Source organism: Kogia breviceps, chromosome 5 (genome assembly GCF_026419965.1).
Source record: "Kogia breviceps isolate mKogBre1 chromosome 5, mKogBre1 haplotype 1, whole genome shotgun sequence".
In the NCBI taxonomy this organism is placed as follows: domain Eukaryota; kingdom Metazoa; phylum Chordata; class Mammalia; order Artiodactyla; family Physeteridae; genus Kogia; species Kogia breviceps.
The window spans coordinates 145,802,515-146,084,444 of record NC_081314.1 but is presented as its reverse complement, the minus strand read 5'-3'; the positions used below and the strand labels follow the sequence as shown (position 1 = coordinate 146,084,444).

The window sequence follows — 281,930 nt, the reverse complement described above, 5'->3', positions numbered from 1 at the left end:
CCAGTTACTCTGCGCGAAACCATTTGGGTCATTACTGTAGTGCAGAACCCCCAAACTTAATTTAGAATTTCCTGGTTATCCATCAATGTCTATTTCCCCTGTCACTACAACTCCGTGGTCAAGCTTATAATTACTATAATTCAGTAACGAATTTCACTACCAAAAATAATTTTGAGCTGGCTCGGTGAGCGTGCATCAGGGTTACCTTGGTAACGCCTCACAGGAGCGAAGCATCCCAGTGCCACGGATCAGACCCGCCCCACCTGCCATGGGTCGCTTCACACCCCAAGCTGTACCGCAGGAGCCAGGCACCGCCGCGGTGGTGACCTCCTCTTCAGATCCTGCACCCGGCATCCCTAACAGGGCTTCGCTCAGAGCACATCAGGGAACCTCCCACCTCGCCCAAACTTAATACTTCTTTACTTAGCAACACCTCCTAAGGTCCTACTTTTAAAATATTATAGATTTGTATGGAATTTCCTCGCATTTTTCTGTACGTACCAATTTACAGTTTTCCCTGGCTTTTGTATTGCCATTATTATTTTCAAATGGGAATACGTGCGATTTTGAGCACATTACTTCTATCAGTTTATTTTTTATTTTTATTTTTTTGGTGTTGCGGTACGCGGGCCTCCCGCCGCTGTGGCCTCTCCCTTTGCGGAGCACAGGCTCCGGACGCGCAGGCTCAGCGGCCATGGCTCACGGGCCCAGCCGCTCCGCAGCACGTGGGATCTTCCCGGACCGGGGCACGAACCCGCGTCCCCTGCATCGGCAGGCGGACCCTCAACCACTGCGCCACCAGGGAAGCCCTATCAATTTATTATGACATCGGTCGTATCACATGAGGGATTCCGTCTTTATTTCGTGACCTTTTTTGTTAACCTGCATCATTGTTTTCTTGTTTTAATTTACTTTTTATGGAAGTATAGTTGATTTATCATGTTTTGTTAGTTTCTGGTGTACAGCAAAGTGATTCAGTTATACATACATATATATATTCTTTTTCATATTCTTTTCCATTATGGTTTGTCACAGGATATTGACTATAGTTCCCTGTGCTCTCCAGTAGGACCTGTTGTTTATCCATTCTGTGTATAACAGTTTGCATCTGCGAATCCCAAACTCCCAATCCACCCCTCCCCCACCCAACCTCCTCCTTGTCTGTTCTCTATGTCTGTGAGTCTGTTTCTGTTTCGTAGATAAGTTCATTTGTGTCGTATTTTAGATGCCACATACAAGTGATATCATTGCTTTTTAAAAAATGAATTTATTTATTTTCGGCTGCATTGGATCTCCGTTGCCGCGTGCGGGCTTGCTCTAGTTGCGGCGAGCGGGGGCTACTCTGTTGCGGTGCGCGGGCTTCTCATTGCGGTGGCTTCTCTTGTTGTGGCTCACGGGCTCTAGGTGCGCGGGCTTCAGTAGCTGCGGCGCACAGGCTTAGTTGCTCTGGGACACGTGGGATCTTCCCGGACCAGGGATCGAACCCATGTCCCCTGCATTGGCAGGAGGATTCTTAACCACCGCGCCGCCAGGGAAGTCCCTGTGCATCATTATTTTTCAACCTCATATTCAGAATCATCCCAGGCTGACTCCGTCTCACCCTATGTATCTTGCTTGTCATTCTCACTATCTCCTCCGGGAACACTTTTATCTGCACTCATTCTAGATCTAGTTATTTTTCCCTGGAATAGCTTTAAGTAGTTCTTTAAGCAAGGAGTAGAAATAACAACAATAATACCTAATTCTTGTTGAATGCTTACTATATGCTAGGCAGTGCTAAGGAGGACCTTTATTATCTCATTTAATCCTCATACATGACCTGTGGAGGTGTCGATTATCAACGCTCCCGTTTGAAGGGTGAGGAGACTGCAGGTTGCGGAGGTTACGTATTAATAACTTGCCCAGGGCCACCCAGTTATCCAGTTGAAGAGCTGGCACTTGAACCCAGGACTGATCAATCCCACCACCACACTCTCAGCACCGCCTATTCTGCCTCTTGGTGCCCTCCTTAATAAAAAGAAAAACAATCAACACCCTGCATTTCTTGTGGGTGCGTCTGAGCCAGACCAGCCGTGCCTATTAAAATCACTGCAGCTCAGGTTTTCTTTCACTGTGATCAGTGACACTAGGTTCATCATTCCTAGCTGCAGAATTAAACCGTAGTTTCTCAGCTGAGGGAAGCTTCTTCATTTATTGTGCAATTGATACCAAGTTGCAGACTTGCAGGCCTGTCAGTTTCAGTAACATCTCCACAACAGCTCAGCCATGCTTGGTGACATTTTGCTTTTATAATATGTCTGGTGAGGCATCACTGGTATAGTTTTTGCTTATTATCTCTTTACCTTTTTATACAGATTTGACCCCGCTAAAAACATTATCTGAGCAATGCTCTCCTGAAAGTTAGCTTAGACCTGCTAAAACAACTGATGGCTTATAGTATACTGTAGTATAATTATCTTGGTGGCCACTTAGAGTTTTTGGTACCTGAGCCTAAGATAGGCCACTGACTCTAGCAGACACTAAAAGACAATGAAAACAGTGAGGTCCCCTTTCTTGCAGCACTGGGAGGGGATTTTAGTTTTAATTCAGAATTCTGATGAGCTAACTTCAAGCCCAGGAGGAAGATCACAGCACTTAATTTTAGAATAATTATTACACTGCTGATGATACAGGTGGTGAGAGTATCACGATAAGCATGCCATCATGACGAAATCAATCACTCCGGTCCACTGAGTGCAAGGGGAGCACTAAATCTGAAACGGAAATCAGATTTCAGACGGGTGCCCAAACGTTTTTTCACGCTTACCTCCCTACCACATACTCTGAATACTTTATTTTTATTTCTTTCTTTCTTTCAGTACGCGGGCGTCTCACTGTTGTGGCCTCTCCGGTTGCGGAGCACAGGCTCCGGACGCGCAGGCGCAGCAGCCACGGCTCACGGGCCCAGCCGCTCCGCGGCACGTGGGATCCTCCCGGACCGGGACACGAACCCGCGTCCCCTGCATCGGCAGGCGGACTCCCAACCACTGCGCCACCAGGGAAGCCCTATTTTTTAAATTTAGTCGCTTTTTATAAGTCAAAACTTCTTGGGAATGTTTCCAAGCATGCTTTGAGAATCCTGGACTTATCATAGCCAGTGACACATCAAGGGAATTAAATACGCAGGCTCGGTAAAACCTCAGATGACATCACTGTGGTTCTGGGTCATGGGTCAGGCTCACCTATCAACTTTCAAAGTGTTAAAACATTGGCAATGATTTGCCTACCTTATTCAGAAAGCAAGCAAGCATAAAAGGGACAGGGCATCTATTTTCAGGAGTAGTCATTTCACAGATATCAGAGAACCAGACCGGGTACCAAATCAACAGAGTCACATACTGAGCGGGGGGATTCTCTCTAACGGAGAAAGCAGATCAAATCATTTGACCCAGTTTTTACGAGTGCTTTGTAAGCAAACTCCAAGTTCTATAATGTTTTTTTTTTTTTTTTTTTTTTTTTTTGTGGTACGCGGGCCTCTCACTGTTGTGGCCTCTCCCATTGCGGAGCACAGGCTCCGGACGCACAGGCTCAGCGGCCACGGCTCACGGGCCCAGCCGCTCCGCGGCACGTGGGATCTTCCCAGACCGGGGCACGAACCCGCGTCCCCTGCATCGGCAGGCGGATTCTCAACTACTGCGCCACCAGGGAAGCCCTCTATAATGTTTTATCAAGTCTAGTTCTAGAGTTGCTATTTTAATATTAATTGGGGGGGAACTACTAAAGACGCTTAAATGTGTCAAATATACAGCATAAAACATGACAAATATCAAAAGGCATCTTGGAGGTGATTAGGTACAGTAAGTACTTTAAAAATCAAATTTAAATGCACGTGTTTCTTTTTTCAATAGGGTGACTCATGTTCTGGACCAGGGGCGACGACGCTGACTCTTACTAAAAGGAAAGGGGCAAAGCTTTAAAGTCTCCAAGATTTTTTTTAAAAAGGAATAAAGAAAGAAACAAACAACAGTGGCATCTCTGATCTTTTACAAATGGCTTCAGGCTCAGATCCATTTAGTCAGCGTTTTCAGCCCTCCGTTCACTCTGTGCACAGAAACACACAAAGCTTGAGGTCCAAATGGGACGAAGTCAGCCATTTGGAATGTCCTGGTGAGAGACACCCCCATTCCGCTGGTAGATACCCAGAACAAACTGCTGTTTGGGAAGGCCTGCCCCACCAACACCCTTTGCTGAGTTCGTTCCTCTCCCACAATCTGGCGTCTTGGTCTAGCGATCCAGAACGCCTGTCAGCTCCCTCGCGCCTGCCCTGGACCCAGCGCAGCCTGTGTCAGGGATGAAGCTGGAACGCCTTGTTTCGTGGCCATTTACGGGAAGCGGGTGGCTGATTGATTCCAGAGCTCTCATTGTGGCACAGAGAGGACAGGGGCTGGCGGGGCCACCTCCTGCCTCAGGCCGCCCTGCGTCTGGGTCCCCAGGAGAGGCGGAACCGCCTGCCTCGGGCTCCACAGCCCTGAGCACACGCGAGTCTCACGGCGTGTACCACCTGGACTGACAGTTCACACCTATTTCCCCAGAGAGGATATGCCAGCTCCTTGAGGGCAGGGACCACCTGTTTTTCATCTTTGCAGTCCAAGAGCCTGGGGCACGGCAGGCACGGAAATCGTAATGCAGAAGGCAGGGAGGGTGAAAAGGAGAGATGGCCGAGGGGTGGACCCGATCTGCATCCGCACACGCCTCACCCTTCACAGAAAAAGTAGCTCCTCAAGCACAGGCCGTGGGCTGCAGGTCCCTCAGCTTCCTGCTTCCTTTCTAGGTCTCCCGACTGCACACACCTTTCTCCCTGCCCTGACCATCTAACCTCAGCTCTGCGCCCTGGGTCACCCCTCCCCATCAGAAGAGAAAGAAGATAAGGGCTGACCAGTTAACAATGTCTCCACAGATCTGCAATATTTTCAGAGCAGCTTATCTGCAGGTCTTAGCGTTTGCTGTCTGCCCCGGTTCTGACCCCTGTTGCTCCGCGGCCTGGCCTTTACGAGCCTCAGTTTCCTGGGGTGTAGACGGCAATGGTCATATTCTAAAGGGCAGGGGAGTCGTGTGGGTCTGATCACGATTGAGGGAAGGCACTTGTTCAGCAGCGGCTGCCATTTTTCACCCCGCTCCACGGCCTGGGGACGTGGGTCCATCTTCCTTTACCAAAGGAATCCCACCGTGCAGCTCTTAAAAGAATGGCATTCCACCCCACCTTTCATGAGAGCAGCTTATGGCAGGGCACACAAGAAATCCCATCTAAATCCATGTTCTTACTGCATGGTTCATAATCAAATACCCAGAATGACAACTGCTATTAAACACACACACACACACACACACACACACACACACACACACACACACACACACAGAGTCCTCTTCCAATCTTGCTGAAGGCAAAAGGGCTGCTAGGAACTGGCGTTGAGGTGCTGATGTGATTCAGTTACTATCAGTGGCAACTGTCAGCCGAATTGGAGGACCTGGAGGTGTCTAGGTCTTTAAGGACCAGGGTGGTGGGAAGAGAGAGGAGGGGTGATCAGGTCCCGCCTCGAAAGAAAACAGCACGGCGGGCTGAAGCTTCTACTCGGGGGGTTCTTCAGTCTGGTACCCTCCCTTTTCCTACCATGATGTGCGAGGACCAGGCTTCTCAACAGTGAGGACACAGTGGAATTGACACTCAGCCCAGCCCAGTTTCAATCATTGCTCAGGACGGAGCTGGGGCCCACCCAGCTCTGAGGCTCACTGGGCATCTCATATGACACACACCATACGGGTGGCTGTCATAATCCATTCACACAGAATCTAACATTTCACCACTTCTCAGTTCCTCTTTTTTTCTACATCATCTTGTGCTTTTCAAAGACCTTCCCCCACGGCTGACACGGAAACAGGAACACTGTCTTCACGTGTAGTAGGTTAAATAGTAGCCTCCGAAAACATCAGGTCTTAATCTCTGGAACCTGTGATGCGACCTTATGATGGAAAAGGGGTCTCTGCAGATGTGATTAAGTTAAAGGTCTTGAGATTGGAAGATGATCCCTGATTACCTGGGTGGGTGAGTCCTAAATGCCATCCCAAGTGTCCTTATGAGAGAAAGGCCACAAGCCAAGGAATGCCAGCAGCCACCAAAAGCTCAGAGGCCACCAAGAGGTTCTCCCCTGTATCCTCCAGAGGGAGCACGGTCCTGCTGGCACCTTGATTTCAGCCCAGTGATACCGATTTCGGATTTCTGACCTCCAGAACCACGAAAGAGTAAATTTCTGCTGTTTTAAGTCACCAAGATCGGGGTAATTTGTTAAAGAAACCACAGAAAATGAATCCACCTCTCTCTACCTTAACCTGATTGTTTCAAGGGACGACCCCTCCACTGACAGGTTGGGCAAACTTGGACGTCTAGACACAAAAGCCCGAAATGAAACAGAGAATCACACAGTTAAAACTTCCCACTTCCAGGGAATTCCCTGGCGGTCCAGTGGTTCGGACTCTGCGTTTCTACTGCCGAGGGTGCAGGTTCAATCCCTGGTCACGGGTCCAGATCCCGTAAGCCGCATGGCCCAAAGTAATAATAATAATAAAGAAAAACTTCCCACTTCCAGATATGTAGAGGCTTGTGTTTTTAAACCCCGATTTACAAAAGGGCTGTTTGGTACAAGAAATACAAACAGGTCGAGTTATGGTATTACTGACACAGACTCAGACATCACTGTGACACAGTCTCTGAGGGAAAACTGGCCATCGAGGGCAGATGGCCCAGGACACAGTGCCGGCGACAGGCCCAGAGCTCTGGGACACACAGGTTCACAGGTTCAGTCCCTGCACCAGGAGCCCACAGGTGAAGCACTGACCTGCCAGCAGCCAGTAAGCGATGAAGAGATGTCACAGCGAAGCAACCGCAGCACAGGGGCAGGAGGCCTGGGGCTGAAGCTTAGAGGAGAAATGGGATCTGCCAGCAGGCTGAATAGGAAGAGGGCATCTGGGCAGCGCCGGTCCCCACCGTGCGTGGCCGGAGCGGTTGGTGCAGCGGGGACGCCCAGGGCCGTCTCCACTCCACTTTGCAGGCCGTGCCAGCACTGAGGGAGGCTGCAGACAACATCCAGTTTGCACTTAGAGGGATAAATGGGACTAAAAACGTTCTGGGTTGGGACGGGAAGGCGCAAACCCGAAGCAGGAACTTGGATGGGTGGCTACAATGTCTGGCCAGAGGCCCTGGAGCCAGGGAGTAGCCGTGGGAGGGCAGGTGAGGACAGATCAGGGGTGTTTAGAGGTAGATTGATAAGACTGAGTGACGGCTGAATGCAGACACTGAGAGGGAACAGTCTAAAATTACCATCCGGCTTCTGGCTGGGGAGACAGGGCAGCCCCACTAAGTAGGACAGGGACAGGGGAGGAAGAACAGGTTCAAGGGACGACAGAAAGGACATAGGAAGTTGAGCTATGTGAGCGCACAGCTGTAGGTCATCCAAACGGTGATCTCTAACAAGAAGCTGGCCAGATAAATGACGTGAACTGTGTCTAAATAAATACACATGTATGTGGAGCTAGAAATCCTGCCGGGATATGCATCCGTATATGCATGACACACAGTAAAAATATGAGCTCAAGGTCAGGCACCGTGCTGGGTACCGGGCAGGCAGAGGGGAACAGGAAGCCCACTGAGGGGGAGAGGTTGCCGGCAGGCAAATCCAATAGCAAGCGCACACGTGTATAACACGCTACACAGGCTGCTATGGGAGCGCAGGCGGCGGGGGGCCCAAACGCATAATGAGGCTGAGTGATAACAGGGGAGGGGGCTGGGGGAGTCCCGGAGGAAGGAACGTGAACCAGCAAGATAGAATTATCAAGGGGAGGCTGAGTGTGCACAGGGCAGGCGGAGGAACAGCTCAGGGGAGAGGACAACGCATAAGGACACTCAGGGGCGAGAGGCACAGTGTGACTGGTTCAGAGAGGACGTGTGTCCATGTGGGTGCCGGGGGACACGGAATTAGAGGCAGGCTGCCACCAGTCTGGTCAGTCACATTAGGAAATTTGAAAGTCATCCTTAAACCAGTGGAGAGCCATCAGCAACTTAAGCAACGGAGTGGCATGACACCTTTGGCTTTTTAAGAGGATCCCTTGAACTGCAGCACAGGAACATCTTGGAGGGTGGGGAGCAGGTGGGAAGTAGGCACTGGCCTGTGGTTACATTATCAGAGGTACAGCCAGGAGGCGGATGGCCCCGACGTGGTGACGAGCTGAATACTGGTGATGAGGGAGGGGCTCGGGCTCAGGCAGCTGGGCTCACGTCCCAGGGATGGACGGGACTGCATGGGGGTGAGTGAGACAAGAGGGCCACGGTCAGAACGTCAGGAGACCCAAAGCGTGAGGACGGTCTGGGCAGAGGCGCTGACACAGGAGGCTGAGAACCAGAGGTCGGATAACGGGTAGACAATCCAGGGGAGGGAATGCCCTGGAAGTCCCGTGGTTAGGACTCTGCGCTCTCACTGCCAAGGGTGCAGGTTCAATCCCTGGTCGGGGAACTAAGGTCCCGCAAGCCGTGTGCTGCGAGGCCAAAATCGAAAAAAGAAAAAGAGAAGAAAATCCAGGGGAATGAAGCATCACTGAAACAAGTAGGTTTGAAGGAGGAATTGGTAGGGTCACAAACCAAAGAGCCAACTGAACAAACTGCTGGATTTCGCAGTCAGGTCTCTTTCAGTGAAATGGCCTCATCACATGCCTTAAAGAGGAGACACCGACGTGTATCTTCCTGAGGCAGCAGGAAGGGATGCAGGCAGAAGGCGACTGCTTTTGGCCTATGGTACAGTACACTGAAAACTGGAAAACCCAGCTTCCAGCTCTGGCTACACAGCTGGTACACATTTTCTCACCCATAACGTGGGGACAACTATGTGTGCTCGCCCAGCCTAACCACAGGGGCCCCTAAAACTCAAGTCCCTTTGAAAGACTTATAATCACATTCTTTTAGTTCAAAGCCACTTTTTGCTCCACCACCATTCAGTTCAAAACACAAAGACAATTTTTCAAGTTTTTAAAGAGTTGCAGAAGAAAACTTTTAGGTGCAAGATTCTTCCTTTGAGACTGAGTCCTCTTCAAATTAGTGGAACGAAAACAATTGACACTAGAGCTATTCATTTTGCAACACGTTTTTAATTTTAATCAACCTAATGCAAATTCTTTCTTGCACATGTTCCTCAGACGTTTCATAAATTTTTTTCCCTAGGGTCATATGTATAAACTCAACTTTAAAAAATTAAATTTATCTGAAAACTGACATTTGGAAAATATTAAACAACATGGATTTAAAAGCCAGGAATTTAAGCATTGGTCCTAAAAATTATCGCTTTAAAAGGCAGTCTCAGGAATTCCCTGGCGGTCCAGTGGTTAAGACTCAGCGCTTCCGATGCAGGGGGCACCGGTTCCATCCCTCGTCGGGGGACTAAGATCCTGCATGCACCCCGGCCAAAAAAACCAAAAAACAAAAAAACACCCAGTCTCCTCTCCATTCCAATCTGATCTGTTTTGTTTACCTTGCCTAACAGAACCTTTCTATAGAGTTAGTGTTTAGTTTGGCATTTCCGTTACACTAATTTTCTGGTTTTGAATGAGAGGGAAGTGAGTTTTCTAAATAATGGGCTTTTAATACTCATGCAAGAAAACGACAGTCTAGGAAACAGCAATTGAGAATTGATATCAGAGAAAATAAGTTGCCCAGCGATCGCTTAAGCCAATGCCTATTAAAAGTGAAGGTTTTTGTCTGTGAACACGCAGCTGACAAGTAGATGCCATGCGAGGCTGAAGAGCAGAGCTGCCACCCCCATCTGCTCAGGCGGGGTGAACCTGGAGGCCCGTCCACCCCAAGTCAGCACCGAGCGGTCCCCAGAGATCGGACCGCCCAGCTGGGAGGAAACGTTAGCGCCCAGGTCGGTTCTCGGCAGGTCGCGCGCCGCACGCCGCGCGCCTCCACGCCCGCCGAGAGGCGTCCGCGCCGCCGAGATGCACCTGGACCCGGGCACCAAGGGGCTGCCGTCGGAGAACAGTCCTCCGAGGGCCGAGCGGAGGCGCCGTCGCAGCGCGCCGGGCCGGGAAGGGGCACCACCCAGCGAGCCCACCGGCGCGTGTCCCCGCGGCGCCAAGCCCACCGGGACCGCCGGGCAGAGCGCGGTCCGTGCCTCCGCGATACGGTCCCCTCTGGCCGCCGCCGCCTCCCCCCCTCAGGGCGGCCCACGGGGGACGCGCACCCCGCCTCGGGCGGGGGGAGGAAGCGGGCGAGTGCGGCTCGGGAGGAGGAACACCGGGCGGAAGGCGCGCGCGGGAGGACGCGGCGACGGTGGCGGCGAGCCGGCTGCCATCGGGCCCGCCCTCGCCCGGCCCCCCGCGCCGCGCACCTCCCTCGCCCCGCCCCCCGGCGCCTGGCGGCCAATCACAGAGCCGCGCACGTGACGAGCGCTGCCTGCGATGACCTCATCCCTGGTGTGGGATGACGTCAAATTCAAGATGGATGGAATCACAGCGGCAGCGGCGGCTGCAGCGCGCGCGAGCCGAGTGTGAGCGGGAAGGGGCCTGGCGTCTGCCTCGGGGCTGAAGACCGGTGAGTAACTGTCAGGCCCCTGGTCCTAGGAGAACTGCGGGGCCCGTGGGAGGCCACAGCCTCCCCGCAAAACGGGGCCTTTCCTGACGTAACTCTGAGGTGATTTCTCTCCTCCTTTTTCTCTCCGCCGGCGGGTTGCGGGCTCGGAGCGCTTCTGCGCGTGCGCCGGGCCCGGCTCTCACCGAGCATGCTCTGGGCTCCCACGTAGCCCGTTGTGCCTTTACACTGCGCATGCTCCTTGCCCGCACTTGGCCTCGCCCTCGCCACTGCGCACGCTCCGTCCCTCACTGGGCTTCCCTCGCCGGGCCCGGCGCCCCTGCGCCGGGCGGTTGGGGCGCCTTCCGGCCGCGGGCGCGTGCTCCATCCCCGACAGGCGTGGAGGCCGGCCGGTGTCGGCCGGGGCGCGCGGGCGTCCGCGGAAGCTGCGGGGCGGGGGATCCGCGCACCTGCCGCGGCCCGCGCCCCCGCCCCCGCCCCACCGGCCCTCGAGCCCCGCCTGGTGGCCGCCGGCACATCTAACCGATGACCCGAGTGGACTGCTTGCCCCGCCCCGCCTCGCCTCCTGACCGGCCCCCCGCAGACCCCCGGGAGGACCCGTCTCCCCGACTCTCCAGCGCTGGCCCCGAGCGTCTCTGCTGGAATGCGGAGGGACTCCCCCGGGAAAGCCCCCGTCCGAAACCCCTGGCCGGAGGCGTAGGTTGCCGACCGGCCGCTCTGGAGACCCCCGCCCAGAGACCTCTGCTGGCCGGACTCCCCAAGATCTTTTCTCGCCCAGATCGCTTACCTGGCGCGCGTTCATTGGCCCCCGTACGGGAGAGCATGGCTGTGACCGCGGGAGTGCCCCTCGGTCCTGGCCCTCCACCCCGGTTGCTGCGCGCTCCAACCGCAGCGCCGCGCGGCTCTGGAGGACGCCACTTGGGCAGCACGGTTTAGCGGGGTGACCATAGAGACGGGTTCTCCAGCGGGGCGGCCTGGCAGTGGGAGGTGGGGGAAGCAGTGCACAGCGCCCTGGGGGTCTTAGGGCGGGAGTCACCAGCCCCGCTCACGCCCGGCATCTGAGGGCGCCAGGTATTCCGCAGCGTCCAGGACGGTTGACCGCGGTGACCCTGCGTCATCCGTGGGGAGCCTGCGTTGTGGTCTGATTCCTTGTTCGGAAGAAAGTGGGTTAATCCGTGTCAGAAAGGCTTCTCGTTGACAGTTACTTTGGAAAACTTTTACCCGCTGGTGCTTGGAGTAAATCCTTCATCCACCTTAATGATTCACAGTCATGACGTTTAAATATGAGTACCAGTAAATATCGATGGTAAAAAGAAAGTAGACATGGGGGGCATTGGTTCACTTAAAAATAACGTTGCATCTAATTTATTCTTCCTTTTTACACTGTTCGGTGTAGAGTGTGCTTCATTCTCTGGAAATAAAAGTTGGAAAGGATATGACCCCCCGCCCTTGAGGAACTTGACCGTGTTCATGGCAGGGCGTGTTAGGTGTGTAACAGAAGAGGAGCCCAGGGTATCGAGAGGGTCTCTGGGTGAGGGGAGGTGACCGGAGGGGCCAAAGCCAGCGCGGGTGAGGAGAGCAGACGCCAGGGCTGATGACGAGCAAGGCTTGATGGGGTGGTCCCTGGCTACAGAGGAAAGAGAGGAGGTTTCCAGTTTGGGAGACCCGCTGGCTGGCAGCACACCGAACTAAACAGGAAATATGTGGGGACCGGCAGGTGTGGGAGGGTAGGGTCCTAGGTACCATTCTGGACAAGAGGGCTGTCCTGTGATGGACGAGTCCCGAGAAGCCTCAGCAGGGATACAGAGTCGGGAGTCATCGGCCGGTCGGAATTAAGGCCACAGGCGCTCACACACAAAGCGAAGACCGCTGCCACGCGCTGCTCTCTGTGCCGGATGCTGGAGTAGCAGAGATGAGCCAGCCCAGGCCTCGAGCCTTAGTGATGGTTTCTCCCTTTGGCCAGTAGGCAGCTGCTGGGCCTGTGCTAAGCATTAGGAGTACACAGCTGACAACAAGCGTTCTTCCTTTTAAGGACTCTCACGAGAGGGTAGATATAAAGGCAGATCATTCAAAATAGTTGTGTTATTGCAGAGGAGACGAAGTATTGCGGTAGCTTAGCTGGGTGAGCTGCTGGCCAGGAGCACATCTCTAGAGCTTTGTCAAGATGGTGACGTTTGAGCTGGATCTTTCTGTAGAGGTTAGCCAAGTACAGGAAAGGTAAGAAAGATAGTCGGTGGAAATTGGGTGTGCAAGTTGGTAGGGTAGATGCTCACCCTCATGCTGTCCAGTGAGGGTGGAGAGATGAATTGTGATCAGAATATGAAGACTCTTGCATGCCAGTCTGTAGAGTTTGCGTTTGATCTAGGGAGGAATAGAAAAATCCATGTAGTATCTATCCTAAAGGGCACTGGTGGGACCAGCTCTGCTTCAGGAAAACAAATAAAAGGCACAGTTTCCACTCCTGCATCTACTTAAAGTGTCAGAGTACAGAAAAATCAACCGATATTTATTGTCGTGTGAGATACCACGTTGGCATTGTGAAGAGTGTCAAAAGACATCAAATAGATTCCTAGTCCAGAAATAGCTTACATTTCTGCTGGGGAGACAGACAACTTACAGTATATGGCACTGAATCAACACTGCGTAAATGGTGTCCCTCTGTAATACTGCAGTTGAAAGGCGTGTGCTCGTTAGAAACTGCTGTGGTCAAGGAAGGTGTGTATGTTAGTTAGCTAGGGCCGCCGTAACAGAGCACCACAGGCTGGGGGCCCTGAGCACCAGAAATGTATTTCCCACAATTCTGGATCCTAGAAGTCCAAGATGAAGGCTCTGGCAGGCTTGATTTCTCCAGAGCCCTCAGCTTGTGGACAGTCGTCTTCTCTGTCTTCACATGGTTTCTCTCTGTGTCTGTGTCCTTATCTCCACCTCTTACAGGAACACCAGTCACATTGGATTAGGGCCCACTCTTAAGGCCTCATTACAACCTACGGTCTCTTAGAAGACCCGGTCTCCACATACGCTTACATTCTGAGGTGCTGGGGGTTAGGACTTCGACCTAGGAATCGCAGGGGACAGTCCAGCCCATGACCGAAGGCTTAATGGAGGAAATGGCCTTGAGCTGAGCTTTGAAGGGTGAGTAACGTTCAGCTGAGTGGTGTCGGGGGCGGGGTTGGGGGCGTCTGGGACATTGCAGATTGGGTGACAGAAGAAGCAAGACCTGCGGGTGGTGTCTCAGAGACAAAGTATCTGAAGCAGGAAGTTATCACGAGGCGATAACTAAAGAAAAGAAAATTTAAAAAGTAGTTTGAAACCAGATTTACAGAGACTTGAAGTCCATGTTTTCAAAGTTTTGTATTTTAACCTAATGGAGAACCATCGTTTTTATCATTTTATTTCTGTTTACTCAGGTCTTAGGTCTCAGCTAAACTGTCACATCGAGGCATTTCCCGATCATCCCCTCCAAACCCTGGTTACCTCCCCCCAGTCAGCTCCCTATTTATTTCCATTGTAGCTCTTAGCACAGTCAAAAGTTATCTTTTTTTTTTACTTGTCTCCCTGTTCATCGTCTGATTTACCCCACTGGAAAGTGGGGGCCTTGTCTGTTCTTTGCGACCCTGTATTTCACGTGTGTCTAATTGTGCCTTGCCCGTAATAGGAGCTCAGTAAAGAAGTAGAATTCATAATAGTAATCCTTAATGTGTGCGTCCAGTGAACGATGAAAGTTTTGTTTTCGGAAGCTCCGTCACGATGGATTTGGAGGGCGTGAGAGGAAGGACGAGTACCACTTGGAAATCTGTTAGTCGGGGTCCTTTAATGACAAGAGCAGACACGGCCAGGCCAGCGTGAATGTAAAAAGAAATTTAAAGGTAGAGAGAGGGCTGCTCTTGACATTGAAGGAAAGACAAAGAATTGGGCCGGGGAGGACAAAACCCAAGGTGACTGCAGGAGCCTGTGGAGCGGGCACTGCAGGCTGCACTTTCAGGCCAGGGCTGAGATAAATCAGCTCCGCCAGTTGCTGCCTTTGTGATTCTCAGCCCGTGTTCCAAAGGAGAAAGTTTGTAATGGGCTGGGCATTGGTTGTGCGCCCAGTCCTGAGCGAGGGGAGTGCAGCGCCTCGGACTCGTCAGGACGGGGGTGCTCCAGCGGGGGAAGCACAGCAGGAGGCTCTGCGCTGTTACCCGAGGTGCGCTCTGCTGGAGGAGGCGGCGCGCACACCCTGAGACCAAATCAGACCTGCCCGGGGGGCACGAGACCTGTGGTGAGGTGGGGTCCGGGGGGCTGACATCGCTGCTCCTGAAGGGTCAGATCAGCGAGGCTGGCTTTGAAATCCCAGGCGCTTTCGAGGATGTCTGGACATCTGCATTGTCTCCAAGTGAGCCACGCTGAGATGTCAACTCAGAGCCGACTGCCTGCCACCATCTCATAGTAAAGTCAAACGGAGAGAGTCAGGCTAGACCCAGAGGTGAGGGTTTGGGGGTGAGCGGGGTGTGTGTTTATATTCCGAAGCCAAATGTAGATGCTTTGTTTTTCCGACTACATGTTTGCTTTGTGTTATATGCATTCCTTCTTTCTCCCAGTGTCATGGTTAGGGCTATATAAGCAATCTCCAGCATTCTAAAGGATTGTGTGCCCAGATTTCAGTTTCACATTAATGTTTTGGATTAAAGAGAGAGTTTCCTATGGAACTGGAGGTAAGGGTTTTGTGGGCTGGTCTTGGAGCAAGTTTGATTTACAGTGTACCTTAGCTCTGATACCAGCCTGAGTGTTCGTCTCCAAAACTCGAAAGCTGCTGTGAGGTTATTTTGGTCCCTCTCATCTCCCCTTCTGGGCCCATTTGTTCACCTCCTGATGTCCTTTTATCCGAGTGTCTAGCTCTGCTTTGCTTCTGTTTATATCCCCCGAATGTTCTATAGTCCAGGATTGCCTGCGTTTCCTCCATCTCCTTAAAAATCTTAACTTCCTGCAGTTGGTATAAAGAGGGAATTATTTGCATTGAATTACATTATATTAAGATATGAATTCCCTGCCCCTCTTAGCACTCGGTACCTGAGGACTTTGAGGTGGCGTATGAAATAGTTTTCTGGAATCCAGTTGTGAAGTGCTCCGTAGCCATTCTGGGGAATTGGAACTTCACTCAGGCCAGGGGCTTCTGGAGTTTTTAAGCCCTGGCACTATTAGATGCATGTTTCTGGAAAGTATCTACAGTAGAATGGTGAAGAGTGGAACCTGCAGTATTGATATCATTATAATTGTCCGGTGAGCAGTGAGTCCCCCGTCTTCCCTCAGGTCCCCACTGTTCACTCATCGACCCTCCCATCCCGCGGCCAGATTAACTGTTTCCTGTAAACAGTATTCGCAGCACTTTTTGTATGCTTTGTTATATTTAGCCTTACATGTCTGTCCTACCATGGAAACGTTCAGGAAAGGAAGAAGAGGAAGTAAAGTGCCTGCACACCGACGGGAAACACTGTATGTGCCAGGAGCTTGCACACATACGGCGTCTTGTTCTTTGTGAGAATCCCATGTGGTGGGCAGCGTTAGCCCCACTGAACGGGTTGAGGAAACGTGTACTCAGCTTGAGTGAGATCTTTACACGGTTACATACCTAATAAGTGGCAAAGCCAGGATTTGAGACAAGTAGACTAATTTGAAAGTCTTTCCTGTGGAGCTATAGTGGCGGCCATGAATTGTTAACTGTAAAGATTCTCTCATTTTGAAATATCAGGAAACAGCATGAAATAGAAACAGTTTAGGCAGAGTTTGGGGACGTATCTGTGTGCAGGGGTCCGAGTGGTAAGCAAGCCCGCCCCGCTTCAGGAGCGGGTTTTCCTGGGGGATCTCCTCCCCGCCTTTTCTATGCCAGAGGGGCCTTTTCTCCCGCGCTTCACCCACTTCTCTCGTAAGAGCACCAAGGTTCCCACCGAGACCGAAGTGGCGGCGGGAGCTCGGGCACTGGAGACGCCTGGGGGCGAGCAGCGGGCAGCGGGGGCCGGGGACGCGGCCCCAGCGCGCTCGCCCACGTCAGAGCCCGCAGACTGGGCTGCGCTGGCCTCCGTGAGTCAGAGGTCCTGAGGGTCCATGGGAGATTGGAGTCTGACGACCCAGCAGATTTATGTTGGAGAAGGTGCCTCCAGCACCAACGCTGGCCTCACCTGAGGCTGAAGAGCAGAAAAGCGCGCGCCTTTGAGCACTCGGTCTGCACACCCACCAGCTACAAAGGGTTTTCGGGATTTTATCTCATGACACGCAGCAGTCATGATTCTCACCCCCGTTTTTGCCTGCGTTCTTAGTGTAGCGTTTTTTATATGTATATATATATACGTGTATATATATATACACGTATATATATATACATATATATATATATATATATTTTTTTTTTTTTTTTTTTGCGGTCCGCGGGCCTCTCACTGTTGTGGCCCCTCCCGTTGCGGAGCACAGGCTCCGGACGCGCAGGCTCAGCGGCCACGGCTCACAGGCCCAGCCGCTCCGCGGCACGTGGGATCTTCCCGGACCGGGGCACGAACCCGCGTCCCCTGCATCGGCAGGCGGACTCTCAACCACTGCGCCACCAGGGAAGCCCTGCATTTTATATTTTTAATGAAGTTGTGAAACTCAATAAATATACCTACTGTGTCATTAAAACACAAAAGTCCAAAATGTTAATTGTTTGCAGCTAGACCAGGAAAGGGCCCGTTGTTAAGCTTTGATGATTGAATTAAAAGGTAAAAGCAAGGGCCTCTGCGTGAAGGTGAGGAGTCTGCACTGTGTGCTCCTGTCACCCCAGACACCTAGAGCCCTTGTCCTGGGCTCCTGAAGAGGATGGGAGAGGTCACTGTCCTCCGATGACCCTTGGGGGGGGACCTTAATTTTTCTCCCAGGGCCTCATGCCTCCACCCCCTCCCCAGCCTCATGACCCACCCTCCCCTACATGTGTCTTTTGCTCCAGCCAAGCACTTGGTCTTGGCTCTGCATACTGGACACACTGCTCCCCTACATGTGTCTTTTGCTCCAGCCAGGCACTTGGTCTTGTCTCTATATACTGGACACACTGCTCCTGTCCTTGAAATGTCCTTCACCCTTCCTTCCTGACTCCCATATTTTCTGACTCCTGCCTGTTCAGGAAACTTCTTTTGTAGACTCCCTTCCCTGACCTTCCTCTCACCTGGATCCAGTGCCATCACCTGTACTCCATCTGTACCTTTGCACCCTGCTGCCTGGTGCTTAGCACACCGGAGTGTGTGGTGGATTGACTTGTCCTGTTCCCACGCAAGAGTAAGAGCTGCAAGGCAGGACCATGCTTGTCAGACTGCCACGCTCCCTGTCTGGCCAGTTCTAGCACATACTAGACCGGTGCCCAACCGTGAGAAGTGTGTAACGTGATGACCAAGAATCCAGGCTCTGGGGCCCGACTCCCAGCCCTACAGTTAACTGGCCGGGTGACCTTAGGCGCACTCCCTGACCTCTCGATGCCTCGGTTTCCTAATTTGTAAAACAGGGATGATGGCAGTGCCTCGCTCAGATGTTTATGTGGGAATTAAAAGAGGAAACTAGAGGTTCGTATGGTGTGCAGGTGAAGAGCGTGGCCTCCAGAGCCAAGTCACCTGGTGTGAGTTCTGCTCTGCTCCTTACTATCTGTGCAAACTTGAGCCTCAGGCACATAGCCTTAACCCTGTGTGCCTCAGTTTTCTCAACTGTAAAATGGGGACAATGATGGTACTACCTCCTAGGGTTGGTGTAAATATTGAGTTAAAGCCTGCAAACTTCACAGTGCTACGTGGCAGCGCAAGGGCTCCGATGTTAGCTGCTGTTCATGCCCGATCAGTGTCTAGGGAATGGTATGGAAAAATCAATACCTGGAGCTGTTCTGCACTGGTTATCAGGAGTCTGGACATGCTTAGCCACTCTTCAAGCAGGCACTCTCATTGATGACTATAAATTAAGCCTAGAGTCAAATGAATAGTTTTAAATTCCAAATACTTTTCAAGGACAGTGACTATTCCTCTTACAACTCAACTCTCAGGGACTTATTTTTTCCTAATTTCCTGTTTCGTTCAAAAAGTACGGAAGCCTGTGGTTTAGGGATTAGAAGCAGTTACTTAGAACAAAAATAGAGGTCACGATAATTTGAAGCAAGAAAAAGGAGGAAACTTTGCCGCACAACGAGCAGTGAGAAAATGCGGGGTTTGGGCCTGTAGGGACGGGGAGCGGATGGTGCGTGCACTAGCGTTGCTCGTGTCCGGGGGTGTGGAGAGTCTCCCTTGGTCTAGTCCTCACGCCGTCCCTTGGTCTCTTAGTTGGGGTTCCCCCAAAAGCAGACCCTGAGACAAGGATTCAAGTGTAGATGTTTATTTGGGAAGTCATCCCGGGAAGCATAAGAAAGGTTGCAGGGGAAGTGAAGCAGGAAAGGATGGATGCCCGTGAAGGGTACATTAATGACCAGGTTCCTGCTCACGTTTAGAATATCTAAACAAAATTCCCGAAAAAATGCTGAGCCAGGTTTTCAAGCTTCATCTCAAGTAACGACACCCTTCCAGTTCTGGCAGAAACCGTGGAGACACCCTTAACTCCTCACCTTCCTACCCTCTGCAGTCAGTCCATTAGACATCTGAATGACTGCTTTACCTCCAGCGCTGCCCCGCTGCTCCGGGCACTGTCCTGTCTCGCCTGCATCCGTGCGGTGGCCTCCTAGCTGACTTCCCAGCTTGCACCCTCTCCCACGGCCTATTCTTTGCAACATAGCCAGAGGGACCTGCTAAACAAAATGCACGTCGTTGTCATTCGTCTTCTCAGAATCTCCCAACAGCGGCGCTGGTAAAAAGTGCAGGCCTTCCAGGGGTCCCCCAGCCCTGCAGTGTCTCCTCAGCCTCCTTCAGTGTCATCACCCACAGCTTCTTCAGCTGTGCTCCAGCCCTGCCGTTACCTCGTCTCTTTCTGTGCCTATACGCTCTTCCCTCGGTGATCCTCACGGCTCATCCTGGCGTCCTGCAAGCCTTCTGAAACGTCACTTTGTTGAGTGAGTGCATTGGTGGATGACGTGAGGTTCTGGTAAAGTTTGTAGTGCGTTACGGGTGCCGAATAAATGGTAGCGATTTATGGTTTTCTTTTCTGATTCTCACAGTAACGTTATCATCCCTACTGTACAGTGGGGAAAGCTGAGGTTCAGAGAGGTTGATTAGCTTAGAGCACTGACCTTCAAACTGTCTTAACTCTGACCCACAGGTAATCTGGAGATGATTTAAAGTATATGGGAGGATGTGCATAGGTTATATGCAGATACTACACCATTTTATATAAGGGACTTGAGCATCTGTGGATTTTGGTATCTGCAGGCTTCCTGGAACCAATCGCCTGCAGATGCTGAGGGACCACTGTACATCTCACCCCAGTGCCCGCTTACATGTGTGGAAATGTATGCGTATAACTTGTGAAAGTTTCACAAGATTGTAGTCAGCCTTACTACATTTGAGACATTCGGACTGGTCTACTCTGCCCTAGTCACGGTCTTCAGTTGTTCACTTCCGACCACTAAACTGATTTTAAGAAGCCCTTTGGAAAAGTTCTCGTCCAAGCTTTTGATTCTGCATCTGCTGCTTTGCCCTGTGGCAACATCTGAACTAGCTGTCGCAAAAATTAATTGCACTAAAAATCGTGTTCAGAACACGGCTGAGTTTTGAGTGTGGCATTATAAGCTTATTTTTTCCTCTGCTGACCTCTGTAACTGAAGACAGGGTTTCTTTGCACATAAATAGATGTGTGATTACAAAGAAAGTATAGTAGGATTAAGGGAGAAATTTAAATGGTTAATCAAAAAAAAGGAAGGGAAAATCTCCTTCTCAAGCACTCACCGTCGAGGTGAAACGATGCCAGGCAAGAAGGAACTGCAGCTCGGTGCAAGCTGACCAACGCAGTTGTCTGTGGACGGGCTCCAGGCGTCGTCTCTGGAAGCAAAGTCACATCTCGCGGTCAGTCAGGTGGAGTCCGTACCTCAACAGGAGCCAGATCAGTGGTGAAGAAGACCGGGGATCACTCTTGGTCACTCCAGGCGGAGGCCTGAGAATCTCTTCCCTGCAGATTCTCCTGAAGAGCGCCGAGGCTGGTTGACCAGCAAAGCCTGGTCCTTTGAAGCCCGAGGAGAGCCTGCAAACGTGCGGGTGCCGTGCTTGGTGTGTATCTAGCTCACCCTCTAGGGAATGATAAAACTGTCCAAATAGTCGTAGTTACTCTGAATCCATTTTATATTAAAAAATAAATGTTATAACTGTTTTAAAGAACAAGATGCCATTATAAAACCAACCCAGAGAGACGAGACATTACCGTAGCAGCAGCCTGAGGGAAGTGTCAGATTTGGAGAGTCAGGCGTCCTCTGTGTGAAATGGCTTCGTCGTCATCAGGGGTTAATCTGGACCCTTTTATGCTGAATGAAATATCTATTAACCCTGCAGTTTCTGAAAATTAATTGTACATTTGTCAAGTCCTTACTAGGTATGAGATACAGGCTCATGTAATTTTCGCAGCAGCCCTAAAGGAGGGCACGGCTGTTACCCGTCTCACGTGAAGGACCTACTAATCTGAGATGCTAGTGGACCACAAGGGAGGATCTCAACCCCAGCCCCTCGGCAGACACCCACCCCTGCCACCAGCCCCCCACTAGGCCTTTAGATCTCACCTTTAGATTTGAAGAGAGTTTCAGTGAAATCTCAAGTCAAACCCCTTAGTTTAGAATTAGTATAATTAAGTTTAGATCCAGGCTAAAGCTTCTACTGTGCTATTGTTGAAAGTGTAATTTGGTAAGAAAATAGTGTTCGGATTGCAAGGTGTTTAGCATGAGAAAGAAAATAAACTTTTTTATTCTTTACTATTTCTGACCTTCGCTAAACACTGTGATGCAATCGTTAATTAGCAAACGATTTCCCTCTTTCCAAATTCTTACCTATTTTTGAGACCTCTACTTTACAGCCTATTGTTAATTCACATTGTGTTTAATCATACCCAGTAATAAAACTGCTTTCCTTTCAGAATTACGGACTTTATGGGGTTTGGTACTTCATACTTACTCTCTGAGCCAATAAGGAATAGAATTAAGCCTCAAACGGATATGGGCCCTAAATATGGATAATAAACCTTGTTTTCAAATATTGCTTCTCTACATACCTGCCAAGTTCTAGCTGCCTTTTTGCTGGTATGGAAATGCCTGTTACAGACCTTAGTGCTTAACCATGAGACTTGTTTCTGTATATTTTCCTTATTATTTTAAGTAAGGTTGTTCATCTAGAAACCTCTTGTCGGGCCACAGTCTGCTAAGCATTGGCACCTGTGAGAAGACAACTGACGTTCCCGGCCCTTGAGGAGCCCTCATCTGGGGGAGCTTCTCACCACCCTGTTCACGGCGATTGCACGTTTGTCTTTCAGGTAAGCCCGAGCATGGAGGGGCTGCTGCATTACATCAACCCAGCCCACGCCATCTCGCTCCTGAGCGCCCTCAACGAGGAGCGCCTCAAAGGGCAGCTGTGCGACGTGCTCCTGATCGTGGGGGACCAGAAGTTCCGCGCGCATAAGAATGTCCTGGCTGCCAGCAGTGAGTACTTCCAGAGCTTATTCACAAATCAGGAGAACGAGTCACAAACTGTGTTCCAGCTGGACTTTTGTGAGCCAGATGCTTTTGACAATGTGCTGAACTACATCTATTCTTCGTCTTTATTTGTGGAGAAAGGCAGCCTTGCTGCTGTGCAGGAACTAGGCTACAGCCTGGGCATCTCCTTTCTGACCAACATCGCTTCTAAGACGCCCCAGGCCCCCTTTCCAACGTGTCCCAACAGAAAGAAGCCCTTCGCAGAAGACGATGAGAACAGTTCTCAGAAGAGAAGCGTCATCGTTTGTCAAAGTAGAAACGAGGCCCCGGGGAAAACCGTGAGTCAGAATCCAGCCGACCTCAGCCACCCTCCCCGGCCCTCGCCCGGCCTCGCCGTCCAGGCCAACGCCAGTAAGGTCCCCGGTCCCAAGCCCACGGAGCCAGCGCACCACGTGGCGGCAGCTGAGAAGAGTCGGCCGAAAGATGGCCCCGCGGGCCTCACGAGGCCCCCCGAGCTCGCCGGGCCGTCGGAGGAGCCGAGCCGAGGCGGCCTGGCCAAGCGGGGCGCGGCGCCGCCTTCAAAGCCCCCGCAGGACCGGGCAGCCGTGGACGAGAGGCCGGGCGCCAGCGCTGCGCTGGCCAGAGGCGCGGCCGTGGAGCTGGCGCTGCGGAGCCCGCGGCCGCCCGTGCTGTCTCTGCGCGGCGCCCCGGAGACGCCCTTCCTGCTGAAGGAGGCGGGCCGGGGCGGCGGGCCGGGCGAGGACAGGAACCTGCTCTACTACTCCAGGCTGGGGCTGGTGATCCCGGCCGGGGGGCCGGCGCCCGGGGGCCAGGGCGTGGACCGGAGCGGCCCGCTCGTCAAGAGCCTCCTCCGCCGCTCCCTGTCCATGGACAGCCAGGTCCCCGCCTTCGCGCCCGCCGCCGACCTGCAGCCCCCGCAGGGCCCGGGCTCGGGCGACGCGGCGGGGAGCGCGCTCGGCGCCTTCTCTCAGGGGCCGTCCTCCAGGGACGCAAGCGAGGCGGCCGCCCCCGACGCCCGGGCCCCGGCCCCGCAGCCGCACCGCCTCAGGTCCTTCAGCGCCTCTCAGCCGGCGGAGCGGCCGGGGGCGGCCCCCGGGCCTGAGGTGCGGGTCAAGGCCGAGCCGCGCAGCCCCCCAGAGCCCGGCGACATCATCCGCGTCACCGTGGGGGACGCCGCGGCCGCCACGAGGGACCCGGCCCCGCAGGCGGACGACGACCGGCAAGACGCGAGCCGACTCCCGGCCAAGAGGCGGTTCCAGGCGGACAGGAGGCTGCCGGCCAAGCAGCCGAAGGCCGAGGGCCGGGGCTCGCCGGGCGCGGGAGACCCCCGTGCGGAGCGCTCGAGCCCGCCTCTCCTCGAGGCCGCCTTCCCGGCTTCTGACTTGAGCAAGGACGAATTCGGCGAGCTGGAGGGAGCGAGACCAAACAAAAAATTTAAATGCAAACACTGCCTTAAGATCTTTAGGTCCACGGCCGGCCTCCACCGGCACGTGAACATGTACCACAACCCCGAGAAGCCCTATGCCTGCGACATCTGTCACAAGCGCTTTCACACCAACTTCAAAGTGTGGACGCACTGCCAGACGCAGCACGGCATCGTGAAGAACCCGTCCCCGGCCGCCAGCTCGCACGCCGTTTTGGACGAGAAATTCCAGAGGAAGCTGATCGACATCGTGAGGGAGCGGGAGATTAAGAAGGCCCTGATCCTGAAGCTGCGGCGCGGCCGGCCCGGCTTCCAGGGCCCCGGCGGCTCCCCCGCGCAAGCCATCAAGAGGAGCCTGAGGTCGCGGGCCAAAGGCGCGTACGTGTGCACGGCCTGCGGGAAGGCCTACCGCTTCCTCTCCCAGCTCAAGCAGCACGTGAAGATGCACCCGGGGGAGAAGGCCCTCGGGGCCGGCAGGGCCACCAGGCCCAGGGAGCGCGCGGCGCCCGGGGGCCCGGCGGGCGGCGGCTCGGAGCTCTACCTGTGCCGCCTCTGTAATGCCAGGCTCTCTTCTCTCCTAGAGCAGGGGAGCCACGAGCGCCTGTGCCGCACAGCCACCGTGTGTCCCTATTGCAGCCTCAGGTTCTTCTCGCCCGAGCTCAAGCGCGAGCACGAGGGCAAGTGCGAGCACCGCAAGCTGACCTGCCTGGAGTGCATGCGCACCTTCAAGTCGGCCTTCAGCATCTGGCGGCACCAGGTGGAGGTGCACAACCAGAACAGCATGGCCCCGGCCGCGGGCGCCTCCCCGCCCCGGCCCGACCTCAACGGCGAGGCCAGCGGCCCGGCCCGGCCGCAGGCCCTGCCCGAACCCGGCCGGGCCGACCCCGCCGCCGCCACCGCCGCCGCCGCCGAAGACGACCCCGCGGGCGGCCACGGCCCCGAGCCCGTGAACTTCGACCCGGAAGACTCGCCCTGCCTCCCCGAAGACCTCAGCCTCTCCAGGCCGCTGAAGGTGCAGGTCAAAGAGGAGCCGGCGGAGGGGGCCGAGGAGGAGGCGCCCGAGCCCGGCGCGGCCCCCAAGGACCTGTGGCCGTGCGAGAAGTGCGGCAAGACCTTCCCGGCGCCCAAGCAGCTGGAGCGGCACCAAGAGCTGCTGTGCTCCGTGAAGCCCTTCATCTGCCACGTCTGCAACAAGGCTTTCCGCACCAACTTCCGGCTCTGGAGTCACTTCCAGTCCCACATGGCTCAGGCCGCCGAGGACCCGGCGCACAGGGAGCCTGAGGTGGGCCCGGGCCCCGCCGGCTCCCCGTCGCCGCCCCCTCTGCCCCCGCCGCTGCCCAAGATCCAGCCCCTGGAGCCCGACAGCCCCACGGGCTTGCCCGAGAGCCCGGCTCCCAGCGCCGACAAGCTCTTCGCGGCCCGGGAGTCAGACACGCTGTTCTACCACGCGCCACCCCTCTCCGCGATCACGTTTAAAAGACAGTTTATGTGCAAGCTCTGCCATAGGACATTCAAGACGGCGTTCAGTCTCTGGAGCCACGAGCAAACCCACAGCTAAAAGGCCACCCGCCTCGCTCCTAGGAGACCGGAGCCCCTCGCTGGATTTCAGCCTGTGTCGTGAGCTGTGTCATAAGGAACAAAATAGCTTTCCGAAAGGAGTGATAAAGGTTGCAAACTGTCGTGCTTGAATATAAGTTTGAGGTGAACTGATGTTAATCAGCAATGTCCTTACTCAACCTAGAAAAACTCCCAAAACCCTTGTGCTTCTGGACCTTACAGTCACAGGGTGACTTGACTTCATTACTGTTGCAATTTGTTCTAGGTCGTTTGCATGGTTCCTCCTTCCACGGTATCACTATAATCTTTCACTTGAGGTGGTTTGGGTTGTTTTGTTTTTACTGATTTGCAATTAGTGAGACACTGTTCAAGTATTTCTTCTTTTGATCCTCTTAAGACGCCTAAGTTCTGGTTAAATCTCAGCCGTGTTTGTAAGTCCAAAACGTATCAGAACGAAGTGGAGTAGTTTGCAGTATTAAGATCTTAGAATACTTCAGCAATAAAAAAATGATAAACCTCAACTTTAATAAGTTATCCTGACACTTGATAAAAATAAATATTTGGTATTTTGTGGTCATTGAGAACTTTTTTTTGTATGAAAATTGTGAGAAGTATAAATCAGCAATAGTAATACTTAGATTTTTATAAAATAACAAAAACTTGCTCTTGGGTCATTGCATATAATTAGTGATGGACAACTCGGGAAATGAAAACATAAGATTTCTGGAAGCCCTCCATGTCGGTTTCCAAAGCTTCGGTAGTGGCGGGCGTGGTAATCGAAAGTGTTCTGGCACGGCTCTGAATTCTGACCAGCGTCGAGGGGCTGTGCGTGTTTGCTTTCCTCTGGTTTGTGCTGTCACACAGTGAAGCTCTCAGTGTATTGGGGACGGAAAACAAAGATAGCGTGTGGCACAGATTTCGAACTGAACAACGTTAGTATAACAAGTAAGGTCAGGACATATATTTACATAGATCCCAAGCCCCCGGAGTGAGCACAGCTGCTCGAAGTCCCAAGTTACCGTTGCCTTTCAGAGCCTTGAGGCCGTTGGAGAAGCCACACTGCAGTCTCCACATGCTTTTCAAGAACAACACATACAATAATCAGTTTTCCTGCCTCTCTGGCTTGTGATTTCTGTTGGAAGTTTTTGGACTTTATGGTGGTAAAATGTCCACAGCGAAACCCTTCTGCTTTAAGTCCCTGCTTAATATTCCATAAATACGTATTAAAGTACTATCAAGGGTCCAAAATTAGTGTTTGCTACTTATTTTGGCCCATAGGGCTTGGGCTTCTTTTGTGTGTGTGTGTGTGTGTGTGTGTGTGTGTGTGTGTGTGTGTGTAAATTGTAATTCAAAGCCTTTCGGTAGGTGTAATCCAAAGTTCAGTGGGGTGTTTCAAAAGGGAAAGAAGCTTATTTCATTGGCAGGGGTGGGGAAGTGAGATATATAAAAGTAGAAATATTGTTGAAACCCCTAAATTCTTTCAAGGTAATGATGGATTAAGCCTCCGAGTTTATTCATTTTTTTGCAAGCTCTTCTTTCAAATAAGAAAGTCAACTACTGTGACTAAGAAGTAATCTGCTGAGTGCGTAAATTGGCGCTCTAGCAGAAGAGAAGTCTACTTACCAGTCTCATAACCCGCATTCCATGCCAACAGTAGGAAGGGGATTCTTACTTTTTTATTGAAACACAAGCATTTTTATAAAATTCTGACTTTGTACATTGTAGAAATTACATATGAAATTTTGCCTTTTATTCTTTCATTTGGAAACTATCAAAAGTCCCCAAGTACGGTTACTTCTTATTTTTGTTCTTAAATTTGATGGAGAAAGTAAAATAAAAGCAAGTTGTAGTTATTGATTATTGCCATCTTTATGTTTTCTTGAAGAAATCTATGCATTTTAAAGAAAAAACGAAAGCATGTGATTTTATGTGATGGATTACTGTTCTTTGAATTCACTGCCTGTATAATGGGGTATTTCTTACTCTGAACGTCCTGGTAGCTATCACTTCAAAAAAAGCCAGTTTCCTTCAGAGTAATTATTACTTATGGCTGTGGAAGGATGGGTTAGTAATTCCATGATACATGGGATCTTGGCATCGTAAATTCAGGATCCCAGGACTTGAACCTTTACGCTACATTTCTGAAGATTTTTTAATAACGTTAATTAATAAAAAATATTTTTGATCTAAATATAGGCTCTGCATATCTGTTAGATTTTTAAAATTGCCAGTGTTTGGTCTTGTTCACATTTTTGTCTAGGCAAGGAACATAAGATTTCAAAGAAAACTTTGAACCAAAAACATTTGTAATGCAGTTCTGGTTTTTCTATTACTTTTTATACTGTACCTTAAAAGCATCAGGCTGAAAGAGTTTATTTTGGTGGTCAAAACATAGGCTTCCACTCATTTAACTATTTTAAATGTTAAGATGTAAAATAATGAAAGACACAGAAATTGCTTTATTCAGTAAAGTTTTGTTTAAGAATGTTTATCTCAGCCAGTAGGCAAATGCTTACAAGTTGGCCTTTTCTTGCTTCTGAAACACGTTAGCTAGTAAAGATATTCTTGAAAATGTTTTTTTTTTCTGATTGTAATTAATTTTTGAAAATGTAGAAAGCTCATTATTCCTTGTAAGTATTCAGGATGCCTGCTTTTTTATGCAATTGTGGAAAGAATGTCAGATGTTTTAATATATTCTTTGTTAATCTGAAAACTTGTTATTGAATCGTTTTCTTCATTTGCGGGAGGGATGAACACCACAGAAAGTGTGTTTTTATCCAAGGAAGCAATGGAGGTAACAAATCACGTGCATTTGTTACAGTAAAACTATCTAGAGAGTAATAGAATATTCACCTTTAAAACTAGTCGTGGTTAGTATGCGTTTATAATTTTGTCAGAATATACAGCTAACAGTTCGACAGTGATGTCATCCGCACTTGTAGGGAGATGGATGTGGTTCCTGGTTTTCTGTTTGGGAGCAGATCAGCATGGCCTTCTCTTTAAAAATATGCGCCAGCACTTAATCGGTGATAGTCTGATCCACACACAGCACCCATTGGTGCTAAGAGTAGAAACTGAGACAAGAATAAAATGTGCCCTTTGGTGGAGAAAAAAGGTGTAATAAGGCCAGCCGGACGGTCAGATGAGGGACGGACAGGAATGGACTGATCCAAGTCGGCCTTTGTTCCCTCAAACCGTGTGTGTGTGTGTGTGTGTGTGTGTGTGTGTGTGTGTGTGTGTAGGGATCTGTGTGTGTACAGTCAAAATCTGGAACTTTAGGAAGTAAAGTTATTTTCATTTTCTTACTGCAAAAATAATGTCATTCATAACAGGTTTCTTTATAAATTGCACTAATTAATATTGGAATGTTACGAGTCAGTTTATGAATTTCTGATGTGTCTGATGTTTCTTGCAATAATTGTGAAAAGCATTATTGATTTAAATAATGCTAGCACATGTTCTTTAATAAGTTCTTTAACACTGGCTTCTTTTTTTTAAGTTTTACGAATAGGTTTTTCTCTTGTGGCTTTAGCACTTGAAGGAGCTTGACGTTTGCATGGTTTTGGGTGTACCCCACTCAGTGCCTCCCGGCCTGTGTGCTAGGGCGCACCGTTGCCACGTGACTGGGGAGGAAACTCACTGTCCGCGTTTAGATTCTGGAAGAGAAAAAATGAGTCAATGTCAGGTTTTTAAAAAATTCCATTTAGAGACAGTCGTTTGGGAACCAAAGTATTTTACTGTTAATCTTTAAAACAATTGAATTCAGTGCTCTTTAGTCATTTATTAGTGCTGTCCAGATTTTCCACAAAGTTATACTTGGTTAATACTAATTCTCAAAAGGTGATAATTTCTTATCGACATTAATCCAAGACAGTTTCCAAATTTTCATTGAATGAATGCTTATTGCTAAAAGAAAAACAGATGTGGCCGCTTTATAACTGTGTATTTTGTTGTCATACGCCTCAGCAGAGAAATCATTGTTCAATTTTATTTAGGAATAAGCTTTTTTGGACTGAAAACTCGTAGTAAAATAGGACTTCTACCTAATGTTAAGCCATTGCTTATTTGTATCCAATTATCTGTTTACTTTGCTTAAATCTTGACTAAGGTTGATTGGAGTCAATAAATTTGTACTGTATTTTGTTTTGAATCATGGTCTCATTGGGATGTTTTGGACTTTAATTATGTAATTAATAGAGTTTAAATTTATGAAAATTTAATTTATGAGCTAAAGCCCTCCTCTTTGGGTAGTATGAATAGCCACTTGAGTCCTGAGAGAGATTTAATTCCCTTACCGCCCCAGGTGGCTTGTAGAATGAAATTTGCACCGAAGCTTAAGTTACCTGGGCACCACAAATACATGATCATTAAAACCCCATGGGGGACTTCCCTGGTGGTCCAGTGGTTAAGACTCTGCACTTCCCCTGCAGGGGGTGTGGCATGGGTTGGATCCCTGGTGGGGAAACTTAAGATCCCACATGCCATGTGGCGAGTCCAAAAAGAAAAAAAAAAAAAACAAGCGGCAATCTTTATCCACCTTTTTTTTTTTCTTTTTTAATGTTCAGATGAGTAGTTTTTAAGCTGATTGTGGGGTAAATGCATGAAAGGAATGTGTTTAGCACCCTGCGTTGACATTTCAGCATAGCAATCGATAAACTAGTTTTGTCTCATATTTTAAGGGTTTCCAGGAAGCAACATCTTTTATCATTCTCATCTACCTCTTCCAAAACACCAAGATGTGTTCACTCCTTTGCTGTTAGCTTTCGCTGTAAGTGAAGAGCTGGGGTGACCAACGCCGAGTCTGTCCATCTGGGCTTGCCCTCGCCTCTTCCGGTGGTTTTGTTTTCCCCGCCTGATATCCCAAACCAGCCTCTCCTGGGAGCCTCTGGTTACGTTTCTTGAACACTCTGCACCAGGAATAAGTGGTTTAATCTTTATTTTAATCTGCTTTAGCCGTGCTCTTCAATTTGCCACCAAATTTTGTTTTGTTTAAAAACTTAGGTTTGCCTTTTGTTCTTAGTAATCACGGCGTTTTGAGGTTGCGATTGCGGCTCCCCTGTTGCATCCTCGGTTTTAGGCACACACCCAGGACGGCAAACGCTTGTGGTGACAAAGCCATGTCTCCAACATGGAATACTTCCCCAGCCGGAGGCCGGATCTTGGCCCTGTAAACGGTGCAAGTTGAGTGGCAGGCATTCCTCCCGCACGGCATTTGCCTGGGGAAGGTGTTGCCCATGTTGTCACAGAAGCACTTTAAAAATAAAGCCTGGTGTAGCCCTGCTGTAGCGTGAACTTGGCTATCGTGATCGGCCATCAGCCCCTACCCTCTGCGTTAGGGTCCCTGGGTCCGTTTGTTGACCTCACAGTAATGCAAACCTGCTTTTCAGCCCGCTGGATGTCTTAGATCCACTTACTGTGGCTGGCAGCATTTCTTCCAGAAAATACTTCCTTTCCCCCTCTCCACCCACTCCTCACGCCAGGCCAAAGTAGTCGGCCTCCCAAGTGTTCCCGTAAGACCCTGACACGGTCCTGCCATTCCCCTCGCCACCTCCGTCTAACCACGTACGGTTTATGCCACGAGGCTGGGAGGGGCCCGAGGGCAGGGGCTGTTATTATCCATCCTCATCTCCAGGGCCCGGCAAGGGAAGGGGTCTATGAAGTATTTGATAAATAAATGCAGCAAAAAAATCTTGTCTGAGATGAAAGACCACCAGCCAGATGATTTTCAGCTGATATGAGAAGGAGGCTCTTCCTGAGCACCTCTGCGCATATGCGTCCCCCAGAATATTTTGATTCAGCTGCCCACTAAGAGACCCAGAGTGTATTTTAATTTTTACATGGTTCTCAGTAAGCCCAAGGAGGAATGGAAATGTTCAAGTCGCACGTGTTAGGTTGGCGAGCCCCTTGAACTGTGCACACGCATCACCCTCGTGCTGGCTCTCGCGGCCGTGCGTGTGTGGCCCAGCACGGCTAAAGTGCCCGTTAGGTCACGCCCGTGTGGCCACGTGCCTGGGAAGCTCACCAGTAAGCCTAGGAGGAGCAGTCGACAGCTCTCCCTAGTATTGTAGGAATAGCGGACGCTGGCGCTCACTGCATGTGAAGCACGGTGCACGTGTGTCTGAGAGCTTGTAAAACAGCAACAGGCTCGTTTTCCTCCCATATTATTATTGTTATTATTATTATTTTTGCGGTACGCGGGCCTCTCACTGCTGTGGCCTCTCCCGTTGCGGAGCGCAGGCTCGGCACGCGCAGGCTCAGCGGCCCAGCCGCTCCGCGGCACGTGGGATCCTCCCGGACCGGGGCACGAACCCGCGTCCCCTGCATCGGCAGGCGGACTCTCAACCGCTGCGCCACCAGGGAAGCCCCTGATTCTGTGTTACTTTTTTTTTTTTTTTTTGCGGCTCGCGGGCCTCTCACTGCTGTGGCCTCTCTCGTTGCGGAGCACAGGCTCCAGACGCGCAGGCTCAGCGGCCACGGCTCACGGGCCCAGCCGCTCCGCGGCACGTGGGATCCTCCCGGACCGGGGCACGAACCCGCGTCCCCTGCATCGGCAGGCGGACTCTCAACCGCTGCGCCACCGGGGAAGCCCATCCTCCCATATTATTTTTGACTTTCCCTTCCTGCCCCCTGCTCCCCCGCCCCCTTCTCAGATACCCCAGTAATCTCTTGTTTCCCTCACTCTGGAATATTCCTCAGTCTGTCTTTGACTTTTATGGCCTTGATCATTTTGAAGATTGTGGACCAGTCATCCTGTAGATTCCCCTCAACTGGAGTTTGTCCGGTGTTTTCTCATGATGAGACCATGTCTTGCAGTTTTGTACCGGAATGTCACAGAGGCCGTGTTCTTTCCATGTCAGCCTATGGGTGGCAGGCGATGCCTGTTTGTCCTGTTACTGGTGGTATTAATTTTAATCATTCGACTGAGATCTTTTCTACCAGGTTTCTTCATTATGTTTTTCCCCTTTGTTGTTAATATTTTGCAGGGAGATGTTCTGAAACTATGTAAAATCTCATTATTCATCTCAGTTTTACCCACTAACTTTAGCATCTGTTGATGTTTGTGTGTCTTGCCTGAATTATTTTTATAATTGTTTCCAAAGGGAGATTTTCTCAAACCTTCATTCTTTCTTCATTTATCTGTGGGCTTTCTACTGCAAGAAATTAATTTGTTCATTTACTTGTTTATGTGTTGTGGATTCATGGATTCTTGTTCTATTCAATGGGCTATAATCAGTTGCCACCTTTCTTTTTTTTTTTTTCATTTTCATGCTCAGATTATCCTAGATTTAGCCGGTGGGAGCATTACACTGGCTTCTCTGACCTTTGGCATGTCCCCTTCATTCCTTGAGTATCTTCTCACTTTCTGACACATCAAGATGTTCCAGACCCATCTCATTCCTTCTCTGCTGGAGCCTGAAGAGTCTGATTCCTTTTAGCGGAGAATGGTGTTTGAAGACCAGGATCTGGGCGTTAAGCATGCTGATTCTAACTAACGTGTGGACGCCCCCAGGCCCTTCTGTGGACAGGCTTAAAGGGGAAACACACACACACACACACACACACACATCTGAATTTATCTGTGAATCCTGTAGGCCTGTTGACATATTCAGAAATCTATGAATTCACATCCATAGCTTCAGTTCCAATCCTGTACCACACGATGTATTCTTTGGCTGCCTCTCTCCAGGTTTGTATCTCTCCTCTGTGATGGTGAGAAACTCAGCTCCCGTTACCTCAGTTTCCCTGCCATGTATCCAATCTCCAGCCCCCTTGGGCCTGCTTTCCACGCTCAGGCTGACTGCCGTCCACGTGGGAATCTACGTTATGGCTTTTAACAGAGGAGAGGGGGATGGAAAGAAGGAAGGAGGGAAGGAAAGGAGGAAGGAAGGTAGGAGGGAGGGGGGACTATAATTGTTTCTTTTTCCTTTCAGTTCTATCAATTTTTATATCATGTAGTTTAACACTATGCTATTAGGTGCATAAATGTACAGGGTTGATTACTTGACCCCTGTAACATTTTTTAAATGACCTTCCGTATCTACTGTGAAACCTACTTCGTTTGTATTAATATAACTACTCCAGCTTTCTTTTGACTAATTTTAGCGTGGTATTTTTTTTTCCGTCCTTCTACTTGTAACCTATCTGTGTCATTATATTTAAAGTATATTTCCTGTAGGCATGTATTTGGGTACTGATTTTTTTTAAATCCAATCTGACATCCTCTGTCTTTTAATCAGGGTATTTAGATCATTTACCTTTAAGGTGATTACTGATATGGTTGCATTTAAATCTACCATCTTATTATTCATTTTCTAATTATTTCAGCTATTCTGTGTTCCCTGTTTTCTTTTTTTGGATTAACTGAGTTTTTATGATTTTGTTAATGATTTTTTAATTACCTTACCTTATGGGTGATATAAGAATTGACAGTATATGCTTCTCAGTCGTTGTGTTTGGTTGTCATACATTTCATGTCTGTGTATGTCATTAGCCCCACAATACATTGTCATTATTTCGCTTTAAATAGTCAATTAACCTTTTAAAGGAATTGAATTAATAAGAAACAAAGTTTTTATATTTGCCCATATAAGTTTCCATTCCTTGAGCCCTTCATTTCACCTGCAGATCCAAGTTTCCATATGATATCATTGTCCTTCTGCCTGAAGGACATTAACATTAATATTTCTTGTAGAAAAGGTCTACTGGTGCTAAGTTATTTCAGCTTGTGTAGGTCTAGAAAAATCTTTATTTTGCCAATTTTGTTTATTTTTTATTGAAACATATTTGATTTACAATATTGTGTTACTTTCAGGTATACAGAAAAGTGATTCTGTTATACATATATATGTATATATTCTTTTTTTAAAATTCTTCTCCATTATAGGTTTTATTTTGCCAATTTTGAAAGATTGTTTTGCTGGGTATAGAATTCTAGAATGGATAGGGTTTTTCTTCCAGTACTTTAAAGATATTGCTTTACTGTTTCTACCTTGAATTATTTCTAGTGAGAAATACTTATCTTTGTTCCCATATACATAATATACCAATTTTGCTTTTAAGTTTTTCTCTTTGTTACCAAATTTTTTTCTTTTGTGAGAAGAGTCGCATTGTTTTGCATTAAGTTCTTTTTACATAAATTTACATCACATTATTTTTATTCAAACAGAAAGTCACAAAAATTATAATCATCCTCATCAGTTCACTCAGTCCCATGTAATTAATTTTTTTTCATCTTGATCTTTTGTTAGCACTTTTATGAATTCATCAGTTTTCCATTAGAGTTCTGAAAAGGCTTATTCATTCAGTTCAGCAGTATAGTCAGTTACCAGAAAGCTGTATTTGTCAGAGTCTTTTCCATGAATTCCTTGAAGATGAAACCCTTTTATAGGAACATTGTTGTAAAAGCATCAGAGTACACCCAGAACTATCTGTAAATGACAAAAGACTTAAAAATGACCACGGTTAAAGATTTGAAGAAAGTTCATAATAATGCAATTGACAAGGAAATTTAGTTATTTCCGAGATATACATTTTAAAGTAATAACTAGAATTATGACTTATAACATTATACCAGAACATATAAGATTTTTAGGAATTTCATGTAATGTCTGAAACATTTCTATTAACATATTTCCATACAAATACCCGAAAGTTTAGTATTAGTTTTTTGTGGTTTTTTTCTAATTTTTGAATTTTATTTATTTATTTTTTTATACAGCAGGTTCTTATTAGTCATCAATTTTATGTAAAAAACACATCATCATACACATCAGTGTATACATGTCAATCCCAATAACCCAATTCAGCACACCACCATCCCCGCCCCACCGCAGTTTTCCCCCTTGGTGTCCATACGTTTGTTCTCTACATCTGTGTCTCAACTTCTGCCCTGCAAATCGATTCATCTGTACCATTTTTATAGGTTCCACATACATGCGTTAATATACGATATTTGTTTTTCTCTTTCTGACTTACTTCACTCTGTATGACACTCTCTAGATCCATCCACATCTCAACAAATGACTCAATTTCATTCCTTTTCATGGCTGAGTAATATTCCATTGTATATATGTACCACATCTTCTTTATCCATTTGTCTGTCGATGGGCATTTAGGTTACTTCCATGACCTGGCTATTGTAAAGAGTGCTGCAATGAATATTGGGGTGCATGTGTATTTTTGAATTATGGTTTTCTCTGGGTATATGCTCAGTAGTGGGATTGCTGGATCATATGGTAATTCTATTTTTAGTTTTTTAAGGAACCTCCATACTGTTCTCCATAGTGGCTGTATCAGTTTACATTCCCACCAACAGTTCAAGAGGGTTCCCTTTTCTCCACACCCTCTCCAGCATTTGTTGTTTGTAGATTTTCTGATGATGCCCATTCTAACTGGTGTAAGGTGATACCTCATTGTAGTTTTGATTTGCATTTCTCTAATAGTTAGTGATGTTGAGCAGCTTTTCATGGGCTTCTTGTCCATCTATATGTCTTCTTTGGAGAAATGTCTATTTAGGTCTTCTGCCCATTTTTGGATTGGGTTGTTTGTTTCTTTAATATTGAGCTGCATGAACTGTTTATATATTTTGGAGATTAATCCTTTGTCAGTTGCTTCATTTGCAAATATTTTCTCCCATTCTGAGAGTTGTCTTTTCATCTTGTTTATGGTTTCCTTTGCTGTGCAAAAGCTTTGAAGTTTCATTAGGTCTCATTTGTTTATTTTTGTTTTTATTTCCATTACTCTAGGAGGTGGATCAAAAAAGATTTTGCTGTGATTTATGCCAAAGAGTGTTCTTCCTATGTTTTCCTCTAAGAGTTTTATAGTGTCTGGTCTTACATTGAGGTCTCAAATCCATTTTGAGTTTATTTTTGTGTATAGTGTTAGGGAGTGTTCTAATTTCATTCTTTTACATGTAGATGTCCAGTTTTTCCAGCACCACTTATTGAAGAGACTGTCTTTTCTCTATTGTACATTTTGCCTGCTTTGTCATAGATTAGTTGACCATAGGTGTGTGGGTTTATCTCTGGGCTTTCTATCTTGTTCCATTGATCTATGTTTCTGTTTTTGTGCCAGTACAATATTGTCTTGATTACTGTAGCTTTGTAGTATAATCTGAAGTCAGGGAGTCTGATTCCTCCAGCTCCGTTTTTTTTCCCTCCAGACTGCTATGGCTATTCGGGGTCTTTTGTGTCTCCATACAAATTAAAAGATTTTTTTGTTCTAGTTCCGTAAAAAATGCCATTGGTAATTTGATAGGGATTACATCAAATCTGTAGATTGCTTTGGATAGTATAGTCATTTTCACAATATTGATTCTTCCAATCCAAGAACATGGTATATCTCTCCATCTGTTGGTATCATCTTTAATTTCTTTCATCAGTGTCTTATAGTTTTCTGCATACAGGTCTTTTGTCTCCCTAGGTAGGTTTATTCCTAGGTATTTTATTCATTTTGTTGCAGTGGTAAATGGGAGTGTTTCCTTAATTTCTCTTTCAGATTTTTCATCATTAGCATATAGGAATCCAAGAGATTTCTGTGCATTAATTTTGTATCCTGCAACTTTACCAAATTCATTGATTAGCTCTAGTAGTTTTCTGGTGGCATCTTTAGGATTCTCTATGTATAGTATCATGTCATCTGCAAACAGTGACAGTTTTACTTCTTCTTTTCCAATTTGGATTCCTTTTATTTCTTTTTCTTCTCTGGTTGCTGTGGCTAGGACTTCCAAAACTGTGTTGAATAATAGTGGTGAGAGTGGACATCCTTGACTTGTTCCTGATCTTAGAGGAAATGCTTTCAGTTTTTCACCCTTGAGAATGATGTTTGCTGTGGGTTTGTCATATATGTCCTTTACTATGTTGAGGTAGGTTCCCTCTATGCCCACTTTCTGGAGAGTTTTTATCATAAATGGGTGTTGAATTTTGTCAAAAGCTTTTTCGGCATCTATTGAGGTGATCACATGGTTTTTCTCCTTCAGTTTGTTAATATGGTGTACCACGTTGATTGATTTGTGTATATTGAAGAATCCTTGCATCCCTGGGATAAATCCCATTTGATCATGGTGTATGATCCTTGTAATGTGTTGTTGGATTCTGTTTGCTAGTATTTTGTTGAGGGTTTTTGCGTCTGTATTCATCAGCGATACTGGTCTATAATTTTCTTTTTTTTGTAGTATCTTTGTCTGGTTTTGGTATCAGGGTGATGGTGGCCTCATAGAATGAGTCTGGGAGTGTTCCTTCCTCTGCAATTTTTTTGGAAGAGTTTGAGAAGGATGGGTGTTAGCTCTTCTCTAAATGTTTGATAGAATTCACCTGTGAAGCCACCTGGTCCTGGACTTTTGTTTGTTGGAAGATTTTTAAACACAGGTTCAATTTCATTACTTGTGATTGGTCTGTTCATATTTTCTATTTCTTCCTGGTTCAGTCTTGGAAGGTTATACCTTTCTAAGAATTTGCCCATTTCTTCCAGGTTGTGCATTTTGTTGGCAAAGAGTTGCTTGCAGTAGTCTCTTAGGATGCTTTGTATTTTCTGTGGTGTCCGTTGTAACTTCTCCTTTTTCAGTTTTAATTTTATTGATTTGAGTCCTCTCCCTCTTTTTCTTGATGTGTCTGGCTAATGGTTTATCAGTTTTGTTTATCTTCTCAAAGAACCAGCTTTTAGTTTTATTGATCTTTGCTATTGTTTTCTTTGTCTCTATTTCATTTATTTCTGCTCTGATCTTTATGATTTCTTTCCTTCTGCTAACTTTGGGTTTTGTTTGTTCTTCTTTCTCTGGTTCCTTTAGGTGTAAGGTTAGATTGTATATTTGAGATTTTTCTTGTTTCTTGAGGTAGGCTTGTATAGCTATAAACTTCCCTCTTACAACTGCTTTTGTTGCATCCCATAGGTTTTGGATCGTCGTGTTTTCACTGTCATTTGTCTCCAGGTATTTTTTTATTTCCTCTTTGATTTCTTCAGTGATCTCTTGGTTATTTAGTAACATATTGTTTAGCTTCCATGTGTTTGTGTTTTTTACGTTTTTTTTCCTGTAATTCATTTCTAATCTCATAGCGTTGTGGTCAGAAAAGATGCTTGATATGATTTCAATTTTCTTAAATTTACTGAGGCTTGATTTATGACCAAAGATGTGATCTATCCTGGAGAATGCTCTGTGCACACTTGAGAAGAAAGTGTAATCTGCTGTTTTTGGATGGAATGTCCTATAAATATCAATTAAATCTATCTGGTCTAGTGTGTCATTTAAAGCTTCTGTTTCCTTATTTATTTTCATTTTGGATGATCTGTCCATTGGTGTGAGTGAGGTGTTAAAGTCCCCCACTATTATTGTGTTACTGTCGATTTCCTCTTTTATAGCTGATAGCAGTTGCCATATGTATTGAGGTGCTCCTATGTTGGGTGCATATATATTTATAATTGTTATATCTTCTTCTTGGATTCATCCCTTGATCATTATGTAGTGTCCTTCCTTGTGTCTTGTAACATTCTTTATTTTAAAGTCTATTTTATCTGCTATGAGTATAGCTACTCCAGCTTTGTTTTGATTTCCATTTGCATGGAATATCTTTTTGCATCCCCTCACTTTCAGTCTGTATGTGTCCCTAGGTCTGAAGTGCATCTCTTGTAGACAGCATATATATGGGTCTTGTTTTTGTATCCATTCAGCAAGCCCGTGTCTTTTGGTTGGAGCATTTAATCCATTCGCATTTAAGGTAATTATCAATAAGTATGTTCCTATGACCATTTTCTTAACTGTTTTGGGCTTGTTTCTGTAGGTCCTTTTGTGTTTCCCACTTAGAGAAGTTCCTTTAGCATTTGTTGTAGAGCTGGTTTGGTGGTGCTGAATTCTCTTAGCTTTTGCTTGTCTGTAGAGCTTTTGATTTCTCCATCGAATCTGAATGAGATCCTTGCCGGGTAGAGTAATCTTGGTTGTAGGTTCTTCCCTTTCATCACTTTAAGTATATCATGCCACTCCCTTCTGGCTTCTGATGTTTCTGCTGAGAAATCAGCTGTTAACCTTATGGGAGTTCCCTTGTATGTTATTTGTCATTTTTCCCTTGCTGCTTTCAATAATTTTTCTTTGTCTTTAATTTTGCCAGTTTGATTACTATGTGTCTCGGCATGTTTCTCCTTAGGTTTATCCTATATGGGACTCTCTGCACTTCCTGGACTTGGGTGGCTATTTCCTTTCCCATGTTAGGGAAGTTTTCGACTATAATCTCTTCAAATATTTTCTCTGGTCCTTTCTCTCTCTCTTCTCCTTCTGGGACCCCTATAATGCGAATGTTGTTGCATTTAATGTTGTCCCAGAGGTCTCTGAGGCTGTCTTCATTTCTTTTCATTCTTTTTTCTTTATTCTGTTCTGCAGCAGTGAATTCCACCATTCTGTCTTCCAGGTCACTTATCCATTCTTCTGCCTCAGTTATTCTGCTATTGATTCCTTCTAGTGTAGTTTTCATTTCAGTTATTGTATTGTTCATCTCTGTTTGTTTGTTCTTAATTCTTCTAGGTCTTTGTTAAACATTTCTTGCATCTTCTCGATCTTTGCCTCCATTCTTTTTCTGGAAGGTTGCCTATCTTCACTTTGTTTAGTTGTTTTTCTGGGGTTTTATCTTGTTCCTTCATCTGGTACATAGCCTTCTGCCTTTTCATCTTGTCTATGTTTCTGTGAATGTGGTTTTTGTTCCACAGGCTGCAGGATTGTAGTTCTTGCTTCTGCTGTCTGCCCTCTGGTGGATGAGTTTATCTAAGAGGCTTGTGTAAGTTTCCTGATGGGAGGGGCTGGTGGTGGGTAGAGCTGACTGTTGCTCTGGTGGACAGAGCTCAGTAAAACTTTAATCTGCTTGACTGTTGATGGGTGGGGCTGGGTTCCCTACCCGTTGGTTGTTTGGCCTGAGGCAACCCAACACTGGAGCCTACCTGGGCTCTTTGGTGGGGCTAATGACAGGCTCTGGGAGGGCTCATGCCAAGGAGTACTTCCCAGAACTTCTGCTGCCAGTGTCCTTGTCCCTACGGTGAGCCACAGCCACCCCCTGCCTCTGCAGGAGACCCTCCAACACTAGCAGGTAGGTCTGGCTCAGTCTCCTGTGGGGTCACTGCTCCTTCCTCCTGGGTCCTGATGCACACACTACTTTGTGTGTGCCCTCTAAGAGTGGAGTCTCTGTTTCCCCCAGTCCTGTCGAAGTCCTGCAATCTATCCCACTGGGCTTCAAAGTCTGATTCTCTGGGAATTCCTCCTCCTGTTGCCGGACCCCCAGGTTGGGAAGCCTGACGTGGGGCTCAGAACCTTCACTCCAGTGGGTGGACTTCTGTGGTATAAGTGTTCTCCAGTCTGTGAGTCACCCACCCAGCAGTTATGGAATTTGATTTTACTGTGATTGCGCCCCTCCTACTGTCTCGTTGTGGCTTCTCCTTTGTCTTTGGATGTGGGGTATCATTTTTGGTGAGTTCCAGTGTCTTCCTGTCGATGATTGTCCAGCAGCTAGTTGTGATTCTGGTGTTCTCACAAGAGGGAGTGAGAGCACGTCCTTCTACTCCGCCATCTTGGTTCCTCTTCTCTTTGTTACCAATTTTATGCAATCTGATTATGACACACCATGGTGTACTTTTATCGTGTGTGTGTGTGTGTGTGTGTGTGTGTATGTATGCCCATGCACACTTGGGCTCATTTAATTCTTAGGTGTTTGAGTTTATAGTTCTTATCAGATTTGGAAATTTTTCAGCCATTATTTCTTTAAATATTTATTCCTTTCCTGCCCTCTCTTCTCTCTCCTTCCACAACTCCAATTACACATTTATTAGACCACTTGAACTTGTTCCAGAGTTCACTGTTGCTTTATTAAAATTTTCCCTTTTGTTCTTTCTGTTTCATTTTGGATGATTTCTATTGCTGTGCTTCTAGTTTACTAATCTTTTTTTACTGCAATGTCTAATCTGCCATTAACCATCTGGTGTAGTTTTCATCTCTAGAAATTTGATTTGGATCTTACATTTATCTTGTATGTCTCTACTTAACATTTTCAATCTTTCCTCCAGCTTCTTGAACATATGGAATACAGTTATAACAACTTTTTAATGTCCTTGTATACTAATTCTATCATCTGTTCCATTTCTGGTTTGGTTTCAATTTACTTCTCTTTCTTCTCATTCTGGGTAACAGTTTTCTGCCTCTTGGCATATCTGGTAATTTTTTGTTGGATGGAAGGCATTGTGAATTTTACCTTGTTGGGTGCTGGGTATTTTTATATTCCTATAAATATTCTAGAACTTTGTTTGGGGGACATAATTAGCTTACTTGGAAACAGCTCTATCCATTTAGGTTTTGTTTTTAAACCATGTTCAGTGGGATCCAAGTGGCATTTAATCTAGGGCTAATTTTGCTCCACTGCTGAGGCAAATACACCCCTTCTACCCAATGTCCCATGAATTATTTAAAGCAGCATAAGTTCTGGGATTGTCCCCTCGAATATGTTTAGGTGGCTCTTTTCTGGCGTCAGAAGTTTCCTCACGTGTGTTGATCAGTACGCACTGAAGAGTCAAGCGGCCTCTCTGGGCAGCCTTCTCCTCTCTGGTCATCTCCCCTTGAACCCCAGCCACCATGTCTTCCCTGGACTTGTGGCCCCAGCTCCTCAGTCAGAGAGATGCTGCTTTGCCTCATTTTTTTCTCATCCCTCAGTGGTCACTGTTCTTTGTTGCCTGATGATCAATGTTTGGAAAATCATTCTTTCATATGTTTTGTCTGGAATTCAGTTGTTTCAAGCAGGATGGTAAATGCAGTCCTGTTACTCCATCTTGGTCAGAAGGGGAACTGAGACTAGTTATTTTATTATTAATAGCTTAGCTAACATGTCCTAAAGTGTCTAGCACGGTGTGTCTGAAAAATTCTTCCAAATTCCAAGCAGCTCATAAATGAAATTTTCTCCAACTTGACCGAAAAATCACATACATCTCCCTAAATCCAAACTAAACTTGTCCCCTCCTCAGCTTACCTTTAAGTCAGGTCTCAAAAAGCCTATGTTCACCTCAACACCAACCATCACAAAAGAAATGATGGCGGAGGGGATGTCAGGATGGAAACAGACCTCTCTCTTGTCATCAGTATGTGCCTGGTCGCACTTTTATACAATTTGCCATAGTAGGATAATCTACGAGGTGGCCTGCACAAGTGAGGGGCCCTGGAGCCTAATGAATTAGCCGCACAGTAAATCTGCCTCTGTGTTATTCATTTATAGTGAAAAACCTCGGTCACAACCCGTTATGTGAATTTCCTAATCTGGTAATGGGTCACAACCCACCGTTAGACACTTTGTCCTGCCCAGGTCATCGGATAACTGGGTGGCAAGGTGTCCTCTACAGGAGGAGGCCAGGGGGCCTGGGACTTGCTGGCTGAGGGAAGAGCCGTCCCTTTTATTCCTCAGTGTTTCTGGTGGCAGAGGTGATAAGTAGTTAAAATGGCAGGGACGCCAGACCTATTCTTGTCCCTCATGTGATAAACACATCAGGATGACACCTTAATTTGTTCCCCTCAAAACAGAAATTTGGTGTGTAAGGAAGCAGAGATTTGGTTCTAATGGTCTCAGTGATGAAAAGCAGGTGTTCACAGGCATTCAAGTTGGGTCTCCAAGTTCAGTTCAAAGAGCTTATCAAGAAACCGTTTCTGGGACCTCCCTGGCGGTCCAGTGGTTAAAACACACGCTTCCACTGCAGGGGGCACAGGTTCGATCCCTGGCCGGGGAATGGAGAACTAAGATCCCACATGCCACATGGCGCGCCCACCCCCTCTCAAAAAAAGAACCTGTTTCTGTTCACAAAATCAAAGACCAAAGATGGATTACTGAATAGCGTGTAACATTTGATGTGATTTTTGTTTGTTTTTTAGTAAAATGTAAAGAACCTAAAGTGCAAAATAGCCTTGAATAGCCCTCTCATTTAAAGTAAAATCATTTTCATCAAGTGCTGTCGGGTCTCTAAGAAGAGTTGAGCTCTGTTTCTAGCCACCTACACATCCACAGAATGTTAGAAACATCCAGGGAACGTTTCCTGATTTGTTGCACTGAATAGTTGGAAATGGCTATAGCCAACCACTGAGGAAAGGTTTACGCAATTCAGGAGCTGAAGCTCTTCCCCTGCAAACTTACTTTGATTGGTCCAAAGAGTTACAGTTGAAAGAGTTACCAGAGCTCTGGAACAGTCTTACAATGTATACAACTTGGAAATTTTTTTTTGAAATAACCATATTTCCAGTGTCAATACTACGAATATAGTATGTTCCCAATAAGTGATTTTCTTAATACATTGAAGACAGGGCCACATTATATTTTTTGTTGACCCTAGACACTTGGGGAGAACCTTTCTTCCATAGAAACATATAGATTTAAAATGATATTTTATATTTCAAATATAATATCATTTTCATTAAAAAAGAAAAATATAACTGGGTGAAGTGAGTTAAAACATTTTCTTCAATGCTAAAACCTCATATTTTTCCCTTCTGCTTTTCAAAGAAATTAAAATATTTTTGTGGTCCCCATAAAAACGCTTTTGTGGTTCCCTAAAAGTACCATGGACCCTAAACCCTGTGCCTAGTGGATAAATGAACCCCGATTACAGGAAGAGCAACGCCAGCAACCATGCAAAGCTGCCAAGAGAGCCAGAGTCCCCAGATAGAGAGACAGAACTTGGGCTTCGAAACTTTCTGTTAGAGAAGTTATTACTCAGTGGATGACCACCTCCCAACTTTATGTTTATTTTTTTGGCCTGATACCTGAGATCAGGAATTCTTATTGGGTTCTTTTTTTAATTCTTTAAAAAAATAATTATGAAACACTTTTATTTCTGATGCATGATGAATTAGATGGTCTGAGATTTCCTGCCTGGAAGCACTTGGATTCTTGATAGGACACACTTTCTGATGAATTACCAGACCCATAAGAAATAGGGGGATTTTCCAAGCCCCCTCTCCAGCTCACCCCCAAGGAGCAAAAAATCTCCTGAGCTGGAGAGAGTTGGCTTGCCTGAGGGTGGGCGCCCCTGGCATCACTCTTGGGGATGCTGAGCCTTGGGCAGGGACAAGGTGGGGGAGCTGGGACTGTGGGGCGGGGCAGCTAGGCTGTGCAAAAAAGTGCGACCGCAGCCAGCCTGCCCTCCTTAGGAAGTGTGCAAGGGCCACAGCGGCTCACTGTTTGTACAAACAATACGGTTTATGCTGAATACCTGCTGTTCTCCGGCGAGTCTGGAATTTTGGTATGCCGGGCAGAAGGTGCCACATGACCAGCTCCCAGTAGAACAACTGGCACCGAGCCACTAATGAGCATCGCTGGTAGGTGTGACGTGTGATGTGCCGTCCCACTCAGGGCGGAAGGAACATGGCTCCACCAGGAAGCTTGCTCCCCCTTCCTCTGGGTCTCACCTCACGCACATTTCCCCTCTGCTGCATTTGCTTTGTATCCTTTCACTGCAGTGTATCTTGTCCATGCGTCCTGTGAGTCCTAGCAAACCACCCAGCCTGGGGGTGGTCTTGGGGCCCCCAATACGCAGTTTCAAGTCCATGTCACCCAAGGCTCACCATTGAATCAGACGATAGCCCCCTCTGTTTGAAAGCACCCCAGATATAGGTGCTTATGATTCCAGCAGATCAAGCCAAGAGCTCACAGTGAACACGGGAGGAGGCAGGCCCCCTGGGTGAGATTTGGCAGTGACAACCAGCAACAGAATTAGGCCACCGGAAGCTGCCGGTGTTACACCGTCATAGGGCAGGTACGCAATAGATATTTATGAAACATTTTAAAATAGTAAAGTGAAATAATAAAGATGACAAATAACTGGACAGTATACGGACTGATCAGGTATATTTGAGAAAGAAACACATGGAACATCTAGAGAAAAAATAACAATTTGAAATTAAAAAAAAAAACCACCTCAGTGAATGGTGTTGTGGACTGAATACTTGTGTCCCCCATGCCTTACATAAGAATGTGTAATGGTGTTTGGGGGTGGTGCCGCTAGAAGGTGACTAGGTCACAGGGGTGGAGCCCTCATGAATGGGATTAGTGCCCTTATAAAAGAGGCCCCAGAGAGCTCTCTCAGCCCTTATGCCTGGGTGAGGACACAGTGAGAAGACGCCATCTGTGGACCGGGGAAAGAGCCCTCACCAGGCATCGAATCTGCTGGTGGTGCCTTGATCTTGGACTTCCAGCCTAAATAAATTTCTGTTGTTTATAAGCCACCCGGTCTGTGGTTTTCTGTTATAGCAGATCAAATGGACTAAGGCAACTGGGTCAAAGAACATTTCATATGGCCAAAGAGAATTAATGAACTAGCAGATACATCAGAAGAAAATTACACAGAATCTACAGAATGACCATCATCAAAATGTCTACAAATTATAAGTGCTGGAGAGAGTGTGGAGAAAAGGAAATACTCCTACACTGTTGGTGGGAATGTAAATTGGTGCAGCCACTTTGGAAAACAGTATGGAAGTTCCTTAAAAACCTAAAAATAAAATTACGATATGACCCAGGAATCCCACTCCTGGGCATATATCCAGAAAAAATGAAAACTCTAATTCGAAAAAATACATACACCCCAGTGTTCAGAGCAGCATTATTTAAAATAGCCAAGATGTGGAAGCAACCTAAGTGTCCGTCAACAGATGAAAGAAGATGTCATATATGTATATGTGTATATATATTATGGAATATTACTCACCCATAAGAAAGAATGAAATAACTCCATTTGCAGCAACATGAATGGACCTAGAGATTATCATACTAAGTGAAGTAAGTCAGACAGACAAAGCCAAATATCATATGATATCACTTATGTGTGGAATCTAAAATATGACACAAATGAACTTATCTACAAAACAGAAATAGACTCACAGACATAGAGAACAAACTTATGGTTACCAAAGGGGAAAAGAATGGGGGGATAAATTAGGAGTTTGGGATTAACAGATACACACGACTATATATTTATAAAATAGATAACCAACAGGGACCTACTGTGTAGCACAGGGAACTATATTTGATATCTTATAATAACCTAAAACAGAAATAATCTGAAAAAGAATATATATATATATATATATATGTGTGTATGTGTTTGTATAACTGAATCACTTTGCTCTCCACCTGAAAAGTTGTAAATCAACTATACTTCAATTAAAAAAAAAAAAAGAACTAACAAAAGTTACACAGAATCAGCACAAAGAGACAAGAAGTTTGAAAACACGGAGGAAAACTTCAGAGTTAAAGAGGATTTCCACTCTGGTCAAGATGGAATAATAGGGACTGGATTTTCCTCCCCACCTAGAACAACTAAAACACTGGATAAAATATAACTACAGCCCTCAAGGCATTGGATCCCCAGCAACAGACAACTCTTAAATATTTTAATGGTACTGAAACATTAAATGTTTAATGCTATTTAACATTAATCTTTTATAATAATGATATTTAATGTTAATGAGAGCATTGCCATGCATAGTAATTTCTCCTGATCAAGTGACAATTTTAGATAATTTTTATATCATTAAAGTATTTGATGTTTAATGTTATTTAATACATAAAATAATATTTAATATTAATTTTACATTATTTTAGATCATCACTTTGTCTAGATAGATTGTCAGACATAGCATTTACTGAATTAAAAATGAGATAAGCAAAGAAGTAGATTTAGAAAATACTATTGATGAGGTTTTTTTCCATTAAAACCACGAAAGGAAACATATAAATTCTGTTTATGTTGTTAGTAAAATACTTAAAATAATGTCATGCGTTTCAGAATACGTACTTTCCATTCTTCAATACTTTTCAATTATCTTAATATTCTGGAAAAAAACCCAAGCCATTAAAAAGAAGTAAGACCTTTGATTTGCATTTCTCTACTGATTAGTGATGTTGAGCATCCTTTCACGTGTTTGTTGGCAATCTGTATATCTTCTTTGGAGAAATGTCTGTTTAGGTCTTCTGCCCGTTTTTGGACTGGGTTGTTTGTTTTCTTGATATTGAGCTGCATGAGCTGCTTGTAAATTTTGGAGATTAATCCTTTGTCGGTTGCTTCATTTGCTAATATTTTCTCCCATTCTGAGGGTTGTCTTTTCGTCTTGTTTATGGTTTCCTTTGCTGCGCAAAAGCTTTTGTTTCATTAGGTCCCGTTTGTTTATTTTTGTTTTTATTTCCGTTTCTCTAGGAGGTGGGTCAAAAAGGATCTTGCTGAAAATCTACAAACAGTAAATGCTGGAGAGGGTGTGGAGAAAAGGGAACCCTCTTGCACTGTTGGTGGGAATGTAAATTGATACAGCCACTATGGAGAACAGTATGGAGGTTCCTTAAAAAACTACAAATAGAACTACCATACGACCCAGCAATCCCACTACTGGGCATATACCCTGAGAAAACCATAATTCATAAAGACACATGCACCCCAATGTTCATTGCAGCCCTATTTACGATAGCCAGGACATGGAAGCAACCTAAGTGTCCATCGACAGATGAATCGAGAAAGAAGACGTGGCCCATATATACAATGAAATGTTACTCAGCCATAAAAAGAAACGAAATTGAGTTAGTTGTAGTGAGGTGGATGGACCTAGAGTCTGTCATACAGAGTGAAGTAAGTCAGAAAGAGAAAGACGAATACTGTATGCTAACACATATATGTGGAATCTAAAAAAATTTTTTTAAATGGTTCTGAAGAACCTAGGGTCAGGACAGGAATAAAGACACAGAAGTAGAGAATGGACTTGAGGCCATGGGGAGGGAACGGTGAACTGGGACAAAGTGAGAGAGTGGCATGGACACATATACACTACCAAGTGTAAAACGGATAGGTAATGGGAAGCAGCTGCATAGCACAGGGAGATCAGCTCGGTGCTCTGTGACCACCTAGAGGGGTGGGATAGGGAGGGTGGGAGAGAGGGAGACACAAGAGGGAGGAGATACGGGGACATATGTATATGTATAGCTGATTCACTTTGTTATAAAGCAGAACTAACACACCATTGTAAAGCAATTACACTCCAATAAAGATGTTAAAAAAAAAAAAAAAGTAAGACTATGTACGGTGCACATTTTTTTCTTTTGCCTGTGGTCCAGTATGGCTCAGGTCAGCAATGGCCTTTGTTTAAAATGTCGATATTCTGTTCATCACGGACTCTTTGCATTAATTTTGATTTTTTTCTACATATGGTATTAAAACTGTGTTTATACTTGATTACTGAGTGTTTGGCGTCCTCTTAAATTTGGCACCCAGACGAGTGCCTTCCTCACCTCACCCCCGCCCTGGCGCTGGGACCCAACCTCCCTCCTGAGCCGCGTCCACCGGCCAGAAGCAGGGAAAGCGGGCAGAGATGGCGCTGCAGCCTTTCGCCCCGGCCGGACGCTTGAAACCTTTTGGCTGAGGGTACAAGCTCACATGGATTTTCGTCAGAGCTCTTGACTTAAAGAAAATGAGGCTGGACTTGAAAATGTATCACGGCTCCTGCGGTCCTGGAGGAACACAGAGGCTTCTGGAAATGGCCATTTGTTATCCTTGGGCAGCTGGATGCCAGACTAGAAGGAGGGGCTGCTGCCTGCGTCACTCAGTGGGCTCCGAAGGTGGGGCGGACGCGAACGGGGTGAGGACGGCGTGCCAGGAGGGGGCGAAGCATCGTGCAGGCCAGTGGCCCTGACCTACAGCTCGACGTTAGAATCAGCACGGGGACTGCGAAGAATCAGGCGCACGCTCACAACAGTCCAAACGGGAAGCGACCCGTCTTCCCCCAGGGGTAGCCTGATGTGTCCCTACGGTGGACTCGTACACTGCGGGACGGAGGGGGCAGCTCAGCCCCACAGCAGCTTCTAGAAGAACCAAAGCCGCCGACCCCGGACCGTCAGCCGTCATCACCCGGTTATCTCTGGAGGAGGCGACGGGGCGTGACTGAGAGGGAGTCCGTCGCTGGGCCCCAGGTGCTGGTACCGTTTAGATTCCTGATCTGGGTCGCGTGGGGGCCGCCCACTGGTGACAGCTCACGGAGCTGAACACAAGACGCGTGCACCTTTTCAGGTATATTACACTGCAGCAAACGTTCACAACGTAACGAGAAAGTACAGAATGCTGGGCGCACCGCAGGCCGATCAGAGTTCGGGGGGCGAGCCCCAGGTCTGAGGCAGCTGTGCCAGCTCTCGGGGTGCCCCGATAGGTTCTGACGTGGGAGCCGAGCGCAGGGCCTCTCAGACGTCAGTGTGGGTCAGCTCGCCTGGCATCTCGTTAACTGCAGCCCCTGCCCTCCAGGCGCAGGCGGGCCCGGGACTCTGCATTCCTGATTGCGTGAGAACAAGCCCAGTGGCACCGATGCTGCAGACACAGCACCGCCTGCCGGCAGCCAGGCAGTGACCGTTCGCTGCCCGTGCCCGGGGCGCCTGGGGACCCGCATCGCGTGGTCCTCGGCAGGTTTGAAAGACACCGATCCAGTGCCCAGCTGCTTCATCAGGGCGTGAGATTGCCTTAGAATTCACTTTTTCTTCAGATGAGAAAGTTGCCTAAAGGGATTTTAGAAGCTACTTTTAAAAAAATGATTTTTAAAAGGAGGAGAAACCAGCCAAGGGCAGGAGGCGCATTCCAAGCTGGGAGGCAGCTTGGGGTGGGCTGTCGGCACTGCACAGGTGGGGAGGGAAAACAGGGGCCCCAGGGACACCCCTTCATCTCAAGGGAGGTTCCACAGAGCTCCCAGGATGACGGCACCCTGGCCGGCCAGCTAGAAGCAGAGCTGGGCCCTCCTGGGCGCCCCTGAGCGAGGCTGGCAGCCTCGGAGAGCGCCCGCCCCTCCGCGCCAGGGACCCCGTTCTATTCTGATCGCTTCTCATCCCCCACCATCGACAGCGGTCCCCAAACTAAACACGTTCAGCCGGACTGGGTCGCAGACGGAGAAGGAGACTGTTCGGGTCGGGTCCTCAGGCCCAGGTGGGCCAACACAAAGATGCCGCCGGGCTGGCAGATGTGACACCAGGATCCCTGTCGTTGGAGCTGGGCGAGCAGAGACAGGCGTGGAGGGGGAGATCTCCCAACCCCAGGCCTCCTTCCTGTGAGCCCCGGCCTCCTGCGGCCCTTGGGCAAGAAGAGGGCCAGCTGCCTGCGGGAAGCAGGCCTGCCCCAGCCCTGCCTGTGCTCGGGCGCCTGGACCTACCTGGTCTGGGGGCTCGGCGAAGAGACCCGGGCCAAGTGGTCCACTTGGCTCACGGGCACTAACGATGCCACTCCGCCCCCTTGTTTACTGGTGACTTCACTCCCAGCTTATTCAGAACCGTGGTGAGGAAGAGGGGTGCTAACGTAGGGAGGGGGCCCCACTCAGAGAGTCTAACATACGGTGCAACGGAAGGGGAAGCGGAAACGTCCCGATCGTCCGCAAGGTGGCTCCCAGAAAGGTCGATGTGGCAGTGCTGGCACTGACCCCGGACGGCACGTCAGACGGATCGTTACGCAGATGGTTTGCAAGGATTTAGAGAACAGCAGAGACTCGAAGCCGGCCGGGTCACCACCGTCCGCTCCTAGTGCACGTCTCTGGTTTCCCAGTTCTAGACCCATCACTACAGACACCTAAGACGTAGCATCCGCCACGTGGAGCCCACCGTCCTCCAACCTGCTCTCAGCCCTGCGGCCCGACGAAGGGATCTCACCCGCAGCCGTGGAGGAGGCCCGGCCGTCGCCTTGTCCCTGCGTCTGCCGCCGCCTTCCCAGATTCCTCACCAGGTGCCCCTCACCTCCACCCGCCCCCTCATCCCCGCCCGCAGGGCCCCACGGGACGCGGTGCCCGCCCGGCCAGGAGCATCCGCTCCAAAGTGTCCCGGGACGGGACTTCTCGGATTTTCACGTGCATTGACATCCTCCGGGCTCTTCTTGGCTTCCACGGGGCCCGAGAGTCTGCATTTCCTACAGGCTCCGAGGTGATGCTGCAGCAGCTGGTCCCAGGCCGCACTCTGCCCAGCGAGGCTCCAGGTGACGTACCCTACAAACTCTGCCTTGCTCAGCCCTTGGCGAGTCCGCCATCCCTTTGGGGCTAAGAGCTGACTCTCCGCGGGGCCACTTCCGGCCAGGCCCCGCCTGCGTGTCCAGACTCGTCTGCATCAGGCCCCCGGCAAACGTGGTAAACATCAGCGGCCGGGGCCAGAGGCCCAGCGCGGGCTGCTCGCACTTCCTGGCCTTTGAGCTCCCCGCCGTACCCGCCCCTCTCTGGGCCTGGCCTTCCCGCCGCACTTCCTCTTCAGGCTTGTTGACTTCTGCTGACATTCAGGACCCTGCTCAGCCTTGCCCGGACGCACAGCCACCCCTACCAGTCGGGCTCTGCTTCCGCCGCGGCCCCCGTGCACGCTGTTGGGTAACTAATGGTTCGGGGGTCGTCCATCCCTCCGGACTGGGAGCCCTTGTGCGGCTCGTGCAGCTTGGTCAGGTCTCCCCAAGGGACAAGAGCCTGCCCCCTGGTGTTTCACCTCTGGAAGCTATTCTCGGGAACAGGTGGAGGCTGGGAAGAAGGCCCCCCACCCCAGAAGGTAGGGTTTCAAGCTAGTTACACTGTAGGCCCAGGGGCCCCTCCTGCGGGGACGCCTCTGAGGACAGGCGGACGGGGCCTCTGAGGAGGCAGACACGAAGAGGGGACCGCTTGTCCCGCATCTCCTGTCCCCACCGGTCAGGCCTGGCCCGGGGCATGCCGACGTTCTGGCATTTCAAGGTTTAACGTGTGTTCGGGACGGTTGCGCCGTCCGTAGGAGGTAACACGGGGTGACTGTGCCCACGGGAACAGCGGGCGCCGGGCAGGGCTGGGGCGAGAGGGAGGAGGGCGGGAGGGAGAGGCCCCAAGGCCCTGACACTGGGCGGGCTCGCAGCTCCCCTCGGGCGTAGCTCAGAGCGGGGCCCCCTTGCACCAGGCTCGGGGCCAGCTGCTGGCTGTCAGGGCGAGGATGCCGGATGCATTGGCTGGTTGATGGATGGACAGGTGGATGAGAACAAAGGGCTTCGTTCTCTTTGTGGATCCAGTTGTCAGGTTGACAACCGGGAACTAATCGAGGCCTCTCCTGAAGGGCCTGCAGGGAGGACGGAGAAGCGGATCCCGCCGCCATTCGGAGAACCAGCCTCAAGACAGAGGCTGAGGACCAGGCCATTCCTGGCGGATTCTCCATCTTTCTCAGGCCTCAGCCAGTGCTGGCCCCCCGTTCTCTATCCAAAGACTTGGAAGTCTGGCTGACGTTGATCACGTTTGCAGATAAAATAAAAGCTGGAAGAATATCAAGTAGATCGTGGGCAAAAGGCCAAAATGAAAAAGAAAAAACAACAACAGCAACTTCGTGGGAGCAGGAAAAAGCAAGGACTCTGCAGAACCACCTCGTGCACTGGAAGAAAGTTCAGAGCTGGTTAACCGAGATCCTAGAATCCATTTGACCCCAGTAGGCGTCGGGGCGTCAGAAACGCCCTCAAAAGTGTGTGAGAAACATTTTGGCGGTGCGGGGTTTGGAGCGGGCAGGCCTGGGGGACAGTTTGAACAGAACAAGAAGATAATAAGAACGCGGAGGGTCTGCTGGCGCTCAGATGCTGATGTAAAAATGGGAGAGCTGGGCTTCCCTGGTGGCGCAGCGGTTGAGAGTCCGCCTGCCGATGCAGGGGACGCGGGTTCGAGCCCCGGTCCGGGAGGATCCCATGTGCCGTGGAGCGGCTGGGCCCGTGAGCCGTGGCCGCTGAGCCCGCGCGTCCGGAGCCTGTGCTCCGCAACGGGAGAGGCCACAGCAGTGAGAGGTCCGTGTACCGCAAAAAAAAAAAAAAAATAGGAGAGCAAACACGGACTTTTTAAACTGGAAATATGAATATGTGAAATGAAAAACAAAGTATCAATAATAGTTGCTTCCACGCATGTTTATTTGGGAGCTCACCATCACAGCATCCGCCTCTAACCCCCGCCGGCATCCATGCTTCCCCTTCCTCTCCTGGGACAAGAGAACACCGAGCCCCCGTGTGACCCCCGGAGAAGCTGGAAGGGTCCCCGGCACTGCCTGTGTCAGCAAGCACCCGCTCCTACCAGAATTTTGTTTTCCATAAGAATCCAGATGCGTTGGTTTAGAGGTTTGCTTCTCTTTCTGCACCTTGTAGTGTAGCTCCCTGCTTATAAGGGACTTTAAGAAAGTAAACTGAATGTCAACCAGAACAACGAAAAACCCGAGACCTGATCCAGAACGCATGGGGCTCAAGTCCTTGAAAAGGGGCCGTTGTTGAATTTCCCTCCGAGCCAGGAGACAGCTGGGGACCCGCTCGCGCTCGCGGCCGCCTGTACAGTCATGTCTCATGTTCAACGGGGGGACGGCCCCGGACTGGTGGTAAAAGAGGAATTTATTACTTAGCTGAAGGGTCCTTGGTGAAATAACCGAGGCTTCTGTGTTTTTAGAAGAGCAGAAACGTTCTTCAAACAAATCGTCTTTAGATTAGACCCTATTAAAAGCTGAAGGTCCATCATTAATAGTAACTCAGGGAGACTGTTCTCATAGGGGGCTGAAGCGAGGTACTTTTTTTCTCACAATTTAACTTAAAACAAGATGGAGCTTCCGAATCCCAGAGGAAAGGCTGCTCAAGGTATAGGAAAGCGCCTGATTCTCTGCGAGTCGCCTTTCCGATCCTGGATGTCGAGGTGGCCCCAGCGCCCGCGGGTCTCCCTGCATCCCTGGTGACTTTCACGGACCAGGGCCTGATGGACCAAGTTCTGTGTGAGATTTGCTACCAGTATTTTGCTGTGACAGTTCAAGGCCCTGACTTGTGTTCTCACACAGACAAAAGTCCATCTGTCCTCAAAGAGGGGGCCTGCAGGGGCGCTCCCAAGTGCACCTCTAATCTGGTCCACAATTATTGACAGCAAGTCCCCTACATACAAACCTTCGAGTTGGGAACTTTCGAAGACGTGAACGCGCGTTCGCATGTCCAGCCCCCTAAGTTAGTTCACGTGTCCGGCGTACATTGTCACCTGCGTGCATCCCCCAGTGGCTGTGCTTTTGTGTGCTTTACTGTACAACACGAGGAGCTGACTAGGGAAGGCCTGATGGAATCGGAGGCCCAGAGAAAGGACGAAGAGGGACAAGAGGAAGAAGATGTAAGTGAAGAACCGAAGAGATTCACGGCGCGACGCGGGAAATGGCAAAAGGGGGTTTTCTTTATTTGAGGAGGCACTGTTAGTTTTTGTGGCACAGGACCCGAACGTGTAACAGTACAGGAAGGTTGCAGCAGCCGTTGAGAATGCGATCCAGTGCCACCGCGTCACCTAGGATGAGAACAAAAGAGCTACTACCCAGACATCGCTGGATCGCTTTTTCAAGAGGGTAGATAGAATTGAATCCAGCAAGGAACCAGCACCTGTGCCATCAACGTCAGGCGTGAGTGACATCGCAGCTGGCCCTCCGTCTCTTAACTGCTGACGACCCTTCAGCTCTACCATCTCCCCCCTCCTCCCCCTCCTCCAGCCAGTAACGCTTCTCGCCTGTGCACTCGATGCCAGCCCCTGGATGCCAGCGGCTGTACCGTACCACTGTACTTTTCAAGGTACTTACTGTACTGTAAGGTTAAAAATGTTTTCTTTATTTTTCGTACTTGTTTTTTATGTATTATTTCTGTGGAAAGTATCATAAACCTATTACAGTGCAGCACTATGTAGCCGACTGTGTTAGTTGGGTACCTAGGTGAACTTGTTGGACTTAACGAACAAATTGGACTTACGAACGCGCTCTCCGAGCGGAACTCGTTCGTACGTAGGGGACTGACTGTATAGGCCCGTAATGGGGGCCCAGGCTCCCGTGATGGGTGATTGACAGCTCAGACACAGATGCTGCTCGGTGTGGCTCTCCCGCCACAGGGAAGACACCCGCACAAATTACAAGCGCGGACAGGACTTCAAAGGGGACGTGCAGGTGACCGTGGAGTGAGCCCGACCAAAGGGCCAGAGGATCTCCCCAGGGGACCAAGCGAGGCCGGCGTGCCAGAAGGAGGCCTCTTGAGGGACCGATTTAGAAACCATAACGTTGCCGGGAGGAGAGGGTGGGAAAGGGCATCTCAGGCCTGAGGATACCGACCCTGCGCGCAGAGCAGGAAGAGAAGGCGGGAGGGGGGCGCGGAGAGCATGGCGGGCTGGTGGCAGCACACCCCGGAGGAAAGGGCCTGCTTTTCCAAACCGAGTGCACGAACTCTCACTTGCAGGGAGGAGCCCTGTTCCCAGGGTTCGTGGGTGAGCCGTGGGCCACGAGGGGAAGGCCGTGTGAGACGTGGGACCGGGTCTCCAGGCCTCCACAAAGGCACCTGTTGACGCCCAGTGCACCTGACGTCCACGAGCGCCTAGAAGCTGAGGCGCCCAGCAGTGCACCCGGGAGAAAGCCAGCAAGCCGCCCAGCCCAACCCTGTTTGTCTCACAGCTTCACCTGTGGAAAGCGCCCAGCTTTCTCCCCTCGTACCCAGCACCAAGTAGAGCATAGCTTTTCCCTCCTTAAAATACGAGGGCTTCCCTGGTGGCGCAGTGGTTGAGAATCTGCCTGCTGATGCAGGGGACACGGGTTCGTGCCCCGGTCCGGGAGGATCCCACGTGCCGCGGAGCGACTGGGCCCGTGAGCCATGGCCGCTAGGCCTGCGCGTCCGGAGCCTGTGCCCCGCAACGGGAGAGGCCACGACAGTGAGAGGCCCGCGTACCACAAAAAAAAAAAAAAAAAATACGAACACTCTCCCTGCCCCGAGGCTGCTAACAGGCTGTGCAGCCTTGGTTTCTGAGGGTGTCTACCGCCCAGGCCAGCGCGGCTGCCCTTGTGAGGCCCCGAGCCCCGTGCAGCCCAGGGAGGACAGGGAACAGGGGCTGCTGCCGACCCACTCGGACATTCTGTGTGTGTTAGAGAAAGATGCCCCTTCCTCCAGGCAGGGTGCCGGGCAGCCCCAGGCGCCTCTCCACCCGATGTCCTTGTGCAGTGACCAGCCTGATCAGGAAGTCAGGGGCAGAGTCACAGGAATCCACTAAGGGGTCCCAGCCTCCAAGGCTGCTGCCGGGGCCTCCTCTGTGCAGTGCAAAAAGGCACGAAGGGGGTGTCCGGTGGAGCGGACCTTGTGGCCCCTGGGGTACTCGGAAGCCCCCGGGAGTGAGAAAGAGGGCAGTTCCTACTGAGTGCGAGGGAGTCTGCGACGAACAAATATCCAGACACAGCAGAGAAGCCGCAGGCAAAGTTTCCAGGCTTTATGGATGTCAAAGAAATGTAGCATGGAGATCTTTGATTTTTAAATCTGCTTATTGTCTGTCCTACATCAAGATGAATAGCCTCAAACTTCCCCCGATGAGGAGCTAGGGTAACGGCACGACCCTCGATCTCGACGCCGAAATCACACTCACTTTAAGCAGAAGCTTTCAAATCGGGGAAAGCATTCAAACATCCCAACTCAGGACTTGGGGCTGTAAACAGCTCACTAAGGCTGCCTTGCACCTGAGTCCCTGTTGAGGGAGCTCCAAGAATGCTCGTAAGCAGAGGACATGGACACGGGGTCACCTGCAGTGACCGGAAGTCACAAGTGGCAACACTTGGCCTGTCATTCACCATCCACCTCCGGGGAGCAAATCCTGGGTGCCTGTGGCCACCGGTGTGTGTTCAGACTCTGGGATCTTGGCTTCGGTTCTGTTTGAACGTTCCGGCACCTGCTCTTCACCCGAGGCCCTGCAGGAGACAGAGGACTCTCCTCCACCCACCCCTGCCGTGCCCTGCGCCCAGCGCGCCCTCCCCAAAGGAGACACAGGCGACGTCCCTGTCCTGCACCGGCAGGGAAACTTTATATTCTGGGCGGGCGACCCAAATTTCCCTTGAAAGCTTGCTTGTTGATTTTTATCGCTTGCATTCATTCATTCATTCATTCATTCGTGAATGAAAACTATTGCCTGCCATATCAGTAAAAAAAGATGTTGCGGCCGTCAAGCCATCACGTTACAGCTGCCCAGATGGGGAGCCCTGAGGGTACTCAGAATGGAAACAGGATGCCCACCGTCAAATTATCAGACACTGCAGCCGCCACCCCTGTCCCCGGGCGGTGCACTCTGTGGTAGCTCAGGATGAGAAAGCACAGAATGCCGGCCCCAGGTAGCCGAGGTGCCCAGCAAAGGAATGATTTCAGGGAGCCCGGACTCTTGCACCTTCCCATACACAGAAAAGCACTACATTCCTTAACTTCAGATGTCTGGTTTTCTTTTTTCTTTTTCTTTTTTTTTTTTCAGTACGCGGGCCTCTCACCGTTGTGGCCTCTCCCGTTGCGGAGCACAGGCTCCGGACGCGCAGGCTCAGCGGCCACGGCTCACGGGCCCAGCCTCTCCGCGGCACATGGGATCCTCCCGGACCGGGGCACGAACCCGTGTTCCCTGCATCGGCAGGCGGACTCTCAACCACTGCGCCACCAGGGAAGCCCTGGTTTTCTTTAATTAACAGTAAACTTTTGATGGTCCAACTACCTGGTCTTTGCTGCAAAAACTCCTCTATATCCGGCTCCACCCTGACCTCTTCAGAGCGGTCCCTCAGAGCCATTTGAGATGCTGTGTCCCAGGCTTAAGTCCTCAGTTTTCCCCACAGAATAAAACATAACTCTCAATTTGTAGGTCATGCATTTTTTTCAGTCGACACATTCAAGCATACAACAAACATCCATTGAGCCTGCGTCCCCTGCCCTGTGTCTTATTCCGTGCTGGGGTACGACACTGCAGAGGACAGGAATTCTGCGTCCTTCCTGGGGGAAGGAGACACAGAAAGTGAGATGCCCAGAGGGCTGGATGGAGCCAACAGTAGGGCTCTGGGATCTGGGCTGCTTCCAGTGCTGTGTGCTTTTACATGCGTGGGTTAGCTTGTCCGGTCCTCCTGGAGATAAGAATAATGACGCCTGTGTACAGATGAGGAAACTGAGGCACGGAGAGATGAAATTACTTGCCTAAAATCGCAGGGGCCCAAGTCTGAACCCAGCTGGTCTGACCAGGAACATGTGACAGTTCCTGTTTCGGGGCGACTTTGACCTGATCCCGGAAGCAGAAGAGATGGTTGTAGGCGGAGAGGGGACGGGGGAGCTGCAGGCAGAGAATGGCCTGGGTTGCGCAGACCATCGGGTGGGTCTAGGGTCTGTGGAGGCCTTGCAGGAGGCTGGACGTGGCCGGGGAGGGCCCAGAGTGACCACGAGAAAGGCACAATTTGGCATTGCTTCCAGGCTGAGGGGAAGCAGCTCTACCTGCCCGTCGGCATCACAGAAAGACGGCCCTGGCCGCAGTGGGAAGGACCAAGCCCAAGAACGGGGGCAGAGCCCCTGGTCCCCGAAAGCAGCCCCAGCCCAGCCCTGGAGAACTCGGCTGCAGCAGGACCTGCGCACACCTGGGTTCAGGTGCAGACAGCGGCCCTAAATCCAACTTAACTCTGGGGCTCGAGCTACAAACCTCTAATCCAAATCAAGAGATGCTTCCAGAATACCTGCAGATTCTTGCAGAGAGAAGTCAGAGGACTCTGGTCTCAGTCCTAAAAGAACTCGAAGTCCAGCAGGGCCACACGTGCACACACATGCGCGCGCGCACACACACACACACACACATCTGTGAAGTTCTGCAGGGCAGTCCAGCACGGTAGAGGAGGTGTGACAGTGGGAGGCATGCAGGCTCGGGTCCCAGGCAGGACACAGCACGTGGGAGAGACACCGTGCGGGGAGCACAGGCCGAGGACTGTAACCTGGAGCAGGACCGGTCGGGGGAAAGGGCAGTGGAGGGGGACTGAGCGTATGTGCCCGGAGGGAACAGGGTGCCCTCAGTGCCAGGAAGTGATCCTGGGGGCACTGGGCAGCCGTGGGCAACACCTGACTCTCTCACCTGCACCCAGCACCATACAGGAGCTCTACCCCCGCTGGGGTCTCCAGGCCCCCCAGCGGCCCGGTGAGCTAGGCATCCACGTGTCCGCTTTGCGAGGGGAGGTGAGCTCCAGGAAGGTCAGGGAAAGCGTCAAGGTCAGCCAGCCTGGAAGGTGCATATGCAGCGGGGAGCAGGTAGCCACAGCAGGTGGTCAGAAGGTAGGAGCAGGGCGGCATGGAGGAGAAAGCGATACAGCCGTGGGAGGACCGGCTGGAGAGCCCTGTAGACGGGTTCCAGGAGGAGGGAAGCAAAGGAGCTGCATTTAGACCCGCAAAGGACGTGATTTGGGTTCTGACCCACTGGCTGGGATGGGATCAGGGTTGGAGAAACGAGGCTGGTAAAGATGATTCTGGTGTGTTTGTGAGAGAAAATGATGCCACTGGGGCACAGATAGAGAAGTCGGAGGGCGGGAATATTTCTGTTGTCGCATAAACATTTTAAGTTGTGTTTGTATGTTACCTCTCCAACAAAGCAAGTGCTCAGGAAGCATGAGTTGCCTGAATGCATGAGCGACTGACTCTTCCCTTTGCGCTTGCTTCGATCGTGTTTAGCAAAGAGGACCATCACTGACCGTGGGTGGGTTACTATGTTCTCCTTTTAATTCATTCACTATGATTTTTCTTTAATAAAGGTGAAATTCCCATAACATAAAAGTCACCATTTTACAGTGGACAGCTTGGTGGCGTTTAGCACCTACCTTCACAATGTCATGCAACCATCACCCTAATTTCAGGACGTCTTGATCATTCCAAAAGGAAACCCATAACCATTAGGAGGGAGTCTCCATTCCTCCCCACTCCCAGCCCCCCGGCATCCACTGAAGTCTGTTTTCTGTCTCTACGCATTTGCCTGTTCTGGACATTTCATATAAAGGCAACCACACTCTATGCGGCCTTCCGTGTCTGGCTTCCTTCACTTGGCATCACGCGTTAAGGTTCATCCGCGTGGTAGCACGTGTCACCACTTCCTTTTCGTGGCTGAATGCTATTCCCTGGTATGGGTGGACCCGCTTTGTTGATCCATTCATCTATCAGTGGACATTTGAGTCTCCCCTGTCGTTTCAGCTGATTTGAGTCCTTGCCTTCTTGTGGCTGGTCCCAGAGCTACAGGATGAAGGAGAGGTTCCCTCCAGGCTCACCCGGCATCCTCTCTCCCGCCTGCTCTCTCTTTCCTTGGTCTTCTCGGGACAGAGCTCATTAAATACGACGGATGGACCAGCTCTGCCACTTGGCCTCGTGCACGAGGACAGTTCCTCTAATGGCCTCCTTGGCTGTCCCCCTGGTCCAGGACTCTCACTTACCACATTCAGTGATGGCCAGGCTAGCTCTCCCCAACAAAAAATGATGTTCTTTTTGTCACCACCTCTAACCAGAATCTTTCAATCTCATACACCCAGCGTCAGGAAGCATCTCCCATGGTGTACCCCCTACCTCGTCCTGGGAGGGAGGGGAAACTTCGGTGAGGAGACAGCATCCGGGTCACTCTCCTCCACCCATCATTTCTGGACCTCAGAGCAGGACACAGAGCAGGACAGCTCCCCGTCCAGAGGGGCACATGTCCACACTAAACATGCCACTGGCAGCGACAGAACTTCACATAGACCACACCTCTTTCCCGTTCTTTCAATTTTGCAGAAATTCTTAGATCAACTTAAAAAATAAAAAGGCAAAATAATCCCCAGTCGAGGTGGATGCTGCACTTGAACAGTGATGCATAAACAATTCCGTCATCTGGAGTGCGCCCGACGAAGCCTGTGCACTTTTTCACTTGAGAGCAGCTTTGATGATATTTTTTGAATGAATATGCGGGGGTTTATCATTGGAGCAAATAACGTCAACCAGCCCTTTACAACAGCTCGGGCTAAAGACCGAGGGGTCCCAAGGGGTGCATCCGGGGGGCCGGTGTGTAGGGGTCCCAAGGGTGCATCCAGGGGGGCCGGTGTGTAGGGGTCCCAAGGGTGCATCCGGGGGGGCCGGTGTGTAGGGGTCCCAAGGGTGCATCCTGGGGGACTGGTGTGTAGGGGTCCCAAGGGTGCATCTGGGGGGCCGGTGTGTAGGGTTCCCAAGGGGTGCATCCGGGGGGGACCGGTGTGTAGGGGTCCCAAGGGTGCATCCGGGGGGGCCGGTGTGTAGGGGTCCCAAGGGTGCATCCTGGGGGGCCGGTGTGTAGGGGTCCCAAGGGTGCATCTGGGGGGCCGGTGTGTAGGGGTCCCAAGGGTGCATCCCGGGGGGCCGGTGTGTAGGGGTCCCAAGGGTGCATCCAGGGGCGGCCAATGTGTGAGGCTCTCTGCCCCTGGTCACTTCTCTTCCCGAGGGCTGTTCTCAGTGAGCAGGGGGCGCGTGTGGGAGCAGCACCCTGCACACACCCCTGGCTGCTCAGCTGTGTCAGGAGTAAACGCAGGGCCCTCTGCACTGGCGGCCCCCACCCCAAAATGGGGGCAATCATGTCCACCTCACAGCACTGTGGGGCCTCAAATCTAAACGCGTCTTCTTCCTTCTTCATGGTCTCGGTTCCCTTTAAAGAGTCTCCGGTCATTTTTACCCTGCATTGGTCTGTGCTCAATCATATTGGCTAAGATTCTGAGTGGTTTCAGCTGACAACTTTCTCAAAGATTCTGTTCACTTGGAGTCTGTGTTCCATGAAGCAGTCTAGCCGAGGGTCTTCAGGGTAATGACGAATGACATCACCGTGTGACAGGTTTCCGCGACTGCCCTGGCATCACAGGTGACAACCCTTTTACAGAAATGTTTGCGTGGATTTGTGAGATCACGCACTTAATATAAATGTAGACTAGCTTCCTTGGCATCATCCTTTACCCCCAGAACATTCTTTTTCTGGTTGTCCTTCAAAGGGGGGAGGGGCCTCATTTCCACCTGCTCCCCTGTAGCCTTAAACCCCCAGCTCCTTGGTGACAAAGACCTCAGAGCCTGCCCTGCCCTGTCCTGGTTCCTGCACCAGAAATCACCCTGGGCTTCCTCCTATTCCTTTGGGGAAGCCTTGGACTCTGGCTGTTTTCCAGTCAAGCTGAGCCATGCGTTTGAAAGGCAGCAGGTGTCACTCCCCGAGGCATTCTTCCATGTGTGGAGGCAGGACGCTTCTCGGTGTATTTTTCCCCCCATCGTACTGGACACAGAAGCATGGAGTTAAAACAATATAGGTATGAAGATGGCCAACAGACACATGAAAAGATGCTCAGCGTTGCTAATTATTAGAGAAATACAAATCAAAACTCCAATAAGGTACCACCTCACACCAGTCAGAATGGCCATCATCAAAAGTTTACAAACAGAGGGGTGGGATAGGGAGGCTGGGAGGGAGGGAGACGCAAGAGGGAGGAGATATGGGGACATATGTATATGTATCACCGATTCACTTTGTTGTGAAGCAGAGACTAACACGCCATTGTAAAGCAATGACACTCCAGTAAAGATGTTGAAAAAAAAGTCTACAAACAAGAAACGCTGGAGAGGGCGTGGAGAAGAGGGAACCCTCTTGCACTGTTGGTGGGAATGTAAATGGATACAGCCACTATGGAGAACAGTATGGCGGTTCCTTCAAAAACTAAAATTAGAGCCACCCTATGATCCAGCAATCTCACTCCTGGCCATATATCTGGAAATGATGAAAACCCTAATTTGAAAAGACACGGGCACCCAATGTTCACAGCGACACTACTTACAATAGCTAAGACACGGAAGCAACCTGTATGCCCATCGACAGATGGACGGGTAAAGAAGACGTGATATATATATATGTAAAATGGAATATCAGCTATCAAAAAGAGTGAAATCATGCCATTTGCAGCAACATGGATGGACCTAGAGATTGTCATACTAAGCGAAATAAGTCAGAGAAAGACAAATATCATATATCACTTATATGTGGAATCTAAAAAAAGGATACAAATGAACTCATTTGCAAAACAGATACAGACTCACAGACCTAGAAAACAAACTGATGGTTACCAAAGGGGAAAAGGGGGGGGGGAGATAAATTAGGAGTTTGGGATGAACAGATACACACCACAGTACTATATATAAAATAGATAAACAACAAGGATCTGCTGTCTAGCACAGGGAACTATATTCAATATCTTGTAATAATCTGTAATGAAAAAGAGTCTGAAAAAGAATATATATATATACATATGTATACCTGAATCACTTGCTGTACACCTGAAACACTGTAAATCAACAATACTTCAGGGCTCCCCTGGTGGCGCAGCGGTCGAGAGTCCGCCTGCCGATGCAGGGGACGCGGGTTCGTGCCCCGGTCCGGGAAGATCCCACGTGCTCAGAGCGGCTGGGCCCGTGTGAGCCGTGGCCGCTGCGCCTGCGCGTCCGGAGCCTGTGCTCCGCAACGGGAGAGGCCGCAGCAGTGAGAGGCCCGTGTACCGCAAAAAAAAAAAAAAAAGCAACAACAATAAAGAAGAAATATTAAAAAAACAGTATATGTATGAATAATCAGGAATTGCAGTGCTGCAGAGAGTGGGGCTGAGGCGGGGCTGTTTCTCCCGCTGGGACACAGCAGCTGCCTCTTCTTCCTGCCACCCGGGGAAGGGCCTGAAGGCTAAGGGCTCAGTTGCTTCCCTCCCTAGAGTTCCGGCTTCATCCTTGTGAAGGAGAGTCAAGCCGATGGGAGCGGGCGTGGAGGGACTCTAGAATCTCAGGGTTGTCTCCCTCCCCACGCCAGCTCTGCTGGCTCCCCAGCCCCCGGGCTCAGCGGGGCCCCCAGAGAGGGAGCCGGCAGAGCTTCTGGAAGGTGACTCTGCAGGAAATGATGCCACAAGACATGCGTGTGATGATCTCAGGTGTTCACAGGTACCGTCACACCCCGAGCGGCAAGGGAAGATGACGACTCCATCAGAATCGGGGGAAAAGGAGACATTGCAATAAATCTGCGTGAAGAATCGCTCTTTAATTGCACAGGCACGGCCCACGGGTGTAGCAGGAAGGACCACACAGAGAACACCTGGATTCCAGGTCTAGCTTTGCTCAAGCCAAGCGGTCCTTGCTGAGTTACTTGTCATAGGAATCATCGCAGAGAGCTAGGCAAACAGAAGGCATTTGTGTTTTCCTCTTTTAATCCCGAGATCAGTTGTTTCCAGACTCCAGTATTTTCCGGACCAGCAAAATTGTTCACTTTGTCTTATTGGACTGCTCGGTGAGCCGCTGGACTAGATAATAATCATGTGTAATTAGAACATCAATTCTTTGTAGGTAAGTAGGTGTCTTTGGGTTGTTTTAAAAGCCCTTTCATGGTAGTTTCCTTTAACTCCCAAAGAGACTAAATATTCCTCCTGTTATTTTCTTGCCTCAATCCTTGCGCCAGTAAGGCTTTTTCAAAAAAATACATAGCACAAAGGAAAAGTTGGGGCCAGAATGAAGGCAAAATATTAATTATATGGCACGTGCCTTGACGGGGGATGGGAGAAGCCTTCCGAGGTCTCACATGGGCCGGCCGAGCCACGGCCCCCCTCCAGCTCGCTGGGCTTTTGGGAGCAGCCACGAGAGCGCCCTTGCGCGCACCATCCCGAACATCAAGTCCGCGTTCTTCTGGAGTCAGCGCCAGGAACGCCAGGCCAGGGGGACCCAGAGGCAGATCGCAAGGGTTCTGAGAAGGACGGAGCAGCGCCCCTTGGTGCCCAGGACCGTGCACCCGGCAAGAAGACCTCACGGCGGCCACACCCCCAGTTGGAGTCTCAGATGCAGCCAAGTCCCAACGAGGTTGGGGGAGGGGGCGATGTCTGTCCTCAGTGACTTCATCTCTCTCTTCCTTGGCACGCCCTCCCGCCAGGCCGCCCCCCTCCCCCCCGGCCCCGACCCCTCGTGAACTTGACCTCTATACTGCGGACACAGCTGACTCTCCGACAGCGTGACTTCAGACATCAGTGGACAGGTGCAGGGCAGCAGTCTTTCGAGTCATGGAAAACATACCCTGGAGGTGGCTGCGTCCTCAGAAGGACTTTTTCAGTGTATAAAAAAATACGAGGTCAAATATTTTCATTCATAATGTAGGTCCTCGCCTTGGGTGCTATAGCAAACTTGCCAAATCCCCTTGCTCTTGGGCAGTCACACAGGAGGATTAGCGGAGCCACCTGGCTGCGATGGAGCTGCCATCTGGATCACATTCCTCCATCCACCCGGTGTGGACAGAGAGTCCCAGGGACTGCGTCATCAGGGTGGCCCAGGGCAGGCTCTAGGCTGCCCGGACCTGCCTCTGCCCCCACCAGGCCGCCCCCTCCCCCGGATCACCGATGACTCAGGCTCCTCTGTGGCCCTCACCAGGGGGAATGAGGGCACATCCTGCTGGCTTCTCACTCTCCGGGTGAGAGGTGCACGGCCTGGGAGGCCCTGCAGGGCTGGGGGCGGGGGGGTCGGGCCCTCCTTGGTGGGCACCGCAGGATGTCTGGCTGACTTCCCTGCCATCTTCCCCAGAAAGGGCTTGGGACACAGCAGAAGCGCCATACAAGTCCCTTCTGTATGAATGACCCCTGAATGAACTTCCTTCCCCTCTGAGTGTGAAAGAATCCGTGTCTCCTGGACTTCAGAGCACAAAAGGCAATTCATCTTCTTTAGACAGACCTTTGCCCAAGCACATGAGACATGGGACGCCTTCATTTCCAGCTTTTAACGTGTTTCTGTTTTTAGCAGAATTTGTTTGCTTTATCATAGTTGATGGAAAGAACATGGGCTTTGGGGTCGACACCACGTGGGGGCCACCTCTGGCGCTGCCATTTTTCTCGCTGTGTGGCCTTGAGCAAGTGACTCAGCCTCTCTGAACTCAGCTTCCTCGCCTTTAACACGGGACGATGCCATACTTCACGTTGCCATGAAAATTCAGTGAGCCCCTCAAGTGGAGCGGTTCCTCAGTGTGCCTGCTGTGAGCGCCTGCAGCCACCCAGCCACACCAGGTGCATGTATGGGGACCCACCCCCAGGCGCAGTTATGACCTCGCGGAGGGGGCATGCGGCACAGACCACATCTCCATCTCACGCAGCCGGGGCGACTTGCGTGTGCTCTGATCTTCAGACTCAGAAACTTTCTCACAGCCCTCCTGATGCTGTGATTTGGGGTTAAGACAGTTTATGCAGAGGTGCTGCCTTTCTCCCAGGGAAGGCGTGTACAAAACCATGAAAATTACCAGCAGGAGGGTCCAAGCCCTCTCATGCCTGGAGCAGAGGCTCCCTGCACTCCCCCCACCCCTGCCCCGCCCACCCACCCGCCTCGACCCCCCGGCACAACAGGAAATGGCCCCCAGCCCCCCTCCCGAGCCTCCGGACTGTGGAAATGACTAAGTCCTGCCAGTGCAGCCTAGGAGACTGGGTCAAATGTCCCCACGGACCCCACTGCTGAGGGCGTGGGCGCAGAGGCAGATCTTAAAAGCGTTTTGCTAAGAAGGAATTCTCGGAATGTCTCCCATCAAGCGCTGCCAGAGGAAGCTGCACGTTTGTCTTCCCAGGTCGCCCGTCACAGCCCCGCTGGGGCCCAGGCTCCGGTCCACCGGACCACTGGGGCAGTGCGGGCACAAGTTGATAGTTCCTCACCACCATGCAAGTGGCTGCGGCGTGAGAGAGAAGCATCCCCACCAAGTCAGAGACAAACTAGATCTGCCCTTTTCCTCTTCTAGAAATGTAAGGTTGTAACTGGAAACTCAATGACATTTTTGGTAAGTATTGAAGTATCTATCCCAATTCTTTGTTAAATATTTTTAAAAACCTATGAGAATATCTGGTTCAATGATAATGGATATTTTCTAGTATTGATAAGTATAACTTTGTTTGTAGTTATGAAACATATATGACACTAGACATATTTATTAATTAAAAAAAAATGTAACATCATCATAGAACCTCCTGGGCTTGGTAGAGGGAAACATTAAAATACTTCCACAGAAGATTACTCAGCCATAAAAAGGAAAGAAATTGTGCCATTTGCAGAGACGTAGATAGACCCAGAGACTCTCATACAGAGTGAAGTAAATCAGAAAGAGAAAAACAAATGTCGTACATTAAATGCCTATACGTGGAATCTAGAAAAATGGTACAGATGAGCCTGTTTGCAAAGCAGAAGCAGAGACACAGATGTAGAGAACAAACGTACGGACACCAAGGGGGAAGGGGGTGGTGGGAGGAATTGGGAGAGGGGGATTGATACTCTGTATAAAATAGATAAGTAATGAGAACCTGCTGTACAGCACAGGGAACTCTACTCAGTGCTCTGCGGCGACCTGAATGGGAAGGAAATCCCCCCAAAGAGGGGATATATGTATACGTGTAGATGATTCACTTTGCTGTACAGCAGAAAACTAACACAACATTGTAAAGCAACTGTACTCCAATTAAAAATAATAATAATAAAGAAGAAGGTTAAAAAAAAATACTTCCACGGAAGACGCAGAGATGAGCCACCAAAGGGAACAAGGAGCCTTTACTCCTGTTTCCTGTGTGCAGGCTCACAACCAGTTACTGTGGAACATTCCAAAGAGGAATTTGGAAACATAGTTTCTGCTGTCTCCTCGTGCACTAATGGCACCCACCTGGTCCCAGGTTCAGAGTCATGCCTTCCAGAGAATTCCAGGCAGGTGGCTGCCTCTGGGGGATCCAGTAGGGTGATGTGAAGATGGTTTCCCTTGGGCCACAGTATGAGTGACTGGCTTGGGAACAATGGCCAGCGCCCGTGGGCCCCTCCCCGGCACCCGGACCCCTAGACCCCAACCCCACCTGCTCACAGAAGCTCAGCGCAAGTGCTTGGACGATTCCAAGCATATGGTAGTTTCCTTTGAGGAGTGGTTGAAAGCGGCAAACCGCTGGGGTAGAGTGTGATGGACCCCGATCCATTGGAAGGTCTGGTGGGTGACACAGAGTGTCCTTCCCGGGCGGAGCTGCAGTCTGGCTCCTTGGGTTGGAGGGACACGGGGTGGAGGAGAGGGCGACATACTAGGAGCAGGGACTGTCACCATGTGTGACAGTGGTGAAATGCTACTCTTCCTGGAGACTGAGCTGTCTGGTATCCACTCCAGGCAGTGGATGAATGGGATCGGGCACCGGAGCAGAAGTAAAGGGTCTGTTCTTTTCCGCAGCTTTACAAGGTGTTTTAGTGACTCCTTCCTATCGCACGCTTTGGCCAACTGCATTTTCCTGTAAGCCCATGATATGATGTTCCTCATGTCCCCTCACTTTGCTTCTACACAGAAGTAGTGCAATACTTAGATGTTTACCTTCCCTTTGAAAAAACTTACAGCAGTGTGACGAATTCTAAACCCGGGGCGGTTGTTAGTGCGAAGGCGAAGGCACGGCCGCAGAGGAATGACACTGGTTCCACCAGTCACACGGATGGGGACGGCTGTCTCCTACCTGCCACACGGCCAGTGCACGTGCGCACACCCGTACTCACCGTCGAACAGGGAGACGAGGAGCCCTGGGTATCCAGTTATCCAGGTTATTCTGGCAACGGGGCCAGCATGACTTGGATTATTCAACTGCATAGATCTGGCTACAGGTCAGCAAATAATAAGATGTTTCTTCCAAATGAGAAGAGATTTCTGAGCAAAGGAGAGCAACTCCTCCCGATCCTTTACAGCCTGGGGGCTGAAGGGCGACTGACAGGGTAAAGGATAGATAACTCGCAGGAAGTTGGTAGGATCATCTTCTATTTCCACTTTCTAATATCAGACCTGCCTGGTGAGGGCTGGTTCTCCCCGGTCCCAGCGCACCTGGGCAACCTGATGAAGTCCCCTCCCTGCCAGCTTCTGGTCCTGTTCCCCACGAGGGCTCTCGGTCCACCTACCTCCCAATTCCTTCCTCCTTCTCAAAGAAAATCGGGCCCTCGGGTGTCAGCTCCCTCACCGTCCCACTGCTGTAGACTCACCCACCCTATAAACAACAAGGTTCTACTGTAGAGCACAGGGAACTATATTCAATCTCCTGGGAGAAACCGTAATGGGAAAGAATGTGAAAAAGAATGTATATATATATGTATAACAGAATCACCCTGTTGTACAGCAGAAATGAACACAACATTGTAAAATCAACTATGCTTCAATAAAATAAATTTTAAAAAACCAAACCCTCACCCACCTTCATCTCCTGGCCTCCAGTCTCTAAGCCAGAAATACCCTCTCCTGTGAGGGCCCACACTCTAGGACTTAGGGTACTGAGCTACACACTCTAGGACTTAGAGACTTTGCACACACACACTTCTTCAAATGCCATTGCACCCAACTTCCCCCTTTCCAGCCTGGCACCTCACCCTCCTCTTTAGTACTTGGTGTCCAGGGCAGATTCGTCACGGCGTCTGCGGTTCTCTTTCTTCTATACCGCTCCCATGGTTTTCGCAAAATAGATGTCAATAAACGCCATTAGCCTCTGAACCAGATCCAGATCCTAACCTCCATCGGCCAAACTAGTCTGTCTTCTTAGCAATCTCCCCTCAGAGCCAGGTTAGAAGGCTTCTCTTCACCCAGTGCCGTGGCAGGGAGGGGCTGGGGCGGAGCCAGTGAGGACCCTCTGCTGCAGTGTCGGGGCCAGGATCCTCACTGCTGTTACCAACCAGACGGGCAGAGACCCTGGCTAGGTGAGAGAAGGCTAAGCGCTCAGGTCTAACCAACCCAATTCAAGGTCAAATCCCCTTCATATAGCTGCAGAACTACAAGCAAATCACTGTTTTATGATTCAGGCTTTGCATTAGGCCTTGGAGGATCCCAGGCTAGTGTTTTCCGGCGTTGCCTAATGATGGGGGCTGACTGCAAGGTGAGGGGGCCACACACATGCGCACACGCAAACTTCTGAATGGGCATTTTCCCGAGACCCTCCCAGGAGGGATCATGGCAGCTCTTAAAGCGAGGTTCCAGACTTTAGGGTGCGAGTGGTGGATTTCTAGGGGCCTTCCAAGTGTGTTAAAACCAGACAACTGTCTCTTGCTGGTGGGCAGCTGGTGATCCCAGAAATCACCCTTTCACACGCACAGGCGCGCGCACACACACGCGCACACATGCTCACGGAAGCCCCGCCAGCCCGCCCCACTGTAGCCCTGGGGTTGGGCTGACTAATTGGAAAGTCCCGCGCTTTCGCGTCTCCACGCCGGAGACAGGTCAGCGCAGGAGGATGCAGCGCCGGGCGCACACGCGGCCACCGCGCCGCCATGGTCCTGGCGAAGGCGCCGGAGGGGGCGGGCGGCGCGCGCACACGGCCGGCCGGGGCCGAGGCCGAGGCCGCAGCGGGGGCGGGGTCGGCAGGGGAGCTGGGCGCCGGGCCTTTCAAGGGGCGGGCGGGGCAGGCGGGGCGAGCCGCGGGGAGCCGGGAGCGGCGGGGACGCCCGGGCGCAGGGGAGGCCCAGGCCCCGCCCCGGCCCCGCCCCGAAGGCCGCGCCCCCTCCCCCCGCCCCGCGGCCCCGCCCCTTCTCCGGCCGCCGCTGGGCCGCGGGCGGGACGCCTGGGGCGGCGCGCTGGAGGAGAGGCGCCCGGCCGCAGCCCCGGGAACTGCCAGACGCCCGAGTCGGGAACGCGGGACACCGCGTCCCCGTTGGCCTGGGGTGCGGGGTTAGAGGCGCGGTCCCGGGCCGTGGCCGTCGGGAGCCGGCCGGGCTTTTCCTCCCGCTCACCCCGCCCGCCTGCCTCTCGGCTCCCGGGGCCCGGGAGCCCGCGCCGCCAGCCGCCCGGATCCGCCCGCCGCGCCCCCTCCCCGCCCCCCGCGAGCCCCGGCCGGCCGCGAGCTGATGCCCTGAGCTCGCCGCCCGCGGGCTGTGCGCCCGGCCAGGGGCTGCCTGGGAAGTTGGGGCGAGGCGCGCCGGGTATGCGCCGTCACCATGTCCCGCCTGGACTCGTGGCTCGGTGAGGTCCAGTGGCTGGGCTTGGTGGCGCTCTTCGTCGTGGCCTTGGGCACCGTGGGCCTGTACCTGGCGCAGTGGGCGCTGGCCGGGGCGCGACCCCGCTCCCCGAGGCGGGCGGCGGAGCCCGGCGAGGGCCCGCGCCCCGAGCCGGATGCGCTGCTCGCCTGGGTCCTGGCGCTGACCAGCTGGAGGGGCCAGTGGCAGGCCGCCTGGGTGGCCGCCCTGAACGACGAGGCCAAACGGAGAGCGGTGAGTTTCCGTGAGGGCCGGTCGTGCTGCGGGGTCGGGCGCGGCGCTTTCGCGGTGCAGGTTCAGAGCAGAGCTCGTCTTCCCTGGGGCCTCGCCACAGCCCTGGACTGATTAAAGGGGCAGAGCATCCTTGAAAGTTAGGAGAAAGACCCTGAAGACTGGAGGACCCCCTGATGGGGAATCAAGACAAAATGATTAGATTTTATTAACCAGACACGGGACGTGCCAGGCCCTAGGCTCCACTGGAGGGACAGACTGGCTGTTGGAGAGACTTTTCGGGGTGCCCCTTCCCCTTCACGCTCATACTTGCCCTTCCTGGCGTCCCAGGTGGATTCCAGTATTCAGGTGGACACTGGACTGCTTTTGCACCTGAATAGCTGCGGAGCAAATATGCTTCCGCGTACAGAGCTGAATTTCGCCCGGCATGTTATTTCCAAAAGGTTTGCATTCCTTGGCGTTTAAAATTAGTGACCATGGAGGGCTAGCCACTCGCCAGACATGTGTTGGGGGCTTCAGGTACGTCTGTCATCTCTGAATCCTCACAAGTCCTGCGACCAAGGCGTTGTCAACATTTTCCAGGTGGGGAAACTGAGGCCTGAAAAGGTTAAGACATCCGCCCAAGGTCACACAGCCTGTGGGTGGCAGAGCTGGGGATTTGAACCCACCTACCTCCTACCTCAAAGCTCAGGGGCTTATGACTGAACTCTGTCGCCTCATGGTCCTGTGGTTCTGTTCCTTGTCTGGTTAATGACTGGGTGACTTATTTTTGCTTCTAAGACGTCTTGTTTTAATGACAGGCTCCTGGCGTCTGCTCTTTCTAGGTGTTCCATAGGAGGGATGGGGGCCTGGGGGGTTTGGGGTACCTCCCAGCCTTCGCCTGTCCTGATGGCTCCCAGGTGTACCACATTCCGCCACCTGCTTGGGAGCTCAGTGGACGAGCCCGTGGCGCTTTGCTTTGGAAGTAGCGAATGCTGTGTGTCTGGACCATCAACCTTCAAAATATTCCACGGTGGGCCTTCTGTCCGGTCTTTGCGCGTGGCCTTGACTGACTCACAGAGCCACGGATTTAAAAAAACAAAATAGCTTGTTTTTGTTTTCAGACCGTGTTCTGAACCCTGGGGGAAAAAAATAAATAAATAACTGTAACTTTTGGATGAAAAAAAGCCTTCAAGGTCATTTGACTGCCGTCTGCCTCGGTGCCTGGAGTCCGTGCCGCGGCCGCCAGACCCGGACAGCTCTTCAGGGGGGCCACCCCAACTCTTGTGGGAGCCCCGAAAGCCATGTGACCTCACCTATGCGAGCAAACACAGATTTGTTTCCCCGCGAAGCTGCTGTCATTGACCGCTGGTTGACCTGGTGTCCTGGGCCTGGGTTCCAGGGCTGAGTACTCTGCAGCCGGGAGCTGAGAGTGGGTGAAAGTCTTGTCCCAGCTGGACGAGACGGGGGGGCGTGACGCGGGCCACTGATTCTGCTTCGCAGCCTTTCGTGAGCTGTGACATGCGTGTTGGCGTCGGGTGAATGATCCGTAGGGTCCTGGTCACCCCCCTGGGACTCCTGAGAGGGTCAGGCTGAGGCACGAGCCTTCTTCCTGGAGGTCTGGGACAGCCCTGCTTAAAGCATTCTGCCGTGTTCCAGGACGTTTCCTGGTTGGCTTAGAAACTATGATTGCCTTCGCTATAATGCTTCCAGATTACCCTCGTGCCTGGAGCACTGAGAGAGAAAGGAGGAGGTCCCTGCTCTGGAATTTGTCTGCAGCCGGTTGGGTAAGGCTGAGAACTGAAGAAAATACCTGAAGGTTTCAGAGGCAAACCTTTCTCCCTACTCACTTGAATCTGTGTGGGAGGAGAGAGGGCCCTTGGCTCAGGGGGCGGGGAGAGAGATCTGGCTCCTTTGCACCTTCTCCGTTCTCTGCTATTCGCCATGCACTGCAGAGTCTTAGACACCAGTTTTTGCAGAACGCCTGCCCGGAAGGGGCAATAATGTACTGGGTTTAAGCTCAAGGCAACCCTGAGTCTTCTCTGACAGTAGATTGGGTCTGACTGTGCTGTCAGGGTGTGTGTGTGTGTGTGTGTGTGTGTGTGTGTGTGTGTGTGTGTGTGTGTGTGTTATGGGGGAAGGGGATTGGTGGTGTCACTTTGCTCTCCCTGGTGCCTGGAAATGTTGCTTGATTTGAATTCAGATGGAACGTTCTGCAGGCTGATAGGATCTGGGTAGCTCCTGCCCTGGCCTTGGCATACCTGTCCCCTGTCCTGGGCCCTCCCGGCGGCGACACTCAGGACAGCGTGGCTGAGCAGGCCCTGGTGTGCCGTTAGCGGCTGTCCTGACCTGGCAGCCAGCCCTGCGGAGTCCCCCTCTGCCCTGCCTCCAACACCATTTCCACTAATCCCCGATTAGGGTTGACACTCCAAGCCCGCCCTCAGCCCAGCGAGCCACAGCTTAGCGCCCCCCTTCTGCCCCCACCCTGTCCTGTTATCTGTCTGCCCTGGCCCGGAGGGGGGAGACCACTTCTCTGCGTGTCTCTGGGGGATTGGCAGTAACTCAGGTATCTCCAGCATCTTCCGTGCGACGTGGGATTCTCTCCTGAATGGAGCGACTCCTCCCGTTCTGTTTTACCCCAGCTTGTAGTTTAGGTCTGCAAGGAACCCTAAACCCTTCCCGCAGCACCTCTTCCTTCTCCGAAAGGCGAGACTGAGGCCCATGGGCTAGAGAGACTTGCCAGGGTTGACCTAGACCCTGGGCTGGGGGGGGTCTTCATGGTCCATCCACATCTGCAGTCACGGTCCCCTGTGGGCAGCAGACTTGACTTTGAGACCCAAACGTTTCCTTTAGTTGAGGTCCAGCAAGCAAGGATAAAAGGGTGCGATTGTTTAATGCATCATCCCTAACAAAGGGGCTCCTGTCTCCTAGGAGCTGAGGGTGGGTCAGGAGCTTGCGGAGTCTCCTTCGGCCCCGGATGACCAGTGACTGTGGCACTGCAGGTTCCCTGTGTCGGGGGGCCCCTGGGATTGCAACCCTCGCTCTGAATGATTAGGATGGTGAGTTGGAGAGACAGGTGAGGAAACCGTGGCTGCTCTGACAGCTGGTCGGGCTGATGCCAGGTGTTTGGGCAACGCTGGCGACTTGCCTGGAGAGCTTTGAAAAAATACACATGGCTGCTCCCTCCCCCACTTCAGACTTAGGAAGTTGTTGGGGGTGCAGGGAGCTTATTGTATTTTTCACAAGTTCCCCGAGCTAGCTCCTCGCTAGTGAGAAGCTGCTGGAGATACACACAGTGTCCGTGAGCCAGCCACCAGTCAGTCGGTCCGGTCCCCCTCACCCAACAGCGTCTCTCCACTCTGGCATTGCAAACACCCAGTTCCAGCTGATCTGATGGCAGTTCGGGCCCAGAGAACAGAGCGATCCCAGAACTGGCTCAGTCACCAGACTGGGAACTAATGCTGTATTATTTAAAGGCAACAGCTGAGGTTTTCCCTTTGGTTCCCCTGCATTTGCATGAACATTTACAAAGTGGTTTGGGGGTGACAGTCACCCCAGCAGTGGTCCACACCTTCGACACCCACCTGGTGGCTCCAGGGTTGCCGTTTCCACAGCAGGTCACCAGCTATGGAAGCCAGTGTGCCCATGGTCCCGTGCCCCCTCCCGGTGGGCTGGACAGCGCCTCCCTCCCAAGGCTGATGCTGCTGGGACCACGTGCGGGGGGCGGCAGTCTGGGAGTGAGAGCCACGTTCTGGATTTGTCCAGAAATGGGCCACTCAAGCAGGCCCAGGCCCCGGCTGGGGAGGGTTAACAGAGCTGTTTGTCTCTTTCGTCTTTTGCCCCAGGATTTTTTTTCAGAGGAATGTTCTAAATGCAAATGACCGAAAAAAAAAAAAAAAAAAAGATGTCCTGTGAACTTAGAACATGTTATTAATAGCTCTGACTTGTATAGGAGCTGTGGCAATTTGAAAAGTAAACACCCATGGTGGCCACAGTATAAGTCAGCTGGCAAGAATGGGAAGGCACTCTCTACCTGACCCCCAAACCGCTCTCCTTTCCATTGCTCAAACATTCAGGGTTCTCTCCTGTGTGGGATCTTCCCGCAAGGCATTTCTTGCGCCTCCAACATTATTTAACCTTTCTCCTTATTTAACTCCTGTCAGTATTTCAGGTCTCAGCACAGGGGCCCCTGACCTTCTCATTTTGGGGAGGATGCTGCCCCACCCTCACCCCAGCAGGAGCCTGCGGTCGCTGCTGCCCTCATCAGCTCCCGGGATGGTGAGGGAGGCCAGAGCCCTGTCCGGCCAGGCACAGTGCCCCCGGTGCCCAGCGCACGGCTGGCCTGGGCCAGGTGGCGATTGGAGCATAACAGGGCCAGGCCCTGTTAGAAACTTGTCACCCCGTCTGGATACAGGCCTCCCTTGCTTGGGAGCTGGCCAAGGCCCGGGCCAGACAAGCTGTTGAATGTGCTTTGTTTTTCACTTCTGAAGAATCAACATTGAAGGAGGCTCGCTGATGACTTTGCAAACTGCCGATAGAGACGAGGGACAGATGCCAGCCAGTTCAGGTGGTTCGTTGCGTCCACCCGTGCTCTCAGCAAGACGGGAACTCAGGGGAAGGAAGGGTGCGTGTAGTGTTCGTGTCAACTAAAATGCAGCCAGAGCTGACCTCCACTCCTGTCAGCCCCTTGTGGGTTGCTGAGGAGGGAAGGGACCTCTCGAGCCACTCGGAAGAGCTGTGTGGCCGCTGCTTAGGCTGGAAGGCGGCTCTGGGGCTGTGTGACCTTGGGCAAGCCCTGACCTCTCTGCTTCTTCTGTGGAAGAGGGTAAGTTTGGGTTCAGTCTGGAAAACAGCACCCACTCCGGATGCGATGAGATCTGTGCGAGGCCTTTAGTCAATAGAGTCAATAAAGATGGGCTGCTTTCTTGTAACATCTTCCTTAAAAAAAAAAAAAAAGCTTTAAATTTTTTACTGCTTTTAGATTTAGAGACAAGTTTCAAAAATAATTCAGTTTCCATACTTTCCTCAGCCAGCCTTACATAACCATAGCACAAGAGCAGAACCAAGAAATTAACATTGGTACAATGTCACTATAATATAGTATAATGATACTAACATTGTAAAAATATGAGAAATTAACATTGGTGTAATGTTACTATATTTCATAGTACGATGATATTATCATTGTAACCTATAAGAAATTAATATTGGTACAATGTTACTATATTTTGTAATAAAATCATATTAACATTGTAACAGTACAAGAAATTAACAAAAGTTTTTAACTAAACTGAAGACCCTACATTTTTTTCTTTTTTAACATCTTTGTTGGACTATAATTGCTTTACAATGTTGTGTTAGTTTCTGCTGTGTAACAAAGTGAAACAGCTATATGTACACATATATCCTCATATCCCCTCCCTCTTGCGTCTCCCTCCCACCCTCTCTAATCCCACCCCTCTAAGTGGTCACAAAGCACGAAGCTGATCTCCCTGTGCGATGCAGCTGCTTCCCAATGGCTATGTATTTTACATTTAGTAGTGTATATATGTTAATGCTAATCTCTCATTCGTCCCAGCTTACCCTTCCCCCTCCCCGTGTCCTCAGGTCCATTCTCTACATCTGTGTCTTTATTCCTGTCCTGCCCCTAGGTTCATTAGAACCTTTTTTTTTTTTTTTTTTAGATTCCATATATATGTGTTAGCATATGGTATTTGTTTTTCTCTTTCTGACTTACTTCACTCTGTTTGACACACTCTAGGTCCATCCACCTCACTACAAATAATTCAATTTCCTTTCTTTTTATGGCTGAGTAATATTCCATTGTGTGTGTATATATATATGCCACATCTTCTTTCTCCATTCATCTGTTGATGGATACTTAGGTTGCTTCCATGTCCTGGCCATTGTAAATAGAGCTGCAGTGAACATTGTGGTACATGACTCTTTTTGAATTATGGTTTCCTCAGGGTATATGCCCAGTAGTGGGATTGCTGGGTCATATGGTAATTCAAGTTTTAGTTTTTTAAGGACCTTCATACTGTTCTCCATAGTGGCTGTGTCAATTTACACTCCCACCAACAGTGCAAGAGGGTTCCCTTTTCTCTACACCCTCTTCAGCATTTATTGTTTCTAGATTTTTTGATGATGGCCATTCTGAACGGTGTGAGGTGATACCTCATTGTAGTTTTGATTTGCATTTCTCTAATGATTAGTGTTGTTTCATGTGTTTGTTGGCAATCTGTATATCTTCTTTGGAGTACTGTCTGTTCAGGTCTTCTGCCCATTTTTGGATTGGGTTGTTTGTTTTCTTGATATCGAGCTTCATGAGCTGCTTGTAAATTTTGGAGATTAATCCTTTGTCAGTTGTTTGGTTGCAAATATTTTCTCCCATTCTGAGGGTTGGCTTTTCATCTTGTTTATGGTTACCTTTGCTGTGCAAAAGCTTTTAAGTTTCATTAGGTCCCATTTGTTTGTTTTTGTTTGTATTTCCATTTCTCTAGGAGGTGGGTCAAAAAGGATCTTGCTGTGATTTATGTCAAAGAGTGTTCTGCCTATGTTTTCCTCTAAGAGTTGTATAGTGTCTGGCCTTACATTTAGGTCTTTAGTCCATTTTGAGTTTATTTTTGTGTATGGTGTTAGGGAGTGTTCTAATTTCATTCTTTTTTTTTTTTTTTTTTTAAATGCAACATACAAACTTTATTTAACAAAAGTAACAGGTAAAGTCAAACAGGCACTTACATTAAAAGAAAAACTGACTAGAAGAAATTTTAAACACCTTACAGTAACCTAATAGCAGTTGCACTTAACTGAGCTTTGTTGCTGTGAAGAATACAGCTCATGCACAGGAATGGATGAACACTTTGTACATTTTTCAAGTATTCACTGAATACTACCTTATATACACATATACATTAAATTTGAAAAAGATTTAATTGATGATCCCCAGATATACTTCATTTTTGTTGATCTTTTGGAAGAGGTCGTCTAAAGAGAAGAATGTGTGGTTCTGGCTCATGAATCATGTAATGAACCCAGCCTAGACTCTGTGGACACCAAGTCTCCTCCACTCCTCTTCAGACATCAGATGAGTTTTGGGTACTTGTTTGGAAAGTTCTCTGGGTAACATGACATGCCGGTACTCGTAGTGCTCATCGAAGTACTTGTCCGAGTAGTAGATCTGCTTATGGGCCATCTTGCGGGAGGGCGGTGGGCAGCACAGGACTGGAGCGACGAGGCGCGAAGAACGGGCGCAGGCGAGCAACACGTCCCAGTCAGGTGAAGGCAACGACTCGACTGAGACCAACCGATCGTAAGCCAAACGAGTCCGGTTTGAATCCGACAGCCCGCCGCTGATTGGACGACAGTGTTGACCAATCATCTTCCGCGCACTCTGCGGATAGGCCGGAACCGGCTCCCAGCCTATCGTCGCCGCCTCTCCGCAGCGTTCGCACCCAAGATCAGGCAATCAGAGGCCTGTTGCGAGGTCGGCCTAGGAAAGAAGTGGATGATTGGCGTGGCGTGAGGTCAGGGAGATCCCTAATTTCATTCTTTTACATGCAGCTGTCTAGTTTTCCCAGCACCACTTATTGATGAGGCTGTCTTTTCTCCATTGTATATTCTTGCCTCCTTTATCAAAAATAAGGTGACCGTATGTGCGTGGGTTTATCTCTGGGCTTTCTATCCTGTTCCATTGATCTATATTTCTGTTTTTGTGCTAGTACCATACTGTCTTGATTACTGTAGCTTTGTAGTATTGTCTGAAGTCAGGGAGTCTGATTCCTCCAGCTCCATTTTTCTTTCTCAAGACTGCTATGGCTATTCGGGGTCTTTTGTGTTTCCATGCAAGTTGTGAAATTTTTTGCTCTAGTTCTGTAAAAAATGCCATTGGTAGTTTGATAGGTATTGCATTGATACTACGCAAAGATTGGTTTGGGTAGTATAGTCATTTTCACAATGTTGATTCTTCCAATCCAAGGACATGGTATATCTCTCCATCTGTTTGTAGCATTTTTAATTTCTTTCATCAGTGTCTTATAGTTTTCTGCATACAGGTCTTTTGTCTCCTTAGGTCGGTTTATTCCTAGATATTTTATTCTTTTTGTTGCAGTGGTAAATGGGAGTGTTTCCTTAATTTCTCTTTAGATTTTTCATCATTAGCATATAGGAATGCAAGAGATTTCTGTGCATTAATTTTGTGTCCTGCTACTTTACCAGATTCATTGATTAGCACTAGTAGTTTTCTGGTAGCATCTTTAGGATTCTCTATGTAGAGTATCATGTCATCTGCAAACAGTGACAGCTTTACTTCTTCTTTTCTGATTTGGATTCTTTTTATTTCTCTTTCTTCTCTGTTTGCTGTGGTGAAAACTTCCAAAACTGTGTTGAATAAGAGTGGTGACAGTGGGCATCCTTGTCTTGTTCCTGATGTTAGAGGAAATGGTTTCTGTTTTTTCCCATTGAGAATGATGTTGGCTGTGGGTTTGTCATATATGGCCTATATTATGTTGAAGTGAGTTCCCTCTATGCCTACTTTCTGGAGAGTTTTTATCATAAATGGATGTTGAATTTTGTTGAAAGCTTTTTCTGCATCTATTGAGATTATCATATGGTGTTTATCCTTCAGTTTGTTAATATGGTTTATCGCACTGATTGATTTGCGTATATTGAAGAATCCTTGCATTCCTGGGATAACCCCCACTTGATCATGTTGTTTGATCCTTTTAATGTGCTGTTGGATTCTGTTTGCTAGTATTTTGTTGAGGATTTTTGCATCTATGTTCATCAGTGATATTGGTCTGTAGTTTTCTTTTTTTGCTACATCTTTGTCTGGTTTTGGTATCAGGGTGATGGTGGCCTCGTAGAATGAGTTTGGGAATGTTCCTCCCTCTGCTGTATTTTGGACGAGTTTGAGAAGGATAGGTGTTAGCTCTTCTCTAAATGTTTGATAGAATTCACCTGTGAAGCCGTCTGGTCCTGGGCTTTTGTTTCTCGGGAGATTTAAAATCACAGTTTCAATTTCAGTGCTTGTGATTGGTCTGTTCTTATTTTCTATTTCTTCCTGGTTCAGTCTTGGAAGACTGTGCTTTTGTAAGAATTTGTCCATTTTTTCCAGGCTGTACATTTTATTGCATAGAGTTGCTTGTAGTAATCTCATAATGTTTTGTATTTCTGCAGTGACAGTTGTTACGTCTCCTTTTTCATTTCTAATTCTATTGATTTGAGTCTTCTCCCTTTTTTTCTTGATGAGTCTGGCTAGTGGTTTATCAATTTTGTTTATCTTCTCAAAGAACCAGCTTTCAGTTTTATTGATCTTTGCTATTGTTTCCTTCATTTCTTTTTCATTTATTTCTGATCTGATATTTCTGATTTCTTTCCTTCTGCTAACTTTGGGGGTTTTTTGTTCTTCTTTCTCTAATTGCTTTAGGTGTAAGGTTAGGTTGTTTATTTGAGATGTTTCTTGCTTCTTGAGGTAGGATTTTATTGCTATAAACTTCCCTCTTAGAACTGCTTTTGCTGCCTCCCATAGGTTTTGGGTCGTTGTGTTTTCATTGTCATTTGTTTCTAGGTATTTTTTTGATTTCCTCTTTGATTTCTTCAGCAATCTCTTGGTTATTTAGTAACATATTGTTTATCCTCCATGTGTTTGTATTTTTTGCACTTTTTTTTCCTGTAATTGATATCTAGTCTCATAGCATTGTGTTCAGAAAAGATACTTGATACGATTTCAATTTTCTTAAATTTACCAAGGCTCGATTTGTGACCCAAGATATGATCTATCCTGGAGAATGTTCCATGAGAACTTGAGAAGAAAATGTATTCTGTTGTTTTTTGGATGGAATGTCCTATAAATATCAGTTAAGTCCATCTTGTCTAATGAGTCATTTAAAGCTTGAGTTTCCTTATTTATTTTCTGTTTGGATGATCTGTCCATTGGTGAAAGTGTGGTGTTAAAGTCCCCTACTATTATCGTGTTACTGTCGATTTCTGCTTTTATGGCTGTTATCATTTGCCTTATGTATTGAGGTGCTCCTATGTTGGGTGCATAAATATTTACAATTGTTATATCTTCTTCTTGGATTGATCCCTTGATCATTATGTAGTGTCCTTCTTTGTCTCTTGTAATAGTCTTTATTTTAAAGTCTCTTTTGTCTGATACGAGAATTGCTACTCCAGCTTTCTTTTGATTTCCATTTGCATGGAATATCTTTTTCCATCCCCTCACTTTCAGTCTGTATGTGTCCCTAGGTCTGAAGAGGGTCTCTTGTAGACAGCATATATACGGATCTTGTTTTCATATCCATTCAGCCAGTCTGTGTCTTTTGGCTGGAGCATTTAATACATTTACATTTAAGGTAGTTATCGATATGTATGTGCCTATTACCGTTTTCTTAATTGTTTTGAGTTTGTTATTGTAGGTCTTTTCCTTCTCCTGTGTTTCCTGCCTAGAGAAGTTCCTTTAGCATTTGTTGTAAAGCTGGTTTGGTGGTGCTGAATTCTCTTAACTTTTGCCTGTCTGTAAAGATTTTAATTTCTCCGTCGAATCTGAATGAGATCCTTCCTGGGTAGAGAAATCTTGGTTGTAGGTTTTTCCCTTTCATCACTTTAAATATGTCCTGCCACTCCCTTCTGGCTTGCAGAGTTTCTGCTGAAAGATCAGCTGTTAACCTTATGGGGATTCCCTTGAATGTTATTTGTTGCTTTTCCTGTGCTGCTTTTAATATTTTTTCTTGGTATTTAGTTTTTGATAGTTTCATTAGTATGTGTCTTGGTGTGTTTCTTCTTGCATTTGTCCTGTATGGAACTCCCTGCACTTCCTGGACTGCATTGCCTATTTCCTTTCCCATGTTAAGGAAGTTTTCAACTGTAATCTCTTCAAATATTTTCTCAGACACTTTCTTTTTCTCCTCTTCTTCTGGGACACCTGCGATTCAAATGTTGGTGTGATTAATATTGTCTCAGAGGTCTCTGAGACTGTCCTCAATTCTTTTCATTCTTTTTTCCTTATTCTGCTCTGGCATATTTATTTCCACTATTTTATCTTCCAGGTCACTTATCAATTCTTCTGCGTCAGTAGTTCTGCTATTGATTCCTTCCAGAGAATTTTAAATTTCATTTATTGTGCTGTTCATCGTTGTTTGTTTGCTCGTTAGTTCTTCGAGGTCCTTGTTAAACATTTCTTTTATTTTCTCCAATCTGTTTCCAAGATTTTGGATTATCTTTACTGTCATTACTCTGAATTATTTTTCAGGTAGACTGCCTATTTCCTCTTCATTTGTTTGGTCTGGTGGGTTTTTACCTTGCTACTTCATCTGCTGTGTATTTCTGTCTTCTTATTTTGCTTAATTTACTGTGTTTGGGGTCTCCTTTTCACAGGCTGCAGGTCCGTAGTTCCCGTTGTTTATTGGTGAGTAAGGTTGGTTCAGTGGCTTGTGTAGGCTTCCTAGTGGAGGGGACTGGTGCCTGTGTTCTGGTGGATGAGGCTGGATCTTGTCTTTCTGGTAGGCAGGGCTGTGGCTGGTGGTGTGTTTTGGGGTGTCTGTGAGCTTAGTGTGATATTAGGCAGCCTCTCTGCTGTTGGGTGGTGTTGTGTTCCTGTCTTACTAGTTGTTTGGCATGGGGCGTCCAGCACTGGAACTTGCTGGTCATTGGGTGGAGCTGGGTCTTAGTGTTGAGATGGGGATCTCTGGAAGAGAGCTCTCGCCGATTGTTATTACATGGGGCCGGGAGGTCTCTGGTGGTCCAATGTCCTGAACTCGGCTCTCCCACTTCAGAGTCTCAGGCCTGACACCAGACCGGAGCACCAGACCCTATCAGCCACACGGCTCAGAAGAAGAGGGAGAAAAAAAGAAAGAAAAATAATAATAAAATAATTAAAATAAAAAAATTAAAAAGTAATTTAAAAAAAGGAGACAGCAATGAAGTCAATAAACAAATCTGCCAATGATTAGAAGAGCTAAAAACTATACTAAGATAAACATAAAAATCAGAAAGAAGTCAGTCACAGACAGCAAACCCCAAGTCTACAGTTGCTCCCAAAGTCCACTGCCTCAATTTTGGGTTGTTTCGTTGTCTATTCACGTATTCCACAGATGCAGGTACATCAAGTTGACTGTGGAGATTTAATCCGCTGCTCCTGCGGCTGCACAGAGAGATTTCCCTTCTCTTCTCTGTTGGCACAGCTCCCGGGGTCCAGCTTTGGATCTGGCCCCGCCTCTGCGTGTAGGTCCCCCTCAGGCATCCGTTCCTGCCCAGACAGGACGGGGTTAAAGCAGTGGCTGATTAGGGGACTCTGGCTCACTCAGGCCGGGGGGAGGGAGGGGTACGGTAGTCATCATTGGAATGCGGGGCGAGCCTGCAACAGCAGAGGCCGTGGTGAGTTTGGAACAGCCTGAATTTCACCGGCTTCCCACCAGTCTTCTTTCATTGTTCCAGGGTCCCGTTCAGGTCCTACATGGATTGAGTTGTTGCTTTGCGCTCGTCTCCTGCAGGCTGTAACAGTTTCCCAGTCTTCCCTTGTTTCTTGGTCACCTTGACAACTCTGAGGAGTATTGATGGTGATTTTGCCAAATGCCCCTCAGTTTGGTGTTTTGCCACAATTGGACTGCAGTTATACAAACCACAGAAGTGACGCGCCCCTTTCAGTGCGCTGCGTCACGGGGCGCGTGATGTCAGCGTGGCTTAGTGCTGGGGAGAAGCAGCGGCCTTCATTCCTTGGTTAAGGTGGCTTCCGCCTGTCTCTCTTCTTACATCTTACGTCTCCTCTTATCCTTTCCCCCTATAGTTACCGTATAACTTGGGGAGATGCTTCGAGATTGTACAAACCCTGTCACCCCTCGTACTTTCACTCACTGATTTTGGCATCCATCTGTGTATCTAGTCTGCAGCCACTGACTTCTGTGGAGTTTGCCTAGTGATGATTTTCTGTTTCCCTCTCTCCTTCTACATTTATTCAGTGGAATTCTACTGCACAAAAGAGCGGCCACTTATCCTCCATCTATATATTTAATTGATTATTTACATCAGTATGGACTCATGGGTATTTATTTTATTCCATGGGTTATAACTCAGTACCATCACTATTTATTTTGTTGCTTAAACTGTTCTTGTTTTGGCCATTAGAAGCTCTTTTGTGTTCTTCCATTGAGATGTATATATATATAAAATATATATTATATATATATATACACACACACATAGTTTTTTTCTTTCCTTAGCATTTCCTTGCTTGTTGGTTCTGCAAGATGTATGCTCTGAGCTCGTCTTGTATTTTCCTCTTCTCTGGCCCTGGATTCAGACACTTTTCTAAGCAGCTCTGATTGCTTCTCCTGGAGAAGTGTTTAGAAAACAAGATCTGGGCATCAGGTGTGCTCATTACTGCTGGGGTCTCATTGCTTCTAGGCCCTCTTAGCGGACAGACCTGGGAAAATGTCTGTGTGGATGCTAACACGTTCACGCTCACACATCTCTCTGTCTGCATCTTCAAAACCACGACTGTGCCTATATCCTGGATTCTAGGTCGACGGCACAGAGTTCATTTTCATCTTCCCCTTTCCTTCTCTCTAACTTCTTCCTCCGAAAGTGAGGTACCTGGGACTGACTCTCTGTAACGTATTTATTTGGTCAATTCTAGTTTCCACATAACTTACTTTCTGAATTGCTGACGTGTACCCCCATGAGAAACACATTTTCGGACTAGATTCTCGCATTTATGTACAGCCAGGATACCGTTTACTTCAGTTTCTCAGGTTACATCTGTTTCCCTCCCCTTCGCATGGCTGTGTTCTTTACTTGTGGTGGAGTGAGGTTTGCGTTCTATCTGGGTTTCCTCCCATATCCAGATTTTTCAAAAATCCATCTTTCGCCAGCGATTTGGGATGCCACCTTTGTCACGTACTGTTTCCACGTGTGTTGGGGTCTCTTCTGGCCATGCTGTTCAGCCCTACCAGCCGTCTGTGTGTTCACACTTGGAATTACAGAGGTTCGAGAGTGCGTCTCAACGTGTAGGAGAGCTAGTCTCTTGTTTTTCTTTCGCAGTGTATTCCTGGCGATTCCTGTCCATTGCTTTTCCCGTGGACGTAAAATCTTGCTCTGGTCTGAGGGGGGCTGAGTCCGGACCGGGGCTGCCTGCCCAAGGACGGGGTGCAGAGACGTGCAAGTCTGTGGTTATGCTGCATGCACGCCGGGCTTCCTGAAACTCAAGGATCAAGCAGAAAGGGAAGGGGGACCTCTGGGTCCTTATTTTAACTTCATAATGTGTTTCCTTTGTGAGACTGCCCCTTGACATGAACTTCCCTAGCAACATATTTCCAGGGTTTTCATTCAGAAGCTGTCACACATCAGAGGGCACAGATGGCGCCTCCTGACGGGCAGGGGCAGGAGGTGGCATCGGGGCTGCTTAAGGCACCGTGGTGTCTTCAGGCTGGTGCAGAAGGTGCGTTGTTTCACACGCAGTCCCGGCAGCTGTAGCGACTCCCGCAAGGGGTCAGCTCCCTGCCCGGTGCTGGGCTCTGTGCTGGGTGCTGCTCTGCCCGCCACGCAGCTTGGCACGCAGGGCGGTGTCATCCCCAAGCCCCTGGTCAGCAGGTCACCCCCAAACAAGCTCTAGCCCTAGAGGACGTCGTCAGCAGAGCAGCCCCCAAGGCATGACTTCATCATGCTTGAGAAGTCGATTTAATTCTTCCCTGATGATTTTTAGGGGGTGAGATCAGTGTTGCCAAGACAGGGTGAGGTTAGAAGCAGGTCAGTGACAATGTTCTGTGCCTTGTAGGTTTAGCCTGGATCACTGGGAATTCTTAAGAAACAGCCCCGTGATGACTTCGTTCCTGTTCCTCTGCACTGCACTTGCCACGAGAGCTTTGGTGCCTTTTTGTACCATTTTAATTCCCTACCCTTGATCTGGCCTTGTAGTTGGAACCAGTGCATCACAGCTGAGAGCCTCAGAAATAGATGAGATATGGAGGGAAGTTGTGGGTCTGAATCTCTTTTTTAACCAGTCAGTCAGAGCTCACTTGACGATGTTGTCAGGAAAAGAGTTTAAGAAGAGTTTCGTTCCGGGGTCGTATTGTAGGCATAAGTGTTCAGCTTCTCAAGAGAACTTATTTTTAAAAGGCCAAGACTTGGTTGGCAATCCGAGCCTGATTCGTTCTTTAATAAAAACATCGATCTTGTTGCCTTGTGGGCGTATTCATTACTTGCACGTCTTGCCCTTGGAGATTTTAATTGCAAGAACCAAAATGGGCGTAGGGTGACAGGCCACAGAGGACTTTTCTGGAAGCTTATGGGGATGCACAGAGCCGAGGGCGGGGTTGAACCGGGAGACCCTGGAGGGCAGGAGCCTGGCAGCTCTGGAGGAACCCGATCCTGGGCATGGCCACCGGCCCAAGTTCATTTCCAGCCAAGGAATCCCAGATTCCAGGGAGAAGCAGCCACACCTCCCACCGGCCCCGCCCGGGTTCCCGCTCACGCGCCGGCGCCGTTTGGGCAGTGAGAGAGGAGAAGGGGGCCGCCCTAAGTAGGGTGCCAGCGCCCGCGTGGAGCAGGGAGAGGTGATTCTCTGAAACCGGAGAGCGTGCTTTCCCAGAAGAAGGGCAGCGCAGCCCTTGAACCTGCTGTGCTTGGCCGGGTGCTGGGCTTGATCTCCAGACCCACCGTCCACCCCAGGAGCCTGGGCTTCTCCCCTTACACTGTAAACACGAACTCTCAAAATATCCCTGGCCGACTTTATTGCAACATCTCTGGTTTTGTCCCTGCGTTCCTTACTGATAGTTGCCCGTTGCTGCTATTTAGAGGCATGGATTGAACCAAGAGAAGTCAGACCACATCTTCTGAGGTCTGCCGAGCTCTGCGGCAAGTCCGTCATTGCCTTTAGAGAGTAGCCACCCTGCCTGGCACCGCACCCGTCTCCTCACTGTGCTTTTCCGTTCCAGGGCCCGCCGCTCCTCTGCTTCCAGGAGGACCCGCTGCAGCAGCCCCTGGAGCTGGCCATGGGACGGGTGTCCAGCGTGGCCCAGTCAGCCCAGGAGAAGGTGAGCTGGGCACCGTCACCTACCTTGGGCCTTTCCTCACCGAGGAAGCGAATTTAAAGCAGGGTTGGATAACTGAGTCACGTTGCTGTGCAGCAGAGGTTGACACAGCATTGCAAATCAGCTAGGCTTCAACTTTAAAAAGAAAAAAAGCTGGGGTGGGGGAATGTATTCTGTCTTAGAATGACTGAAAGTGTCAGACACCTTACATCCAAAAAATAAATAAAATCTGATCCATCAACTTGATGACGAGATAAATAAAATATGGCATGTCCACATGATATGGAGTATTATTTGGCCTCCTAAAGGGATGCAGTTCTGACACGTGTTCCCACATGGATGAGCCTTGAAGACACTCCACTAAGTGAGAGAAGCCAGACATGGGAGGACACATAAGATTCCACTTATATGAAATGTAAATGGAACTCTCAGAACAGATATCAGAATAGCAACTATCAGAAGAGATAAATCAGTAGAGGCAGAAAGTAGATTGGTGGTGTCCAGGGGCTGGGGCTGGGTAATGCTTGAGGGGACGTGAACAGTGACTCCTCAGGTGAACAGGGACAGGGTTTTGGGGGGGGGACAATGCTGTGAAATATATTTTAAAATATATTTAAATATATTTAAAATATATTTTAAAACCATTTAATTGTATAGTTTAAATGGGTGAATTATATCTATCTCTATATATAGTTATATAAATAGTATGTGAAGAATTTCTGTAACACGATATATAGATTTGAGTCATTTAGCTATTACGTAGAGTCTATTTTATAGTTGCTAACAGCTCACATGCTGAAGTTACATATTAGGCTGGTCAAATACCATATGTAATTGTAAGTTCTTTTTTTTTTTTAACATAAAGTATCTGTAGAAGTGCTGAGAAACTCTTAGGTACAAGGCTTACCCTTGTATCTCTGTATATTTTATTATCAAATTAAATGCATATCATTTAGCAGACAGCAAGGAGGGGACACCTGGGTGGCCCCCCGGGCCCGGAAGGAGCTCACATCCAGTCCCCTGGAACCCCACCTCTTGTGTATCTCCTCACTGGCTCAGCTAGAACATGGTTTGTGCATTTCAAACGTTTATTGTTCTGTGTGTGCACAATCTCACAGAAGCTTTCTCCTTATAGAACATGACAGTTTGGAGGTTCATCCAGGTTGATTTGTGTTACTCGAGTTCATTAGCTGGAACTACAGTTCAGGATTCTGGGTGGACCAGGGCTGCCTTTTCCACCTTCCACTGATGGATAATTAGGGAGTTTTCTCTTTTTCTTAAGTACAGCAGAGCTGCCGTGGACTGTCTCCTGAGTCCTCAGGCACAAGGACGGGAGTATCTCCAGGGCAGGAGTGGCGTTTCCTAGGTTGTAGGTGCGCACGCTTCAGCTCCACCACGGATTCCAGAGTTGGTCGCCCAGGGGCTGGCCCGGCTTCCTCGGCCCGGGCAGCGCAGGGAAGCTCTCTTTCCCCACCCTTGGCCGATACGGGGGTCACAGAGCTCCATAACCCCTGCAGCAAGCATGGAGAAGTCTCTGGAAGATATTGGGAGGAAACCGGTGGCCACAAGGCAGGATGCTGACACCAGCACAGCCCATAAGAGCTGGAAGGGGCCTTGTGAGCCGATGCTCCAGTGCCTAAGTTTCAAAGGCTGGGGGACTGAGGGACAGATGGCTGCTGGCCTCACCCACCCAAGGCCCCTGCTTGGGAAGTGCCCCTGTGCAGTGAGAGCCCTATTATTACAAATAGACCCCAGGTCCCTTTGTGGTGGACAGTTTCTGTTTGCTGATTTCTGACACTGTCAGCGTTAAGAGAGGGACGGATCTCAGGGGCTGGCCTGGAGGTGCCGGGAGGGAGCAGAGATTGGAGATGGCAATAGACTATTTTTATTTTTAAAATTAATTAATTAATCGTGTGTGTGTGTGTGTGTGTGTGTGTGTGTGTGTGTGTGTGTGTGTGGTACGCGGGCCTCTCCCGTTGCAGAGCGCAGGCTCCGGACGCGCAGGCTCAGCGGCCATGGCTCCCGGGCCTAGTTGCTCCGCGGCGTGTGGGATCCTCCCGGACCGGGGCACGAACCCGTGTCCCCTGCATCGGCAGGCAGATTCTCAACTGCTGCGCCACCAGGGAAGCCCAATAGACTGTTTTTAAAGGTCTTGATATATATAGTGCCAGAAAAGCATCCTTTGGAAAGTGGACAGTTAAACTGTGTTTGTTTTAATACCATTACCGAAATTGTGCATACCCGTCAAAAAGTAAAAAACAATATATAGAAGTGCATAGGCTTTCTTTTTAGGTCTGCCCTCTTCCTCTCTGCGCTCGGCCTTCCTTCCTCTGCTCTCCCTGGATAGGACCATGGACGGCTGTCCACACTATCTTCCAGGAAGCTTTTCACCCAGTAAACTACTGGGAAAGTGCACACGGTCTTGTTTTCTTTTACAAGTTTCTTCGTAGTTCTTGGCTCCCGTGTTTTCTTGACCAGGGACCGGTTCCGTGGAAGACAGCTTTTCCGCGGACGGGGGCTGGGAAACGGTGGAGGGGCGATGGTTCGGGCAGTAACGGGGGTGACGGGGACCAGCAGGTGAAGCTTTGCGCGCACGCCCACCGCTCACCTCCTGCTGGGGCTTCCTGTTCGGCCACAGACCGGCCCCGGGGTTGGGGACCCCTGCGCTAAACGAAGGACGGGCGTTGTCCCAGGAGCTCGTGCTCTGGGACCGCCTGTGGGGCAGGACGCTGATGATGGTGTCTTCCTCCTTTTAGGATCCAAACACCCCCATGGGTTCCAAACTTAGGTTGAATCCTGTGCCAGCAACGTCATGTGTTCTCTCGGCTCTGTGTAATTCTCGAGAGGGGAAGAACCGTAGCAGACAGAGTCTGAGGACTCAGAAGGTGTCCAAGGAACGCAGACAGGAGATTCAATGACACCCCCCTCCCCTTTCCACGCTCCCTCCAGAGTGTCAGGGTCTGTGTTTCTCATCCCTCTGACTCAGTCCTGACAAGGAACGTGTGGATGACGTTTGAGGTAACGAAAGGGCTGACTCTCGGGTCTGGTGTCTAGTCACGTCTTCGATCAAGTAGATGAGAATGGGGTTCTGGTCTCCCTTTGCGAGCAGCTTCCCAGCTTGGGTTTGGTCTTGAGTCTCCCGGCACGACCCTCGCAGAACAGAACCGGGTCTCCCCTGCCTTCCAGTTGCCATGTGCTCGGACTTTCTCCTGCAGCCCCCGAAGACCCCCATGTGCCAGAGCAACTACCTTTGCAAGTACCTGGCTCATCAGCAAGGCCCCTGCCCCCCCGTCCTGCACAGAGAGTGGGGTCTTGCATAGCTTAGAGCATCTGAGTCACCTTGCGGGCCCAGTGGTACATGGACAGTCCACAGCCTGCAGCCGTGGCTGAACTGGGGGCTTCTGAGCAGTTTACGCATGACTCTTCTGACACCAAATGTGTGCGATATTTCCTGCACCCGACAAGCAGTCCTCCAGTTCTCTGGACACCAACAGGGTGTCCTGCAATTCAACTCGCTTCTGGCACTAACCACCCACACGGCACCGACCCTCCAGGCTAAGGGCTCAGCCCAAGACTGCCCCTGCCTTTAGACGTCAACCCCAAGTCTGGGCCACCTGCACCCACCAGCTGGCTATGAAGCGGCAGGTTCCCACAAGCCCTTCCAAATGCTTGATCATTTGCTAGAGCAGCTCACAGAACTCGGGAGAGCACTTCACTTACTGCTATCAGTGTCTAATAAAGGACACAGCTCAGGGACGGCCAAATGGCAGGTGCCTGGGACAGGGAAGGGAGGAGGGGTGCGGAGCTTCCATGCCCTCCACGTGTACCGCCCTCCCGGGACCAGAAGTTCTCGGAACCCCGTTGTTTAGGGGTTTTCTGGAGGTTCCATTACAGAGGCATGGCTGATTAAATCACAGGCCTGGGGGAGGGTCCCCTCTCTAGTTCCCATCCCCTCCCCTGAAGTCCAGGTGGCAAAGCTGCTACCCTCTAACCACACCTCGGTCCTTCTGGCCCCCAGTCCTCATCCTGATGTTATCTAGCCCCCGCCTCCCCCCGCCTCCCGCTACCACCAGTCACCTCCTTAGCATACAAAAGACCTTCTTATCACTCTGGAGATTCCAAGGGTTTTAGGAGCTGTGTGCCAGGAATTGAGGACAAAAAGACCAGATAGTTACCGCAAGAGGCAAGCTCTGCTGGGGCAGGGGCACTTCTCTAAAGGAGGGTCTCCCATGCAGGGCAGGACGCCTGTGCCCCTGTGGACGGGCATCTTTTCAGGTGGCGACAGGAAGCACCCCTGGGTCTCCAGGGCTCGTGGTCTGCAGACGCACGCTCAGCTTAGCCGGGTGGCAGGCCCAGTGAGGGCTCGGTACCGGGAGGCATTGTCGGTGGGGCACTTCTTGTGGAGGAGAGCATTGCCCTTCAGCCTCTCTCTCCAGGGCTCTCTGTGTCCTCCCTTCCAGTCTCAACACACCCCCAGTACATTTCTCTCTCCCAGACTGTAATTGCGCTCTTACACAAGAGCAGCGAGTTTCAGCTGTGTTCTCTTTCCTCATGTCCTAGGAGAGGTTTGCTCCAGAACGTTTGACCCAGAAGGAGCAAACTTAATTTTGCAAGTGGCCTGAGAGCAGCTCTTCTTGGGGTGCAGCCGTAACCCCTCCAGGGCAAATGCGTGGGTTCGGAAGCTTTGTGAAGGCGTGAGGTCTACAAGGGCAGCGTGGGAGCTCCCCAAACGTGAATCACGGGTAGGAGTGTTGTGCTGGGACAGGTACTTGCTGCAAAGGCCACACACTTACTTAGCAAGCGTGGTGAGTGTCCCTGTAAACAGGATGTATATGTGGAAGGCTTGCCAGGCAAAGCAGGGGTCACCTGCTGCTGGGGGACTGCAGTGACCCAGGCCTTCTCGGTGTGAGGCCCTCTCTGAGCCACGGGCTTTGTGTCTGGAAAGGATGAATCCCTCCCTGGCCGCGGCCTGTGCAGCACCTGCAGGGCCCCTGCCACGTGGTAGCTCTGATGCCGTCGGGCAAGAAGGGCCGTGTCTGTTCTCATTAGTGCCCACAGCTCTTCTCTGCCCAAGGAAGCATTGTGCCCATTGTACAGAGGAGGAAACTGAGGCCAAGAGGCCGGGGCCCTCGGGCAAGGGAACTAAGAGCTGCTGAATAACAGAGGTTGGAACTGAACCCGAGTCGGCCTCCAGAAATGAGCTCCAACCGCAGTACACCATAAACAGCACTGTTACTATTATTGTTTATATTTTTATTTTTATCATTTCACTTAAGCTCCCACCCACCCCCACCAGGAAAGAGACGGTGAAAATGGGAAAAAAGGAACTGAAAGGCACTAAGCAACCCTTGCTTCTGTAAAACCACAGCAACAAACAGACCTCAGGCAATTGCATGGAATTTCCCCTGGAATCTTATTCCACAGTGTATGTCGGGAACCCCACGGACGTCACTGGGATGAATTGTATATTGTGAGCACACGGGTTTTATCTACCTAAGGCTGTTATACATTCATATACTAAAATATACTCTGGGAGCTTCTGGGCACTCCTGTGCTCTTTCCAGACCTTGGTGGACCCCTTACTTTGCAAGGGTAGAGCACGCAAAGTTGTAGTTGCAAATAGGAAATTTGATTGACTCTCCTTTGGCTTTGCATGACTTGAAATTCGAGGTACTCCATTAGCCTGGTATTTATGCTGAAATACTCACAGGTTGTGAAATTGTTTTGAAGCCAGGTCTTTCCAAGGGCAGGTGCAAAATTCCTCATTGGAGGCCCCGCCCTTTGAGATGTGAATGGGAACAGTGTCTCTGGGAGGGCCCCCTGTTTGTTCGGATAAAGGCATGTGGAATTCTGGGCTGAGTCAGCCCTCAGGTACTTCGCCTGGTGAAGACCAGGTAAAAGGACCCTCCGGGAAACTGGGGTTTTGTCTGTGAGTTGGAACACACCCAGCGGCGGCATTAGGTGGAGGTGTGACCAGGTGCCCTCATTTTAAAGGAAGTGTCCTGTATATGTCTTTTAATGCATAGAGTCCATGGAGGAGAACAGCACATTCTTGGATTTTTTAAGCCAAGAGATGCTTACATTAAACCACATGATGTAGTAACAATACCTTCTGGTCGTGTACTATTGCCGAAAAGCCTCGTTGTTCTTTTTAAAGTATCCCAACAAGAGAAGGGATGCAGAGTGTAGCTGGGGGTGGGGTATCGGAGCCGTGTGGTCCAAGGCACACCCCTCGAGGGGATGAAATAGAGCATCTACCCAGCATTCCTTGGGGTTGGCTGCCGTCTTGTTTCCAGCATTTTTCACCTCGGTCCACTGGGAGAGGCCTTATAGAAATATACCTTCAGCCAGGTATTGTGAACAAGCCGGCAAGTAGGGTTAACTTTATAGATGTTCTGAGAATAGTCAGCTCTGACGGAGTTTACTTTTTAAATTGAGTCTGTTCCAGAGTAGAAGTAATATTTTCTATCAGGTTCGTGCCATCTTAAAGAATACTTACAGGGCCAAGACTGGGTTGCAGAGTTGGGGAAGAAATCTGACTGGGAGCTCTGAAGGATGAGCGAAGGAAGGGTCTTGACTTCCATTTTTATTTTGGAGCTCTTTCCCGCACGATGTCATATAGCGTGATTGAAGTGAAATCTGTTGGGTGACATAAACCTTTTAGGTCCTTTTTCTCAGCTGTATTCCTAATTCTTTTGGAGACAAAAGGAATTAAATTATTTCCAGTTCTCTAGAGTGTTCTCAGAGAAGGAGGAGCTGAGGCAATCATACAAGAGGCTTAATTGAAAAGAGAAGTGGAGAAGTGTGGTGAGATTGACAGATATCTGAGGACGTTCTTGTTGGCAAGCTATAGCAAAACCTGGGACTACCTAGGCCTGGAATTCTTTGGGCCCCTGTCTAAACAAAGGAATATGCTTTGAAGATAAGACCTATTTGCATAGGTATGTGACTGAGTTTAAGGTCTGGAGGCTAGAGAGAATAAAAAACCTTGACTGATGGCCTCCCTGCCGTTATAAGGAAAAGTGCCCACTTTCATATCCTAAAGATGCTTCCCTCAGCTGTCTCCCCTCTTGACCCTTGGGGGTGGACCAGGGACCCTGACCCTTCACCTGTCAGCACAGCTGCTCCTTGGGCTAAAGACTTGCACCTTTGAAACCCTCCCCATGTGGCGCCCCCCTCCCCCCATGAAAGGCTCTGGTATGTAGAGAGGAAGGGGGAAGGGGATTTATCTGCATACACGGTTCAGCCTCTTCTGTTGTGTGATTTTTGAAATGGTTTGTGTAATCGAGGATCTCTTTGCTTGCTTTGGGGAAAAAAAATCTCAAGAATAAAGCAGGTGGATTTGTGGCTGGCTGCTTTCAAGGGAGCTCGCTTCTGTGCGTCCAGATCTTGGCTTTGTGGAGTCCTGCTCCAGGGCCTCCACCACAGAAGCTAGATATTGCTTCCGTTTAACTTTAAAAATCCAGTACCGATATCAGACTGCTTCGGGGGGAGGCCCACACGTTAAAGCTTTGACAGCCGTGTTTCAACAGCCCTGCACAATTGGGATACGCTCCAGGGAGCTGGCCTGTAACCTTCAGAAGGGAGCCTCGTGAACACGACTGTGTCCGGGGCATGGAGACTCCAGGGTCAAGATCAGGGTCTCTACCCGCTCGTCCATGTTCAGGTAGACGTCAACCCTGGGCGCTCTGGCAGCAGCTGGAAGGGTCGGCTTCACCTCGCATCAGGTGATTCTGCCCTTCTGCTGTTCCAAGAGGGGACCCCTCGGGGATGCGGCCGGCCTTGCCGCTATTTGCCTGGGTTCAGAGAATTTAATCCCCGTTGCGGATAACACCTTAATGCACTAAAAGAAGATTACTTATTTTTAAAGCCTCCTTTCCGTTTTGTTCTCATCCCTTTGGCAAATGGGACATCATTCCTCTCAGAGGGGCAGGGGCAGAGCCTGGCCCTGGACCCGGATTTGTCCTAATGGTCACCCCTCCAGCCGGACCCATAGGAACGGTGGTGGCATTTCGTTTGACCATATCAAAACTGATCAGGTTGTTGATTTAATTAGTTTTTCCAGCTGAATATACTAAAGAGAGGCCAAGAAATGGTTGGTCTGTATGACAGGTGTTTTTTTGCGGTACGCGGGCCTCACTGCTGTGGCCTCTCCCGTTGCGGAGCACAGGCTCCGGACGCGCAGGCTCAGTGGCCACGGCTCACGGGCCCAGCCGCTCCGCGGCACGTGGGATCTTCCCGGACCGGGGCACGAACCCGTGTCCCCTGCATCGGCAGGTGGATTCTCAACCACTGCGCCACCAGGGAAGCCCTGACAGGTGTTATTGAGAGGTTCAGAAAGCCATAGGGCCAGGGAGGACCCTCCAGGGGGATCTCTGCGAAAGGGCATTCAGACCTTTAGATGTCCCATTTTGAGTGACTGCCCTTACTTTCCCGATGTGACTTGAATGGTAATTGTGACCTTTGGAGGCTTGCATTCTAGAAGTTGTAAAGTCTTTTAAAATCTTTGTTGGATTGTTTGTTTATTTGCTTTTAACCAGGTGCTTGGGCTATCTGTGTATCAGGAATGGAGCAGTGGGGTAGCTTTTTGTAGAACTGGGTGCAAATGGAAACCAAACTCTTTCTTGAGCCAGGGCGCTAATGAAGCTGTCAGTGTTGTCGGTAACATTCTAATTAGCTTAGTTTCCAAAGAAGAAGTCAGCCAGTCACCGCCTGGTTTTTCATTTTAAGCAGTAAAACAGCCTCGGCTCTTGAGACAAAGAACAGAGAATTTTCTCCGTGTCAGTCACTTGTGTGTATAACTCATCTGGCATCAAAATACATTCCTTCTGGGACTTCCCTGGCGGTCCAGTGGTTAAGACTCCATCCACGCTCCCAACGCAAGGGGCCCGGGTTCTATCTCCGGTCGGGGAACTGAGATCCCGCAAGCCACGTGGCTCAGCCAAGAACAAAAACAAGTTCCTTCTAAAAGGATTGTCTCTAGAGCATTTATTTGTAAAATGAATAGATGACATTTCTTAGACAAACATTTTTTTGTGCCACCCTTTGATGAGCTCTGGAGATGCAACGGACATGATGAAGATATGGAACGAATCCACATAAATCAGTCCTCCGAGAGCGACTTTACGAGAACGGATGAAAATAAGGGTTGTGCAATTTTCTGCCAGTATTTGGAAAAGGCAAGGTTTTCTTTTTCTAACCCTGTACTGTCAAGAGCATTTATGGTGGACACCGGAGATGGGCCCCTTGCTGGGGTGCCCGGGATAGTAGAGGTCAGGTGTCTGCCGGAGGGGCAGGTAGGCCCCAAGTGGAGAGGGTTATAGCCACGGCTCAGCAGGGGGACATGTGTTTAGTCTGAACTTTGTGAAATAGCAGTCACCCTGACGAAGTCACTGTTTTGACAGTCTTTCTACTTGGTATTTTAGGTTCTAAGACCACCAGAGAATTAAAAAGACTTTTTCCTTCCTTCCCAAGTGACACCATCCAATATGGGGTCAGCAGCTCCCTCGGGAATGTGGGACCCATCCCGCCGCACCCTCAGCCTCTGCCGACCCGGCTTTGGCCAGACGCACTGGCCACCTGCCGGACCCCCTCCGTCCTCTCCCTGCCTTTGCGCACCTGGCACCTGGCCTTGTGGTCACCCCACACTGGGCTTGCCTGGCACCCTGCCGGGAGGGTGGCCGACCCCTCATTCTGGAAGGTCTGCTCCAGTAGGGGGGATTCTGTGACAGAAACTCGATTCTCCTCTGGGAGGTGACAGCGTTCACACTCGTCCCTGTAAAATGCTTCGCGATGTATGTCAGGAATATGGTCAGGTTTATGCCTGATGTAATTATTTTGTCTCGCAGGTCTTTAAATGAGCTCATTTTATAATTCTACTTTCGTTACGGCTATATCGTTTTGTAACTGTTTAATATTGCATTCGTTCTTTGCGCTATCCCTGCATCTTTGGAAGCCACAATAGGTTAAAAATTTATTTAAATAGAAACAATTTCTTGTGTTCTGGGTACGTTTTTTATTTTTTCCTTGTAACATCCATAAGAAGTTTTCTTTTTAAGGCCCATTTTTAGTGAGAGACAGTGGCTAATGGCGTTCACTCCGTGTGAATGTGGAACTGTCTGGGCAATTTAAAATCAGCCGCGTGGAGAAATAGAACAAAGCCACGTTTAAAGAAAAAAATGTGTATGAGTGGAAGGATCCTAACTAGATTTGGGCAGGCCAGAGTTAGCTCCCAGGAATCCATCAGGAAGAAAAGATCTGAAATATTGTTTCTAGTTTTCAAGTTACTGCATAATAGAAAAGGTGTGAATCTGGATATTCATCCATATTTGAAACTCTGAATTCTTGTCCCTGCTGATTTATAGAGTCCAGATTATTTTGTTCAGTGAAATGAAGATGGGTAAGGTGCAAGCTCTCCTCGCTCTTGCGTGAAAGTTCTCTTGTTTTATGGCCCCTTCTCTAGGTGGTGTTTTGTCACGTGGTGGGCGAGACCATCCAGTTCCTGGTCAGCGTGGGGCTACCCTCGTCCGAGGACACGGGGCGCCCGCTCTACAGTGTGCGGCTCTCCCCGCTTCATCTACAGGTAAAGTTGGGGAGACTGAGCGAGTCCTAGGAAAACAGTTCTCGTGAACCTGCAGGGTGAGAGGGGTGCAATCACAGACGTGGATGCTGCTGTTTTCATTAATTACCGTTCATTTCATAACTTTCGAACTGTCACCTTCCATATTATATTGTCTCTGTAGGAAATAAAGTGTGTGTGAAATAGGTGTATGTATACACACACACACATATATACACACGTAGGTATATACACAGACACATATACACACACACACACACACACACACATATGTACACGTATATATAACGAATTCAGAGTTTCCCATCCATCAAATACGGGAGATACGGTATTTTTCAAGGCACTGAAGCATATCAAGGGTGTTGTCGACTGTTAGATTAAGGAAAATGGCATCTGAGAGAAGGCAAGTGGTTTATTTCAGGATCAAGTACTAGACCTCAGAAGTCTCCTGCAGCTTGGAAAACAGCTTAGGGGCTGGACTTGGCATTCCTCCTTTGAGTGTTTGAAAAAGTCAGCTTTAAAAGACCCCTTATTATTTTTATATGTTAAAGGATGAGTACTACCATTATTTTTTGGATAATAGACATGATTATAATAATTATGTTAGACTTACATAACTATAACTTTTATGATCGATATAGTTATGTATTGTATATGTAACATTAATAATTATACATAAAGCAATTATAAATAGAGACATATGTAATAATGATAACAGACTTATTAGTGAAACTTCTGGATGCCTAAACCATCAGACAGCTCTGCGTGTCACACACACAGAGGCGGAAGTTCTCCGAAGCTCTTGTTTAGCCGGTGTGTAAAAATTGTGAATTCCTGGGTCTGTTTCAGGGGTCGCTGCTGATTCCAGCCGTTCCCTCTCCTCTGTCCTTGTGCTTGACCGCTAATCTGGAGTGCAAATCGTTCAGGGTTCTCAACCACAAGGGAAGATGATATTCCATTTGCTTTGCTTAAAAGACATGGTTTTAAACGACCAGAGCAAACAAAAATTTCTGGCTCCCTAAATGGCTTTTCTCTGAAGCCCAGCCTCCCCACCCCTACCCTGGTTAACATTCCCTTTCTGAGAGTCGAAGAGGTTAATCGACCTCGTGGACTTGTCAGATGTTAAAGCCCTCCTGCTCCCCCCCTAGTTTTTTGGACAGTGTGATCAGAAGATTATTTTAAAGTCTGGGACACACGTACCCAACATGACACACGTTTCAGGGTGGGGTGAGTCCAGCAAGGACCACAGACATTCACCGAGGAGACATAGTTTCTGAGATGCTGTTTATGTGCCATTTTCGGCAGCTCAGATACAGGTAACACAATTGTATCTTTGATCTCTTAACCATAGTTTAAAAGCAGCCTGCGGATTACCTCTCAAAGCAGAGGCAGCTGCTAGAGGTTGGTGAATTATTAATGCTCCTGGCAGGAGGCGTCCCCTCCTCTGCAGATAAAAGATGCAATAGAGACTAGCGGCTCACCCCTCTCCCCGACCTGGTGGGAGCGACTCGGGGACTGTGGCCATGAAATTAAAGTGCACTTTTGTGAGAGTCACCCAGAATTATAGGGCAAGGGAAGCGTCATTTCTCTTACCTCATGCTAGTTGCTAGCGGGAGGGAGAGTACTGAGTACTGAGAAAACAAGTCTAAAGTCATTCTCTCCTTCCCTTTCCCTGGGTGGTGGGGCGGAGGCGTGGAGGTGGGAAGGGTCAAGATTTTGGCTTTAGAATGAGTCTCCAGCTGAGGAAGGAAGGATGGCGTATTAGTCTGCTATCGCTGCTGAAACAAATCACCGTAATCTTAGCTGAAAATAGCACACATTTATCATGTCACCATTCTGGAGGTCTGATGTCCAACCCAGGCTAAAATCCTGGTGTTGGTGGGCTGCCTTCCTTTCTGGAAGCTCTCGGGGGAGAATCTGTTTCCTTGCTCACCCGTCATCAGCAGGATTCAGCTCCTTATGGTTGCAGGACTGAGGGTCGAATTCCTTGCTGGCTGTCAGCTAAGGGCGAGGTCCCAGGTTCGAGAGGCAACCTCATTCCTGGGTTCCTGGCATCCTTCTCTGTCTTCCAGTCACATCTCCCTGGCATCCTCGTCTGTCTTCCTCTTCCGTTTTTAAGGGCTCCTTTGCTTCCCCAGGGATCACTGGGTTAATGAAGGGTTGTCACCACACCCCAAGGTCCTTACCCGAATCACACCCGTAGAGCCCCTTTTGCCATGTGAGGTAATATATCCACAGGTTCCAAGGATTGGGGTGTGGACATCGTTGGGGGGGCAGGCGTTATTCTGCCACAACAGATGGGTAGGGCCGGAAGGGGCATCGGGGGAGATCAGAGTCCAGGTGGAGGTTGCGTAGTGGCCCCGGCAAGAGAGGGTAAGAATGCTGACGGCTGTGTACACAACCCTCGGGGGCTGCGCCAGCACGTGGGGCTGGACAAGGCGTCCGGCTCCCTTCTCCTTGTCCCCCCGGCTCCATTATGCCTTGGTGATGCTCTCGGAAGAGAGCTGCAAAGCAGAGGGTTGGTCCTCAAGAGGCTGCACGGTTTTCATGGCACCTGGCCTTTAGCCCCGACCCTGACGTTCCTCTCCAAGTGACAGGTTGAGGCAGAGGAGGGCGAGGTGGGCTACACGACGGGGAAAGGGAGGTCAGGGGATTTGGGACCCTCCTTTCCATTTTGGAAGCACACCGTATGCCAAGGAGGCAGTAAATAGCGGTCTGAGAAAACAAATGAACACACAGATACATTTTGAGGCTCCAGTGAAGAGAGCAGTCCTCCAACAATCTCTTTTTTTTTTTTTTTCCTTAATAGCTGGAGCTCCACATGAAGGAGAAGAGAGAAGACATTCAGATCAAGTGGTCCTTCATCCGTGAGCCGGAGATGGCCATTACGGTCCAGCCCAAAGCACCGGGGGAGGTCGGTCCGTGAGTTTTTGTGATCCCTCCCTCGTGTGTGTGTGCAAACGTGGCACACGACGACCACCTGCTCTGGGAGACGGAGCCTCTGATTGGTGCGCGTCTGATGCGCGATCCCGGGGAGCGCGCGGGGCAGTGATGGGGCGGCGCTGGCGGGCGGGGGGCGGGGGGAGGGGAGGCGGGGAGGGCCTTCCGTGGGTTTCATGCCCGCTCTCACCTGGGCTGCACCTGCAATCACCTGGCAGCTTTTAAAAATCCTGAAACCTGCCGCGTCCCCCGGGCAGGTTTAATTGGACCGGGTTTTTTTTTTAAAGCACTTGTGTGCAGCCCTTGCGTGCAATGGCTGAAAACCATGGCAGTGATGCAACCTAGGTTTTCCTGGCCGTTCTCTCACACCTGACCCTCAGATGCTTTCCTTCACCGTGAGGGCGCGCCACTCACCTACAGCTCAGCCTGAGTCCAAAGCCTGGCTTCCAAGGCCACCACCTCCTTTCTCCCCACAGCTTTTGCAAAGCTGCGTCTCGAGTCTGAAGGTGATCTCCCTACTGCCTGTGGTCTTGGGGGTGTGAGGAAGTGAATTGGGGAGAAGGAGAGGCCCGCTGAGTCACGTGGGTGCTGTCACTTTCAGTTGCTGGGAAGATCGCGCAAAATTTAATAATTTGTCCATAAATAGTGTAACTGTTTGTGCCCTGATGTAGGTGCAGGCAGTTTGTTTTTAAGACTAGGAAGTTTGAATTGTAATTCTTTTCCCTTCCGTACGTCAGAAGTGGAATTGTTGCCTGACCGTTTAGGTGTACAGAGTACGCGTGTTAACTGTTTCCCTAGTCACTGCTTTATTTCCTTTTTCTCCTTCCCGCCCACGCTGGCATCTGCTTTCCCCCACACGGCACTGCTTTTCCAGGCCCACAGTATACACAGAACGGTTCTGTAAACGGCTCCCCTGCCACCTCTGACATCAAACCTTCCGAAGTTCAAGATTGCTCTGCTGGTCTTCATAGCAGAGTGTATGCCGCCGAGGGGGTACCGAGTTCTGTGTTCAAAAACTACTCAGATTAAGTGTTTTCCTCTGTGTGGTTACGTTACTAACTTGATGTGAGTTAATGTAAGCAGATGTCAGCATTTGCTTCTGTTAGTACAGTTTCAGGTTTTGTCCGCCATCTTTGCTGATTTACGTATTTTTTGAACGTGCAGAATATTAACATAGTTCAGAGGTCAAAATTACATGAACTGTTGTGCGCAGACGTCCAGTCTCCACCCCTCTCCCCTCCACCCCATCCATCCCCTTCTCCCTGCTCGCTTGTTTCTTTCGTTTTCGTTTACCCATCCTAGGCTTCTTTCTGCAAAATGGACCTCATGCCCCCATTCTCACCCACTCACTGGCAAATGCCGTATGCGCTCTTCGCACCTTGCTCCCCATAATGCGCTGTACGTTTCTCTGCCGACCGCGGGCTCCCCATAGGATTGAGAGGCGTGGCTTTCCCAATGAAGTAATCCTGTGGGATTAAACCAGCCCCTTGGAGCTGGGTCCCGTGGGCTTAGTAACCCCTTGGGCCCCTGGCGGTTGAGGTGGCATGGGGGCAGGGGGACAGCTAGAAAGGAAGGTCCCCAAGTCAGCTGCTCTGCGGATCTAAAACGTGATGCACTCCGAGCACCCCCGAACCCATCTTTCCCCCTTGGTTTCCTCCTCTGTACAGTGAGGAGAAATGAGCGGGTTAAAAAAGATAGAAAGAGGTAAACCAAGTGCAGTACATCCATACAACGGACTGTTCTCAGTCATAAGAAGATTGGAGCACGAGTATGTGCCAGATTATGAATGAACCCTGAAAACACTGTGCTCAGTAAAAGAAGCCAGACATAAATGACCATGTCCTATGATCCCGTTTCTATGAAATACCCAGAATACACACATCCATGAAGATGCAAAGCAGATTAGTGGCTCTCAGGGGCTGTTGGGGGGAGGACTGGGGAGTGACTGCTAACGAGTAAAGGCTTTACTTTGGAGGTGACGGAAATATTTTGGAACTAGATAGACGTGGTAGTTTTACCACACGGTGTATGTATGTACTAAACACCACTGAAACGCATACCTTAAAATGGTTACATTTATGTTATGTGAATTCACCTCAGTTTGAAAATAAGGGTATCAAGAACCTATTGCAATAAGAGAAAGATGATGGCGGAGCGGTTCTCAGTGCGGACCCTGGAGCCTTAGTGCCTGGGCTTAACTCTCAGCTCTGCCACTTATGAGCTGCGAGACCCCACACATGTTAATTAATTTCTCTGTGCCTCAGTTTCCTCATCTGTAAAACGGGGATGATGGTTTTCAACGTGGTTGTGGGGATTAAACTAGTTAATATGTGTAAGTGCGTAGCATCGAGCCTGACACATCATAAGAGAGACGTAAGTGTGAGCCATTTTGATTATGATTAGTTTAGAGTTCCTGGCAGGGAGTAGATTTTCAATAAGTGGCAGATTTGGCCTAAGTTTGCTGTAACAGGGCCTGGCCAGCTGGTTGTCCTTGGGACACAACAGACCAATTTCTGAAATCACTTCCAGCCCCGCAAGTTGGAAGAATTTTCAATAGGTCTGTGGTCCGGGTGGAAATCAAGTCCTGCCAGTGTCCATCCCCCTGCGCACAGGCGGCTGGAGCCCCACAGTGGGGACATTTACACCAGAAGTGACGCGGGACACAGAGGGCCCTGGAGCCGTCAATGGCAGAGCCAGAATCATGGCCAGGGCGGCCGAGCATCGGCACTCACCACACTGCTCTCCTGAAACCACAGAGTGATGGCGTGGATGCCAGCAGAGCTGGCAGAGTTTGACATTTTCTTTTAGCAGGTGTCCAGCCAGATCCAGCTTTTAAGAGTTCAAAACAAAAGCTATTATATTCAAACAAGGCTCTTAACTGAGATTTTAAAAAATAGATCCTCCTTGCTTAAAAAATGAGAGATAAGATATGCAGAAAAGTGCACGTATTGTGAAAGCACAGCTCGTTGAAGCTTTCACACGCTGACCATTCATGAGTACCCAGCTCCCGGCTCAACAAACAGAGCAGGGTCAGCTCCCCAGAAATCCCCTCTACCCGCTTCCACTCGTTACCCGCAGCCCCTACAGAGGGTAACCATGCTCCTGACTTCTAACATGTATGAGTTATCTATGCTCGCAACTGATAATTACTGCAAACCCAGCAGCGTGAAACAGCGCACGTTTACCTCATAGTATCTGGCAGTCAGTCCAGGCTTAACTGGGTCCCCTGCTCGGGGTCTCATGGGCCGTCATCACGGTCTGGGCTGACTGCCCTTCCTAGAGCTCGGGTTCCTTTTCCAGTCTCCTATCGCTGTGGGCAAGACTCGGCTCCTGGTGGTTGTAGGACTGAGGCCCTCGGTTCCTTGATGCATGTGGGCTGGGGCTGCTCTCAGCTCCTTGAAGCCCTGCAGTTCTGTGCCGTGTGGCCCCCTCACACGTGGAGGCTGACCTCCTCAGGGTCAGCAGGAGAATCTCTTGCTCTGGTTTGCTAAGAGGGAGTTGTATATAACATAACCTTTGGCCATCACATCACTTTGCCGTATCCCGTTGGCTGGAAGCAGGTCGCGGGCGCCACCTGCCCTCGGGGCGAGGGGATGATGCAGGACGTGACTCGCTGAGGGTCATCTTAGAATTCTGCCCTCAAACAGCGTGAGCTTAGTTTTGCTTGTTTGTGCGCTTTAACTAAAGGAATCGTGCAGTACTGTGTACGTGTTTTTCTGTGTTTGGTCTCTTTCACTGAACATGATGTCTGTGAGATTCACCTGTGTCGTCGTGTGCGCTTGTACATTGTTTGTGCTCATTGCCCTGTGGCATTCCACTGTGTGGCTGCACCATAACTTGTGTGTCTGTTCAGGTATTGATGGATACTTAGGTGGTTTCCAGTTTGGGGTCATTATGAATAGTGGTGCTGTGAACATTCTAGAACACGTGGGCGCGTTTCTGTTGGGTATTAATTATCGTACAGAGCTTGACATCTGGTGGTGTGAGTCACCCTGCTGTGTTATTTTTCTACAAGCTTGTCTTCATCTTTATTGAGCCTTTCCATTTACTTGAATACCATTTATTATTATTTTTTTTTGATGTGGACCATGTTTAAAGTCTTTATTGAGTTTGTTACATTATTGCTTGTGCTTTTATGTTTGGGTTTTTTGTTTTTTGGTTTTTGGGGTTTTTTTTGGCCGCAAAGCATCTGGGATCTTCGCTCCCCAACCAGGCATTGAACCCGCAACCCCTGCATTGGAAGGTGACGTTGTAACCACTGGACCACCCGGGAAGTCCCTTGACTACCTTTTAATTAAAAAAAAAAAAATCAAACATCAGGCAGGAAGGAAAACACATGTGCCTGTATGTTTACGGGAAAGGACTGAAAAGATAGACACAGAAATGTTAACACATGTCTATGCTGCACATGTCTTATCTTTAACTTTTGAAAACAAGGAGGATGGATGACTTCTGAGATCGGCAAAGATGAGAGTGAGTGAGCATCTCACTGTCCTAGTCTGATCTCCTGGAGCCCTGGTGACCCCAAGTCTGTCTCGTCCCAGGGACATCCGGAGAGCCATGCATTTGCTTTTGCCCACTTGTACACGTGCCTGGTGACGAGATGGTTTGGTGACTCCCTCCTCTTTCAGCAGGACCAGGCCGTTGGGGCAGATGCGGTGTCTGAAAGTCTCAAGGACACTCTGAAGCACCTGGTTAGCTCTGCCTACCCATCAGTGGTTCTGAGCACAAAGCCTACGGATGTGAGGGAAGTTCAGGTAAACCAGTTCACGGCGGGGTGTGGGTGCTTCACGACCCCCTGAAGGACCGCGGTCCACCCGCTTGGAGAATCCGTGCGCATTTCCCATGCTCGCCCGCCCCCCACCCCTGCACCTTGCCTCGGCCGCCCCCCCAGCCCCCCCGTGGTGGAGCGAGACTGCACGGCCGCTTGCTGCTGGGTGATGACCGCGGTCTGGGGCGAGGCTCTGAGTTCAGGGCACAGGGTTCCGAAGCCCCGTGGGAGGAAAGGAAGAGGTGTCTGGCGCACTCAGCAGCGTCCAAGCCGAAGTAGCCCAGATCCTCTCCTTTTAGGAACCAGAACTTGACTTTTCGCTGTGCGCCCAGAGCCTGTTGTCTGGGGTCACACCCTTCCAGAACTGAGGTACCTGGGAACTGCCCCAAGGCGGAGGGAATGCCCTGGACCCACAGACGTTTAGCCCAGGACGGGGACAGCCGCCGTCCACACTGTCTCTCGGGGGTCTGTCACCCTCAGGCAGTGCGGACACATGAGGCCATCTCCTCTGCGGGGTCCTTCGCATGCTGACAACCCCCCTCCCCATTCTGGGGCCCTCCCCACTGCCCGATTAGCCGCTAATTCTCTGGCGAAATTCACTTCCGGGGCATTCGCCCAGGACAGCCTCCCTGAGCCTGGTCCCGCACGTCTCTCTTGGCTACACATCTAAAAACCTTGGCTTGAGGTGAACTAATTCTCCCAATCATGAGGAGACCTTTTCATGAGGACTATGCAAAACATACATTTACAGTCCCTAAAGTTATTTTTCCATGTCTTTCCAGTATTTTTATGTGGCATGGTAGAATATCCACTGTCATTACATAGTGGGTGGTGAAGTCAGTGTGAAAGTATAACTTTCTGTTTTTAAGTCTTTATTGAATTTGTTACAATATAGCTTCTGTTTTTTATGTTTTGGTTTTTTGGCCATGAGGCATGTAGGATCTTAGCTTCCTGACGAGGGATCGAACCCTCACCCTCTGCCTTGGAAGGCGAAGTCTTGACCACTGGACAGCCAGGGAAGTCCCTAAAGTATAACTTTTTCTTTTTTCTTTTTTTTTTTTTTTTTTTTTTGCGGTACACGGGCCTCTCACTGCTGTGGCCTCTCCCGCCGCGGAGCACAGGCTCAGCGGCCATGGCTCACGGGCCCAGCCGCTCCGCGGCACGTGGGATCTTCCCGGACCGGGGCACGAACCCGCGTCCCCTGCATCGGCAGGCGGACTCTCAACCGCTGCGCCACCAGGGAAGCCCCGCCTAAAGTATAACTTTTAATATGATTTTTTGATGCAGGCTCTTGGTCTCTGGTTCCTGTTAGGGCATCACCACTGTGAATGCGTAGAGCGTGGAGACAAAATCTTTGATTCACTGCACAGATATCAGGGGATCGCAGTGCTTTGTGGTTCGCTCTGGGTGTTGCAGGTTATCAGGACATAAGAGCCCTGATGCAGCAGAGGGAGGGGCTTGTGGGCGCGCGGGGCTCCCAGGGCTGTGCCGCCAGGTGGGGCTCGGCCCCAGAGACTGGGGGTCAGGCCAGGCTCCCCAGAGCTGAGAGCAGAGTCTTGGCTGTTCTCTCTTTCAGGAATTCTATCCTGGTGGCTTAGTTCAGATCAGAGCTGCCTGTTTTGAATATGACTATACATTTTTAATGTCAAAATTCGAGAAACTTCACAAAATAGAACTGCATTTTTAGAATACATTGATTCAGAAAATAAAGGGACCGAGACTACCATAAATTCAATAATGCTTTTAAATAAATTTGTAGAGTGTATGTATCGAAATAACACGCATATTATATTAGGGTTCTCTAGAGAAGCAGAACCAATGGATGTGTGTGTGTGTGTGTGTGTGTGTGTGTGTGTGTGTATAAAATAGCCTCCATAACTGCATGAGCCAATTATATATTTATGTATAAAATATATATATTTATATACATAAGGAGACTGATTCTAGGGAGTTGGCTCATGCCTGGGGCTGAGAAGCCCCAAGAGTTTCAGGAGAAGCCAGCAGGCTGGAACCCAGGAGAGCTGATGTTTCCACTGAAGTCCAGAGACAGGGAAAAATGGATATCCCAGCTCTAAGGCAGTCAGGCATGAGGAATTCCCTCTTATCTGAGGGAGAGTCAGCCCTTTGTTCTATTCCGGCCTTCACCTGATTGGACGAGGCCCACCACAGTAGGGAAGGCAATCTGCTTTACACGGTCTGTTGATCTAAATGTAAATTTCAGGCAGAAACCTCCTCGCAGACATACCCAGAATCGTGTCTGACCACATTCCTGGCACCCCCTGGTCCAGTCAAGTCAACACATAAGCTTAGCCATCACGCATACACAATTGAGAAAAAACATTGCGTCTCCACCCCAGACATGTGGGCTGCTATGTCTCCAGTGCTCAGGGACCTGGATCTTGAGGACTTCTGTGATTACTTCTTGGCCTCCCAGCACCTGCAGCTCGCAGTGGGCAAGGCCCTGCCCTGGCTCAGAATAATGTCTTCTAGATGGTGACCTAAAGAATACTACAGTTGCGGGCTTCCCTGGTGGCGCAGTGGTTGAGAGTCCGCCTGCCGATGCAGGGGACACGGGTTCGTGCCCCGGTCCGGGAAGACCCCACATGCCGCGGAGCGGCTGGGCCCGTGAGCCATGGCCGCGGAGCCTGTGCTCCGCAACGGGAGGCGCCACAACAGTGAGAGGCCCGCCTAGCAAAAAAAAAAAAAATACTACAGTTGCTTGAGATGTTAGTAAGCACCCCCCCAAAAGCACTCTGAGGTCAGATCAGCTCTTAGGATCCCTCTCTGGAAGGCTCTCGCTGTGCAGAGGCCTGTGATGTCTCTGAGAAGCTTTTCCAGGATTCCCAAATGTTTGTAGCTAAGGAGCCCCTTGTACATAACACTCGTAGCCGTGAGTGGGAGGTGGAAGCTAGCTTGAGAAAGGCTGGTCTGAAGGTGAGGTCCCACGAGCTTGGGGAGGCTCTCTGCTGGAAACATCCTGATACCCGTTTGAGGACGTGCTGATGAAGCAGGCTCAGGGGGTGCCCGCCTCTGCTTTGTCCCTAGTGTGACACCTGGATGACACTTAGATCCTCCCCACGTGGATGGCAGGTCTGCCAGGAGGTGGGAAGCAACCAGTGTCCTGGCTGGTGTCACACTTAGTGCTGCTGGGCAGTTGGGCCCCTGCATCCCAGGGAGGGCACCCCACTCTGTCTCAGGCTCCTGCCCTGGCTCATGCGTGGACCCGTCTCCACCCACAGTGAGATTCAGGGGGGTCCTCTCTGGGTGAATGCTTAACTCCTTCGCTTGCTTTCTGTGGGATGTACAAGGCTCCCAAGCAGGGGAAGGAGCAGTGGGTGACCGGTACCCTCCCTCCCCAGCTGTTACAGAGCAGGCCTGGGGGCCAGGCTCCCTCTGAAGGTTTTCTTGAAGACTCCTTCCCTGTAACAGGTGTCCAGCGGCCACTGCCTCTTTCTCACGGCTCACTGTTCTTTGTCTTCCTTTCTGCAGCATCTGCAGCTCACTTCATCTACTCAGGAATCCTGCCCTCCCAAACCTCCAAGGGCTCATGAGCTCAAACTATTGGTGAAGAATATCCGAGCCTCGCTGCTGAGCCATCCTGGTGCTTCAGGTGGGTGATGGCGCGGCAGGGGCACCCGGGTGAGGGCAGGGCACCCGGCTGGCCGTGGGTGTGACCGTCTGCAGTGTGAGCTGAGGGGAGGAGGTGCCTTGTGGGTTGTCTGTGGCCTTTGCTTCCTCCTATGGAAGGGGGGTGCCACATGGGGGGATTATGGGTGTCCGGAAGGCTTTGGGCCCACCGGGAACCCTGTGTTGCCCAGAGAGGCTGCTGTGGAGACAAGACAGAAACATGGCAGAACGGGTGACTCTTTTTCGGTGATTCTGAGTCACTGCCGAGACCCCAGATGCCGAGTAGCCTGGGGCCGGACACATCTTTCCACTGTGGAGTGGTTTTTGCTAAGAGTAGCGATGAGTTCTTTGTATTGTCTGAGAACATCGGGGTTACTTACGTTTATTTGTGGGGAGTTTCCTCCCGTTCCAGAAGTGCAGGTAGAACCCACTGAACTACCTAGAAACTCTGTGAATGAAGCTGGGTATGGGTGGTGTTTTGGTAACTCACACCTCGCCCCCTGAGGCCACGCCGCTTAGCAGCCGGGAGGGGCTCCCGGGACCCAGTCGGCCAGGGTTGGGGTCCCAATTTCTAACCTCTGCCAGCAGGTCCCCATCTGAGTCAGAGTCTATCCTTGAAAGTGACTGTGGTGATTAGTAAGATGATGTGTGTAGAACACCAGACACCACCTGGTACACGGTAAAGGGCCAACATATTCCAGTCCTTTACCGTTGATTATTGATTACACAGTATATTCACGGCTTTCTGCCACGGCGCAAGCATTGCCTCAAAGCAGACACAGCTGTTCAATAGTGAAATGTCCTGTTACCTGGATCAAATACCTCAAAAAGTTTTGACTGAGCTGAGTTAGGTATAAAAACCTACATCTTTGTAAGAGGGAAACGGGTTCTCTGGGAGGTATCCCCCAATTGAGCAATTACCCCAGTTGCCCTTCCTTTTCCAAGCTGTCAGTCTTGTCCAAAGTGAGGCCCCCTTGGGCTTCCCTGGTGGCGCAGTGGTTGAGAATCCGCCTGCCGATGCAGGAGACACGGGTTCGTGCCCTGGTCCGGGAAGATCCCACATGCCGCGGAGCAACTAAGCCCATGAGCCATGGCCACTGAGCCTGTGCGTCCGGAGCAACGGGAGAGGCCACAACAGTGAGAGGCCCGCATACCGCAAAAAAAAAAAAAAAAAAAAGAACAAAGTGAGGCCCCCATCTCTGCTGGAGTAATGCTGCCCCCAGGGAGGGCCCTCACCAGAGAGCTGTGCCTGCAGTCAGAGCCGAGGGGGGAGCAGGGGCACTTGGGGCAGCCCAGGGCTGTGGACATCCAGTGAGTAACCCCAGGTGAGGTGCTTTGAGAGTTTGTAAATGGCAAATGAAAGGAACACTGGACCCTCTGAGCCAAGACCAGACATTTAATTCAGCCTTTCTTTTATATGCAAAACGTCTTAATGCAACTAGAAAACAAAAATAAAAGCCAATACGGTGCCCCTCTGTTTGATTACAGGCAACATTAACCCAGTATGTGTAGTTCAGCTGAATGATCCCATCCAGAAGTTCTCCAGCACCCTCTCGAAAAACAGTACCACCCTCACTTGGGAAGAAGAATTCACCTTGTGCGTAAGGGGCCCGGGTTTCCATGGCCACACCTACTCAAGACTGCCAAATTCTAAAACCATTCTGCAGCACTGTTCATACAAAAGAAGGGAGGGAGGGAGGAAGGAAGGGAGGGAGGGAGGGAAAAAAAAAAGAAAATATAAAAAACTAAAAAGAAGTATATTAAGCATCTGAGGAAGCTGTAAGTCAGACATGGATTTCTTTTTGAAGGCAGCTCTTAGTATCGATTCACTCCTCACCTACATACCCACGCCCTGCTGTGATAAGAGATCTGTTGTTGGGCCTTCCACTTGCTTTAGAAACACACACCATCCAGCGCAGAATGGAAGGAAACTTCTGATTGATGCCAAAATCTGACAAAGAGAATGGAAAAAAGGAAAATTATAGACCACTTACAAATTATGATGTAGGAATTCTGACTAATGTATTATCAAATAGAATTCAGTAGCACATTAAAAATAATACACCAAGACCGGCTGAGTTCATACCAAAAATGCAAGGATGGTTTAATGTGAGGAGGTCTATTAATGAAATCCACTGTGTCACTAGATCAAGGGAGAAAACAAACTTGTTATTTCTCTATATGCCCAAAAGATATTCAGTGACGTTTAATAACCATTTCTAATATTTTAAACTTAATTAGAACAAGATTTATGGTCACTTTTTTCATACGATTAAAAAAAAATCACTGTAGGGCTTCCCTGGTGGCGCAGTGGTTGAGAGTCCGCCTGCCAATGCAGGAGACACGGGTTCGTGCCCTGGTCCGGGAGGATCCCACGTGCCGCGGAGCGACTGGGCCCGTGAGCCATGGCTGCTGAGCCTGTGCGTCCGGAGCCTGTGCTCCGCAGCGGGAGAGGCCGCAGCAGTGAGAGGCCCGCATACCGAAAAAAAAAAAAAAAAAAAAAAAAAAAAAAATCACTGTAAGTGATAAGTAGTAGGAACAGTCCCACTAAAGTCAAGAGAAGGATACCCACTGTTTTGTTCTAGAAGTACTAGTTAATGCAATTACATAAGAAAAAGAAATAGTACACAAGTAGTGGAAAGGAAGAGGCAAAACTAATCATTACTTGGAGATAATATTATTGCATATTTAGACTACTCCAGAAAATCAATTGAAACTATTAGAAATAATGAATATAGGGTAGAAATGATACTATTATAAAAACTAATATAAATAATATTTCAGTAAAGTAGCTGAGTACAAAAATACAGAAATCGATCACTTTCTGGTGTGTAAACAATAAATAATTAGAAAAAGTAATGGAAGAAGGTGTCCCATGTATAATATAAAGAGCCTTTATAAATTATTAATGAAAATATGAGCACTCTCTTAGAAAACTGGGCAAAACTTCTGTACTAGAAAAGCAAAAGTAAGAGCTGTAGATAGCTAGCTAGAAACATCTGAAAAGATGTTCAATCTCAGAAATAGCTAAAGTAATGCAAACTTAAACAAAAGAGATTGTTTTTTGCCTTATAAGTTGGTAAAGAAAGAGTGAGAGAAGCCAGTGGAAATACTGTATATATTAGAATAATCATTCTGGTGGTCATCAATATGTATGAAAAAAGAAAGTCTCTTATATGCATGTACCTTTTGATTGGCAATTGCTCTTTTCCTAAGGAAATAATCACACAGTGTTTGCAAAGATATATGTATGAGGATATTTATCTCAGCTTGTTTATAATTACAAAATATTGGAAACAACCCATTATCAAGGGTTGGTTATTAAGGAACTGGCTGAATAAAATCTCTTAAGGCCAGATAGTGGAATACCAGACACCTACTAAAAAGGATGTTGCTCTGTAGTTATTGACATGGAAAGATGTCCATGATACCTTAAGTGAAAAAAGGAGGAGGGAGGTATGTTATGTTCTATATTTGTTTTCAGACAATTATATGGCTATATCTTTCAATGCAGTACCTACTAGCCACATGTAGCTCTTTAAATTTCAATTAATTAAAAGTAAACAAAATTAAACCCAGTTCCTCAGTTTGCACTGGCCTCATTTCAAGTTCTGAATAGCTGTATGTGGCTAGTGGCCGCCGAATTTGATAGCAGCTCTACAGAACATTTCCACCATCATTCAGAAAGTCCCATTGGATTACCCTAAGTGACTAGTCACCAAATATTAACAGTAACTGTTTCTGGATGGTGAAGTTGCAGATAATCTTTGTATTTTGGTTATATATCTCTGTCGTTTCTTAAATACTGATGGTGATTTGCATTCCTTTCTATCATCAGGAAAAAAAAATACTATTTCAAGAAAATAGTAAAGCATTTTTAAGGATTCATGGCCCTTCTTCCTTTCCACAGTGAGTTGAATGCCAAGTCGAGGGAGTTGCACCTGCAGATTTCAGAGGATGGGGAATCCTCAGAAGGTGGGTGGTCAGCAGGCGGACGGAGACCCTGCTCTCTGGGAGGGCCATCCAGCGGCCCTGACCAGGGCCTTGGGGTGGGGAGGGCGGGAGGCCCGGCAGAGCCCCCCCCACACACACACACCACCCAAGCCACTCCAGGTCTTCCCAAGGGAATGTTTGGTTGGAAGTCCATTCTGTTATTGGCAAGGTCAAACATTTTGGGAAAGAGTATATTCAACTGGTTCTCTTCTTTTTCTTTTGAAACAAATATCCAAAATCTTTTAGTTAACAGTTCTTGGCTTAGAGCAGTTCTCAACCCTCTTAGCCTTAGTAGACCTTTTACTTTTTTTTTTCTTCAGTTTTTAATTGTGTTGATACATATAACTTAAAAGTTACCATCTTAGCAACTGTTGCGTGTAGAATTCAGTGGTATTAAGTGCATTCACACATGGTTGTGCAACCATCACTGCCGTGAATCTCCAGAATTCATCTTTTACCAAAGCAACACTCTGTCCCCTTTGGACACTCACTCCCCAGGCCCCTCCCCCAGCCCCTGGCCCCCAATCTCCTGCTCTCTGTCTCCATGAATTGCAGCTGCCTCTTCCTTGTAGAATAAGCCACAGCAGCTTAACTTGGACACATACTTTAGATATAAGTCAGCAACAAACAGAGGTAAAAATCACTAAAGTGAACAGGGACCTAGTGTGTATGTGTGTAAATCAGTAGTTTCGGTATTTATTCGGTTTTTAGAAATCCCTATGAACAGATACCCAAAATTGGGAGAGGTGACCCTTCCCGGGCTTATTCACCTGTGAAAGGAAGCCATCTGGTTATATCTCCTGCAGTTACAAAGGCAAAGGAAAAAACGATTCAAGCTCCTAGGTATTAGCAAGGAGTTTTGAGGCAGTTTCCCTGGTTCTGTAGTCTAGAGATAACTCAGATGCTCCTGAGATAAGAACTGACATTCCAAGAGAGGGCGTGTGCTCTGAACACAGGGCGGAACCACTGTTTTGCCTAATCCATTCCTGGGGCACCACCCCTGTTGGCTCCATTCAATTTCATTCCAGTCCAGCCAGACAGGATCTATGAAATTTCAAACTTAAAAAAAAAAAAAAAAAACACCCCAGAACAAACAACCACCATACAACCTTTCCTCAGGCTCATATATTTTTAACATTTGCCCCATTTCCTTTATTATTTGTACCCACAATTGCTGATTGCTCTCACTTTGCTCTCTCTGTCTGTCTACACGCACGCGCACGCGCACACACACACACACACACACACACCGAGGGTAAATGGGGAACCATGAGTGTAAGTTTCAGGCATCCTGGCCCTTTACCCTAAATGCTTTAGTGCGTATTTCCTAACAGTAGGGATAGTATTTGTCCACAGCGCAGTTATCGGCCTCCTGAGTTACACTGGTCCACTTCTTTACTGCCCAGATTCCAGTCTCCATCAGCCGAGCCCCTGAGGCCCTTCTTAGCAGAGCACCCCCCAGTCCTGTGTAGGGTCGGGTACCACCTCTTGATTGTCACATCTGTAGCCTTCCTTGGTTTGGAACAGTTCCACAGCCTTCCTTTGTCTTTTACGACCTTGACTTTTCTAAAAGGTTCTGAAACAGGAGCATTTCCCGGTGAGCGGGGTGTGTGTCCAGAGTTGGTTCTGGTTGCAGCTGCTCGCGGGTGTCCTGTCCCTGTGGAGCCCCATGGAGACGCCCCCCGACGCTCCCTGTTTGTCTCTTTAGCTCTGTTGGCGATGACGACTGTGCCCTTGGATTTGTTCAAGAAGCAGCCTTCTGGGCCACAGAGCTTTACACTGACCGGCGGGTCCTCCTCGGGCAGCTCAGCATGGGGTTCGGTCACTGCAGAGGTATGACGTCATTCTCTACAATGCCAAGGCCCAGCTCGACCCACCTGAGAAAAGGGGTGTCTTCATGTACGTCTGTCAGAGTCTTGCTCTCGCTTCAACATAGAGCGAGAAGCGTGTCCAAGACCTGATGTTTCCTCCCAGGCATCTCTAGACGTGAATGGGATGCCCGGGGTTGCGTTGCATTGTCTACCTGACGTAACTTTCCGTGGCGCCCTCTCACGCAGGCCTAACCCAGAAAGGGCTCTTTTATTTCGTTCGGTTCTCCAGCTTTTGTTCCCATCGTTATGTGCTGAGTGGCTGGGATTGAGCCTGGGTCTCATCATCCTGCGTCAGTTCCGGGGAAATCGGTTAATTATAAGTTACTTACGATACTAAGCGACAGCTAAAGAAATCAGAGGTTATTGCAAAGGCAGGCAGCGTGCCATGGCGGGGTGTCCGTCCGCACTGACTACAAAGCATGTAACCAGCCCTCTCTGCAGTTTTCTTACATCGAACCTGGGGAAGCGAAATCCTGGCAAATGCCTCCACCTGTTCCTGCTGCGAAGATAGAAAAAGACCGCACGGTGATGCCGTGCGGGACCGTGGTCACGACGGTCACGGCCGTGAAAACCAAGCCTCGCTTCGATGCGGGGAGGGCGTCCCCGCTGAGCTCCGGTGAGTTTCCTCCCCGCAGAAACTCTGAAGTCACGCCTCCCCTGTAAATGTCTTGCCTCCATAAACTGCAGAGCGCTGTAGGCTGCAGGATTATCTGTAAGAAAATGTCCTGGTACGGGAAGAATGGTAATTGGCAAGGCTTCTGCATAGCTTTTTTTTCCAGACAATTATCTTTCTATCTTGTCAGACACATGACAAGCCAAAGCAAGGTTCAAACCTGTAGTGAATTCTGAAGCTAAAATCTAGATACGAGATGAAATATCTCGTTACATTAAGTACTCCGTGACGTTTACGTGGGGGCAGCGCGCTATCTTGAAACATTCGATGTTTCGGCCAGCATAGAGTTTCTCATGTTAAAAATCACTCATTCGAAGGCTTGATGTGCAGTCATTTTAGATCGAGCCGAATTCTGTACCTGTCCCCGTCGCCACCGCCCCAGAGACAACTTCTGTATAAGTGTATGATTTATTATTTTTTAAAATTTATAATGTGTTCCTGCCTGTACAAAAGTATTATCATCCCAGAATAAATCACTTGGCACTGTTCTTGAATGCAAAACAGAAAGTGAAATTCTGGCTTAATGAAAAGGTTTCTGAAATTTTATTTAAACCTGGGCTTCCAATGCCCCTTTTGGACATTCCTCCCCTCCCCCAGAAAAGAATCAGAGAGGTCGTTAAAGATATCTTAAGGTTTGCCTCTCACCTTTTCCAACTGCATGAAGTAGAGTTGAAGTGAGGTGTGATTTCACTTTCTGATAACTGTAAGAGTCAGACAGCTTTCGGAGGGCTGTTGTAATCAGGATTTCTCCCGGGCAGAATCTCCCCTGAGAACACCTGTCAAGGTGAAGGTCATTGAGAAGGACATCTCCATCCAGGCCATCTCCTGCCACGGCGCCCCCGTCAGCAAGATGTTCTCTTCCTCAGATACAGGTAACGCAAGGCCACTCGAGGTGGTCCCCGCTCAGCTCCTTCAGGCTCTGCCCTCGAGCCCCGCCTCTGGTGAGAAGGACGCTTTTCCCTTTTAGAGTTTGGGGAGAGGTGTTTTAATATAGTAAGTGAGGAACTGGAAGGAGAAGAGGGAAATGGAAGTCGATGGAAGACCAGGAGGGGTGTTGGCATCCCTGCCTTAAGTGTTAGGGACGCTTGAACAGAAACAGCACAGAAAGCCAGCTTAGGCCTCACTGTGTACAATTTCTGAATGTTGTTTTTCCTCTTGTTCAAAGTACTAGTTCCACGGCTGTCATGAAATAAGTAGGACTCAGGCGGCATAATCATAAAGGCAGCTTTATGTTGTCCCCCACTGCCCCTGAAACCCGTTTAATAGGATGAGTTTCCCCTGGAACTCTGGATGCAGATTTCCCACTTTTATGGTCGCTTGTGTCACTGTCTCTTGGAATCCGAGCGCCATCTAAATTTGGGGGTTAAATTTTCTCCCCTGGGCTTCCCTGGTGGCGCAGTGGTTGAGAGTCCGCCTGCCGATGCAGGGGACGCGGGTTCGTGCCCCGGTCCGGGAGGATCCCGCATGCCGCGGGGTGGCTGGGCCCGTGGGCCGTGGCCGCTGGGCCTGCGCGTCCGGAGCCTGTGCTCCGCAATGGGAGAGGCCACAGCGGTGAGAGGCCCGCATACCGAAAAAAAAAAAAAAATTTTCTCCCCTGGCTCGCGTGTGACCCGCAGTCGAGGAGGGGCTGGGTGGGCAGCTTCCCCCCACCGCCGTCCACTGAGCCCCGTTTCCGATCCCGCCAGTGCCAGGGACGGGACAGGGAGGGGCAGGCAGTGAGCAGGCAGCTCTCATTGGACGGCTGCTGTCTTGGGGCAGCCATGTGTCCTCTGAACCTGGCGGAAGTGGAAAACTGCCTCTTTCCCTGTGGGAGCTTCCCTGGCGGTTTGGAAGCTGCAGGGTCCCCCCAGCTGCAAAATCCTAGACGGAAGCAATGCCCCTCATTGGCCGCTCCTGGGGGCCCTTTCTCAGCTCTGCTTTGTGCCACCGGGGGCACCTTCGCCCCGGGCTGGCGTCCCTGCTCTGGCTCCCGCTCTGGCCTGTGGGTGCCGGCGCCAGCCCGCGCCGTGCAGCCAGGAGCCCTGCGAGCTTCCCCAGGCACAGCTGCACCTGGACGGGCTCGCTGGGGGTGGACAGACGCTCTGGGCTCAGCGCCCCGCCGACTGGTGTCCCAAGGCCTGGGACTCACAGCGCAGCCCTCTCCCCAGGCGTCCTCACCACGTCCCGCTCTTCCCGCCGGGGCGGCAGCCACGCAGTTCTCAGCCGCTTGGGCCCTCGCCGCTGCCTTGGGAAATGTAGCATCTGTGTTTTCAGAGAGATTTTAATAGTATCTTACATCCAGTGATTCCTAAAGGATTTCTTCCATTTTATCATTTCCAACAGGCCTGGTTTCTTGAAACCAAACCCACCTCTACTTCCGAGAAAGAGGCTGGGCTGGCCTTCTCTTCAAGGTCTTTCCAAACCCTCCTGGCATTGACCTAGACATTTTCTAGGAAGTTCTAAGTCGAGAACTTTTTTTCTGTGAAAAAAATTCTCAGGAAGTAAAATTCCTTTACTACTTTGAGTTGATATCATAAATTTTTTTGTTGTTTAACTGAAAGTTATCATAAAGTTTTATGTGTATATGTTTACCAAAAAAAGTTGATCTTCCTTTTGTGGGATATCAATGTATGTTTTAAGTCGTTACAATACACACACACACACACACACACACACACACACAAATGTAGCATCCGTTGTCAGCGGGTCGAGGCCAAACTGAGAAAAAGTTCCTGGTAACATCCTGCCCCTTAATCCCATTGTCCTTTTCATTTTCCCGCAGCAGCAGACCCCTTAGTGTGAGTTCCAGCATCAGCTCTGAGTGGGAGAGACCTGGCCGGGCATCTCAGCTCCGCCGCCCACCTGGCTGTCTCCTACCTGCCCCATTTCTCACATGGAAACTGAAAGGCACCTCCCTCAGAGGGCTTGGGGTTAATTACCTGAAATGACGTGCACGGAGCACTTTGCAGAGCGCAGGTCCGTGCTAAGGCCTCCCCGGGTGTCGGCCCGGGGGCTGCGGAACGAACCCTGGGAAGAAGCAGCTTCTGCGAACCAGCCCTCGGTCACCCTGAACACTCGTTTTTGTGTTTGACCACTCCTGGGAGGGCCAGGGAGTAGCTGCGTTGCCTTTCAAAGTTCACAAGCTCCCCAAAGCCCAGAGGTTTCTGTTTTTCACCTCAATCGAGGCATATTTACATTCATTAAAGTGATTTGAAGCCTACACCTCGGAGAGTGTGTGTAACCACAGAGCATCAGCTCCAGACCCGGGGGCATCACCTGTCCTGCTCATAAAGTTTCCCCAGAACCCAGCCGTGGACACTTTTACACACACCCGGTCTCTGCTTCCTAGCGTCCAAGTCAGCGTGGAGTACTTGTGACAGGCCGGCTGCCCACAAAGTCACTGTCTGGCCCGTTACAGAAAATATTTGCCAACCCCTGCTTAAAGACCAAACCTGTCATGTCACCCCAGAAGTTCCTGCCAGAGCTTCAGATTTTGTTAACGTGCTTCACGCCCGCCTTTCCTCCGACAGAGCTACTGGTGCTGAACGGTGCCGACCCGGTGGCCGAAGTCGCCATCCGACAGCTCAGCGAGTCCTCGAAGCTGAAGCTCAAGTCCCCGCGGAAGAAGAGCACGATCATCATATCTGGGGTCTCCAAGGTGAGCCCGCCGCGCGCTCATCCTGCGCCAGCCCGGCCCCAGCCCTCGACCAGCTCCGGCGAGTTCCACCCCCAAGTGTCAGGTTACATCCCCTCACCAACGAGGGGTTCTTCGTGGTATCTCGTTGATGCAGCTTATCCTGCTGAGGAAGGAAACGTGAAAGTTTCTGACCGGGGATGCTTTGGTTTTTGAGAGGCTGGTGAATCATGTGAAGAAAAATTATTGAAAGGGAAAGACCAGCATGATGTCAACTCCCCTTTGAGACAGAATCTCCATCCTCATCGCTGCCCTGTCTTGGGGAGCTTTCACTTCACACGTTACACATTTCCAAACCGTTTCCTTTTTTTTTTTTTTTTTGCGGTACGCGCGGGCCTCTTACTGCTGCGGCCTCACTCGTTGCGGAGCACAGGCTCCGGACACGCAGGCTCAGCGGCCACGGCTCACGGGCCCAGCCGCTCCGCGGCACGTGGGATCCTCCCGGACCGGGGCACGAACCCGCGTCCCCTGCATCGGCAGGCGGACTCTCAACCGCTGCGCCACCAGGGAAGCCCCCGTTTCCATTTTGCAGTGAATGTTTATGCCTTTCGCGATCAGAGAAACGAAGCCTGTTTTAAAACTCATCCTGATCTCCGTTCCTTCCTTCTCCTGCCCTGTGACCTTTGTCCAGAGCAGCTGGCGGGTGCGAGGCGTCCCTGGTGGGCGCCGGCCAGGCAAGGGCCCACATTACAGTCCCTTACTCTTCTTAACATTTCAGAACAAGCAAGGAGAATGTGAGCAATGGAGGGGCGGGTGGGACATTTGGTAGTTGGGAGGGGATGAGGAAGATGCATTTTTGGACACGGAGGGTGGGTTGATACTTTGAGGGCATGAGGGGGGGGGTGGGAGGGCATGATTGACCCCTTGGCTACCGGGAGAGGGGCCAGAACAGGTCCTGGGAGGTGCCAGAGGTGAGTCACCAGTGTGGCCGTAGTGTCCAGGGGACGGGGGAGTCTCTGGGCTTCTGGGTGCGCTTCCAGAGGCAGCCAGCAGGGGGCGATGGCGTCTCTGGAAGCTCCTGGGTTTTCTTTAGAATGAATAATAAATAAATGAGTGAAATAAGGACCAGACTCGTGACCGTCTCCTCCTCTGTGCCTTCTCTAAGATTTTATTCTAGATCATTTAGTCCATCCAACCGACTGCAGTTAATATCTTTGCTGATGATAAAATTGTCCCAGACTGAGTCAGTGGGCACTTCTGACTTGGCTCAGAAAAGGGCAGTTGTCACCTGTCACTTAGCAGACTCTCCTGTACAACTGCCACGCAGATCAGGAACAGCAGACCGGCCCCCAGGTACCCCCCGCCATGTCCCTGCAGTCACTCTCCTGCCCTGCAGCGAACCACTTTCCCACCCCCAAGCACCTACATCTCTTTTACATATAAATGTAACTCTTAGGATACAAAGTGCATAGCGGTCAGTTCCGGCCTTGCAGGAAACACAAAAATGCTGTAGGAACAAAAGTTAAAGATAAATGGAATCTGGACTCCAGAGCTCATGTCCTCTGTCACCCTGTCGGCCATCCCATATGTAGGAAGAATGTTCTTCCCCCAGACCCCTCCAGCCTGCAACCTCGGGCTGACCCTCTGCCCCAGGAGACCTTCGTCCACTGCGTTTCAGCCCAGGCTTCCCTTAGCTGCCTCCTTGGAGGGCCGGGGCGCCTTCTGACGCTGAATCCGCCAGCCGGGATGTTTGGACAGGGCTGCTGAGGCTTCTCCTCACCCGCTGCCCCTTCCAAGTATCCTTGGCATCTTCCTCACCCTGACTTTGTCTCTCGCCCCCCGGGTAGGCCTCGCTATCTCAGGACAACGACGCCTCCCTGATGCTGGGCTATGCAGCCTCCATGGATAGCACCTGCCAGAAGGATGCCCCAGACCAGCCAGGGGCGGCCGCGGCCTCTGCCCCACCCGAGGAGGAGGAGGAGGAGGAGGAGGAGACCCCAGCAGGGACCCGACTGGCCCTGGAGCCCCAGGAGACTGAGCTGGATTCCTGGGACTTGGAGAAGGAGCCACCGGCCGGGGCGTGGGGTGGCCAGGCCCCGCGGGACCCCGCTGGGGATGAGCTGTCCGAGTGCTCCCTGAGTGTGTCTGAGCTGGAGCCGGGCACTTCCCAGAAGCGTAAAGGTACCAGCCCCTCTCGTCCCCGCCCTGCCCACGCCCCCTCACTCCCCAGCACTCCCCCCCGCCCCACGGCTTTGCTCTCCTACTAGTTCCAAGCTGAGCAAGTTCTCACCCTCTGCTTTCCTTCCCTTCTCCTCTACAAGGGCACCCCACCCTCAGCGCCCCTACACCTGCAGAAACACCTGCGCTGAGCATCTGAGCCCATTTAGAGCCCGTGGGCGGGGTGGGGGGCGCGGGCTGCATTCAGAATCCTTCCGAGGGTGGGCGGCCGGGCCATCTCTCTTCATTTGCGGAGGCAATTTGTGTTTGTGGCTAGAAGCGCCCCTGCCTCTGTCTGGGCACTCGTCCCTGCAGGAGTAGAGCTGTCCAGAGCATCGAGGGGGGTCTCCAAGAGCCATGTACCACGATGGAGCCAGAGAGACCAGCCGGGCAGAGACTGGGGCTCCCTCAGCCGCGGAGATGGGCACCCCTCCCCTTGTGTGCCTCTCCGACGCCCCCCTCCAAGGGGAAGCAAACCAGACTTCCCCACTCGACCCTAACAGGGTCCGCGGGGAGATGAGCTCCCCAGAAAGTTAGCCGATTAACTTAATATGTGTGCAGTGGTGAGGGAGTCGTTGCATTAGAATAAGCGACTGTTTCCCGTTAGCGCTAAATCAGTGCTCTGAACCTGTCAACGGCTTCAACGCGCGCAGGTTTTCCCAGACGGTGCTCCGGCACGATGGTGGCCTGGATACTTGCCGAGGGAATGTAGTCCAGAGGCCCGGGCCAGTTCTAGACGTGAGGCTGCAGGACTCACTGAGCCTCGGCCCCCTCCTCTGTAAGTGGGGATGTGCCCACCACGTGCGCCCACCTCCCCGAGAACCCCACGGGCCGGGCGGTAATAGGAGAGCCCAGCGCAGAGGACAGGACGGGAGAGCCCAGGCGGGGGCCGGAGCCAAACCAGCAGTCCTGGGTGCAGCTCCGCGCCAAGTCCCGGCGCCCCCGCGGGTGTAGACGTCTGGAGTCTCAGCCACTCGGGTCGGGAGCCTTGGGGAGCTGCTCTGTTCTTGGCGCCGCGGACCAGGGGTTCCCACGTGGGCGATCGCGGCCCCTCCCCGGGGGACACGGGCCGTGGCTGGAGACCGTTGCAGCTGCCACAGCTGGGGGCAGAGGGCGCTGGGGGCTTCAGGTGGGTGGAGGCCAGGGGTGGCGCTCCACACCCCACCGCAGCATCGCGTGGCCCCAGTATCCACGGGGCCGAGCCGAGAGCCCCGCCGGGGAGGTCAGCATTCTGCCTTGCCCCCCACTCTTTCCCATTCGCTCCCTGGGCGCCCCCGTGACCCACCCCCTCGCCAAGCGGAGCGGGACAGACGGGGTGGAGGCAGAAGAGGAGGAGAGAGAGGAAGGAGCAGGGCCCCCAGATGTGATCTCCAGACCCTGCGATGGAGAGTGGGCTCTGTCTGCCCGCCGCCCGGTCCTGGCGCCTTATCCCGAGGACCCCGTCGGGTGGCCGGGGGCAGTGTGGGGGTGGGCGCCGCCCCCTGTGGTGGCTCCCTGGCTTCTGTTATGGAAAAGGGGGCCCGGCTGCTGGTCCGCGGCCCGGCATGCGCCCTGGCCTGGGCTTTGTCTTGGGGCCAGGGCAGCCCGGGCGGGCTCACCTGGACCTGAGGAAGGCAGGTGGGCGCTGGGCAGGGTGGGGTGCAGGTGGGGTGCCCCGTCTGGGACCTGATGGACCAGCAGCCCACCTCCTCTTCTCGCAGAAGCCGCCCCTCCCTCCCGCCGTCCGTTCATTCTAGAAGGCCGAGCCTCACCACCCCGGGTCCGTTCCGAGACCGCCGTTCCTCCATCCACCCTCCTGCCCTGCCTTCCTCCTTCCCTCTGCTGTCCCTTCCGGGGAGCCCTTCCCCTTGGGTTTCCGTCCTTGCCGTGTCCTAGCCACTCGGCTCCGCTCCCGCCACCGACCAGCTGGGTGACACCCTCACCCTTGAGGACCTCGTGCCCCACCCTGAGGCCTGGCGGCTGGGGCCGGGCGCGGACGCTGAGGCAGCACTCGGGCGCCTGGCTCGTAGACCTGCACACACCCGGGAGTTTTTAAAGGGACGCGTTGGCAGCATATTAAAAATTGCTTTTCATTCCATTGTTTCCGGAGAGATCTGCACTCGGCATCTCTACGAGATACCGTCAGAACCTTAGATGATTACGCTCTATGGGTACCAAATAGTTTTTCTTTTGCACCAGTATTTTTTCCAAACGGGTGATCCAGGGGGCAGCTCTGTGGAGTTTTCTCTCCTTTGTAAACTGAAGCCTATTTTTCAGTGCAAGAGCCACCTGCATCCCCTGTCACAGGAAGGAGTTGGCTCTAGCTTTCCAAGACTGCCTGTTTAGAATTCCCCTGGAACCCTGCTGATTGGAAATGTACACATGGTTATGATGCAGCCAAGACAGGAAATGCTTTCCTCAAATTTGGTTTCATTTTTAGCTTAACAAAGCATTGATGTGCTAGTACAAATATGTGAATGTACTTAATACAACCGAACTCTACACTTAGAACTGGCTGCGATGGTGCATCTATGTTGTGTGTATTTTACCTCAAGTAAGAACAGAAGCCTTGGTGGAGACTGAAAAATGTTAAAAAGGGAAACAGAAACAAAGCTTGCCAAGCATCCTGCACGGTAACGTCACACGTTGTATATAACGCAAATGCTTCAGACTCGTACCGCGTCTCGTTCTGATTTTGCTGTTGCAAACTTTTCTTTTCACCTCTTCCTTCTCTCCATCTCCTGCTCACCCCCTTTAACTTAAGAGGATCGCTATGCCAACCAGAATTAATTGCCTACACAGTAAGTTATTTTTGTTTTATATATATATTTTTTAATTAAGTATAGCCTTGCTATGAGAAAAGCACGCACCAGAACTGAGCCGGAAGTTAACCCCTCCCCCTTCCTTTTCCCTCCCACCGCTTTCCACTTTGACCGTCCCCGGGTGCCCGTTTTCCCACCTTCCTCCTTCAAAGTGCCCTGGTCCGGTAGTAGAGGACCATCATCTCAGGGGAAGGCATCCCTGTGTCGGCTGACGTGACAAAACAACCTCGCTAAGAAATTCAGACAGACCGACTCCCTTAATTGTCCTTGGTTCTAAAAAGCTGTCACTTCTGTGACTGGGCCTTCCGTGGTTCCCCTTGTAATCTAAAGCTGTTCTTTGGGCAGCAAACTATAATTTATAAGCTTGCTTTTGGTCACTGTTTTCCTACCTATAAGATGTTAGGATGCATTCTTCAACGAGCAATTTACGTCTGTTAAACTGAGACGGTGGGAATAAATTTGGGAATATTTGCAACATTAAAGCTATAATTTAGAATAATATTTTTTTAATTCCTTCATATATTTGTTTATACCTTAGCCTTATAATTGTTTTTTTAATTAACCTTTAGTCTGATGATTGTTTTTAGAACCCGGGAAAGATTTTTTTTTCTCTTCCCTGTCCCATCTAAGACTTTGGTTATTTGCCTTAAATTTCACATAACCCGTCTCCACACCTTACCTCCAGGCATCTTTAAGATTTTGGGAGTGAGGTCTGAGCCTCGCTTCTTGCCCGTTGGGTGGGCGAGGTAGCCCGGAGTGAAGGAGGCGGGCTTATTAAATGCAACCGGCCCCAGCTGCCGTGCGCCATCCATGTGAATTCTTCCCTGTCAGCAAAGGGTGACCGGTTCTGTGGGCCCAGAGTCAACTGTGACACAGCAAACTAGAGCTCTTCTCTCGGCCAGGGTTCTCCAGGGAAGCAGCACCAATAGGTTCTGTATTTCAAGGAACCGGTTCGTGTTGACAAGTCTGAAATCTGCAGGGCAGGCAGGAGCTGGCGCCGCAGTCTTGGGGCAGAATCTCCGCCCCGGGAACCTTCCTTTCCGTTCTCAGGCATATTCAGTGACCGGATGAAGCCCACCCACCTCACTCCGGGTTACCTCCTAGAGCTCAGGCAGTGGTGGGAGATCTGGACCACATCGACCAGGAGCCTTCCCTGCGGCACTCAGCTCGGTATTGGGATGGAGTCACTGGGCGTCCTGGGACACACTGGCAGAGAAAAGCGAGCTCCGAGGTCCATTAGTCACGCGGCCGAGGGGGGACTCGCCCGTCTGAGCTACGACCTCACACCCACCTGTGGTGCGGCCTCATCAGCGTCCATGAGCCCACCCGTGGCCACGCCCTTCCGGCGTTACTTACCCCAAAGGTCGTTGCACTTTACTGGCCAAGTTTAAACGGACGATAACATTTTTACTTAGTCATGAAAATGCAATAACCTCTGTTTGTGCTGGGTATTCTCCATGCTTGATGAGTTAGTCTGTGGACCCTGGAGACGGGCTCACGTTGCTGGGATGTTCTGTCCCACCCAGGCCGCCAGCGCACGTGCCTCTCGGGAGATTTACATCGTTCTGCGGAGCATGTCAGAGTCGTTGCCAGGCAGCAGGGCTCTGCTCTGCGAGCCCTCTGAGAGCGGCATCCATCTCGCCACCGCAGACCGGCGCTCCAGACGCCTACTGGCCACTTGCAGCTCAGATGCCACCCTTAGCAGCACAGAAGAGCCAGGCTCGAGAGCACGGCTTGGTAGTGCAGAGCACGTCACCCCTCCGAGTCTCTGCTTCCCTATTTGTAAGCAAGAGATAAGAGCAGCCTCAGAGGTGGCTGGGAGACGTTGCCGGGGCTCCAGCCTGCAGATTTGCAAGCCTCTGTGTCTCCCCTCACGTGACTGTCCTCTGTCCAAGAAGCTGACGTCCCCACAGAAGCCACGACAAGTGGTGTCAAGTGAGGGGAAATGCGGAGCTGGGGAACCGGGCACGTGACCTCGGGACGTTGCATGCCAGGGTACGCGTGACAGCATCCGCTTCGGATGGTGACGCCGAACAGGCAAAGCTAACAACACAGCACACCTGCTCCAGAGGGTGGGCTTGAGGAGCGAGACCGGAGACGCCGCGTGGCAGGCCTGCCGGGCCAGCACAGGTCTGCAGCCGACATGGGGCTGGCTGGGGCGGGGATGCCGTTGAAACAGAGCACAGCCAGCAGGGCCGTTTCAACAGTTAGGACCAACACACCCCCACCAGCTCTGCCCCCAGGACGCAAGTCCTTGCCGTTTTATGCTAATGTGGCGAGAATTTGAAGCTTAGGCGTTTCAGGCGCAGAGTGTCATTTAAAGGAGAGAAAGCGAGCGACCGCTCAGAAGTGGGCAGGCTCCCTTTCTAAGCAGTTTTGAGCACAGCTGCCCCTTGCCTGTTCCTGTGTTCTGGTTTCTCGCTCAATCCAGGGTGCAAAGCCAGACCCTCAAAACCGGGTGCTGTGCCCTGCAGGCTAGGCTGCCACGTCCCCGTCCCTGGTCCCGCACGGCCCTGAGATACTAAAACGTGAAGGGGCGTCAGGAAACTACGGAAAAGAAAGTGAACGCACTGCTTACCTTCCGCCCTCTGGTCTGGGCCCCGGTGCTGACGTCTGTGTCCTTAGCGGTTTTCCACGTAGCGAGTACTGATGGCGGTTTGGCCAGACCTTGGTGGGTGGTTTCCAGCCCCAGCTGCATGTTAGAAAGACCTGGGATTGTTTTAAAGATGCTGATGTCCAGATGTCTCCCCAGAACCCCTCACATCAGATTCCCCAGGGCTGGGACCTGGACGTCTGCAGTTTTTCCAGGTTGCTGCCCGACTCCAGCGTGTCTTGGGGCTAAGGAGACTGCTCTAGCATCTGCCCTCTGCCCTGATCTTCCGCGGGGCGTCCAGGGTCCGAGGATAAGCAGGAGGACGTGGCCGGTGCCTCAGGACCCTCATCTTAAGTCAGATCCTCCCCTCCCCTTTCTTGTCTGTGTTAGATTCCTGGGGCTGCTGTAACAAAGTACCGCAGACGAGGTGGTTTAAAGAACAGAGATTTCTTCTCTCTGAGTTCTGGAGGCTGGAAGTCCACGGTAAAGGTGTGGGCAGGGCTGGTTCCTCCTGAGGCTACGAGGGAGAATCTGTCCCAGGCTCTCCCCCAGCTCCTGGGGGTTTGTTAACAATCTTTGTCACTCCTTGGCTTGTGGAACGTCACCTTGAGCTCTGCCTTTCATCTTCACATGGCGTCTCCCTGCGTGTCTCTGTCCAAGTTTCCCATTTTTATAAGGACAGTATTCATACTGGGTTAGCACCTGTCCTAATGACCTCACTATAACTTAATTGCCTCTTTCGTGACCGTATCTCTAAACAAGGTCACGTTCTGAGGTGCTGGGGTTAGGACCCCAACATAAGAATTTTGGAGGGACACGATCCAACCCATGACACCGCCCCTGCTCACACCTCAGACCTTGGCTCCAGACCCCAGACTGAATTTCAGCACCGGGACATGTATGAAATGGGCTTTGCAGGTGGAGCCTTCCAGGGGAGATCCTCTCTCTGCTGGGCTTCCACATCCCTAGATCTGCAGCTGGCTTGGGGGATGGACTGGTCTGTTCACCTCTCCACACTTCCATCCCCTGCCCCCTGCCCCGGGGAGATGGGGTGGGGGTTGGCATTAGGGTCCAGGTTAACGGAATCGATCCATCAGACCTTCCTTCCTCTCCTCTGTTCCAATGTGACAGCCCCCCATTCATGTGCCATTTGGGGGCTCCAAGCTTAACCCAAAGCAGGTACCTAGAGATCAGAAGTACCTCCTAGGTCCCCCCCCCAGCCCAGTCTGAGGTAACCTGGTCAGGCTGGGAGGCCCTGGGACTTGCGATACGCTGGGTAACTGACCGGTGGGCATCACTGCATCTGCCCCTGGGACTGGCCAGAGTCCAGAGTCAAGCCCTGTCGGTGGTGGTGACCCCTGGCGTAACACACCCCACCCGGTGGTTTTTTGAGATACGCTGCATCCTGCAGGGATTTGAATGGCTCCGGGAACAGACCTTTCCGGCCCGAGGAGAAGCCCGCTGAGCCTAAAGCCACTGGCACTGTTATACTCACCCCCTCTGCTCCATCCCTTTCCAGCCTTCCTCAGCCCCCTGCACACCACCTCCCAGCTTTAGATAATGGTAGAAAATGTCCGAATGAGTCTTCGCAATAGGTTGATCGTATCCAAAGAGCAAATGAAAAACAAGGTGTTTGGACAGCTTTGACCAAATTAAATGCGGCCCATTCCTCGGAGCTTTGAGCTTCTGCGTTCTCCTGCTTAACCCAGGCAGAGCAAGTGGGACACGCATCCTTTTTTTTTTTTTCTCTTCATTGTTAAATTTGTTAATTGTTAATTTATTTTTAATTAATTAATTAAATTAACAAATTGTTAATTTGTTTTTTAAAAAATTTTTATGGGAGTACACTTGCTTTACAATGATGTGTTAGTTTCTACTGTACAGCAAAGTGAATCAGCTATATATATATATTAATATATATAAAATATATATATATTTATATATATTATATATATTAATATATAAAAATATATATATTAATATATATAAAATATATATATTTATATATATTATATATTATATATATTAATATATAAAAATATATATATTATATATTATATATATTATATGATAGATATATTTACTGGACCTGACCTTAAGGATATATATATATATATATCCCCTCGGACATGCGTCCTTAAGGTCAGGTCCAGTAAATGGCCTCTTAAAGTCACGGGGCGTGCTGTTTTTCCCGAGGTAAGTGCTGATTATGCAAAGGGTCTGTGGACACGCCTGGGTCAGATTCCACAACTGTCCATACATTTCGTGTAGAAAAGCAAAGTGATGCCTTCCAGCCTCCCGTTTGGATAAACCAGGATGGTTTCTGCTATGCCATAGGCGTTGAAGTATTCTTTGGATCTGTCATGAAAAGCATGAATTGCCACATTATCTATAAAGTTCCTTATTGAGATGGTCAGGCCATTCTTCTTTCAAAGTCATTAACACCTCCATGCACGTGGTCATGGGTTTCACAGCCTGGCTGGAAGGGCCCCCTGGTCCCCCTGGGCCTTGTTCGTAGGATGTGAAACTAATTTGCGAAAAGGGAAGCAGGTTAGTGGGCTCTGGCCATTGATATGTTAGCTGGCACTTAACCTTTAAGGAACCATTGCCGTGGAAATCATTGCTGCTGCTAAGTTTTTTTCTGTTTCATGTTGCACCACTTGACGTCACGTACAGATAGGTCAAAGCAAACAAAATTGAGGGTTGCAGGTCTAAAGTGATCAAGTAACAGACATTTCATGTGACTTAGCCTGATATACACGTGCTGGATCTGAAGTTGTAAAAGATCTTCCTCCCCAAAAGAATAAACGTTACTTAAATTTCCTAAGAAAGCGAATACCATTGTTCTCAGAGTCCTTATTTTGGCTTTAATAGCACGAGCATCCTTTCTGGGGCACGAAGCACTGCTCTGCCGTTTATACCCCTCCTCACGATGGGGAGTGGGTAAGGCCAGGGGAATCGCTAAAAGTCAGGGACCTACATGCCTGCCTGGGAGTGGATTCCAAGTGGCGGTCCTGCCTGCTGCGCCTCGGAAGCACCTGTGCTGTGCTCAGGCCACACTCAGCTGCCTTTCTTGTGCCAACAGGGAGGCACGCTGCAGTCATAGGCTGCCTTGTATTAGAGTCGCTGGAGGGAGCCGCCTTCCTTCCTTTCCTCCTGGACGCGTCGCCCACCCGGCTTTTCACCCGCAGCCCCCCTGACCCCGTGCCTTGCTCTTGCAGGAGGGATTTTAAGGAAGGGCGCGAAGCTGTTCTTCCGCCGGCGGCACCAGCAGAAAGACCCCGGCCTGAGCCAGTCCCACAACGACCTCGTGTTCCTGCAGCAGCCGGCAGGGCCGCGGAGGAAGGGGGCGACGCTTGCCCGGATCCTGAACAAGAAGCTGCTCTCCCGACACCGGGGCCAGAGCACCGCCAACGGCGCCCCCCGGGACCCCTGCCCCTAGGCCGGCGCGCGCCTCCTTCCCCGCGATGCTGCAGACGTGGACCCTCCGTAACCAGCCGCCAGGACACAGCCAGAGGGCCCGTGAGTGGTGGACGGCCTCCCTGTCCCCAGTCTAGCTGGGGTTTTTCCAACAATTTCATCTTTTAAAGGGGAAGAAAAAAACCCAACAACCTGAGTCTCCAGCCAGGAGGTTTCCCCCCGGAGAGAACCTACAAAGCCCAGTTTGCCACGGGAAGCCACGAGACCCAACGGCTCCACAGCGTGGGCGGTGCTCACGTCTGAGAGTTGAAGTTAAATGGGAGAAGGATATTTACCACTGTGTGAACTATGGAACTTACTATAAGGGGCTGCGGACGGGCCGGTGAGGGGGACAAGCTTTGCCCTCCATGCTCTACCTTTGGTCCGTGCCTGGACCACGTCACAAAGAGGAGGGCCCCTCTGTGCTGTCACTGTGAACGGAACGGATGGGTCACGTCTCCTAACCGGCCGCTCAGAATAAAAAGTGCAGGCGGCCCTGAGTACTGAGAGGTGGGACACAGGCAAACAGAGAAATTACCACGGGAATGGAAACGCCGAGTAGGAAGACATTTGCCTTTGATATTATAGCCAAATACCTTGAAAGATTATGCAAATACTAAATATATCCTATGCATATTATGCTGAACACTTTTCTGAGTTTGCATTGAGCCTATTTCCCAGTGGGAGATACATAAATCCTTATGTGGTTTTTATATTTTTCTCTATAGCATCAGAGCTGTAATAATACCAACAGAGCAGCCAACACATGGACTGTTTCTCTCCCGTCCGGCCTCCTCGTTCACAGAAGAGCCAAAAGATGAAGTTAGGAGCAATAAGCCACAGCTAGAGGGACACGGGCACCACACACACATGGTTTTCCTTCAGTCCAGGGTTGGTTTGCCAAATAGTGCCCAGAGCCGAAACGAAGTACTTGTAGGGCAAAAGGGGAAATTGTTTTATGTCTCAGGTGTGAGTCTTGGGAATGGAAGTTTAATAACAAATGAGCCGAACGTGGATCACATTTCTTCTGTGAGCTCTTCAGAATTCTACTGTGTGTAGCAACTCTTGGGATGCCCTTGTTTTGATTTCCAGTGGAAAAAAACAGTCAGTTCGGCGCACGATGTTAATATCCCTACGTGTCTTCCAAACCACTCTCCTCGTCTGCACGCCGTCACCCTGGGGTTCATTCACAAGTTTCACATTGTCCCCTCCTTCTCAGTGAAACACTTTTAGGAGACATGCTTATTCAAAAGCACTTGTTATCAGGGTGAAAGGTTTTGAGTAAGATTCATTTTCCTCCAATAAGATTTAAAGGCTATAATGAAAACTTGCCTTCTGTCACAGATGTGAAATTGGGTGAGCTCCTTCCTATAGCTGCTTTTGTGAATCCTCAAACGTATATTTCAGGAGTAAGAGAGCCATGGATGAGCAAAAACCTTTCCAAATTATAGAATTTTTTCCTTTCCTTTGTTTTGACGGAGAGATTAGAAAACTACATTAAGAATTTTATTATAAAATGCACATTTAAAATTCTTAGGTATCCCAAGAATTATCAAGTAACTGTAAAATGACTTTTTCAGCATAGTTTGCTTTTAAAGATTATACTCCAGTTGTAATCACTGTAAATTAGCACCTGGTATTCCCAAATGTAGTATGTTCGTACCCAGCTAGTCCCCATAGGCTAGTAACCGCTACTAGTCTTTTGGGAACCGATGGTCTCGTTAATGCTCTCTTCTACTTGAAGGATTACTGTTCTCTCTCATGTGGTCGACAGAACCTGGGACCTTCCAGAATTAATGCTAAGAGGATATTGTGTGTCGAATGTCAGGCACTGATCAGAAGTAGTCAGTACAATTTGTTTTTGCTTTGGAAATTCAGATGGACTCGAGTTATTCAAGCGTGAAGGTGTCAGAGAGTTGGAGATTCAGCTTTCTGGCTCTAAAAAAACAGTCTTAGCTCTTCCCATTCCTGAATGACCCCGTGAGCATTCTGTCCACTGCTTCATACCTTTATCCGGGGCTCTGCTTTCTCGGCTTCCTCGTGACTTGAAACCTCTTCAGGGTCCTGGGGAGCTGTCAGGTGGGCCGCGTCCACCCCGTGTGTGAGATGCACGTGGATTAACGCGAGGGGGAGGTGCTGGGGAGGTGCATGTTTCTTGGCGTTTCTTGGTGTCTATTGGACGCACATCAAGAACCCTGTACGTTTGAGTCAATCCCAGAGCTTTACCCTCCAGACACACACACACAGTCACCATCAAATGGCTTTTTCTGAAGTTACGGAGGACACTGACGTAGCAGGGGATAGGATGAGAAAAAAGAGGCGTCGGGTCAGGCTAGCACCATGAGAACAGGGGCTGTATCAATCCTGTGAATGTTTCCTCTCCAACCTGTTTATCCAGATCTGTTTTTTAATGGTGTAGGATATTTACGTCAAAGTCAATGTCATGAAGGCCACACATCAATCTAGATTATACACCAAATGCAAAACCTACTCATTTGTAAGTCACCTTATTCCCTTACCTTTTCCACATGCTGGAGCGTGTTGAGGGCTTTTGTTTGTGTTTTGTCTTGATGAAATCTTTGCAGAGTGGCGTTTGGGAAGCAGTTTCTCACGAGCAGTAATGTTAATGTGCGTCTGTCTGTCCGGAACCAGCTGGTCACGTTGGTGTCAATGCGCTGTCAGCAATCCTCTTGGATTTGTTTAAGGACACGAGCCTGTGTTCTTTGCGGAGGAACGAAATGGACCTTTAGGTGTGCGCGTATGTTTTCATGTAGCATCAACAGAAGTACCCATCTCATCGTTCCAGCTGGAAACCTGCTGTGAGGAAGAAGGTTTAGACCGAGCACTTTATTTAAATCAGGTCTCAAGTTTAAGTTCACAAGCGGCCCTGGATTCCTAGAGAGGGCTACCTGGCCTGCCGCTGCTAACCAGTGACAAGCTGGGTGCCTGTCCAGATGTTTGATTGTTTCACTGGCCACACCTATAGAAGAATATTGCAGATTTTCTTCTGGAACAGAAAGGGACTGATTAATTTACGCTGCTGCCTCTCAATCCGAATGTTTTCTGAGTAACCATCTCGGCTCTCTTGAAACCTGACGGTGTAAGTTGGTGGATGTTCGAAGTCAGAACATTTAACTCCATCAGATGGAAAACAGGCCTCAGCGCCCGCCTAGACCCTGACGCCAGGCCCTGTGCCTCTGCTGCCCCAAACCTGCGAAGGCTTGCTGACCAAAGCAAGCGGCTCAGGGACACCAGCACTGCTGATCCTGCGAAGCAAACTCAGGGTACACCTCTCTGGTTCCTTTTTTCGGGGGAGGGGGGCATTCCTACCTTCTGGATGAGGAGGCATTTGAAATACAACAAACTACCCCATTCACCCAGCTGCCAACTGGTCAGCGATGTGCCGTTTATAATTTAGGCTTGTAGTTTTTTTTTTTCCCCCAATATCGTATCAAAGCTACATTTTTTTTAAAAAAAAAAAAGAAAATAAGAGGTTTTCCAGGTATGTGGAGAGGTTTGGCTTGATGACCAAGTGTGGTGATGACTTTACCCGACGATGATTGTATCCCTGGGGAGCACTTTAAAAACGGACTGCAGTCCCGCACCAGCCCCTGTGCAGTTGGGTTCATGCGGGGGAGGTGTGGCTGGGACACGAACGGTCTTTGAAGGAAATAAACGTGCCCACGCAACACCAAGTATTGAGTCGTTTTTGCCGAGTCCTGCGCTGCCCCCAAAGTCCAGCGGCTTCTCTGAGGCGCCGGAATCCTGGTCGGTCTTTGGTCAGGCGCCACCCTGGTCAGCTGGCTAATCGAGGAGCTGTCCTCCTGACATTCTTCTTAGGTGATCTGTAAGTCACTTAGCACCTGCTTTAGGCCTGGGGCGAAAATCATGTACTAGGCCGTCCCCCGTCTCCCGTGAGCTTCTGGGTTCTGGTGCATCGTAGGTGCGGCCGGTCAGGGTCTGCTTGGCCTGGGCCCCCCGGTGGCCGCGGGACCCTGTGTGATCCCAAGGGACCTTAGGAGGAGTGCTTTCCCCTTGGGGCGTGAAGCCTTTATCCGTCCATCGCCCCCTCCCAGCAGTTGCCCGGGGGTGGGTGCACAGTGGACACCTGCAGGGTGTCAGAGGGGCATATGCCGGGTGGGGCTCTGTGGTGGCTGGCATCCAGGCGGGCGTGGGCTCCTCCACGGTTACTGGGTGGGGACGGGGCCGGGGCCGGGAGCGGGGCACAGACAGCGTCCTGCACCACCAGCCCTGCAGGCCTCACGTCTCTCCTGGTCATCAGCTTCCCTGTTTCTGTCAGTTTCATCCCCCCGCCCTGCCCAAGCGCCCGGCACTTGGAAAACGGGTACCCACCCCAGCCCCTCACCCATCCCCCCCGCCCCCCCCCTTCCTCTCAGCTGTCCTGACCCTGCCCGTCCCTTCGGGTGTGGAGCGGTCACTGGAGGGCCGAGACCGACGCACAGCTCTGCATTTCAGAGGAAGAGTCTGCCCACGCAGAGCCCCAGCGTTAGCGGGGCTCAGACCCTGGATTCTCTGCTCCGGACGTGGCAGGTGGCGATGGTGCCGCTACTGGTTTGGGATGAAGGTATCCCGGGGCCTGGGGCCGAACTGCTGCTTCCCGCGTGACCGGTGGGGTCCACTCTGCACTGACACTAGGAATCTGGGTGGACTTGCTGGACGGCCAGCTTCCCCAGCCTCATCTCCTGCCGGTCACCCGCAGGCGCACACCGTTCTTGCCAATCGCCTCCGTACAGCCCACGTGTATCCCCTTCCACCACCTTTGGTCATATTCTGGAATGCACACCGCTCGGCCCCAGGATGCACTTCTCCCTATTCTTACGATCGAACCGAACACAAGCCCTGCCTCCTGCATGAAGTGGTCGGCCCCGCCTCGGATGCCCCAGGGCACTGCCGTTGGCATCCTCCAGTCCCTGTCACCTGGCCCCATCTCACTCTCTCCTAGACTTGCACCCCAGCAAGAATGTAGGTGCCCGTATCCCCGGGCACTTAGAGCAATTGCCCACTTAGAGCAATGATGGACATCAGCAGACAGCTTTATATAAGCCCAAATAGGAAGTCTGCTTACGCCCGTCCTACCCCACTCACCAGGGCCCAGGGTCAGGGGACAGAGCCAGACATGGAGGGGCGGCATGTGACAAAAAACGTGCTGCTCTTGACCTCGGTCACGTCCTACAATTACAGGGTGCTGTGTGTGTCTGTCAAGAAATCGTTTATTGAAAGAAAATGCAGCTCGCTCACCGCAGAGGGCTGGCCACCAGGATGAAGGACCTTGCCCAGTGCCCGCCCTCAAGAGAAAGCTGCCAGGCCAGACCCCCTGAAGCACCAACTTTCACCATTGTCCACTGCTCACCTTGGCTCTGTAACCATGACTGTCCATAATGCAAATTGCCAAGCTGTGCCCTGCATATGCCAGGCATTCGAAATTATTCATTATGTTGATGTCATCGATCCATATTTATAAAGTTGGATGCTTGCTTAGGTGGCTTGGGTTACTCGGTATTTTAGAGAAATACCAGGAGAGAAAGACTCGAGGTCACAGTGATTTATAGCCAATACTAACTGAGCACTTACTATGTGCCAGGAATTTTGCAAAATGTTTAACAGATACTGACTCCTATACTCTTTGAAGCAACCCCATGAGTTATGACCTATCTCTGCCTTACAGATTAAGAAACTGAGGCACAGGGAGGTTAAGTAACTTGCCCAAGATCACACAACTGATAAGAGGCAGAACCAGAATTTGAAGCCAGGCTGGATGAGAATTGTGAGTGATGTCAGCAGAGGGGCGGGGGGTGTAGGTGGGGGGAGCACATTAGCTGTCGTGGTCAGTTTGGGGCTCTTGGGAGTTGGGGCACATTTGGGCAAAGACCTGAATGACGGGGAGATGGTGGTGGAGAACCTGGGAACGTGCTCCAAGGCAGTGGGAATGAGTGCACATCTTGGGAATGTGTTGGAGGAACACAAGCCTGGCGGCGGGCTGGGATTTCACCGCTGGAGGGGGAGGGGGGCACTAGCAGGGTGGAGGTGAGGGGACACAGGTGAGGTGATCTAGGTGTAGGAGGCTGTGGTGCAGACCTACCGTGAGTGCCACTGGGAAGCCACTGCAGAACAGAACATCAAGCATGGGGGGTGGCGAAACGAGCCCTGGCAGCACTCCTGATGGGTACTTGAGATCAATCTCGGGACTTCCCTGGAGGTCCAGTGGTTAGGACCCTGCGCTTTCACTGCCGAGGGCGCAGGTTCAATCCCTGGTCAGGGAACTAAGTTCCCACAAGCCAAAAAGATCAACCTCAAACACATACCAATTCATACAAGTGAGTCTGGCTGAAGGAGAAATCCCTGCAGGTGCGACCGCTGGGCTAAAGGCTATGTGCGTCTAGAGTTTCTGTGGATATTAACAAATGGCCTGGATGGAGGTTGTACCCGTTAAATCTCCCACCCGGAAAGGATGAGAACATTTGTTTTTCCACAGTCTCTCCAAAATCATGCTATTCAACTTTGAAAATTCTTTGCTAATGTAATTGATAAAAATGATCTCACTGTGATTTTGCTTACATACATGGTTGCAACAATATAGTTGACTAGCACTTCCTATGCTTAGGAGCCATTGCATTTTCTGTGCACTGTCCACAGACTGTTCATTTTTCTGTTGGGTTCTTTACCGTTTTCTTAATGGTTCTTAAGAGCTTTACATATATGAGGGGAACGAGCCCTTTCTAATATCCATTTCAAATCATTTCCCTCAGTTCAGCCCCTCTCTTTGACTTTGTTAAGGAAGGTTTTTGCCAGGCAGAAATGAACAAGACAGCTTACATCTCTGAATATGAGAGGCCAGGACTAGATAAGCCATCCCTCTGGTCTCTTCTATTTCTAATACTTTGTGACTGGTGGGGGTCAGGAGGCCACACCAGCCCCCAAGCTTGGGGTGGAGGGAGGGCCAGAAACACTCAGTGCCAGGGAGCTCTCTGGCCTCAATTTCGCAGCCTAGGTCCGTGTGCAAACTTTGCACAGAGCACTGTGAGGTTAGTGGTTACGGCGGGGACTTCGGGGACTCACTGGGCCTGGATTGAAATGCCCCGCTCTCCTCTTACCAGCGAGCTGCTCTGATTCATGAAACTGGGGGGCAGAGCAAGGGCTTCCAAGCGTTCACTGAGTGGACAGAAAGATGGCCAAGAATGGCAGCAGTCCATGGGCTAGATTCAGAAATCATTATGCTTGGGCAGCAAATCTTAGAACTGTTTTAAAGAAAAGTTCGACCCCCGCTCTCACCTAACCCTCCCAGCCCCGTCCAGGGAATTCAGGCTCGACGGAGCCATCAGAAGAAAGGTACTGGGTGTGGGTAGGGGGCCCGCGCGAGCTGCCAGCGCAAAGCTGCCGGGGGTGGCGGCACCCGGCTGCGACACCGGGTAAGGGGCCGCGCGTGGCCGCCTGACGCCTCCTCCAGTCTCGGGGAGAGGGCAGCCGGAACCCGCCCCGCTTCTCCCCGCCGATCCGGATCCACGCCACTCGTTCACCGCGCGCCCCGTCCACGCCTCGCCACTGTCCTGTGCACCCCGCCCAAGTCCTGCCACAGCCCTGTCTACACCGCTCCGGCTCCCCCTCGTCCACGCGGTCCGCAACCCCGCTGCCGCGTCCACCGCAGCCGCTCCCGCTCCACTGGTCTGTGCCACCTTCTCCTCCGTCCACACGACCCGCGCCCTGCTGCTCGCTGGTCCATGTCGCCTGCTCCACCGTTCCCCCTCCACACTGCCCGCCTCCGCGCCCAGGCCGTCCGCTCCGCGTTCACGCCGCCCGCTTCCCGTCCACGCCGCCCGCTCCTCCGCCTCCCCGTCCACGCCGCCCACTCCCAGGCTCTCCCGTCCACGCTGCCCGCTCGCCTGCTCCCCAAGCCAGGCCGCCCGCTCCGCGGCCACACCGCCCACCCCCGGTCCAGGCCGCCAGCTCCCCAGCTCTCCCATCCAGGCCGTCTGCTCCCACGCTCTCGCGTCCACGCCGCCCGCGCCCCGGGAGAACTACAACTCCCACAATGCCCCGCCACCGCCCCCCGGCTTCCGGTGCTGCGTAGTTTCCGGAGCGGATCGCAACCCGGAGTCCGGATCCGATCCCGCTCTGCACATTCCAAAGGCAGGTAAAGCCCGGGCCCCGCGCCCGCCGCCCACCCCCGCACGCGCCGCCCCGGCCCGGCCCGGCCCGCCGCCCCCGCGCGCCCCCGCCCGGCCCGCCGCCCCCGGCCCCGCCCGGCCCGCCGCCCGCCCCGGTCCAGCCGCCATGCCGCCTGTTCTTTGTTACATTCGCCGGCTGCGGGCACCGTGGGCGATCGGAGTCAAAACCCGGCTGGATTTCCCGGAGCCGCTCCGGGATCGCCCTGCGCGCCGCCAGCCCGCCCGCCGCCGGCCCCGCCGCGGGCCCCGCCGCCCGGCCCGCCCGCTCGGGGCGCGGGGCCGGGGCCACGCTCGCCCGTGGGCGCGGCGCTGGGGGTCCTCCGCCCCCGGCCCCCGGCCCGCGGTCCCGCCCCCGGGCGCCCTCGTCGCCGACGGTGCCTCGTGATGTCACTCTCCCCCGTCCTGGGCCCAGCCCCCGGGGGCGAATGGGGAGGGTCCCTGGACCCCCCGCTCCTGCGGTTAGCAAGGCAGACCCCAGGATTCGGGCGACGGGGCTGCCCAGCCTCCCCCCGCCGCCGCCCCGCCCCGAGCACCCTGCATCCTGTTTGTGTAAACCCTTGGGTGGCAGAGGCAAGGTAGTGAAATCCGTGGACAGGTGACATGTGCCCGCCCTCGGGGTGGGTGGCTGTGCTGGGAAACGGCGCGCGGGCCCCGCCCTGGCGCGGACAGGTGGACCAGCCGGCCATGTGGCCTCTGGCGAGGGGACGGGTATTCGCGATGAAGGTCAGCTTTGAGAAGACAAGTGAAAACGCATTATGGAAATATCCACCGTGCTGATAGCTATAGTTGTTTTGTGTTAATCTCTATTAAGCTCTTAAGGTAGTAGATGAGATTTTTTTTTCCACAAAAGCTCAGAAATTGCCCCCCTGCCCCACCAAGGGTAGATTAAAATGGTAGAAACAAGTGTGTGATCAGACACGTGGACCCGTGTACATATTTAAGCGGCCAACCCACAAAAACCACGTTTGCTTTAGCCGCTCTCATAGAATCTGGACTCACCAGATAAATTTGGAGAAACCCAGCTTGGTTCCTGGACGTATTTTTAAGGACGAAAGGTAAATGAGCAAGTGGTTTTGTGACAGATCTTCAAAGGCAACAGTGGGAACTCTCCCTGGAGAGTGTAATGATGTAGACACTTTGTTTTTATAAGTTAGCCTCCCCACCTTCACACGCCGCCCTCCCCCCCCAGTACACACACAACAGCACCGTATTTTGTTTCAAACCTGGACATTTTCACGTTTTCCACATTTTCATGGCTCCACTCTGCTTCTCTGGATTTCCTTGACATCACTGCCTTATGGTGAATGGTTAAGAAATAGGACTATAGGGCTTCCCTGGTGGCGCAGCGGTTGAGAGTCCCCCTGCCAATGCAGGGGACGCGGGTTCGTGCCCCGGTCCGGGAAGATCCCACGTGCCTCCGAGCGGCTGGGCCTGTGTGTGAGTCATGGTCGCTGGGCCTGCACATCCGGAGCCTGTGCTCCACAATGCGAGAGGCCACAGAGTGAGTGGCCCAAGTACCGCAAAAAAAAAAAAAAAAAAAGCTAAGAAATAGGACTATAGATTGAATTTTGAAAGGGAAAGATAGTAAGATTTATCCTGTATAAAGTTTTTTTCTCCTATATCTTTGATTCATATTTTTGCAAAAAAGCTGCCAACAAAGAATACAGTATATTCGATTTTGCAAGCAGAAAGAATAGTTATTTTTTCCAGAAGACCAATAAATAAATTTTAAAATCACCCCCAATTACAAGGCTAATAGCTTTTCTGGGAACAATTATATTTGAGAAAGAACTCCGTTAGCTTGGAATATACCTCTCATATATCATTCTTTTGATATCATCGTCTGTGTAGAAGGCCAGGGGAAGACCACTTCTCCCATTTTGCAGATCTAAGCGAGATTGAAGGCAGCTGTTTCTTGCACATGTGATTTGAGAGGCTGAGATCGTGGGCAAGGACTCAAATGCTTTCTCAGCCTCCTTTCCACAGTTGTGACGTATGACAACACCTGTCTTTCATCTCACACGGTTCACGTGTGCACGTGTTCATTGGCCATCCACCCAGCAGCTATCACGTGCCGGGCGCTGCAGAGGGCGAGAGAGAAGGCCCTGCCTGGTAGACCGAATGCTCTGGAGGGAGGGAGGCGGACAGTGGTTAGAGCATGTAGAAGAAGACAGGAAGGGTGACAGGTGGAGGCGGGCGATGGGCAGGGGTAGGCACACTTGGGCAGTGGGCACCAGGAAGGTCTGTCTGAGAAGGTGACATTCCAATGGAAACCAGTGCTGCGAGGCCCTCAGTGGAGATCTGGGGTGAGGGTGTCACAGGCAGATGTGGCAAGTGCAAAGGCCCTGGGGTGGCAGCAAGCTTTGTGTGGCCGAGTTGGGGCAGCACAGGAGGGTGGCACAGGCTGTACTCAGAGTTTACCCTGAGAGCCAAGCGGACACCACTGGGGTTTGGGGCAGGGGTCCAAGGGATCTGTGTCTTTTTAGAGAGGACCCCATGGCTGCCCAACAGGGTTCCCCTAGAAACAGGGTGGGGGCAGAGGGGAAATGAGGTGACAGGACAAAGAGTATTTCTAGAGTGAGGCAGGCCTTGCTGCTGGTCTGGGTGGGGAACGTACAGGGGGTGACAGGAGGTGCCATTCACTGAGGTGCAGGTTGAGAGGTGGCCAGGGAATCAGGCCCCGGTAGACCAGCAGCATCTTCAAACTGCCCCTTGGGTGGGAGAAACCCTTGCCCAGGGCCCATGGTCCTGGTCACCACTTTCCTTAAGCGCTCCCTTCCTGAAGAAGGGTCCCTCCCACTGTCCAGAAGATGGTGAGCCCCAGCCCCAGTCTTGGTGTGTGCCGTGGTCAGCTCACAAATATGTGGCTATCTCGGTGCATGGGGGACCTCGGCAGGTGGTCATTGCTAAGAGGCGACTATAGCAAAGCTCTTCCATCCCAACTCCTTGTCTGTGGGAGCAGCATTTCCTGCACTCACATCTGTAAAAACGAAGGGTAGGAACAGAGTTGAATCGAATTCCATGATACGTGACTGGACTGGTGGAAAAGTCCTATTTATCTCATTAAACCCAGCTTCTGTGCTCGGTGACTGTTTACCGGTGTGGGGGCAGTATTTCCATTTTGATCAGTGGTGTCCCAGTTATTGGAACGAGAGCATAGTCCAGGAGACATTGGCACAAACTCATGGTCATAGGAAATCAAGACTAATTTGATCTGTATGCCTAAAGGTGATCAATAGTCATTTCAAGCACAACACATTGGGTTTAACATCTGTGGTGATGGAAACAGACGATGGTAAAGGCAGAAGTGCCACGAGCCTCCTGACAGATGAAGAAGAGCTTGTCCACATGCCTTGTGACCGAATGGCAGTGGGTATCACGCTGTAGTGTTTCGATTCCAATAGATGTGTTTAGAAGAGCCACATAGCAGTTTTATTTTAAGACATTAATATTCATAATATGCTGGAGATTACGTCCCTTGCAGCTGTTTAAAGTAAGGCTGAGCAGCTTACACTGTCAGCTGAAGGGCAGGAAATAGCATTTTGTAAAACACTTTTGTGGGACTGTTGGCAAAGAGGTCGGTCCTGGGACCATGTGTCAGGTGGGCTCAGGGGCCTGGGTGGACTCGGTCATGGGAGGTGATGGCGGGTAAATGCTGGCTCCGGACGGAGTAAGGACCAAAGAGCCGGCCTGGGCTGCCCCTCTGTGGCGGCTTGAGATGGGAACACAGAGGGGCCCCGGGAGGAACAGCGGTTGTGATGGAAAGACCAGGAGGCCTTGCAGGAAAGGGTCTCCAGGGTGAGGGGTTGAAGGCTGCCTAGGGGATGAAGGGGAGGCCGTCCACAGTGGAGGGCTTTGGTGGAGCCGTGAGGGCGGTTCTTCCTGTTCAAGAGAGAAGCCGCCGGAGTCCTTCCCAGGATTTTTGCAATGAAAGGAAACAGAGGTGCGGCATTGGAGCCACAGTTAAAACTTTTTTGTTTTCACGAGTGAGCTCTGTTGAAGGCTGGTGTGAGTAATCCAGGGGTGTAACTCTGTAGCAGAGACAGGTGTGTAATAAGGGAGGTGCAGGTGGGGCGGGGCCTCCCGGGGAGCCGTGGCTGCAGTGTGCCTGTGTGGTGAGTGACAGGTGTGGCCAAGAGGGCTTTGGAGGAGGAGCCATTTGGATTAGGTTTTAAAGGTTAGGTAGGAGTTTGGCAGGTGGAGGGAGTTTCTGGAGGAGGAAACAAGAGGAAGGGGTCGTGGAAGCTGGGAGGCTGGTCATGGATGGTTTGGGGGTGGTGAGGAACCTTTGGCTGTCACGGGGCAGGGGACAGCTCAGGGTCACAGTGGGGGCCCAGTTGAAGCCTCTCATCCTAATAGCATCTGAGGAAGCCCAACTCTGGATGCTTCCCTGGAGTCTCCCAGAGCCAGTGGGGTCATGTTTCTGCAAACTTACAGAAAATTGAAGCGTGGGCTTCCCGGAGATGAGGGCTTTCTGTACCTGAGAGGTGCTGGATGTTAGGGCTCCGTTTGACTTGTTTTCAATGTTCAGAACCATCTCCTTCTCTTGCTTAAGCACTGAAATAGTGCAGGTACCATCAGAAAACTCTCAATAAATGGCCTTCCACCATGATGAGGCCAGAGGCAAATGTTGTAATTCGAGTGTCCCTAGATCATGATTCGTGTGTAGGGCCTGCAGGGGATGATGTGCCAGGACTGTCACTCCCTGCTTGCTGTCAGGGGGGAGGGACCCTCCCTGCTGGACAGAGAGTCTGTCTTGGGCAAGGAGGGTTCCCAGCGTTTTGTACCTCAAGGCCTTTGGCCTTTTGTAAGCTTAAAACTATATATGCTAATTAGTTATAGTAAGTTTGCCTTTTATTGTGACCAAAAACATAAATGCAATTTGGTGCCATGTTAGTCAAGAGGTTTACAAAATCTGTTCTGACCAAGCCGCTTCAATTCTGTTCATTGATCCATTGCTTCCGTGCCACCCGCCCCCCGACCCCGCCCCATCCCTCTGGGCCCCTTTGTCCCACACATCTGACTTCTCTGGACTGTGGTTTCTCTTTCCACTGTGCTCTCGCCCTTATGCTGAGAACGTGTGAGGATCTTTTCACCATCAAAGCTCCCAGGGTGCCCAGTTTTAAAATATCTTGTCTGTCTCACAAGGCCTGTTAAGTAAGAATCAGGCTTCACGTTCCCCTCTTTTTTTTTTTTTTTTGTTAAGCAAAAGATGATTGCCCGTTAGAGCTCTCATCAGCCTGAGAAGGCCAATGCTAGCTCAGTTTCCATTTTTAAGACGGCAGAATGCAAACCTCCTTGCCCCCTTTGCTCAGAAATCCCTCCTAAAGAACCAGATGTGAAAATCAGAAAAACAGATGTCATCCTGGATGAAACTAAGAGGTTCAGAAAGAGGAAACAGAATAAATTATAAAAGAAAGAACACAAGAAAATCTGAGGACTGCAGGACAGGAGAGCCAGGTTGAAAGGGCCAGCCCGAGCTCAGCACCAAGGCAGACCGTGAGACTTCAGGGCCCTGGAGCTAAAACAGTCTAAGAGATTTGGGGGGGACGGAGTCACATACAGAGAGTTTGCCTGCCGGAAAGTCATCAGACTCCTCAGCGGGAGCATTGGAAGCTGAGGACGATGGAGTCTCACTTTGAACCTTCCGCAGGAAAACCACCGCGTACCAGGCAAAGCAGCTGGCCCGTGAGACTGGAGTAAAGACATTTGCAGACAGGCAAGTCCTCTCAAGAGATTTACCTCCCAGGCACCATTCTAAGGAAACTACTGGAAAATGTGCCCCCCAGATCAAAGGAATAAACCAAGAAAATGGAAGCAGCGAGGGCTCAGGAAACAAGAGCTCCACACCCAAGAGGACAAACGAATCCCAGGTGACAGTGGAAGGAAGGCCCACGCAGCCAGTGTCAGACCTGAAGGGCAGGAAGGGGCCAACTAGAAAATGAGCAAAAGACACGAAGAGACATTTACCGAAGAGGATTTACAAATGGCAAATAAGCACAGGAAAAGATGTGCAATGTCATTAGCCATGAGGGAAATGCAAATTAAAACCACAATGAGGTACCACTGCACACGTGTGAGAATGGCTAAAATAAAACACGGTGACACCAAATGCTGCCAAGGACGCCAAGAAACTGGATCTTTCGGCAGTGGGGCAGTTTCTTTAAAAACTAAACATCCACCTAACATAGGATCCAGTAATTACATTCTTGAGCATTTATCCCAGAGAAATGTCAATTTATGTTCAGAAAAACCTGTGCACAATTGTTCATAGCAGCTCTATTTGTAATAGCCAAAAATGGGGACAAAACCAAGGCTTCTTCAGTAAGTGAGTGGTTAAACTCACGTCATGGAGTGAGAAGCAGTAAAAGCGATGAGCTACTGATACACGTAACAACCCAGGGACATTATGCTGAGTGAAGGAAAAAAGCCAGTCTCAGAAGGCCACATGCTGTGTGGTCCCATTTATATGACACGCTTGAAATGACAAAATTTGTAGAGTTGGAGAACAGATTAGTGGTTGCTAGGGGTTAGGGATGGTCAGGGGACAGGGTGTGACTATAAAGGGGCACATGAGTGAGGCCTTTTCAGTGATAGAACATTCCTGAATCTGGAGTGTGGAGGTGGTCCCATGAGCCTCCACCTGTGATGAGAAGACGTTGAATTGCGTGCACACGCGCAGTGCCGAGGTCAATATCCTGGTTTTGAGAGTGTGCTGCGGTTACACTCTCAAACTATGTGTGTGATATACATAGTTATGGAAGATACAACCCTTGGAGAAAACGGTGAAGGGTTCAGGGGACCTCCCTGTGCTATTTTTGAAACTTCCTGTAATTATTTCAGAACTAAAGATCTAGAAAGAATTCCATGTGTGGCTTACCTTATATTTCTGTTGAGACCACTGCTTTGGTCACTGACAAGGAGGGACTGCTAAGTCATGTGGGCCAATAGCAACCTTGCAGGACCTCAGCCTTCATCACCTCTGTCCTTTATCCGTCCCCCTCCATCACATAGGCAGGCCAGGGATGGCCTGGGAACACCCAGCCAGATTAACAAACAAGTGATAACCTTCGTTTCATACTTACATCAACAACCTTCTTGAAAACGCCTTTTTCTTTGAGTTATTTTTAGCTACATGTCTTTTAAAATTGTGAAGTTTTCATTTTCCGGTGTTTCAAAACTGATTGTTTTTTCTAAACCCCAGTTTCTGCAGATCACATTTAAAAATAATCCTTATCGGGACTTCCCTGGTGGTCCAGTGGTTAAGACTCGTTGCTTCCACTGCAGGGGGGCACTGCAGGGTTCAGTCCCTGGTTGGGGAACTAAGATCCCACGTGCCACGTGGCGAGGCGAAGAAAAAAGATTCCTTTTCACGTTACATGCACTAGGACAGCTACTGTCAAAAAACCCAGAAAATAACAAGCGCTGGCGAAGGTGTGGAGGGAATGGAAGCTGCCATGAAAAGCAGTATGGTGGTCCCTCAAAAATTAAATGTAGAATTACTGTATGATCCAGTAAGTCCACTTCTGCACATAGACCCAAAAGAGTCGAAGGCAGAGACCCGAAGAGGTATTTGCCCCTTGTTCATAGCGCTTCATCCACAGTAGTTAAAACGTGGAAGCGACCCAAGTGTCTATCGACAGGTGAATAACGATGGGGTATTATTCAGCCTTTAATGGGAGGGCCATTCTGACACACAGTCCAACGCAGATGACCCTTGAGGACGTGATGCTGAGTGAAACAAGCCTGTCTCGGAAGGAGGAACACTGTCCGATCACCTACAGGAGGCACTTTGAGGACTTGGAATCTGAGCGATCATCGTTGTAAAGAGTGTTCTGTCCCACGTTTGGTGTATGGTTCCCCTTCCAGGACCTGTTTCCCGGGGAATATGGATCGAGCTGCTCTGTGCTGGGATGCGGGGGAGGCTCGTCTTACCCTCTCTTTCCTCTCCAGGTGGTGTTTGACCGGCGGCGGGCTGGGGAACACTCCCAGTGGCAGGTGATCTGTAGAACCGCACTGTGTTTGGATAGAAAATTCGGGTGAAACTGACAGCAAGCCAGTGAGGTTTCTGGGCTGTCTGAGCTGAGGGTGGCGGCGGCAGGGTGTCTGCCTGCATCCAGCTTCCGGGGGATGAACGTTCGCATCCGTACCAGGGGACCTGGTCCCTGACCACCTGCCTGAGAGCCAGACTTGGCCTCCCGTGGCCCTCGGAGCACCAGGCAGGGAAGCTGGGAGTGGCCCGGAGTTTGTTTTCGGTGCGTTGAGCTGCTGCCGGCTTCCAGGTGGAGGTGCGGCCGGGGAGCTGGGCGTATGTATGGGAGCCCGAGTAGAGTCACCATCATCCACGTGGCATTAGCATCAGCCACAGAAGCAGGTGTGACTGTCTGGGAAGAGGGTCCAGCATGGGGAGGGGTGAGAAGGGGCCGGTGCTGGGCCCGTGGGAACCAAGGCAACGATCTGGTGGTGGAGGAGGATTCCCCAGGGGGGCCGGAGCACCGGGAGAGAGCAGCTCAGTGCGGTTGGCTGGGAGAGGAGTGGCTGTGGAGGAGAGGAGGCCAGTCAGCCTCATGGGGTGTGACCCAGAGGTCAAGCGAGGTGAAGAAAAAGATGTTTAGTGGACTTGGCATGTGTTCAACGCCAGCTTTGGGGGCAGGACTCAGAGTCAGCGGAAGAGGGGGACCTGGGAAGAGTGTGTCAGCACCGTGTACAAATAGCTTTAGTGTGAACACACAGAACAGTGGACAGGCAGGCAACAGCCGGCTGCACACGTCCATCACCAGCTCGGCTGCTGTCGCCCAGGCCTGACTGCCCCCTCCGCCCCGTCCAGGACTCCCCACCAGTAGGACCTCGAGGCAAACCCTGGTCACATCATTGCGTTTGTAAATATTTCAGTCTGTGTCTCTACAGGAGAAGGACTCTAAAAATAACCACAATACTGTTACCCACCTAAAACATTTAACACTGGTTCCTTAATATGGTCAAAATCTGGTCAGGTGTCCAGTCGGTATTCAGGTATCCAGCTGTCCCATAAAAGTCATATGTGCTTTATCTCCACCGGGATCCAGACCGTTCCCACGCATTGTGCTGGAAGTTGCTTTCCAGCTACAGTGATTTGATTTCACTGATTTTGATGAGATCGCTGTAGGTTCCCAGGTGGTTATAAGAAAGAACACAGAGAGATCCGTGTATCCTTCATCCAGTTTCCCCCAGTGGTACCATCTCGCACAACTCCAGTACCGGGTGGCAGCAAGGATGGTCACCTTGATGCAGTCCAGATACAGAATGTTCCAGCCCCGCAGGGAGCCCTCTGGTGCCCCCTTATAGCCTCCCCCTCTTTCCTCCCACCCCTCTCCCTCCTTTACCCCCACCAACCAGTGCTCTAGTCCCCTTCTCAATAATTTTGTCATTTCAAGAATGTTATGTGAGTAGGATCATACGGCATATGTAACCTTTGAGGATTGGCGTCTTTCACCCAGCAGCGTTCTGGAGATTCATCAAGATCGGTTGTGTGTGTGTCAGTAGTTTCATGTTTTTAGTTGCTGATTAGTATTCCAGGCTGTGGATGGACCACAGATTAGATTGTTTAACCAGTCACCCAGTGAGGGACTCTGGGTTGTTTCCAGTTTGGGCTGTTAGGAATAAAGCTACCCTCAGTAGTCGTGTACAGGTTTTTTGTGGATGTAAATTTCCATTTCTCTGGGATAACCTCCCACCAATGCCATTGCTGGGTCATAGGCCATGTTGGTTTTATCAGAAACTGTCAAATGGATTTCCACTCGCACCAGCGGACACAGATGTCCCAGTCTCCTCATCCCCACCGGCATCCCGCCGTGCTGAAAGGTGCGTAGTGGTGTCCTTGCGGTTTTTACTTGCGTTTCCATGGCAGCTAGTGATGTTGGACATCTTTTCATGTGCTTACTTGCCATTCCAGTGTTTTTGTTGATGAAATGTCTATTCATGTCTTTTGCCCATTTTCTAATTGGCTTGTTTGCATTTTTACTGTTGGGTTTTGAGAGTTCTTTGCATATTCTGCATATGGTTACGTGGTTTGCAAAAATGTCTCCTGGTCTTTGTTCATCCTCTTAACAGCATCTTCTGTAGAGCAAAAATGTTAAATTTTGGTGAAGTCCCATTTGTCAATTTTCCTTTAATAAACTATGCTTTTGGTGACAAGTCTAAAAACTGGCTAGTTCTAGATCTCAAAGATGTTCTCCTGTTTTTCTAAAAAAAAATTTACTGTTTTATGTTTTAAGTCTCTGATCCATTATGAATTCATCTTGGTGTGAGATGTGAGGTCACAGATGTTTTTTGTTTTTCCCTGCCTCTGCATGTCCAGTTGCCCCAGCACCTTTTGTTGAAAAGACCATCCTTCCTCCACTGAGCTACTTTTCCCCTTTGTCCAAAATCAGTTGAGCATACTTCTGTGAGTCTGTTCTCCATTTCCATTGATCTGTGTGTCTATCCCTCTACCAATACCAAAGTCCTTATTACTGTCCTTTATAATTAAGCTTGAACCAGGTAAACTGATTTCTTTCACTTTAGTCTTCTTTTTCAGAATTGTTTTTAACAGTTGTAATCATGGGGACTGCTGAGTAAACCTCAAGTGTCACAGAGAACATCTGCCCCAAATCTCCCCTCGCTCCCCATTTCCCACCAAGTTACACACAGATACTCCTGGTCTAAGCCTAACTGACCCTCATGACGAATCTGGTTTCCTGACGTGATTACTGTGGTCCCCCAGTGATCACTGTTGTAGTTACTTTGTTTGCTTTTTGCAGTAGTAATCATGTAAGTGTTAAAAGGATTGAAGGTTAAGCAGCAGTTCTCAGATTTGAGCTGCATCAGAATAACCTGGAGGTTTGCAGATACACAGAGTGCAGGGCCTCAGCCCAGCAGGTCTGGGGAGGGGCCCAAGAATTCGCATTTCTGAGAAATTCCCAGGTCCCGCTGGTGCTACTGTTTGCTGGTCCAGGGATCGCACTGAGAACCACTGGTATAAGTAAGTTTCCCCAGGATCGGTGGTTAAAATGGCTGAATCTCACACTTTGAATATTTTTCTGTCATTTTCCCTACAACAGTACTATTTACAATCCCTTGGTCTGGGATTTCTTACATGCTGGAGAAGTCTGGAGACTGGACTTCCCTTCTGCAAAGGAGCATTCTGCACACCAGAGGGATTTTGCCAGCACAACACAGACTTCAAGAGGCTCCTTTATAAAAGTTATTTATGACAAACCCACAACCAACATAATACTCAACAGTGAAAAGCTGAAAGACTTCGTGCTAAAATCTGGAACAAGACAAGGATTCCCACTCTCACCACTTCTGTTCAACATAGTTAGTATTGGAAGTCCTAGCCATAACACTCAGACAAGAAAAAGAAATAAAAGATATCCAAACTGGAAGGGAAGAGGTAAAATTGTCATTATATGCAAATGACATGATACTATATAGAAGACCCTAAAGGTGCCACACAAAAACGACTAGAACTGATAAACGAATTCATCAAAGTAGCAGGATACAAGATTAACAAACAGAAATCTGTTGCATTTCTTCATACTAACAGTGAAATATTAGAAAGGGAAAGTAAAAAATGACCAATCTCTTTTAAAATTGCATTCCCCCCCCAAAAAAAAATACGTAGGAATAAACCTGATCAGGGAGGTGAAAGACATATGCTGAGAACTATAAAACATTGATAAAGGAAATTAAAGATTATTTAAAGAAATGGAAAGATATCCCATGCTCTTGGATTAGAAGTATTAATATTGTTAAAATGGCCATACTACCCAAAGCAATCTACAGATTAATTGTCCCTATCAAATTATCTGTGACATTTTTCACAGACCTAGAATAATCCTAAAATTTATATGGAACCATAAAAGATGCAGAACTGCCAAAGCAATCCGGAGGAAAAAGAACAAAGCTGAAGGCTTAACTCTCAGACTTCAGACAATACTACAAAGCTACAGTAATCAAAACATCATGGTGTTGGTACAAAAATGGACATATGGATCAATGGAACAGAATAGAGAGTCCAGAAATAAACCCATACACCTATAGTCAATTAATCTCAACAAAAGAGGCAAGAATATACAATGGAGAAAAGACAGTGTCTTCAGCCAGTGATGCTGGGAAAGTTGGGCAGCTACATGTAAATCAATGAAATTAGAACATACCCTCACACCATTCACAAAAATAAACTCAGAATGCCTTAAAGACTTAAATATAAGACATGACACCATAAACTCCTAGAAGAGAACATAGGCAAAACATTCTCTGACAGAAACCATAGCAATGTTTTCTTAGTCTCCCAAGGCAGTAGAAATAAAAGCAAAAATAAACAGATGGGACCTAATCCAACTCATAAGCTTTTGCACAGCAAAGGAAACCATAAACAAAATGAAAAGACAACCTATGAAATGGGAGAAAATATTTGCAAACAATGTGACTTGATTTCCAAAATACACAAACAGCTCATACAAGTCGATAACAAAAAAACAAACCAATCTAAAAATGGGCAAAAGACTTAAATAGACATTTCTCCAAAGAAGACATACAGATGGCCAATTGGCACATGAAAGGATGCTCAACATCGCTAATTATTAGAGAAATGCAAATCAAAGCTACAAGGAGGTATCACCTCACACCGGTCAGAATGGCCATCTTTAAAAAGTTTACAAATAACAAGTGCTCTTGCACTGTTGGTAGGAATGTAAATTGATACGGCCACTATGGAGAACAGTATGGAGGTTCCTTAAAAAACTAAAAATAGAGCCACCATACGATCCAGCAATCCCGCCCCTGGACATATATCTGGAGAAAACTCGAATTTGAAAAGATACATGCACCCCAGTGTTCACAGCAGCGCTATTTACAGTAGCCAAGACGTGGAAGTCTTGAGAGGCCAGAGACCAGAGGCAGGCACAGGGGAGGCGGCCACACTGGGCCACGAGGAAGGCCAGAACGGTGCCCTTTGTCCGCGCCCTCCGATGCTGCCAGCTTTGTAGGCAGTTTGAGGGCTCCCTTAAGAGCCCACCGTTCTTGCAGGACTCCCTTGACCGTGAGCTGGTGTTGGTGGGTAGAGCGGGGTCCTGCTGATGGGCGGACGGTTTCAAGCTCCTGGGGGCCCCTCAGCAGCTCATGAAAGCGGGTTTTCATGTGTTTCCTCTGCCTCTTTGTCCCTCCTCGCCTTTTGCTCCGTGCCCAGCCGTTGCCCCTGTTCCAGACTGGCCCCTGACCCCACCCGTGGAGCCCATCAACCAGGAAACACCAAGTTAAACATGCTGAGGCCACATGAGGCATCTTGTAATGTAAAGGGGTGTCGCCAGGAACAGAAAAAACTGCTGCGTTTGGGGAAAAAATATGCCCTGGTTGTTGATCCTTGGCATTTTAGGGGCAAATTGGAAACGTCATCTCTCTGCCTGGTTTCATTATAACTAATTCACTCTTCTCTGGTGGACCTTTCAACTAATCATGTGTTCAGCAAATCAGTTTTCATTTGGACTTTGCCTTTGTCTGCTATTCATTCTTCAAAAGCTCCGGGGATGGAAATGGGGCAGAGGGCGTGTGGAATCGGCATTCGTGGAGCGCCGGCCTGTGTGCCTCCCCAGAAAGGTACCTAGTGCTACACCCGGGCTTGACCAGGAGTGGGATGCAGGAAGGATGTGCTGAGTTAGCTTAGCTGGGGATGGAGGGGTGGGAGGGGAGGGGAACGATTATTGAGTGGCACATAACACCGGGTGTTTCTCACTTTGTGCTCCCCCCAGAACTACACGAGGTGGGCATTTTAATTTCCATTTTATAGATCAGGAATCTGAGGCCCCATCTGAACATGTCCAGATCGCCCCCGAACATGCGGGGGGCCTGAGCGCAGCTGCCCGCTGTGGAGGTGAACCTCAAGGTTGAATAGGAGATAGAAGTGACCGGTTGTGATGAAGGTTTTGTGGAGAGCAGGCGGGCTCTCCTCCATGATGTCAGGCGGTGCTTGGTCCCCGCCGAGAGAAATTTGGTGTCACGCACAGGTTAGCAGGTGGAAGAAAATGGAGGTCGCGTGTGATGTGATTGCCCCGGAGGAAGTCACGGTCCCGTGAGGGAGGAAAGAATAGAAGTGGCAGTTTGAAAACGGACTTTTTAAAATAGTGGTATATTTATTTTACAACTGGAAACGGATGGCTGATATGAAAGATGAAAGCCTGAGTTCATGAAGACGTCCTAATTGAGAGCCATTCACATCAATGGCTCATTAAAACGCAGCATCATTCTAGGTTAGAAAACATTTCAAGGCCCCCACCCGAACCCACGATAAAGGGGACCCTGCTGCCTGTTTCCTTTGAAGCACAGTCAGGGACTTCCCTGGCGGTCCAGTGGTTAGGACTCCGCGCTTCCACTGCCAGGGGCCCGGGTTCGATCCCTGGTCGGGGAACTAAGATCCCGCAAGCCACGTGGCAGGACCAATAAAATAAAATGAAAAATTTCTTAAAAAGCACAAAGTCAGTCCCTACACAGGCTCGAGGGGGGCCATTAGCAGGGACTGTCTTTAAAAACGCCAGTGGAAAAGAATCTGAAAAAGAATGTAACTGAATCGCTTTGCTGTACAGCAGAAATTAACACAACATTGTAAATCAACTCTTCTTCAATTTTAAAAATGCCTGTGGCCCAAAGCTGATCACTAACGCAGCGCTCTGTCCTGACAGGTGGCGGCGATGGCTGAAGACGGGAACGAGGAGATCATGTTCATCTGTAAGTGGCCCGTGGCCCGTCCTCACCCTGGAAGGCCAAGCCACGTCCACGCTTGGTTTTTATGGTAGAGAAGAGCTGTCTCCTTTAGACGTGGTCTTGCTTGTTTTAAGAACCACGATTTATGACACGAGAAATGTGCTGCCGGGTACAGTTTTAAAAGGATCATCTTTCTGAGACCTCCCGGCAAAGGGCACTCGGCAGGGGTGGCAGTTGACTCAGATAAGTAACCCCAGGTTTTAGAAAGAGGTTTACAACATGTTAGATTTATGATAAACAGGTTAAGTTGGTGAATTTTCATTTACGCTCATTCCCTGGGGACACCCCTGTCCCCCGTCCCCACAGAGGGGGCTTGGTCTGCTTTGCAGCACGCCGTGGGGCTGGGTTTTCTCCTGGGGGCGCACGTCCCGCGTCGCACCCTTTCTGCATTCGCGGGGAGCACTGTCGCTCACCCCCAGGCCGCGCGATGCTCTGGGGGCGCCTCCCTCCCCACTCAACGCCCCCTCTGACGCTGGGCTGTGTGTTTGCAGGGTGTGAAGACTGCAGCCAGTACCACGACTCTGAATGTCCCGAGCTGGGTCCAGTGGTCATGGTCAAAGACTCCTTTGTGTTAAGCAGGGCAAGGTGAGTGACCACTTTGAGGTGCTTTTATCGTCCTGCCTGTCAAATGGGGTTTTCGGCGTGTCACCTGCTGCAAGAGCCTGGTGGCCTGTGTGTCTACGTAAAGCGGGGGGTTGGGGTGGACAGCAAAAGAGGAAGTGGGAGAGACTTCGGTGAGAAGGGCTGTCCTCACGTTTGAGGCCGTCCGAAATGTCCGTCCCACCGTGAGCCGCGTCTCCTGCCGCCAGGATGAGCCGAGGCTTGTTGCAGATGCTTCAGGGTCAGTGTCTCTTATCTAGTTCCTGGTTCAGCCGATGCGCTGGGTCGGTTGATGCGGCGAGCGGCCACGGCCGAGCTTGTTCAGCCTCCCCTGTGGTCCGAGCCCAGGCCTGCCGTCCAACAGGCGCCCACTGAGGGCGAGGGAGGGGGCGCGGGCGGCCGGGCAGCGCTGTGGCAGCTTCTGGACCAGCACCTCGATCTGGCGAGGGGGCCCCGTAGCTCTACCAGTCCGCGTCTCCCTGGGGGGGGGGGGGCACAGCCCCACCCACCGTGTCGTAGCTGTTGGAACCCGGACGAGACGTGCTCCTGTCCGCACCTCAGTTGCCTCATCTGTAAAGTGGAGAGAATAACCACCCCTTGGCAAGTTGCTGTGATCGTTACACCTGATTTAGGGCCTGGCATGTAGTGGCGCTAAAATTGTCATCTAATCAACGCTGTTCCTAGAAGCCGCCCGACTGGTTTTCCCAGCCTCTTTATTTACTTGTCTTCCTGTGACTTCCCTGCACAAAGCAGGGAGATGACGAATTTCATTTCGCCTGGAGTACGGATCTGAGGAGCTCTCTTCCAAAAACCTTCAGTGGTTGCCTGTTGCCCACAAAGTTCCCGTGGGAGCCGTCGGTCCCTCTGTGATGGGTTCCTCGTCCCAGCCCCCCGGCTCGCTCCGGCGAGGGGTGTGTGCTCCGGGCGCCCTGGGGGTCCGCCCCACTCCCGACCTGGGCCAGGCTGGCCCTGGCCTTGGCTCACGCAGGGTCGCAGCCCACATGCCTTCCCGCTGGCACGCGTGCCCCATCCTTGATATTCTCCGAGTGTCCTTAGAAAGGCCTCATCCTCAATGAAACCAGCCCAGTGCAGCCTGGCTGGAAATGCTTTTCTGGTCTTTGGAATGCGGTGGCACTTCTGGTCTTCCCCGTGGTACTTTACACGTGGCACCTCTTTGTGGTCTCTCTGTGGTCCTCCTCTCTCTGTTGGCCGATTGAAGCCCGCACTTAGGATGTGTGTGCGTGTGTGTGTGTGTGCGCGTGCGCGTGCGTGTGTGTGTGTGTGCGTGTGTGCACGCGCGCATATACACACGCATCGGCTCTGTCTCCTGGGCAGGGATTTTAAACGCATCCTCGAGTCAGCGCCCCTCTATCGCCTACTCTGGGGGCCAGTGAGAGCGACCTTTTCTGTCATCGTAACCCTCTTGTCCCCTGGTATGGGTGGCATCTCGGTCAGTGGATGCCCGGGGCCGAGAGTCTCTTGCTTTGTTCTATTTCTAGGTCGTCCCTTCCCTCCAACCTGGAGATCAGACGCCTGGAAGATGGAGCCGAGGGGGTGTTTGCTGTGACCCAGCTCGTCAAGCGCACGCAGTTTGGCCCATTTGAGTCGAGGAGAGTCGCCAAGTGGGAGAAGGAGTCTGCGTTTCCATTGAAGGTAAAAAAGCTGGGGCCAGTGGGGGAGGCAGAACCCCTGCTTTGTGACCCTCCTCGTGCAGATGGGGCGATGCCTGCTGAGTTCCAGCGATTCATAAATGTCTTGGAAACAGCTCTAGGTATTACAGTTCTGCTGAATTTCCAAGACAATGTTCACATTGTTTTTTAGTTTGTTTTTCTATCACAAGAGCATCAGGGTTAAGTTAGTATTTTGCAAGACATTAAAGAGAGTCTATTTGAAACATATGCAAGAGTAGACCCCCAGTGCAGGCTTTAGGTGGGGGGGCTTTCTGTGGATTTTTGCAGGGGTACTTTAGTATTTTCACACCGGTGCAGAGTGCAGGATACTTTGCAAGGCTTTTTCGAAAGGAAGGTGTCTTGTTGAGGCCTTGATGAGAGGCCAGTGCAAAATTTGGCAGTCCTGAAAAGCACATCAGGCTGGAAAATGACAGCTTTTATATGACACTGAGAAAAACGAAATGGAAGGAAATCGGTGGGAGGGCTTGGATCGCTTAAAGTGAGACCCACGGAGGCGCCGTGAGGCGAGGGACATGGGTGTCAGTCACAGTTCTGTCCCCGCACCCAGTATGCGCCCAGCCTCAGCCAGCCTTCAAAAACCCCTGTGAAATAAACAGAGAGGAACAGGTGCTGGTCGGGCAGTGGTTACCCCGAGGGATGAGCTTTCCTGGAGACCCTTAGCAGAGACCCACGTGTTTCAGGACAGAGATGATCTAGGTGACCACGGAGTTTCGCCAATCCTTGGAGAACTGAGTTTACAAGGCAGATTTCAGCACAGTAGAGCGAAAGGAAAGGCATTTTGATTTGTTTACAAAGAAAGAAAAGAACGTTATTTTACGTGGAGCAGTGAGGTAAAGAGGCCTGGGGCTGACGCAGGTAATCGCTATGGCCCGAGGTTGGCCGAGACCCCTTTGAAAAAGTCCTTTGTGCCTGTTTTGGTTTCTTTCAGCGACTCAGATTCTGAAGGTCTGTGTCTCGTATTGAGCTGCTTCCAGCACAGGCTCAGCGTTGGTTGTCTGGGCGCTGGGGGCAGCTTTGTGCCCGTGGAGGGAAGGCAGGGGAGCAGTTCCCACACCGGCTCAGGGTCATTAGGCACCTGGTGGACCCCTCTACCCCCTCCCCTTGCTTCCGAGGGCTCCATCCTCAAAGGGGGCCTCGAGCTCTTAGCAGTGGGGACCCCCTACAGGAAAAGCCCAGTAGAGGGGGGAGATTGCTTCCTACAACGAGGAAGCAACGATTGCATCAGAAAATGGTGGACAGGAACCCCCTATTCCATGTGGTTACTTTGAACTTCAAAATATTCAAGCTTCTCCCCCTGGTCCCTGCCTGCATTTAATCCATCAAACAGTGGTGCTGCTTTGCAGATGAGGGTGCAGCTTAAAAAGATCGAGGAACTTTGCTAAAGTCACTGACCATACTTGCAACAGAGCCAGGAGAAGAGCTTGGGTGTCCTGATGCCCAGATAGACCATGAGTAGAACTCAGGCCTCCTGATTCCCACCTGGGCCACGTGTAGAACTCAGGTGTCCCGATGACACCTGGGCCAGGTATAGAGTTCAGGTGTCACGATGACGTCTGGAACTGGAGTAGAACTCAGGCGTCCAGATTCCCACCTGGGCCGTGCCTAGAATTGAGGTGTCCCGATGGCACCTGGGCCGGGAGTAGAGCTCAAGTGCCTTCACGCCCACTTGAAAACTGATTAGAACTTGAGTGTCCAGGTTCTACACCTGGGCCACAAGTAGGCCTCAGATGTCCTAGTTCCCAGCCGGGCCACGCCTAGAACTCAGGTCTCCTGATAACTCCCGGCCTAGGAGCAGAACTCGGGTCTCCCCGTGCAGCGGAATGCACGTGTCCGGGCGCCCACCTGGGCCATGGGTAGAAATTAGGTGTCCCAGTTCCTGCCTGAGCCGCGCAGAGAACTAGGGTCTCCCAGTGACGCCTGACCTTTTGCTGTGTCTCCTGCTTCCCTGTTGCTTGTGATCAGCCGGACCTGTTCAGGGGTCTACGGTTTGGCCTCTGATGGGGTGCTGTCCAGACTGGTCACTCAGCAGCCCCCCTTCTCTCTCTCTCTCACACACACACACACACACACACACACACACACACACACACACGCGTGCTGACACGCACACCGGTGGATACCCAGCCCCGGCCCCTCGGCGGGCCGCGCTCACCCCCAGGTGTTCCAGAAGGACGGGCACCCCGTGTGCTTCGACACCTCCAACGAGGACGACTGCAATTGGATGATGCTGGTGCGGCCGGCGGCGGAGCCCGGGCACCAGAACCTCACGGCCTTCCAGCACGGCAGCGACGTGTACTTCACCACCTCGCGTGACATCCCCCCGGGCACCGAGCTGCGCGTGTGGTACGCGGCCTTCTATGCCAAGAGGATGGACAAGCCCATGCTGAGGCAGGCCTGCCCTGGGCTCCACGGTACGTGGGGGCCCCGTTCCCAGCGCGTCCGCCGTCCTGCCGCCCCGTGGGGACCCACGGCCCCGTGGCCGCGCGCAGCCGCCCGGTGTTAGCGAGGAGAGTCGGGCTGGGAGGGCCGGCGGGCGTGGGGGCACCGAGGGCTCGGGCCGGACACCACGTGGTGGGTCTGTAGGTCTGCTTGTTGAATATCCGGGCTGAGAAACCATCAGAAGAGCTCGCCCCGAGCCAGGCGCTGGCTGGCGGGCAGCTCTGCCCCCAGCCCTGCGGCTTCACACGCCTCCCTCACCCGCCTAGTCCCTGGGGGTCAGGTTGTGGCCCCTGGGTTTGGGCGAGGGCACGGAGCACAGAGAGGTTAAGGAACCTTCCCTGAACCACAGTGCAGAGAGGGAAGGAGCCAGGGTTTGAACGCGGATTCCGGCTCCAGAGCCGGTGCTGGCCGCCTTCCAGCAGCCTCTTCCCGGGGGTCGGGGTGCGCGTGTGCATGCGTGTGTGTACACGCGTGTGCGCGCCTGTGTAGCATGTGTCGTCAAAGAAAGACCTGGTGGAGTCACGTGAGATTCCCCCGCATCCTTTTGGAAAAGCAAATCCGAGTGCGTGTCCTGCTGACCTGGGGTCGGGGGTATCACCGCGTGAGGGGGGCCGATGAGTTTACATCTTTTCTACCCGCGCTGCGGGTCCTCGGGGTGTCGTCCATCCTCTCCGCCTGACCTTGAGGGACCGCGTGAAGGGGCTCCCACGTGGCGGCGCCGTGACCTGGGAGGGCGGGGCTTTCACTCGGCTCCGCCTGATACTGCCCGGGGCAGACATGCTTGTTGCTGCCACGAAGGTTACTTCCCGTGGGGCAGAAGCTGACACCTTCCTTCCGACCCCCAAACAACGGGGTCCTCGCAAGGAGGCGGCCCCTCTTACCGCGAGCACCGCGGGGTGCAGACAGCTCCGCGCAGGTCCGGGGGCTTCTGGTCTGTCCCACGTGCGGCGGTTTGGGAGCTGCTCCCGGTGGGCTCACGTGGCGGTGTGAGGGAGGGAGGGACGGAGGGGTCCCTGAGGCATCCCAGACAAAGCACCGCAAACCGGGGCTGAAACGAAAGAAATGTGTTGTCTCACAGTCTGGAAGCCTGAAGTCCAAGATCCGTATTTCCAGCTCCGGTGTTGCCGGCAGCGCTTGGCGATCCTGGCTTGTAGCCGCGTCACCCGATCCCCGCCCAGGTCCCTCCCTGTGTCTCTGGGTTCTCTCCTTATGAGGACACCAGTCACTGGATTTAGGACCACCGTCAACCAGTCTGACCCATCTTATCTTGGTTACCTTTGCAAAGACCCTACCCAAAGGTTCCAGGCGGACGTGAATTTCCAGGGCGCCTGTTCAGTCACTGCAGGCTGGCTGGGCGATGGTGGCCCCGGGAGCCTCTGGGGGGTGCTCCGGGGGTGACAGACGGCTGCACGTGGGGTCTGGTGGCAGAGTAGAGGGTTTGCATCTTCACAGGGATATCTGCAGAGGGAGACTGGGCTTGATGGGCTCTTTCTTTATTTTGATAGTACAGGGGGCAGAAAGAATTTGGAGAGACCCTGCGTTTTTCACCAGACTGCTCTAGCCCCTAGGATGTGCTGAAACCGGGTGCTTGGCCCTGCCCCTGCCCCTGGGAGGCACCTGCAGTGGGGTCAGGAGTCATTTTCAAGCACCGAGGTGAGGCCAACTTCCCGGGTGCTGTCCAGGGTCACCGGGATCTTCCTGACCTGGTTTTCTCATGTCGTGGATTCCTTACCCCATGCGTGTCCCGGGACCAGCCCAGATTGCACGTCAGGGTTTGGCTTGTAGAGTCTGACCTCGTCAGTTGTGTCCTGGAGGTGGCATGCGTGCCCCTCACGGCTCTCAAGGTCAGAGTCAACACAGAGGTCACCTCCCCTCATCAGATTTCCAGTTGTTGTTGGCTCTTTGCCGCCGGAGGGCTCTTTAAGCTGGGGCTGCGTTTGAGAGCGTAGATCTTCATGAAATTAGCCCAGGACCGTGTTGTCCAATCCCTGCCTCCTGATTCTGTTCTAACCGTTCCCAAGCAGGACACTAGGGTAGCTGTGGCCCCTCCTCTGGGCCTCTGAGAGTGTAGGGCGCTGTTAATAACCAGGCAGGCAGCGTGGTCACCCTAAACTCGCTTCTGAATTGGGGAAATAAATAAGCAACTTAGGAACTCTAAAACTGTAGAAAAAGCTTTTACGATTTTTGTCACTTTCTGTTTGGGGACGATGGCAGGCACAGATTTCTTGGCCATGTGATGAAAGGTGCTGTGACTACTGTTAACTAGTTGGTGAGTTGGGTTCCTGGTTTCTTTTCTCCCTGGGAGAGCCCCCTGCTGAGTGAGCACTCGGCCCCGGCAGTGCTGCTGGCGCCTGTACCATTGCTGCACCTAGGGACGTAGCAGCCACCCTAGGACCCCCGCGTTGTCTCCTACCACCCTGGCCTCCTGCGCAGCCCCATCCCCAAGCGCCTCCCCCCTCCCCCGACGTCCCCTCCTGGCACAGAGAGGCCCCTGGAACCCTGCTCCAGCCCCACCCAGCCAGGGGCCCAGGGCCCAGGGCGGCCTCAGGTGTGTGTTTGGAACACCTCACCCGTCGGAAGCCGTGAGTTGGGAGTGCTGGGTTACTGAGTGCCCACGTCTCAGTAACGGGAGCAGGTAAGGCCTGTGAGGAGAGGCCTAGAAACCCGTGGAAAGCTGGTTTTCTGCATGATCCTGATTATCCAGATCTGACAGGGAGGGAGAGGGCGGCACCTCTGTGCCTCTCAGGAGATGCGGCTGCTCCCCGTCCCGCCTCCGGTCTGGACGCGCCCGTGAGATCACACGGGGCCTTTGTGGCCGGCGCGGCACCTTTAGCCCGATGGGGGTGGGTCAGAGCAAGGTGAGGGGGCCTTAGGAGCCACCAGTTTGTTCCAGAAGAGTCGTGAGGGGACCTATGGGCAAGGAGCAGTCTGCCTCTACGTTATCTATAAACTTTCTAGGTGAGCATCAGACTTGCTAAGACTCATTAGCTCACTCTCTTTTTTGAATTTGCTTCAAACATCTTTGTCGGGCTTCCCTGGTGGCGCAGTGGTTGAGAATCCGCCTGCCGATGCAGGAGACACGGGTTCGTGCCCTGGTCCGGGAGGATCCCACATGCCGCGGAGCGGCTAAGCCTGTGAGCCATGGCTGCTGGGCCTGCGCGTCCGGAGCCTGTGCTCCGCAGCGGGAGGGGCCACAGCAGTGAGAGGCCCGCATACCGCAAAAAAAAAAAAAAAAAAAAAAAAATCTTTGTCATAGAAATCGGCCAGTTTGTAGACTGGCAGAGTAGACTTTTAAATAGGGAGGGAAGTGGGTTTCCTTCTACCTGGCACAGTCCTTTCAAAACTTAATCTGTAGGGTTTTTTCTGGTAGTGGATTTGCTTTTCTAATCACATGTTCTCCTCGAGCTCACACTAAGGCTGATTTCTCTTCTTTACACCCACCTGGGCCCGTTGGCAGATGAAGGAGGGGGCGCAGGAAGCCCAGTGGTCTCAGTGGGCGGGTGCGTGGGGTTCAGAGTCGGCTGTGTCAGCATCAGATTTTCAAAATCACTTTTCTGCTGAAAAAAATGAACTACAAATACATTTCATAACATTTGGGGAACTTTTAAATCACATATAACATCACCATCTTAACGACTCTTAGCATTTTTTTTTACTTTTTAGTTACTATTTTTTATTTTTGGCTGCATCGGGTCTTTGTTGCTGTGCGTGGGCTCTCGCTAGTTGTGGCGAGCGGGAGCCACTCCCCGCTGCAGTGCACGGGCTTCTCGTTGCGGTGGCCTCTCCCGCTGCGGAGCACGGGCTCTAGGCACGTGGGCTTCAGTAGTTGTGGTACGTTGGCTCAGTAGTTGTGGCTCGCGGGCTCCAGAGCGCAGGCTCAGCAGCTGTGGCACACAGGCTCAGTTGCTCCGCGGCATGTGGGATCTTCCCGGACCGGGGCACGAACCCGCGTCCCCTGCATCGGCAGGCGGACTCCCAACCACTGCGCCACCAGGGAAGCCCCAACTCTTAGCAGTTTTGATTAGCATTTTCTAATAGTTTTTAAAAAACCAGCACTGTGGGCGTGTAGTTAACAAACAATAAAATAGCGATTTTAGGTGGACAGTTTGGAGTTTGGACGAATGTCGGCAGTTGTGTGAGCTCCACCACAATCGAGATGTAGAACGCCCTCAGCACCGCGGACGGCCCCCTTGTGCAGCTCTGTACCCCATCCCCTGGCAACCGGCATCTGCCCTCCGCCCCTGTAGTTCTGCCATTTCTTTTCCGTCGTTCGTGCACTTCTGCGTGGTTGAGGTCTAGCTGTACAGGCTGATGTACCACGTGATTGGACTTCACTACCCATTTGGCTGGCCGTCCTGCTGTGGGCCTTTTCCCCGTCTCTCCGCCACCAGCTACTGTTTCATTTCGCGTAGACGCTTCTTTTGTTGGGTGTGTGAGTGATTGGGATCGGGGATTGCCTTCTGATTGCTGGCTAAGTTTTTCTTAAAAAGTCTTTTTTTTTTTTTTTTTTTTTTTTAAGTCTCATCTTTTAAAGGTAACTTTTGGAAAATAGAGTACCGCCCTCGGTGGGAGGACAGGGGTCACGACTGGTCCTTCTAGTTAGTCCTGTGGCCCGAGCGTTCGGGACGCCAGGCCGGAGAGATGGGTCTCCTGCCGAAGGTCAGGTCACAGGTCAGGCCTATGTGAATTCCGTTCCTGGGCAGGGACCTCGTGGCGGAGGGATAGCAGCTCACTCAGAGTAAAAGAAATTGCCTTTATTCCCGAGTACCCGCTGCCAGCTAAGCCCTTCTCGGCCTCCTCCTCTGAGCCTCTCCTGTGCAAGAGTGCTCTGCCCTCTGTAGAACCATGTGCGTCTGGGAAGGCGGGTGAGACACCGGAATCTGGCCCTTTATTCCATCTGTCCCTGATCTCTTCGCTGGATCCCCAGAGACGGGCGCAGAGGAGAGCAGAGGCTGGGCTGCAGGGCACCTCCCACAGCGGTGCCCTGCCTCTGTGCTGCTCCCCCTCCGCTCCTTCTGCTCTCGTTTCGGTATAACCCCAAATTTCCCACTGCAGCTACATTTCTCTCTGCTTGTTATCTCACGGAGACTCAGAACATGCGTGCAGAGACTCGGAACATGCGTGCAAACGGTTGTAGCAGCCGTCTCCGTCTGTTTCTTCCACCCGTGCGACCCTATCGCTGTTTCTTGACACAGACAGAGGTGTGCTTTTTCCTGGTTCTGAACGCGTGTGCAGTCACTGTTCTGGACGGTTTTGCTTGGTGAGCGGCCCCGGGGGGTTGCGAGAGGTCGTGCGTGTCAACGCAAGCTGCACGGAGACGGGAGCGGAGGTGGTGGTGAGGGCTGGTGGCCGCCGTCCAGCCCTGACAGGCCGCCACGTGGGTTCAGCGAATCAGTTTCCCGGGCCAGGAAATCACGAACATACGCCCACTCAGAATGTCCCCGTTACCAAGTCAGCTTGCACTGCTCATCGCACCAGCAGCCAATAAATCGAGAGACCAGCTGGGGCCAGAGATAGCGACTTTATTTGCAAAGCCAGCAGACCGAGGAGATGGTGGACGCGTGTCCCCAAGAACCATCTGAGTCAGAATCCAGGCTGCTTTTATACTAAAAGGGGAGGGAATACAATCGGGCATTTCCTGGTTCCGGTCGGGGGAGGTGTTACTTTCCTCCTTCCTGCAGCCATTCACAGGTGGGCCTGGTCAGGATGTTTCCTGTGAGCCAAACAAAGGTATTGTAGTTTTGCTGTCTTTACCTGGGAGGCAGGGTTCCCACTGAGGGGCCGTTAGGTATAATTTAAGCTTATAGGCAACATGCCTTTAGTGGTTAACTTGTAATAGAATCAAAGGTCCTGCTCCATTACATCCCCAACTCTGAGGCCTCACGAGAGCGTCGGTAGTTTTTTGGAAAGGAGCCTGAGTAGCCAGGGTCTCCCCCTGTGTTCCACGGACCCTGATCCCCTCCCCCCATCCCCAGACTCCCACGGGGGTGCCGGGAGGGCGAGGGGCGCCGCCTCCGCGGTAAGCACCTGCGCCAGGCGGCTGTTTCAACCTAAATTCAATAAAAGTGAAAGTCCGGTTCCTCAGGGGCGCTCGGCGCACATGGCCGCCCCCCTGGCCGGCGGTCACAGAACATTTCTGGCATGGCAGAAAGCTCTGCCGGCCAGCGCTGGGCGGGAGCCGTGGACACACCAGGGCACACAGCCTGGCTGTTTGGGGGTTCCGCCCTCTCTTGTCCCATGAGCCAGTGAGAGGTTGGGGAATTCGATGTGGGCCGTAGCATGTGCGTCTTTTCTGTTCTTGAAGTTGTGTGGGGGGATGGTGTCTGGTCCCACCAGACTGGCTTCTGGGAGGAGGCCACCTTTCTGTGACTGGTGACAGCCCTGCGTCAGGCTCTGGTTCCAGTGCTCTGTGCCCGGCTTCCTCATCATCTGTGAAATGGGGACATTCACAGGCACGAACGAGTCCGTGTAGGTAAAACTCCAGGAACGGTGCCCGGAGCGTCGGACCTGCTCCCAGGTGGTGGCAGTTGTTACCGCTGTCCTTGTTGTCACCTCCTACGAGGGCAGGTGTGCCCTGCACCGGGCTGGGCGGCACAGAGAGAGGAGCTGCCGGACCACCTCCCCCTCTTGTCTTTTGAAGCTGCAGGCACCCCAGAGAGCAGCACGCCAGTGGAGGCGGAACCCAGCCGGTGGGTGTGCAAGGTGTGTTCGGCCACCTTCCTTGAGCTGCAGCTGCTGAATGGTAAGGGGCAGGCGCCTGCTCAGCCAGACGCCAGCGAGTCCCGTGCTGCGCTCACCCTGATGTGCTCTGTCACTTCCAGGCCATCCCTCTGGGACGGCGGCAGAACACACGGGAGTTCCCTGGCTTTGAGGGAGCAGCTCGGCTCCCCGCCCGTGTCTCCCAGGCCTGCTCCCGGGACCTGTGCTTTAGCTCGAAGTTCTCTGCGTGTCTGGCAGCGAGGGATCTAGTGTTCTTTCTCTGAAGCTCCGCAGAGCATTAGTTTGGTGTGGGGGGCAGTCTCTGTTTTTGTAGCCTTCCCAGGCGTTTGCAGCCGGGTGGCCTCATCGTTAGCTTGTTCTGCTACGTGGCCAAACTTCCAAACCCTTCCCGTGACACGCAGCACGTAACGTTGTTTGCATTAAAACTTCCCTTCCCTCATCCCTCACCCCTTTCCTTCCCTGGCCCCTTGAGGGCACTCACCCTGCACAGGGGCCCTGAGCGTGGAACAAATGGGGAGATAGAGCCGCCACTTCACACCGAGGCCAGACCCGTGTGAGCCAGTCGAGGTTGTCGATGGGAAGAATCTGTCCTTGGCCGAACGTGCAGGCGGGCGCCAGTGGTCACTTGAGGGCGCTAGTCCCCATCTGTCTCATGGGTCACTCCTCCACCCTCTTGCTGGTGCCCTGCCCTCCAGCCAGCCTGAGCCCAGCTCACCTTCATTCAGGGAGCATGGCCATCTCTGTCTGTTTCCTGTGTGTGGCCCAGTTATCTTTCTTTGGGAGCTCTTTGAGGTTTCTTCCATTGAAAATAAAGGTTTTTGGCTTTCGTGCAGTGTTTTGAAAGACAATTTTGTTCATTATGAATTGAATATTTATCAGTATTCCTCTTCAAAGGCTACGTTTTAAAATAATTGTATCATATATTCATTGTAGAAAAATTCGAAAGCTTAAGTGAGCTTTGAGAAGACTATAAAAATTGCCTGTGAGGTCACCACAGAGAGACCCACATTGCCTTTTTGCTGTGTCCTTCCAGAGTTTCTCTTTGCTCACACACGTGTACCCATGCTTTTAGTTTTTACAAAACGGTACGTGATTTTACAAAACTGCCCTGCGTCTATCGCCTGCCTGACTTTTTAAAATGGTGGTTGTGTTTGGTGCAGTGGAAACGCTGTCATTTTCACAGCAGAAGAAATAAAGTCTATTCGCCTCTGCAGAGGGCACACTATTAGCAAATAAAATTAAAAACTAACAAAATGGAGGTCGGGAGTGGACGCCCTGCCTTATGCTTTTGCCTCCCTGCGCTGCAGAGCACCTGTTGGGCCATTTGGAACAATCCAAAAGCGCCCCCCCAGCCGGCCAGCAGGATTCGGCTGCGGAGAAGGAAGCAGACGTGCCCCGGGGGGAGCCTCCCGCAGTTCCCGAGAGCGTCAGCGCCACCAAAGAGCAGAAGAAAAAGCCTCGAAGGGGGAGAAAACCCAAAGCATCCAAACCAGAGCGGCCTCTAGTCATTGTTGAAGGCAAGGAGCCCGCAGGTGAGGCTGGTCCTGGGGTAGCAGGGAAGGGAATGGGGAGGGACCGGAGGCCACGTTGCCCCCACGCCAGGCAGCAAAGCTCGGCACGGAGCCCACGCGGAGGCGAAAGCTGAGCCCTTCTCTCTCGCGGAAGCAGCTCTTGGCGTCCGGTGACTCGCAGGGCAGTTGGCAGGTGTGCCGGCTGTGACCTCGGACAAGCGGGGCCACCTGTGTCGCCGGATGTCGGGACAGAGGACACGTCCGTCCCCCCCAGCCGCTTCCCTGCTTGTCTCCGCGTGGACTGGCGTTCCCGCCCCGGGCACTCTTCCTGTGCCCGGCATCTCCCACACGGCGTGGAGGGGAGACTCGCCCGCGTTCGGGTCCCCGCTGCTCCTCCTCTGCTGCTGAGCCGTGGTGGTCCATCAGGCGGAAGCCTCACCGTCTGCTGCGTGTCCCCTGTGCACGGTCGCGCAGCTGGCTTCCGGGCCGTGGCTAGAGCCGTTCCCTGACTATACGGTAGCCTCAGTTGAGCTCGGAGGGACCTTGGGCCCTCATTCTCGGGTGTGGGAGTCCCAAAGTGCCGGTGTCCTCGGCCCTCACGTGGCCTCTGCCAGAAGTGCCTGGTGCCAGAGGACCCCTGGCGGGTCGCGCACATAAGGACCAGACGTGATGCTCAGACGCTAGTGAGGCCCCTCACTACCTTCCTTACTGACCACCGGGCAGTTTGTGTGTTTGCTGTGTCTGCCGTAGCCCAGGATTTCTTTTGCGAGAGCGAGAAGAAATTTGTATCCCTTCCTGGAAGTAAAGAGAATTCAGTGGAGCAGCCCTCGCATGAGATTCTCAGGAGAAGTGGTTTAAACTTCCCCCGGACAGTTTCCCTGCTTCTCTATAAACAAGTAGAGAAAAGGAGAAGGAGGGGAAAAGCTTGTTAAATGATTATTTCACTAATTCTAAGTGGCATTAGGAAGACATCATAGTAGGTGAAGTGGCGAAATCTTTTCACGTAACCTTCCCATATTTCATTTGTCCAGAGGGTCAGGCCTGGGTCCCTATTACTGTGGTTATTTGATATTTGACTCTTGTACAAAATGATGATCTGCTTTTGAACATACTCAGGATGGCTTGTGTAATTATAAAAATTAATATTGCCGAATCTCTGTCAGGACAGATTTAGCTCGGTTATAAGGTCCCGCTGTACATCAGGGTGTTTCGGTTTTAGGTGGTATGAAAAGGGATTGAGACAGTGTCATGACTTAATCACAGATTATAACTCCAGTTTTGAGTTAAGAATAATATTTTGCTTTTCTAAATCTGCAGGTAAATGTGTGCATTCTAAACTATTGCTAGTTTTGTTTTTTGTTTTTTCCCCCCCGTGTCAACCTTGTGATCTGTGTCTGCAACGTTGGCCCCTCGGGCCTGTCGTCTCGGTTCCGTCGCGTTCCATCCCCGGCCCTGGTGGTGACACGGCTCGTCCTGTCCCCTCCACGCAGAGCAAGTGGCCGAGATCATGAGCGAGGTCGAGCCTGTGGCTGCGTCGCCGGACGAACGGATCATGGAGCTGGTCCTGGGGAAGCTGGCCGCCACCCCCAGCGACGCAAGCTCAGTGCCAAAGTATGTCCCAGAGCAGCACGTGGGCCGGGCGTCACAGGCAAAGGCGCCGTGGTGGCTAATCCGTTCCAGAGGAGGGAAGGCCGGATGAGAGGGGGGTGGTTTACTTCTTGTAGGAAACGCATGTGCTTGGGAAGCAGCAGGAACCCTGGAGCCCAGGGCGTTAATAGTGCATATCCACCGTGAAAATAGCTTAAAATTTTAAAAAATATTTTTTACTGTAGTAAAATACACATAGTGCAAAACTTACCATCTTAATCGTTTTTAAGTGTACGATTCGGTGGTTTTAAATGCATTCACATTGCAGTGCAACCTTCCGTCCGTCTCTGGAACTTTTTCATCTTCCCCAAACTGAAACTCCATACTTCCTAAAAACACTGACTCCCCATCACCCCCTCCCCGGCCCCTGGCACCTACCATTCTGCCTCCTGTCTCTGTGAAGACCTTAGAGGAGGTCCCTGTGTCTCTAGGGACCTCACAGAAGTGTTCTCACACGGTGCTTGTCTCTCTGTGACTGGCTTACTTCGCTTAGCGTGATGCCCTCGAGGTTCACCCGTGTTGTAGCAGGTGTCGGAATGTCCTTCACGTGGGTGGACCACATTTTGTCTATCCGTTCTTCCATCAAGGACACTTGCGTTGCTTCTGCCTTTCGGCTGCCGTAAGCAAATGCTGCTATGATAGAACAGTTTGTCTTTAAATTTCTGTAGATTTAACACCTTGCCCTGTGTGTTTCTTCTTTTTATGAACGAGGAAAATATTTGTATTTTAGTTATTATTCTTAGGCAGTGTTTTGCCCTGAAGTTGAATAAGCTGGCGGCAGCATTTTTTTCCAGCCCTTTTCCCACGGGGTCAAAATGCGCCTGCTCCTGTGGGGTTCGGGAAGCTGTGGAAAAGCTGAAAACAGAGCAGAGCAATGTCAGAATTGGTGAACCTGACCTACTTATTTATACTCCATCTTCTTGCCCAGAGGGTTTCGGGAACTTACCGTCAGAAACACATTTCACAGGGAGGAGAAGTCTGAAAAATCGGGTTCAGGGAAAATATGAGACAGGGTAGAGGCCAAGTGAACCCTTATGGTCACTCTGGTCGGCACACAAACTGAGCTCCGGGCTTCCTGGTGGCCCGAGCTAACGCCCAGGGAGCTGAGTGGCCGGTACGGGAAAAGCTAACAGGCGCCACTGTACGTTCGGGTGTCTGTCCCTTGCAGATGCCCCAGAGCTACAGGGGTGCGCCTGAGCACGGCCCCCCCACCCCGTGTCGGGCTAGGAAGGTTTGACGGGGGCTCTCTGCAAGGTGCCGGTGGCCTTGAACTTTTCTCTCCGGCGGCCCCGTCTCCCGCCTGTCTCACCAGCCTGTGTGTCTGACACGGCAGGTTCCCCCACCACCAGAGCAGCAGCTTCACCCTCAAGAGGAGCCTGATTCTCTCGAGCCGCCACGGCGTCCGGCGGAAGCTGGTCCGGCAGCTGGGGGAGCACAGGCGGGTCTACCAGTGCAGCATCTGCAGCAAGATCTTCCAGAACAGCAGCAACCTGAGCCGGCACGTGCGCTCCCACGGTGAGTGCCCGCGGACGCCGGCGCGGGGCGGCGTGTCCCAGGCGGGCACGTGGTCTCAGGGCGCCTGCAGCAGTGGCGCACGGCCTGTCACTGCTTGTGCCTTAGGCGACAAGCTGTTTAAATGCGAGGAATGCACCAAGCTGTTCAGCCGCAAGGAGAGTCTGAAGCAGCACGTCTCTTACAAGCACAGCAGGAACGAGGTGGGTGAAGGACCACCGCTCTGTCTAGTGACGGAGGAGGGCAGACCGTTGACGTTGACCAAAGAGCCACGGGAGAGGGAGCGGCCGAGGTGGGTCCGGGCCCGGCTGGGCGCCGCCAGGGCTCCGGGCCGAGCGGGAGGCCCACGCGGGCCGCGAGGTCACCTGGACGCGGGGCTCCCTTTCCGGGACAGGGCGACGGCCGGACAGGGTTCACGGGCTACGCTGGGCGGGAGGGTCGCGGGGGGAAGGGCCCGTTGCTGGAGCGGCTCCCTGAGGGGGGCGCGTCCCAGCTGCCCCCGCCTCCCGCCCCCCCCCCCCCCACCAGGTGGACGGCGAGTACAGGTACCGGTGCGGCACCTGCGAGAAGACCTTCCGCATCCAGAGCGCGCTGGAGTTTCACAACTGCCGGACAGGTGAGCGGCCCCGCCCGGCGCGCGGCGCGGGTACCTGGCGGCGTGGGCACCGGGCGTTCCGGCGGAGGGTGAAGGTGGATTTAACAGGTATCCTCACCTGTAACGTTCCCCTCCGTTCGGGGTGCTTCGAGGGCTGTTACTTACTCTCAAGAGGCCGAAACTTGCCCTTTAAAAGGGGATTTCTTTCACATCCTGTTGTTGCTCAAAAGCAGCCGCATGTGGCCCACGGTTGAGACCGCGGTGAGGCAGGGGGGCTTCGTTGCCGCCGAGGATGGTGAGCGGTAGGGTTGCCCTGGGGCCCCATGAGACGTCCTTGAAGAGGTGGGGTCCCGGCTGGAGCGGGGGCTTCCGCCTCGCTCTCGGCAGGAGCTTCCTCGACCGTCCGCCCTCCTCCCTCCGAGGACCCCGCCCGGGTCCAGGTGAGGGCCTTGCCCCTCCCTCGCACACACCGGCCTCCACTGAGCCTGCCGCCGTCCCCAGTCCCCACTCGTGACACGGACCCTCGTCTGCTCACGTGCAGCTGAGGCCGGCGTGCCTGCAGCAGCCGGTGGCCGGGACGGGTCTCCGGGCCCGGCCGAGGGGCTCAGGCCCCGCGTCTGGCCAAGCGCGCAGCTGGCGCGTGTGCGCGATGTGTGAGTCCCCGTGGATGGCCAGGGGACGGCCGCGCAGGAGCCCGGCCGGCAGGGGAGGCCCGTGTCCTGTCCCCGCGGCTCTTTGCCCCGTGCCCCGTGGGGGAAGGCGGCGGCCGCGTTCCCAGCCAGGGAGGATGGGGTTGGCGGAGGGTCGCCGTGGTCTTCTCGGCCCCCTCTTCCAGGCGTCGTCGCACACCTGGGGGTGGGTGCCAGTGGCAGGCGGCTTAGAGACCTGCCAGGTTGACCTTTGATTCCGAACCCCCTTCCTGTCGAGCCCTCTGTGTGTGGCACCGGTCACTCTGTATCTCTGCTGGTTCTTGTTAGGGTGCCGGCCGGCCCGCATCTCAGGGCACCCTCACCCCGTCACCTACATCGCCGCCGCCGCCCCTCCCTGCCGGTGGCCGGCACCCGCTCCTGCAGCCTCTGCAGTGTCCCTTCTTTTGGTTCATCTGCTTGGCCCGCTTTGAGGGCTCCTGTTGGAAACTGCGGCTGGCTTCCTCCGTCCGCAGTGCCTCGCTCCCAGGGCGGGGCTTTTCCGAGTGGCAGGTGAGTCTCGTCTCACCTGAGCTCCGACTGCCCTGAGCGTCAGTCACGGCATGAAGTGGCCTCGGAAGCTTCCAGGTGCACTTCCAGGTGCTACACCAGCTGCATGCTGCAGCCCAGGTGTTCCCCAAACCTGGGGGAAATCCACCAATCTTTTGATGCCATTATCAGTCAGAGGACCCTCGAGCTGCGCTCGTCGCCGGGCAGGATGGCGCCCCGTGAGGCCACGCCCGGTTCTGCACGAGCTCAGTGGGTGGGCCTCAGAGCAGAGGGTGATGCCCCGGCCCGGCCCGGGTGTTTGCTGAGGCCCGCCGGAGGCTGAGGCAGAGAAGTTCTCTTCTTTGTATCTTCATTTCTCTGGACACAAATGAAACAGAAGGTACTAAGTCAAAGCAGCAGTTGCTACATGTCAGCAAAAAGTTCTGTTAAACCAGACGTTTGTCTGTCTTCGTTATATAGACGTTAAGAGAGCAGCAATGAATTGAGATGCAGTTTCTCTCCAGTTTCAAAGGTCAGAAGTTTTGGATGGAAGACAAAGGGTAAACCTGGGAGCTGAGGTCGTTTGTGTGATATATTATTTGCACGCTGTTGTACTTTCTTATAGTGTTCATGTTAGGAGAATGTGTCTTCCGTGGACCATTAAGTCAGGGATTTGTGTGAGCTTTGAAATGATGGGTCTGCTGGGCTTTTTCTCAAGCTTTCACTCAGCAGGGCCTGTCCTGGGTGTGGGGTGGCCCCCGTCTGCCCTCGACCTTCCTGAGGGTGCTGCAGGAGAGCAGAGGCTCGCGTCCAGGCCCTCAGGCAAGACAGGGTCTCCCCGCAAGTCCCCTGTCCCGCCTCCGGGTGACCCTGTGCCCGCTCCTTCACCAGAGCCCACGTGTTGGGCTGCACCCCCAGGCCTGCAAGCCTTGGAGCTGCCCAACCTCGAGACCAAAGAAAGAGCCCGGAGGCAGTGACAGAGACACGAACGATGATTTATTGGACGGGGGGAACCTTACATGTCCGAAACAAAGGCCCTGAAGCCACACCCCGCCACGTGCAGAGGGCAGGCAACACACGTGTCAGGCAGAGATCTTCCCCCCGCAGGGGAGAAGGAGGCTGCAGTTTATAGGGGAAGTTGACATCTGGTTGGCTCATCAGTTACCAGGGAAACGAGCGGCTGGGGCACAGCCCTCCCAGCCCCTCCGGTTAAGGAACTTCAGGAGGGCAGGTGTTTCCCTTTAATGAGCTAGCAGAAAGGCAGAGCCCTTCTGGCCTGAGGATCAGTCACCAGCCGGGGCAGGGGGCGCGCGGCTCAGGGGAGCGTGTGCAGGTGAGCCGGGCCCTGGCCGGGCAGGGGGCAGACAGAGAGCGGGGGACAGCCATGCTGAGAGGCCTGGCCGTCCACCACATAACCGGTGGTCGTTCTCGGTCGCTGCCTTTTGTTAAAACATGAGCGTAGACCTCGAGGGCAGCAGGGATTACGGGTGGGAGAAGGTTGTCCTCGAGCACCGGCCTGGATTCCTGAACTGGTGACACGTGGACGCCATGGCGGGAAGAGCCCCCGTGGCGACAGCCTGGCCCGGACAGCTGCTCCTTCACCCGGCGAAGGCCACACCGGAGCTGTTGGGGGTGGTTAGAGGTGGGTCCTCTCCAAACGCTGGGAGGGACTCGACCCGTTAGAGAGAAGAAGCGAAGTCCAAGGGCCACGCTGCACCTTGCACGGCCGTCGGGTTCCTGGGCTTGGGGGCCACCTGCCCAGGAGGGAGGCTCACCTGTGTGGTTCAGCAGGCCCAGGGTGGACGGGGTGTCGGGTGATCTGATGGAACAGCCCTGTAAGGCGCGGCCCTTCACAGAGCAGGATGGCAGACGCGCCCTTGTCTCTGGTGGTCTCGTTCCTAAGGATCCATGCTGAGGAAATCTAGCAGGAAAAGGATCGTTAAATTACCTACAGTATCAAAGATGATGAAGTAAACTGCGATGTATGAACTGGGTGGAATATTACGTAACCACTAAAATAAGCGTGGAAGTGTCTGCACGATAAGCACAGGTCCTGCGCGCACACAGACGCGCGGCCAGGGGATTGTGTGGATACCCCGGGGGGTCCGCCTGGCAGAAGTTAAACTGCTGAGGCCTGAGCCCCCGGGGACGCTGGGCAGAGTCTGGAGCCGGTTTGGTTGGGACAGCTGCCCGGGGGACGCTGCTCAACGTACAGGGCACAGGACAGCCTCCCGCAGTGATCCGGCCAGAATGTCAGCAGCGGCCAGGCTGGATTCCGGGACGCGGGAGCCCACCGTGCAGCGGAGTCCGGACCGCAGTCAGAATCGCTGTAGAAAAGGGAACTTGGCCTCCGGCCTCCGGGATTCGCGCACTCAGCAAACGTTTACTGACTGTGGGAAGTGGCCAGTGGGCTGTAGCCAAAGGCCCAGAAGTGAGGGTGACACGGTGTGACCTCGGGCCCTCGCTCTGGAGGGGGACACGCCCACCCGCTCAGGTGACCCGGGACGGTGTTCCCGGCGCGGCAGGAGGGCCGTGGGCGGTGAGAGCTGCCTTTCCGGGCTGGTCTAGGCGACGGAGCCGTGGGCAGTTTCGTGTCCTGGCAGGAGCAGGGTGGCGTGGTCGGGTTGAGAGCAGAGCACAAGTCTGAGGGGAGAGCGCTAGCCGAGGCCCCGAGGCCCCCTAAACCTGGGGCGGAGGCAGACAGCTGAAGAGGTGCCAGGGCCGGGCAGGTGCCCTGATGGCCCCTGTGCTTGTGTCCATGGGGGGCAGACCCCCCGGGCCGGGCACAGGACACCCCAGGGTCTGCCTTGGGCACCTGGAGGGAGAGAGCAGGGTGGGGACTGTCAGAGGCCCTGGTGGGGCAGCCTGGCCACCTTTGGGGAGGGACTAGGGAGGGACACCGGGCTGTGCGGGGAGGGGGTGTTTGCAGGGGGTGGGTGCACGTCTCCCAGAGGGGACCTAGGGACCAGACGGTTTTGTTTACAGGTGGGAGACGTTGGGGATGTCTTCGTGCGATGGGGGAGGAGCCTGTGGAGGGCGCGTGGGAGAGGAGGGACAGGTGACGGGTGGGCTTCGGAGGAGCGGTGGGGCGGGGCAGGACACCGCTCATCTGACGCTGGGGGAAGCAGGGGCCGGCGCTGCGCTCAGGTCGGGCGAGGGGGTGGGGGCCCAGGACAGCTGTGGTCCAGCCGCTTTCCTCGCCACGGATCCCCAGATGCTGTGGGAGGCTCGTGGCACCAGGGAGGAAGGAGGTGAGCTACCTGTTTGCTCTGCACGCTGCTCAGGCCTGGCTTGGGGAGGGGGGGGGCCTCGGTCAGCTCAGGTGGTGCCGTTTCCTGGCCCCGCCCTCCTTCTGTGCCTCGTTGCCGGTCCCACGGCCGTGATGTTGAGCCTGTACTCGGCGTCACGTACCTAAAAGTTGCTGTGTGTTTCCCTGCTTCCTCGACAGATGATAAGACGTTCCAATGTGAGATGTGTTTCAGATTCTTCTCCACCAACAGCAACCTTTCCAAGCACAAGAAGAAGCACGGGGACAAGAAGTTTGCCTGTGAAGTCTGCAACAAAATGTTCTACCGCAAGGATGTCATGCTGGACCACCAGAGGAGGCACCTGGAAGGTGAATGCACCTGCCGGGGAGGGGGCGGGGCTCACGCCGGCCCCGTCTTTGTGGGCGCCTGTTGGCGGGGCACCACCTCGCGGGAATCGGCTCAGGCATCAAGAGGTCCGATGGGGCATTAGAGCATCACGTGCGAGTGGGAACGGTTGGAAATGTCCCAGACGCTCCTCAGCGGGGAAAGTTAGGAAAACCAGACCCTTTGTAGGACTGAATTTTATCAGTCACCAGAAGCTTTTTGTTTTCAGAGAGCTTGATATTGTGAGAAAATGCTTTCCATACGAAAGTAGGAGAAAAGCAGTGTATGAAATTTCACACGGGGTGTGGTTGCTTTCAGCCGTGTGCGTGGAACGGAACGTTTCAGGCGGAGGCTCTTTGGGGCCGTGAGTGATTTTGCCCTTGTTCCTCTGTTTCCCCAGGGACCCCTGATGACCCTCGCCGTTTGCGGTGGGCTTGGGGTGCCTGGGGGCCGCCTGTCGTGTGGTGGGTTTACGAGAGGCCGGCGCAGGAGAAAGATGGACTTCGGTGGGGTCACTAAGGGGGGAAGGCGGGAGGCAGCACGATGAGGGATGAGGTGGGGTTGCGGGCGACCCCAAGGGCAGACCCTGAGCTGTGCAGGGGAAGGCAGGGGCCCCGAGAGAAGAGAGAGACCGGGGGCCTTGGGCCGCAGGTGTGTCCTGAGCACCTACACTACCTGGGAGGCTTTCTCAAAGAGCCTGCTCAGACGGATCCTCTTTCAAAATAGCATTTCGGTTGCAGTGATCTTGACATTTTGGATTTTTACCCTAAAATGCACTGCCCTCTTGCTGACCAGCCTCTGTAAGAAGCACTCACTGACCAGCACCTTGTGAAAAAAGTTTGAAAAAAATCATTTGACAAAGAATCGTAAATGAAGTGTATGCTTGTCGGGGGGAACGGTCAGAAAACAAAGTTGCATGCGAGGTCTGACCATCGCACACAGCTGTGCATGTACACGTGTTTTCATGGCTTTTAAAACAAGCCTGGAGTCAGGTCACGTCCTCCGTCACCTTTGCACTCTGCCTTTTTACCCGGCCCTTCTTCACGTGGGTTCATAAGCTCCACCCCCTTCCATCTGTGATCCCGTGCTGCACTTAGCGCCTGGTGTCCACTAAGTGGGGGCCCTTGGTCACGCTGCTGGGCCTCGGTTTCCTCACCTGTGTTGTGGGTGTGGGATGGCCGGCGGCACCGGACCCCGAGGACAAAGCCCCAGGCGGGCCCGCGAGTGCCGCCATCGCTGCCAGAAGCCAGGTGTTTCCTGATCGACAGATACGTGGGTTGCATTTTACAGCTTTATCTTCCAGCACTTTACAGCGGACACACTCAGATCATTTTCCTCGGGAATGAGCGAATGCTGTGTGGCCGTTCCATGGTTTTTCCCGCCGTACTGAAGCGTAATCCACGCCCAGTTCAGAGCTGTGTGCTTTACACCGCTGGGAGCTTTTTGGGGAGTGACGTGCTCGTCACACAGAACGGCGTGCTGGCCGTTCTGAGCCCAGCTCTGCGGGGAATGTCCCAGAAGGATGGGTCAGTGGTGTAGAGAGAGACCATGAGAAGGAACTACTCTCTTTCTTTTATTCAGAGATTCCCTGTTTCTTGAGAACTTCTAAGTCTGTTTCGATCCCAATTATGAACACTTAGGCCTTAACACCATAGAAACTTTATTATTTTCTGACTTTTTACCTTGATCCTCATTGGGCTGATTTAATCAGAAGGATGAATATTAGCGTCTCTTTAATAAAAATGCCCTCCTCCTTACAGATGCCTCTGAGACACCCCCCACCACCACCACCTTTCTCTTGAGCCTTTAGATTGAGCACAGATCCTCCCTTACCGGCGGCTCATTCTACCTCCCCCGCGTGGAAAGCCCAAGACACTTGCTGCCCTTGCATTTCCAAGTTTCAGGTGCGGCCCGGGTTCCAGAGTCGGCGGTGCGGGCCGCCTGCCCTCCCTCCCGGGTCGCGTGTCGGAGCACCGCTGCGTCACGGACGGGTGACCCCGCTCGCTCCTCTGTCCCACCCGTGGGCAGCCCTGTCCTCCGTCAGCTGGAGGTGACCCTGGCTGATGTGGGAAGGTCTCGCGTATACTGACTCTCGGGCGGGGGGCGGGGGGTTTCAGGAGTGCGGCGGGTGAAGAGGGAAGACGTGGAGGCCGGCGGCGGCGAGAACCTGGTGCGCTACAGGAAGGAGCCGTCGGGATGCCCGGTGTGCGGCAAGGTAACACGCAGGCTCGGGCGGGGCCCGGGGCCCGGCCCGCCTTTTCTTAGGGGGAGGCTCGGAGCTCTCTGCGCTGCGTGTGGCGGGGGAGGGGGAACGTTCAGACGGAGCGGGTGCTTGGTGTCCCGAGCCACGGCGTCCCCTCACTTGGTGCTCTGGTCATCTGCTCTCTCGCTGTGGAGGAAGGAGCTCAGCCCGTCTCCCTTCGGCCACGATTTTCCACTAGTGGCACCCTGGCACGAACACTCCATCTCCGGCACCCCGAGCCACGTGCCTCTGGCGGAGACGGGATGTCCGGGTTTATTTTCCTGGTCAGCGCTGGTCCCCCTGCAGCGTTGCCCTGTGAGAGACTGACCGAGCCACAGCCGTGTGCTCCGTGCCCGGGCCACGGATGCTGGCGCCCCGAGCGAGCAGATCTGTCCAGGGCGTCGGGCTGGCCGTCGGGGGGGTTGACTCCTCAGCGGGCCCTAAACGTCCGGAGTACACTCCCCATCCGAGCAGCCCCGGGCCACGTCAGCCCTGCACGGGGAACCCTGTCCGGGCGCTGCCATCCAGGCCACGTCAGCTAACCACGCGAGACGGCGGTGGCCTTTGCACACATAAGCCAGGTCCCAGCTGGAGGTGCGGTTGCCCGTTCCTTAGGCCCACCTCCCGCGTCTCGGCTCGCCCAGGTTCTCAGCCACGTGCAGCCCACGTGAGCCGCCTGGCCCTGGAGCGACAGCAGCCGCTGGAAGGGGAGGCCTGGGCGGACGGCCAGCTGTGACTCGGCCCAGCCAGCTGGCACGTGGCAGCATTGCCAGATCTTTTGACCTTTTCAAGAGGAAATGGAAACCCGTGTTTTTATGGGAAATTTCCTGATTTTTTTCAAACCCCAAAGCAACAGGTCCGCAGGGTAGCGTGGCCTGTGGGCTCCACGCTGGGGCTCTGACTTCGTGTGGGTTTGGGGGCTGGAGGGGGCGGGGGAGCCCGGGTGGCCAGGCCGGGCCGCTCACGGGCAGGGGTGGGTGGAGGCTGCCCCGTGTTCACGTGTCCTGCTCATTCTACCCACTGGCCACCGGCTCGGAGGAGTGCTGGCACCGTGTCCCTTCGATGGCCTTGGGAGATGGTGTACGTGAAACCAGCCAGCTGTGTGACTGACATTCACACACCTCTTATTCTGTGCAATGTTCACTGAGCACTCACGGAGGGTCCAGGCGGGCGGTGCAAGAGCCGCAATGTCTCTAGAACTGAATTCTTCATTGCTTCCAAGTACCCCCGTCTCCAGCCCCGTCTGCCTGGAGAACACAGGTGCCGGGGGACACCTGCAGCCTCCTTCCCTCGCTGGAGGCCCATCTTCCTGCCCTGCTGACTCCTTTTCCCGCCCAGCCTCCCTGGGCTGTGGTCTCAGGGCTGTTGGCCCCAAGTCACCTGCAGATCTTGAAAAGCAGTGTGCCGTGAAGGCGTCAGCCTCTGTTCCCCGTGAACTGTTTCCCTTTGGTGCGTGGCTTGTTCTCTTCCTGAGACCGTGCGTGGTCTGGGTGAGCGCTAAGGAGGCCTGCTCTCCAGGCTACTCGGCCACTGGGCGAAGGCCATGTGGACAGAGACTCTCAGATCAGTGCGGGCCCCGGGGGTCGTCTCTGCTGCCGGTGTTGTCCACTGAGCTCTGCCAGTGGACGCAGGGCTGCACCTGGCCTGTGGGTAGCAGAGGGGGACACCCGGCGGGTGAGTACTGGGTGAGTGGCCGCGTCTCCATACTCATCACTTTATTTTTTTAATTTTTTTTATTTTTTATTTGTTTTTTTTTTTTTTGCGGTACGCGGGCCTCTCACTGTTGTGGCCTCTCCCGTTGCGGAGCGCAGGCTCCGGACGCGCAGGCTCAGTGGCCACGGCTCACGGGCCCAGCCGCTCTGCGGCACGTGGGATCTTCCCGTTCTGGGGCTCGAACCCGCGTCCCCTGCATCGGCAGGCGGACTCCCAACCGCTGCGCCACCAGGGAAGCCCCCATACTCATCACTTTAGACAGGAAGCACTGAGAAACTGGGGGAGGCCGTGTGAGTTGTGCGTGAAATACGGAACACCCGCTGGGGACATGACTCTTCTTTGATATCCGCTTTCAGAACGCTGCAGCTGTTTCTGAGACTTAGGCTTCTTGGTAGGCCCCATCCTAGTGAAATATGTAAGTGAGCTGAACAAAATTGAGCAGAATACCGCTTATGGTGAAGACGGGACGACGCTTAGTTCTGTAGTGTATAATGTCAGCGCCAATTTAAACGGCCATGATTCAGGCACCACGTGCTGATTTGTGTCTCAGACACTGAGGAGTTGCTGCAGCTCAAACCCCGGGGAGAGACTGCGTTTTTGTGCCCGGTTACGCTCTCCCAGCGGGCCGGGCTCCGCGGTAACAGGCTTCTCCGGCCCGGCTCTCCTCCCCGCAGGTGTTCTCCTGCAGGAGCAACATGAACAAGCACCTGCTGACCCATGGCGACAAGAAGTACACCTGCGAGATCTGCGGGCGCAAGTTCTTCCGCGTGGACGTGCTGCGGGATCACATCCACGTGCACTTTAAGGTGGGCTAGCGTCCCCCTTCCCGGGCCGTGCGGGGGGCGGGGCCGGCGCTCGTGGTCAGCGTGGCCGCGTGGCCGCTCTTCCCGTGAGCTCCCCGGAGTCTTCCCGCCGTGTCTCCTGCAGCCCACCTGCGGGGCTCGCGTTAAAATCCCTCCACGCTGGGCACCTCCCGGGGGGAGAACGAGGGTCGGGGGTCGGGATTGGGGGCGGGGCATGTGCTTCCCTCCCTGCCTTTGAGGAACGTGAGACGGCAGCTTGTGGGTGTGGCGGGGAGAGGAGTGAGGGTTCGGGGTCGTGGCTTGGGGGGGAGGCCCACGGGAGGACGGGGAGCACGCGCCCTCCGGACGCGGCCCAGCAGCTCCAGCCCCGGCGTTCACAGTCACCTGAACGCGAGCGAGGCCCGATGGCGCCGCCGTCAGGGGGTGGGCTGTCCCAGGCGCCCCGAGGGCACGGTTTCTGCATCCGGTCTACAAACCTCCGGTTAAAGCTTGCACCAGGCATGTTAGAAATCGGACGCGGTGACTGTCGTCCAGGACATCGCGCTGATGGACGACCACCAGAGAGAGGAGTTCATCGGCAAAATTGGGATCTCCTCGGAAGAAAACGACGACAATTCCGACGAGAGTGCGGACTCGGAGCCTCACAAGTACAGCTGCAAGAGGTGTCAGGTAACCGGACCTCCAGCCTTCGAGCCCCGGGGCTGCGGGGCTGCCGGCCCGCAGAGGCTCTGGCGTCGGACGGGGCGCGCCTCACAGATGTCCTGGAAGGCACCCCGGGTCTCGTCGCGTCTCAGGGATGGTGGATACGGGTCTCAGCGCCGTCAGGGGACCACTGTCTCAGAATCGGTCTGGTCCACACGTGCCGCTGTGGCTGACCGGTGGGGATCCGTGTCCATGAAGGTGGGCACAGGCCAGGGCTCCTCCTCCTCTGCCTGCCCCCAACGCGGCAGGGACCCTTGCTTAGAGGCTGGGGCCCGGCGCGGTGAGTTTTCAGCAGTTTGCCGTACGGCCGTGCTCTCTGCGGCTCCACTGCGCAGGGAGCTGTGGTTCACCACTGCCGAGCAGGTCCCTGTGTGTTCTCCCTGGGCGTTCGCACCCGTGGGCTCGGCGCAGCACCTGGCCGTGCGCCTGTCGGAGCCTTCAGGCTCGGGGGAGAGATGGGGTCAGGTGGGTGGACAGGAGGGGGGTTCTGGAAGCCAGCTGGGTGGGGGGGGGGGACCTGCCGGGAGGTCCAGGAGGACCTGGAGGCTGCTCCTTATGGTCCCCCCGCTTCGCGATTTTGCTCACCGCTGGCCCTGCCCTCGGGAGCCCCCCCCTCCTGCTGGCAGGCGGGCTCCCCCCGGCGTCCAGGGCACCTGGGGGGCGGCGGCGCGTCATTAGCCGCGGAGGTCCGGGCTGCGTGCGCACGTGAGCAGAGTGCGTGCCCGCAGCTCACCTTCGGCCGCGGGAAGGAGTACCTGAAGCACATCATGGAGGTGCACAAGGAGAAGGGCTACGGCTGCAGCATCTGCCACCGGCGCTTCGCCCTGAAGGCCACCTACCACGCCCACATGGTCATCCACCGCGAGAACCTGCCTGACCCCAACGTGCAGAAGTGAGCCCCCCGGACAGGGCCTCCCTGGTCCAGGGTGGTGCGGAGGCGGGGCTGGCTTCCTTGCAGAGAGGCAGGCGCTCAGACCAGCCGTCCGGAGCATAGAGCAAGTTCTCTCTCCTCCCGGAGCCCCGGGCGGGTCTGTGGGAAGCGCTGGCCTCGCTCCTTCGTGGGTCATCGGGCCTCTCCCAGCTCGCACGCCTTCCCGGACCCCGGCACGGTGGGCCGCGTGCGACCAGAGCCCCTGTGCCCCTCCCACATCTGGCTACAGCCCGTAATCGGCGCTGTGTGTCCAAGCAAGTCAGGCAACAGCCCTGTTTGGAGCTGAGAGCAGAAATGTATTATCTGAGTGCTGAGGGCCGGACAGTCTAGATGCAGCAGATCTTCTGTTCCCTTCTGTGACCGTGAGGGAGCATCTGCCCCAGGCTCTCTCCTTGGCGTGTGGATGCCATCTTCTCCCTGTGTCCTCGTGGCCTCCCCTCTGTGCGTGTCTCTGTGTCCCCGTCTATAAGGGCGCCGGCCATACTGGATTAGGGCCTGTCGTGAGGACCTCAATTCTAACTTAGCCTCACCTCACTGAGGACCCCCATCTCCAGGCGCCGTCACATTCTGCAGTGCTGGGAATCAGGACACGGACGTGTGGATTTTGAGGGGGACGATTCAGCCCAGATGGAGGCGGAAGTCTCTGGGTCCCTTGTCCCCCCACCCCCAGCACCTTTTATGCCCCACCTGCTGACAGAGGCGCTCAGGCAGGTGCACTCGGCCGCTGGCGGGTCGTGCTGAGCCTGTGCCTGGTTTCAGGTACATCCACCCATGCGAGATCTGCGGGCGCATCTTCAACAGCATCGGGAACTTGGAGCGACACAAACTCATCCACACAGGTAGCCGCGCCTGGGAGGACGCAGGGGCCCGAGCTGCTTGCTGCCCGGCGGCCCCTCTCGCCTCCCTGCCCGTGCTCCTCTGTCCGTCTTTGCCACCGCTCCCCCCCAGCTCGGCCCTCCCCCCCTCTGGGGCTTCGCGGAGGCCGGGGAAAGCGGGCTCAGCGGGCCCTGCTCCAGCTGCAGGCGGGGGGCCGCCCTTCTCCCGTCCCTGCCGTCACGCGGTGACCGCGGGTGCGGATCTCCTGCTGTGAAAGTCCGACCTGTTCATTTGTAGGTGTGAAAAGCCACGCCTGTGAGCAGTGTGGAAAGTCCTTTGCCAGGAAGGACATGCTAAAGGAGCACATGCGCGTGCACGACAACATCCGCGAGTACCTGTGCGCCGAGTGTGGGAAAGGTGAGGGCCGGTGGGGGGACCCGGGCTGTGTGCTCGGCGTTGGGGGGGAGGGGGGCGCAAAGGCGAGAGCGGGCGCACGGAGGTGGGGGGGACCTGGCCGTCAGGCAGGAGGGGCGGCCGGGCCGCATGGGGGTGGGTCGTCCAGACCCGAGTCATTTACTCAAGAAAGATAAGACCCGAAGAGGGTCAGCAAGAAAAATGAAGCCGTCCAAAGGCAGGGAGATGGGGTAAAGTCAAAGCACAGGTAAGTCGTTTTAAAAGTAGGGAAACAGCGCAACACGTAATTCTTTGAAGTACAGAATAATCTGAGAATCCTCACGTGGCCCGAGTATAGGTGCAAAATCCTCGACTGCCGACTGGAACCACTGACTAGGGCCAGCTGTGCGTTAAGACGGAGATGTGCTGTTATCGCTGTGACCTTTATTTCAGTCAGGTGAAGTGAGTTAAACGATAATACATCTATTAATAAAATATCTCACATCAGTAAGTGGAATGAGGGAAAAAAAGGTAATCGCAGTACATGGTAACATTTTAACCCATTTCTGTTTGAAAACAACCCAGAACTGTCAGGAGACTTGGGGCAGCGGATCTTTGGCGCTTTCAAGTGGCCGCCAGCGTTCTGTGTGGTGGAGCGCGGCAGTGCCACCCTCCTTCAGATATGGGATCAAGTTCATCTGCCTTGCTGTGAGGCTCTTTTAAAAAATGTAATATTCCATAAAGTTTTTACTTTTCTCCTTTATGTGATTTTTAGGAAAGCACGAAGAAAACACAAATGCCCCGTAATTCCACTCACTGGATAAACCCCCGTTAGACTCATAAAATAAGATTACATGCAGAAGGCTAAAAGAACTGCAGAGAAAAGCAGAAAGTGCACAGCCCCCCCACCCCTGGCCCCCAGTCCCTCTCTGCACAGGTGACAGTTTCTTGTCTGTTCTCCAGAGTAACTGTGTGCAGCGTGTAGATGGTTTTATTGAAAAAGTAACCCAGGCACCTAACCAAAAAAAAAAATTTTTTTTACACAAATGGATATGCAAAGTAAAATTCCCACCTCGGACCTCAGTTACGCTCTTCAAAAGCAGCATCTGATGGTTGTGCACCGACATTTCTAGAAGTTTCTGCGCGTGTCTTAGCGCTGGCCGTGCTGGCTGGAGCTCCAGCAGCAGCCCCGTCTTTGCCGCAGCAATTCCAGCCCCTTTCCCACAGGGCTAGAGCCAGGTGGAGGTGGGAAGGGTTGTAGGTAGACAGGTGTGGCGGGCCGTCGCCCCAGCCGGGCAGGGGGCAACCACACCTGAGACCTGAGCGCTGCTCAGTGGGCCCTGGCAGGTCAGGGAGGGGTGCCCGGGGTGGGCGCTGAGGTCAGTGTCACATCTTGTGTTATACACATTTTTATATCTGAAGTGTGTTTAATGTTTAGTTTCATGATTTCTTTCATGACTTCTGAATACTTTAAATACAATGCAGGTGTTCATACTTGGGTTATCATATTTATTTTCCACAATCCTAAACTATCAGTGGTCATTGTACTCTCATATTATGATCACTGGCACATACAAGCAGATGCTTGTGCTTCCCTGTTCTTTCCGTACCTTACTTTTTATTTACTTCCATATCCATCTTGGTGATCCTTTCATATCAGGCAAATATCGCCCTAATTTTCCTCTCAAAGCCTCGATAGGATTCCATCCTGTGGATTCCTACAACCAGACCCTTTAATTTATATCTTCAGGGGTTTTTGGTGTGCAGTCCTTTATCATTCCAAGTGATGTTGCAGGAAATACCCTTGCTTATTATGATCAGTACTTTACATTTTCCCCCCAAATTCTGCACCTGACCGGGTCTTATTCAAATGGGAGGCTGTAGAAGTAATGAGAGTCCCGTCACCTGGCAGCAGAGACCCGTGCGCCGTGCCTGGTGGGTTTCCACGTCTAGCGCTAGTAGCCGAGGATAACACAGGAAGATTTGTTCGAAACACTTCGTGCACCACGAGATGCTAAGGCTGCCCCGCAGGCGCCCTTTGCCCACAGACCCTGCAGCCCTCCCCTCCTGTCCAGCACTGTTCACCTGGTGGCTCTCCTGGCCCAAGACCCTCCACCGCTGACTCGGACCCTAAACCAGGGTCTTCCCTTCTTCAGCGCCTGAGTTAGGGAGGTTTTAGCATATTTCGCTCCTTTCCGCAAATGTTGACTTTGTTACATTAACCTGAAGGTAGGTGGAGAGTCTGTGTTTGGACCTTCAAGTATCTAATCTTAATTAACACTTATATCACCAAGATCAAGAGCGGACTTCAGGAGACTCGGAGCCGCCTACCGGATGATTCGGTTGGGTCACAGCGGTTAGGTGTGCACGTCTCCCCGCAGCTCCTGTTGTCGGGAGCGCTGGCCGTGCAGGCTGGGCGGGCACCTGCCGAGACGGGCCGTCTGGAAGTCGGCCTCGAACCCCTAGGCCTGGCCTCCGAGGACACCCGGCCCGCCTCGCTGCTGGTGGAGGGGGCCCCCTCGGAGACGAGCCCCCGCGCCCCGTCCCTCCTCTTTGCTCTCACCCAGACCTGCGTCTGCCGGGGCGAGGGGGCGGGCTGCGTGCGCAGCCGGGGCCCGCGGCGGGGCCGGGGCCCGCGGCACGGCTGGGGCCCGCGGCGGGGCCGGGGCGGGCACTGCAGGGGGCGGGGGGCGGGGGCCCCCGAAGACCCGCCGCGCTCCGTCCCGCAGGCATGAAGACCAAGCACGCGCTGCGCCACCACATGAAGCTGCACAAGGGCATCAAGGAGTACGAGTGCAGGGAGTGCCACCGCAAGTTCGCGCAGAAGGTCAACATGCTCAAGCACTACAAGCGTCACACAGGTGAGCCGGCCCCCGGCCGCGGCGCGCGCGCGCAGAGGGGAGGAGCCGCCGCTGCTCGGCGCGGCGTTTAGCTCCCGGCAGGCCCCAGGCTTCCCGCTCAAGCTCTCGGAGGTGGCTTGGTTAGGTAGCCGGTTTCTCCGGAGCTCCGGGTCCTTGCAAGCGCCCTCCATCCTTGTGCGCCCTCACGGAGCTCGGGTTGCAGCCCAGCTAGCTGTCCTCGACGCCTTCCCATCCGCCCAGCCGTCTCCCCGCAGGAGCGTGTGAGGGAGAGACCATCAGACGAGGGCCCGGGGCGTGTGTACACGCGGGTCATCCTGTCGTCAGGACAGGAGACTGGGCCATCTTAAGTGTCCATCCGTAGGGCAGTGGCTAAATTATGGCGTGTTCACCATGAGGGACAGCGCACCCCTGCAAGTGATGGAATCGTATGTTAAGCTACGCAGACATTCACGATCCAGTGGGAGAGAAGCCAGCCTCTGCAACAAATGAGTCCATTGTTTTATAAAACGTTTGTGTATGGACGAACGTGTGTGTATGAGAGGATTAAGACCGACAGCGGAGTCAGAGGCGGTTACCCCTGGGTGGTGGAGTCGTGTCTGAAGTTTCTGGTGGGAGCCTCCGGTTGGTTCCGTGCTCTCCCTAAAATGCACCTGAGTCCTGCCGCTACCTGGCCCGGCTTACCTGTGCGCCCACCTCCCTCACTGCCCCCAGGGCTGTCCGGGCCGCCACGCAGGTCTCTGCTTCGGGTCCCCCTGGAGCGCCAGCCCCCAGGACACTGGGCTTTCACGAAAGTGTGCTGCCCTCCTCTTCCTGGGGAAGCTCATCCGTTTCGCTTCCCCTTTGCTGGGACGCGTCCACCCGCTGGGACTGGGTCCTGCACCACCTCTCGGGTCTCACAGCACTGCACCTGCTGGGCTGTAGTGGCCTCTGGCCTCCGGAAGCCACAGTGAGCATACGAGGGGTTCGCGGAATACAGGGCCAGGATAAGTCCAAGATTGAGCGGACCTTGAAAGTCACTTACCTAGTTTTCCATCTGGGGGGAAACCTTTATTTAAAAGGCATTCTAAGGGTCCGCTTTCTGTCAGCCTGGGGAGAGAAACAGTCCGGCGCCTCGATGCTTCCTTGCCAGGTTGCAGGCAGGCGGGGCGGTCACCCCAGACCGAGCGACTGATCTGAACTCGGGACTGGAATGAAGCAGGTGGAAGCCTTAAACGTGTCGTAAACGTGGCCCCGCCTCCCCTGCTCGCGAGCTGCGCAGAGGAAACTCATTGAATCGGATTCCGCTGGGACTCTGTGGCGGTCTGTGGGCCTCGGGCTGAGACTGTCCTTGTCACCCCTTCTGCGGAAGGCGCGCGCCCGGGTGCCAGCCATGGGGTAGCTCTCAAGCCACAGCGTGCCGCCCGCGTGTGGGAGTGCACGTTTCCCGCCTGCTCCCTCCCGGTCACTTACCTCCCGTGCAGCTTCTGCAAATCCAGAAACGTGTCGAGGACGAGACAGCTCCTGTGTGTAGTTAGAACACTCGTGAAACGTGAAATTAAGTGCGCCTTTTTCTGCAGGGATTAAAGATTTCATGTGCGAGCTGTGCGGAAAAACTTTCAGTGAGAGAAACACGATGGAGACGCACAAGCTGATCCACACGGGTAAGCGGGGCGCCTGGGGACCGGCCGCCCGCCCGCCCGCCGCGGTCTCGCTGAGGCCATCGGAGCGTGTGCGGCGGGGATGGCGCGGCTGTGATGCTGTCGGTAGCCTTTTTCAGATGTTTTGGTGCTGTTCTGCCTTCACGATGGCCCCTTGCCCCCAAAACTCAGCCCATCACAACTTTCGGACATTGAAAAGTTTGAATTTTCAAAACGTTCGGACATCGTCCGAACCTTGAATTTTTGGACACGGGAGTAGCGGCCGGGCTCCGGGAGGGGAGGAGGCCGCGCTGCCTGTCCCGCGGTCTGACCACCGGGTGGGTGAGCCGGCCGGCGACCCGGGCCACACGTGCACAGGCCGAGCACGCTCACGACCCGTGCTTTCTCTTCTGCCCCGTGCGTGTGGGAAGTGGGCAAGCAGTGGACGTGCTCCGTGTGCGACAAGAAGTACGTCACCGAGTACATGCTGCAGAAACACGTGCAACTCACCCACGACAAGGTGGAGGCCCAGAGCTGCCAGCTGTGCGGGACCAAGGTGTCCACCAGGGCTTCCATGAGCAGGCACATGCGGCGCAAGCACCCCGAGGTGAGCCTGGGCGGGCGGCCCTCAGCCCGCCTCCCCCGCCTCCCCACGCAGGCCCGGCCCCTCTGCCCGGTGGCGGCTCCTGCCCAGAGGCCCCGCCGCACCGGCGCGCCATCCCTGCCCCTCGCAGGCCCGTGGTTCGTCCAGGCGGGGCCTGGCCTGCCGACTCCCCCCACACCGCCTGCGCGCCGACGGCGCTGAACGAGTGAGTGAACAGAGAGCCTGGAACGTGGTTTTTGCTGAGGTTATAAATTACGTTCTCGCTGGAATTACAGCGAGACGGGAGTGCGACCCGGGCCCCTCCCCCTTGCCTCCCTTTGGGCAACTGAAAGAGACTCAGGACGGGGAGCCTGCGTGTGGTGTCAGGGGCCGATCAGCAGGTGGCCCTGGGGGCCGAGGGGGAGAAGCTGTATGGAGGCAGAGAGACCCCGGCTCCCCGGGGGCTGGTTCTAAAGGCAGGTCCAGGGCACGGAAGAATCTAATGCTTTTTAAAAAGAAGTAAACTGTAAAACAAAGCTAGAAGAAAAGTACAGGAAAACAGGTATATCACCGAAAGGTGGAAACTGTCTAAGCGCAAAAGCGGTGAAAGAAGTCTCGGACAAACGGTTTGACTCAGCGGCATAACGTTTAGAACTTCTGTAGGTCAAAGGGAAAACGGAAAAGATGTGTTAAGATGCTACTACCGTGAACAGCCAGAAAGCGTTAACATTAAAGGTAACACGCGTTCCATGAGAAGAACGCGAAGAACCCAGCGTGTCCACGGAGATTCATGAAAGGAAACCCCTTTTGCGCTTAAGACGTGGTGAAGACACAGGAGAGAGCCTTTAACGGTGGAAGGTGCCACCCTTCCTCCGCTGAATTAGAGGAGGGTCTGAGATTCAAAATGCCCGTGCGGCGGGCGTGAGCCAGGCGCCCGGCCGTCGCGTGTCCTCCTGGGGGTTCGCGTGACCGTCCCCCCAGTGTCTTATAAATGGCTACTTGGACCCCTCAACGTCCAGCCAGAGGAGTGTGATTAAGTCAGTGGCGGTTGAGTGATGTGCCTGGATGTAACGTGTTTGCAGAGAACTCTGAGTGAAAGTGTGAGTGTTTGTTGTAAGAAAGCCGTTCACACCGGGCGTGTACCGCGTGTGTGCTTATGGGAGACTCACCTATGTCATATGAATGGGGTGGGCGAAACAAGAAAGGACGAAAACATTACACAGTGGTCTCCTGGCGCTGAAGTTTTGGTTACTTCCGATCCTGTTCTCCATTTTAAATAATTTCCTCTAGTGAACGTGGGTTACTTTCCCAACCATAAAAGCACCCTCCGCCTCATTTGGACGGCAGGTGCATCTTTTTCTTGCGTTACCTTGACCCCGAGCTCTTGCCGCTCAGCACGAGGAGCTGGGGCTCCACCAGCTTCGCTCTCCTAACCCCCGGCCTTTCTCACCTAGCGGCCAGCTAGCGTTTCCACCTAGAAGAACAAAGTTGGGAGCAGGAACCCGAAGTGTCAGCATCCACCCGCTGCCCGGTGTCGGCAGACAGCGCCCTCCAGGTCTCGGGGCCCGGGGCCGGCGCTGCAGGCTCCCCCGGGGGCTCGTGACGCGTGGCAGTGATTTCTTGGTGGCGTGGGGGTGTTTGTAGCTACCCGTGCTAACAGCGCGCACGGCAGTTTTTGCAGGCGGGTCGCGGGATGCGCGTTGCTGGGTGCGGGAGGCGTCGCGGGTGCGGAACGGCTCGGCGGACGCTTTCGTCTGGTTGGCGGTCACTTCCCAGCCTGCCCGTCTGTGCGGCCACCTCTTTGCACCTCCTCCTCTCGTGCCCACCGTGCCGGCGGCACAGTGCTCTGGAGGGGACCCCGCAGACGGAGGGCTCCTCTGCCGGGGCCCTGTTCTCAGTCCCTTTTGTCTCCGAAGCCTTCAGCCTCTTCCCCCGTTGGTCCTCTGCTGTTTCTCTGTCATCTCCTTCTGTGTTGCTCAAACAGATACAGTTAAGTGCCTGCGGGGATGAGCGCTGGTGACCGGCCGGACTGGGTGCGTCCCGTCCTCCTGGACCGACCGTCTAGGGTGGGAGACAGAGGGAGGCGTAGGACGCGGACAAGTCAGACGGAGAGGAAGAGATGGAGCGAGGCCGAGGGAGGGCTCTGCCGCCGTGTGGGTGCCGCCCTGGGGCCCGGCTGTGCGGGGGTGCGGGGCAGGGGGCCGCGCAGGGCTGGGCGCAGACGCGGGGGCAGGGGTCCCGTGGAGGCTGGCTAAGGTGTTCAGGTGTTAAGTGTAAACCGCTTTCACATATTTGAGACCTTTCAGAGCGGATGTGATTTTAGTACTTCAAGGCATGGTCTTTCCCTCTGCTTTGAGTGAACATGTTACATTCCAAGAAATTCAAACACACAGAGTACGTTGCACGCGTGCTCTTCTCTCCGACTAAGAGCAAAGCCAGCAAACGCCTCTGTGGTTGTTCGTCGTGGCACCGGCTTCCGGACCGTGTGACTAGGGCGCTGGTGATGTCGTCGTTGGTGATGGTGACGGTGGTGGTGACGGTGGCGGCAGTGGTGGAGGCGGCGGTGACTGACGGTGGCCACGGCGACGGCGGTGGTGACGGCGGGGGTGGCAGAGGACGGTTGGTGGCACATCTGGCCGCTGTGACCCAGCTTTGCAGCATCCCAGTCACACTCGGGTCCTCAGCGCCACGCCAGCATTCGTGTTGAAGCGCACATGGCCACGGCCACCTTGCCGGCCGTCCCTTCAGAGGAGGCCCAGCCCTGGCCTTGGAACCTAAGCCCGGAAATGCAGCTCCCCGTCATTCTTCTTACCCGAGCCACACCCGCCGTGGACAGCCTGTAATTTTGCTCTTACTTGTTCTCGAGCAAACACGTGAGGATGCTTGCAGAGCCATCTGGCGGAAGAGCCTGTGCAGATAGACTTTCCCGGTGCCCCTGGTCTCGTACAGTCTTTCCACAGCACTTCCCTCCTGCGGCAGCTCCCCGTTATCACACGTCCCTCGCGGGGGTTCCCTTCTCGCTGCGCTCGGGGTCCGTCCCGCGCCTGTGATTTGTTCACGTGAGAGATCGCAGTCGCGGTGCAGCCGGCGCCAGCGGGCGTGTGGATCAGGGTCAGGGATGTGACCGGGCGTGCTGGGGGCCGGCCGGCGCGGCTCACAGGTGCACTTGGTCAGAAATGACCCGTGAAACAGCCCGGACTTCTCTACTTTTCAGGTAGAAAAGTCAGGTGTTTGCAGCGTAAACGTGTCACTTCTGATGGTTCCTGGTAGGGCAGGTTTCCTGTATCTTATCGCGCTCCGCCCAAGACTGAGTGAGAACGCGCTACGCGTTACGTTACGCGCTGTGCCCGTCGGTGTCTTCGCTAAACGAAAAGGGAAGGAGTAGTCTCCACCCTCGAGCGGTGCACAGTGCGGTGACACACGGACAGGGGCGGGGTCACCCCCCCACCCCACCCCCGTGTGTGAGAGCACAGCAGAAACTTGAAGAGCGGGGACCTGGGAGGAGGGAAGGAGAGCCCGGACGGGACTGTGGAATCCAGGTTTTCAGGTCCCGAGCCGGGCCCGTGAGGGCGTGGGCGCCTTTGGGGGTGGCGGCCTGTCAGCGCGCGCCTGGGTCCCGCCTGACCCGAGCCTGGGCCTCCGGGCGTGGTGTCCCGGGCTCACCGCCCTGTGGTCACTCCTAGGTCCTGGCCGTGAGGATCGACGACCTGGACCACCTGCCCGAGACCACCACCGTCGACGCCTCCTCCATCGGAATCGTCCAGGTGGGCCCTGCGCACGCGGGGCCCTGGGACGCCTCGCCCCAGGGGCCCCGGCAGGTCTCCTGAGCAGCCGTGGGGGGAAAACCCCACGTTTCACGCTCGCTTGCCTCTGTTTTATGGGTTGGTCGTCACCCCGGGAGCCTTTTAGTTTCTGTAAAGGTTTCTAGAATTTCAGTTTTCTGAATCCTGACGTATCTCCTTTCGGAGAATAGATGGTTTCTTAAGTCACAGTCCCCCAGAGAAAACAGCCAATAGAGAGCGTGTGTACACAGAAGATTAGATCTATTTTAAGGAGGTGGCGCCCACGAGTGTGGAGCTGGCAAGTCCAGAGCTGTCAGGACGGGCCGGAGGCTGGAGACCCAGGAGGAGTTGATGCTGTGCCCGAGGCCCATCTGGAGACAGAGTTCCCTCTTCCTCTGGGAGCTTCGGTCTTTTCTCTCGAGGTCTTCGCCCGATGGGACGAGGCCCCCCCGCGTTGCAGAGGGTGCTCTGCGTGACTCGGTACCCACCGACTTCAGTGTTAATCACATCTGAAAAATACCTTCACGGCAGCCTCTAGACTGGCGTTCAGCCACCCAGCCGGGCGCCCGAGCCCAGCCACGTTGACTCTTAACCATCACAGCTGGTCTCCAGAAAAGCTTATTAGCAATATTAGATCATTAGAAGCAAAATAACTTTCAACGTATTAGATGAACTTACTTTTAAAAGGAATTTTTAGTCAGTACCTTTATAGAAAGAGCTTCTCTTATTTTAAAGGAAACGTGTCATGCTCTCGGTCATTTTAAAATCACGTTTACGCCTCTGTGTTTTGCAACGGAGCTTCGGGCGCGGTGCTCAGCGGCCGGGTCGTACTGAGCCGCCGTGCCCCACGCCTCAGCGGCCCCGGAGGGCCAGGACCACGCCCACCCCTGACCAGGGCAACCCCTCAGTGGCCGTGTCCTGGCAGGCCTCCTCGGGGTCTGTCTGCCACCGGGTGGGAGCAAATCTCATGGATGGCGCCGAGGGCCAGGAGGGGTGGTGGGTGACCAGGGTGGAGAGCCTTGCTGGCCGCCACGGCTCAGCGGCCTCCGTGATGCCGGGCCAGCCCAGCTGTAGGTCGCAAAACAGGCCACACTTAGCAGCTCAAGAAGACGTGGGCAGGGCCCCCGTCTGGGGTCGCCATTACCACTGGGCCCTATTTGCTGTCCCCAGAGAAGGTGACCGTACAGTTCTTGCGGTCAGCCTCATTTTGATCCAAGATTGTGTCTGCAGTGAATTTGTTTCAGCCAGGGGACGAGAGTCCTGATGTGAAAGCATTTTTCAGTCTCAGACTGAGCTCAACAGGGCTGAAACAGTGGCTCAAAAACTCTGTTTTTAGGGATGTTTCTATTTCAGCACACCATGTGGCTTTAAAAAATACGACTTGTATCTACAATCCTTCACTTGAAAGAAAAGCAACTGAAGCCAACAGGAACTTGCCCCCGTCCTTAGAAGTGCAAGTTAGCAGACAAGCGTGGTCACCTGGTGTCCAGGAACCGGCCGGGGTGTGCTGGCCGCCTCGGGGACACGGCCCGTTGACCCGCCGTTCTCGCGCCTTCTCTTGCTGCAGCCTGAGCTGAGTCTGGAGCAGGAGGACCTGGCGGAAGGGAAGCACGTGAAGGCCGCCAGGAGGACCCACAAGAGGAAGCAGAAGCCAGAGGAGGAGGCCGGGGCGCCGGGGCCCGAGGAGGCCGCCTTCAGCGAGTTCTCGGAGAAGGAGGCCACGTTCTCGGGCGGCGGCGGGGACGAGACCAACTCCGCCGTGCAGAGCATCCAGCAGGTCGCCGCTCCCTGTGCTGAGCTGGGGGCCCCGGGTGGGGGGCGGGGCTTGGACTCTGGCCGTGGTCAGCACGTGCCCCGTTGCCCCGCGAGCGTTTCCCCAGCTGAGACCCAGAAGTGACAGCCATCCTCCCTGGTTGGGAACGGGGCTGTGTCTAGTCTGGGGAGGTTCTCAATGGCCCGGGCGTGCCGGCCAGTCAGGGAGGGCCCGACCCTGCCCGCCAGGGCGTGTGGCCGTCCAGTCTGCTGCTTTTAAGCAAAGCTTCCCCGCTGGGCTTTCGAGGCCCCCAGCTCCCGGGCGGCACGTGTCGGACGCCACACCTCCCTCGACTGGCCCTGGTCATCCTGGTTGCAGACGTTCCTGCGTTTCATCCCTGTCTGTGGGGAAGAGCACGGCTTTCTTTTGCATTTCTTAGCTCTTGCACTGCACATCGGTTCACTGCCCTTGTGACCTTTACAGTTGGGATTTCCGTTACCATCGTCGCTTCACGGGAGTTAAGAGACAGTGAAGAATGCGCTCTGTTTTTCTCATTACTTTTTTCTGCGTTTTTCCCTAGCTGCTGATATCCTTTGTTTTTCAGTTCCAGCTGATGGCCTCCATGATTGTGTCTGTGTCTTGTTTCTCTTTTTCACTAGAATTCTTTTTCCAGGAAAAATGAACGTGGTTTAGTCCCTCACTAGCAGGTGTTTTAACTCGTTCCCCTGGGCCAGGATGACCCCAGCGTCACGAGCCGGCCTCCGCGGCGAAGCGCGGCGCGGGAAGCCGCTCTCGTCCTCCGTAGCCTGCAGGGGCTGACGGCCCCGTGTTGTGCGTGCCTCTTGCAGGTGGTGGTGACGCTGGGCGACCCCAACGTGACCACCCCGTCGAGCTCCGTCGGCCTGACCAACATCACCGTGACCCCCATCACCACCTCGGCCGGGACTCAGTTTACCAACCTCCAGCCGGTGGCCGTCGGGCACCTGACCACCCCGGAGCGCCAGCTGCAGCTGGACAACTCCATCCTGACCGTGACCTTTGACACCGTCAGCGGCTCTGCCATGCTGCACAACCGCCAGAGCGACCTGCAGATCCACCCCCAGCCGGAAGCCTCGAATCCGCAGTCGGTGGCCCACTTCATCAACCTGACCACCCTGGTCAACTCGATCGCGCCCCTGGGGGGCCAGCTTGGCGAGCAGCCCCCGCTCACCTGGCGGGCGGTGCCCCAGACAGACGTGCTGCCGGCCCCGGCCCCCGCCCCGCAGGCCGCCCAGCCCCCGGCGCCGGCCGAGCAGCAGCCGCAGATGTACAGCTACTGAGACACCTCGCGGGCACCGGGGGGGGGGGGGGGGGACCACAGACAGGTGGTCTGGTTCCGGTTTTATGTGAGGTTTCTTTGCTGGATACCAAACAAAAAACGAAACACCGTACGTTGCAGTATCAGTAAGGTTGGCTTGGCTTTTGCAGCAATTCTCTCCAAGTTCCCCACCAACCATCACAGTCTGTCAGCTGAGCCCAGAAGTGACCCCGGGCGGGTCCCCCTGCTCTGCCCCGCAAGGCCAGGCCCCCGGGCTTCCCTCCTGGAACGCGGATGGGCACAGGGTCTGGGAAAAGGAAACCCAGAGAGGAGCCGCAGGGTAAGACCCTTATGTCGTTAGGGATGTAAGTGGCTTGTTTCATCTTTCCCTTTAGGGCTCCGCTACCGTGTGAAAATGCGGCCCGTTTTCTCCCGGCTCCTGGACTCTTTTGCTAATGAGCAGATAGGAGTGCAAGTAACGTTTACTCTCTTGAAATCTGAGTTGAGTCAAGTTCGTTCTGCACCTTTGGGCTGAAACCACGTGGGAAGATGCCCTGCGGGAGCGGACGCCCCCCCTCTGGCCTTCACGAGTTCCTCTCGGGCAGGGGGTCACGTGAGGTCGCCGACCAAGGCACCTTAGTGATGGAATTCGTGAATCGCTTTTCAGTGTGGCTCTTCCCTTGTTTTTTTTTTTTTTTAAACTTTATCTCCAGCCTACCTTGTGTGATCGAGACTGCGGAGGCCACGTCGTTCTCTGTTTTCCTTTAACACACAGAAGTCGTTTGCACTGTGGGACTGTGGGTCCGCGTCCAGCTCCACACGGCTGCCCCGATGCAGGGGCCGTGGGCCTCATGCTGGCCCTTCTGGAGGGTCCTTGGAGTTGTCTCAGGATTCTCTGCCATCCAAATATATTTATTATGGCTGAGGCGCAGCCAGAACCCCCTGCGCTAGAGAACAGGGGAGAAATTCATGTCTTTTTTCTGTTTAAACTTTAATTCCAAAGGTTGGTGTGTTTCAAGACCAGTTTTCTATAAAAATGGTGAATGAGCTTGGCTCTGTACCCAGGAAAGGTATAGGTTTTTCTGAAATACGAAGACAGTGCTATTTCCTGCCAAGTAGTATGAGAGCAGAAAGGCTATTAGCTGACCAGTAGAAGCGTCAGTGCCCCCGATGAATGAATGAATGAGTGCGCTGAGCGACTGCAGCCCCGCCGCCCCGGGGGACGCGCTTTCACACGTGTGCGCCCGCTTCAGAAGTGGCAGGTGCGGCTCAGGACCACCGAGGTGGCAGCCGGCAGCCAGCCCTCCCTGCCCAGCCAGGGAAACAAAGAGGCGGGCAGAGAAGCTCGATTTCCACCCTCCCGACGCTTTAACGCTGTCCAGGATGAAATGATAACGTTTGCCTTACTTTGTCCTGATCAGTATTTGTCCCCGACCCTGCGTTGTTTGGGAGACGGTCAGCCGTGGATAAAGGAGGCAGATAACCTTATGCTGCTAGCAAGGCTACGGACGACCTGTTATGCAAAATGCAACGTCCTCAGCACTTCGCTTCATTCCAAATCGCAAGATTTTGAGGAGGGGGCTAGGCTTTGGTGTGTGCAATACATGCTTTCGTGAACTAAGTTCGTCACCCACGCGGCATGTGAAAGGGGCTTCAGGATTCACCCTCCACGCCCAGCTCACCGGAAACTCCCGACTCGCACCTCTCCCTTGAATTAGTAGCGGGGGATTGTTTGACTTTTAATTTATGATAATTATTTTTATGTTATTTATGTATATAATTAACTGCTTTATACATCATAGTTTCATCCAATGAACTTGGGCTGGGGGTGATATACTTTCTAAGTACTGTCTCTGTTCTCCAAATGTAAGTGGTCCAGGTATCCGTGGATTCATCAAGAGCGCCAAGGTTCCTAAGGTATTTTCTTAAAACTCGCTGACCGTTTCCTTTTGCATTTGCCGAATACAAGGGACGAATGCGACCGAGTAAAAACTCCAAGCGTGATTGACCGCCCGCTAGCATTTATCTTTGATTCCTCTCCCCTATGAAACAAAGGCCTTTAAATCACAATTTTATTTTTTTAAGAGAAGTTGTTTTTATGCTTAGAGTAAGAACGCATCAAATGTCTTTAAAGAACCTGGTTTAGGTTGTGTGGCCCCAATGCACTTCCCGCCGTTTATTTAACTACACAGATGCTTTTAATCATACTTCCTGTTATAATCCGTGAGGACTCTAAATAAACATCGAATTGACTCCTGAGTTTTCTGTAGAAATATTTGGTCCGATACGGTCACCGTCTGAGGCAGAATAGGTTCATGTTTTCTTAAAACAGTTGCTACGAATTTGCGTACCAGAAACTGGGAAGCAAGAAATTAAAAATAAAAAGTACTACTCAGCCAAAAGAGTTACTTACCAGCTGTAGACTGTTCTGCATCTCTATCGCTGTTTCCTGACGGAAAAGATTTACTTTTTTTTAACTGATCCCAGTGCACAGCTGTATCCATAGGAGGAAATGAGATGGAGCCGTTGTGACCGCTGAGCTCTGTGAATCCCTCGGGGTTATTCTGAATGAATAAACAGAAGATGGCTTGGTTTGGGCCGGCGAATTTGTGAAGTTGTGTCGTTCTGTGCCGCCCGCCGGTGTGAGCCTTGCAGAGCAGGCCCCCCGGGATTGTGTGTCCCTGAGGCAGGGAGGGGACGGGGGGCCCGAGTGGGGTGGGTTCCTCGTGCCGGGTGCCGCCCCACTGTGACCGACGGGGACCCGCCTTGGAGGATTCGGGGCCCGGGAGGCAGATGCACGGACTTCACAGTCACAGCGGCCAGAGCTCGAGGCTCCCAGCTCAGGGCCGTGGCAGTGACTTTCCCGTTGGATTTTGAAAGGCCTCGAGGCTGAGAGGTCGCGTGTATTTCGTGTCCCATTAGTTTGTATAACGACAAATAAAAGTTGCCATGAGCCGTGTTTTTCCATTGCTGGCCCTCTGCTCAGACCGCCCGTTCCAAGTAGTGGACGCGCTTGGTATATTTTGAGAACGGTTGTTAATTGCCGTGTAGTTCAGACCCTGTGAAATGTTTGGATTATTTTAAATTACCCAAACATTGAAAATAAGCAAGATACTGAGATATCAGAAGCTTTCACAAGGGTTGGTTTGTTTGTTTAAAAGCAACAAAGCAAGTGGTGGTAGCATTTTTTGTAAAGCTTAGGTGGAGAGAATGGACACAGAAAAAGATGAGCCGCCAGAGAGAGGGGAGAAGTTCGTAAGCGAGCGTTGCTTAGGGCACGTGGTCTGGAACTGTCCCTTATTTTATTGATCAGATAATGACGTGTCCCGGGTTGTTGGGAAGAGTCATCTGAAAGTTACGAAACACCCGGAGTGTCATCCGATCTGCTAAGGATTTGAATTGTGAGAACCTTGTTTTAGGTGCTTCAGTTGTATCTTAGAGAACAGCTGGTGGCAGCTAATTCTTCTGCCAGTGAATAGGATTGACCCCCTCAATGTCCAACAGATTGTGAGCGTGTTCTTGTACGGGCAACAAATTCCAAACGAAAGGGGAAGACCGCTGGGCCACTGGCCGCTTCCTCTTGTGGGTGTTTGCGTCTGGCTTGAGCGCCTCCACATCAGGAGGACCTAGTCCTGGAATGGCAGCCAACGATCTGACCTGCGTGTGCTGCAGGAGGCAGAATTGCCCGGGTGACCCGCACAACGAGCTGGCTGGGACCCCCCCTCCTCCCCTCCCCCCTCCCCCCTCCCCCCTCCCCCTCTCCCCCTCCCCCCCTCCCCCTGGTACCCATGGACCTGAGGCTTCTCCTCCCTGAGCCGGGACCTGTGGCTCCCCGGGGCCCTACAGTCCTAGGTGCAGGCCACTGGCCTGCAGACAACACTTGAGGGCAGGCGCTCCACATCCAGACTGCCTTGGCACCAGCCCCCCGCCGCCCCTCGTTGACCGGTCTGTCTGCCCACATTTGCTCCCTAAGGAGGGAGACGGACCCCCCTCTCCATGGGAAGGTGTCCCTTGCACGGGACACAGACCCACCCCGAGTCTCTGCAGAGAGCCCGGCCCAGCATACTTCCCGGGAAGAGCGGGGATGCCGGACCCGCGACTTGGGGCCCGCTGTTTACTGTCTGTTCCACTTGGGCCTTTTCACCCCCTCCTGGGGGCAGAGCATCACCCCCTCGCGTGACCATCTCGAGCCTGCCCTCAACCCCGGGAATTCTCTCTTCCTGGCTTTAACCACAAAACAGGGTAGCAAGGTCACAAAGGAAAGAGAAGGCACAGCCGCGGTGTTGCGGGAAATGCTCTAGAAATCCGAAAGCTGCCGGCTCGGAGTCTCCAGAATGATCCGGGGCTGGGGGTGAGGGCGCTGCGGTCAGGAGCGGCCCCCGTTTCATTGGCGCGTCGCCATGCTCTGTTCTGGGAAAGCACACAGACTCATCACCCGGAGGTCGCCAAGGACCACCAAGCTCGCACGTCTGACCCCGGGGTTCACGACCCCCGGCCCCAAACCTGGCGCTCCCCGACTGTCCCCACTCACGGCCCACGGCCCTGCCCTCCACCTACGCGCACGGGTGGGGGCCCAGAGCCACCCCACGCTTACACCCCCGGTGCCTTTGGGCCCGTCCGGGTGGCAGCATGCCATGACCACCCACCCTGCACCTTCCCAGCTGACAGCCCCTAGGGGCCACTCGTCCCCGCTCGTCCCCGGGAGTCTGTCCTCCACACGGTGGCCTCGTTGGCCCTTGGAAAGGCGTCATTCTCTGTGTCACCCGCGCACCAAGGTCAGCGTCCTCCAACGGATCCGAAGTGCTCCCGGGACACGCCGATCCTTTCTGCGGCCTCGAGCTGCACGGGCTGCCCCGCCTCCCTCCTCCCCATCCTCTCCCAGGGCCTCCGCACGCCCGGCGCCCTGACCCTCCGCTTGGTTAAAGCGGCTTGGCCCTCAGATCGCGGCTCAAACGTCACTTCCTCAGAGAAGCCTCTCGGAATCCCCCGGAAGCCCTCATTTCCCGCTCTGATAGCAACGCAAGCACGGTGTGCACCGCTCGGCAATGACACTGACTGTTTGCTCATTCTGTGAGTTTGTTCCTATCTGTGCCTCCCTGCTGTTCAGTAAGTTCCGGAAGGGCGGGGACTGTGCTTCTTGTCACCGTTTCCTCATTTCCCCTGAGCCCCCACCCCCGACAGTCAGCCTGACCCACAGAGGTGAACAGGCAAGTGTTTCTCCCAAGGGTGGCCACCAAAGCTTTGAGGCGCTGCCCCCCCAAAAAGCTCAACTTTGTTATATCCAGTTGGAATCATCCCTTGAAATTTCTGTCTTCACGAGACTCTTGGAAGTCCTAATCTCCAGTGACTCGATTTTACGGGTAAGATGATTAATTACTTCTTCAACTTTGTTTATTAAGTTATGATTTTTGCCCCTTGTCAGCAAATAGCACAACATAATCAGGCCTTTTGGTTCTTCACGCTTAATGATTAATGGCAGGTGGTCGTTTAGCAGAAAATGGTTCCTTCTTTACAAGTGCTCTTCCTTATGTTAAATGATCACATAATGGAAATGGCGGTAAAGAAGACACTCACTGGGCACAAATCGTATAGGTTTCATGTCCAACAGTGTAGTAGATTTTTGCAGTCCCTGAAGTACACGTCAGCACGCACCCTATGGTTTTCAAAAATCATATTCCCTGGGCTGCCCCATGCACGGCAATCATCCCCTCCATCACTTTCTAGCGTCCTTGCTGTAACAGTCTATCGGAGACACATGAGGAATGGAATAGAACAATGGAAGGTTTTTTTTTTGGGGGGGGAGTATGATTGCTTTACAATGTTGCATTCGTTTCTGCTGTACGACAACGTGAATCAGCTCTACGTACACGTATATCCCCTCCCTCTTGGACCTCCCTCCCATCCCCCGCCGTCCCGCTGGAAATTTCTAGTAAATGCTATAGTGAAAAAAATACCCATGCCTCGTGTTGCTAGTATCTCAGTGTCCTGAGCAAAGATCTTTTCACTGGGGTTGGTTATCTTTTTGGTAGGTTGGACGTTGATTTTTCGAGTTCTTTAGACACGGAGCTGAAGCGCGTGTCCCTAGATTTTCAGTTTGGCTACATCTCGTAAGCGTCGGCCAAAACATAACTGAAAGGAGTTGTATTTAAACACCCTGCATGTCAATTTCGGATAAGAAGAGTGACAGCCCGAACTCCTGCTTTGCTCGGGGCTCCACCAACGTCGGCTCAGCCAGTCGCTCCAGGGGCCCCCGAGACGGCTGTCGTCTCATTGTGACATGACGCGGGCTTTCTCAAGCAAAGGGTAGACTTCACTGCCAGTGAAATAGCGTTAGAAAACGTTGTCTTAATGGATCTGTAATGTCACGTGTGTGGAATTGGATTTCTTCGCTTATATTTAGAACCATGTCCGTACTTTTGGAGACATTGTGAATTTTTGCCTGAATGGCCAAACAGTGCCTCTGAAGAAAAGAACACGCCAGTGTCGCTGGCCCACACCAAGCCGACATTCTTAGGCTTCTGACTAAGAGCGTATCCCCCAGGGATTCATCAGAATGTTCCCAAAATAACCAGCATCTGAATGTGACACCAAATAGTACAGAGACTTTTTTTTAAAAAAAAGCAGAGGCCTATTTTTTTTCCTTTTTATTTTTTACAAGATTGAAGCATAGTTGATTTACAATGTTGTGTTTAATTTCTGCTGCACAGCAAAGTGACCCAGTTATACCTGTATATATTCTTTTTCATATTCTTTTCCATGATGGTTTCTCACAGGACATAGCTCCCTGTGCTCTACAGCAGGACCTTGTTGTGTATCCATTCTCTATATACTAGTTGGCATGTGCTGACCCCAAGCTCCCGCTCCGTCCCTCCTCCACCCCTCCTCCCCCTTGGCAACCACAAGTCTGTTCTCTATGTCTGTGAGTCTGTTGCTGTTTCGTAGATATGTTCACTTGTGTCATATTTTAGATTGCACATATAAGTGATGTCATGTGGTATTTGTCTTTCTCTTTCTGGCTTAACGTCACTTAGTATGATCATCTCTAGGTCCATCCATGTTGCGGCAGATGGCATTATTTCGTTTCTTTTTATGGCTGAGTCATATTCCGTTGCATATATGTACCACATCTGCTTTATGCATTCATCTGTCCATGGACATTTAGGTTGCTTCCGCGTCTTGGCTATTGTGAACAGTGCTGCTATGAACATTGGGGTGCCTGCCTCTTTCCCAATTAGAGTTTTGTCCAGATATATGCCCAGGAATGGGATTGCTGGATCATATGGCAACTCTATTTTTAGCTTCTTGAGGAAACTCCATACTGGTTTTTCTCCTCTTTTTAATTGCAAATGCAACAAAACGTTGACTTTACTGGCTCCCATCCGACTGTTTGTACAGTCAGCCGGGGTTCAGCTTTCCCGCTCTGGCTGTAATTACCCTCACCCCACCCCACATCTGCCTTCATGGGGGTCAAAGCCTAAACAGTCTAACTGACTAGTCACCAGCCACAGTCAGACTTCTGACTCTCCAGGGCTTACCGTCGCCTCTAGCTTGCTGTGCAAATCTACTACCACGACTACCATCAAAACTCCTACTGGGAACCAGCTCATCCGGGGCTCATCCCTGGCTCCGGTGACTCACAGCCCAGAAGAGCGTCTTTTTCCTCAACTTGGGAACAACACAAGTTTTACAGCCCTGAGCTGCCATTCGGCAATTGATTTCAAACCAAGAACAGAAACATGGCTAAACTCCCCCAGACATGATTTATTTTATTGTTAATGAGGCAAGTGGAAGATATTTCATAATGTAATTGTTTCTGTCCAAAAACATCCTTGGGTCGGATAATTGAGGGTATCCCTTCCTGTTCTGTTGGTGGTAAAGATCAAGAAGAGGTGATTATAGCCTTTTGTCTAATAGCCTTTCACTTCTTAAACCTACGAACTAACTTCTTAACCTGCCCTAGTCCTTCAGCCTTTTCTCTTCATGTTTTCTCCTCTCGGACTTCCCCTTGAACCTTCAAGTGTTTCAATTTTCTTTTTTTTATTGAAGTATAGTTTAGTTACAATGTTGTCTTAATTACTGCTGTACAGCAAAATGACTCAGTTATACATATATACACATTTTTTTTTTTTTTTTTTTTTTTTTTTATGGCTGTGTTGCATCTTCGTTGCTGCGCACGGGCTTTCTCTAGTGGTAGCAAGCGGGGTCTGCTCTTCGTTGCAGTGTGTGGGTTTCTTATTGCGGTGGCTTCTCTTGTTGCGGAGCATGGGCTCTAGGCGCGCGGGCTTCAGTAGTGGTGGCATGAGGGCTCAGTAGTTGTGGCTCGCGGGCTCTAGAACACAGGCTCAGTAGTTGTGGCATGTGGGCTCAGTAGTTGTGGCTCACGGGCTCTAGAGCACAGGCTCAGTAGTTGTGGCACGTGGGCTCAGTAGTTGTGGCTTGCAGGCTCTAGAGCGCAGGCTCAGTAGTTGTGGTGCACAGGCTTAGTTGCTCCACGGCATGTGGGATCTTCCTGGACCAGGGATCGAACCCGTGTCCCCTGCATTAGCCGACGAATTCTTAACCACTGCACCATCAGGGAAAATCTAGAATAGGTTTTTACTCTTCATATTCATTTAGCGTGTTTTTGTAAATGAGTGTTTAACAGTACATCAGAGTGTAGGTAGAAATGTCTTCTGAAATACTTATATTTGCTGATCCATTATCACAATTCATATTTAAAATGTTGTAATTGCAATTTTATTTTGTTTTAATTATTTCTATCTGTGTTCAACTCTGCTTTCTGTGTGGGCCTCACTGGTATTTACTTTTACCTCATGCAGATTTTCAGGAAAAATATGAGTTATATTTTTGAAGAATCTTTTATTAAACCATACTTTACTAACAAGTTTATGTTTCAGTTTTTGGTGCGTTTATGTTTAATTTTAGAGCATGTATTTATTAGCATTGTAGCAAATACTTTGCCAATAAGAGAATTCTATGGAGCCAGATTAGAATTCCTGGTGAGTTAGAATGCTTTATACTCTTCTGATAATGTACAGATCACTTTATGGAAATTTTTAAATTTACATTCAAAAAGATATGTCACGGGCTTCCCTGGTGGTGCAGTGGTTGAGAGTCTGCCTGCCGATGCAGGGGACGCGGGTTCACGCCCCGGTCCAGGAAGATCCCACATGCTGCGGAGCGGCTGGGCCTGTGAGCCATGGCCGCTGAGCCTGCGCGTCCGGAGCCTGTGTGTCCGGAGCCTGTGCTCTGCAACGGGAGAGACGACAACAGTGAGAGGCCCGCGTGCCGCAAAAAAAAAAAAGATATGTCACTTTATAACTATGTACTAGTCTATTCTGAAAAGGGTAAAGAATAAGTCAAGTTTCAGAATTTGATTAATTAGAGTCTACCAGAGCTGAGGAAAGAAAGACCGAGCCGAGATGAAGCCCTAGAGAAAATGACAAATTCATCTTAAAAAAAAAAAAAAAAATGGACTCTTATATTCTGAATTTCCTGGTAATGAGGTTTTTTTTAAACGGTGGTTTTCATTTTTTTGGCACCTGGCCCATGATTTGATGCTGAATAGTTTAGCAGAGAAAAATGTATGGTTTCCATAGCAACTACGATTTCTTTCTCTCAATTCCTACCTCCAACCAAGGCAATCTGCAGTTGCTTGCAGTGTTGGAGGCGCTTCTTTCTCCCTGCAGCTTCGAGTGGCCAGGCAGAGCCCCTGGCAGTTAGTAGGGACCATCCAGTCCGACCTTCCCTTGTCAATGCACGGACGGGAGTAGGAAGCCAGCACGGGGGTGGGTGGGTGAGGAGGAAGGGGGCCCGCGGAGCACGCCCCGGATCATGGTTGAAGTAGAGACCGTCCTGGAAGCGTGGGCCCACTGGGCCTCTAGGTTAAAATATTTTAAACCACTGCTTTAACACATGCCACAGCGCCCTACAAATAGCTGGGGCTCGTTGGAAACAGAATGTATATTTATTCAAGACAGTTGACATTCCTTTAAACATCTTTGCTACTAAATTACCTTTTAATAAGTAATGCAAATATTACGGCGGTGGCTTGCAAAGCCTTTTGTTTGGTTTTGCACGTCGAAGAGGTAAAATCTTGCCTCAGATAAACCGGATTGTTTTTGCGATTCTACTGATTTCCTTTTCGTTAGCTACGCCAGCCATCTGTTGCGCCCTGCGGTTTGTGTAAATGTCTCCTCTCTGAGACAAATGTCTCTGGAATTGTGGTTGCTGTGACAACTGGACAAAACGAAGAAGACAGCCGGACGAAAGTAACTGGGGTTGGTTGTCCTCAGGGAACATGGGTAGCAAGCCAGGAAACGGACCCGGGAGGTGTCCGATGCTTAACTATAACACGAATCTTCTTACCAGCCTGAAGAAAAGTAAATGGGATAGTTGGGTTTTTTTTAATTAAATAAGACTTTATTGCATGAATGAAAGAATGATCTTCAGCACTTCAAGTTTCAGATATGATGGAGAGGTTGAAAAGCATTTCTGATTTACGTTATGCGATCTTAAAATACAAAAATTATCATATGAATTTGAGTTAATAAAATATCAAATTTTTGCTTAACATCTTACACCAATATGGAACAAAGCCAACAGAAAAGAGAAAGACAAAAGGCTATATAATTTAATGTTTTCTCCATTAAATTCATAATGGTGATTTATTTTAAATGCCACACCTTTCTTACATTTAATTTTTATTTTATATTGGAGTAGAGTTGATTTACAATGTTGTGTTAGTTTCAGGTGTCCAGCTAAGTGATTCAGTTATACATATACATACATCCATTCTTTTTCAGATTCTTTCCCCATATAGGTCATTACAGAATATTGAGTAGAGTTCCCTGTGCTCTACGGTAGGTCCTTGTTGATTATCTATTTGATAGATAGTAGTATGTATATGTTAATCCCAGACTCCTAAAAAAAATGGGTAGTTTTTTATGTAATAGATACAAAAGCATCTCCAGGAGAGCTTATAGAAGCCTTTGGCGTGAAAGGCAGGATCTGTCCTTGAACTCTAACCCTAGGGTGTATCGTGGCTCTCAAGGAACTGACAGCCCAATCTTGCAGTCTCCTCCGGGCTCCAGCCTGTCAATATTTACCTGGCTAAGGTGCACCTGGCTCCCAGCCCACGCACACACTTCTGGCGCTTCCGCTCGCTATTGACTTGTATGCAGATATTAGTAGCTGGTTGCAGAAGAAATGCTTTCCACAGAAAGTGAAAGTATTTAAAATTGATCCAAAAATGGGACTCTTAAAAAAAAATCATTCACCTATTTTCAATGTGTAGTTAATTTAAATGTTAACATTAGTTTACTTAATTTAACTATTAAGTTTTAATTATTAGTTGAGACTAATTTACCCGTATTAGTTCATAAGTTATAACAACGCAGGACACAAATAATGATGTTGATAATGGGGGAAACCGTAGGGGTGCAGGGGGACGGGAGTATATGAGAATTCTGTACTTTCTGTGTAATTTTTCTGTAAACCCCAAACTGCTCTAAAAAAATGAAGTCTATTCATTTTGTTAAAAGATGTACATATATGTATGTACATATAAAATAAGATAGGTATGTATATATGTGTATGTGTGTATATATATGTATGTAAGTACATATGTCTATATGTGTGTATGTATGTGTGCATCTGTGTGTGTGTGTGTGTGTGCGTGTGTGTGTGTATTTGGCATTGGTGGGAGATCAAAATGGTTCAGCTGCCTTGGAGAACTGTCTGTCAGTATCTTTTAAAGTTAAGCGTACATCTCCGCCTCAGTTTAGCAATTCCACTCCTAGGTATTGACCCAAGAGAAATAAAATCATATGACGGGAGTGTCTCAAGGTGAGTGTCCCAAGCGGGGCTGGGAGATGAGGTGTAAGAAGTGGAGGGTGTTCTACTGACTTGTCCCCCCTGTTTTCGTTCTCTTCCGAATTTTTACTCTGTGGATGTGGAGCACATACTGTAGGCCAGTCCTGGAAGGTCCCGGTCTTCTGTCTTTGATAACTTTCCAATCTCTCCATTTCTCTCTCCTCCTTTTTTGGAAGTCCTGTGAGTTGGACGTTGGTCCTTTCCTGCTCATCTACTCTGATTTTTCCTTCCATCTCTTTGCCTTTTCTTGAAATCTCTGGTAGACCTCCTTGGCTTTTCAAGTTTTTAGTTTTACGATTGTGTGTTAATTTCTAAGAGTTCTTTCTGGGTCTCTAGTAATCTTTCTCCCCACCGCCCCGTCTTGTTCTAACTTCCTAGGTGCAAATAGCTTCTTGTTCCCCTGAGATTATGTGCAGGTCTCTTGTTTTAAGTTTCCCGCAGTTTTCTCTGGACTGGCTCTGTTTCTTCTGAGTTCCCCTTTTCTGATTATTTTCTGCCTCTCACACTGGAGACGCGCCAAAAATCTCTGCCAGTCCTCCTGGTTCTTTGGGTGTGGGTAGGGGCTGCCTTCACCAGTCCCTTGCCCAGAGGCCCCCGAATGCCATGTGTAGAACGTGGGGTCATCTGTGTGATGGTTAGTGGGTGTGGCGGGCATGTCTGGGTGACGGTGCCCTGGGGAGGGGGTCTGGTGCAGCTGAGTGGGGAGACCCTGGTTCAGGTTCACACACGTGCACACACACAGGGTAACGAAAAGTGCTTTAGACCTTAGGAGGGAATGCAGTTTCAGAATAAAGTCATATAAAAGTTCATTAATTTTGCCAGGTATTCTTCAGTCACGCCTTTGATCTTTTCCCTGCTTCCCTCTAGACAGGTCTTGTATTTCAGCCACATTCTTTAATAATAAATATTGACTTTTCTGTCTAAAAATTAAAAAGGCGCACTTAAAAATGCACCGTTTGTTTACGCTTTAAATTACAAATGAAATGAGCAGCCGTAATACAGAGGTGTGTTTGAGAAGAATCGAGGGCTGACGTTGATGGAAGTCACCTGCATCTGAGTTCTCTCCAGCTTTACAACTGCCAGCGCCTCTCTAGGTAAAGCTCGTGGGAACCTCGCGTGACCAGTCTCCCGGGATCAGCAGGTGGGCTTTCACTCCAATCACCTTCCAGAACTTCGGATCAGGAGTCCGAACGGGAGTCGGTTACTGAAAGCATGAAAACCCTGATTTCTGCAGAATGATTTTATTCGTTGCATGTATAACTTGGACCTACTGTTGTCTGATAACTTTCAAATGCGATGTTATTCCGGAAAGTGAATATGTTTTGTTGACCTTTAGAATTAATAGTGAAAACTAAAAAATTATGATAATCTCATCACTGATCATGAATGGAAGCACTTGATCAGGCGGGGAGGGCTTTGGCCTTTTAAGAGACTGTAAGTAAACTTTGAATAATCGATTTCACCTTTTAGTCTCAGGCTGGCCTAAAGGTTCACTGCAATAAATACAACGCCTCTCATTTTGGTAGAAATGGGAATTTTGTGTCTATATAAAAATAGTTGACGGCAGGTGCAGCGGAGGAGAGACCTTTGCTGTTTGGAGGAACAATCCCTCCAAATATACACTGAGGTTATGATGGCTAACCGGCCCAATTACAGCACGTTTACATTCTCTAGTTTTATCAGTTGTGCAGACGACTCTGAGCTAATGTTCCCTTTAAGTTCAGCGCTCCTTACCCTGCGCCCTCTCAGAACGAAAAGACTCCACAACACAGGGAATAACAGGCTCTGAGTATCTCACTTGCTTTCTTCCTGAACATACACCAGTGCCAGAATAATAGTACCCACAGCATGATTCTCGGGAAAGCTCTAAGATGTTTCTCTCTTTCTCATCGTTCTTTTTGGTCCTCGGGTATCTTCCCCAGGAGTGACTTTCAAATTGCCCTGTTTCAAAGTCACTTGAGATAGCTCCCCTCTGGTCAGTCAGGCCTCCAAAAGGATATACACGTGGTTGGTCGTATTTTATTTTTGACCTTTAGGGATTGCTTTTTAAAAGTTAATTTGTTTTGTAAGTAAGTGAAATGTTTGCACGGTTCCAAAGTGAAACCTTTAGAACAAGGCGCGTCCAAAGATGGTGGGTTTCCACCCCAGGTCTTCCTGCTCTCCACCCCCACCCCCCATAGGTATCCTTCAACGGTACTTATGGATTATTCTCCTATTGGTTATTTTTATTCTTTTTTTTTTTTTTTTTTTTTTTTTTTTTCCTGCGTTACGCGGGCCTCTCATTGTTGTGGCCTCTCCCGTTGCGGAGCACAGGCTCCGGACGCGCAGGCTCAGCGGCCATGGCTCACAGGCTTAGTTGCTCCGCGGCACGTGGGATCTTCCCGGACCGGGGCACGAACCCGTGTCTCCTGCATCGGCAGGCGGATTCTCAACCGCTGCGCCACCAGGGAAGCCCCTATTGGTTGTTTTTAAAGCATAGATCGATGGATGATAGATAGTTGGCAGTTGATAGATTATGATAGATAGATGATAACTAGTGGAATGATTGCTGATTGATAGATGGATTATGCTAGATAGGTACATAGATAGTTGATAGATTATGAGAGATAGCTGACAGATTATGATGGGGTAGATGACAGATCAATAATTGAACGGTAGTTGATTGATAGATGGGTTATGATGATAGATGGGTGGCTGGCTTTCTTCCTATCCCCCACCTGTCCTGGACAAACTGTAATGTACGCTTTGCGCTTCCCTCCCCCTCGCTCTGTCTGCAGAGATCTCTGTGATCAGCCCAGCACCACCCCTAGGGACCGACTTCCTCTTTCTTCCCCGACTGCCCGCTACTCCTCCTCCACGTGGATGAGTGACAATAATTCACCCAGCGCCCCAGCACGGGGGATTTGCGTTGCTTCTAATGTTTTGCTGTTACAAATTGTATAATATTTTAACAGAAAGGTCTTTTCAATGGGAAAATACACCAGATGGAATTAACAGCAGAAGTTTTCAGTGCATCGCTGAAAGCCCATGAAAACAGCCCAGACAGGAAGAAAAAACACAATCGTGCTGACGCTGGCACGGGCCAGCAGACACGGTCCTGGGGGCACGTTTGTATGTTTAATTCCCACAATCCTGAGAAGTCGGGACCCTCAGTTCCACCTTCCTCTTTCTACAGAGGGAGAAACGGAGGCAAGAGAGCTCGTTCACCCGCCGGGAGGTGGCGAGGCAGGACTGGACACCACGGGCAGCCCGAGCACCACCACGCTGCCCGCTGTAGCCCAGTCTGATGGACCCAGGGGGCCAGAGCCAGGCCACGGCCACCCTTTTTGCCCCCACGGTGCCCGGCACAAAACTGTGCACCACGAGATCTGCCGAGCGACCCGGCACACCGTTTGGCTGGGAGCCTGAGTCCCCAGCGGCCGCCGTTGCAATTCCCACGCTCGGCCTGCAGGTGGCGGAAGTCCACCTTGCCGAGACGCTCCTTGAGAACTTGGCAAAGCCACCTGGGTGTGTGTGAGAAGTACCCAAGGAGAATTCCCTTCCAAATAGACGTCTTGGGGAGGAAGGTCTTGGCTGGTGAGGGCTGATCTGGAGCAGCGATAGGGGAGACCCTGCAGGCGACGTGCATGCAGGACCCGGGCCCTGCGGTGGGCGTGGCTCAGGGGCGGGGGGCGGGGCGACGCGGGGGAGGCAGGGGTTAGCCTCCTGCCGGCTGTGAACATCTGTGTACGAGTTTTGTTCGAATTCCTGTTTTCAGTTCTTTGGGGGTATATTCCTCGGAGGGATATTGCTAGATCATATGGTAATTCTTTGCTTAACTCTTTGAGGACCTTCCAGACCGTTTTCCCATAAATACTTGTCAAGTTGTTTGATTCTAAGTTAACAAACAAAACTTCCGGGCATTTCTTTGGGCCTAGGCACGCTGAGATACTAAAGGTACGCGTGGGGAGGAAGTCTGCGGACTTCCTGACCTAGGGAGCCCGTGCTGTACCACCCAGGCCCTGGGGGCTCTTGAGGCCAGCCAAGCAGGACTCATCCTGAGTCACCGAACTCACCAAGGCTGAGTGTCGATGACAGAGCCCCCAGCCTCCCGCGTGACTCCGAGGGGCTGCCGTCCGGGTAGAGTGGGTCCGTGCCCTTGTAGACAGGAAGGGGAGGTGGTGACACAGAACAGAAAGAGATGAAGGCAGGTGAGGCCCACCGAGGATTAGGGCCAGAGCGTCCCAGGACCAGGAGCCACACGTGCAGAGGGGCTGGGGAAAAAAGGCCAGTGGCTGGGACAGACAGGGGGTGGTGATCAGTGATGAGCCAAGACAGGTGGGCGGGGCAGCGTCAGACACGGGCCTCTGCCAGGGGAGGGAGAGAGAGGCTGTCCTGTCCCCACGGGGCCCGGAGTGGAGGAACCAGCCCCCAGTAAACACGATGACACACCCAGCCACATGCCCCACGAGCTTGTAACAGAAGTATGTGACCGGGAAAACAGAGAGATGCGCTGAGTGGGAATAGACCAGGCTTCAGCTGGACTTCCCAGACAGACAGGACAGCTTGTGCAAAGGCCCTGGGGAGCCTGAGTCGGAGGACCTGGGAGAAGCAGGGTGGGGGAGGGCCGCCCAAGGACAAGAGCAGCGGAGACCAGAAGATGAAGCTAGAAAGGCAGGCCCATTTCCAAACTAAAACAGTGAGGTGGGTTTTGTGTTTTCAGAACATCAGCTGCAGTGTGAAGCCTGGAGGGGGGCTGTAATGACCCCGCTGGGAAATGACCAAATGGCCCAGGCGCTGGCATGGGAAAAGAAGTTCCCTCAGGAGGTTCTCAGTAGGAGGGAAGAGCTAGTGTCTTGGTGAGCAGACCATGCAGACATTTCTCCCGGGGATGGGTACAGACTGAAATCTACATGCTACTTGTCAAAACTGGTGAAAATTATAAATCAAGCTAACAAAATGTTAAATAAAATGTATTCTGTCCTTCTGCTTTGACAAACACACCTTCACAACAGCTTGGAGGGCCAGAGTCCAGCTGGGAAATCTCAGACCCCAGCCCCTCCTCTCCACCTCCAGCTTTGTGGCATGCAGAGAGAGGCTTCCCAGGCCCACCCCCGGGTCCACCCTCATCCCCTGCAAATAGCTTCCTCTGGCCATGCCTTAGGCCTGGGGCGCTCACACCAGCAGTGGGGTCATCCTCTGGAGGAGACAGATCCATGCAGGGGGTGAAGAGTGGCTTTCGGGACATTTGGGCTAGGAATTCCGGGGTCACAGGTGCCCAGAGCTTGATGTTGGAGGGTGAGCCCCTCCTGGCTCTATGTAGAAGGGCAGGCCCAATAAGGGCCAGACAGGGGCCCTCTGGAGCAGCTCTGTTGTCCAGTGAGGGAGCAGAGGGCCTGGATAGGGCTTTAAGGAGCCCAGCATTTAAAGACCAGCATGCAGAGCGGTATTACAAGTGTTATTCAACAAGCATCTGCTTAATGCTGAGCTCTTGCACCTGAGAGCCTCTGGATGCTCTGTTCCCAGGGCATTGACCCAGTGAATGATCCTCACAGGAAGACACCCAGGAAGGACAGGTATGGGACCACGAGCGTCAGAGAAGGGGTCTCTGAAACGGGAGGTCTGGGTAAAAAGAACATATTTGCTTGAGAAAAGCTAGAAATTGGGAGTCAGGCCCCCTCCTTCGTTTCTTTCCCGACCCCTGGAAAGGGGCGGCTGTGAAAATGCTCGCCAGGAATCCGGCTCCTGGTGCCCTCTTCTCCCAAATCACTTTTTCAGAATTAATGGAGGCAGAATGGCAGCAGTGAACAAGTTACGTTCTTTCAGCAAATAGCGTTCAAGTCATGCAGAGAATTCTCAAAATGCAGGCTGCGGCAGGAGTTGCAGCTCCAGGAGAGCAAGGCCACCTTCCTAGGGAGGAGCCTTCCGGGCAGAAAGGGGCAGGGCTGGGAGGAGCCGCCGGGAGGATGTGGGAGGGGAGAGGGGCCAGGAGGGGGAGGGGCGGGGGCGGGGAGGAGGAGGGAAGGAGGAGGAGAAAGAGGGGCAGGGCTGGGAGGAGGCGGGGAGGGGTTGGGGAGGACGAGGAGGGGAGGGGGAGGAGGGGGAAGGGAGGGGGGAGGAGGGAGGGGGGAGGGGGAAGGGAGGGGGGAGGGGGAAGGGAGGGGGAGGGGAGGGGCGGGGCCGGGAGGATGCCGCCTGTGTCCTGGGCTTCACTGCCCCCTCCCTGTGGGCCGGTCCCTCGGGAGGACATTAAAGGCTCTGGCTTCGTTCTGGACCCCGGGAACACGGTCAGCTTGGCTCCAGGACCTAAGTGAGCCCTTCGTCTACGAAGACTGTGTCAGGGGGCGCGCTGCTCCGGGGACCCCCAAGGAGGACAAAGATAGGTTTAAACCCACGGAGCAGACACACGTCCCAGGAGTAATAAACCACCGACACTGTTTATCCATCGCCCGGTGCCTGTCATGCTAAGTCCTTGGAGCCCGACGCCATTCTGAGGCAGGGACAACCCCCCCCCCCCCCCCCCCCCCCCCGCTTAGGGACCGTCAAACTCATACACAGTCAAGGCGCCGGGACCCCCTGCCCCATGAGAGTCCTCGCACCTGCCTGTCCTTGGCCTGCAGGGTCTTCCTGACCCCACGGTGGGACAGTTCCCGGCCCCTCGCCGGCTCGCAGGGTCAGTGCGCCGTGCTAAATGGCCACGTGGAGGGGGGACATCCCCTCGCAGCCGGGCACAGCCTGAGGTACCGCCTATGAGATGCGCAGGCCGAGGACCTGAGAGAGGAGGAAGCGGACCTAGGAATTCTTAGGGACAAGGACCAGCATCATCCTGGGGTCTCGCTCCTCTCTGCACCTCCCCTGCTCACCAGCGCTCCCATGCGCCACAACTACCGAGCCCGTGCGCCACAACTACTGAAGCCCACGCGCCTAGAGCCCGTGCTCTGCAACGAGAAGTCGCCGCAGCGAGAAGTCCGCGCACCGCAACGGAGAGTAGCCCCCGCTCGCCGCAACTAGAGAAAGCCCGTGCGCAGCAACGAAGACCCAACGCAGCCAAAAAATAAATAAATAAAACAAATTTTAAAAAAGAAGCTTTCAGTGATATAAAAATTATTGACATTGGAGCAGGTTCAATCATTTCAGCGAATATGAATGTTTACAAAATTATAGATAAGGTTTCTCTGTTTACTAAGAAACTTGCTACAGCTCATTAAGATGCAAAATTCAAAACAGTGCATTTTCTTACGTAATATTCTAATAAGATTTATTGTATTTGAAAGCTAATGTTAAAAGTTTTGAATTTCAGGGCTTCCCTGGTGGCGCAGTGGTTGAGAGTCCACCTGCCGACGCAGGGGACGCGGGTTCGTGCCCCGGTCCGGGAGGATCCCAGGTGCCGCGGAGCGGCTGGGCCCGTGAGCCGTGGCCGCTGAGCCTGCGCGTCCGGAGCCTGTGCTCCACAACGGGAGAGTCCACGGCAGTGAGAGGCCCGCGTACCGCAAAAAAAAAAAAAAAAAAAAGTTATGAATTTCAATTGTATACGCTTGATCTCATATATAAAACGGTATGTTAGGATTTTTTTTTAAAGCTTACAAGTGCTAAAACATCTACAGTTTAAAAATGATGGATCTTTGTATTTTGTGCCTTTTAAATGATTTGCTGTGTTCATTTTAAATCTTTTCACCTAGTTCGTCGCTGTTACTTGCCATGTATTTAGGTTAAATATTTGCATAAGAAAATAAGACTATAAAAAATTTCCTTTCGACTCTTCAGTCTCATATCTTATATCTTCTATATGTAAACAATCTTTGGAGTTTCTTAGGTGGCCATGGAGTAACCCTGAAGGTTTATCTCCTCACACAGTAAAATAAACAATGCTAAAATAACCATTAAAATATTGAAACTATCGCTTTTTAAATCAGTGATTTATTTTATTTTATTGAAGTATAGTTGATGTAAGTTACAGGTGTACAATATAGTGATTCACAATTTTTAAAGGTGATACTCCATTTATAGTTATTATAAAATATTGTCTGTATTCCCTGTGTTGTACAATATATCCTTGTAGCTTATTTTATACATTATAGTTTGTACCTCTTAACCACCTACCCCTATATTGCCCCTCTCCATACTGGTAACTACTAGTTTGTTCTCTATATCTATGAGTCTGTTTCTCATTGGAAGTTACTTTTATACTTGGAAATGTCAACCTTACCCGCCAACGACCAATGACCATTAACATAAATAACGATTACTCTCCTATAACCCCACAGGGTCTGGAACCCACCAGTCTTCACGATTCCTGCAAGGGACTTTATTTTCCTTGTACAGATTAAAAACCTGACCCTCAGAGTGGGTTGAGTGGCCAGTATGAGGACGCTAGTGAAGTCGGAGGAGTATCCAGGCCAGCCCACCCCACCGTGGCCTGGATCTTTAGACCCATCCTCCTGCAGCTGGGGGCTGGCCCAGGAGCCCAGTGCTGAGCCTGCTGCAGACACTCCGTAAATATGTGTCGAGTGGAGCAAGCAGGTGATTAAAGAAATGAAATTGGTGTGTTGTATTACTAGACTGGTGTGGACTGTTAGTCACCGATGCTGCTGAACTTCTTGTAGATGAGACCTTGGATGTGATAGGAAGTCTAGAGAAAGGTGCCACAGGCGGCACCGATGACTCATTTTCTACTCAGTTTGTTTTTTTCCCCACCAAAAAAATGACCGTGCTTATCTATTTCAAGGTATCTTTATATATTTTAAGTCCGATTATTTTTAAAATGTTAGCTTAAATGTTAGTTACATTTGCCACAAACAAGCTTGAAACAACCCATTTGCCACTCCAGTCTCAAGGACACCAATTGTGATTTCAAGATGATATGGAAAAGGATGTGGCTGCCTGCTCTTCCCGAGGCTCTGGAACAAGCCCCGTCCTGTTGCAATGTGTGAGCACCCAGGGAAGAGAAGCCCGGGGAGAGAATGGGCTCAGTTACTGGCTGTAAAATTAGATTATGTGCCCAGGGGAAGGTAAGGTCTGTAGAAGCTGAGTCAGAAGCTTCTATGTGCTGGCTAAGATCAACCTCTCCTCTTCCGTGACTAACATAAAAATACAGTTGACATCATTAAAATGCTTCCTCTCATCTCCCCTAGCCTGCCCCCATTATTCATCTCATTTGGCCAAAAATAAATCTTCCTCCACTGCACAGTCTACACCGATGAGTGTTTTATTAGGCGTAGAAATTCGCAATTACACTTCCCGACCTCTGACCCAGATATCTTTCCAAGAGCAGGTTACATTCAGGCTGGGGATTTTTTTTTTTTCCTCCCAAAGGTGGAAAAACATCTTCTCAAGTGATCTGTTCTACAAGTAAAAAGAAGCCCTTCTCTAGGAAAGAACGGGAACCCCTGCTATCTTTGGAAAGCACTTCAGATTTGCTGTTGGGGTAACTGGGAAAAAAAAAATGTTACTCTCAAAGTGGAAACTTCGGTGTAAAAAAGCGAAAGGTGGATCTTCAGGAAATTACGCTGAGTGCAAAATGCCAATTCCAAAATCTCCCACGCTATGTGATTCCTGTGTGCAAACATAATGTATTTTGAAATAATACAATTTTAGAAATAGAAGAAAGATTAGTGGCGGACGGGGCTTGGGAGTTCGGTTATAAAAGGGCCACGGGTGGGTTCTCACGTGATGTAATGTCCCATAAACTGACTGTAGTGACACATACACGAACCTACACAGGTGATCGCATTGTATAGAACTTCTTACTCACTGACAACGACAAATAACATTGGGGAAATCTGAATAAGACCGGTGGATTGTATCTAAGTATCTACTTTTTTCCTTTTTTGCAAAGTTTTGCAAAATGATAGCACTGGGGAAACATTTGGTAGAAGAGTGCATGATTTTTTACAACTGCACATGACTCTACAATCATCTAAACACACACACGCGCACACGCAGGTCAACAGCCGCCCGCGGCGCCCGTGCCTTCTCACGCAGCGCACCCGGGGAGACAGCGCTTGGTCCTCACCGGCCCTCGGGTCTTTTTGCTGCGACCCGGCCCGGGGGGGCGGGGCGCGTTGCGGACGTGACGTCAGTGGGCGGGGCGTGCACCTGGGCACCTGGGCTGCCGCGGCGGCGCGGGGCGGCGGCTAGACGCGCGCCATGGAGGGCGAGAGCCGGAGCCCGTGGGCCCTGGGGCTCCTGCGCACGTTCGACGCGGGCGAGTTCGCGGGCTGGGAGAAGGTCGGCTCGGGCGGCTTCGGGCAGGTGTACAAGGTGCGCCACGTCCACTGGAAGACGTGGCTCGCCATCAAGTGCTCGCCGAGCCTGCACGTCGACGACAGGTCAGCGGCCCGGGCGGGGGCGGGGGCGGCGGCGCTGGGGCGGCCGGCGTGGCCCGGCCTCACAGCGGCGCGCGGCGGCGGGCCGGGGCCGGGGTGCTTGGATTACGGGCGTTCCCGTTCTCTCCACCTGAGTCGCCTCGGGGGCAGCCTCGGAAGGAGAACCGAGCCCCGGGCGAGGCCGTGAGCCCCCGGCGGGGTCCGCGCCTTTCGCTCGGCCGGAGGGACGTTGGGGCTGGTTTGGCGAGCTCCGGGTCTAACAGCTCACGCCGGTGCCGCGGGCTGCGGCTCCTACGGGGAGCCTCGGGAAGCCGCGTTTGCCTGAGACGGTGATTAGCGCCCGGCATTGTTACCTGGCTTCCGGTGAGCCCCGGATTTTCAGGGTCGCGGGCTCACCTTGCGACTTGGACCCGCGCCCCTCGGAGGCGCGTCCGGGCCTCCCTGGACCCACCCGGGCGCTGCGGTTTGCGCCCGGCTTAGAAAAAGTGCTGTGTGGGGATCTGGGCTTTGTGAGTTAGACTCCGTTCGACTTACTTAGTAATTTACTTTGGAGCACAAATTGGTGTAAGACGGTAATTATTTCGGTCGGAAGCCCTGGCTTGGCTTGGCCAGGTTTCCTCGGCGTCCGGGAAAGTACTTGAGCGTCGGCGTTACCCGGCTTGGGCCTGGCCGTGGGGTCCGGCAGGCGGCCCGGGGGGCCAGGTTCCAACATTCAGCGCTCTCTGGCCCTACCCTCTCGTTTTAGCTGGCTTAATTTCGAGGCCGAGCCTCTGAGGAGCGGCCTTGCACTTACGTATGGCTGGACCAGAGTGCCCTCCTGGACCCGTTTCCCCATCCCCAAACTGGGAGGCCACCTGCCTGTCCCTCGGTAACAGAGGTGCTCACGTTAAAGAAGCCAGTTGGAAAGGACCAGAGCTGCCCCAGTTAAATTCGGTCGGTGGATTGTGGTCTGTGTGTATAATTTTAGGGTTGGGGTGGGAGGAGAGTCTTGAGAAGTAGCTCTTTTTGGGTGAGGGGTGTTCACTATTTACGGTTGCGTTTTAATAATTTATAAGCTTCGGTTGAGCGCATTTAAATGACCTATCCTTTGATGAAGTTTGCCTTCTGCATGGAAGGTGTGTGGTGTTTGTGTTCTGTGTGGAGAGCCCCCTGTACAGTCAAGCCCCGAACAGACACGGACTCAGAAAAGCGGCTCCTTTGCTGTCTCAGAGACCTGGTTTCTAATCCTCGGCTTCTTGAGCGCTGGGGCCTCCAAACTCCAGCTTTTCACCACCACCATTGTGGGGGTGCTCATTTCTGGGCTGGCTGTGTGCGTGGCAGAGGATTGCAGCATGTGCCCCCTCAGGTCCCGGAGAGGAGGCAGCCCCCGCGCACTTAGTGTTTTCATCCTGGCCTGGGAGGTTATCCAGCAGAACTGTTGGTGGCTTTTTGCTCTAAGCCTCAAGCACAGTGTCTCTTGGAAACTTCAGTAGAGTGGTGACGAGTGTCACGCAGATGTCACTAATGCAAAGGTGAGCTGCTTGTGAAGCTGTGCCTCCCTCGGATTCCAGGAACTTCTCAGGCCGGGAGGGGCTCGGTGGCTATTTTGATGAAATCCAAACCTCTTTGAATGCCAGTCACTAGTTAGAGCCTGAAAGGCACGACTCCTGCCGCTGTGTGGGTATTTTTACGCTCTCGGGGACATTTATTTGCCGGCTGGAGTCTGCTGGCCAGAGTTCTCTTCATCGGCGCAGGTTTTAGCACCAACGTCTTGTATCGGAAGAGCCTCGTAAACAAGCACGTCCCCAGGCTGACTCAGCATCCTGCACCCTCAGGATCTGTTATTTCCAGCGACCAGGCCCTTGTTTCTTGGGTGGCCCAGTTGGAGGTGGGGTTTCTCCACGTGAGGCGGGCCACTTAGGATCTTGCATTGCCTGGTTGCAAAGTGTTTTTGTCCTTTACCTGGAAGGCTTTCCCGCCCTGCCCCAAATGGGCAGGTGGTGGCATGTACTGGACAGCTGGGTAGAGGTCAGCATTGCCTAACAGGAAGAGATTCACCTCTTGCACTTTGCCAGGCTGGGTGGAGCAGGCTGGCGGTCTGTGTTAGCAGCAGGAGCTGGGTTCTCTGATTGAGACGGTGGTCAAACCTCTGCTCCTTGTAAAGAAGAGCCTTCTAGGTTAATTATTGACTCTCTCTGGTTTGAGATTCCCAGTAGACACTTGTGTCGTGTCCGCCGTGGCGCAGGAGGAGCTGCTTGTGTTGCAGGGTTTCCTCTAGATCTGGAAATGGCTGCTGTGCTCCCCGTCCTGCCAGATTTTGGCAGGTTGTGGCCTCGGTGCTCCTTTGAGGAGCTGCCTCCCATCTTGACCCTTCTATTTGCAAGATGTTCCCTGGAGTGGGGAATAAGATTTTACTGGGGTTCCCTGGTGCAGTCCTCAGCCCGGTACCCCTCCCGGCTAAGCCTTGTCTCACCTGTTTGAAGGGTGGCGCCTCTCACCCCTGCCATGAGGGCATGACCTTTGCTTTTCCAGGGCCTCCTGCGCTGGTTACATAGGGACCCACCGCCCGTACAGGTGTGGGTCAGGCTCCTTGTCATCGCCTGCCTCTCCCTCTGGGCAGGCTGGGGGCTCCTGGCCCCAGCCATCCTGCCACCCCGTGACCACAGCAGGACCTCATCCCCAGCACCCACCCCGGCCCTCGGAGCAGCAGAGGCTGCCCCAGGCCATGTGAGCAGGTACTTCTGGGTGGGGAAGGTCAGGGGCTGCCCTGTCCCAGATACCCCTTGAAGTTCCCAGAGAGCAGAGAGACTCCTGCCAAGGGGCTTCCAAGGGGCACCCCCGCCGAGTTTCCAACGGACACCCCATTGATCTGCACTCCCTCCCCTCACTGCACATCTGGGAGCTTTGGGGAGACCTGTAGCCACCCTGGCTGACCCTCATTAGGGGATCGTGAGGGGTCGGCTGGAGTCTAGTTGGGGGGCGGGGGCATTCCCATTTAGGTGAGAACTCAGCCTTGGAGGCCCGATCCTCCGGCCCGCAGCCCCTGGCTAAGAGGAGGCCCAGGGTAACTGAGCTGCTGGTGATCGGCCGCGGCCAGTCAGGGCGAGCCCGGGCAGACCCCGGGTTTGGAAGCACAGAGCTGACAATTGGGCAAGCCCGGTTCTTGTCAGTTTTAGAAATAGCAGTGTGGGAACCCCTCGCAGGCTCCCTGGGGGCATAAATGGATTGGTGCACAGTGAGAAGGCCTGGCTGGAGGCATCAGTAACAAGTGATTAAACCATTTTTCCTGCTGCCTTTTCCCACAGGTGGTTCCCACGTTCCTCCCTCTGAAGAGCGCTTTGTTACCGGGCACCCTTCCCTATATAGCCCGACCCTTCTCCCCGTCCCGTAGTTTCCTGCCTCTCCTCTTGCAGCAGGCCTGTCCCAGGGCCCGTTTTCTCCCCCTTCCGAGGTACATGCCTCCAGAGAGCTTCCCTCGCCGGCTGGATGTCTTTGGAATTTGTGACTGAGCCTGGAGGAGAACCCCGCCGCTTCTCCAGAAAGTGTCCTTTAGAAATAATCAGTCTCCAGTCTCGTGAGGTTTCTCATATCTCCCTACCCCGAGGCCCTCCCCGGGGTGGGGGAAGTGTGCTTTGGCCAGCCTCCATTGGGAAGAAAAATTGAATGGATGTAAGTGCTGTTGAGAAAGTATCTTTAACACATTGAACCCCGACTTGGTCCTGTTAATGCCTAGATTTTCCATCTCGGACCAAGAGGGGTGGGGCAGGGGGTGGGGCAGGGGGGCTCTCCCCATTCCTGCTGGGAAACGGAATTAGCAACCCTTCCCCAAATGGGAGAAGGGAGGCGTGATGGGAATGATTACAGAGGAGAAATATGACGCCAGCCCTACCGAATTGTGCCTAATGGTAGACACGCTTTTAGCACGTTACCATTCTTGTGTTAATGGAGACTGATGTCCGTGGGCTCAGGTGGCCTGGAACGCTACTCGTCACCGGGTGGAGTGGGATTTGATGCTGATGGTGCGGCTGTGAGGAGGCTGGGCTCTTGCAGCCCCCCGGCCCCCTCCCACACCTGGGCTCTGGGACTGCTTTGAAAATCCCTCAGGTGCTAAAGTGATAATAGTCATCGCAGTAATCCGTCTCCAGTTCCTTTGTGCTGTCGTTGGCATAAACCGGAAACACCGCTCCGAGGAAAATATATTTTAAAAAATAATTGACACAGTGGTGGTTTCATTCTGGGTGAGAAGCACTTTCCCGTCTCCTCCAGCAGCGCCCGGAGAGGGCCCAGCGCAGGCTTATGGAATTGCTGATGCTGCTGGCTGCGGAGTAGGCGGGGGGAGTGGGTACTGGGGGGTATCCTGGGGGTAGCTGAAGGAAGGCCTAGAGGATGGGGTGGCCTGGATTTCGGCTCAGTGGTTACTAGAATGTAAACGGGGTGAACATTTTTTGTGCCGACCCTTCTGAACGCGACCAAAGAGGGCGGTTAGGGGGCCCGGCCAACCCACTCCCCAGGCCTGAGTGAGGGGCTCCCTGGGGGGTCCCCTGGAACCCCCTGCTGGGTGATCCTGGGACCTCCTTCCTCGCCCCAGGGGTGCAGCCACGGCGGGGTCCTCGGCTCTTAGGCATTTCTGATTGAGCGGTCACGGAGAAGGTGATTTGTCCTGGAAACAAGGCCTTATCTTCCAGGATAGCTGGCCTTCCTCCACAAGCTGTCCTGGGATGTGTGGTCCGCGGACCGAGCTGCCTGGTGTTGCTTCCGGAAAGGGTGCGGGCTGTCTGAGAGCATTCCGGCTGTGGCCAGCTTTCTGAAGCAGACAGCTGCAGTGGCTCGCCCCCCTTTCTTTAAACTAAGGGAAATGGGCTCTCAGTGCGGTGGGGAGGGCCCGGGGCAGGGGAGAGAGCCGAGGACCTGCTGACCTGGGTGCGCTGGGGTGGGGCTCTCCCGCCAGCCGCTCTTCTGAGTCTAGTGAGCTCAGCCGTCAGAAGTCACCTGGCTCTGGCGTATGTAGCCCTTTGGACGAATGGAGCCTCACTTAATGAGACCTTCAGCTTCAGTGTAATCGACATCCTCCTCAGCTGTCTGTCCAGCTGCTTCTCGGAATGTCTGCTGGAATCGGAAAAAAGCCAGCCTTGGGGGTGGCCGGCCTGTAACTCCGGAACCCGTAGCACCTGGAAGCCTGCGGGCCTGGACGGATCCTCCCGTGGTCTCCCGGCGGGAGCGGGTCTCTGTCCATCCTGCGGCCGGACCCGTGCCAGGGCCGCGTGGGCGCAGTGTGCTAGACTCACGCTGGTGGGGAGCGGTGGCACAGCGGCCACTTTAAAAGAGAACAAAGGCCAGACAGGTCGCAAACTGATTCTTAAAATAGGAAACAGCGTGGCAGCGGTACTGACCCCCACCACGCCAGCTTGGGAGAGAGCCTTAGGGCTGTAGTTGAACTGGTCAGTGTAGGTGACGTGAGGCCTTCCCGGGAGGAGAAAGGAGATGGGCCCGGCGGGGCCGGTTTCTCTCCTTAAATGACTACCCTTATTTGAAATGTTGCTTGATGCAGCCCTTTCCTCTTTCAGATGTCCCTCGGGACGGGGCACAGCGCTGGGGTCTGCCTGCATGTCATCCTGGAACCCAGCAAGCACTGTGGCTGCAGCCGGCGCTGGCCGGCCTGGGCCAGGCACCTGAACCCACTCTTCAGCCCGGCCCGGGGACCCCCACGCCCGGGCCTCTTGTGGACATTGTGTTTTCCGTTAATTGGCCCTTTGACCAGAGCGCTAAGAGAGCCCGTCATGCTAAGCCCAGTTTTATTCTATAGTCACGTCGTGATTCACTCCTGATACCTGTCGCACTTTCCTGAGGCCCGGGGGATTCTTTTGCTCCTTAAGCCGGTTCAGAACCAACGTCCTGGCCCCCTCGCCCCCTGCCTGCCCCGCTCCTGCTGATTCCATACGTGGGGAGCCGCCCGGTGATTCCCAGTAGACATCTAGGGTCACCCTGCCACCTCCCTCCCCTCCACGTCCGGTCAGTCACCAGGCCTTAACGATTCTCCCTCGAAAATGGGCCGTGCGTGCACCAGCTTCCTCTCTCTGCACTTCTGGCAGCCAGGGCCCCGTGACCACCCTGAGCGCCTCGTGGCCGCCCTGCCCCTGCTGTGCCCGGCCTGGGGCTCCGGTGCAGGCGTGGGACTGTGACCTCACGAGCCCTCGCTGCTGCCCTCTCTGCCCAGGGACCCCCCTTTATTAAACATCCCTGGGTCCCTGTACTTCTCCTTCAAAGAACTTGGATTTTAACTGCACTTCTTTTTTTAGGGGTGATTTTCCACCTTCTCCCCTGGAAGGTAAATATCCTGGAGGCGCAGGGAAGGGGTCTCTTTTGTCCTCAGTTCTAACATGTAGAGGAAATACTTGTTAATGAATGAATTTTAATTAGATGCAGATGAAAATTAAAGTAATTGCTGGGAGCACTTAGGTGGGTGATTCCAGACTGTAGTGGTTTATTTACAAAAATTTGTTTTGGCCGCACGGCATGGGCATGAGGGATCCTAGCTCCTCAAGCAGAAATCGAGCCGGCAGCCCCTGCAGTGGAAGTGCGGAGTCTTAACCACTGGACCGCAAGGGCAGTCCCTTTAGTGGTTTATTTTAAATTTGGCTGAAGATGCGTGAGCTCTGTTCCAGTGGTTGTCAGGCTTAACTGTTGGCATTTGGGGCTGGGTAAGTCTTTGCCCAGGGGGGCCGTCCTGTGCACTGCAAGGTGTAGGGGGCGCTCCTGGCCTCTACCCTCTGGATGCCAGCGGTGGTACCTGATGTGCCCCGGAGGCAAAGTCGCCGCCAGGGCAGAACCACTGGTCTGCACCCGGGGATCCTCTCCCTGAGACACCCGCCTTGGCCAGTGCTCACCTGGGGGAGGGTTGGGGGGGACTCCCCCTCCCATATGCAGGGGCTGGATGGGCGGGCAGGGGCGCTGTGGTCCTGTCCAGCTGAGCCCACCGCAGGCAGAGCAGGTTGCCACAGAACTTGGTAAACAGTGCGGCGTGGTTCCTCCTTGCAGGTGGCCTCCTCCCTGGGAAGTGTTTTCATACGTGTAAAGGAAGCCTGGGAGTGAGCTGCGGTCTCAGAGAGGAGGTCAGATCAGTAAGAAACAGACTCATTTCTGTGTAGTTTCTTTTCTTTCTTTTTTTGCGGTACGCGGGCCTGTCAGTGTCGTGGCCTCTCCCGTTGCGGAGCACAGGCTCCGGACGCGCAGGCTCAGTGGCCACGGCTCACGGGCCCAGCCGCTCCGCGGCACGTGGGATCCTCCCGGACCGGGGCACGAACCCGCGTCCCCTGCATCGGCAGGCGGACCCTCAACCGCTGCGCCACCGGGGAAGCCCCGTGGTAGTTTCTGACTGTCCAGCAGGCTGGGCACCGAGCAAGGCCCTGGATGCTAGTCTGTAAAGGCTGCACCAGGAAGCGACCTTAGACCAGGGGTTGGCAGACTTTCTGTGAAGGGCAGAGAGTAGACCTTTCCGGCTCTGCAGGCCACGGAGTCTGCGCCGCAGCTACGCATCTCTGCCGCGAGTGTGGAGACAACCTCCGCCCTGTGGACGTGGATGGGTGAGGCTGCCATCCAGTCAGTTTTTGTTACAAAATAGGGGCTGGCTGTGGACAGCAGTTTGGCAGGTGCTCAAAAGGTTAAACACCGAAGGACCGCGTGGCCGGGCAACTCTGCCTCGGTGCATATCCAAAAGAGTTGAAAGCAGGGACGTGAACACCTGTGTGTATAAATGTGCAACATGAGTCTCAGTAACCGGAAGGTGAACGTGACCCAAGTGTCTCGTCCACCCACAGAGCAGCGGATAAACACAGCGCGGTATGTTCCTGCAGTGGAGTGATGTTCAGCCATAAGAGGAGTGATGTTCTGGTTTGTGCTACAGCGTGGATGGACCTGGACACCACATGATGAGTGAAATAAGCCAGTTACTAAAGGACAGATGTTACACGATTCCACTTACGTGAGATCCCGAGAGCAGGCAAATTCATAGACGGAAAGTGGAGGAGAGGTTGGGAGCGGGGGCTGGAAGGAGGGGTTCCTGCTGAGCGGGTCCAGAGTTTTTGCTGGGATGACGACGGAGTTTTGGGTGGAGTGTGTAGTGTTGGTCACACAACGTCGTGAACGGATGTGACGCCCGTGAATTGCAACTTGCGAATGGTTACGGCGTTAGACAGCATGTTACGTACATTTTACTGCAGTTTAAATAATGGTTTTAAAAAGAAGGTGGCTCTTGGGCAGCGGTCTGCAGACCCTGCTTTAGAGCAGTGCTCCGTTAATTTCAGTGTGGGGTTAGGGTTCAGGAACGATGGGGCCAGCTAGAGTGACGGGCTTCACAAAGAAGGGGGCTGGGCTCTTTGGGTGGATAATTCGTTAAAGCTTTTGGTCAAACCTAAACGTCCTTCCGTCATCCCAAGAGAAGGGGTTGTCAGCGTCGGCCTCCTCATCCGAAGCTCAGAGCCTGCACTGGCTCAGTGCTACCTGAGGGTTTTCAGATAACGGTTGCAGCCCCACTCCTCCCCGCTTACAACCCCACGACGCGTAGATGCGTTTGAATGACCACGGACTGAAGACGTGGCAAGGCCTAGAATTTAGTTATGTGACATTAAAGTGAGTTCCGTGTGTGTGCACGTGCATACGTGCACTTGTACATATGTGTACGTGCATTTCAGTACTTTTCTCGGCCGTGTGGAGCTGCTTATCTCCTGTGCCTGTGGCCGGGTGCCTGCCGCACACACGCTCCTCACGTCTTTGAACTTTTCCAGGGAGCGCATGGAACTTTTGGAGGAAGCCAAGAAGATGGAGATGGCCAAGTTCCGTTACATCCTGCCCGTGTACGGCATCTGCCAGGAGCCCGTGGGCCTGGTCATGGAGTACATGGAGACAGGCTCCCTGGAGAAGCTGCTGGCCTCCGAGCCGCTGCCCTGGGACCTGCGCTTCCGCATCATCCACGAGACGGCCGTGGGCATGAACTTCCTGCACTGCATGTCCCCGCCTCTCCTCCACCTGGACCTCAAGCCCGCCAACATCCTGCTGGATGCCCACTACCACGTCAAGGTAGGGACTTGAGGGGACCAGGTGGCCGGAGTGATGGCTGCCCTGGGTGGGGGGCCGCGGGGCTGGGACAGGGCCAGCAAGTGGGCCGAAGAGGAGGTGGTTCCCTTGCGGGAAAACTCAAAGCAGAGGCCTCTCTCGGCGTCTGGATCCCCAGTCTTGCCATGTGGGGCTGGTATAAACGCCCCAGATGTGTAACTGGAAAATGGACTCTTGTGAACAGGGGTCACCCCCCCAAGTCCTGGATCAGGACTCTAGGTTCTGGGCACCCTGGCAAAAGACACTGTGGGTTTGTGGGTTCTGGTCTTCTTGGCCGTCTCACAAAATCAGATGGGGAAGCGGACCTCGGCTCTGCCGTCTCCGTGTGGGGCTGGGTCAGCCTGTTTCCCCTTGGTGGCTCCCGGGCTCAAGGTGATGGGAGTCTTGGGGTGCTCGGAAAGGGGGGCTGCGGCGTGATGTGGAGAGAGGCCCTGGAGGGACTCATTCTGTTCTCTTCCTTCAAGGCCTGTGAGTTCTGATCTTTTTTTTTTGATAAGTTTACAAAATAGAAAAGCACGAGGGATAATATAAGTAAAATCAGGTGCCGCCCCCTTGGAATTGGCCCTTGTTAGTGTGGTAGGTTTGTGTTTCTTTGAAGATGTCTCTCCCTTGGAGGGCCATCGTGTCGCACCGTGGGGGGCACTAGCCGTGGCTTTCCCACTCAGTGACATGGGTTCTAGGCTCACCCACCTGCTGAGGTCGCCCAGTCCGTCAGGAGGGCGGGTCAGGAAGGGCCACACGCCGTGGCCGGGGTCCCCTCCAACTCCTCAGCATCCTTACCTGCGGAAGGAGGGCTGGGCCCGGGGTACGCACGCAGCCACCCCCCTGCACCCCACCTCTGCGGCAGGTACAGCACCCCGGCTGAGCCAGCCTGTGACCGGTGGGGGAGTCGGTTTCCACGTCGGACACTTAACAACAAGGTGTCCTTAAGGCGGTGTCCTTCGAGAATAAGGTTTTATCAGAAGCTGGAAGTGCCCTCCCGCTAAAGTGAAGCGGGGAATTGAGGGAACAGACAACGAGTGGGTGGTTCCCAGTCTTCCTGAGTTCTAGCGTCCCTGCAGTCCTGCTTCCTCTGGTCGGGGCGCTGGCTTCACAGTGGACTCTGCCCCCGACGAACATCGCAGAGTTGTGACTAGGAGCGTGGGGTCCGTGGGCACCAAGTCAGAGCGAACCCTTCGATCTCAAAGTTGAATGAGCGCGATCCAGGGGAGGTGAGGAGAGGATGGGTCCCCACTGTGTGCAGAGGCCCGTCTCCGGGAGCTGCTCCGTGTGCCAGGGGAGGTTCCCGTGGACGGTGGCTCCTGCTAAGCCGGGGCTCGGAGGGGTTAAGTCGAGGGCCAGCGCTGTCCAGCTCTATGTGGTTGAGCAGAGCTGAGAACCAGGTTCTGCGGCCCTGGAGCCCTTGGTCTCCCACCCGACCCACTGCCGTGCTTGCGATGCTCACAGACGGCACGGGTGGCGCGCAGTGGCGCACGAGGGCAGAGGGGCTGGCGGGCGGTAGGTGTCCAGACAGCCCCTGGGGTGCAGTGGGAGAGGAGTCCCTGGAGCTCCAGCTCGGGGGAGGGTGTCACTGGACGGGACTGGTCTTCGGAGAGGACCAGTCAGGAGTAGGGGCACCTGCAGAAGGGCCTTTAGGAGGAGGAAGCGACCCAAGAAAAGTCACGGCACGTGCTGGGTTTTTAGGGGCAGGGGAAGCAGGAGGCACAGTTGGACTGGGGTGCAGGGTGTGGGAAGGGCTTCCACTCGTCTTTAAGGATGCTGAGGCGCCATTGTACTAGAACGTGCCTTTCTTAGGGAGACCCCGCTGGTTGCACCCCACCCCTTTGAGCGGTCTTTTCAGAGTCACGGAGTGCAGTTGGCCCAGGTGGGCCTATATCTCAGCTCACCCCCTTCCCACCGTCCGGCCGCTCTCCTAACAGCCATGTGGGATGTTTGGGGCAGGAGGCCCGCCCTTTGAGGACCACGGTGACGTCCTCCTCGGCAGCACAGCCCTCGCGCGCTCTGTCCCTGGCAGGCGGGGTGGTGGCCTGTTTCTGGGGGGCTCCTCGCCTGGCCTGTGGGCGATGCTCGGCGAGGGCTGGTGCTCTGGGTGCTGGGAGTGGCCAGTACATAGTCTCCTCCTGTCCTGTCCACGCCTGAACGTTGGCCTTCCTCCAGGGGTGGTCCCCGGTGCTGGGTACACAGTAGGACCTAACGCTCGCCCAGTAGGGCGCTGAGTGCCGCGTTGGCTCCCGGGGCTGACGTCCTTGTGGTCGTTTCTGCGTTGGCTCCCGGGGCTCCTCGCTTTGAGCGCCTTCTTCCTCCTCCGCTTGTCAGCCCCTGGCTTGGCAGGCCTGGCACTTCGTGGCAGCTTTAGGAAGCTGGTGAACATTCCTTAAAGGACCAGGTGGCTTGTTAATAAGGACCTGGGGTGGCTGGGAGCATTCTCCACTGGCAGGAAGGGCGGGGACGCTGCAGCTCCGAGGAGGTGGCCAGGCCACCGGCCCCTCCTTCCCAAAGGTCGGGAATGCACTTCTGTGACTCCTTTTTCTTTTTTTAATAAATAAATAAATTGATTGATTGATTGATTGATGGCTGCATTGGGTCTTCGTTGCTGCTGCACATGGGCTTTCTCTAGTTGCTGCGAGCAGGGGCTACTCTTCGTTGCAGTGCGTGGGCTTCTCATTGCGGTGACTTCTCTTGATGCGGAGCACGGGCTCTAGGCACGCGGCATCAGAAGTTGTGGCTCGCGGGCTCTAGGCGCGTGGGCTCAGTACTTGTGGTGCTAGGGCTTAGCTGCTCCGCGGCATGTGGGATCTTCCCGGACCAGGGCTCGAACCCGTGTCCCCTGCGTGGCCAGGCACATACCTAACCACTGTGCCACCAGGGAAGCCCTGTGACTCCTTCACCAGGTGGGCAGTCACCGTGCACAGCCCCAAACAAGCAGAAAATATATGCACAGGATGCATTTCTTTCATCCTCAGGAACAGCTCAGCGGGAGCCTCATCTGAGGTTCTAAGTCGGCCTCTGGATTTCTGGGCGGTTTTTAGTTGATGGTTATTTTTAGTAATACAACTGTAATCTGGAATCTTGAAATACGATCCTAAGTTGTCACTCCACCCCCTTCCCTTGGTCCCTGGAGGCTACATTTTTTGTCCATACATAGGATGATTGGAACTGAAAATTTCACAGCAACCACCTGTTTTTGGAAAGTGTATTCAAGACACTTTAATATTAATACGTGAGGTTAATATTAAGTATGCTAAATATCACTACTAAAATATTAATTTTAGTGTCAGTAGTAAACCCATTTCAAGTTGATAATGGAATAACTCGATTTAAAATCTCAAGCTATACTTGGGGCCCACTTTGCCCAGACCAGGCTGTATTCAGAGGGGTACCCAGGGTCCTGTCCTCTGTGGTCCAGAATGGCCTTTCAGTCCAAGGCGTGCGGCACAGCCCTGACCCGGCCCTTTGTCCGTCTCTGTTAGTCTCATCCAGCTGGGCCCGGCAGGGGAAGGGCCACGTCTTGGGGGCCCCTGTGAGCACTGGCTCTGGGCAGTACCGAGGCGGACGCTAAGTGCGGGTTTGTTTGTAAATTATAGGGCGCTTGCTGTTCTCGGGGATTGCCACACTGTCCCACTGTCTGGGAACCCGGGGGCAGACGAGGCAGGCCCTCCCTGGGCAGGACAGGTGAGACAGGGCAGGTGGAGAAATCCTGCGGGCCGAGGGTCGGTGGCCATCAGAGAATTCTCACCTCTCGGTTTGCCTTTTGATGCCGGAGCTTTTATGTAGAATTTAGGCTCATTTTCTTTTCGTCAAGTGTGTATCTTGAAGCAGCTGGCTGCACCTGAAAAGAGCAGAAATAAGAAGAATAGGCTGCCAGCGTGGGGGTGGGGCACCAGGTGCCAGGACCCCTGCATCTCTGTCCGTCCTCAGTCCCAAATCTGACACGTCCACGCTGCTGGGAGTTTGGTACTGAAACTTGCCCGCTCATCCACCTGTTACCTTGCGTTAGTTACTCTGTGCCCGGTCCCGAGCTGCGGGGTCGGGGTGATGGGTTCGTTCTGGGGAACTGGCACTTCCCTTTCCCGAGTGGAAAGTTTCTTGGAGGTCAGAGAACGGACCACTGCTGGGGACCCCGAAATGGCCAGGCCGGCCCCCCTCGGGAAGAGCCTGACTGCAGAAGTTGGGGGCCGGGCTCAGTGTCGCAGGCTGTCTTCCCACCCCCCCGCCCCCCCGCAGATGTGGTCAGAGACCCCTTGAAGGAGCGAGTCCCCAGCCCCAAACCTGCCCTGCTCGGCGGTGATGACGCCAGGCCCCCGGCTCACCTTGTGGGCAGGCGAGCCCAGAACTAAAGGCCCGACTCAGCCGCATTTCGCATCACTCCAGAGGTGTGTTTGAGGGCAGCCCGGAGTTAATTAGACGGCTTAGAGAAACCCACGCGCCTCGGAGGAGAATTTACGAAGGGGCCGTTTTCCACGTGGACGCTGAGTCCCTTAATGCCAGAGAGTGTGGCCGAATCCCACACGGCGTTTCATCGCCTCTGAGGGCTCTGATTCACACCCCGGGCTGCTGGGGGGAGGGCGGGCGCCCCGCGGTGACTTCCCCCATGCGGGTTCCCCTGAGCCTTCAGGACGCCTTGGCCTAAGGAGACGCAGAGGAGGTAGAGGTGTATGGGGCCCGAGCTGCCGGGTTCGGGTGTCCCTTGGGCCGGTGGGCCCTGCAGCGGGGAGGGGATGTATGTCACACCTGTCGTTTGGAGCCAGCAAGTGTCTGTTCCTAGAACGTTCCAGGTGGAGGACAGAAGGCCCCGCGGAGGTTGGCAGGGTGTGTTTTACTCGCTTTAAAGGGCTTCTGAAGGCGCATTTCCCTTTGAAGAACCAGCTGCTGCTTGCCTGCCGGCCCAGCTGTGCGATTGCGTAACTGCTTTGCCTCTGAGGGTGCCCCCTCCCTTGCCTTCCTTCTCCCGGTGAATGCCTTCCTTCAAGTGTAATCTTTCCCCCTGTCCATCAAGCTCCTAATGGTTTCAGGCTTGGTTCTTCCCAGGCCGGCTGGGCCTTCCCGCCTGCGCCGGGGAGTGCAGGTGACGTGAGGGCCGTGGTGCCGATTCCTGAACGTGGCCGCTCAGCCAGGGCGGGGCACCGCCTCTGCCCCCGACCTTGCCGGGGTCCTGGGGGAGGGCACGCTGATAAAACGTCCCGAAGCAGCCACCCCGGCTGCCTCACTCAGCAGGCCGCGAGCCAAGCTTGACGAGCTCCTTCCCGCCGCTGCGTTGCAGATCTCCGACTTCGGGCTGGCCAAGTGCAACGGGCTGTCCCACTCGCATGACCTCAGCATGGACGGCCTTTTCGGTACCATCGCCTACCTCCCTCCTGAGCGCATCCGGGAGAAGAGCCGGCTCTTCGACACCAAGCACGACGTGTACAGGTGTGTGTCGGGCGTGCAGAGCCCCCCAGGCCGCCAGCGGCTCTGCACCTGGATTCCTCTTGCTCTGAAGGGGGCTTTGCCAGGGCCTCCTCAGCGCCGCCAGATAAGAGGTTCGGTCCAAAGGAAAGGGCTTTTAGGCGGAGGGTACGGGCCACCCCAGGACTTGCTTACAGGAGGGAGTTCTCTGCTGTGAGCGCTGCTGGTCCAGGATGGAGAACCATAGTGGTCGGGGTCGGTTAGAGCCGGTCGTGCAGCCTGTTGGGCAGCTCCCACGCCGTGAAAGCTGTGGTGTTTGTAGGATGTAGGAAACACGGGCTCTGTAGCCCGTCTGCCGAGAGAACCTGCTGCTTCAAGCGGTCTGTGTGTCTGTCTGCGTGTGGATTCAGGCTCCAGGATCCCGTCCCCTGTGGCCCTAACGTCACTTGCGCATGACAGGAGCACAGACACCCTAGAGGCTGTTCACAGACCGGCACCGGGGACCTCTGTGCTCGAGATCAATCGTGAATCGTTTGGAGCCTTCCTTTTTCCCAAATGGTGAAGGTCTTAATCACGCAGACGTCTCGGAGAAGGACGGCAGGAGGGCGGGGCCGGCAGGCACTTCGTTGCTCATCGTGGGTCTTGTCTCACACGGGGTGACTGTCACCCTGAGCCCCGCCTTTGGGTCACGGCCTCCGCCTGGAGTCCTGGCCGACTGGTTTGACCGTAGCCGCCCGTGCGTGTGCTTTGCTGGGCTTGCAGCTGGACGTCTGTCAGGGAGTGGTGCACAGGGCGCTGGGCACCCACCTGTAGGGTTTGGGGAAAATAAGATTCTCTCTTTATTTCGGGGTTGAGAGTTTCAACTTTCGAACTTGTAGATTTCAATTAATTTTCAGTGGGGCCTTCTTGCGTTTCAGTCAACGGCTGCTCTTAACCCAGTGCAGGCTGGTAGCTCAGTGCTTGGACTTCTGGTTCTGTTTTTTTATTTTTACATTTTACCAGATGGAGCGCTTTCAGGGTATATCCAGAGTAATCATATATATAATTAATATGTAAATTATATAAAGGTAACACACACACACACGTTCTTTTTTTTTTTTTTTTTTTTCCGGTACGCGGGCCTCTCACTGCTGTGGCCTCTCCCGTCGTGGAGCACAGGCTCCGGACGCGCAGGCGCAGCGGCCACGGCTCACGGGCCCAGCCGCTCCGCGGCACGTGGGAATCTTCCCGGACCGGGGCACGAACCCGCGTCCCCTGCATCGGCAGGCAGACTCTCAACCACTGTGCCACCAGGGAAGCCCCCACACATATGTTTATTACACACAAGTATATATCGTTTCTAACAACCACAAAGGGCTCTGGGAGGTTCAGCCGGTGCCCTCGTCTTTTCCACGCGCTCAGGTGACATCAGTGGGCTCGAGACACCCAGAGCTGTAGTCGGTATTTTGAGGCCCAGTGTTTGCAGGAAGATGGTGTGAATGAAGCCGACTCCGCCGTTCTCCCCACGAGCTGATGGCCCAGGGACAGGGTGACATTCCTTTCAGGAACCCCTCCTGCTGTTTGGACTGATAGTTCAGTTGATGGAGTTTTGTCTGTTGTCTGACATTTGAGCTTTCCACACGCCTTGTCCCGCAATAAGAGTATTTGCCCATTTAAAAAAAAATGCATGAAAGATAGCTTGGTGTCCCCTCTCGAGATCTCTCTGGGTCTCTGGAAGACTGTGGGGGGGGGTCTTCCTCAAGCTCGTCGCTGTGTTCGGGGCCTCTGGCTTCTCTTGAGGCTCTGGCACGCAGACACTGATGAGCCTGTTCCCTTCCAGCTTTGCCATCGTGGTCTGGGGCGTGCTCACGCAGAAGAAGCCATTTGCAGGTGAGTGCACGTGTCTAGGGGTGATGCGGCTGCCTCTCCCCGAGCAGTGGAGGGCGTGCTCTGTGGTCCTTTTTCTGTGTCAGAAGTGCCTGCGAATCACAGCCGGGGCCGCTCTGGGCCGTGCTGCTGGCGGGCCGTCTGGTGGGGAGCGGGGCTGCCTTGTCCTGCCCAGCGGGTCCGCACAGAGACCCACGGCCCACCTCGTCGCAGGCTTTCTTGTATGCCGACAAGGCGCTCTTGCCGTGCAGCTCACGTACAGGGAAAGGCACGGATCTGGTGGGGTCTGTTCAGTGACTCTTGTTAGGTACTAGCTCATTCTTTTGTGTGTGTGATATAATAACACGTAACATAAATTTTATCATTTTAACCATTGAAACTGTGCATTGTGGCATTAAGTGCATTCACAGTGCTGTACAATCGTCACCACCGTCTGGTTCTAGAACATTCCGTCACCCCCAAAGGAAACCCTGGGCTGGTTAGGCCGTCACTCCCTTCCCCCCACCCCAGCCCCTGATGACCACTAATCTACTTTCTGTCTCTCTAGGTTTGTCCGTTGTAGTGATTTCCAGATACATAGTTTTTTAAATTTTCTAATTTTTGATTGTAAAACACACATCACGTAAAAATGACCATCTGAACCATTTTGAAGTGTACAGTTCGGTCATGTGAAATGTGTTCCCATTGTGGGGCAACCAGCCTCCAGAATCATTGGGTGGATGCTCCCCGGGTCAGCACACCCGGCCCGAGAGCTGTGGGTTTCCTCCCCCTGCCACGCACCCACCGGCTGATTTCCGGCCCCGAGGTTTCAGTACCTTGACTTGGTTTATTGGAGAAGTCAAGTACCTGGGCTACTCACTTTTTTCTGGTCTGACCAAAGAGATCTAAGAATGCAGATCAGAGTCAGCATGTGGCCCCCGGGTCTTTTGCAGGGTTTTGGCTGTACGTCGTTACCCCGTCTCCCTGCCGTCTCCTCCTCAGTGGAGGTCCGTGGTCTGGATCCTTTTCAGCGTGGCCAGGTGGCACTGTCGCTCGGGCCGGCTCATTGCCTGGCCCGCCGGGGGGCCTGCGCTTTGGGGTAGGAATTCAGGAGAACTTTCTCGCCACTGCGGGGCAATTTGGGCCACGTGGGGCTGGGCGATGTGACTCCACGATCTATCAGTGTTCCTCCCTTTGGTGGGCACGGGCCCCTTTGGAACCTATGTCGTTTGATATTCTTCTCCTCTGAACTCGGTTTTCCTTTGAGTTTGACACCCAGAAAGATCTGCTCTGTGATACAAGGCAGTGATTCCATTTGGTAGATCACAGATAGTTTCTAAAACCTGCAAAACAGAGGACAGGCGTGCCCCGCAAGGTAAAGGATTAAAGAATGCTCTGTGCTTTGAAAAGGAAATACAGTGTCCCCTGGGCGGGCGGCGGTGGCGCCCCCAACTTCCCCACGGTTGTCAATCCTCCCGGAGGTAAGAAATCCTGCCTCAGCCCCACGGGGCTGCCCTGACCGGTGCACCTGCCCTTTGCAGACGAGAAGAACATCCTGCACATCATGGTGAAAGTGGTGAAGGGGCACCGGCCCGAGCTGCCGCCCGTCTGCAGACCCAGGCCCCGTGCCTGCGGGAGCCTCCTGAGCCTCATGCAGAGGTGCTGGCGCGGGGACCCCCAGGGGCGGCCCAGCTTCCAAGGTCAGTGCCCCCAGAGGGCTCCCGGGGCATCGCTGCTTGAGGGTCCTGCCGCTGTCCCAGGGGACACAGCTGACGGCCGGGACGGGGGAGGCTGTCCAGAGACGGGAGCACCGGGGCGAACCCGGCGCCCGCGGGCCATGCCCGCCTGTGGCCCCTGCCTGTGGCTGGGGCGGGGAGACTGGAGCCACGTGGTCAGCTCCAGCCGTCCGCCCCCGGCTGTGGCCCGCTGCCCTCAGGAGCCCACTCTTGGTGTTGCAGGTTCAGACGCAGCAGTGCATCTTTTAGGGCCGAGGCGACCTCTGGCCTGCGGCTTTCTTTGCAGTTCTCGTGGGGCCTTGTCCCCGGGGAACGGCTGTGTCCTTCGGTTAGGAGAGTGATCCTGACGCAGTTGAAATGGATCACGACGTTTAAAACGTATGGGGAGACCAGCGTGGATGAGGCGGGAGCCTCTCGCCGGGAGCCGGCAGCCGGGCCGTCGGGGTGTGCGCTCTGGCGGGTCTGGCTTCTTGGGGAAACGGGGCCTCGGTGGCGCCTGCTTGGAGTCTGGCCAGACCCTGCATGTGGTTGCTGATGGGGGCCCCTGCGGGGTTGCCGTGAGCTGGGCCGGGGGCCAGCAGCCTGGGAGGCCGCAGTGCTGACCGGTCAAGAGGCTGGATGCTGCAGGTGCTGCCTCTTCTGTCCCAGGCCGAGGTCACACATTTAAGTAGAGCATTTGTGTAAGTCAGTGTCGAGGCGACATACCCTTTTGTGTTTTCTCCCCAAAAGAAATCACTTCTGAAACCGAGGACCTGTGTGAAAAACCTGACGAGGAGGTAAAAGAGATGACTCAAGACCCAGACGTGAGGAACCCACCTGAGGCCGAGGCCGAGGTAATGGGGACCCTCCCGGGGGCCTGGTTTCCCCTAACTTGGCTTCGGGGGTTGAGTCTCTCTTTTCTGCCAATGCCCTGCCAGCCTGGACCACTTGCCCCCCGTTCCGAGGCTTGGGCCGTCCCCCTGCCCCTGTCCCTAGCTGCTCGGCCTCGAGCTTGCTGCCTTGGTGAGCTGGCCTCGGAAGCCTGCAGGGGGCACGCGGGTCTGTGACGCGCTGGCCTCAGGTTGATTTCCTTCCTGACAGTGACCCGTCCCGATCGCCTGTCTGTGGTTAGAAAAGGGTGGAGTGGGCCCACGCTTGACATTAAATAGCCGCCGGCTGGATGCTCTTTGAACCAGGGGAGCTGAAGGCCCCTGCTAGGCCAGACTGGGCAGGGGGTCTGGGCTCTGGGGGTCTGGGGGTCTTTTTGCACCTCGAGGTTGGGGATGTGTCCACTTTCTAACTCTGCCTGTAAACGCTTTGTTTTGTGAGTGCCACAGAGGTTAGGTAGGATGTGATAAATTCTAACTGTGCTAACTAAATAAATACCTTTCAGGTAATAAGCCTTGTAAAGTGGAGCCTGCTAAACTAACTTTATTGGGTGTTATCTGGTATTATCATCCCAGGCTGTGCTGTAAGGCCAGGCCGGGAGATAAGTAAGCATTTATGGTGTGTTTACTGTCTGAGCAGGAAGGGGCGTGTGCGTGAGGTCAGAGGGCAGAGGGGCAGGGAAGGTGACCTGGTCCCCAGCCCCCCCATAAGGACAAGAAAGGCCCAGCGCGTGGGTGTGACTCAGTGCACCAGGCCACCAGGTCGGAGGAGCTTAGCGGTTCCCGAGGAGAGGGACGGTTTGGGGACAAGTGGGCAGGAACCGGGAAGCATCGCGAGTCGCCTGCAGACTCTAACCCCTCACCACTCTGCCTTTCTCGCGGCCGGGCAGGAGAGTGCCTTCGGCGGGGCCCGTTAGGGTGGGTTGGGGTGGAGTGCCGTGCTGCCGCTGTAGCTCGGCCCCTACCCCCCACCCTTGTACGCGTGCGGCCCCCCAGCTAGACTCGCACGGCTCCGGGCAGGGTGGCAGGTTATTAGGACCCCAGCCCATCTCCTTCCTCCGTTTCGTATCAGCGCTCACCTGTCCTGGGCGGACACGGCCAGCACACAGGCTTCCCCTCCTGCAGCTAATTCACATCTTGTCCGGATAACTCGGGGCCACGTCACCGCGCAGACGGGGCCCAGCGCGGTGACGGGTGGTCCGTCCCCATCATCGTCTTTCCTTAGTGTGTCCTCCCGCCGGTGGGCCCGGCGCAGGGTGTCTGGGCCCCCTAGGACCATGGTAACGGGAGTTAAACGCCCTGCATGGCTCACGGGGGACCCACGCGTTCCCCACCTCCTCCGGCCGCCCCGTCAGCTCGCGGACGGAGCCTCACGCCCTCCGTCTGCTGTCTCTGCAGGCGCCCGTGGCCAGCCCGCTCAAGCGAGCCTCTGCCCCGACCTTTGACAACGACTACAGCCTCTCCGAGCTGCTGTCCCAGCTGGACTCGGGCATCTCCCAGACCCTCGAGGGCCCGGAGGAGCTCGGCCGCAGCTCCTCCGCGTCCAGACTCGCGTCGGCAAGCAGCGGCAAGAGGCTCTCGGGCGTGTCCTCGGTGGATTCTGCCTTCTCCTCCAGAGGGTCGCTGTCCTGGTCCTTCGAGCGGGAGCCTGCAGCGGGCGGTGAGTGGAGGACCCGTCCCTGGGAAGTGATGAGCGTAGCCGGGGCCCCGGGGGGCCGCGCAGAGTGTCAGCAACTGGGAGGGATCAGGCATCCGGCTTCCCGACCTCGCAGTGGCTCTCCTGTGTTCTCTGCAGCCCTTCGCTGTTGGGTTTGGGCGCCCGTGCAAATGCAGAGCTGCGCGTGGGCCGAGCGGGTGTCACTTAGGTGTAAGAGGGGTGGGTCACACCCCTGGCTGTGCGGGAGGTGCAGGGGCTGACCTCCGCTTTGCAGGTTGAAGAACTCGAGTTGCATCAGGGAGCCCAGTGCATGTGTGGAACCCCTCTCCCTGGAGACCTCTCTCTCGTAATGTCAGCCCTGTACCCCCTTTCCCAGATGGTGCTGGGAAAACACCCCCATTCTTTCTTATTCCTGGGCTCCCATTTACCATAGCTGTGCATGTTGATGGGCGAGCTGTCCTTGGAGGTTGTTTGTAACTCCCTGGTCCTGTTTATACACCTTGGGTTTTCTGTCTAGAAGGCGCTAGAAGGTGCTGCCCCTGCCCTGTCCCAGGTGGTGGCCCTCGGGTGGGGGGCTGGTGCCCACTACGGCCCCCTCGTTGCTGCCTGTGAGGATGACGTGTGAGGTTTCCTTTCCTGAGGAAAATGTGCTCGCTCGTGCTTACGGCTCCAGTGCAGGGGTGGCCAGAGGGGGGTGGGAAGGGTGCAGACCCCAGGAGGAGGGGGAGCTTGTTTTTCCCGGGGAATCGGGGAGCTCCTCCTGGAACATGGGGACTTTTCCTAGATGCCGTGGACCTCCTGTAAGTTTTAGAGTGGAGTATTTGGGATGAAAGGGGGCACTTAGGGTTGAGGAAACTCCTTACAGAGGCGCAGAGGTGGCGAAGGCCTGGCTGGACTGGAGGTTAGCAGCCAGCGATGAGGCTGAAAAGAAAGAAGCACCCGTCTCCCACGGAGAAAGATATAGAACTTTCTCTCGGGGCCTGATAACCTCAAGTGACCTCTTCGTGCTTAGAAGGGACCAATCACTGGCCCATCTCAGAAGCCAGCGTTAAAACGCTAAGTCCCCATTGGGCAGATTCCGTTTTCTTAATACACCCCACGCCCCCTCCTCCTGCGCAGGGCCCCTTGAAAATGTTTCACGTGAGGGTGTCTTGTTTCATTTAAATCGGAACCCGACAATGTAATAGGATTTTTATGTTAAATCTAACCCTTTCGTCATGAATAACAGTCCTTCTAAAATGGGAGACTCAGTCCTTTAAGGATTATTCTAGCAGGCGTCCTTCGTGATATTGCTGAGACAGAAGCATCATTTGGAGGTTGGGCTGGGAGCAGGTGATGGGCCCTGGAGGGGTGGCCTGGGGTAGGAGCTGCCAGCTCTCCGGTGGCTTGGGGGCTGCTGCCTGGCCCGTGCAGCCCTTTCTGAGCGCCAGCAGGGGCCTGAGTTTGACATCCCTTATCTAATCACGACCCCACCGGATGGGTGCAGTGACTTTTACTTTGTACACGGACAGAAGAGCGCTTCGGAGACGTTCATTGCCCTGCCCGAGGCCTCCCCTCTCGATCTTAAATTAAACTAGCGTGGACAGCACAGCACTTAAGCGATTTCAGATAAAGAGCGGCCTGGAGGCCACGGGGAGTTGGGGGCCACATAGAAAACACGGGCCGGGCCCGGGGAGGCAGCCCCGCGTGACCCCCGCCCCTGCTCTCCCCGCAGACCTCGGCACCACCGACGTGCAGAAGAAGAAGCTCGTGGACGCCGTCGTGAGCGGGGACACGAGCAGGTTGATGAAGATCCTGCAGCCCCAGGACGTCGACCTGGTCCTGGACGGCGGCGCCAGCCTGCTGCACCTGGCCGCGCGGGCCGGACGGGAGGACTGCGCCAAGTGGCTGCTGCTCAACAACGCCAACCCCAATCTCACCGACGGGAAGGGCTCCACGCCGCTCCACGTGGCCGTGGAGAAGAGGGTGCGGGGCGTCGTGGAGCTGCTGCTGGCGCGGAAGATCAGCGTCAACGCCGCGGACGAGGACCGCTGGACCGCCCTGCACTTCGCGGCCCAGAACGGGGACGAGGGCAGCACGCGGCTGCTGCTGGAGAAGAACGCCTCGGTGCACGAGGCGGACTGTGAGGGCCGGACGCCCATGCACGTGGCCTGCCAGCACGGCCAGGAGGGCATCGTGCGCATCCTGCTGCGCCGCGGCGGGGACGCGGGCCTGCCGGGCAAGGACGCCTGGGCGCCGCTGCACTACGCCGCCTGGCAGGGCCACCTGCCCATCGTCAAGCTGCTGGCCAAGCAGCCGGGGGTGAGCGTGGACGCCCAGACGCTGGACGGGAGGACGCCCCTGCACCTGGCCGCCCAGCGCGGGCACTACCGCGTGGCCCGCGTCCTCATCGACCTGCACTCTGACGTCAACGTCTGCGGCCCGCTGGCGCAGACGCCCCTGCACGTGGCCGCGGAGACGGGGCACACGAGCACCGCCAGGCTGCTCCTGCACCGGGGCGCCCGCAGGGAGGCCGTGACGGCCGAGGGCTGCACCGCGCTGCACCTGGCCGCCCGCGGCGGGCACCTGGCGACCGTCAGGCTGCTGGTGGAGGAGCGGGCCGACGTGCTGGCCCGGGGGCCCCGGCACCAGACGGCGCTGCACCTGGCCGCCGCCGCCGGGCACTCGGAGGTGGTGGAGGAGCTCGTCAGCGCCGACGTGCGTGACCTGTCTGACGAGCAGGGGCTCAGCGCGCTGCACCTGGCCGCCCGGGGCCGGCACGCCAAGACGGTGGAGACGCTGCTCAGACACGGGGCGCACGTCAACCTGCAGAGCCTCAAGTTCCAGGGCGGCCCCGGCCCCTCCGCCACGCTCCTCCGGCGAAGCAAGACCTAGCCTGCCGCCCCCGGAGACGGGGCCCCCGCGGGGCTCCTGTCCCCGCGCCGCGCTCCGCTCGCCCCGTCTGCCGCCTGCGGGGTGCCGTCGAGAGGCGGGTGGCCGCTGACTCGGGATTCGCGCCGGCGTCTGCTCGGGCGTCGCCTGCCCACCCTCCCGATGAGGCTGATCAGGGCGTGCGCGACCACCGTCCACGGGTGCGCCTGGTGTCGGAGGGACGGTGGCTCGGAGGCGTCTGGGTGCACCCCTCGCTCCTGCCGTCGGTCCCTCGGTGACAGGGCCGCGAGCCCCCCCTCCCCCCGCCACCGTCGTGCGTGGAGCCACCTGCGGCTGGGAAGGCGGGTGTGCAGGAGGAGCTGCGTCTTCTCTCTCCATTTGCAGCTGCAGGCGCAGAAGCCTGTTCCAGAAGGCTTTCGTGGAATTCTTGTTCTACGGAGGAGTATCTTTAATAGGGGAACAGTGCCGGCTGTCGCTTTCGACCTGTTAGAGACTTTCGTCTCATCGGACAGTCTGCTTCCTGCGCAACGAGTGTGACCTGGTAGGTTGGTTTCTAAAGCGAAAACAGTCGTCTTACCAGCCCTTTCACACCCAGATTTGTCCACCACTCAGGCCTCGCGGGTGGCCACACACATGTGCCATGGGTGCCACCTGCCCTCGTTCATTTCTTGTTGCAGAAAATGTTTGAACTTCAGAGTCAAGTGTCTGAAAGTCAAGAAAAATGAACTGACAGCCTCGGTTTCGGACTCAGAACAGTGTTACCTAGTTAGATGAACCACCTTCCTCACCGTTTTCTTCTCGGCCATCTGTCTTGGCAGGGTGGCGGTTTGTGCCGAGTGATGCTGTTTTAGGGTCTCCTGGGGGGTTTCTGACCGCCTTTACAAACAGCTACTCTGTGCGGGGGCCTCAGCTTTTGGGGTGTGACCCCCCCTGAGTCGGCTCCAGGAGACAGCCTCACGGGCTTGGATGTAAAAAACCCGTTCTTTCGTTGTCACCTGTGTCCCACATGCACCCGCCCCCCCCCAATACTATTATTAGAGTCAGTTTGCTGCAGGACCCGACCCTGTACGCAAACATGCCCTTCGGACTGGTGTGTGAAACAGATTGATGTTAACGTACCATGTATGTTAATGTGGATCTGTGGGCAGGATACTTCTTTTCTGTGACAGGAGATATCCGGACTGCTTAGAACTGGCTATGTTTTAATATGCCTCGTGCTTTTAGTGTGTTGTGCTACTGTTGTATGTAGAGCACGTGGAAGAAAAAACTTCTGTTTGACGTCAATAAAGCTGAGTTCTCTTCCGACCTTTCTGAAGCCGATGAGACTACATTTTCGTATGCATGAGCTCGAATAATCCGATTTCTGAAAACCAGATTGTGAGGCAGTCACGTGTGGTGTGGAGACGGCCTTTGGAAGGCCAGTCTGTGTGCCCTGAATTTACCCCTGGTCTGGGGGGGGGGGGGGGGAGATGGAGGAGGTGGAAGGGTGGACCCGGGCTTCCTGCCTCCTTAGCCCGGGACCTTCCTCCCGCATGTGTGAACCATTAGGGAAGAAGCTCCCAACATCAGAGTTTTTATTTCTTTGTAAGTTTTTTTGTTTGTTTTTTGTTTTGGCCATTCCGTATGGCGTGCAGGGTCTTAGTTCCCCGACCAGGGATCGAACCCCTGCTTCCTGTGGTGGAAGCACGGAATCCTAACCACTGGACCGCCATGGAATTCCCCCTAACTTTACATTTTGAAATAATTTGAAAATATAGAAAAGGTGTAAGAAGAGTACATAGAACCCTGGTGTCCCCCTCATAGATTTTCCATTTGTTCACATTTAACCCTTTTGCCTCCTCATTCCCTTTTCTTTCTGATCTACCCACCCATCCATCCCCCCACCCCCTCGTCCGTTCATCTCTTCGCCCCCCATGCAGTTATCCATCCGTTCCCCCCATCCATCCATGTCTCCGTCCGCCTGTCCATCTGTCCGTCCATCCATCTGCCTGAGAAGGGTGCAGACAGTATGCCTCATGACCCCTAAATACTTCAGTGTGTATTTCCTACAAACAGGGACTGTAGCCACAGTGTATCTATATCAAAGTCGAGAAATGAACATCGATACAATGCTCTCATCTAACCTACAGATCTTTGCGAGGCTTTCCTGATGGTTCCCAGAGTGTCCTTCATAGGAGAAGGACACTGGGCTCCATTCCGTCCTGGCCCAGGATCTCGCTGTGTTGAGTTGTTAAGACTCTTCAGGCTGCAGCCCTAGTTTCTCAGTCTCGTCTTTCATGACCTTGGCTTCGGGGAGGCACAGCCAGCAATTTCGTGGACTGCCCTCAGCTTAGGCTTGCCTTAGTTCTCTTCTGGATTTGACCTAGGCTAAGCATTTTTTGTTTTAAACATCTTTATTGGAGTATAATTGCTTTACAATGGTGGCTAAGCACTTTTTGGCAGAAGTACCACAGACGTGACACTGTGAAGTATATAGCTTTTTACCTTTTAATTTTTTAATTTGTATCATGTGCTCACGAACTCCTGTGTGAACGATGTTTACCATTTACGTTGATGTTGGAATTATCGCTGATTTGGCCAGTTCACACTGGCTCTTGTGTCCCTTTGATGTGTCCCCATCAGTCCTCGAGCACTTCCTGCTTTTCTGATACAATGAGGTGGTCTGGGCACCTCTTGTACTTCCTTCACCCCAGCCTCAGAAGCAGCCGTTTCTCCAAGGAAGCCAGTTTCCTTCAGTGAAGAATGGTATTTAGAGGCCGAGATCTGGGCATTAGACACGCTGACTGTTCCTCGAGTGCCATTGCGCCTTGTCCCTCCGGAGACAGATCTGGGAAAAGCGTGTGCGTGTAACTTGCATGTATGTACGCATACGTGTCCCCGTGTCTTCTCGAGAACCGTGATTTCACATCGATGCCTTCAGTTACAGCCCAACACCCCGGGGCATATTCCAGCTTCCCCGCACTTGCGTCTGCTTCCTCTGACCGTGACGAAGTTGGTCCCCATCGTGCTCAGTATATTGTGCCCATTTGCTCCGTCCCCATGTGTGTAACAAATCTCCCTGCCGTGCTGGCCGCCCCCCCAGCCTCTGTCCCTTCTCGCCGCCTGAGCCAGCGGGTCCCTCCCTGCCTGTGCGCAGCAGCGCGCCAGCTGACAGCTCCCTGGTCCGTGGAACGAGGGCTCTCTTACAAATCCTTTTGTGCCACCAGTCAAGACGCAGGGACTTTCACTTACGAAGCCTCTGCCGTTTGGCTTATGTTTCCTTTTCCTCCAGTGTGCACCTTCTTCACTTCCCTTCCTGTCTTGAGATAGTTTAACATTATATTTTTCCTTCTTTGCTTCCCATAAAAGTCGGGCCTTTCCCCCATTTTTCTCCGATCCCCTATTCCATGCTTTTTCATTTACGAGCATCTTCTGGTTTGAGGACTGCGTGAGTTTTTCTTAGATTTTCTGCTTTAGGAAAAAAAAAAAAAAAAGCCTCTTTGTTCTTGGGAGGAAACAAGAGTGAGTCTTAAACTTCAGACGCTCTGCCGTTGCTCTGGGGCTGAGGGTCCCTTGGGACACCCCCAGGTCGTGCCCCCTGGGGCCTGGCCCGGGGCAATGTCAGAAAGGCATGCCAGCCTTTTCTTCAGCAGCTCTGAGAAGTGGACATGGTAGGTTCCGGAAGAGAAGCGGTTCTTAGCTGCAGCAAGTGGATGCCCAGGGCAAGCACCCTCCAGCACTGACGTCCAGGTCCACACATGAACCCGATCACTGCGGTCCTTCCTGCAGCCTGGGAACGAGGTCAGAACCGGAGGCAGCGCTGCACCCAACGTTCCCTTGTTACCAACCAGGATCACCAGGACGGGAACCACCCAGCAGATAGTAGCAGAGGTCTCAGCCCCAGCCTCGGGGATGTGGTCCCCTGGGCTCAGGTGCCACATGACTTTATTGTCACCATGTCACCGTTAGGGACACACGTGCAGCCACACTCAAGAGCAGAGAGGTCGGACACCTGACCGTGACTGGTGTGTCCCTTCTGTTTCCACGGTTTCATGACTCCGTGTCCAACAAGTGTTAGGACATTGTGGGCGGCTGCAGATTCCTTCTGAATCCCCATTGGGCAGAGGGGGGCAGCCAGTCAGCTGGTGCGCTCCCGAGACGGCCGCCAGCACACGTGTCTGGGTACGGAGGGCTCCCTCAGCAAGCAACTGGCTTCCCAGCTGAGCCCTCCCCTCCGCAGCACGGACTCGCCAGGAGCCACCGTCTTCCAGGTCGCTCAACCTGGTTCCAGTTCTCCGGGGCCTTTGTTTGCTGGAGGCAGTTCACTGTCCAGCATCTTGGGTGAGGGAGGCAGTGTGATTAAGGCCTCCTGTTGATACGGCAGCAGAGAGAAAGTGGGCATTTGCAGACGCTGGCGTTCAGCAGAGTCCTTGCCCCTAAGCTTACGCTTCGGCGGCCAGCTTATGGAAAACTTGGACTCTTAAGCCTGGACAAGTTTTCCTCCCCACTCGGTCTCCCCTCCTCCCCTCCCCTTTTTCCCTTCCTCCTTTCCTCCACCTTCCATTCCTCCCTCCCTCCCTCCTTCTCTCCCTCTCTTCCTCTTTCTCCTCCTTTCCTTGACAATTACGCTATGAGGTCAGGGGGTCAGGATCTGCCACACAAGGACCTGAACGACCTTCTCGGGTGCTGGAGCTCCAGGCGTTCTGTTGTGTCCAGGCACTAACATCGCGCTCAGGGGACAGTGGCCCTGATGGTGGCTGTTGAGGGAGGAGACGCACCGGGTGGGCAGTGGTGCTAGTTATAGCTTCGGGCCCCCTTTGGCCAAGAAAACTACACTCTGCTCCGCGTGCCAGTGTCAGGAATGGCTGGGTCCGGGTGCTCACAAGTGTCACCCTTCCCCGGTGTTGGTTTCATGAAGGGACAGGCAGGCCCCTTGCAAAAAAAAAAAAAAAAAAAAGGCCCTGGCCTCTCCGAGCTTAAATAGCCTCAGTTAGAGGATCCCAGTAGAAAGAGAGCTTCTTTCCCCAGTATCTGCCCCTTCCCAACCCCCAAATTACACATCGTTCATAGAAACGTAGACACTTTTTTTTCTCCCCACATTTTAACAGCCCTGGGAGAGTAGATGGCCTCTTACAATTGAAGTTGGCAGCATTTTTTCTCTCTTTTGGAGGTGCTTTAGGTAATGGTACATTTGATCATTCACGGCATCTCAGAATTGCGGTGATATGGTGGCCTCTCTGCCTGGCAGCGCCATTCCTAAGACCAGGGGTGGTAGCCGGGGGAAGAGAACGTTCTGACTGGCAGGCTGGGTCAGGCTGGTCAATCTCAGGCCGGAACGTGGGGGTGGTCGTTTCCTGGAGGAAAATCGGGACACTTCTGCTGGAAAAGGTGGATTCGAGGCTGGATAGCGACAGCCGCAGGTGTCACCACACAGGGACCCCCTCGGAGAGCCCTCAGAAGAGCTGGAACCACCTGGGCACCTGAGCTGCATGTGGAACGTGTGTCTGGGCATTTTCTCAGGAATCGGACAGAGGGGTCCCTGAGCCAGGCCCCTCTCAGAACCCCGGGAGAATCCAGGACCACCGTCAGCCGGGCCGTGGAGACAGTACCCAGTGGCTTCCAAGCCACAGTGGGTGGGTCAGAGAGCAAATCTTGGGGTCACCCACTGGATGCATCGGAAGTGGGGGAAGAGCCCCTGTTCCCAGCTCCGTGAGGTGGTCACCACCTCTGGAGGGAAGTGGAGTCATCCCTAGCTCCTGAACTTTGCCCGGAAGGGGCGGTACAGAGCCAGGACCCCCGCCCTCCCCAAGCCAAGCCGGACCTAAGAGGGTGCCCCCCTGAGTGATGGGGACGAGGCCACCGGGGAACGGAAAGGCTTGTAGGGACAATGCCCTTGCTCAGATGACTGCCCCTGCCTGGGGCTGCGGGAGGGAAGAGCAGCCAGAGCCCCCCAGGTAACTGCTGTGGGCCGTAACGAAGGGGTTACACAGAGAGTAAGTTGCCTCCCTGACTGTTGGAAAATGCTAACATGTATAATAAAGATATTTGCACTACAAGAAGTAAGCTCGAATTAAAAACAAAGAAAAACAACGTTTGGCTGCTGGATGAGGATGAGAAAACAGTGCAGTGGGAGACAAGACGGCCCAGGGCAGGGGGCGTCCCTGCTGGTCATCTCACACCTACGAGCACGTGCAGGGAAAAGAATAAATGGATAGTTGCATGTAGCTCCAGTAGGATATGCTTCTCGGAGTCTGCGGGGCGCCGCTGCAGAGTGTGAGGTCCAGGGTGCTGGCGGAGGACACCCACTTTTTATGACACGTGTCTCTGGGCTGGATGCTGCCTCTTGGCTCAGAGCCTGGAGGTCTCCTCAAGCTGTGGTCCCTCGGTGGCAACCAAAGAAAATGAGGTCTCCCTCCTCCCTTCCTCCCCGAGTCACTGCCTGGGCTGGTCGGGCCCCTGGAGAAGCGAGCTCCAGGTGAAGTGGCATCTGGCGGGGACGGTGAGTGTGGTCGGTGGGGAGGTGGCCCCTGCTCGGGAGAGAGCCGTCTCTTGGGGACACTGCTGCCTCCTTTGTGGGCTGTGGCCACGGGACCTCCTTCTCCTTTGGGTTTTCCTGGGTGGCTGTGGGGAGAGAGCCCTGCTAATTAACCAAGCACTTCCCCGGGACAGGAGGCATCTCCCTGCCTCTCAGCCTCTCCCCGTGCTTCCGGGAACAAAGCCAACTGAATGGGTTGATCTGACATTAAAAACGTCAGTCTTCAGGGGTGAAGGTACCAGATTCTGAAGGGCCTAGACAGACGCAAGGACTGCTCAACATCCTCCTGGCGGCCCTTAGATGCAGACCTCTCCCAGCCCTGCCCCTGCTCCATCAAAGACGGGACACGTTGGAGCCAGATGTGCCCGGACCCAGTGACTCCCGGCGTATCTGGAGAGGTGTTGGGGGAAGGAACTCAGTGAGAGGAAATTAGGCCAATTCTCTATACTCGCAGGTGAGAATGGCACCTCCCCCGCCCCTCTAGCCTCTCTCCCTTCTCTCAGCACCCAGCACCTCTAGGCAGGGAAAGATCTATGGCCCTGACAGTTAAAGGTCCCCACCCTCCATCATCCTGCAGAGACACCTGCTCATTGATAAACCCGGCCCACGCACACAGGGCTTCCAAACATCACTTACTAACTCATGTCAGGAAGATAAAACAGTGAACCCCTCACGAGAAAGACAAAGACACCACCCCCAACCAGCCCAACAAGCAGAGAAAACAATCACAGAAAACAAAGTATGGAGAGAAAACTTAAAAATCTACAATTATCTCAGAGAGAAAACAGAAGATTTTTTTTGATGTGGACCATTTTTAAAGTCTTTAATGAATTTGTTACAATATTACTTCTGTTTTATGATTTGGCTTTTTGGCCGCAAGGCATGTGGGATCTTAGCTCCCTGACCAGGAATTGAAGCTGCACCCCCTGCACTGGAAGGTGAAGTCTTAACCACTGGACCGCCAGGGAAGTTCCGAAAACAGAAGATTTTAAATAAATGGAAACCAGAACAGGGGTGTGTGTGTGTGTGTGTGTGTGTGTGTGTGTGTGTGTGTGTGTGTGTGTTTGCCCAAAGTAAAAGACATGACCCTCAGCTAGAGAAGGCCCATCACATGGTGCAGAGCAGTGTCTGGGTGGACAGCCATCCAAAGCACAGCACCCTGGAAAGTCAGGATGGGGATGAAGAGGTGGTTCTAGAAGCTTCCGGGGGCTGGGGTTAGATTCTAAATCAGGCGACGTTGGACCGCTAGACAACAAAAGACAAGCCGGAAGACGAGAGAGCAATGCTGTCAACACTCTAAGGCAGGTGGCTTTTCCATCTAGAACTCCTGTGAATTTTCTCCTTTAATGCTCAACTTTCTGTTCGTATTTCCGTCTTTTCATCTCCCTGTGCTGCAGTCTGCATGACTGACCCCTGAATAGGAGCTGTATCTTCTAGCTGCTGAGTGGAGCTGACTTTGTGATAGTGGGGCTGTGTCTCATCTGTAGTTAACGTATCCACCGACATTTTTATTCCACTCACTATGTTTTTTATTTCTAAAAGTTTTACTTCATTCCTTCTGACTATATCTTGTTCTTTTTTTTTTTCAGTAGTACCTGTGTTCAATTCCTTGTTTTACACATATAATCCTTTTAAACATGCCCGTTTAAACCTATTATCTGATAATCCCATTACCTGAGGTTCTTAGGGATCTCATTTCTCTGTTTATTGGGTCTGCTGGTGGATTGTTTCCTCGTGTCCTACAATTTCAGATTGTGAGCTCATTTTCAGTAGGGCTCTACCTGGGGGAATCTTTTGTGCCTGGGCTGAGGATTGGTCTTTCCTGGGGGGTTTTGTGTTTGCAAGATTCTCAGTTGTATTGCCAGCCTGTGATCATTTGTATGCTAATTTCAGGGCTCTGTGGGTCCCAGACTATGCAGACAGTCAGTACACATTTGAAACTCACACCCGAAGAGGACTGGCCCATCATTACAAGTTCTCTAGGTTGGTTTTGTTTTGTTATTGTTTTTTTGTTTGTTCTTTTAACCATCCATGGCACAGGCTGAGATAGACATGCTTTCAGGTCTTCTCTGTTTGCTGGTAGGTGGATAGATTCCTTTGTTGGGGTGGGGGGGCTTCAAGGGTCTCACTTATAACAGCTGCCTCACATGGGCCCCCAGCCTTATCTAGTGTCTCGGGTTGTTGACCCAACTCCCCAGGTATGGACACTGGTGTCGTCTCACTGTCTGAAGCCGCTACGTTCACCAGGCTGCTCTTCATTTCTCTCTTCTCTTTTGGCCCTAGAGATTTTGTTCCCTTTCTTCCTGGTATGTTTAGCTAGTCATTTAAAGGGATTCTCACATTTTACACAGCATTTCTAGCTGTGTAGTAGGAAAGTCTTCATGTTTGGTCCACACGGGAAAGGGGCAGGTCCCATCATATTGACCTGGTCATAGTGATATATAAAGAGTGATTCTGATTTCATTGTGGATGATGTCGTAACTACTTTGGGTGGCTGTGGGTATGGGTGGGGCTGTTATGAAAGGGCGAAATCTTCATCTTCCACAGTCAGAAACGAAGACCTAAAATCAAACAGAAAAAGCAGACAAGCAGCAGTAAACATGTGTGATGGGGTGAACACTAAAGATTTGAACTTCAAGATTTGAACGTGGCTGCCCCGCTGTGTGAGAGCTGGATCCGGGGGCTGGGCAGCCACCAGGGCGGGGGACGGCTGTTTTCTGTTTCCTTGTCTTGAGCTGTTTACTTTTCACACTGTGTATTTTTACTGATTTGATTTTAAAAACAACACACAAGCTAACATGAAAGAGTCTGAAAACGCTGCCTGCACTTGGTTTTCTGATGAGAGGGGCCCCTGGGGCTTGGGAAGGAGCAAAAGGGAGGGTGTCACGGCAGAGACCCGTCTCTCTGAAGGATCCCAAATTGCAGAAATCTAGGGGCTCTGCTTTCCCTTTTTAGGGCAGCTGCCTTGACTTTCAACATCAATTCAACAAGCGTTCTTCAGTACTTCCCAAGCGCCAGGGCCTGAGTTAGGAGCTGAGAACCTCCCGGCTCTCACGAGGGAGAACGGAAGCTGCACACGCGTGACGCCCACCCAATCGACCTCAAAGACTTGCTCCGTTGATTTAGATCTGACACACTGACTTCGCAATTAATCCACACAGATTTTCCTTTCTATGCAAACCCACCCTCAAAGGCTCACGGTGGCTTCTTGGGAAGGTGGCATTACCAGGGAACCTTCCTTCTCGTTCCTTTAGCCCTAGTGGGGATAACCAGTGTTTACCTGGCGCTGAGTCACTGGGTCAGGCTTCGTTCGTGAGCCTGTTCCTCCTGCTTCCCTCCCTCCCTCCACCCAGACTCAGGATTTCCCTCTGTCTGCGGGAGGCTGAACCTCCATCAGTCTCTGAGGCCCTAACCAGGTTTCCTCTAGCTGCCCCAGCATGTGGACCAACCTAGTTAGTTCACGTGGCTTGGGTGGGTGGTGGCAGTAATGCGGGCCCCACCGCCGAGAACACCCCCTGCGGCCTGGCCTGGTGGGTGTTGCAGAATCTGTTAAGGCGAGCGGACACAACTTCCCTTCCCTTCCTTTACCATCATGGCAGCCTCATCTCTGCTGGGAGAGAGCTGGAAATCTGGGGCCCAGGCCTGGCCTGGCGCTCCTGACTGTGTGCTCTTGGTCAAGCTGTGATGCCTGAAAACTGAGGGTCCAAAGGTCCGTGAACTATGAAGAACTGTCGCTGGTATATACCCAAAGAGTGGCAAACTCAGAGAAGGGCAAGTACACCCGCGCTCAGAGCAGCACGTTCGCAACCAGCAAAGGGGGAGACAGCCCAGGTATCCAGCAACGGACGCCTGGATCAACCCAACGTAGCGTCTCCACCCAATGGAATGTTATCCAGCCATGACGAGGAAGGGAGGGTGGAGGTCTGCTGCCGCGTGGCTGAACCTCTAAGTCACTCTGCTTGGTGAAAGACGACAGACACCATAGGTCACATATTGCGTGATTCCACTGATGGGAAATGTCCCAGATATATGGTGGTCAGGCCTGGGGAGAGGGGCTGGGGAAAAACTGCTTAGTGGTCCGGGGTCTTCCTTTGGAGGGCGGGAAACGCTGGGGTAGCACCACACTGCGGACGTACTGGATGCTTCCAATCGATATCTGTAAAGTGGCTAAATTTATGTTGTGTGTGTTCACCTCAATAAATGAAAAAAAAAAAAAAAAAAAGGTCCCTCAACAGAAGCAAGTCCATGGCTGCCGGGACCCGAAGTAATGCCAGCAAAGGGCTGCTTCTCCAAGTTCCTCTTCGAGTCCCGCTAACGAGGTGGGTGGTGCCCGGTGCGCCCATATTTTACCCTGATTTCCGTCTTGTTTTATGATCTGCCGTGCCGCTTTTATAGGTATCGTGAAGCCGTGCGGCGTGAAGATGTCGGACTGCAGCATCCGTTCAGTGCATCTTTCACGCCTTCACTTCCTACATCGTTTGCACAGACCACATTCCCACCAAGCAGCCTGAGCCATCTCTTGTCCTCTGGGTCACAAAGGGCCGTGCCACCAAGCCCGCAGGCCCGGAGGTCCCCAGCCTGAGGAGCCAGCCCGCAGGTGGCCGCTGGGTGACGGTACTGGGAGGTCAGGGAGACCAGGAAACCCCCTGCGGGTGCAGACAACGGGCTGGGGTGTGTCACGGGCTGAGACGCTGGGAGAGACTTGGATGCTGGCCAGAAACAGGGGCTGCAGGAAGCAGCCTGTGTTGCCTTCAGAGTGAATTCTGGCCCCTTTTTGGAGTCAGCTGAGCAGTGGCTCAGAGCACTGTCCCCTCCTGTGGCCCCAGCGTGGGCATGAGGAGGGAGCATCCTGGCCCGGCCTGGGCTCTTCCCAACAGATCGGACGAGCTATTAGGACCAGGCCTCGTGGGTCGGCGAGAAGGGCTTCAGGCCAGGGTGGCTGTCCAGGTGTCCCCGTCTCCCACCCTGTCCTCCACCGTTTCCTTCGTGGCTGGCCGGGCTCGCTCCCCGAGGAAATCTCCATGACACGACCCCCCCTGCGTGACCGGAGTCTCCACTCACAGGACACGTCTTCCCGGGGAGGGGGCAGCTCGGACCTGGGGCCCCAGGACCACGCCTTCTGTAGGAGCGCTTCTAAAAGGGCCCAACAAAGATACTCCCGAGAAGTCGGAGGAGGCCTGGGTGGTCTGGAGCGCTGTGTGGGTGCGGGGGTGGGCGGAGTTTCCTGGTGATTACCGGGCGGCGGCGGGAATGATCTCCACGCCATGGCCGTGGCCGTGGCCGTGTCGGGGACAGAGGGGTGGGGCTGGCACATGTAGGGGGGCTGGGGGAGTCCTGTGGGCTCTGCTGGGTCACTTGGCCCAAATCTGGCCCCCTCCCAAAGGCTTCTCCCAGCCCTGGCCGAGCCTGGGAAGCTGCATGTCTGATGCTTGTCTCCTCCTCCCGGTCTTGGGGGAGGGAGCAGGCCTGATGCGCCCTGTGTCCGTCAGGTCTGTGCAGAGAAACACAACAAGAGGATGTGGGGATATATATAAATTAAGAAATTTAGCGTAAGGAATTGACTCATGCAATTATGGAGGCTGGGAAGTCCCAACCCTGTGGGGTGGGCCAGCAAGCTGGAGACCCAGCTCAAGTCTGAAGGTCACCTGCTGCAGCAGCCCTCTTCTTCAGGGAAGGACAGCCTTCTGTTCTATTAAGTTCTTCAACTGATTGGGTGAGGCCCACCCGCATTGCCAAGGGCAATCTGCTTACTCCAAGTCCACCAGTTTAAATGCCCATCTCATCCGGAAACACCCCCATGGGACTTCCCTGGCGGTGCAGTGGTTATAGGATCCGTGCCTCCGCTGCAGGGGGCACAGGTTTGATCCCCAGTCAGATCTCACAGGCCGCACAGTGAGGCCAAAACAAATTTAAAACTAAAATAAAGAAATAAATAAAAATGTAAAAATACGAAAACACCCTCGCAGTAACATCAAGAATAATGTTGGACCGAATGTCTGGGCACCGGGGTGCAGCCAAGCTGCTGCATAAAATTAAATATCACATTCCCCCCACCGTTACCGGCAGCCCTGGGCGCCGAGGGCAGCACAGAGCCACCGGGCTCCCACGGAGCCCCCTTCAGTTGGGTGAACGTCAGTGGCCCCACCTGGCACCCAGGTAAACCCGCAGAAGCGAAGGTGCTGGCTTCCCAAGGGACGCAGGGTGGGGTGGCAGTGCCGCTGGGGCCCGGAGCGCGCTTCTTCTCTGGAGATGAAACATCAGGAGGGAAGAGGTTAATACAGACAACCACACAGCCGCTGAGGATGCGGAGTCACAGGAACCCGCTTCTGCTGATGCGGGCACATTTTTCCTTCCTTCATCAAAGCTGGAGACGGCCCGCTGGGACATGCCACAGGAAGTCATCACGTCGACTTACCTGAACACACGCCTTCCTGGGTGGCCTCCCCGTCAGCCCGGCTCTCCCTCCGCCTTCAGCCCCGGGCAAGGGCTCGCTGCGTTCCCAACTGCCCCTCGGAGGGAAGCTTCCGGGCCTCTGCCTGAGCCAGAGCATCGCAGCCGGGGGCCGGCTGCCCTGACCTTGTTGGTTCAAACCGAGGCTACTGTCGCCACAGCCAGGGGATGAGGAGGACCCTGACTGAATGGGGACGGGGGTGTGGGTGACGCACTGACACCTCACACGTGGAAAGAGAGGCAAACCTATTGCCCGAGATCCTTCTCTAGTGAAAGTGTATCCCAAACATTGCACGAGACATCCTTACGCTAAAAAGTGAGCCGTAACACAGTTTATTTATTTTTTATTAAAATTTACATTTCTCAGTTTTACTAACATTTTATTTGAAATTTTAAAAATGATTCATAATTTCAGCATAAGTATACCCCAAATACTGCATGAGACTGAACAAAAATTGATGAATAACATGGATATTTATAATCTATACTTGTACTTTATTATTTATGACTACTTATGATTAAAAAAATTGTTGTTTATCTGAAATTCACCCTTAACCGGGTGCCCTATATATTATGTGGCAACCCTACTTATATAGCATCTTCCTAGTAATTCTTGGTTGTTTGAAAAGTATAAAACTTTAAAATTGTTTAATTTGTTTTTTGTTTTATTGAAGTAGAGTTGATTTACAATGTTGTGTTAGTTTCAGATGTACAGCAAAGTGATACAGTTTTATATATGTGTGTTATTTTTCAGATTCTTTTTCACTATACAAGATATTATTACCAGATATTGAATGTAGTTCTTTGTGCTCTACAGTAGGTCCTTATTATTTTATATATGGCAGTGTGTATCTGCTAATCCCAAACTCTTAATTTATCGCTCGCCCCGCCCCCAAATTATTTTTATATACTTCAGAATTTGGATTTCTCCCAAGTAAGTTTATTCCGTAAGTTTTACTGCAACCCACAGATGTCATAATTCTGTTAGAAAAGAGGTTACATTTCTTGCGTTACAAAGACAACATGCTTTGCCATTTGCAACACCAGCCATGAAATGAGGGGAACAGGATTCTCTCCAGCCTGGTGAGTTGCTTGTTTCTTGTTGTTGGCTGCCACTTCGGGGCCAAGGACTTTGGGGGAGGCGTGAGGCTGACAGAATCGGAGGAGTCGTGGCCCCCGTCTGCAGAGGCTGCGGCCCCCCGTGGGCGCTGGGACGGGACATGGTGGCAAAGCGCCCGGGGTGGAGCTAGACTCCAGCCTTTGTCCAGCCCCACTTCCGGTCACCATCGTGGACCTTCCTCCCGGCCCCCGAGGGTCCAGCGGCCCCACTCACACATCTGTCCCCTCCCCCTGGGGCTTCCTGGCTGGGCCTGCTGCCTGCCCTCCCCCCTCCTCCAGCCAGTCCTGGCCGTTTTCTCCAGGAAGCCTCTGCGCCCCACGTCCAGGAGTGTCGGGTCCCCGCATGGACCCCGTAGGAGGATGTCCTCCGTCGCCTGTGGTGCTTTCCCGCGGCTCTGCACCGAAGGAATCGTTGAGGGCGTCTGCCCAGACACCCCTCCCCCAAACCACCAAAGGACAGGTAACAGGTACCACTCGTAACAGGTGCCCCACCCCATCAAGAGAGGAGTCGTTTTCTTTCTAGCAGGAGCCGAGCAGATGGGTGTAGGTAGCGGTGAAGGGTTGGGGGTGGCAAGGAGGAAAAGGAGGGCGTGAGAAGAACATGTATTACACGATCCCATTCATATGAAATGTCCAGAACGGGCATGTCCATAGAGAAACAAAGTAGATTTTTGGTTGCCAGGGGCTGGGGGGGGGAATTGCAGGGTGTTGGCGAAAGGGTAGAGTGTTTCTTCCGCAAGTCATGGAAATGCTCTAAAGTTGAGCGTGGGAATGGTCGCACAGCTCTGTGAAGGTACCAAAAGCCACTACGTTGAACACTTTGGAGGGGTGAGTTGTATGGTGTGTGAGTTGTATCTCAGTAAAGCTGTTTGAAAAAGTCATGGCTGCTTGATAGCCAGCCCCACTCCCCTCCCCGCCGTGGACCGAGCTTAGCTGAGCTGTGGACACAGCAGCTCCAGGGGCAGATTCTGTCTGGGATGTGGGCCCCCTCCCCCCGCCCTTAGCTGCCAGTTCTCCAGACGGGCTGCGTGCAACCTCGGGCCTCACGTTCTCGATTCCTTCCTCATGGGGAGGGCTGGCCTCCAGCCTCTAGGCCACGGGTGAACCGCTAACGGCTGTCTTCTGTACTTGTAGAGACGGAGGACACATGTTCGTGGATTGTGGCCATAGCCAAGCCCAGCAGACGTGTTTATACACTCCCCAGGGGAGCCCTCAGAGCCTCGGTGGCAAAGAGGTTGAATGACACCAAAAAGGGGCAGAGCCGGGACCCGACCCCGGTCTCTGATGCTGTCGTTCTTGCCCCTCTGCCCAGAGGTTCGGGCCACGGGCCTGGCCTCAAGAGGGGCACCCCTGGACCAACAGAAGACACGGATTCTACAGTCCCGTGAGGAGGAGGCACCAGGCAGTTGCATGGGCAATGGCTGCGGGGTGAGGTCTGAGGACAGCTGGTCGGTGCCAGGCCCCCCGCACTACCTGCCCCGGCCCTGTTCCCGCTTCTGAAAGATGGCGGGTTGGGCTGGAGCGCCACTTCTCAACCTCGGTGTACTGCCTTGAACAGCGTCCCCTCCAAAGTATGTCCACGTCCTACACCGCGGTACCTATGGGTGTGACCTGTGTGGAAATAGGGGCTTTGCAGATGGAATTCATTTAAGGACCATCCTGGATTTGGGATGGGTCCTAAATCCACCGACTGGTGTCCTTAGGAGACCAAGGCAGAGGGGGAATAGTCACCCAGAAGAGGAGCACGGAGACAGACACCCAGGAGGAAAGCCACGTGACGGAGGCAGAGACGGGGTGGTGCGTCTACAGGCCGGGGAGCACCGAGGCCTGTCGGCCACCTGCAGAAGCTGGACAGGGACCTGGGACAGACCCTGCCTCAGAGCCCTCAGAGGGAACCGGCTCTGCGACACTTGACCTCAGACTTCCAGCCTCCAGAACAGTGAGAGAATAAATCTGCCTTGTTACAGCAGCTCTGGTTAACTCATTCACTCTGGTAGCGTGAAGACAGGGTGAGAGGAAAGCTATTCCTGCAAACTACCAATGCCGATTTAAGCTACTTTACTTATAGCTCTCACATAGTCATAAAAGCAAAGCAAACTTGTAAAGTCAACACAAGCTAAATTTTTAAAATACCATTTAGATAAAGAGCATGACTCGTCTTGATGGATTAGGTTTGGCTGAAAGGAAGCCTCCGCAATGACAAAGTTGTGCTTTTAAAGGCGGGGCCACGGCCCAAACCCCACGCCCGTGCTCACTTCAACTAACAAACCACCTGGCCTGTGGCAGGGGTAGAGGGTTAACGCCCTAAGTCCATGCGGCCCTTTTCTGTGTAGCCCAAGCAAGGAGGGTAACTCTGCCCGCCCCCGACCCTCTTGCCCCGCCCCAGGCCCCGCCCCCGCCCCGCCCTGGTCCGCCCCCATCCCGGCCCCGCCCCCGCCCCGCCCCGCCCCCATCCCCGCCCCCGGGCTGTACTTCATGGAGAGACGCGTCCTGCTGTGGTTTGCTGGGCTCAGAGCCAGTGAGGGGAGCAGGGTCAGGCCGTTTGTCCAGTGGGTGTGGATGGACAGGCGTCAGGCCCACCAGCCCCTTGCAGAGAGCGGGGGGCGTTCAGGTCCTGAAGATGTGAGTAGCCTGGTCTTTACTCCTGAGGGGTGACTAGTGGGGAAGGGGTGCTCCCCAGCGGGGAAAGGCCTCCTTTCGGGACACGAGTGGAGCCTCGTTTCCTGGGCTGGGTTTTCTTGAAGGCAGCCCTGTGTCTGCGTGCGCACCTGCGGAAGTGAAGGCCCTCGGGCTCTACCGACCGAGTTCCCTGGCTTGGCCTCTGGGTCCTCAGCTGTAAATCCAGGCAGGTACAGTTGGGGCCTAAAACTGGACCGTTGTGCTCAGAGGCCGTATCGGGAGAGAAGAGTCTGGAAGTCGAAGGTGGCGGGAGGAAGACGTCAAGCACAAGGAGGAGGGCCGGCCCGGGGGGGGGGTGGGCGGGGGAGGGGTGCGCCTGGGGACGGAGCGGGAGTGGGAAGGCGGCCGGGCTGGCTCCCCGTGGCTGCTGTAACGTGTGAGCGCGGGCTCAGCGGCTTAAGACAGCGCGCATTTATCAGCTCGCGGTGCCGCAGGCGGGAAGTCTGATGTGGGCCCGGCTGGGATATAAAATCAGGTGGCGGCAGGGCCGGTTCCTTCTGTAAATCCCAGGGGAGAATTCCTGCCCTGCCTTGTCCAGCTTCTAGAAGCTGCCCATCTTCCTTGGCCTGTGGCCTCTTCCTCCATCCTCAAAGCCGGCCGTCGCATCCCTCCGTCTTCGGCTTCCCCAAAGGTCTCCTCCTCTGACTGTCCTCCCCTGGGAGGACGGTGGGCCAAGCCGGGTGAGCCAGGATAGTCTCCCAGCTCAAAGATCCTTAGTTGAAGCCCAGCTGCAGAATTGCTGTTCCCAGATAAGTTAACACTCACATGTCCCAGGACCGAGATCATCACCCTTGGCGGGGGGAGGGGGAGAGGACTTCATTCTGCTCACCTTGGGCACCTCCACCTGAGAGCCGAGAAACGGCCCGCGGAAGATGCTCGAGACATGTACTGGATGAAAGAACCAGGGGTTAGATGAAGCCAAGTCTGCGCTTGCTTGTTAGCTAATCCAGGAGATGGTACAAGACTTTCCCCTGCTCCGGGAGCAGCTGGGTGAACGATGTATTCAGTGGGTGCCTCATAAGTGTGTCTGCCCCCCTGCCTGCCTGCTTCGTGGCTTGAAGGTCGGCAGGCAGGTCGGGGAGGTTCTATAACTAGAACCTTTCCACCTCCAGACCTGCTGCCCAGGTCCGGTCCTGCGCAGGGTGAGGTTGGGGGCAGGCTGCTCCTTGGCCCCCTCCTCGCTGTCCTAGCCAGTGTCCACTTCTGCCCCTGGAGCTGCCTGCTAGGCACGCCTAGGAGTCAGAAAAAAAGGACCTGTGACAACACGAAAAGGGCCCTTGTCCCGGACCTTGGGGAGAGAACTAGTGACTATTATGTGAGAATAATAACAATTAGGCCATTAAAGAGAAGGGCCAGGTGAATCTGCCTTCCTACTCCCTACCCCCAGACTGAACCTTCAACCCCACTGGAGAGTCCGCCTCCACTGCCGGTGTCCCGGTCCCCAGGGCAACTGGGAATCATTTCGCAAACAGAAGTTTATGGTCTTGTGGCAATGGGGAGTTGAGGAAATGTCAGGGGGCAAAGTTTCATTTATAGCATCTGTGTATGTAGGTGTTAGGCCAGGTGTCAGCTAAATTCTACCCAGAATGACTAAGCTGGCCTCCTGGCCATTTCTTTGTCTGTCAGCGGTATGACTCTAGTGCCTTGGGCCATAAGTAGTAGAATCCGGGCTTCCCTGGTGGCGCAGTGGTTGAGAGTCTGCCTGCCGATGCAGGGGACGCGGGTTCGTGCCCCGGTCCGGGAGGATCCCACGTGCCGCGGGGCGGCTGGGCCTGTGAGCCGTGGCCGCTGCGCCTGCGCGTCCGGAGCCTGTGCTCCGCAACGGGAGAGGCCACTACAGCGAGAGGCCCGCGTACTGCAAAAAAAAAAAAAAAAAATCTTTAAGACATAAATAATAGAATCCCTAACTCTCAAAGGCAAAAGCAATACTTTCTTTAAAAAAAATTTTTGTGTGTGTATTTTTAAAATTGAAGTATAGTTGATAGCAGTACTTTCAATTGTCTCATGAACTGTGGAAGGAGGGCACTGAGTTGAAGAGATTTTCTTGGCTTTCCCCACAGTGACAAGATGGCTGCAGGGGCACAGTCTGGAAGGAAGTGCCCACTGGAGTTAGCCAGTGGCCAGGACCTAGCGGGAGCTTCAGGGCCACATGCTCTTTTTTTTTTTTTTTTAAGGTCTTTTATTGAATTAAAGCAACAGTATACAATTTTTTTTTCAATTGTAAGGTTAATATAGAAATAAGTGAAAAATTAATCCTATGACATCTGGATCAACTACCTGAATTTGCGAAGTGAATAACAAATATGCAATTCTCATTTTATAAACTGACTTTGGCAAACAAGTGAAAAACATGTCATTCCTTTTGATGATTTCTGTGGGATGCCTGTCAAGAATTGCAAGTAATAGAGAATGTATCAGACTACAGAGCAATAGAGATTTATAGCAGAAGCACTGATTAAAATGATGAATGTCCCCAACTGTGGAAGGAGCATTTTGCTAGAAGATGCAGAGGGATGGGTTTTGTGTGAAGGCAGCACTCTAGAAGGGCCCCTCACCCCGCCTCCCCGCCCCCCAAGCCCCATGGATCGGGTGCGGGGCTGCTGAGCTCCTCATTTCCTGCAGCCAGTCTGTGAGGCACCCAGAAAGGACAAGTCCACATTTTGTTTATAGCCTTACAGACTCTTTCCTAAGCAGATGAATGAGTACCCTTTTCCTTTAAAAAAATAAAAATGAGGTCGTAATCCACAGCCCATCTTGTGATCTCCGTTTTTCTTTTGGGAAGATGGGGACACTTTGTCAGGGAATATTCTTCTGTAGCTGATGTTAGTCGAGTCCCTGCCGCACACATGCGCCCTGGCTGGTGCAGCTCAGCCCACTTCACCCCTGAGCATCCTGAGCCTTCCTCGTTTCCTGGTGGGCAGCAGCCTCTGCTTGAGTGACGGCGGCACCTGGCAGGGCTGCCACCTGCACAGTCCGCTCATGCAAAAGCGCCCAGTTTGGGAACTGCACCCAAACTACTTTTTCCCATCACTGTTCTCATCACAGCCCCATCTCTGTGGGTGCTCAGACGGTCATCAGACCCCTGAGGTTCCCTCTTGGGGGTTAATTATTCATGTGGCCCAGGACCCACAGCTGCCAAAGTCCACTCCATCCCCTCCCCCATGCCTGCAGAAGCTGCCCTTTTGGACTCAGGTGCCAAGGAGGAGAGAGCAATTGTTACTGGAATCATTAAAATTGTTTCTGGGAAATAGGGGTTGAAAAAAATTAGAAGATACATAAAAGTATAAACAAGAAAATAAAAACCACCTGTAAGCCCACTAAACAGAGATAACGGCTATTAACAATTTAGTGTATTTCTATCCAGGTGTTTTTCCTGAGCGTACCTCAGTCAGCATCCCACCAGGTATGCAGAAACCTCTCTAAATGTTTAAAACGTGGTATGTTTAATGTGGAGAATTGAGTGCATGAGGATAGAAGAGCTGACAGCCCATGGGGGCGGGTGGTAAGGTTCAGAACACCCAGTCAAATGTGAATTCTAGATAAACAACAAATAATTTGGGGGTACAGATATATCCTATGCAATATTTGTTTATCTGACGTTCAAGTTCAAGTTAAACCGGGCATCCTGCTTTTGTTTTTCTCCCCTAAATCGGGCAAGCCTAGATGGAGAGACAGCCCAGAGACCAGCATCTCAGGGAGCACCATCCCCACCCCCATTCCCTCCCCTGGCTGGAGAGAAGGGAGGGCTGTTGCCGGGGACCAAGAGCCAAGATCCCCCTCCACTCCCCCGGAAAAGCTAGAACCCAGGCCTGTTGGGCGGGGCTGGAGCTGAGCCCATACAGAGTGCGCTTTAGAGTGAATGCTTCTCCCTTCCTCTGCCCTCCAGCTCCTGCCAGAGCCTCTCCTTGTCTGAGCCCAGACAGCTGATCAGGCAGCCTGGGAGGTGCGGCGTGTGGGACTCGGCCCGAGATGAGAGACCAGAGGCCGGTGGCTCCGGCACAGATGCAGCGTGGAGCCCGCTCAGCAGAAGGCCAGGGTCCTATGCGTCGCTCGCCACGCTTTCTCTGAGTGTGTAACTTTCAGAAGTTGAAATATGCCAGAGTACAGAGTTCTACAGTGTACTTCACTATTCCAGAATTGTGCACTTAGGGAACCGTGATTTCCCGCTGAAACTCTGCGGGGTAGAGGACTGCAGAGAAGCTTCAAGACCCGCGCTTGGGGAGGATTTCAGCGGCCCTGTGGCTGGGCTCCCTCCTGTTTTCCAGCCCGAGGCTGCCACCAGTTTGCTAAGGTCTGGGTAGAGGCTGCCTCACATACCCAGGTGTTGGGAGGTATCAGCCGCACCAGGGACATGAGGCTCGGGCCGCGCCGTGAGCATCCTCATTCACGGGCAAGAACTTGAACTTTGGGTCATGGTCACACCCACACATGGCTGTCTGTGAGATCTTCGTGCCTGTGTAGGTTTGAATGAGAACCACAGCACGGCAGGTGTTTCTGAGAATATGCGGTTTTCCCTCGCCCCGCTACATGGGTGCGCGCACGCACACACGCGCGCACACGCACGCACGCACACGCACACACGCGCGCACACGCACACACGCGCGCACGCGCACCGTGGCAGGGCCCTCACGAGCTTCCCCAAGGTGAGCTCCCTCTCCCTGTGTCCCGGCAGGGTGTCGACAAGGCACGTGAAACCAAGTCAGCGCTGGGCCTGGAGCGTAGAGGGAAGGGAGAGCCCTGCGTCTGAAGCGGCCCGGCCTCGTACCCACTGTGTGGGTTTTGGTGAGATGCCAGCCCTTCTGAGCCGCAGCGTCCTCCTCTGAAGCTGGGGCGCACACTCGCCTGCCCTGCGGGGATGTGGGAGCATCAGTGAAATACCGTGGGAGGAGCCCTGGGCACGTAGCAGGTGCGAGATAAACGGGCATTTTCGGTCACCACGTATCCAGTGGGCACTCATTGGGGAGGACCAGGCAGGAAGCCCTCCACCGCCAGCTGGGGGTCAGCTGGTGACAGTGGGGCACGGCCACCCCACTCCCCGCCCTGCCTTCACCTGCTCCCTGTGGCCTCCCCCGCTGGCTGAGGCCCGGTTCCCAGGAGGCTGGGACTGCACTGCAGGGGGTGGGCCGGGCCCACCCGGCTCATTGCCACCTCCACCCCTGCCCGCAAGAGCCGTCGTGGGTGACTGGTGTGCCCAGCGCCTCTTGCGCCCTGTCCCCCGATCTCAGCCGCTGCTGTGCAAGTAGGTCCGGGGTGGGGGGGCAGCTGCAGCTCCCTGTTCACTGTCTGGCCCCGGCTTCTCCTCAAGGAGCCCACCTGGTGTGCAGGAGTGACCCCTCGACTGTGGGAGCTGGGGATGGACGGGTAAGGCTGCTGCCTGTCCAGCCCCACCTGACAACTCTGAGGCCCGCGCCCGCTTTGACCCACTCCACTGTGTCTCGAATCGTTTTTCCTCCACCTGTTTCACCCTCTTTCACCCCATCACTGGGGCTTCCTGCGGTCCCTTCCTAACAGCGCCTGCACACGGGTCCTCTTCCAGGCCCTGCATGGGGGAACCAGGTGTGGACCACTGCTCCCGGCCGGCCTTCCAGGAGGACACAGGACACCGGTCAGGAGCCTCGAAGAGTCAAGATTGTCTGTGAGGCGGGATCAGCTGTGACCCCTCTGAGCCCAGTTTTAGGAACTGATGGTGTCGTGTTGACGCTCAGATGTCACCATTTCTAAAGAGTGTCCAGCAGGCTGAGACCGCTGCCATCTCAAGGCTGCTCCTGACAAAGGCACTCAAAGCGTCCTCATGCTTCCTGAGTCACACGAGCGCTGGACGGGCCCCTTCGGCCCTGCGTGTACGTGCTCTCTCTGGTACCAGTTTTTAGGGTTGAGGCTTCCTAACCTCAGAGCGGCCCATGGCTCTGAGGCCCGAGACCTGGCCGGCAGCCGCCTGGAGTGTAAAACGCGGGCGGTGCTGCTGAAAGGACCCGCTTCATCACGGACGGTAAACGGCGGGCTCAGCCGTCAGAGTCAGGAACTTGCCGCCTTTAACCTTGAACGAATGCTGCTTGCCCCCTGGGAAGGTCACTGGCTTTCCACCTGCAGGGGTCTCCCCAGAACTGTGCCCGGGGAGCCAGATGCTCTTCCTGGGTCCATGACCTGCTGCCCCACCAGGAACTTGACCCAGACAGGACCGAGGTTAGACCCCAATCGCTTTCTAGACAAATCGCGAAAAGCCGCCAGTGCTTCTGCAGGTATATCGCTCTCACCACTTCAGCTTTGGCACCGTCAGGGTTTTGTGCCCTGGCTTTGCATTTTACTGCCTTTGTTCTGTGGGCCCAGCACCAACGGCGTGCCTGGAGCAGGCTGGGCTTTCCCTCCTACCCCTCCCACCCACGGCATCTTCCCGCATCTCTCTCCTCCTCCTCCCGCCCCCCCGGCTCCTCCAGGATGATACAGGCAGTGCTATGGGCTGAATTATGTGACCCCAAAAAGATGTGCTGGGGTTCTTAACCCCTGTATCTTAGAATGTGATCTTATTGGGATACAGGGTCTTTACAGAGGTGATCAAATGAAAACGAGGCATCAGTGTGAGGCCCTAGACCGATATGACTGGTGTTCTTATAAAAAAAAGGGAAATTTAGACAGAGACAGACGCGAACAGAGGGAGATGGTGTGAAGACACGGGGAGAAGGCGGCCGTGATGAAATGCAGCGGGACCCTGTGGTCCTCCCCCCCCCCCGCCCTCCCCCCATGTCCTCCGCCTCCCTTTTGTCTGTGAAAACAGTTTAGCCAAAGAATAAGGTTAATTAGAGAAGTGAGAAAATGCAGAAGCAAAGAAAAGCAGTCAAACAGGACACAACAATAAAAGTTTAGTCACTGAGCGAAGTCAAGGACCTTTAGCTCCTCCTCAAGGGCTGTAGATGATATTCTGAGCCGTGTCCCGTGAGCTGTCTTACGGATGCTGAGACCTCCACCAGATGGGGGAAGTGAACTGCATGATGACCAGGCTGGAGCCGTGACGTCAGCGGCCGCAATCCCGAGAACTGGCCTCAAGGAAATGGGAGCAGGTGGACGCTGGAACTGAAGACCAACTGTACCTAAAACAATCAAGGTGACGCTGATCAGACCACCGCATGACCAGTTTCAAGATGAGGGTCCGAGCTGGCTGTGCTGTGTCTGCATGGAGCCCCCTCCCTCCATCTATAAAAGCTCTTGCCCCCCGATTGTCAGTGGGTGGCAGGGTCGGGGTGGAGGCGGCCTTTGGACAGGGGTCCACCCTCACCCCCCCGCCAACCAGTTGCCGCCATCCAAAATAAAGCAAACTTTCCTTTCCACCACTCGCTTCTTTATTGGCTTTTAAGCGGCGAGCAGCCAGACCCCACTTTCGGGTGCGGTGTGACTGGGTGATGCATCTACCAGCCAAGGGACGCCAAGGACGCTGGCAAACACCAGAAGCTGGAAGAGGCGAGGAGGCACCCTCCCCTGGGGCCTTCAGAGGGAGCGCGGCCCTGCTGACACCTTGATCTGGGAGTTCTCATCTCTAGACCTGAGAAAATAAATTTCTGTCGTTTAAGCCCCCAGCTTGTGGTACTGTATTAAGGCAGCACTAGGAAACAAGACAGGGAGTGAATTCACCAAAAGTGGGGGAAATAAGCTTTGCAAATACTACCTTGATCAGGGGCTTGTATTATACCTGTTATCTGTTCTCCTTTATGAAATAGTTGCACGCCCATCAAGATTTTGAGAAACTGAGTGTATTTTCAAAGCCCAAAAGGTTTGCTTGCTAAGACCTTGTCTTGCAAAAGAAAGAATCCCTTTGTAGACCAAGTTTATAGACTTATTTTATCCATATCGTCACTGGTCTGGTTTTCTCAGAAATAAGAAAAGTGTGGATATAAATGTCATGGCATTTGAAAAGAAGTATGAGGTTAGCTCCTCTCTCAGGTCTTAGTTGCCACCGTGGTCCAGCCCGACCTGCCTTTGGAAAGCGTTTGGAGCCATGGTGTGAGTTCCAGGGGCTGCCGTCCAGTTTGGAAAGCTTCCCTTTGTCTTTGGAAGGCTGCACGGGGAAGATGGGGGAAGCCACAGTGATCTCCATTGTCACCCTGTGCCGAGGCCTGGTGTGGAGAATGTGATTCTGGCTTGATTCTGTCACACTTGGCTCTGGCTGCAGGTTGGGACTAATTTTAGCAGTTGGACTGGCCTGCAGGAGGCCCAGGGGCAGCCTCCATGTGGGGCAGGGGAGGGGCAGGGCCTCCCCGACAGCAGTCCAGTGAAGCCAGAGAAGGAAAAGTGCCCATGTGCTCTGGCACTCTCCTTTGCAGCCTGCGTCTGGGCTGAGTCACCTCCCTAAGTGTGCTTGGGAAACAGCTGGAAGGCTGTCGAATTGGGAAGTGGACAGGGGGTTTGGACCCTGCCCTGCTCCGATCCCACACGGTGGGTGGCCCAAACCTTGGGAAGGACGGCCCTGGCCTGTCTGGTACCGGGCTCTGACCCCCTCGGAGGCCTGACGGCAAGGGTGAGGGCCTAAAGGAAGCGTCCTGAGTCCTGGCTTTGCAGCCCCGCGCTGCGCACGGAGGCCACGCACACCTCCTTCAAGGGGTCTTGGAATGGACGCAGTCTGAGCCCACGAGTAAGTGGCTTTTGCCAGCGTTCACCCCCGTGATGGGGGTCATGGTCCCTGGCTGGCATCAGACTCCGAGGGTGGGGCGGCGATGTGCCCGGGCAGGGACTCAGCGTCCTCCCCAGTGGGAGCTGCGCTTTCCCCGAGGGTGTGTACCCACGTGTATCCTGCCCTCCCTCCTCGTTTCCTGGGCTGGAGAAGACCTGAGTCAGCCCGTGAAGGGGGTAGAAGAGACCACTTTCCGCAAAGAAACATAAGTGCCAAGCTGGGTGACCACTGCCCAGAGCCGCCTCCAGAGAGGGCGTGGCCCAAACCTCCTGAAGATCACGGACTGTGTGTGCCAGGGGTTTGAGATCATCTGTCTTGACGTTTGTCAAGCATGTCACTTGGGAAAAGGTTTGGAGGCTGAGTCCTCTCGGTTAAGTGCCCTGCGGGACTGCTCAAGGCCTTGACTTCTCACCTCCTCAGGGACTCAATAAACAGGGGTACGGCCGTAGCATTTCCCCAAGTGTGTTTGACTTCAGCTTATTTTTAAAAGTCAGGTTTATTGGGATACAGCTGGCATAGAGTAAAACTCAGTTCTACGAGTTATGACTAATCACACCATTACGTCACCACCACTACGATCCAGAATAGAACGTATCTACCACCCCAGAGTGCCCCCCACCCCTTTACAGTCAATCTCCTGCTTCTGCCCCAGCCCCTGGCAACCAGTGATTGGTTCCAACCTCTGCTGAGTGAATTTCCAGAACGTCATCTCAGTGGAATCTTCCACGATGTGGCTGCTGTGTGTGGCTCTTTCGTGCAGCACATTTGCACTGCATCCATGTGTTGTTGCACGTATATGTCTGTAGATTCTCCCTTGTCATTGCTGAATAACGTCCACTGTTGGTGTTACCCTAATTTGTTTATCTACCAGCTGATGGACCTTTGGGTGGTCTCCAGCTTGGGGTGACTGTGAGTAGAGCTGCCATAAACATTTGTATACAAGTTTTGGTGTAAACATTAGTTTTTATTTCTTGGGGATCTAAAATTAGAATTGCTGGGTCATTTGGTGAGTCTATGTTTAACTTCATAAGAAATTGCCGAACTGTTTTCCCAAGTGGCTATACTATTATGCATTCTTATCAGTGATTTATGCAAACTTCATTTGCTCTGCAACCTCACCAGCGCTTGGTATTGTGTATTATCATTGTTGTTATTGTTATTCTACCCATCCTAGTGGACTGTAGTAGTGTCTCATGGTGGTTTAATTCGCATTCCTCTAATGACCGAGCATCTTTATGTGGGCCTCTGGGATTCCTCAGTATCCATTCATCTTTTTCAGCAATACCTTTTTTTTCTTTTCTTCCCTGCTGGAGCATTTGATGGGAAATGCTCTTCTGACCCAATCTCTTCATTTTAAAGATGAAGAAGAAAGTCATCCCCAGGGAGGTCCTGTGACCTGCCTGACGTTGCTCAGTAGCAGTGCTGCTGGGGTGAGAACTCCCACTCCGCTCTGCAGGCGGCTCTCTTCCTTGCAATGTACAGAGAAGAAGAAGAAACCCCAAAGCAACTGAGGAAGATTTCTCTTTCTCCTCAACTCAAAATATAAAGTACCCCCATTTATAAGGAAAAACGTTAGCTCAATGGCCCTTGATCTTTTCTGGGAGCTCTTCAAGGGACTTCAGGTTAAACATGGTAGATTGAAGATACACATTTATCAGGTCCTTTACAAAATCCTCCAGAACACCAGCGCGGCAACAGTAAGAAGCCACCTCACAAGAACAAAGGGAGTAGAAGAGGAAAAAACAGCAGGCAGAGATGTCCATGAAAATTTCGATGCACAGACAATGCCAGTGGCCGCCCCAGTATCTTTTCTCCCTTCTCTTTGCTGAGAGAACCCCAGTTTTGGCTGGGGCCATCATGCTTCCAATTGCCTTGTTTCCCAGAGCCCCTGTCCCTAAGGGTGTCCATGTGGTCCTGTGTAAGTGGAAGTCTGCTGGAGATCCTGGGAAAATAGCATTCCTACATCGGAGCCTCTCCTTCTCCACCATGTTTTCTTTATTTTCCCGCCTCCTGTCTCCTTGGAATGTGGACCTGAGGCGGGAGTGGAGTGGCTATCTTGTGACCGTGAGGATGAAAAGCCAGATGATGAGGATGGCAGAGCAGAAACACAGAAGGAAACCAGGACAGTGATAACATCACAGGCTGCTGTCCCAGCCCTGGATGTTTGGGTAAGAACATTAAAATGCTGTTCGGTTGAGCCATTGAATGGGGGTTCCGCTACACGCAGCCAAATGTTATCTGTAAGTGACGCACTGGCACTGCAGACCAGTGAGAGGTGAAGCAAGACTACCTGCCAAAATGATCACCAACCTACACAAGCAACTGGCGTGCAAAACTCCAGAATGGCTGAAGAATTGGAGGCACCAAGGTTGGAGTGAGGGGCTGGCTGAACACGGTAGAACTGAAACACAGAACGTATGTCATAAGAAACACGTAGACCCTAAGGTTTCCTCCCCCATGCCAACGAGACAGACAGCTGTCCCGCCTCCACTGAAGAGAGCTTAGGATGTATACACTGCAGAGAAATTAAACCAGACAGGCTCCGGGCTTGGTGACTCAAGGAAGAGCAGAAAGAAGAAAAAGTTACCAAAGAAACAATACCAAAAAATTTGCTGGAACTGCACGACATAACTTTCCTGATTGAAAGAGCGAACCAAGTTTCCCAACAAAACATGAAACAAGGTACATCATCTTGAAATTTGAAAACACTGGGGATTTTTAAAATCCTTAATATTTATAGAGGAAAAACAATGGGATAAATTCAAAGCATCAGAATTTCTCAATAATAATATTAGCAGAAAATAATGAAGCAATGCCTTCAAAATTCTAAAAAAAAAAGTTTTATCTGGAATTCTTTATACAAACTGTCAATCAAAGGGTGGAATAAAGATGTTTAAAAATATGTAAGATTTTTAAGATTGATAAATTGTACCTCACATGCATTCTTTCTCAGGAAGCTATTGGAGGACGTGCTTCATTTGAGCAAGAAAGTAAACCCAGAAAGAGAGAAAGACGTGGGACACGGGACACACTGTATGTAGCACAGAAAAATACAGAGAGATTCTCACTGAAGTTGAAGGGAACTCTCAGGAGGAGAGCTGTGCCACAAGCCAAGGGGTCAACGGTCCAGATACAAACGGGAAGACGAGAGCTCCAGAAAGGATGTCTCCACTGGAAAAACAAACAACAACAAAACAAGAACAAAATGTGAATGATTACCTGATGTGTGTGATTTCGTTGAGAGGAGGTTTTCAGGTTTGTCAGATAAAGTTGGGGAATAAGAGGTCCGTAGTATCTTAAAAAGTTGAGGTAATAGTTAACTCCAGGAAAAACAAAATGTTGCACAAGAAAAGAAAAAGTAATCTTAGTGCCATAAGTGGCTGAGTTGTGACATTTATGGAGTCATAATAATGCCACCCCTAAACATTGGTTTGGCCAAAGATTACGATATAAGTAAATTATGAAGATGGTGGGTAGGATGGAAGAGGCTGAGAACATGTGGCAGGTGGTTGTGTAAGTGCGCTAAAATGGAAGAAAACAAGAAATAATACGGTAATCACGTTAGTTTAAAATGTGGAGGTATAGATTAAAAAATAAAACAGTTAAGAGACTTGAAAGTAAGTAACTCAAGGGGAAGGGAATGGGAGGTGGGAAGGGGTGTGGTGACAAACCCAAACCTTGCAACGCTGACTTTTAAAGCAATGTTATAAAAATTAATTAAAAAGGAAGAAACGATAATCTTAATAAAAACGACAAACTCTCCTCCCAGGAGAAAATCTGGACACTCCCTCTGAGCTGGTTTTAGAAACCCAAACCCAGCTGTGTGGACCTCAGGGCAGGCATGCTAGGTTGCCTGAGACTCTCCTTTATGTTGTTGTCCAGTGGCTCCAATGGACCTTGCCTCAGAGCCGGCTAAAGTCTGAGCACAGGCTTAACGTGACTAAGAATCAACTCCTGCCTTTGGCAGATTTATGGGTTGGTACAGGCGGATTTATTGCTGCGCAGGCAGCCACCCAGTAACAAACGAGGGGTTCCAACATGTTAGACTGGCAACAGAGACAGTGGGGAAAATGGAAACTGTCCACCCAATGCTATCGTGTTGTCCTTTTCCCTGCTGTCGTCTTCAGAACCTTCTGTTTTCTCTCCCAGTGGAGCCCAAATGCTGGTGTTTAAGCATTAACGGAGCCTGGGAGCTTCTCCTGCCAGACAGTGGTTTCCTGTCCTGTCCTGACACTCTGACATGCCTCCTCCGGTGATGGATGGGAGAGTCTCCTGCAGCCAGCTCCCCCCCACCCACCCCAGGATTCTTGAGGCCCCCGGTGCCCCAGGGGAGAGCGTGGCAGGGAAGGGAGCCTGCGCTCAACCCTCTACTCACACCACAAGGTCACATCTGATTTTGTTTCCAATTCCGAGAAATCGGAGTCGGTCTGTTTAACTTGTGTATTAGTTTCCTGTGGCTGTCATAACAAATTATACAAATTGGGTGGTTTAAACAACAGACATTTATTTTCCCACAGTTCTGGAGGCCAGGAGTCCAAGATCAAGGTGTGGGCCCGGCTGGTTTCATCTGAAGTCTCCGGGGCGGCCCCTTCCAAGCCTGTCTCCTACCTTCTGGCGGCAGCTGGCGCTCCTTGGCGCTCCTTGGCGCGTAGATGGTTTACTGCAGTCTCTGCCTCCATCTTCGCGGGGCCTTTGTCTCTTGATGTCTCATCACCTTGTCCTCCCTCCGTGTGTGTCTGTGTCCACATTTCTTTTTCCTTCTAAGGACACCAGTCATGTCGGGTTTAGGGCCCATCCCACCCTAGCATGACCTCATCTTAACTTGATTACATCTGCAAAGACCCTACTTCTAAAGAAGGTCATATTCACGGGTACTGGGCGGTAGGGGGTGGACATATCTGTTAGGGGGACACAATTCAACACCCTCCTGGCGGGCTTCACCCTCAACGGCTGCTCAAGACTTCCCCACCCTGGAAAACCCTTTCTTCCACATGCTGACCCGAGAAGCTACATCCCTGTCACTGTCCCTCTTCCCTTGTCACCAAACTTCTTGAGAACGTCCTTCTGTTTCCCCACGCCTTCTTCCTGCTTATGCTCCAGCACCCGTGCCCAGCCCCCCTCAACTCTGAACAACTTCTGTCTCCTTCCGAAGTCCACTGCACCCTCAGAGGTCAGAGGTCAAGCCAGGGTGCTGGAGACTGAGAGGGCCCCACGCAGTGGGCTTCGCAACTGACCGACGGATGCTGGGCAGGGGCCCCCGACCTTTCCAAACCTCAGCTTCCTCACCTGCAAGGCGGGGACGGTGGTGCTTTCCTCCTTGGGCGACTGTGGGAGTTAAACGAAACACACAAGCCACGTATTCAGGCTTAGTGCGTGGCCTCTAAGAGGAGCTCAATAACCGGGGACTATAATGATCAATTAAACGCAGTTTCCGGCAGGTGGCGGCCGCCCAGGGTGCCGCTGTGTGCGTTCGGGGTCAGTCCGGGAGCTGCCGGGCACACCCGCCATGACTCACCTCCCGCAGGGGCTGTTGTGGGGCCAGCCGCTCCTCCCCGGGCTGTGACAGTGGTGCTTCCCTGGGACAAGGAAGACAGGCAGGCCGGCACCGCCAGCCGGGCTCTGCCCAGTCCTCCCGGGAAGCCCAGCTGGGAGCCGGCGGTGGGCGGGGCCACAGCTCCCCCGTATGAGGGGCGGCGGCCATGGGGTCGGGGCGCTGGAAAGAGCTTAGAGCTCAGAACTGGAGGCCTGGGCTGGGCCTTGGGGGCGGCCGGGTCACTCCGGGGGCCTGATGTGCCCGCGTCCGCCTCCCACGCCCGGCGCTGGGCCATCCGCTCGCTGCTGGGAGAGATGAGTCTTCAGCTCCATCGCCTGCCTCCCCCGTGGGTCTCTGTCTCCGGGTGTCTCGGCTCCCCGAGACAAGTTGGTGACACGTGGATAGACATCCACTTGCGGGGGAGGGAGACTCAGTGTTTGGTGAACTGTCCCTCCCAAGGATGCTTTGTTTGTTTAACTGTGGTGAAATACACAAAACATCAATGTACCATTTCAACCATTTTTAAGTGTACAGGTGAGTCACATTATATCTGTTCACGTTCTTCTGCAGCCGTCACCACCGTCTGTCTCCAGAACATTTTTATCTTTCCAGCCTGAAACTCTGCCCGCGTGAAACACTCACTCCCATCTGCCCCCCCAGCCCCTGGCCCCCATCGTCCTACTTTCTGTCTCTATGAATTGGACTCCCCCAGGGCCTCACGTAAGTGGAATCATGCAGTGTTTGATCTTTCACGACTGGCTTCTTTCACTGAGCACCATGTCCTCAGGGTTTATCCACGTTGTAGCAGGTGTCAGCACGTCCTTCCTTTTTAAGACTGGCCACTACTGCATCGTGTGGGTGGACCCCGCTCTGCTTGTCCGTTCAGCCATCCACGGACACTCGAGGGGCCTCCACTCTTGGCTACTGTGGGTAATGCTATGAACATAGGGTGTGTAAATACCTGAGTCCCTGCTTTCAAGTCTCTTGAGTATATACCCGAAGTAGAGTTGCTGGGCCGTATGGTAATTCTATGTTTAATTTTTTGAGGAATCGTGAATGTTGCATTTAATGTAATTAATTTTTTTATTGAAGTATAGTTGATTTACAATATCGTGTTAATTTCAGGTGTACAGCACAGCAATTCACTTGTACACACGCGTATCTATTCTTCTTCAGATTCTCTTCCCTTATACGTTATTACAAAGTATTGAGTATAGTTCCCTGTGCTACACAGTAGGTCCTTGTCGGTTATCTATCTTATACATAGTAGGGTGCATATGTTAATCCCAACCTTCTAATTTATCCCAATGTTGCATTTTAAAGCAGGGATTTAAAAACGCGGTATCAAAAGCAAGACGCTTGGAGCAGAATATGGAGAAAGTGCTTGGATCTTCCAACCCAGACAGACCGGGGCTGGAATTCTGGCTCTGTAATCACAGCCAAGTTACTTCACTTTCCTGAGCCTCAATTTCCTCGTCTCTAAAATGGGAGTAATGCCACCCACCTCGTGTCATGCTGGGTTTTGAGGAGTTTTAACTTAATTAGGAAAGTTGGGAAGGCTCATGGCTTAGAGCAAGGATTGAAAAGCCACTCCTTGCACCTGTCTTTGTGCTGCCCGCGAGCCAGAATAGTTTCCACGTTTTTTAAGGGTTGTAAGAAAACGAAGAAGGGGTGTCAGAGTCCGTATGTGGCCGGCGAAGCCTAAAATATTTACTCCCGGGCCTTTTTAGGGAAAAGTCTGTGATGCTTCGTTTAGAGAACAGGCTCTGAGGTCAGAGGACTTGGGTTCAAGGACAAACTGCGTGACCTTGACCAAGACCCTCTGTACCTCGGTCTCCTCATCTGTCAGGTGGGGATAACAATGCCCGTGGCTTATTGTCTAATCTGTCAAGTCTCTGCTCAACACGGCCGTGCTTTGCTCCTTCTAGCACATTCTGTAATGTGTGTCTCCTGTCTTCTGTGTGGTCTGTCTCCCCAGCTAGGATGGAAGGCTCACCCGGGCAGGGAAGTTGAGATGCTTTGCTTGCGGATGGGTCTTTGCACTTTGCAGAGAGCAGGCACTCAGTAGATATTTGCTCAGACTATGCAGACCCCATAGGGAAATGCGAGGAAAAGATGAGTCAGCACGCGAAGGACATTGAGACGGCGGTGGGATGGGTGAGCACCCAGCACAGAGTTAGCGCCGGGCTGGCACGAGACCCTGGGCACCTGGGGGTGGGGCAGCCTTCCTGCAGGGCAGGTTCTCGGGGACATGTGCTCTGGGCACCAGCTCTGCTCCAAACTTGGTAGATGAAAGAGCAGGAAACACAGTGGAAAAGACCCGCGTGCTCCCTGGAGGCTGACACATGGGGTGTGGTGCCAGCAGGGCTGCAGACCGGCCCCATGATCCAAGGCAAACATGGCCAGCTCCCCGGGACCTGCCTGACTGGTCCCCACACCTGCTTGAGCAAAGGCGGCGAGATGACGGGTCCTGTTCTCTGCGGTGTCCTCAGGGCGTTGGAGCCAACCCTCTGCAGCAGCCCAGCTCTACCGAGGTGACCAATGCATCAACTCCACCCTCTCAGGTGGCCCCCATAATAACCTACCAGGAGGCTTTGTCCCTGTTTGACAGATGAAGGCACTGAGGCTCTCGGTGAGACCGAATTGCTCACTCAAGCTTGCTGTTACTGTGCCACATGGCCAGGACTTGACCGGGGATGGCATACCACAGGGTCTTCTACTGTGCAGAGAACGGGCGAATGGAAGACGTACCTAAGAAGGCGGGCATTAGAACCACTGACCTTCTGGGGAAGAGGTGGGAAGACAGACCATCTTTTCTGGAAGTACCAAGGATGAAGTGGGTGGCTCTCCAGGCAAGGCCCATGGCTGGGGGCGGGGGATGGGGGAGATGGGGGGGCGCTTGATTTCGTGCTGCAGAGACACAGACTCCTCTCGGATGATCTGCAGCAGAAAACATGGAGGTGCGTGCGCTCTGACTTGTGGTAGGCTCCTCCCATGCCTCTAAAGACAGTTTCCCTGGGGACAGGAGGCTTCGACGTCAAACCCCAAAGACAAGATCTCTATGAATCTCCACGGCCTTTCGTCTTGGCCACTTGGGGGCCGACTTAACCTCACAAGTGTGCTGACCTGGCTCTTTGCAAGCGGCCCGCGTTCATATTTTTGTGGTTCTCTCCCGGGCAGGCCGTGCTCTCAGCACAAAGGCAGCCCGGCTGGGCAGCGGGGACAGGGATGGCCAGGAAGGAGCAGTGTGGAGGAGCAGGTGTGAGCTGCTTTGCTGACAGCATCAGCATCCCTCAGCAGGAAATGGAGGTCGAGTGACATACCTGACGTTCAAGAGCAGCTATTAGCCCGCCATCCGCTAAGACGGCCTAGCAGGACAGCCCCTGGGTTCTAAGGGCAGCGAAGGAAGGCGTCAGGGAGGTCCAACTGCCTGGTTCAGAGAGCTGGTCCTCGCCCCGCCCAAAAAGGCAGAAGAGGAAAGGGAAATTGCCTGCAAGAGAGCAACAGGAAGCCCTAGGCCGGGAATCCAGGCCTGCACCCCTCCTCCAGCAGCTCAGGGGAGGGGCCGGCGTGCTGGGATGAAGAGCTGGAAAAGAAGGGCGGAGACCCAGGCCGTCTCCAAGTGTCTAGAGCACCGCCGGTACACTTCCGTTGTGTTCCAGCGTGTCGTGACCTCAGACTTTGCCCTGATTAGACAGGTGAGGTGGTCATTCTGATCTTTTTGCAGGTGAGGAATTCTAAACAAGCAAGAATTCCTGTGAAAAATCATGCAGCAGGTGAGCTGCAGGTAGCGAGAGGGGCTGGCTGGGTGAACTGCTAGCGCCCAACAGCCCCACCCTCAAATGCGTTTCCCTTAAATTCTCCCTGCAGGACGCGACATACCTTTGCAAACTGGTAACCTGGAGAGCCAGGAAAGGAGCTCTGTTTTATTTTTTAATTTTTATTTGTTTTTAATAAATTTATTTATGTATTTATGTTTGGCTGCGTTGGGTCTTCGTTGCGGTGCGCGGGCTTCTCACTGCGGTGGCTTCTCTTGTTGTGGAGCACGGGCTCCAGGCACGCAGGCTTCAGTAGTTGTGGCGCACGGGCTTAGTTCCTCCGCGGCATGTGGGATCTTCCCGGACCAGGGCTCGAACCCGTGTCCCCTGCATTGGCAGGTGGATTCTTAACCACTGCGCCACCAGGGAAGCCCCGAGCTCTGTTTTTAAAAAGCTACTGTTGGGAATTCCCCTGTGGTCCAGTGGAAACAGGAAACACTTTCATTGCTGAGGGGCCGGGTGGGATCCCCGTTCAGGGAACTAAAATCCCACAAGGCGTGCAGCGTGGCCAGAAAAAAAGATAATAATAATTTAAAAATAAAAAATTAGGGTTTCCTGGGCCTGGGCTACTCGATTCTGTGGGTGTGTTCTCTCAGTCAGTCTCCCTCGAGTCACCCCGAGATGGGAGCTTCAGTGGCTCCATGTACAGAAGATGAAGCAGAGGCCAGAGAAGAAACTTGTTCATGCCGATGGATGAAGGTAGAGAGGGGACCTTTTCGGGAATTACCTTCCCGAAACCCAAGGATTCTGAACACCTCTGCTCCAGGCGTGTGGAGAGGGCTGTGCAGGTGCAGCACGGAAGGCTCCCGGGGCGTGAGACCCAGTCGATGAGCTCCGCTCCGCTGATTACACACGTCAACCCGATCGTGGATTGAGCCTCAGGGCAGCCCTTAGGTGTGGGGCTTCGATTATCCCCATTTTACAGATGGAAAAACGGAGGCACGCAGAGCTAATTAAGTTGCCCCAGGGCCCAGAGCACAGCCAGGATTTGAACCCAGACATTCTGCTTCCAGGCTCCATGCTCTTAACAACACACCGCGATGCTTCTTGATGCCTCATCTCAAAACACAAGGGAGATTTCCCCCAAACTCATGCTGGGACGCCGGTTCCCTAGACGCACACATTGAGTAAAGTTTCCTTTCCGGCCAGCTTTAACAATCCCGCCATCCGGTTCCTGAAGAAAAGCACAGAGGTCTGATTAAGTCACCAGTGACAGGAATGCCCCAGGCACTCAGGGCGTGAGCATCCGGCACTCCAGCATGTCGGCAGAGAGGAAGCGTGGAGGGAATTCACTGCACCCGGCAGGATGCAATAACGGAAGGCTCGCGGAAGCTGCATGCGGCCAGAGGCAGGTGAGAGCCCCGAGGATTAGTAACGTAAGCCCTGCTCCGCTGCAGCGTCACCTGGCCTCCCTGAGACCCCGTGCTACCCCTCCACCGACGCAGTGGCCCTCCTCAGCCCCGCTGCGTTTCTGAGGACCGGGTGAGTGCACAGACCCTCAGTGAGCGGCTGGCACTGGGCAGCTCTGCTCCTGCCCTCTGGGCCCTTCGGGGACACACACCTGGCCTCACCTGGCTCACAGTTGCCGTTCCTAGTAAGTGAGCCAGCGCTCAGTAAGTGGACGCGCGTTTGGGCCTGCGCGAGTTTGCCTCCAAAGCGTCCAACAGAGGGTCTTTCCATCACCCTCATTTTCCGGTGTGCCCTTGCTTTTGCCCGGACAGAACAGTGTCCTCCTTCCCTGAACTGGTCACAAGGCCCTCGGTCCTCTGGCCGCAATCTCCCCGCCCCTACTCCTTTACATTCATGCTTCTGAAAATAGCATCAGTTCACGTCCAGGGCGGGGCGGGGCCCTGCTGTCTAAAATCCTCGGTTTAGGTATAGGTTCAGCAAACAAGAGAGTGTTTGCCACTCCAGATGGAGCAGGATTCAGGCTGCGAGACCGTTAAATTGTCACTGAAGATGGCAAGTGACCCTGCAGAGGTGAGAGCGGAGGCGAGCAGGACCCCGGCATCCAGAGGTGCAGCAGCACGGGTCTCTGGCCTGCGGCGGCACGCTGGTGGTCCACTGGAAGTCCCTCAGCAGGACAAGTGACTTGGGACCGGTGGCTTGGGAACCCCTCCAGCCACAGTTTCCTTATCTGTGTCTCGTGTTGGGGAAATGGGTGGACAGAGCCTGGCCCTGCGTGACGCGGCCCTGAGTTTGAGGACCCAGGACTCGCAAGGCAGGTGAAGGGCTGCCCTGGGGCTCTCGCAAGGAGAAAGATTGGACGCCCCCGGAGGTATCCGGTGGACACACTCCCTGCAAACTCCTCCTGCAAGGAGGCTGGCCGTCTCCCTTTGCTCTTTCTTTCTTACCTGGAAACTGGGATAATAAACACATTTCTACCTCTTGCATTTCATTCTTCTCCTTTCCCTGCCTCAGTGATGGCCCAGAAAGTGGGTTTAGGGAACACCCCAAATCCTTTAACGTTGGTGACCTGCTGGGAGCAGGGGTTTTTGCATCTGTTGAATTATAAACCATTTTTAAAATTTTTTATTTTTTATACAATTTTAGAGGTTACACTCCATTCACAGTTATTACAAAATATTGGCTCTTTCGCCCATGTTGTACGATACATCCTTGAGCCTGTCTTACACCCACGAGTTTGTCCCTCTCCCTCCCCCTGCACTGGTGACCACTGGTTTGTTCTCTGTATCTGTGAGTCTGCTTCTTTTTTGTTATATTCACCAGTTTGTTGTACTTTTTAGATTCCACATAGAAGTGATATCATGCAGTATTTGTCTTTCTCTGTCTTATTTCACTTAGCGTAATGCTCTCCAATCCATCCATGTTGGTGCAAATGGCAACATTTCATTCTTTTTTATGGCTGAGTAGTATTCCACTGTGTATATATATATAAAATTATTCCAGTGTGTGTGTGTGTGTGTGTGTGTGTGTGTGTGTGTGTGTGTGTGTGTGTGTGTATCACGTCTTCTTTAGCCATTCATCTGTCTATGGGTTCGTAGGGTGCTTCCATGTCTTGGCAGTTGTAAATGGTGCTGCTATGAACATTGGGGTGCATGTGTATTTTCGAATTAAACAGTTTTTAAATTGTAATAAAATATACATAACACAAAAGTTACTACTTTATTTTAAAGTGTACAGTTCAATAGTGTTAAGTACACCGAAGTGAGATGCAAAAGCGCCTGTCTCGGGGTCCGTCTGGTGAGGCCAGCCCTCACCTGCAGGGCACCTTCTGGAAGGCCTGCGCAGATGAGCTGCGTGGGTGTAGCTGGGCCCCCTGCAGGGGGTTCCCAGTGGCGCTGGAGTCGGGTCCAAGGGCTGAAGCCTTGACCGAACTCAGGACAGAGCTGCCTGGGGCTGACCTAGTGGCACGTCCTGGTGACTGCTCTGGTTCCAGGAACTAGGAAGATGACTCAGAAATGTTGGCATTACATTACATGCCATTTTCAATCCCTAATTAATTGCTTTAATATGTAACGTTCTCAGTGGGTTTTAAGCTCCTTGACACTAAGAACGATGTTTCCCTTCCTCCCCCTCCCTCCACAGCCCCTGCTTTCCTTTCACTATTACAAGCGCTGCACTAGACACAGAGAATCAGACGCCGAAAGCCACACTTCCTCCTCCCCGGCGGTGGCTTGCCTGTAGCCTGTGACAGAGTAAACAAACTGGACACTAGTTAAAGTGGGAAGGACAGCCTTTCGTCAGTGACATGCTGCTGCCGTGAGGGAGAGGGCCCGGCCCGGGCTGGGCTCAGCTTTACTTTGTACAGAGGGAGAAGGGACCCAGTGAGCAGACGAAGTGAAAACTGATGGAAGTCAGGAAAGGGGGGCTGGTCCACGTGAAGGCCGGCTGGGTGCGCGAACCGGCCCCTGTGTGCCACTGGGAGACGGGGCCCTGTCTTCGGGTGTCGGCTGGAACACACAGCCTTAAGTTTTCCCAAGCGGGAAGTGTAAGGGGGCCGGGCCATCCTGGGGACATGGCCTTGACCTGATGGAAGCAATGTTAGTGTTTGTTCAAGTCCTCACGGGCCACGGCTGAGGCCCAGCGGAGAAGAGGGCTCAGAGGAGCCCGGCTGGAGTTTGGTCACGGAGCGAATCTTTGTCTTCGGCATTCAGGAGGCAACAAACAGAAAAGGTAACAGACAGAGCCTCCCCTTTGGGACGCAAAAGCTCCGGTGCTGTCCCGAGAACGGGTGTGTAGTTTGGGTGTGCAAACACAAGGACCCATGGACTCAGAATCCCTTCCACTCTTGAAAGCATCAGATACGCTGTCCTCCGCCTCTGGGGAATCGGTCATGGCTGCTGGCTGACAGGTGCAGGTCAGGTTCAGAAAAAGGGGCTCTGCACCTGGGGAAGCAGGCTGAAGTCCAAACCTCGCGGCCCACCAGCCAGCTGCTAGCCATAGAGCAGGGGAGCCGGACCGTTTACCCCGGGACCCGTGCTCCGGGCTCTGAGGGCCTCTCACGGGTGTCCCCAGGCGCCAGCTCATGGCTGTGCTGTGACCACAGGGATGGCACTTGTGCTTCTGTCCTGGGGGCCGAGGTTTGGTCTCGTTCATAAGCATGCAGTGGGCGGGGCTGAGACCCACACCCTCGCAGGAGGCTTCCTGGCCTGTAAGCTGCCCTCCCACCCTCCTCTTCGCTTTGTCTCTGTCACCTCCTCCCCTCCAGGTCCTCCTGTCCGCACCGCCGGGACCGTGCGTTAGACCGCGGGTGGAGCCCAGGCCCCGTGAAGACGCCCGGGGTGCGTGGAGGAAGGGGTGGCCACGTGCAGGAGACAGGAAGATGCTGGAGCGGGCCTGTGCTTGGCAAGGCGGGGTCCAGGGGTGGCGAGTGGAGCGTCCCGGCAGCCGAGCAAAACTTGAGGCAGGGCCGGCTGCTGGAGGGCAGCGGAGGTGGGGAGGGGCGGGACGTGTGCTCGGAGGTGGGAAAACGCCGCGGGCCTGGGCTCAGGGGCAGGGGCGCCAATGCCGAGCAAGGCCTGGAGCGTCCGGTGAGCGCCGGGAGCCAGGGATGCTAGCGCTGGAAAATCCCGACAGGGTCTCAAGGTGGGACAGGTGGTAGGTCGTGTCCAAGACGGTGCCGCTTAAGGGGAAGGGGGCTCAGCACTGAGTGTGCCCCTCGATGTGACCGACTGGCCCGGGTCAAGGGCCCCTAGCCATCCCCTCCCTCCCCCTGGACTCAGGCCTGCTCCCTGTGGTCGGCTGAATGATGGCCTCCAAAGACAGCCGTGCCCTCACCCCTGGAACCTGTGAATGTGACCTTGTACGGAGAAACAAAGAGGACTTTGCAGGTGAGATTAAGGTAAGATCTGAGACCGGCAGACGATCCTGGACTATCTGTGTGGCCCTAAACGCCATCCCAAGTGTCCTTGTGAGGGGGGGCAGAGAGAGACCTGACTGCGGAGAGGGGGCCGGCGTAGGGCCAGGGAGGTAGAGCCTGGGCTGTGCGGCCACGAGCCGGGAACACGGAAGCCCCAGATGCTGGGCTACGTGAGGAACGGTGCTGCCCCGGGGACCCCCGAAGGAGCCATTCCCCCGTGACCTTGACTTTAGCCCCTAAAGACTCATTTTGGACTCTGGCCTCTAGGATGGCAAGAGACTATGTTTCTGTTGTTGGGAGCCGCTAAGTGTGTGGCATTTGTTAGAGCAGCCCTGGGAAACTCAAACAGTCCAGGGCGGGGCGCTGGGGGCTCCGGGTCCCCGGGCAGCCATCAGGGGGAGCTGGGGCAGGAAGTCAGGCCGACACCGCCCCTCCCAGTCATCTCAGGAACAGAGAAGGTATGAGGGCAACGTTACGGAGTGGCCGTGCAAGGGCTCCCTTTTCATCGTGTACCTGCCTGCGCTCTTTGGGTCTTCTACCCATAGATGGCTTTATTTTAAGAAAATGCCATTAGGAATTATCCAGGCGGGGAGATTTTGTGTGTCCTTGTCTCTACTTGTCTGTGTTAAAAGGAAGACTCTCACACCCACCACCTAGTGAGAGTTATATTCCAGAGGCTTCTGCTCTGTTCTGGGGAATTTAGCATCTCAGTCTATCCTGGTTCCTCCCTCTCCCTCCTTGCACCCCTCTCCCCTTCCGTGCCTGGAGAACCCCCCCTCTTGTCTAGGGCGGGCAGGTGCTCAGGTACCTTCCTAAAGGTGCCCTTTCCCAACAAGAAGATTCCTGTTCTGCACAGGATGCCCTGCCTCCTGGTCATTTGGGGGCCACAGTCATTGCACACTTATCTTGGACCCTGCAATGCTTTCAAGGCTTTACAGACCTTACTCTCATCTTCACAATCACTCCATCAAGTGACTGGTTTTACCCCCAGTTTTAAAGGTGAGGAAACCGCAACTGTGGGAAGTGTGGATACACGCCCAAGTCGACAGGCTGCAGCGGCTGAGCGGGGTCTGCCCGGGGCCGTCTGACCCCGAGGCCAGCTCACACCGTGGACGCTGCCTGCTTTGGAAGACGTGTGCCGCTGGCCCGGTGCCCCGAGGCTGGGGGACTCAGTGGGGAGCCCTCCTCCACCCACTCCCTCAGCGAGCGCACACCAGGGCAGGAGCCTCGGCTGATCTCTGATGCCCGATGTGGGCACAGGGTTTGTGCCCGTGTCTAGAACCCGCACTCTGGCGGTGACATCTCACCTTTGACCCCCCGCGTCCACTTCTGTGGTCAGAGGGAGGGAGTGAGCTCTTCCGTCATGGTTTTCTGTGGGTTTCTGAGGGTGGGTGTGCACGCGTGCACTTGTGCACACACGGACCATGAGTTACCTTCAGTCTTAACTCTCTTCAGCCTAAAATAGTCTCCACTGTGTGAAAACCGGAAGCAAAGATGATGCAAGCTGGTGTGCTTGCTGTTTGCGCTCGCAACACCGGTGTGTACACGTGGATGTGTGTGTGTGTGTGTCCGTGTGTGCTGCATACATGTGAGTGTTGTATGTGGTGGTGTGTATGCGTGTGCTGTGCACGTGTGTGTGTGCTTGTGTGGTGTCTGTGTGTGTGCACACGCCTCCCTCTGTGTGTGCATATGCACGTGCGTGTGCTTGTACATGTGTGTGCACGCGTGTGTGTGTGCATGCCTCTGTGTCTTCAGGCCGGCTGATCGCTGTCCCTAGTACACTTCCAGAGCCCTTAGGGACAGACGGTGCGAGCAGGAACACAGCCCTGACGGGTGCAGGGCGCCCACCTCGCCCAGCCACAGACAGGACGCGGTCTGTGCTCAGGTGAGCGGCCCCGTGAGGGTGGTTTCCGGCTTTCACCCATCTTCAATGGACCTGGATTTTT

General features: G+C 52.7%; 4 protein-coding genes and 1 pseudogene across 25 annotated transcripts; 4 read left to right on the top strand and 1 right to left on the bottom strand.

The window, feature by feature from the left end:
- Window positions 1-10,480: 10,480 nt before the first annotated feature.
- On the top strand, window positions 10,481-48,216 carry ZBTB21 (zinc finger and BTB domain containing 21). 5 transcript variants are annotated; one of them, XM_067035151.1, is made up of 4 exons: window positions 10,482-10,612; window positions 12,006-12,096; window positions 13,544-13,741; window positions 22,022-29,324. In XM_067035151.1, the coding sequence occupies exon 4, from the start codon at window positions 22,034-22,036 to the stop codon at window positions 25,181-25,183; it is 3,150 nt and encodes a 1,049-aa protein (XP_066891252.1). In that variant the 5' UTR covers window positions 10,482-10,612; window positions 12,006-12,096; window positions 13,544-13,741; window positions 22,022-22,033; the 3' UTR covers window positions 25,184-29,324. The 5 variants fall into 5 exon arrangements, 4 of the variants coding, with proteins under 4 accessions (XP_066891253.1, XP_066891252.1, XP_058920554.1 ...); XM_059064570.2 differs by lacking the exon at window positions 10,482-10,612 and adding an exon at window positions 11,091-11,305; XM_059064571.2 differs by lacking the exon at window positions 12,006-12,096.
- Window positions 48,217-70,750: 22,534 nt separating this feature from the next.
- On the top strand, window positions 70,751-133,984 carry C2CD2 (C2 calcium dependent domain containing 2). 14 transcript variants are annotated; one of them, XM_067035161.1, is made up of 15 exons: window positions 70,751-71,151; window positions 87,057-87,155; window positions 97,615-97,734; window positions 100,541-100,645; window positions 105,303-105,428; window positions 108,932-109,052; window positions 110,558-110,666; window positions 112,980-113,044; window positions 114,771-114,895; window positions 115,375-115,549; window positions 116,365-116,478; window positions 119,116-119,243; window positions 121,067-121,400; window positions 124,180-124,216; window positions 130,052-133,984. In XM_067035161.1, the coding sequence occupies exons 1-14, from the start codon at window positions 70,879-70,881 to the stop codon at window positions 124,203-124,205; spliced, it is 1,920 nt and encodes a 639-aa protein (XP_066891262.1). In that variant the 5' UTR covers window positions 70,751-70,878; the 3' UTR covers window positions 124,206-124,216; window positions 130,052-133,984. The 14 variants fall into 14 exon arrangements, with proteins under 14 accessions (XP_066891262.1, XP_058920489.1, XP_066891258.1 ...); XM_059064506.2 differs by lacking the exon at window positions 124,180-124,216 and having other exon boundaries at window positions 105,306-105,428; XM_067035157.1 differs by lacking the exon at window positions 124,180-124,216.
- LOC131757218 (cyclin-dependent kinases regulatory subunit 2 pseudogene) lies at window positions 77,868-78,400 on the bottom strand (annotated as a pseudogene).
- A 4,378-nt stretch (window positions 133,985-138,362) lies between the features above and the next one.
- On the top strand, window positions 138,363-196,870 carry PRDM15 (PR/SET domain 15). 5 transcript variants are annotated; one of them, XM_067035148.1, is made up of 24 exons: window positions 138,363-138,434; window positions 153,169-153,214; window positions 153,742-153,835; window positions 155,350-155,503; window positions 157,700-157,952; window positions 164,621-164,722; window positions 166,008-166,232; window positions 167,702-167,822; window positions 169,192-169,373; window positions 169,479-169,573; window positions 169,899-169,986; window positions 174,589-174,756; window positions 176,890-176,987; window positions 179,402-179,533; window positions 180,065-180,199; window positions 180,961-181,124; window positions 181,923-182,002; window positions 182,277-182,396; window positions 185,102-185,233; window positions 186,790-186,873; window positions 187,281-187,456; window positions 191,116-191,196; window positions 192,782-192,991; window positions 193,816-196,870. In XM_067035148.1, exons 2-24 carry the CDS (start codon window positions 153,178-153,180, stop codon window positions 194,284-194,286), a joined length of 3,402 nt encoding a protein of 1,133 aa, XP_066891249.1. In that variant the 5' UTR covers window positions 138,363-138,434; window positions 153,169-153,177; the 3' UTR covers window positions 194,287-196,870. The 5 variants fall into 5 exon arrangements, with proteins under 5 accessions (XP_066891249.1, XP_058920711.1, XP_066891248.1 ...); XM_059064728.2 differs by having other exon boundaries at window positions 138,363-138,438; XM_067035147.1 differs by lacking the exon at window positions 164,621-164,722 and having other exon boundaries at window positions 138,392-138,438.
- A 19,393-nt stretch (window positions 196,871-216,263) lies between these two features.
- RIPK4 (receptor interacting serine/threonine kinase 4) lies at window positions 216,264-241,163 on the top strand. The gene is made up of 8 exons (XM_059064918.2): window positions 216,264-216,445; window positions 225,202-225,493; window positions 230,790-230,938; window positions 232,734-232,783; window positions 234,301-234,459; window positions 235,225-235,328; window positions 236,760-237,021; window positions 238,733-241,163. The coding sequence occupies exons 1-8, from the start codon at window positions 216,264-216,266 to the stop codon at window positions 239,890-239,892; spliced, it is 2,358 nt and encodes a 785-aa protein (XP_058920901.1). The 3' UTR covers window positions 239,893-241,163.
- The last annotated feature ends 40,767 nt before the right edge of the window (window positions 241,164-281,930 follow it).

What these genes read in the sequence shown, in the direction of transcription:
- RIPK4 (XM_059064918.2), top strand. Translation starts at nt 216,264, where the DNA reads ATGGAGGGCGAGAGCCGGAGCCCGTGGGCCCTGGGGCTCCTGCGCACG. An exon ending in AGCCTGCACGTCGACGACAG is followed by an intron (nt 216,446 to 225,201) that starts GTCAGCGGCCCG and finishes GAACTTTTCCAG; the next exon opens with GGAGCGCATGGAACTTTTGG. An exon ending in ATGCCCACTACCACGTCAAG is followed by an intron (nt 225,494 to 230,789) that starts GTAGGGACTTGA and finishes GCTGCGTTGCAG; the next exon opens with ATCTCCGACTTCGGGCTGGC.
- PRDM15 (XM_067035148.1), top strand. Translation starts at nt 153,178, where the DNA reads ATGGCTGAAGACGGGAACGAGGAGATCATGTTCATCT. An exon ending in TTTGTGTTAAGCAGGGCAAG is followed by an intron (nt 153,836 to 155,349) that starts GTGAGTGACCAC and finishes TTCTATTTCTAG; the next exon opens with GTCGTCCCTTCCCTCCAACC. An exon ending in CCGTGCAGAGCATCCAGCAG is followed by an intron (nt 192,992 to 193,815) that starts GTCGCCGCTCCC and finishes TGCCTCTTGCAG; the next exon opens with GTGGTGGTGACGCTGGGCGA.
- ZBTB21 (XM_067035152.1), top strand. Translation starts at nt 22,034, where the DNA reads ATGGAGGGGCTGCTGCATTACATCAACCCAGCCCACGCCATCTCGCTC.
- C2CD2 (XM_067035153.1), top strand. Translation starts at nt 70,879, where the DNA reads ATGTCCCGCCTGGACTCGTGGCTCGGTGAGGTCCAGTGGCTGGGCTTG. An exon ending in GAGCCATCCTGGTGCTTCAG is followed by an intron (nt 109,053 to 110,557) that starts GTGGGTGATGGC and finishes GTTTGATTACAG; the next exon opens with GCAACATTAACCCAGTATGT. An exon ending in GTTCTCTTCCTCAGATACAG is followed by an intron (nt 116,479 to 119,115) that starts GTAACGCAAGGC and finishes TTCCTCCGACAG; the next exon opens with AGCTACTGGTGCTGAACGGT.